Source organism: Sceloporus occidentalis, unplaced genomic scaffold (assembly GCF_023333645.1).
Source record: "Sceloporus occidentalis isolate IW3139 unplaced genomic scaffold, rSceOcc1.0.p SCAF_36, whole genome shotgun sequence".
NCBI lineage: Eukaryota > Metazoa > Chordata > Lepidosauria > Squamata > Phrynosomatidae > Sceloporus > Sceloporus occidentalis.
In genome coordinates this window covers 9,509,140-9,744,074 of record NW_028317016.1, presented here as the reverse complement: position 1 = coordinate 9,744,074, position 234,935 = coordinate 9,509,140, and the positions used below count along the sequence as shown (strand labels likewise).

At 40.4% G+C, this 234,935-nt stretch overlaps 2 protein-coding genes across 3 annotated transcripts; one reads left to right on the top strand and one right to left on the bottom strand.

Moving 5' to 3' along the window:
- Positions 1-6,637: 6,637 nt before the first annotated feature.
- LOC149297927 (SH3 and PX domain-containing protein 2B-like) lies at positions 6,638-75,735 on the top strand. Of its 2 annotated transcripts, XM_089488094.1 has the most exons (14): positions 6,638-6,709; positions 25,716-25,796; positions 43,430-43,505; positions 50,176-50,252; positions 55,528-55,619; positions 64,674-64,699; positions 70,422-70,556; positions 70,697-70,801; positions 71,231-71,314; positions 71,730-71,847; positions 72,218-72,444; positions 72,631-72,680; positions 72,845-72,970; positions 74,206-75,735. In XM_089488094.1, exons 1-14 carry the CDS (start codon positions 6,638-6,640, stop codon positions 75,733-75,735), a joined length of 2,799 nt encoding a protein of 932 aa, XP_089344220.1. The 2 variants fall into 2 exon arrangements, with proteins under 2 accessions (XP_089344220.1, XP_089344221.1); XM_089488095.1 differs by lacking the exon at positions 71,231-71,314.
- Positions 75,736-85,483: 9,748 nt separating this feature from the next.
- Positions 85,484-129,858, bottom strand: LOC149297926 (E3 ubiquitin-protein ligase NEURL1B-like). The gene is made up of 6 exons (XM_089488089.1): positions 129,676-129,858; positions 97,320-97,449; positions 93,898-94,458; positions 88,351-89,055; positions 86,376-86,495; positions 85,484-85,728 (listed from the first exon to the last, which is right to left on the bottom strand). Exons 1-6 carry the CDS (start codon positions 129,856-129,858, stop codon positions 85,484-85,486), a joined length of 1,944 nt encoding a protein of 647 aa, XP_089344215.1.
- Positions 129,859-234,935: the final 105,077 nt, after the last annotated feature.

The following is a 234,935-nucleotide window of genomic DNA, read 5'->3' as shown; positions in this document are numbered from 1 at the left end:
CCTATCTGAAAGGCTTACCAGGGACACCGCAGAAGGACTGCAAGGTCCCAAGGTAATCAGAGCAGGTAACTATCTGCAAAAGATGGTGCCTACAGATGATGTTGAGGCCTACCTTATGGCATTTGAGCGAACAGTGGAGAGAGAAGGTTGGCCTGTGACTGAATGGGCAAGCTTAATAGCACCGTTTCTAAGTGGAGAACCCCAAAAGGCATACTATGATCTGGAACCAGACCAAGCAAGGGATTACAACAAGCTAAAATTGGAGATCCTGGCACGTTTGGGAGTTACAGCCGCTATCCGCACACAGAGATTCCACGCCTGGATATACAGCCCAGGAAAAGCTGTTCGGTCACAGATGTTTGATTTGATACATCTCGCCAGGAAGTGGTTACAGCCGGGGGTTAACTCATCAAGCTACATAGTGGAGCAACTAGTGATGGACCGATTTTTGAGAGGTTTACCAGTTACTCTCCGCCGGTGGGTCGGTCAGAGCGACCCCCAGACAGCTGACCAGTTGGTTGCTTTAGTAGAGCGGTACATTGCAGCCGAAGAAGTCATTCAGCATTCTGCAACGGAGCGACCTCGAAACCTAAAAAGCCCCAGCAAATATGGTAAATATTTTCCCAGGTAATGCTCCTGGGGAAAGGGGGACTTTTGAAGAGCAAGTAGGCTGTTACAATTCCAGGGACATAACGCCAAGAGAGAGTTTTTTTCATGCAGGAAGAACCTACAAGGGACACTAGAATGATAAAATGTTTTAAATGTCGGATATATTTGGACATATAGCAAAAGACTGCCCTGATAATATCAAACCAATGGAATGTAACTTGGGTAATATTAGGGATGGATATTCATTATATTCACGATCCGTGTGTTCTGCAAACAAAAGTGGTTGTGTAAAAAATCATCCATGGTGTTCGATGACTGTGGAAGGGAAAACAGTGCAGGCCTTACTGGACTCTGGAAGTATGGTGACTCTGCTTGACAAGTCTTTGGTTCCCGACATTTGTATTGCTAACTGTAATAAGGTAGATATCGCATGCATACATGGGGACATACATAATTATCCTACTACTATGGTACAAGTTGAGACACACTGTGGCACAGTAAACTGTCAAGTTGGCCTGGTACCAAAATTAGCACACGACATGATAATCGGTAGAGATTTCCCACATTTTTTAGGGTTGTGGAATTCCTCTGAGAATAATGCATCTAGGTTGTCGGATGATTTTCCCTTTGCAGAGATGTTGGTAGACGAGCTGAATAACGACGAGATGCCTGAAAATAAGCTGTCATGTCCCATTAAAACACTAGTTGGCGACAATCCAGAACAGAATGACGCCTTGAATAGTCAGGAACAAGACATGAAGTTAATTGACTTAGAAGTTAGCCCAGGCAACTTCCATAGTGCACAGTGGTCAGATCCTACTTTATCAGTGGCCAGAAGCACTATTGCAGTAAGAAACGGCTCCCCCACTGACCCAGGAAAACCACTTACCTATCCGTATTTGGAGGTTGATAATGACTTATTATATCGAGTTGATAAAAAAGAGGCAACAAAACAGTTGTTGGTGCCACAAAGTTATAGGCGCACAGTGTTAAATCTCGCACATAGCCATGTCTTAGGGGGTCATCTAGGAGTGGACAAATCAAGAGAAAGGATACTCAGAAGATTTTATTGGCCAGGGGTGATTGCAGACATAACAAATTACTGTGCGTCCTGTCCTGATTGTCAGCACACTGCCCCATTTAAAGCATTCGGTAGTCCATTGGTGCCCTTGCCCATCGTTGAAACCCCATTTGAACGTATTGCAATGGATTTTGTTGGCCCGTTGGTGAAATCTGCAAGAGGACACCAATATATATTAGTAATATTGGATTACGCCACCCGATATCCCGAGGCGATACCTATGCGTACAACCTCTGCAAAGTCTATTGCCAAAGAATTGTGGATGATGTTTAGCAGGGTTGGGATCCCAAAAGAAATTTTGACAGACCAGGGAACACCATTCATGTCTAATGTCACTAAAGAGTTATGCAGGCTCCTTAACATAAAACATCTGAAAACATCTGTGTATCACCCACAAACAGATGGCCTTGTAGAGCGGTTTAACAAAACCTTAAAGGCAATGCTAAGGAGAGTAATTGATAAAGACAGGAAAAATTTGGATTTCTTGTTACCCTATTTAATGTTTGCCATTAGGGAAGTGCCTCAAGCCTCTACGGGTTTTTCACCATTTGAATTATTATATGGTAGGCATCCCCGCGGGCTACTTGATATAGCCAAGGAAACTTGGGAACAAGAAGGTACCGCATATCGTAGTGTTATTTCCCACATAAACCAGATGCAGGAACGTATGGAGGCCTGAACAAATATATCATGTGAATTTACTTTAGCCATGGAAGGACAGGGAAGTCTTAGTTGCAGTTGAAGCCACTACCTTTCCCCTAAAGGATAATGTTGAACCAGAGGTTAACATACCAGTAACCCTGTCCGTACACCAGACACGTGAGGTGAAGGAATTTATTAGATTAAATAAAGGTGTGTTTTCTCCAAACCCAGGCAGAACAAATGTTATAAAACATGACATTATAACAGAACCAGGTAAAAGGATCTACCTCAAACCTTTTAGAATACCTGAAGCTCGCAGGGAGGCAGTTAGGGCAGAAGTTAAAAAAATGCTACACCTTGGGGTAATTGAAGAGTCATGCAGTGATTGGAGTAGCCCTATTGTACTTGTACCAAAACCGGATGGTACAATAAGATTTTGTAATGACTACCGTAAATTGAATGCCATCTCAAAATTTTATTCATATCCCATGCCCAGAGTTGATGAGCTAGTAGAAAGACTGGGGAAAGCCCGTTACCTTACTATACTTGATTTAACCAAGGGATACTGGCAGGTTCCGCTAACCGAGCGAGCAAAAGAAAAAACTGCTTTTTCTACCCCTGACGGTGTTTTTCAATATAAGGTTTTACCTTTTGGTTTACATGTGGCCCCTGCCACCTTTCAAAGGATGATGGACAGGATATTGAAACCACACATGCGTTATGCGGCTGCATATTTGGATGACGTAGTCATATATAGTGAAGACTGGGAATCTCACCTTCCAAAAGTGCAAGCCGTGTTAAATTCAATTCGAGATGTTGGGTTAACGGCTAACCCTAGTAAATGTACAATTGGCCTAGAGGAAGCCAAATACTTAGGGTATTCAATTGGAAGGGGTTTAGTGAAACCTCAGCAAGCAAAAATAGAAGCCATACGCAATTGGCCGGAACCAGTCACTAAGAAACAGGTGAGAACATTCCTAGGTCTAATTGGATATTACAGAAGGTTTATCTCTCAATTTGCTACAATTGCAAGTCCTTTAATTGACCTTACAAAAGCAAAAGCCCCGGTGTTGGTAAAATGGTCCCCAGAAACTGAGAATGCATTCAAAAAGTTGAAAGAAATCATTTGTACCCAACCAGTGTTAGTAACCCCTGACTTCTCCAAAGAATTCATTTTTCAGACAGATGCATCTGATGTTGGACTGGGTGCAGTCCTTTCTCAGGAAAGCCGAGGGGAAGAGCACCCAATCTTGTACACAGGGCCGGCCCTACAATGGAGCCGACTGGGGCAATTGCCCCAGGCGGCACTTCAGAAGGGGCGGCACTTTGCTGCCCCAAGCGGTTTTTTTTTTTGTTTTTTTTGAAGCGGAGGAGAGAGAGAGGGGCACCGAGTGGTTTTCGCTTACCCGCTCGGCGCCCCTCTCTCTCTCCTCTGCGGCCAGTTTCCCTGTTCGGTCTCTGTGCCGGCTTGTAATGCAGAGCGCCGGAAGTGCCGTGAATTTCCGGCGCTCAGCATTAAAAGCCGGCACCGTGGCAGCACAGGGAGACTCGCCGCAGGACTGTTTAAGGGTAAGTACCGGTGGGGGGGGGTAGATAATGCCGCCCCCCCCCGGCGTCAACGGGGGGGGGCATTTTAAACTTCGCCCCAGGCGGCGTTAAGTCTTCGGCCGGCCCTGCTTGTACATAAGCAGGAAGCTTAACCCACACGAAAGGAATTACTCTATTGTAGAAAAAGAATGCCTTGCTATAAAGTGGGCGGTAGACCATCTTAAATATTACTTACTAGGGAGTAAGTTTAGACTTGTAAATGACCACGCACCACTTACATGGATGTGCCAGAACAAAGAGAAAAACAGTAGAGTAACACGCTGGTTTCTGAGTTTGCAACCCTATCACTTTTCCGTAGAACACAGGGCTGGATGCAAACAGGGGAATGCTGATGGGCTCTCAAGAATGCATTCACTGATGTCTATGGTCACTCACCCCATCAGGTCTAAGCTGGGGGGGAGGATGTGTGACAGAAAGCAGGGGATGATAATGGAGGGAGTTTATATATCCCCTTATATTTTGCAGGGTGGTTGCCCACAATAGTTTCTACTATAAATAATTATTGATATTTGTTATTTGTGTATTTTGGGTCCCTGGGGTGGAGCATTTGGAGAGTAGGGCGGGCCAGTGCTCCACTCCACAGTTTGTGAGCAGCAGAAGACCAGCAGGTGGAAATCCAGTCCGGAGATTCACAGTTACTCTCCTAAACACTCACCTGTATCTACTAATTAATGGGAGAGGCAGTTAAGTAGCCTCCGGATCTCAGAGCAAGAGAGAGAGAGATCATTTGGCTCCCTGAGAGAGGGAGAGAGGGAGAGAGGGAGAGAGGGAGAGAGGGAGAGAGGGAGAGAGGGAGAGAGCTGCTAAAATACTGAGTGCTGCCAATATTACATGCAATTTTGTTATTTTGTTTGTTGGAACGGATAAGCCGCTCAACTGTAGTTAGGTTGAGAATCCTGTATTAGTTAGTGCTCACGAGAGCAAGGCTTTTTGTTTTGATTTATTTATTTTCTGTAATGCCTGTGGTGACAAAATAAAACAGGCCCAGCCTTTTTATTTTACCCTCCTCGTGTCTGAGTCGTCTCTGCAGCCTGGTAGACTGTGTGTAAGTAAAGATTCCCGGACAGAGTACCAAAGTGAAGGGGTATTGTGTCACAATATATATATATATATATATATATATTATATATAGCAAATAAAGTTGATGCACTGAGCGGGTCTTCTTTTTATTAAATTTATTGACTTGGTGAAGGTCCAACGTTTCGGGTGTCAATGAGCCTTTCTCAAGAACTTTAAGACCAGCGGCCTTCTGATGACGTAAATGAGTCCATCGGCTGCATACGCAAGGTCGAACATTATCTCTTTAGGCTCACGTAGCTGGCGGCCACACATAATGGCTGGAGCGGCAGGCCAGGTGAATGTGGAGAGCTTGCATATCCCCAAATTTATGATATTATTAAGCAGACAAATAAATGAAACTTTTGCAGCAAGAATGGCCATTTTAAGGCTGTTTCTGAAGAACACACCTCACCCCTAGTGAAAATGTGCTAATTATATTTTATTTCCTGGTAAAATAGCCCATTGCAGGTGGAAAATAAAGCAACCACCCTATCTTAAAGATATAATTTAATCTTGCAATATTTCTATACAATGGAACACTTATCTCCCGGGAAGATTTGTGTCAGTTTGCAACTATCAGGCCATCCAAAACACACTGACACCATAGGAATAAAAAGTGGAGTGTAACGATATATTAGAACTGTCTTGGAGATCTTATGCCATGAACAGATTGTGATATCTTGACACGTATTCACATAAAATACATGAATGAATCTCTTCATTGGATAATTTCCGATTGTCATTAGATAATGTTGTAATGTTGGGTTTGGACAAATTAATACATTTCTAGATAAAAAACAAAAAGAAAAAATGAAATTATTCTGACAAACGTACAATATGTATATAATATGTATATATATGAATATATATATATATTGCACATTTGTACAATATATACACACTTATATGTACCCTGTCTATTTATCATAACGGTTGATAAAACATTACAAATTAAAAATAAGTGTTAAAATGTATATGGCTATGGATTTGATATATTGTAAACATATGCTTGACGCTTTATTGTGGATCTTATTTGCTATTCCACTTACAGCCACCAGGGGGACATGCAACAGGCTATAGGCTGAATATAATATATATATATATATATATATATATATATATATATATATATATACACACACACACACATATATATATATATACACACACATATATATAGAGATATAAATATACACACACACACATATATATATATAAATATATTGTTATATATATATATAGTTATAAAAAATAGGTAGATAGATAGATAGATAGATAGATAGAGATATACACATACATATATACATACACACACACGTATTCACTGTCAGACATTCACTCTCTCTCCCTTGCCTCCTTCTCTCCACCGATCCGCCCCTGTAGGGCTGGGATTAAGTAATGAGCCCTCCTCAAACTGAGAGAGAGCAGAGACCTTAAGCTATGAAAGTAGCCCCAGAGAACCTGGACCCTGTGCAGCTTCGGCTCTTCGGTGGCTCCTGCTTCTTATAGCCGTTTGCCAACACATAGGACTGGCTACCATATCTTATCACCCAGCTGGATGTTGGAAGGGTCTCGACCACCCAGAAAGAAAGCCTGAGCCTCCGATCTGCCTTTTGTGTGAAGCCGGAGAGAAGAGCCATGCCCAGGAGAAGCATTGTAGAAGTGTGTGTGCAGGACGTGCAGAAGAGACGCAGCCCCAACAAGCATTATGTGAGTTAGTGGGGCAGATGCTCCGTGGGTGGCCTCAATGTGCCTTCCAGGGTGGGGGGCAAGTTCATCCCCCTCCTTGTTGCATTTGCAGTGCCCATCCCTGCAGTAACAAGCCATGTGTCGGAATGAGGGTCGTGCAGGAGGCAGGGAGATCCGGTGTGAAGGAGCCGGGAATTCGGTGATCGGTGCCCTCCTAATATACCATCCGAGCAGTGAGGATGAGCCAGGGAGCCACAATCATTTCCTGGTGTGGCTTGGAAATCACTGCATTTATTTCACCCCTGCTGGTATTTCTTAATACTAGCTGTATCTCTGCATTGAACACTGTGATTCACACTAACACTGAAGTGAAATGAACCATTGTGTTCATAATACTGCATATACTGTACATAGTTTGCCAAAGATAAAAAAACTAAGTTTCCTTTAAGGACTGTTGCTACATATGATGGGTTTGGTTTGATACAGAGAGGGCTTGATATGGGGTTAATCCAAGCACTGCTTGCCAATACTTAAAAGAAGCAATCATCCTAATTGCAGACTGGGACTGGCTCTGACTTGGCAAATGGTTTTCCCAGCTGACAGTGTAGCTTTTGTCCAGATTGGGCAGAAATGTGCGGTGTTAAAATTACTGGTACTGTGCTGGTCTTCAATTGGAGAGGTCACTTAGGACAAAGAATGGTTTTATTATTATTATTTATATTCTTAAACAGTTTGCGATGCATTTTTCCCAATACACATATTCAGAATTCCTAAACCAAGATAAACCCTTACATTAGGTAAAGAGGGCCTTGCTCGCAAGCTGACAATCTATTGCAATACTATAAATGTAGTCTGCCACTGTTTCTAATGAGGGATCAATGTCTGTCCTACACCATTCTAGGTGGGGCTTAGGCTTAACACAGGGGCTTCATTGTTTTCAAAGTAGAGCTGTTGGACGACTTTCTCCTTGAGTATAAAACCAATATGAAATTGACTGGTTCCTTCTTCATAAATAATTCTCGGATTCAGTATCCAGTGGAAATGTATGTATGGCTTTTTAAGTAGTGATTTAGTGCGCATGTGGCAGCATTAGTCACCCACATCTGCAAATTCCCATATACAGTGAAATGATGTCATCATGTCCTGGTTGGTCAATTTATACATCATATGTACATAAAGGAAATTGTTTTAATTTTTAGATTAACTATTTACATGTACAGAAGGGCTTATATGTAATGAATTTGGGGTTTTAAAAGTTAGACATTCACACCCTTTTCTCCTTTGTCTCCTCTGCATAATTCTGAGGATAGTCAACCATCAGTGCCTTGGAGGGGTTAACTGAAGAGTGGTCCCAGTTACTTCTTACCTGTACCACCTGTCTCATGTAAAAATTGTGCTGGTCCTTGTTGAGGGCCCTCAGTTTGAGGACGTATCAGCAGAAATGGTTCTTTAGGGGTTTGAGGGCTATCAACCTTTTCAGTGAAGAGTATAATTACTTATAGTGTTATTGCTATCTTGCACTTATTTCATGGCAGGTCACTTCTTGACCCTCATTAAGCAACCATGTGCAAAACATGAGCTTGCTGCAGTACTAAATGCAAAATCCCTGCAAGGTCCATTTAATATTGTTTTACATGATGTACTTTAAATAAAATGGTTGTAGGACCAAGTTTAAAAAGTGGCCTTATTACCATAGCAACCAATAGAACAGTCATGTAATCAGGAACATTCCATAGGTTTCTATAGTGATAAGACAACTTTTCTAACTTCATACCCCTATGACTTATGCATAACCATCATTCAGCGTTATCATCTGATTTGCAGTAGGGTATTTAGAATCATTCACAACATTGTAACATCTACAAAAATATTTAATGTAACATATACAGAATTAGAAAATTGTGTTGACATTGTGTTGTTCTTTGTCTACTTCCTCCTTTTCTTTTATTTGGCATGGCTTGGCAACCACCTAGTTTTACTCAATGGACTGACTGGCCATAAGAGAAACATTTCCGACATTGCATTATACTTTCTTAGAAATGCATTAATGTCCTGTGAGAGAGAGCCTTAGTAATCAATACCCTCCACTTTGAACTGTATCAGTTACACAACCACGCATGGCATGTATATATATATTACACCTATAGTGAAGGCTTGTATTCTAGATCTGATATAAGGGTACCAGAGCAGGCCGCTTGTAAGGGACTCTATGGTAAAGGCCTCTGGCTCTTTATAGACAATAGACGCCAGGGGTGGAACCTGTATTTGAGGGGGTAGATAAAATATTAATAGAGTTACTGCTTCCTTTGGTAGGATGATAGTATGATCTTTGTTTCTTTTCTCACTTCCCATCTCCCTTTTCCTGTTTCCTAAATTTTCCACTCATCCCCTTCCATGATGCTCTTAGATCTGCCGGATTAACGCTGTCCAGTGTACGGAGTGTAATAATAAAGCCAACGTTGATGCCTAGCAGCAAATGCAGCTTTTAAACCAAATGTGGAATTGGTGAAGGTGGCCTCTGCCTTCGGTGATGGAGTAGGGAGTGGTTTATTGATGGGTTTTCTGGAGACTCGCTCACTTCTAACCATTAAATGAGGTTGAGTTTGCGTTGCTTTGTATAGTAATCATATGCAAGCAGATGGTGCATGCTTGGAATTCTGGGATCGAAAGGCAAACCCAGATTAGCCAAATTCATATGCTGATCATCATGTTATTATTGTAACTGTAGGGGAGGCAGTAATGGGATGTTTCAGATTACATATTCCTATCTGGGGTATTCTTAATGTCCTGTGCAAATAATATACCAATTTTAAACCCACATAGCTCAGGGCTGGGCAAATTAAATGTGTTTAAAAGTTACAAGCCAGGCAGACAAATCTGGGAGCCAACCTAGTCTTATTTAAGACAAAGAAAGGTAAAACCATGTATTTAGTCCTGGTGACCACCTTGTGTCGCGTTTTGCTTCTTCGTGTGTATGTGTGATTAGCAGTGTGTGTGTTTCTGTGTGTGATGAGAAGGCACAAGTACAGAGCTGTAATTATCATTTTAGTGCTAGACAGTAGCCGGAGGTCATTAGTATGATGTCATTTTTCCTTCCCCCCCCATGACAGAGCTGCATTAAGGAGTAACATGTGGTCTGGACAGGCTAAGTGCCTTGGATGGCCAGTCTAAAAAAAAAAAAACATTCCTTGAAGCAATATTTCGTTCTAACACAATGATTAACCCCTTGCATTCCACAGGTGGTCTACCACATTACACAATTGCCCCTTTAAAGTATTTATGACAGATTTACACTGAAGGTGCCGGTGTAGCATTTAACCCTTCAGTGCTGAATATTTGGAACCGCTTATCACACTGAGCTCTGACAAGGAAGGCAGTTGTGATTTTAGGCATCCTTGGAGGCATCAGACATGCTGTTGCCAGCAAAGACAAGTTTTACAAGTGTATGGCCACTTAAATGTCTGCTAGCCTTTTCATCCTTTCTCCCTCCCCCATTCTCCATTTTTATTCATTTCCTCCCCCCTCCCTTTCCTGATCCTAACTGTCTCTTTAGTAAAACATGTGGGACACCAATCTCTATCCATCCAGATCAAGGAGACTCACACATTAAAAGTGCATTTATATCAGTGAGAGAGGGAGGAGAAGGCTGTCTTTGTACCTTTTAGTTTCGAGGAACCATTGCAGGGAATAAGCAACAGCTTAATATTATACCTGTAGTTTATGAAATCCTGAGATCCTAAATTCCATCTGCTAACGTCTAGAACTTGCAGACCAGCCGGTCTAAAAGTAGACACCTTGTATACTCTGCAGCCCAGTCTTTAGTGCAGACCCCTGCATTTTTTTCATTAATAATTATAGATATTAAGCTCATAAGAGAGCAGACCTCTTCTCCTTATGAGCCCATGTGTCTTAACATTTATTAATGTTATTACGGTCTTAATGTTATTGTCTCCATCAGCTGCTACTCTATAAAAAAAAATATAATGCAATTCTTGTTGATTCAATTCTAGATGTACTCTTCTGTGTTTGATTAATAGAGTTTCTGAACTCTATTACAGTACTCTTCATAAACAATAGTAAGGAACATTCCTTTATGGGCACAGCTGAATTTGATCATAGGTCAGAAACTGCACTTATTCCAACTGGGATTTCATCAAATGGGGCTTTTGAATCAATGATTGTGAAATGTTCGCGTGTGGTGCTAAAGCAGAAGTTTAAGAAGAATTATAAAAATACATTATTGTATGGCCTATAAAAAGATGACTTTCTTTAAAGTGGCAGAGAATAATGGGAGCCGTAGCTAAAAAAAAGGGCAGATTTATGAAGTGCAGTACTGAGAAATACTGAGCGGCTCAAAACCACAATAGGGTTTTCTACACCATGATTTAAGGATCCATAAGAGAATTTGACTCTTGTGGTTTAGCAAAACCATGATCATTGAGTGAGAACATGAGCCAAGCCGAGTCCCTAACTGCTAAAAGGGACCCCCAATTGGAAGGACACTGTAGATAATTCTAGCCGGAGAAGAACATATCATTACTGCTAGTGGTTTGTCCACCCAGCACAAACTATGGATTTATAAATGCCTACCTTCTTATAATCTCAGTTTTTGTGTACCGCAAAATACGCAGCTGTTTTTACAAGATGGGCCTGTTCAGCAGGCATCTCTGCTGTTGATGATTTTCGATTTTAGTTTTATCTTGAGCTTCATACTAGAGCCATTTATGATTTCAAAAAACTAATTATTTAAACCCATTTCCCAGTGAGTCCCTTATACATTTACCAATGAGAGCTCAGTGAATGATGAGCAGACATTATGGCATAAAATTACTTCCAAAACAGAGAACACTGAATATTTATTAGTGCTGGAGTGTTGCCAAGTGCATTAAAAATGGGATATCTGTAAATGGCATAAAAGCCATCCACGTGAATCAATAAGACAGCAATACGGTATGTGTTGACTAGGTCTCCAATATTAGTGCATATAATCAAAACCAAGATATTATTGCTTAACATGATAAAAGACATACTTTAGCAAAAACAACAAAGTATTGCCCAATATCAGATTTTTTTGTTCCTTCCCTTTTTACTGATGAATGGAAATCAATACAGTGACGTCAGTTCAAATCTGGAATCTTTTAGTTTGTACAGAAGTCCTCACAGCAATAATTCCATATTTGATCGTTTTAAGTAATGACTCACTAAACAATGTGTTTTAGGTAACTTTTATTTATATGACACATTCTATCTAGGAACACTATACATTACAAATTACCATTTAAATCATCCAAAAAAAAAAGTTAGTCCAACGTAACATAAAGTTAATCGTTGAGATACTCTGAATTATGAGACTTTTTCTGCCATTTCTGTGTAATGTTCGCTGTATGTTAATCTGTTTGTAAAATAGCATATATGGTATTGTTGGAGTTTAGCAAAATTTTCTGCAAATCAGAGCTTAAATAAACTCCTAAAAATTAGTCTTGTTTCCCACCACAAACTAGGTTGACATTGGTCAATTTGTTTTTCTCTTCGGGAAAGCTTTGTTTGGAGGTCATGGTTAGAATAGGGGTTTGCGGCATGATACTATACATCCAGCCACCTTGCAATGTATTAAAGCTGAACCGTGTCAATCTTTCAGTCATCAGCAAAAGAGAGCTATGTGATAAAAGGGTTTCAAGTGCACCTGTGAGCAAACCCCATTTCCCCATAAATTGTTTATCAAGCACTAGTCATTAATATTTGAGTTAATATATAAGTGCATTTTTTATTCTAACTTTTTTTGCAGCTGTAGACATATTTACTGGAAATAGTAATTTGTTTCCGTTAAATTCAATTTTATTTCTGTAGCATCACATTGAAAACCACATATATTAAGCAAGGACAGAGAACTGAGTAAGTTATAGCTCAAAACACCTCAAAATGAGAAATAAACTTTAATAGGACAGCAATAAGAGCAAAACAGCTCATCTGAACCACAAATACAAGCCAATAGGCTGTTTCTGATAATACATGTCAAATCACCAAACTGAGAATTAGGAATAAGCCTAAATTTCTCAACGATGCTGTGTTAGTTTAGCTCAACCATTGAAAACATCTAAGCCTAAAAGTCAGAAAGTTAACTTTTGTTAAAATGTAACTTGTATCTATTTGTGTGTCTGTTATTCTTATTTCAGATATACCGGTATATCGCTCTTATGATATGTTGATTGTCGGTTATTATAATTGGAAGCTGCATGAATAATAGCCATAGACAGAGAAAGGACAAAGTACACTGTTCACTGGGCCTTGGACTAGACTGATGGTCCATCAAAACATCCTCATATAACCGATCCATCTGAGCCATGCGTTTGTAAGGCCCCTCAAAGTGCAGTGTACTCCAACCACAGACAGGGAGGGTGGTAAGTGGTACAATAGATGGCATTGGGCATATGTGCAGAGGACCAAGTTTTGAGTATAAAATGTAGTTGCCCACCCCTTGATCAGTGCCTGACCTCACAAATGCTCTACTGGGTGAATGGGCAAAAATTCCCACAAAAATGCTCCAAACTCCATGTGGAAAGCCTTCCCAGAAGAGTGTAAGCTCTGTTGGTGAAATGATCAGATGACCCAATACATTTGTCCATATAGTGTGGCATATTGATGGTAATCTATTTTGTATCAAATTTTTCCGACATAAAGCATTACAGATTCACATGGAAACTGTTGATGTTGTAAACAAAAAAAGTTTGAGAGCATCTCAACTGATAACAGAAAGCCCCTTTATAGCCTGTTCTGTGTGGCATTCCCACTTAGGACTGCCTCAAGGTTTAGCTCACTTGTGCTATCACAGAAAATCTGCATCAACATATCTTTCTGATCCACGCTCAGAATAAAAAGGCAAGGCCAGTTTACTTTGAACAAGGGAGCCAACGACTCCAGATATTTGTTTTTTTTCCCTTCATAGACCTCATCAGCATACCTGGGAACTTCTGGGCTTCCCTTGCGGGACGCGGCCTGGACTGCCCACTGCGGTCAGCGGGCGGTCCCGTGACATCGCTAGGAGCGACAAGGTGTAGACATTAATGGCTGTGTGTTGAGTTATTTTGAGGGGACAGCAAATTTACACAGATATACAGTCTGTACACTCACTACTTTACATTGTAGCAGGGTGTCATTTCTTCAGTGTTGTCACATGAAAACATATAATAACATATTTACAAAAATGTGAGGGGTGTATTCACTTTTGTGAGATACTGTGTGTGTATATGTATGTATGTACACATACAAACACATATACATACATCCCACCTCCCTCCCCCTTACCTCTTACCAGCCTCATTTTCACTGCGGGTCTCCTGACCCCCGATACGTTCCTGTCTCCCCGTGCTGGCTCAAAATAGTTTAGAAAGGGCCCTTCTGACCTGGACAGCACCAATCCAAGTCGGAAGGGCCCTTTCTAAACAATAAGTACCGTCCTCTGTTACCCTTGGTAATGTTAGCCTTTTTTTTTCTTATTTATTTGTGATGTTTTTGTAGAAAAAGTTAGTTTCCTATAGGTCTCATGCAGACTTCAGACAAAAGCTGTATGTACCAATTTACAAAATAGCTTGTGAAAGACACCAAGACCATCAGACTCATGACCGTAAGGGAGTGTCCGTTTGAAATATCTGTTTTGATAGAAGGGTCAGGAAGGCACTAGTGTCGCCTTATCCCACACATGAGCTCTTCTTGGCGTGTAGCCTATTAAGGCACGTCTTAACATGCTGAATGTTTTTATGCTGTCAACTCCTTTTTTTGCCTGAGGTATTACAGAGTTAATAAAGATGATTTGCGCTATTTTTGTTTTCCTTGGCCAGTTTTTCTTTTGTTGCTGTGGGGTTTCCCACCCATTAATGGGGTGGGGTTAATCAAGGTTTAAATGTGGCAGTAATAAACTCAAATCAAATTAATGGGCTAGCATTTTTGCCCCTTCCCTAATACTCTTTGGTGTCCGTGTCATTATGTGAAGAGGGTGTATTCCATACGATGAGTTGCTGATTTACATCTCCTATATGTCAAAGTCAAAGATGTGCTTTTTATTTTATTTTTTTTAAAACTAATAGCTAAATTATTGCTACCATAATGTTACTGGTATTTTTATCAGCCTAAAATACCTACTCGGACTTCATCTATTATAGCTGTAGATGTGCCCTTTAAAAAAAAAATAAAAAAATAGCTAAATTACTGCTTCTGTAATATTACAGGTATTTTTTTTATCAACCTAAGATACCTACTTATTTCCAAGAACTTTTGACATCATAGAAGTAGCACTCAGTTACCCTGCTTTTTGATGTAGAGCATTCTTGATGCTTTGCAATATGTATTGTGTGAGCAACAGTGTATAGTGTGAGCAATAGTGTAGAGGAAGTGTATGTATATAACAGATGTTTTGATCCTGCATATATTACTTACTATGTGATCTCATGTTGGTGAAGAAGGAGACTGACGACTTTTACCTTATGAGGCCTGTTACTCTTGTCCCAGTTGGATCAGGCTGATCTCTATTTGGGGAAGCAGAGTTTGTGTTTTCCTATGCAGCCTTGGACTCCTAATGTGGGATCTGGACGAGTGCTCGTGAGTTTGTGGACATGAGCCAGCAGTTATCCTGGCCAAGAGGCAAAATCTCTTTTGTTTCCTGGCATTTCCATCGCTGCTCCTTTTTTCCCCCTATGATTTTTCCATTTTGCATGTAACCCTTCTTTGCATCTACTCCTGCCTGCCAGCAACTACTAGAGAGCACCCTAATTATTAACTCTGTAAGGGATGTATTTATTTATTAGCTTTAGTTAAATGCTTTAATGAACATACCTTAATATGCATTTTTGCTAAACCCTGTCTGGGACAATGGAGTGTCCCTTTAACGTAGTTTAGTATGCATTTGGCTGTATAGCGTGCATGCACTGGATGTGTTCAGCTCATTCAAGCCTAGGAGGTGGAGGGCAGGAAAAGTGGCAAATGCATAGGGGGGGATTCCACAGGACTGGGCCAAGGGATTATTGTACATTAGGTGAACTATGTTTCCAGCACCCCCTTCTGATTGCTAATCATCATGGCTGCTCCTCCTATCGACTCAGCTGCCTAGTCTGCCTATGCCCACAATGCCAAGTAACATCCATATGTAGCAACATTAGTGGGCTTGCGCTTAGAACCTGTGGCATTGACATTATACCTAAAGCCCACAGGTAGAGAACCACTACATAACTGCATTTCAGGTTCCAAATCAGGACACTTCTGTTGAGAGATGTGGCTGGAGGTGCGGCAGGCTACCACCCATATTAACCAAGGAGCCACCTTACTGTGGTCAACTACAAAGTGTTATGAAAAATCCATATGGGGCTATAAAGCCATTTATTTTCCAGTTCCTGGGGGCAGTCAGGGGATGTCAGAAGATCCCCAATAGGCCCATGATCCCCACTGCCCTTAAAAACAGGACAGTGGGGCTACTCAGTGGGACAATACCATGAACATCAGGACTGTCATATGGAAAACAGGACCCATGGATGTTTATAAAACATCCTAATGTACATCAGCATGGCTGATGGACAAGTGGCTCTATGTGAATATACATTAAGTTCGGCTCTTAAAAAATATAGACATTTTATTGTCAAGGTCATCTGTAAGCATTGAAGAAGTTGAAAATCTGTGCAGGTTTTGGTAACAACCCCCCCCCCCCCCCAAAGCAAAATAGTATTAATTTAATTAAAAGGCTGCTGTAAAAGCTGAAACGTATCAGACCTTGAACACTTTAATACCTATGAAATGCAATACAGCATTTTAATACTATCTGTGTCAGCAAAAAAGAACTCCTACAGTTTTCTCTTTCGCAAAATCAGAACTCAACTTTTTATGTTCTCATAACTCCATCCTTACTAGCTTTTTAATGACCCACCCTGGGACATTGTATATCAAATGGGTTTTGGTACTTTAAGGCCAGCAGTCAATAAATCAATGTATGTGTGGTGGCTTTCTGGATATATGCAGCCACTGTGCACCCAGCAAGCGACCTCAAGCTAAAAGACAGGTCTGTAGCACAACTAGCAATAAAGATATGTGGACATTTAACCAGTTGGCCCAATGGTGTCACCAGACTGGGGTGCTAATTAGTAGACTTGTGCATTCGTATTCGGGCGAACTTAAAAACGAACACTAAGCGTACGTTTTCTGCCCAAATACCGAACCTACGAACATGGCGGCGGCAGCGTATACGAAGACACACAACACAAAGAATCTTCGTATTCGTCTGCTAATCTCCCTGGTCCCTTCTCTATCTATCCTACTGTCACGACTGCAATACAGCAGAGGATCCTCGTTGCAGAAATTGGGAAGGCGCCTCCTGGCGGAGATGGAGAGCCCAGCAACGGAACACCGAAGTGTAGAACGGACACAGGAGCGTAGCGTAGTACAAATAATCAGGAACAAAAATAATAAATAAAAATAATAAATTCAGGGGTCAGGCAGAAGAGTAGTCGGGGTCACAAGCAAAGGTCAGGGCAGGCAGCAAACAGCAAAGGTCAAAAACTAGCCAGAGTCAGAACCAATAAATAACAAATTCAGGAACGCTAGTGAAGGCTATTAGGCACTATCACAGGCAAAGGTGAAGTGCATACTGAGGGTTTAAATATCCCTCTCAATCTCAGGATCCTCCTACCCACCTAATTAGGGGGAGGAGGAAAAAAGATAAATGTCGCTTTAAGAAGCGACATGAATATTTATGAGTTAGCCGTTCGCGCATGCGCGAACGGCACTCCTGACGTCGAGGCGCGCGCCCCGTCAGGATCCAGTCATCTCTGCGGGGACGCGCGTCTATCCGCCGAACGGACCTGGCGGCGGCTCCCACCAACGGAACGAGCAGGGGGCTAGACGCGCGGGCTGCGTCTCAGCTCCCCTACCCGCGGGACAACGGAGGAGGTAACAGTACCCCCCCTACTATGAGAGACATCCTGGCGATCAGGGGCAGGTTTCTGTGGAAATTTTTTATGGAACGCACGAATCTTAGCAGGAGCATGGACATCGGAGGCAAGAATCCAGGAACTCTCCTCAGGACCATATCCCTTCCATCTGATAAAATATTGAAGCCTCCCTCGTTTCCTTCTAGAATCTAAAATAGCCTGCACTTCATATTCTTCCTCCCCTTGAATAATGACAGGATCAGGAGTGCGAACCGTGGAGGAGTATTGGTTAGAAATTACAGGTTTCAGTAAGGAAATATGAAATGCATTGTTGATGCGTAATGTTCTCGGTAAGACCAGAGAATACGTAACTTCATTAATTCTTGTCTTGATTTTATAGGGACCGATATATTTAGGACCTAAAGTTCTGGCAGCTTGTTGAAGTTTCAGATATTTCGTGGAAAGCCACACATAATCACCAGGGTTAAGCACGGGTCCTTGCGGGTTCTTTTGCAGCTTTTTAGTGCGCTTCAGGTGTTCAGCAAGAGCTGCCCAATGGTCCTGTAATTGTGCTTCAGCTGCCGGAACCCCTGTGGTACTAGTGTCCTGAGGCCAAAATGAAGGTTCATATCCATTAACTGCTTTAAACGGAGACATTTTTAAGGATTCGTGATATGAACTATTGTAGGACCATTCAGCAAGATGTAGCAGCAGTGACCAATCAGACTGATCCTCGGAAACATACATTCGAAGATACTGCTTGAGAACCTGGTTGGTTCTTTCAGCCTGCCCATTAGATTGAGGATGATGAGAAGAAGAAAAATGCAATTCTATCCCCATGAGTTTGCACATTGCTCTCCAGAATCTGGAGATAAATTGCGACCCTCTGTCGGAAACTATTATTTGAGGGACTCCGTGAAGACGTATAATTTCCTTCATGAATGTGTCAGCCAAGATACTAGCTGACGGGAGTTTGGAGAGAGCAATGAAATGAGCCTGTTTGCTGAAAAGATCAACAACCACTAAGATGGTAGTGTGACCCCTGGAGGAAGGAAGATCTGTGACAAAATCCATGGCTATATGTTGCCATGGACGCTCAGGAACCGGGAGCGGACATAATAATCCAGCAGGTCTGGTGCGTGGTGTTTTATTGTGACCACAAACGTTACAAGCTTGTACATAGTCTGATATGTCCCGAGACATAGTAGGCCACCAGAAATGTCTCTGGAGAAGAAATTTGACATTATGAGTTCCCCGATGACCAGCTACAGGTGAGGCATGACCCCAGGAGAGAACAGCATTACGAAACCGTGGTTGAACATAGAGTCTACCAGGAGGGGTTATATGTCCTGTAGGCCGAGGCGTTTGTGACTTAGAAATATGCCACAAAAGTGTACTATGGATGGTGGCAATTATCTTCGTAGACGGTATGATAGGTTCAACAGGAGTCTCTCGATCAGGTGCCGCATGCTTCCTTGACAGTGCGTCAGCTTTAGTGTTCTTGGAGCCCGGACGAAACGAAATAGAAAAATTAAAGCGAGTAAAGAACAAGGCCCACCGAGCTTGTCGAGGATTGAGTCTTTTAGCTTTCTCGATATATACAAGATTCTTATGATCAGTCAGAATCGTAACAGGAACCGCAGTCCCTTCAAGCAGATGTCGCCATTCCTCTAAGGCCAATTTAATAGCCAATAGTTCACGGTTTCCGATATCATAATTTTGTTCGGTGGTAGAGAAAGTCTTAGAAAAATACGAACACGGGTGAAGGCGATTGGAAATTTGATTTCGCTGGGACAGTATGGCTCCCGCTCCAGTTTCTGATGCCTCAACCTCCAAAATAAAGGGCAAATCAGGATCAGGCCGTTGTAAAATAGGTGCTGAAGTAAAAGCCAGCTTCAGTTTCTCAAAGGCTCCTTTAGCTTCCGGGGTCCAAACTTTCGGATTAGCCCCCTTCCGAGTGAGAGCAATTATAGGAGCGATGATCTGAGAAAAATTTCGAATGAAACGACGATAGTAATTGGCAAAACCTACGAATCGCTGTATACCCTTAATATCAGAGGGTTCCTTCCAGTCTTTGATGGCTGCCAATTTGTCAGGATCCATTTCCAGTTGCCCAGCAGATAAGATATAGCCCAAAAACTTCACCTTGTCACATTCAAATTCACATTTCTCGGCCTTAGCAAATAATGTGTTCTCGTAACCTTTGTAATACTTGGTTAACATGTTGCCGATGCTCCACCAGATTCTTAGAGTAAATCAAAATATCGTCGAGATACACCATAACGTGGGATAGCAACATGTCACGGAAAATGTCATTTACAAAGCTCTGGAATACCGCTGGGGCATTACATAGCCCAAAAGGCATCACAAGGTATTCGTAATGTCCGTATCTGGTATTGAAAGCCGTCATCCACTCATCACCTTCTTGAATCCGAACCAAGTTTGTATGCCCCACGAAGATCAAGTTTAGTAAAAATGGTGGCATCCCTCAGTTGATCATACAGTTCTGTAATGAGCGGCAGAGGATACTTGTTCTTAATGGTTATTTTATTTAACCCACGATAGTCGATGCAGGGGCGTAATGAACCGTCTTTTTTAGAAATAAAGAAGAAGCCTGCTCCCGCCGGGAATGCTGAAGGTCTGATGAACCCCTTTTTTAGACTTTCATCTATATATTGAGCCAAAGCCTGATTCTCCGGTTGAGATAAGGGATATGTGTGTCCCTTGGGTGGGTTGGTGCCAGGTAACAATTTTATTGTACAATCATATGCGCGGTGGGGAGGCAAAGTCTCTGCTTTTCGTTTAGAAAACACATCTAAATAATCCCAGTACTGAGAAGGTACCAATTGACGAGGATCTGTAGCAGGAACTTCTAGAATTAAATTCAACTTGGTGGGAGTCTTGCAGCAGTTCTCCAAACATTCTTTACTCCAAGCCAGAATCTGTCCTTCTCTCCAGTCAATGCTGGGATTATGTTGTTGAAGCCAAGACATTCCTAATATGATGGGTATATGTGGGCTGGACAAAACATCAAATTGTATTTCTTCAGGGTGGAGAATACCGACTACGGCACCAATAATTTCCGTTTGGAGTGACACGATCCCAGTACCTAATGGGGACCCGTCTAGAGCAGCGATAGAAGTCTTCAGAGATTTTGGCTGTAACGGAACATTATTTTCCAGAGGCCAGGTTCTGTCTATAAAGTTCTCAGCGGCCCCTGAATCGATGAAAGCTTGGGTGGCCACTTGGTGGCCTGGCCACTGTAGCATGATGGGAACAAAAAGTCTCTGAGTCTGAGGAGGTGTAGCAACAGTAGCACTTAGTGAAGCACCTCCTATCTTCACTAAGTTCTGGCGTTTCCCGACCTCCTGGGGCATGTAGAAATCAAATGTCCTTTTTTGCCACAATACAAACACAACCCCAAAGTTCTGCGGCGCTGTTTCTCCTCAGCTGTAAGATGAAGTACAGGGCCTATTTCCATAGGTTCATCAGCAGCAGCAGCGGCAGCAGCAGGTTCTGTAGGGGTCTGAAAAATGGGACGAACGGGAGGTCTGAACTGACGTGGCCTTCTGTCGCGTTCTCTGTCTCGCTCGAATTTTCTTTCTTGACCTCTGGCTTCTAGACGCAGACATAATGCAATCAGATGTTCCAAATCATGAGGTATGTCACGATAGGTGAGAGCATCTTTTAAAGACTCATTTAGACCCCTACGAAAGGCGGATTTCAGAGCACTGATATTCCAGTCAGTCTCATATGCTAACGTGCGAAATTCTACTGCATACTGGGCCACCGTTCTACTTCCCTGTTGAATCTCCAGCAAATTGGATTCCGCCGCCTCTCGTCTCCCGGGAGCATCAAACACTGCCCTGAACGAAGCAATAAAAGCGTCAGCATCTTCCAGAATGGGTGAATTCTGTTCCAACAGAGGTGATGCCCATGCTAATGCTTCTCCTTTTAAAAGGTTGATAATAAAAGTCACTCTGTTATTATGAGAAGCAAAGGTGTGAGGATGAGCTCGGAAGTGTAGAGTGCACTGATTCAAAAAACCCCTACATTCCTGGGGGTCTCCGGAAAATTTATCTGGCAAAGGCATCTTGGGTGCTTTGACCGGCGTACCGAATCCAGGTGCTGGTGAAGATGAATCAGATGATGCACCTTGGCCGACGGGAGGAGACAGGTTGGTAGCCATGGATCTGAGGAGGTCAGCAACATCATCCAGTTTACGTTCCAAAGACTGTAGTTGTGATGCATGAGCCGCCAGGACTTGATCCTGTCTGTCTTGGCGATTGGACATCCTTGCCAAATCTGCGGGATCCATGTCGGGCCTGTGATAACTGTCACGACTGCAATACAGCAGAGGATCCTCGCTGCAGAAATTGGGAAGGCGCCTCCTGGCGGAGATGGAGAGCCCAGCAACGGAACACCGAAGTGTAGAACGGACACAGGAGCGTAGCGTAGTACAAATAATCAGGAACAAAAATAATAAATAAAAATAATAAATTCAGGGGTCAGGCAGAAGAGTAGTCGGGGTCACAAGCAAAGGTCAGGGCAGGCAGCAAACAGCAAAGGTCAAAAACTAGCCAGAGTCAGAGCCAATAAATAACAAATTCAGGAACGCTAGTGAAGGCTATTAGGCACTATCACAGGCAAAGGTGAAGTGCATACTGAGGGTTTAAATATCCCTCTCAATCTCAGGATCCTCCTACCCACCTAATTAGGGGGAGGAGGAAAAAAGATAAATGTCGCTTTAAGAAGCGTCATGAATATTTATGAGTTAGCCGTTCGCGCACGCGCCCCGTCAGGATCCAGTCATCTCTGCGGGGACGCGCGTCTATCCGCCGAACGGACCTGGCGGCGGCTCCCGCCAACGGAACGAGCAGGGGGCTGGACGCGCGGGCTGCGTCTCAGCTCCCCTACCCGCGGGACAACGGAGGAGGTAACACCTACCTTATCTGCGCAGCATCGGAGGAGTTAACGGGAGCGAAAATCCGTAGGTTTGCCGTCGGGAGTTAAAGGGCCGTGCGAGCGTCTATTGGTCACCTGCGGGGACCTTCTCTGGCATCAACTAATTGGTTCATGCTAGAGGAGGCTCCTGCCGGCGACCAATAAAGTCGTTCTTAAAGTCTACTAATTAGTTAATGTTTACTTAGGTTTTCATTTTATAATTGTACCTATTACTTCTTTTTGAAAGGTTCTAAGCTTTCTTTGAAGAATCCTTAAACTAATGCTGTAGAAAAGGGAAATTAAGCCAAAGTGTTACTTTATAAATATAAAAAAAACACATCTTCATGTTGCTCAAGCTGCATGGATGTGTGGAGCTACTAGAGGCCACCCATCTTACTTTTCATGGAATACATATGACGCATGAGAAGGGGAAGGCGGTTAGACAGAGGTAAGCAAACATTAAGAAAACAAATGAAAAGCTAATTTTAGTTATGTTGCTTAAGTAGTGTAAGCCCCATACTTGACATATGCATCCTACTGCTCCTCTTTCCTAACAGATTGTCCTAGCTCAGAATGGTTGGTGCATATAAGCATTTAGTGCAGTACAGGTCAATAAATTACACATATAATCATTTGTGTAAATATTTTAATCATGTTGCTTAATTTGTAACATTTTTTGTGGCGATTTCCTCCCTCGCTCTGTATAATACTCTCCGAGCCTTCTGGGGACATGATTTTCTTTGCTTGATGGGCTGCTTCCTGCAACCTCTCTCAACACTCTCCATGAAAAGGATTAATCTGGTGCTAGGGGGGGGAACCTAATGGTATGTGTAAAGTTGGACTGCTCAGACCTTCCAGCTGTTTTGGGTTACAATTCCCATGATCCTCAGTTCGTTACTGGCAAAGGATCATGGGACTGATAATCTAAAAACAGTATGTCTTTGTCGGTGCTGTAACTGAATTTGTGAAACTTGGGTACAGCATAAAGGCGTCCGCCCACACACGTTCCTTTAAACGGACCTTAAAACGATCCCAGCCTGTTAACAGCTGTTCGTGTTTGTATTAGAGATGGTATCATTACATAAGTTATGGTGGGTAAAAGGTGATGGAAACCCTTCCACTTAAATTTTAAGAGGTAGTAGAAGTATTATTAAACACTCATCTACAGACACCAGACAAGCCAGAAGGCTTGTTTTTCCCTCAGAAATCTCATGGTATTAGAGATGGTAGAAGACAATGTGATAAAACTGTAAAACTCTTCAACAGAATTTATTAATGGAAAAGGTGGATAAAGTTATCTACTTGGAACAAGGCTCATGACATGGCTTGACAATCATGCAGTTATTTATGTTCATTTGTATTTAATCTAACACCCTTTATTGTGCAGAGCTACTTGGCTCCGATCATTCCAGTTTGCTAATACTTCAACCTATTAAGCAGACTAGAGTGCCGTTGGTATGTATGGGAGCCAGCAGAGTTCTGCTGGAACCTGCCTCTAGGCTCTTTTACATGAAGGTGGGGCCCCAATGTGCCAAACAATGCTTGCTTCACGTATCCCTATAAAGGAAAAAATAAGATTGGTGAATATCCTTCATTGTGCCAACACAGAAAAAGATAGTCATATAACATTTTGGGACCTTAAGAGGTAATAGTTTGTTTCCGGATGGAGAAGAGTTGCATACCTCTTGCCACTGCCTCAGGTAGCTCCCCCACTGCATTTTGTTGCTGCACAGACCTCCACTGTAGCTCCAATGAGGCCTCCTCAGAATGCTCTATAGCTGAGGGCTCCAAGGAGGTTCCTCAGGTAAGTTGGGCGAGTGGCTGTGCCTCTGGCTATACCTACTCCCAATGCTGGCGCCAACCAGTAGAAGTGACACATCCCCCACATCGTTCTTTGACCTCTGTCCCTTGTGCTTATTTTCGCTTGCTTGTACTCTGTTGAAAATAGAACAGAATGTCATTGAATTCTGTATTAATAAATACTTTTGAGTCCCTATAATCAAATATTTTTATATTTATTTAAAACTGATTATGGTCTGTATTGAAAAATGATCATATATAATACAAAGGAGTCTTACAGCAGATGAGTTTGAATTAAGCTTTTTTAAAATAAATAAATAAATTAATATCACATTTGTTATATATTAGGTTCCTTTCAAAGAAAATGTACTGAGCATTTTTATCTTCAACAGAGGGAATAAATATTTTTTCTCCATATGAAATGGCCCTTTTCACTTTATATGCACTTACATTCTCTGGCTATATCATATAATGATATTTCTGATAAAATTGACAACAAAAAAAATTGTAATAACCCACAGCAATGTGACATTTTAGGTACATCCCCCAAACCCTTCCCAGTTGTCGATAAAGTTCTAGTGTTTATTTAAAGTTATATGATTAATCCGTTCACAGACCCTACGTTGTGAAGTAGCTGCTATGGGTTGGAATTCTAGTTGCTGAAGCGGGTGACAGCATTCTAATTTAAGAAATCACTTCAAGGCTTTTTTTTTCGGGGAAAACCTTATATGACTAGAGCTATACTAAGGCTTAAATATCACCCTGAAATATGACGTAATGCTTTGGAAATTTAAACAAAACGGTATCCGCTATCAATCAAATGAGTGCTTGAGCTCGATTTCTTTAGGGTGATGGCCAGTAATGATGTAATGGTGCAAAATACTTTGGGGCTTAACTGCTTAATTGCGTGATGTCATCTGGCAACAGAGAAAGGACTTCCAGATTGTATTCAAATATATGGAGGGTCTGAACATTGTTGTGGGCCAGTCAGTAGCAGGACATTTTATTTCTCCCTGTGCCAAGGCTTTGACTGATATTGTAAATTCAGATCCTGTATGATGGGCCTTCCCTAATGACGTAATGTCCTAGAAGTTGGCATACAGTATGTCCTCACGTGGCCTGTATGCTATAGTTGAGCTTCCCTAATACTATTTCCAGGGAGTACATTAATATTTTGTATAATTCTATGACTTGAGGTAAGAGATACCTTCCAGTGGTTTCACGATGAAGAACATAATCTAAATTTTTTAACAAAGCTCTTATTTCTCCTTTTCTGCTACGAGCATCTCTGCAAATCTTCCAATTGGGCAATCGGTAAAATTTTATTTATTGGGAACTAGAAGTTAATCTTTATCCTTTGTTTTCTATCCACACAGGTGTACATTATTAAGGTCACATGGTCGAATGGAACCACAGAGGTCATCTACCGAAGATATAGCAAATTCTTTGACCTGCAGGTAAGAAGACAAGTGGAAAGTTAAATTATTGACGTGAAAGGTCTGGAATTAAAATTTAAGCTATAGAAAAAATAAAATCTTTTGCTTCCTGTTATGTCAATGCCCTGGTATGTCTATGCCCTGATATGTAAAACTTGATTGAGATTATGTCTTAAAGAATGTATAAAATACAGTGATGCATAACATGATGCATTTTTGGATTTTCATTTTTGTTAGTCATGTGATATTTTTGATGACTTTCCTTTCCTCAAACGCCATCTTGAGATGATTTTATTTCTGATCATGCTAATGAATTCCTCCTGTTATGATAGTGGTAAAAGAAAATGTCAGGGGTTCCACTTTAAAAGGACAACCTAGTGTCCCTGACACCTCACTTTAGAAGAATCTATATTCATACCTGAGAACTTTTGCGCTCCGGCTACCCGGAGGGTTCCCTTTGCGGGACGTGCCCAGGACTGCCCGCTGACATCAGTGGGCGGTCCCGCTGATGTTGGTGGGTGGTCACCTTGATGTCAGAGGCGTTCCTACTGAAGTCAGTGGGCGTTCCTGCTGACATTGCGGGAAACCCCCCCATTTAAAGTTGAAATGGGTGGGGAGCGGGGTCTTAAAACTGACGATTCAGGCGTTGACCCGGAGAAACAGAGAAGTGGCGCTTCACCCGGAGTTCTCCGTGTCAAACGGGGATAGTTCCTAGGTATGTGTATATTAAATTTCCTGTAAGTGCTTTATTATGCATTCTTCCAAAACAAAACAGTTACCCGTCCTAGAATTTGCAGTCCTGCTGCAGCAGCTGTCCTCCTCCTCCATGGTCTGACATTTCTCACCACTGATTGGCAGCTTGAATCAGTCAATCAGTGACGAGAAAGCGTCTGTTCACACATGTTCATGGGGCAGTAGAGACCCCTGTCCCCAGCTTTCCCTGAACCGGAGCTGACAGGAGGTGAGTAGATCATGTGCAGGAGATGTGTTCAACCAAACACATCTATAATAGTATTTAGCTGGCATGTGGAAAGGGACAAATCAATATGCGGTTGGAGTATCTCTTTAAGTGTGTGAAATCATTGTAGTAAATGTTCACTTAATGCAGTAATCTAAACATTGCACTGCAATTGTGAATCCTTTCCGTGTGACCATCGTTCTAAACATGATTGCAAAACCATTTGGAGTGTTGCACATATTATCTGTCTGTTAGGGACTAAAACACCCTTTGCTAAAGCACATTTCTATGATATGTTTCCCCCACCCATAGACTTTCCAGACTGTGACACAAAATGCCTACATCAATTGAGTCTTTTGGAGAAATAATTCCAGGCTTCCTGCTATAATGGGCTTTCTTTCTCTCTCATCATGCAACCACCACATCCGTTGCATAGGTACAAGATCTCATGTGGGCTGTGGAGGTTGATGATACTGTTCTGTTCTCTACAATTAAACGTTTTTTTTATGTGAAGTGACCTGGCTGTTGTTTTCCTTTTTTGCCTTTCTACTCCAAGGGCAGTTTCAGAAAATGGTTTTGTTCCTAAAAATCTATTGTGTATTCAGTAATGCAGGTAAATACATTATGACTATCTATATAACCCTTTCTCATTCCACTTAAAGATCCATTATATATATTTTAGGCATGTGTGAATTTTAAATGGTTCATATGGCTGCTCTGTTGCATACGTTAATGGGATGACCATTGGCATGATGAAACAAACAGGAACTACCAAACCCACACTGGCATTATCAAAAAACAGACATGGTATAATGGTGTAGAACAGGGGCGTCCAACATGCGGCCCGCGAGACCTCGAGGTGCGGCCCGCGTAAGATCGGTTGCCCTGGCTGCAATGTCAAGCCCTGCTACAACAAGCGCCCTGCTACTTACCAGTGGGAGGGTCTTTTGTACTGCAAAGAGGAAGCGGAACCCAGCAGAGTTCACGTGACATCACATGACTCTGCTCCAGTCCTGCTTCCTCTGTGCAGTACCAGAGAACGCAGAGGGAGGCCGCACCCTCTGCTGAAGTCTGTGAGCGGCATCGAGGAGCTGCAGTGCAGGTAAGGGGGTGGGGAGGGTGTTTGAATGAGTATGCGTGATTGAGGGAATGAATCTGTGAATGAATGAGTTTAGGAATGAATGAGTGTGTGTGTGATATCATGGATGTGTAAGTGCTGGAACACTATCATGCCAAGTCAGCCAGTACATGCTGCCCCCCTTGTGTATTGATGCTGCCAGCGGTATGGGGTCTGCACATCTCTTACAGCCACCCTGTTCCAGCATGTACTGGCTGACTTGGCATGATAGGAGTGTGATTGCTAACAGCAATCACAGTCCCATCATGCCTTGGTTCCAGCATTTACTGGATGGATGTGTAAGTGCTGGAACCTAGGCATGATGGCTGACTTGGCATGATAGGAGTATGATTGCTAACAGCAATCACACCAAGTACAGTCCCATCATGCCTAGGTACCAGCATTTACTGGTTGCCTGCCTGGGTATGATAGGAGTGTGATTGCTGTTAGCAATCACACTCCTATCATGCCAAGTCATATTGCTAATTTTTTTTGTCCAATTGTGGTGTGTTACCTACTTTTATTAAACATGTGAGTTTTTAGTATTATTTTTAAAGGTGGGGGGTCATTTTCGGTTTTGGCTAAGTGAATGTTTTGGTCCAGAAGTTTCATTTTGGTGCATCCCTAGAATAAATAGAACTATTTCATTTTTAATTATCCTGAATTTGTAGTCACAACACTTTCTAGGCCCAGAAATCAGTGAGAGGAAAAGTAAAGGTTTTGTGTCATTTACTTTATTTTAATCTGCATATTTTATTAAAGGCCCTATTTTCTCACAGTGAAAAATGAGTGCGGCCCTCGCACGTATACAATTCTGATGAAGTGGCCCACTGCAGAAAAAACTTGGACACCCATTGTAACACCTACCTGTCCGGCCGGGGTCCCACGGCGTTCCTCGCGCACGTCCCCCTCGTGTACTGACGTGCGCTCTACACGCACACGAGGGGGCGTGCGTATAGAGCAGGCACGCCTCCCGGTCAATGACGGTTCTGTTCGGGCTGCCGCAGCATATCAGCAGCGATCGGAGAAACGATCCGCCGCTACATGCTCGCGGCACCCGACCAGTACCTCTTCTGCCTGTGTGGCACTGCCGCGTCGCTCGCGGCGGCAACACAGGCAGAGAGGACCTCAAGAGGTTGATCGCCGCTGCATGTCCACGGAGGTTGTTTTACCTCCCCTGCCTGTGTGGCCCCTCCACGTCTTTCACGGAGGTAACACAGGCAGGAAGTTTTGTTTTGTTGTTGCCATCGCGACGACGCTATTGCGCCGGTCGCGATGACGTCATCTTACCTGCTCTCCCGCCATTGGCTCTATTTAAACCTTCCTGTTCCTTGTTTCATTGCCCGTTCAACGAGTCCATGTTAATGTTCTCTGGGTGCTCTTGCGAATTGATTGATCTCCACGTGTACCAGACCTCGGCTTTGTTATTTGACCTTGATCCTGCGCTGCCCGTCCCGACCTCGGCTTTGTTATTTGACCTTGATCCTGTGCTGCCTGCCCCGACCCCGGCTATTGCATTGACCACGCTCCTGTGCTGCCTGTCTCGATCCCGGCTTGTCTATCGGATATTCTCGCCATCTCTGCATCGTGGGTCCATCACCTGTGGTGCCTGATCCGGCGTAACACATTGAACGGGCCATACCATGGACCCCGCGGAAATGGCTAACGTCCTCTCCCGCCAGGACCTGCAGGACCAGCTTCTTACGTCCCATTCCTCGCAATTACAGACCTTATCCAGCAAACTGGACACCATGACTGAACTGTTACGGTCTCTGGCTGTCGCTCCCTCGGCCAGACCGTCTTTCTTACCAAGGGATCCCAGCCCAGAGGAAGGAGGTGCTACCGCTCGCTTGCCTCTTCCGGACAAGTATGCTGGGGATCCTAAGGAATGCAGGGGGTTCCTGAACCAATGTTTGCTGCATTTCCGTAACCATCCACGGGCGTTTTGTACATCCTCCAAACGGGTGTCCTTCATTATCTCACTGTTGAAGGGTGAGGCACTGCTGTGGGCCTCTCCCCTTATTGAACAGGACTCTGACCTGATGGATGACTGCCCAGCTTTCATGGCAGCCTTGCGTTCAGTCTTCGATATGCCAGGTCGCAAAGAAACAGCGGAGACCTCCCTGTTGGAGCTACAACAGGGACATAAGACTCTAGCCCAGTATACAGTGGAATTCCGTACCCTGGCCTGTGAACTCCAGTGGGATCAAGGCGCCCTCCGAGCCGCTTATCGGAAAGGTCTCAATGACAAGATCAAGGATGTGCTGTTGTTCCATGAACCCCCATCTGACCTGGAGGACTTTATCACCCTCTGTTTGCGTGTGGACAAACGCATTCAGGAAAGACACTCGGAAAAAGATAAAGGCAGGCGATATCGGCCGTTTACCTCCCACAGCAGTCCTCATTCTCCATCTACCACACCTAGCCATCCCTCCGAGGAACCCATGGAGATCGGCACTATACGTCATCTCACCGAAGCGGAAAAAACACGAAGGAGGAATCAAGGACTCTGTTTCTACTGCGGGCAAGCGGATCACCTCCTACGTACATGCCCGCAACGTCCGGGAAACGAAAGAGCTTAGGGGCCAAAGGAGGAGAACCCCTAAGCATTAAGAACATTTCTCCTCCTCAACGCATGTTAATACCAGTCTCGCTTAGGTGGCTAGACCACTCCGTGGTCACCCACGCTTTCATAGACTCCGGGGCGGCTGGTGTGTTTCTGGACGAACAATGGGCAGTACGACACGGGCTACCAATACGACCCAAGAAGACTCCTTCTGTGGTGACTGCTGTGGACGGTAGTCTCCTAGGTCGGGGAGTGGTCACCCAAGAGACCAGTCCGCTTACTATGTACATTGGAGCAACCCACAGAGAAACCATCACGTTTGAACTCATACAGTCACCTCATGCCCCCTTGATACTGGGGTTCACCTGGCTACGGCTGCACAACCCTCGCATTGACTGGGACACAGGCGAGATACTTGCATGGAGTCCTTCCTGTCACCGCCTTTGTTCTCTACCTTGCACACGGGTGAACCTCGTTCTGGAAATCAAGCCTACAGACCCCAAGCTTCTAGTGCCGAAGCATTATTGGGACTTTCTGGACGTTTTTTCCAAAAGACAGGCAGAACGCCTACCCCCTCACAGACCTTACGACTGTGCCATAGATTTGTTGCCGGGTACCATGCCACCACGAGGACGCACATATCCCCTGTCGGAGCCCGAAAACGAGGCCCTTGAATTGTACATCAAAGAGAGCCTGGAGAAGGGCTTCATCCGACCCTCTTCCTCACCAGCAGGGGCCGGATTCTTTTTTGTTTCCAAGAAGGAGGGCTCCCTTCGACCATGCATAGACTACAGGGGACTAAATCGCATAACCGTAAAAAACCGGTATCCTCTTCCGTTAATCACGGAGATCTATGACAGATTGAAGGGGGCTACGATTTTCACCAAACTCGACCTAAGAGGGGCATACAACCTAGTACGCGTAAAAGAAAACGACGAATGGAAGACCGCCTTTAATACAAGATATGGTCACTATGAGTACAGGGTCATGCCCTTCGGCCTATGTAACGCTCCTGCCGTGTTTCAAGCCTTCGTTAATGACGTGTTCCGAGACATGTTGCTCTCCCACGTAGTCGTCTATCTCGATGATATCCTTGTATACTCACCTGACGTCAAAACTCATCGTATACATCTACGTTCTGTCCTGCAAAGATTACGTGAGAACAGTCTCTATGCCAAAGCCGAGAAATGCGACTTCGAAAAGAACAGCCTTCCATTTCTCGGGTACATCATCTCCGCTAATGGCCTCGAAATGGACCCCAGCAAGTTGAAGGCTATCCTCGATTGGCCTATTCCCCATACCGTAAAAGCTGTTCAACGCTTCCTGGGATTCGCCAATTATTATCGGCGCTTCATACGCAATTATGCCTCCATCGCAGCGCCCATTATCGCCTTTACTAAAAAAGGGGCTAATCCCAAGTACTGGTCCGTGGAAGCCGTGAAAGCCGTGAAAGCCTTCGAGCGACTGAAACAAGCCTTCTGTTCAGCACCCGTTCTGCAACGACCAGATCCTGCCTTACAGTACCTCTTAGAAGTGGACGCTTCAGAGAACGGTGCTGGGGCTGTTCTATCTCAACGAAACCCGACAACGTCCAAATACCTCCCCTGTGCGTTCTTCTCAAAGGGCTTCTCATCCGCCGAACGCAACTATGATGTGGGAAACAGAGAACTACTTGCGGTTAAAATGGCCTTTGAGGAATGGCGTCACCTACTCGAAGGTACCAAACTGCCTGTTGTGGTCATGACAGACCACAAGAACCTACAATATATAGAATCCGCTCGACGCCTGAATCCTCGACAAGCCAGATGGGCCTTGTTCTTTACCCGTTTTAATTATGTCATGACATATCAGCCCGGCAGTAAAAACGTCAAAGCAGACGCTCTCTCCCGTCAATTCGATAGCCATCGTGACTTCACCCAAGAGGAACCCATCATTCCACAAGCATGCGTCATCTCGGCCTTATCATCTTCCATGATGCATCGGATCCGTATGCAACAGGCGCACATCACCGCTTCCCAACGTCCTCCATCAGGTCGCCTCTACGTTCCCCAGCGGTTTCGTGGTGATGTTCTCCACTGGGGTCATAACCCACCTCTGGCCGGCCATCCCGGAGCCCGCAAAACGGAGTACCACATCCGGAAAACCTTTTGGTGGCCGTCCTTAACACGTGACGTCAACGCCTTCATTGCCACCTGTCCCCAATGTGCTCGTCACAAGTCCGTGCACACCCGGCCTTCTGGTCTCTTATTACCTCTTCCCGTGCCAGAAACCCCATGGACTCATATAGCTATGGACTTCATTGTCGACCTTCCTGTCTCTAAAGGGTTCACTACTATCCTCGTTGTGGTTGACAGGTTCACCAAACAGGCCCACTTTATTGCCCTACACAAGCTACCCACGGCATCCCAATTGGCAGACGTGTTCATCAGAGACGTGGTGCGGTTACATGGCCTGCCGCTCCACGTAGTGTTGGATAGGGGCCCCCAGTTTGTATCCAGATACTGGAGGACCCTTTGCTGCAAGCTAGGCATCCGGACACATCTGTCCTCAGCTTATCACCCGCAATCGAACGGCCAGACGGAGCGCACCAATCAGACCTTAAAACAATACCTGCGCTTATACGTCAATGAACGCCAAGACAACTGGTCGTCCTTGTTACCCTTGGCCGAGTTGTCCTACAACAACGCTGTCCACGAATCATTACGTTGTTCGCCGTTTTATGCCGCTTTGGGATACCACCCAATAGTTCTACCACCGCCATCTGCCGCTCGCGGTGCTTGCATTCCTGCCGTCGAGGAGCGGGTTGCCAATATGCGTGCCCATTGGGAAACCCTCAGCGACCAGCTGGTCAAGGCCCAGACCCGCAGCAAGGCTGCTGCTGACAAGCATCGTGCTACGCCTCCTCGCTACGAGGTCGGCGACTATGTCTGGCTGTCCGCACGGAACATCGCACTACGTCAGCCCAGTAGGACACTAGGTCCCCGATTTCTCGGTCCCTTCCGCATCATCCGTCGCATCAACGAGGTTGCCGTGTCCCTTGCTCTTCCTCCGTCTATGCGTATCCCCAACACGTTCCACGTATCTCTCCTTAAGCCCTGCGTGGTTAATCGCTATTCTGTGTCCCTTCGTCCTCCTGCCCCTGTCCTTGTCCGCGGTCACGAGGAACACGTCGTCCGCCGCGTGCTCGACTCCCGTTGGCACCGCGGATCCCTCCAATATCTGCTCGACTGGCGTGGGTACGGTCCTGAGGAACGGTCCTGGGTTCCGGCCCGCGCTGTGCACGCGCCTCTCTGTGTTTCCCGGTTCCATGCCCGATTCCCTCACCGTCCTGGTCCTTCGCGCCCGGAGCGCGCTCCTGGGAGGGGGGTTGTGTTACACCTACCTGTCCGGCCGGGGTCCCACGGCGTTCCTCGCGCACGAGGGGGCGTGCGTATAGAGCAGGCACGCCTCCCGGTCAATGACGGTTCTGTTCGGGCTGCCGCAGCATATCAGCAGCGATCGGAGAAACGATCCGCCGCTACATGCTCGCGGCACCCGACCAGTACCTCTTCTGCCTGTGTGGCACTGCCGCGTCGCTCGCGGCGGCAACACAGGCAGAGAGGACCTCGTAGTTAACCGCCGCGGGCATGCCGGCGGCGATCAAGAGGTTGATCGCCGCTGCATGTCCACGGAGGTTGTTTTACCTCCCCTGCCTGTGTGGCCCCTCCACGTCTTTCACGGAGGTAACACAGGCAGGAAGTTTTGTTTTGTTGTTGCCATCGCGACGACGCTATTGCGCCGGTCGCGATGACGTCATCTTACCTGCTCTCCCGCCATTGGCTCTATTTAAACCTTCCTGTTCCTTGTTTCATTGCCCGTTCAACGAGTCCATGTTAATGTTCTCTGGGTGCTCTTGCGAATTGATTGATCTCCACGTGTACCAGACCTCGGCTTTGTTATTTGACCTTGATCCTGCGCTGCCCGTCCCGACCTCGGCTTTGTTATTTGACCTTGATCCTGTGCTGCCTGCCCCGACCCCGGCTATTGCATTGACCACGCTCCTGTGCTGCCTGTCTCGATCCCGGCTTGTCTATCGGATATTCTCGCCATCTCTGCATCGTGGGTCCATCACCTGTGGTGCCTGATCCGGCGTAACACCCATGGTGTAGAAAGTGCATATGAAGAAAAAATTTGGTATAGAACATCTGTGGAGATGCATGTTTTTTTAACTTTATAATGATTCTTTTCCCATGATTATATGAAATATTAATGAGTACGGATGTATATTTCCTACAGCATGAACATAGGAAGTCAGTAACCATAAAAAATAAAATTCTGTCAATGACTGTGTGCTGGAGGAAGTCCAATCTTTGTCCGAGGGAGGAAATTGACTTCTTTGCTATTAACCTGTTTAGGTAATAGGATATCTTTAACACTTATTTATTCAATCTAAATATGAGTACTACCAGGGCCGGATGTGTGTGTGAGCATGGATGTGTAAGTGTGGGGGGGGGGGGTGCAAGCATGGCACAGGGAGACTGTTTAAGGCTAGGATGCCATATGGAGACTGTCTGAGGCTAGGATGCCAAAAGCAGGCTTTTTTTGGGCAAAGTTGGAAAGTCCTGTGCTTCCAATCTGGGTGTTGGGCAGGTCCTGTGGATGCAATCTGGGTTGCCTGGGCTGACATGATACTAAAGGAGGGGCAATATGCAAGAGTGTGGGGGCATTAATTCACAACAGGGGTGCTTGCTGGGGGCATCACATCAATACTAAAGGGGGGCTGGGTGGGGGGAGAAATATACAATGTGGGGTTGGCTGGGGGCAATACACAAGGGTGTGGGCATTATGGTGACTACATCAGCCATGTCTTCCAGGACACATCATTTTTACATATTGCTGACTAGCCCAGATAAAATGCCCTGCAGTATCGGTGAGAGGAAAAGTAAAGGTTTTGTGTTATTTACTCTATTTACAATCTGCATATTTTATTGAAAAGGATTAGTGGCGCTAATTTGTGGCTACAGGCATCCCGTGTATGATGACTTTTTTAAGCGTACTGATGTACTCCCAATCCCATCACATAAGATTCTATACTATATTATATGGGCAGGTGTGTGTCTTCAGGTGTTTTTTGATGTGATTTTCATTCCCCCTAATGCAAGTAGTTCACTTTTAATGCCGGCAGTCAATTTTTGAGAAATATAAAATGTAAGTGCAAGGTTTACCCCCTTGGACAGGGGTGTCCACGTTTTTTCTGCAGCGGGCCACTTCATCAGAAATGCATATGCTCAGGGGCTGCACTCATTTTTCATGCCCAGGCAACCTGCAGGAACCTGGGCATAATAGGAGTGTGATTGCTGTTAGCAATCACACTCCTATCATGCCCAGGCAACCAGTAAATGCAGGAACCTGGGCATGATAGGACTGTGATATCCTGAAACCTGATTAGCTGCCCCCTTGTGTACTGATGCTGCCAGCAGTATGGGGTCACTTACAGCCTCCCTGTGCCCCCCCTACTTACACATCCGTGCTGTCACACGTACACTCATTCATATACTCATTCATTCACAGATTAATTCCCTCAGTTATACACACTACCCCACCCCCGCCCCCTTACCTGCACTGCAGATCTCATTCGCAGACTTGCGCAGGGGCTGCTGCTTCCCTCTGAGTTGCTCGCGAGCAGCTTCTCTTGTACCGCACATTTTTTATTACTATAAGAAAGGGTGACCGTACCCAAAAAAAAAGTAGGCACACACTTGTCAGGGTGCACCTGGTTTTTATTACCCTACTCCTGATCGCAACGTCTCTCCTCTGAGACCTCCTATGAATAGAGTCACCAGAGTTTACAGCCTATCCCGACCGCCTAAACAGAATACATTAGAATATAATTTTACCCACCCCTGATTACTACTAAGGTGCCAAGTCTCTTCTTATCTGTGTAAATACCCATATATAGTCTTATTAACCAAAAAAAATCGCTAAAATCTACTGTGTTTATGAAAACTACTAATGTGCTTAATACTGAACCACAAGAATATGTCGTTATCTTAAAATATGCTGTTATCTGCCTGAAGCAACCAATACCTCTTGCACTTCTAATTGCTAAAGCAGTTTCGCTACATATTACTATTAAGCCGTTATATACTTTTTAAAATTGAACATATACTTCATCTCTCACATCAACCAAGACAGCTGCTTAGTAGCCTCCACCACATTGCTAAAGGATGCATCTTATTCTGAGCTTGCCAATAAGGGCAGTCCAGAACCAAAATACAAAGCAAACTGCTTCTGCGTAAGGTAACCAAGAACCTCAGACATACATCTCAACCATCATGGGCCTTATCACTAGGATGCAGTTGGTATGCCTCTAGACAAAAAAGAGCAAAAGTCCATGTCGGGAATGACCTTTACACTTGGGGTGGATCCCAAGAAATCCTTAAAGGGTGAATATAAAGAGTTTTGAATTTGAACAACTCAACTTAGTACACCCAGGGTACCAACCTCAAGGGTAAATGTGAGTCCAGATGTGGCCTTCCTTGCTTATTTGTGCCTAGAAGGGTAATAAATGCAGCTTAAAATAAGGCCCTTGATGACTGGGTTGCACATCTGGGGTTGTTGGTTCCATTATGCAGTAGAAATGTGCCCAACTTTTGCCTCTCATTCTGACAGGTGGCCACATCCATTACTGCAATTTTTATGGGAGCACAGTGCTATGAATGCTTGGATCCACTTGCTGCTGTGCTATATGTTTTACCTTAAGTTGACAAAATGCATTGATGTTCCTTGGACACAAGCAGCAGGTCCAGACTGGCGATGAAATGCAGCCCTGCAATCTTTAGGGCAGTGCCCACTAATGTACATACACATTGCTGCTGGATATCCCCGCACCAGTGTGCGACTTTTTGTATTCAGCAAACAGTGACTCAATGCAGGGCCGAATTTGTTCCTGCGTCGGCAGTTAGGGTACAGAAAGTATGCTGCGCTATTAGATGGTCAGTTCAGGCTGTTTGTTCTGTGAAAATATCAGCATTTGTGAAATGATGTTGGCTACACAGATCTAGCGAGAGATGAAGCACTGCTTAAAGGCTGGCTTTTTCTTATTCTGCTCCTCTTGATCATATCTGGAACGTCAAAGGAAAATAAAAGCACACAAATTAACGTTTCTGTAACAATGTACAGTAGCCTTTGTGACCTTGCTTACATTCGTTGTCCAAAATTGCGGTTAATTGTGGAATATTTGTGGTGGGGCAGTTAGTCTGAAATGTTTATAAATCCCACTGTACTGCGCTGCTGAATATAATGGTGATATATAGAACAATGAGTCATAATAATAATAATACAGTGAGTCTGTCATCCAGTTACATGAGGTCTGCCTTATTTTTCCCCGTCTCCGCTATACATCAGTCTAGATTTTCCAGCTGCCTATTTGCACTGATAGCAAAACCAGTCTTTTGTTACCAAACGAAAGGGAGACCTACAGTAATTGCTTATTAATTACAGAAGATTCTCCACTGACTGATCAAAGGCAATGGTTGGCTTTGTTACAGGTCAGTAGGTCCAGAACCTAATTTCCTCTATTTATGCTGAGCTTCAGCTTATACTTCTCTTCGCAGATGACTGCTAGCTTTGGATCATTGCTCATACATGAGTTTTACATGACAACAAAACTATTTCCTGTGTATTGTATACATTTTAATTATAAAAAAGGTTTATCATTGAAAAAGTCTGTAGTCCCTTAATTATATTGGCAGGTATGTTGTGACATGATGGTCTTTCTTCTAACAAATCCGTGTCTTGTCTGTCCCTGGATGTTTTGCTGTAGAAAGCTTGTTGAGTGTGGCTTGACAGGGTCTTTAAAATGACAAAAATTAAACAGACCTCTGCTGACTTGGTAGAGAGAAACTTGTGTTCTTTTTTCTTGAATTATTGTATTTTCAGGTCATAACCAGATGTTAAGATCTGGCTACCATCCAGTATTTTGTACTTTTGTAAATTATACATTTTTGTTTTTGTCGCATGCTTTCTGAAATTGATTAAAGTGTTACTGTAATAAGATATTAGACATTGGTTTATGAAAGACAAAGTTCCAAAGTATCCCTTTCTGAGACCCAAACCCCTCTGTTCTTTTTTACTCTGACATGTTGTTTCGAGGTGTTCAGAAATCTGGGTTTAAATAAATGTAGAACAGTACTTCATAACATGGTCCTAAATATGCTTAAAAAATATTTTGTTTTTCCCCAAACACGCTAAAAAGTGTAATTTTTTTTTCGCCTTTTCAGATATTGGGTTGTATTTCGAGTAGGTTCTTACACAACTTCTGTTGCTTTGGGCAATTTGTCTTACCTTACCAACTTGTTCTTACATGCTAGCAAATGGAGAAATAGGTTTGAATCTGTTCATGATGTTACTTGGATTGTATGCTACAGGTTATGTTCACAGTTTGCAGTTCTTAACCGTTGGGTTTCAAGCTACACATGGAACACATGGAATCAGACCAAATATCACATTATAGACAAAAGACTCTCATTTACACTTTAAAGTGGAGGCAATGACCTGGAAAGGGAGAAGGCTGCCGATTGATCAGTGACTGTATGGCAGCTTCTAAATAGGGTGACCACACCGGCCGTGTTTTCCAGGACACCTATAACTTTTACATATTGCTGATGTGCTCATATAAGGTGCTGCCCTGCGGTATATGGGACTCATGGAAGGGAACCAATTAGTCAAATATACATCCCCAGCAGGACAGTATTTTATCTGGGCTGGTCAGCAATATGTAAAAAATATGTGTCCTGGAGAATATGGCTGATGTGGTCACCATACTTTCTAAATGCAGGAGAAAAATAATCAATTAGATCCATGTGACAGATATTGGTGCATAGAGCAGGCAGCCTAATGCTACAATGGTCATGGAAACTGTTTTTTTTTTTTTTTAAAGTGTAAAAGACCATTTCTATTTTAAGAAATACTTGCCACTACATATTTTTCTGTTGCGCTTTCTATTTTAAACTTTTTATGAAACATCGAAATTGACGGTAGATAAGAACCACTCAGCTGTCAAACTCTTTAGAAATAAATTAAAATTCATTATCATTATATATTTTTTAAGAGTGATTCCATTTTTATTACCAAAATGTGGTTTTACAGGCCAAACCTCATCTGCCTGCACCTCATTTATTATTGATGTACAATTATTTTGCGTTTTAGACTGTATATTACGGCAACTTGAAAGCATTATGTACAGCCTTTATAAGGAACTCTAAAAACCTATAAATTTGTCTTGTTGGTTATTGTAAAAATATTATAATTTGAATTCCTCTGAGAAAAGATAGAACATCAAACCCGCAATTATCTGTATGTACTTTGCCAGAACATTCCAAGTGTTGGTTCTTTTATAGCCAACTAGCATCTTGGTCATCCCAACAGATGAAACTGGGGGCTGGACAGTGGTGTAATAAGATTAGTCAGGAAATCAGTCTTCCACGATTTCTGATGTCTGGTCACTAATGCCACAAAAATATCTATTTACTGCAGAAGGAATTAAGTGAGTATGAAAAATTGGGTGATTTTTGGGGGGGTCAGAGAAGAGGTGCGCGTCAATTATTAGCTTTGAATGGACCATTATAAATCATTTTATAATTTTTTTTCTTCATTTAAAAATCATTTTAAACCCCACATGTTAAATAATGCTTTGTGGGACCTCACCTCCGAATATTTCAGTGCAGTGCATTTTATTAGATTTTTTATAACTTAAATAGCTCGATCATGAACCATGTGTTTTGTGATATTTCTTTTGAAATCCTGGTTCTTGCTGTTTATAGTTATAGCTTATTTTTTATGCTTTCTTTTCCAGGATCCCCATTAAGTCTTCTTCTGTAAACCATCTCTCTTGAACAAATTGAAATACTTATTAACAATTTTATTTGTCATGTCTTATGTACAATTTTATGAATGGATGCATTTATTGGCTATATTTTAAATAAATACTTTTTTTTTGTTTGTTTTTTTACTTTTACATGAGTGTTGATTATTTTGGTCCCTGAATAGTTATGGGGGAAAAAATAATTTATTATGATCTAAACCTTATTATCACTAACACATTTCTATTTAGAATAACTGTGATCAAAGGAAGAAAAGTTATTTGATGCGACTGCCTACAGTTGTAGAATACACTGGGGAATTTTTAATTTGGGTACTAAATTTAATAGATCCTTAAGTTATGTTTTTTCAGTTCTTTGTTCCACAGAAGGTATTTCATTTTTTACTTTGCATAGCTAGACTATTTTATGTCTTAAAAAAACTTGAAAGAACATCCATCTTTACACCAGATGTCACAACAGTCTTATAATTTGAGAGTTCAAGACCCTCTCTGCGGTTGCTAAGTCTGGCTCCTTTGCACCACTAAGGAGGATGAAATATGTTGGGATGTATTAGTACAGGAAAACTCAGCAGACTGAAAATCTAAATATTTTCGGGAAGCCAGAGGCTGCTGACTGTGCATTTTTTTAAAGCCATTTAAATTATACATGATTTCTAGGATAGGTGAATTGAGAATTCTCTTGACAGGTCAGTTTCTCTTCCCTCCGGAGTACTGTAAATAATTGTAAGCTGACATTGAACTTTTGTCATCAACTTTTCTTGCCTTTATGCCTCTTGGCTTAATTCACAGTGGTTATCCATTTGGACCGCCATCAGCACAACAGCTGTTATCCTCTCAAAGAAAGGATTTGTTTTTGCATCTTCCAAAATGTGGTTGGCCTTATTCTTGTATAAACCAATTGACGTGGCTAAATCCAGGGCTTTCAGTTGTTCATGTATGGAAAAACTGAGGCCAGCATTTTTTTTATGTCTTGTTACTAGGCAAATGCGAGAAACTATCTTTTAGCTAGTACCCCCCCACACCCATTGGTTTTTTAAGTGTTTAATATATTACACAAATTACTTTTTTTTCTTTTCAATGACTGACCACTCCTTAAAATCATTTGAAATATTGGGAAGTACATAAAATAAAATTTAATAAAATTACCAATATTTTACATGTACCTTTCTACTCCTGGATTTAGCTAAGTGTGTTTTGCATTTTCCCATGCAGTTTGGGGGAATCATTTCTTTATGCGTTCTACCTCTTGCTGTGTTTTAGAGGTGTGAAGCCTGATGAATATTTGGTTCCTTAAAACGTTCTGTTATTTCCATGGTTTATAGCAACAACATCAAAGGTGTTTAACCAGTTTCCATGATATCATAAGTAAGAGCATCATACTAAAATAGCAAAAGGAAGCACATCATCTCAGTTCTCACCCTTGGTCCCCTTTGGCCCCTGACATTGTCATGCCTGATTCTGCTCTTATAACATTGTATATCAGAGCTCCTTAAAACAAAAATAAAATGTGAAACATAAATAACACAAGACATTTTTATCTCATATTAACGAGTAGTTGACAAAGCTTCAACATGTCGATCAGTGGTACAAACATAAGAAAGTCTGTTCAATAAAGAGAGAGTTGACAATGAGAGCTTCCCGAAGAGTTGTGTTTCAACTCATTGACTATAATCTACATTATGAAGAGTCAATCCTATTGCGCTTCTGCTGCAGGAAGAGCTTGACTGAAAACTTATAATGTATAGTTAAATATGTGAGAGTTCTTCAAAGCCTACTTGCCCAATGGATTATGCATTATACAGAGGCAGATCAGCCCTTCTTGCTTGAAACTTTTGTAACGGATGGCCCTTCACAATAAATAGTGAACCGAGCTAGTTGAGTCTGCAACTCTACTGCAAACTTTGTCCACTCTCCGTTTAGTGGAAAAACCCCAATGGCCTTCAAGCCTTGAATGATTTATGTAATATGGAGGAACAAATATTAAGTGTCTGCAACAGATATCTCCAGTTATCCAGTCTGGTATCCATAGAGAATTCACCACCTTTTCTGCTTCTTTATCCTTATCTCTCCGTTTAGTGGAAAAACCCCAATGGCCTTCAAGCCTTGAATGATTTATGTAATATGGAGGAACAAATATTAAGTGTCTGCAACAGATATCTCCAGTTATCCAGTCTGGTATCCATAGAGAATTCACCACCTTTTCTGCTTCTTTCTCCTTATCTTTCCTCCTCTTTCTCTCCATATTTTCTTTTCTTAACATGGTGGTTCCATGGTAGGAGCTTGAGGTATGTTCGCTGTGCTTGTGGCTTCAGTGCTGGGTACCGGGATATTACATCATATCTCGGTGCTCTGCATCAATCGAGGAAGCATTGAAGCCGAGGTCTGTATAAACAACCTTTGGGCACTCCCTGATCAAGGCTCCACAGACAGCTGCCTTGGCTACCTGGTACTAAGAGCGGCACAGGGGCCAGCCCAACTCTTCAAGCACACTGGAATTCATAATGTATAGTAAAGTCAAGGAACTGAAACACAACTCTCTTGCAATCTTTCCTATCAATTTTCCCTTTAATTACCGTAATAAACCCCCAAGATATTTCACTTACGAAACAAAATATTTTAATTTGCATGCTTTAAATCCCTAATTGTTCACACTTCCCACTTAATTTATAGCCATTTTGTATTCTTTATTGTAAGAAATTGAGTGTAGATCTGCTTATTATGCGGGAACTGTTCTTTGATGTGAGAAAAAAGTTTGCGCCGTGGAACAATAACCAGCATGCTTTCTTTTATTACTGTATAGTTTTATACTAATCTGTCACACTCGGCCTCTAAAAAAGGAGAATTTAGCATATCACAGATGGTATATGGACAAAGTTGGGTAGAATTACTAGCAAATTAAGTGCCTGTTTTTTTTATGGGGAACCTTGGCCAGAAATATTAATTTCCCATAAAGTTTCTAATAGAATAAAAATCTCCTTTTTGTGTGTCGAATGACTAGAACAATGGTAACGGATCCATGAACAAATGGTAGATTTAATGGTGTAACAAAATTGTGTTTTGTACAGATGGATTGCCAATAATGAATACTGATCAGTGTGCACCCTACTTCTATTTGCCTGGGCATTTATATTCCATGTAATGTGTTTTACAGATGCAACTGTTGGACACATTTCCAGTGGAAGGTGGTCAGAAGGACCCAAAACAAAGAATTATCCCTTTCTTACCAGGTATGTATAGCATAGAGACCCATGGCAGAATACTGCTCCTTTGTTGTAAACTTTGGGGGGACCTGTGCTCCACAGCCATTCTGCTATGAATGGTGCCCCTTCTCATGTACCATTCTCATGGTGAGGGTGAAAGAATGGAGATCTCTGCTTGACCCTGCACACATCTCATTCAGGTCCTCCCTCACGGTGTAGCATCATATTCCACTGCTGTTTTTGCCCTAGTACACGAAGTGATTTGGAGGAGACATTATTGAAAGGGAGTGTTAGCCTGATTATCGGGATTGGTGAGGGATCATACCTCCCGCCAGATTCTTTGCAGTCACAAGTATATTAAGTATGCACCAATCAATATTTTATTTTTTAATGATGATATGTTTAGTCGCATTGTAACACTGCTTCAGTGTTGGTCCAGTTACTATTGGAGCCTGGGCAAATTCTTATATGTATATATCACATTTTTTTATATTACTATTATTTTTGTTAACATTTACCATGGTTTGGGATTTGAAATATGCCTGCTGCAGATTGGAGCTCATAGTCTTCAACAACTGCAGCTGTGACAACGATCATAATGCCCAACTATTGTTGACATTCAACTCAACAGTGTCCTATTCCAAGATATTCATCATACTGCTTTTACCTGTGATGTTGTTAAATTATGTTCTGGTTTTTTTTCTACTGTATATGTGATGGGTAACTGGTATGAATTTAATTTGCTTACACTCCCTGAAAGTATTCCTTCCAGTATTTGTCTAACTGCATGCTAGTTCTGGAAGTCATTAAGGGCTGTGGGTCTATGTCAGCAACTTTGAGTTCTGTACAATATGAATCAGCAGTCCGCAGCGCTCAGACTTTACAGCCAAAACATTAGTCTCTGCACTAATGCATCTGGGTTTGTTCTGTTCTTTTTTCTGTGAGCTAAGCCCTTTTGCACATAAACATAACATCCATTGCAGAAACCCGCTTTTCAGCTATTCCAAAGCCTCTGTTAAACTTGCTTTTCCAACTATACTACCTTTTCAAAGGAATATTTGTTTATTTTTGATGCTGTGTGTAGGTAATGACTTCAGTATGCTATAGTAGTATACTAGTAGTAGACAGTTCAGTTTGTGGATGGTCCCGTCCATCTTATTTATTGGGTGAAATGTAGAGTGTTGGTGAAGTGAGCCAAATTTAAAATAACTGTGTAATAATTTTTTTCAAGTAATAGAAATGACAGGCTACGTTGGGCTTTTTGGTTGCTCAGTCCTGCCAGTGTTATGCACAGAATGAATGTTGAGATAAGAGAGATACTAGAACAAAAATTCCTTTTTGTTCAAAAACAGAATGGAGCAACTAAGACATTTTGGACTGTTTTTTGACCAATCACATCAGCCTTGTGTCCTTTATCTTTGTGAGAGAAAAAAATCAATAGTTAGAATATAGATTATCCCTTGTTACATGGTGCCTAGAAAGAGATTTAGATGGTCTTAACCCCATCAGTACCAACCAGTTATGTGGTGCCTTTTTGGTAGAAAACATTTTTAACCCAGCAGTTTAAAAAGAAGTAAAAAGTAAGACCAACATTTGTGTATTTTGGGGAGGCTGTCTGGAGACTATTTACATGCAAGTCAATGCTCTTTTTGTGCCCCTGAAGACCTTTTCTATGAAGTGACAGGTGTAGCTAACCAAATCTGACATGATGAAGGTTTGACAGTGTGCACGTGAGGTCATTTTTTAGCTTGCCTTCTACACAAAGCTGTCAAATGTTTGTTGAACTTCTAAGACCAGTCATCCAACCAAGGCATGGATATTCGTGAGATGGTGTGTGCTGTGAGGTCCTGAAAGGTCTGTTTCCATATCTAAAAGCAATAGACTGATTTACTATTGCTTTAAATTGTTCTCCATTACCAGTAACCCTGCAGAAACTCTTGGTTTATTACATTTTTTAGACATCCAAAGCACTTGTCACATTTTGTTACTAGCAGTATGAGAAATCATTTCATTGCCCTTCACTGGCACTACCACTCTGCCAAGTTGGGAGGCGTTGGGTTTAAAAGATGACTGGTATGGCCTTCCTCTTATTTCTCATTCCCACGTCCTTAGAGCACCTTTGAGATCAGGGGCTAAACTAAAGGAAACCTTACTAGAGTTCTATGATTAGCAGAGATTATGACTACAAATTTCCATGTTCTGTAGAAATGATTTGCCGTATATCTCTGTTTGACCTTTCTTTTTTTGTCCGAGAAAGTTTCTGTATTATTGTTAAGAAAGCCTGGCATTCAGAAGGAAAGTCTTGCACGCAGCTTTGGGGCAGAGGACACTGACGAGAACAGCAATGCATATCTGTTGCCAAGGAAGTTGAATGGTCTGGAACACACAGCCTTTTGTACAGACACACAAACGCTGGTTTATCTCAAATCTGTGCTCTGCGTAATAGGATTGTGCACACACCATATAGATTTGACAGGCAAAAGCAAAAAAAGACGAGCTTTTGGTCTGCTGGGAAAGCTGGGGCTGTGTGCGACTCCATAACCCTCTAGTATTTAAACAACACATTAATCGCTCTTGGCATTTAAATAGGTAAATTGGAACAACAGTAAAATTAAATTAAAAATGTAATAAAACCCCCCCAAAACATTGAGACCTTTATTTTGTTACCTTTGCAAGCAATTATAACAGTTTGCAGTGACTTTTAAAAGTGCTGTTCCACCCACTCTGCTAAATGTAACACTTTTGGAAATAAATGTAGAATTAGAAATAATTAAATAATTATAACTCTTTCTGCGAGGCGTCTTAAATAATTATTTAATCATGTTTTTATTTTGTTTTATTTATAACTTTTTAAAGAAGTTTTGTCATGAGACCCAAAACAGGCACAAAAACTTCTTAAAAGTTGTTGGTTTATGTGATTAAGCCCTTAGAGGAAAGAATAAAATGTTTATTTACTTAACGTACTTGAGAGCGCTGTTGCTATTTGCAGGCTCGCGGTTCAGTTGAAGCCGACAGGACTTGGCAAGTCTGCTCGTTGAGCTCTACAAAGGGAATGAAAGCCTTGCTAAACCTGTTTCTTAAATTAAAACCTGATTACCCTTACGGACATGCTCAATGCTGCATAACCCCATGTCACACGGATGAGCCTAACATTGCTGGAAGTTCCCTGTATATATTACAAATATAATCGTATCTGGGGATGTCCCGTGGTTGGCCACTCCGAGTTCCCCCTCTCCAGCTCCTTACAGGAGTCAGAAAGGGGTGCAGCCGTGGGAAATGAGCAGGGATAACCATGTATAGAGCATAGATAGCCCCAAATGGAACGTAAAGGTCTGGGATTTGGGTGGGGAGTGGGCAGAACATTAGTGGGAGTGGGTTTGACCAACTTTTGTTCCCCTGTCCTAAGACTGAAGATGCCAACTCAAGGCCCTGGTGAAGCAGCATCTTATCTATAGCCTTAAGATGAAACCTAGTAAGTTCCCAGCTCCGCAAGTAACAAAGGAGTGAAGCATTTCAGGCATTATGTAATTATCAGACTTCTATCTATGGGTCTAGTCTCAATCTCTGACAGTGTCTCTGAATGACTTTATGTAGGCAAATGTGGCATCTGTTGACAGAAGGGTTTTAAAAGGTCGATCTGCTAAAGTTATATCCCCTGCCACCATTTGGCTGCGGTCTGCATAAAGTTGAAAAATATAGGGTTATAACCAAAAGACGTACGATCCTTCCATATGAACAATATACTGATACAATAATCCATTATTTGATGACATCATCTTTTTGCCTTTCCCAGAAAACATATCTATTCCAAATTTTCTTTTAAACAAGGGTGTTAACCAAACTAACAGAGCGATATGGAATAATTTGCCTTTGTTGCAGGAGGGAAGGTGAAATTAGGACACAGTTTCCATTTTTAGGGCTTGTCTCCTGATCTGTAGAAATGTATGGAAAACATCTGCGTGCTATAGAAATGCACCCACAGACTGACCTAAATGTTTCTGTCATGCAAGCTCCCCCGCCCCCCAGGAAACCAAATAAATCAAGAATCTTATTTCTACATCCCCCAATTTTTTTCTGTCTCTTTTTATACAAGTCAGCCGTTTTATGTATTTATTTGTTAAGCCCGGCAGTGGAAACTGAGGGCTGATAAAACGACTCTTTACTTTACAAAGGCACTTCAGGTTTTGTTGTATTACTGCTCTCATCACTCTCGGCCAGAGGCAACGTTAAGGGGTTGTTAATTGTGACCTAGTCATAGCCAGAGTGCCAAAGGGTGTTAGACCAAAGTCAACCAACTTTGCCAAGAAAATCTAAATTGTCCTGACATGCGATTGGAGTGGAGCTCTGATTCTTCCATAATGAAAAATCTGAGTTCTTGTGCTTATAACTCACAGCACAAAGTTTGATGTCTGCAGTTCACTGTTGCAACTAAGTATATCACTCATTTTTTAATGGGCACATATACCAGTATATTTTCTTTCATGCTTGACCAGCACATGTAAAGTGCTGTCCTGCACTATGTTGGATGTATAACTGAGTTATAAGGAAAGTTATCTCCTTGTCTCATGAGTTTATGCATCCAGCATACTCGTAAATGGGAACTCTTTCCTGGAGACTGGGCCACTGCGGGAAAACTCTGGGTTGCCGGAGTGGCTTTGTGCCACTCCTTGCCCACTTCCCCTCTAAAATGTTTGTGTCCCGCGATGTCAGCGTGACTGCCCACCAACGTTAGCAGGACCTCCTTCCCACAAGGGGTGTTCCGGGTAGCAGGAGAGAGAGTTCCCAGGTATGAACATGCTACAGGCCAGCACTTTACTTGTGCCGGTCAACATTATGTGAAAATCATTTGTATCCTAAAAAAATATGGCTGATATGGTCACCATTATCCGCACATCCTTTGATCATACTGATCTGACTTTTGATTGTAAATAAGTTTTTAGAAAAAAAAAGATTTTTAAAAATGTAGCGATGTTATTTGTGGTTCTAATGTTTACTATTGCGCCTTGTGACATGGTTACAGTAGAAATGTTGGTGGCTCCAGATGGCACATAAGCAGATTCCGTTATACATACCCATCGAGAAGGTTTCAAGGGATCAAGGCATTGATCTGACACTGTTTGGAATACAACCAGACCTCTGAAACTCTATAAAACCTAGAGAAATACCAAAATTGAAAAACTGAGGATTTATTGTTTGTTCCTCCACATACTGTTGTTGTTGTGACACATGCTTGGACTATTGTTGCGGACCGAAATGACAGATGTACTAGCTACTTAAGCCGGGTTTTTGCCAGCATGTTGCGATGACGTATGGAGGACTTAAGTTGGGTAATGGACAAAACCAAATTTGTTAAAAACAGTGTTGAATTATCAGTGGCTACATGCAGATACGTGGCTCTTTTTTTTCATTGCCTGTACCCTGATGAAGAAACCTCTGATGTCGTTAAAGGCTCTGACTCTTTTTCTATGTTGGCCAAATGAAAGACATCACCTTTGTCTAAAACCACATCTTTCATATGACCAGAGCTAAGAATGAGTGTATACAATGATGAAGTGAATATCCCAGAAATGGTTCCTAAAAGAATTCCTTTAATGTACAGTAAAAACAAACCCCAGACAGGAAGGAATTCTTATAGGATCTGACTCAGGTCTGACACTTTAAATGAGGAAGTCCATTAATGTGGCTTACATTATATATGGTTGGAATCTGTATACCAATACATCTTTTCTTTTTTTCCCTTTCCATTTTCTTTATTTCTAGGAATTGGTTTTAAATATTTATATTTTTTTACGTGTACTGAGGATGTTGAGAGGTGTTTTCTGTAACTTTTTATACTGAAGGTTGCTAAACAAAAAATGAATATGGAGCCCACATCTAATATACAGTATACCATATACTGAAGGGACATTGCTGTCAGGCTGTTCAATTTGACCCTGCTCAAGGAATTTTTCCACTTCTCGCTAGATCACAGAGGATGCATTGGAAATGTCCTTTTTTTATTGCATACTGAAGTTGGAATCCAAGATATGGATGAACCCCGTTTCAATTAGATTACTGCATTCCGTAACTGTTATGAATTCATTTCTATTCTAGGATATAGAAGACTACTTTTCTCTCAACTAAAAACCCCCACCACACATAAAAAAAAACATTAACAATCTACAGTCAAAACATAACGGCAATCATTTGGCCGGGTTGAGCCTCTCCGCTTCAAAATCTTGTGTGTTTGGTGTGGGAGCATGAAGACACACATATGTTAAACATTAAACCTGTTAACATACAGAGCAAAATGTCTTTCAATAACAGTTTTGTTTCTAAAACAAGAACAAATAATTACATTAAAATGAGGGATAGATACAAACTAAACATAACACAGAAGAAACACAAACAACACTGAGCAATGCTCTTAGGAGCTTTCACTATGAGGAAGCTAATGATGGTGGAAGCATACAGTTAGTACGACTGACCGCACAAGCATGACTTCATTAAACCAAAAGCATCCCCCTGAATAATGAACGATATATGTGCCAGAGGGCATAACATAACATTGCAAAGAGTTAAGAGGTACTGCAAAGAGAGGTACTGTATTGACCTTTCTTTTGGATAGACATCATTTGACCATATGGTTATGTTGTTAAAATGGAAGGTCACACAAAGTGCACAAGGAATATTAATGTTTTCCTCTTCTGTCTTTTAGGAAAAATCCTTTTTCGGCGGAGTCACATACGCGATGTAGCAGTGAGGCGCCTGATTCCTATTGATGAGTACTGTAAGGTGAGTAAGTCCTTAAGCCCCCTGGGTACCTTTTGTGTTCAATGTTTTATTACCGAAGAAAGTTTATCTGCTATTTTATATAAAAAGTATGGATCTTCTGGCATTTTGTCTCGTGCCTCTGTCGTTTTTTCATAAAATGACTTTCATTGTCATTTTAGTCTAGTTCTCCTGTAACTCTCATGACCTGAGCCCTTATGTCAGCGAACCCATGTGTTTCATTAGAATAGTAGATTAACTACATGAGTAAGGCTGATGGTAGGATACTTACAGTATTACTATCAGTAGTATTTACAATAACATTTAGAAAAATATGGGGGTGACCTTTGTGTTTTTAAAAAAATGATCTTTGTACGATTTGTATGTATTAAGACTATTTGGAATGGGCCTGTAAACCTTAATTGCGATGGCCTTTAATATTATGTGAAGTCGTATAGTGAATGGGTTTGAGGTGACCCTGCCAAAGAATACATAGTTTGCATTCTATGCAGTTTTCATTCTAGTCTAGCATTCCTTGTTTGTTTTCTTTTAGTATATCCAGTCTGTGTTGTAAATTGCCATGTACAGGATAGCAATAAATCTTTCCAGATTTCCTCTTAAGACCACTCTTCCAGGAATCTAAGTAGCAGGTATTTTATGATTGATTTATCAAATCATTCAATTTGAACATTGTGTGCTCAGACTATAAACCAACATCTCTAAGGGAAAGATCAGATTTGGTTAATTGGGCCTTATGCACTAGCTTATAGCATATGCTTTTGTGGTGTGTAATATCCTTTTAATAAAGTCCAATTTGGACCAAAGCCTGGGATCTTCTGCAAGCCCAGCGACACCCCAGCTGGGAAGGGCTAGCAGTGCTCACAATGCAATGCTGACTAAAAAATATTTCTCAACAAGCAATGCATTGAATTAGTATGGAAATGCTCCACCCAGGGTGTTAATGCTCTTTCTGTAAGCACCTTGTGTGGGGCCAAGGGAGACTCCCCCCCCCCCCCCCATTGCAGACACAATCAACTGCCATGTGAGAAAGGTTGAGAACATGAGAGCTCAGGGTTTGCTAGGTTCCAAAAAGATCTGGGGTAAAACACAACAGAAATCATGAGACGTGCCTGGTTTTATGTAGCACGTCAACATTTTTACCTACGTTTTCTGCAAATCCTTGCTGTATACGGTATATCTATGTAATAATAGCTAGCTAAAATAAAAGTACCCAGGGGTTCGTGTCTCTGCAACGTCTTGTGCTGCTGCAAGGTGGGAAGTAACACCAGACACTTTAACACCCACACATGCTAGTACCATACACTTTCACATATCACTTGCAGTCTCCCCTAGGCTCCACTAACAATAGACTCACCCCTGGTACTCTAACACCATACATTGACACACACACGCTCATGACAACACCCACAGACATACACGGTAACACAATACACACATTCTACCATATGCAAAGAATGGGCATAGTAGTAGTCCAAAATCTTCTAATCAGAGAGGTCCAGGGTGTGTATGTCCCCTACCCTCCACCCAGGCCAGTGAGGCAAAGTAAGGTAGCCACATATGTCAGGCTACAGTATTGAGCATCAGTGACATGATTAGGAAAATAACATTAAAATATATCTATCCCAGACCTTTGATCAGATTAATACTCAGATTCCTCCCCAGACTATACTGAAAGGGGAACAAAGTACCAGTCCCATCTAAAGCCTTACTTAGTTTGATGTATTACTATGCTATTCTCAGGTAGGAGGTGTGTACCTACATTTTTCACACATGTTCCTCAGACCTTTCTGGACATGTGATATTGTTGAGCAATCAGGAAATCTCATCTTAAACAATAGTGAAAGATAAAGTGAACATTGTAACCTCGTATAGTCTGTTTTAGAAGCATTGTCCCAAGGAAAAAGGCAGGCATTAACCAGGCAGACAAATTAGAACTCCCAGCCCTGTTTACATATAGTCTGTTCATAGATATGGGTTGAGGTTCTCTGACTTCTGATGAAAAACTATATATTCACATTCTGTTCTGTAAATATACTTTATTCAATGTTGCATGCAGTAAATCCCTCTTTTTACAAGAGAAACACAGATGTTATTCCATTTACCACCAACACTTTCTCTATCCTACTCATCTCATGTCTGTCATCTGAAGCCTATTTTGCTGTGAACACTTCCTACTCGACTTCCTCCAAACCCACCCCAGAGAATTGTAATAGTTACTTGAGAATAGAGGAAAGTATTTATATCTGTGACTGGCGAATTGTCCCTTCCAATGCCGAGGAAGCTGGTAATCCACTGCACCTCATAACCAAAAGTTAAGAGAAACGTGCCTCCTCCTGAAAGTGTCATTTCAAGGTGCTCACTGGAACTTCTGGATATTGATGTAATATCACGAGATGGCTAACCAGGGCCTTTCCTGGTCTTTGTCAGAAAATATTATGCATTTGTACAATACACACTTACCTTTGACTCAGTTTGAACCCATGGACACTTGGAACGTTCAAGACGCAGTGTAAGGTACACAAAGGCTGCAATTAACACCAAATGGGTAGCAGCATCTTGACCAAAGGGTGATGGTGGAATATTTGCTTACAGTGTTGGTAACCCTGTCTCGGCATAGTGTAGAACATGTCTAGAATGAGAGGACCCTGCGCATTGATAAAATCTTCACATTAAGTGCTCCCCTTACTAGTGAGTTGGTAAATGGAAATAAAAAATAAATCAGCTGTAAGCTTTAATGCTTGGTCAGTAGGTCTGTCGAGGAAAGATAAACCAGCTTGCTGCGGTGTGAAAAGTCTTTGGATCAAGGAGGGTATTGTTGTACAGGGCTGGTGTGACATTTCAGCAGCTGTGAGCAACTACCTTTTTAAAATGTTTCACATCATAACCCGCAGCAACAGAACGGGTCAAGATTATTCATTCCTGCTGCGGTTTTCACTGAAATTCAGTTCAGACCCATAGTATGCATTCTTTGATCTAGTAGCTTAGTAACACAGGAACCAAGAAGTTTGGTTTGTTTTAACAATACCGTCCCTAAATAGGTTGTCTCTGGCAACCATTAAAGTAGATGCTGTGTGAAGATTCCTTCCTAAATTGAGGAAACAGGACATTTCTTTATAGAGATCCTAGTCAGTGGTGGTGTTGGCAGGACAGAAAACTCTTCATTCAGTAAATATATATTACTTTTCTCAATCACATTTTGTTTAGTGAAAGCCTTTGTAGTTTCAATATTGACAGCAGTGAGAATAATATGAAACAAGGCCACAGGCACCAAATAAGAACCTTACCGGTGGCTTCGGGATTATATTTTAAGAGAGAGTGAAATAAAATGAAATAGGAAGTGTTATGCCATCTCGTTATTAGTTGTTACTAGTATCTGGGAAATATTTAACTATGATGTTTAGAGGTTGGTAGAATCCAGTGGATTAGTAAACAGAATGCAGATCTGCACTAACAGCAGTGGAAACCTAAACACTCTCAAAGACAGTCCAATAACGGGATTTTGTGGAATTTTGAAATGAAGGGAAAAGTAACTGTTAAGAATTTGCTATCCCTTCAACCTGCTATTGGGGAAAAACCATTCAAAAAATAAATGTGTGATGCTAAAACCATTCATTATGAAGGTCAGAGTAAACCCTTGGAGTTCTTTCATTTCGCATGATGGCCTTATGCAGGACCAATCTGACCCTTACCATGCATTCTTGCATGGGGGAAACTGTCCAGATTGGTCCTTCATGATAAATAATTTGAATGTGTCTAGTAGCAGATCTTCAGTAAATCGATATTTATGTAGCATGGATTCTTTGGAAAAAGAAAAATATTTTCTGACAATTGAGCCTATTGCAATTCTTGTTACTTTTAGCAGACTATATACTGTTCAAAATTGCATTTTATAAGCAAAGATTTTTTTCTATATTGAAATGTTTCCTGTTCATATTTCAGCCTTTTTGTCAATCACACAAATACATAGTATCAGTAAGAGGACATGTTTAAGGGCATCATCAAAGTATAAAATGTCTAATCTCACATGCCTGAGTAATATGCTGTACGATAAATCGTATTTTCAAACCTTGTTTTATTTCACGGGTTATTTGGCCATGAACTATGAGCCAATGGTGTCCTGATGACACGGGCTGTAAGATTAACTAATTAATTATGTTTATCGTGATTGGGTACAGATTACTGAAATTCCAATCATTGCTTCTCACGATCAATACCTGCTATTTGTACAAAGCGAAATGTAAAAGAACAGCGAGCAGCCGCTTACTGCTCAGGAGGCAAAAAAATAAAACCCTTGAAAATGTAGCCGTATTAAATTTAGGTTGATGGAGTAAAGTGTGTTCATTAAATATGTATTAAACCTTCTGAAATCAAAGGTAGTCAGAGGCTAGAAGGTACCGTGAGATGGTGGTTTACAGTAAAAAGTCTGTTTTTTATCCTGAGTCAACTCGGTCCTTAATGAATAAACCCACAGGGGTCCCTGCTTTTCTAAGACGTTGTAGCTGGTTTTAAATAAAATGCAGAAAACAAAAATCATAAGATTCTAATTTGGATTTGAGTATTCTGTCTGCAACACATTAAACGCTTCCTAATACTCCTGTTACACTTTTCGTAGGGACATACAAAGGACCTCTTTGTAAGCGGGGTTATTTTTATTTTTTTTTACAACTTCATGAGATAAAGTATCTCACATCCAGCAAATTAACACCGGCCAGTTAGAATTGTTAATTAGTCCAACTGGGAAAGCAGCAAGGTCGGATATATATATATATATATATACACCTATACATTTCCTTTCCAGCCAGTGTTTGCTAAAGGGATCGAATGGAAAGCCACATGTGCATTCCTGTAATAGAAAAAGTAAAAAAAACTCTGCTTTCATTTCATTTTTATTCCAGTTCCTTGGAAGTTGCTTATCGGTGCTGGGGGGTCTGCAAGTCCATGCAATTGTGTTGTATTACTGCGATTTAGAGCAATATCTGCTAAACTTTACTGAATGCCAATAGAACACACGGATTGCCTTATGAGTTTTCCAGGTTGTAGATGTATGAAGCCAAAATTGTAAGTCTCTTGGACACTCAACGAGCGTAAAAACTTTACCGGATTTAGACAATTAAAAAGACATCCCTGATTTCCGTTTTAAATATTTCACCTTGTTCACTCTGATCTTGCAGGGAATATCCCAGTGCTGCAGGGATCCTTATGCTGTTAGACGGTAGTTTATCTCTCAATACGTGGTCGTATTCTTATTAATCGTGTCTTTTCTCTTTTTTATGTCTAGGCTCTCATCCGCCTGCCTCCGTACATCTCACAGTGTGATGATGTTCTGCAGTTTTTTGAGGCCAGATTTGAAGACTTTAACCCGCCAAAGGAGTAAGTAGGCCTGCATAAAAGTAAAACACAAATGGGATAAGACTTGGGAAATCATCACTTGAAAAATATTTGGGGTTTACGCCAGACTCCAGTAAACGGATGCAATATCAGGTAGCAGCTGCCAAGGCAAACAAATAAGTAGCATCCATTAAAAAAAAAAAAAGCAGCGAATGCAATTACACATCTGCATTTAGAATATGCAATTCATTTTTGTGTACAAGTTCACGAGGGTGATATGATTGGATTAGAAAAACATTATTAAGAGTGAAAGGATTCCAGTAATGAAACTGGATTTATTTACTTTGGAATACATGTGATTGTATTACAATGTGTTCATATGAGACCCCTGCAGGGTGAAATATGCACCCGATGGCAGTTGACGGGAGGTTCCGCTTACTGCAGTTAGTGAAGCCATGGTTCCATTTTAAGCAAGGATGTTCTTCACAGTCAGAGCCGTGAAGTTCTGGAATTCACTACATGGTGATGATGACCATGAGCACTGCAGAGGCTTTTTGGCAAGGAGTGGTACACATAGTAATTTAAAATGCATTGATTCATTATTCTTCCTATTGAATCTTAAAGGATTTTTTCCTCCCTTATGAGCAAAATGTGCTTAAAAAGGTTTTTTTTGCCACCATATGGATCAGTGCAATACAACAGATTTGAACTTGATGGCCCGTTACACAAACCCCACTGATACCCCATTGCCGCAATGCAACAAAGTTCTTCAGTTCAACAGTTATTCCTCCTAGAGTGGGTCCGCACAGAAGGCGCAGTGACCTTGCCATGGAGCCATACCATAGAGATACTTACAAGCCCACTTTTATACAAAACTGTGGAAGATGCTCTTAATGTATTTTGCCAGGTCTTGAGGTAGGGACGGACTGTGTAAATACTGAGACGTATAAACAACTATGCATTTATAATTTGAACTCTAGTAAAACATTGATTCTGGTGGAGGCCTGTGGATTTCGGTCAGAAAAAGGCTTGTTTCACTTGAAGCTTAGATTTTTATCTTCTGCCTTAGGCACTCATTTATTGGCGCCAGCATCCTATCCCTGCCCCATACTTGTAATGTAACTAAATGCATAAATCCACAGTGCAGCTGTGAAAACATTATAGTGTAATATTTGTGTGTGTTATTTTGGTGCTAGAAAATGCAGAATTGCATGTTTCAGTGATGTGGTATTAAACACACCAGAAGAGAGGAAATTCATTTTAACTATTAGATTATTTATTTATTTTAACTAATTGATGTGGTTGCTGGTAATCAAGTGACAATTATAAAGCACACGAGATGATAAACGGCCTCGCTGCATGTTCTATCTAGTCCTGGTTTCTGTCCAAGTTACAAACTTGATCTAACTGGATTATCAGTGATGTATTTAAAGGGGAATTTGATATCTGCCTGACCACGGATATCTAGGTTTCCTCCCCAGAAAATATCTCCCCCCCCTTCTGTGGCCTTTTATGGTGGGACACAGTAGATGGGGCTACCTTCATTCCCTTATACAGGAGATGAGTGTGAATTACTGTTGATTTAATAGCTGACTATATATCATATTATTACTATATATTACCGTATTTGCTCGATTATAAGACGACCCTGATTATGAGACGACCCCCCAAAATCTGAATATTAATTTATGAAAAAAAGAAAAAGCCTGAATATAAGACGACCCTATAGGAAAAAAGTTTTACCAGTAAATGTTAATTCATGTAAACTATGTGAACAATTGTTTGTTAATAAAACCTACGATTGAGAAAAATATTTTGTTTTTATTTCCTTTTTTTTCAACCTGCCCCCCCAGTTATGCACATCTGCCCCCAGGCTTGCCACTCTGCCCCAGAAATGCCTTATACCCCATATATGCCACTGTGCCCCATGATATGCCTTTTAACCCTCTAAATGCCACTGTGCCCCATGATATGCCTTTTGACCCCCTATGTGCCACTCTGCCTCCAGAAATGCCTTATACCCCTATATGCCACTCTGCCCCATAATATGCCTTTTAACCCCCTAAATGCCAGAGTGGCATATAGGGGTATAAGGCATTTCTGGAGGCAGAGTGGCGTATAGAGGGTTAAAAGGCATTTCTGGCGGCAGAGTGGCATTAATGGGGGTTAAAAGGCATTTCAGAGAGCACTCTGCCTCCAGAAATGCCTTATGCCCCCCATTTAACACTCCCTCCCTCTCCCTCCTCCAAACTTACCGGAGCTTCTGAGTCCCCCGGTGCTTAGTCCGGGCAGCGTGTAGAACTCTATGCGAATCCAGAGCTCTACACACTGCCCGGACTAAGCACCGGGGACTCGGAAGCACCGGTAACTTGGGGGGGGGGCATACACAGCAGGATCCAGGTCCCCTGCATCGCTGCAGGGGATCTGGATCTTAGTCTCATAGTCAGACCTATTTGAGGTCTGATTATAAGACGACCCCGATTATAAAACGAGGGGTATTTTTCAGAGCATTTGCTCTGGAAAAAAACTCGTCTTATAATCGAGCAAATACGGTATGTATACATTGCTCAGCATTTTAATCCCCACCTCACAGGCCGTGGCAGACCTGGATTGTTTGGATTAGGTGTTGTTATGCCTTGACGTTTTCATATTACAAATACTTATTTACAGGAAAGAAGGTTGAATAGTTATATTTAGACACTGTGCGGAGGACGTTCCAATGTGGTGAAGACTCAAGTCTGCATCACTGGTACAATCCTGTGAGTCAAATGTCCCTAAAAATCTACTCCAAACTGCTTTTTAGTTTTAAAGATTCAACATACACCAAACGACAAATAGTTTCAAAAATAATCATTAGTATGTTTATCAGGAAATATTATTGTGTAGGGCTGTGCTATTTGAGGTTTTCCGGATTCATACCACTCTCCCATTTCTAGGTTTTAGATGTCCAAACACTACTCCAGAATAACTGTGTAAACATTTCAATATTCTTTGCCTACAGTAGGTATGGTCATCTCACCGATTAAACTATACGGTTAACTCATTATTTCAGAAGAAACTCGGTAGGGTTGGCTCTATATATATGACATTTGAAATCTGGGAGCTATTTCACAACCTGAATGACTTTATTAGATGGAAAAGAATGCATTTATACATAAAAGTTTTTAAAAACAACCCTTCATAATAAGTCTAACAAGCACACTGGGAAAAGTCAATTTTACAATGAAGTGTGTTTAAAGTTAAATAGTATCTTAAATTCCCAATAAATAAGGTTTATTTTTTTTAATAAACTGGTCCCTGGTGTCCTGCTGCTGGTAGACCAGTGGAGGGCACTGCAAAACCCAGGCTAGGCTATCAGATGTGTTCTTTTTTTGGGGGGGGACCTTCACAAGGGTGTGCAGCTAACCAGCGGTGTAGGCAAGAGTAGCTCTATGTGGGGTGGGACAAGCTGGCAGGGTTGAATACGAGAGAGTAGGCTTGGCTGAACAGCATTCCCCAGCCTGGAGAAAGAGGAAAGTGACCCAGAGACCCAAGGAAGCAGTGTCTTACCTCAAAGAATCTGTGTCAAACCATTAGAGTTTTAAGGCATGGTGACGACTTTCAAGGAATCTCCCTGCATTTCACAAACATTCTTTCTCTAAGTTTGGGTCTCAAAGCAGAACCTTGCAATCTGACCTTATCCTTCTTGACGCTCAGTGACCAGTGTTTGTTAAGACAAAGTCAGCTTGGCTTGGATGCTGGTTTTGTCATATGATTAAGGGTATAAGCAAGTAAGCAGCTGCTCCGATGGTAGCTTGTTTTGGCGAGCTCATCCCCACGTGGTAGAGAACAGATCTGTTTTCCTACAACCACTAAATTAAGGCTACAGTGTATCATTCAGTGTTTGTCCTTGTTTGCATAATAACACAGATGGTCACTATTTGACAAAATGACTTCCTGTGTAGTCACATAAACAACACCAGTCCTCAGATATACTGGCACAGACTACACAGTTCGGAAGGGTTATTTCCCAATCACTGGAGTCATACATCCTGGCTTCCACCCAAGTAGACAGCATTCACTGTTTTAGATCTATTTTGGACCACATTAAGTTGTTGTTTCCACTGATGTGTTTTGTACTCATATGGGGTTATCACAAGACTGGGTGTTATAAACAGTGAATTTTGCAACAGTTCAGAATTCACCACGATATGGGAAAGCATAATCTGTGATTATTCTTTTTAATAAGTGCATATTCTAAAAGTGCACTGCTGAACTTAAGAGGATCTGTCGTGTATCCCAAACCCTATATCATACCCCTCCACATTTCAAGTGTCCAAAACAGAGTCCATAAAAGCTACCCGGGACAGTGGGATCTTGCAGTTCTTTGTACTAAATAAACCTATGTAATTGCGTTTACAAATTTAAAAAAGTATCATATACACTGTATATTAGAGACTTACCTTATGTGTATCGTGGGAGCATCTGTCCTCAATTTGTCAGGATCTACATGATTATGCTTCCCCATTTGATCCTCTCCCCTACTGTTAATTTTGTGATTGTTGTTGATTGGTACAGACTGCCTTTGTAAGGGAGGATGAAAATCCTAGGACAGGAGTCCTAGGATAATTCTAGTTGTGTCACACACAGCCACAGAGCTCACCATCCATTGAGGGACTTTTGGACCTCTGCAGTTCTGTTGGCCACAATTTGAATTCCAATTACAATGTGCAAAATTATTTGCATCGCAATACACATCTTTTTTCTTTTCTACATGGCTCATTATTATGATCTATTGAATTATATAGTGACATCGTATTAACTATCTCCAGGACGTTACAAGTAGTGCATCACATAACAAATGCTGTGGAAGAACCTGCTCTTAAGAGCTCATAGAAGGATTGTACTATGTTTGTAAAGGTTTCAGGCATGCTAGCACACACTGGGCACCACAATCCGAGGCTGGTGACCTTGACGAATGTCTTACCTTTGGGTAGTACTGCTTAAATGCATTATCATGTCCTGCAAAGCAGTAAAAGCATGCCATGTCTATCATCCTGTCTTTGTTTCATTATCCTGAGTGCACTTAGGTAATGAACTCAGCTATTATAATGCTGCCTGGAATATTGATTCTATCAGTCAGAGTTTCTCTGTGTATCTCCGTTGAACAGGAGCTGACCTTCCACCTTTCATTGTTGCCTGAGAAATTGCTTACACAGCAATCGGTATTCATGAGAAGCGTAGGCATGTCTTATACCCTCCTCCCATACTGTGATGTTGCCCTGGCTGATCTCCCAGCTCATATCCATGATTTAGTTTGGTTTGTTTTTACTTCTCTGGTAGTCATAATATAAAGAATACTTGCCATAACCCTACCATAACATGAATTCTTGGCACATGTTGAATATTTCACATCGTGCAGCAAATGGAATCAGGAATGCTGACCAAACCCGAATGTGACATGTTATGTCTGATGATAAAGCAAGTCTTTTTTGGCATTTGCCAATGGGGCATGGGCCTTATTTAGTCCTTTAATATTTACGTCAAGGGACAAAGTCGCGTTATTGCTGCAGAAAAATGTTTTTGGTGTTTTCTTTTAACGTATGTTTGTAACTACGCCTGGTAACTTTATGGTTGCTAACGAGACACACCTCTAAATATTTTTAGTAACCCCTGAAAGTTTCCAAGTCACTTGGGCAATCTGGGCTGTTCCTTAATGACTACTAAAAGTCTGGGTTTGTGTATTTTGAAGTACATTTTTTTCACTCCTACGTATGCCACACTTCACTTGGAAAGCAGAACCAATCCACCCATCTAGTTTGCCCGTTTTGTACACTCTACTCCATTTTACTTTGACTACTTTTGTGGCAGCAGACTCCTTGCCTGCATTTCAACCCCTCTTTGCCTTTTATACTTATGGAAAGTGAAAACTGGAATCTGATTTATCTTTTATCAACATAAGTGGATCACTTACACCATGAGGGTTGGCCCATTTTATTACTGCAGTGGTCTTTTCTTTAAAAGCCAATTCACGTTTCACTGCGCATGACCCTGAGTGCTCTAAGGTCCCTGTCATCATTCATCGACAGCCTGAATGAGCATATATCTTCAGCAAGTGGAATATTTTCATTCATAAAACAACCTTGAGTTTCTCCTTTGGCAAAGTGCCGCTTAAAACTATTTGCATCTGTCTTCCTTCCAGGAGTATGAGGGACTCAGAAGGAGCCCTTAACATGTTGCGTGCCAAAGCAAATCGGATCCATTAACGTGGTGTACACGCCTTGGACGTTGTTCAGGAACTTGAGCAAAATATAGGCTTCAATGTCTAAATGTAATGTGGCTGTGTGTATTTTCATATTAAATACATAAAAAACAGTAAACTGCTAGAAACCCCTGTATCCCTTTGATGGTGTCGCACAGAAGGCTTGGATAATGCACTTGTGGCTAGCAGTAGACTTTTTTTGTTTTGTTACATTTTTTTTTTCCAGTAAATGTTATTAAATGGATACAGTTGAAAGAAATATGGACATGATATGTCAACAACTGAAATAATTAGTGTATGCATCATAACAAGGCTTATTTACCCCAAAAGTTTAGTGATGTGACAGTAATGAAGATCAAAAGAACAGCTAAGCCTGACCATATCTTAGCACTACATGTTATAAAAGACAAAGATGTTGCCCAGGCTTCCATCCATCCCTCCATCACAAAACTGCATCCAGCATCAAGAGTGTAGAAGCATTGGAGGAGACACAGGAATTATAGCTCTTCTTATATCTGTCCACATTTTTTACAATTGAAAATTGGTTTCCAAGTGCTTCCTAGATTGGTCCCTTGATAAAAGGTTAGACAACCCGTGGTTTAGATGAGAGTGTGACATCTGCTTCTACTTTTAGTGGTGTCCAAAAGTCTTTCTTATAACCCCTTGGAAAGACTTAAATGATATGGAATTTTTGTCAAAGAGCCCAACGTGGCATCTGGTTACAACATTCCCCCTGCGCTGTGTATCATCTTCCGCACAATAAATTATTCTTGAAAATTAAAATGGAGCTCCTGTCAGTGTAACTTCTTAAGCTAGGAACGCTTTGGTAATGACTATACTTTCCAAGACTTGCAGCTCATAGACATTTTAGGAGGTCAATATTTCCCAATTTGATGTTGGGCCACCTTGTCGGTGCTTTTCTGATTAGTATGCCAGAGGTTTTGATAAATGCTTTGGTTCAGGTGAGCCAGTTTTAGTATATTTATCTTAACTTTAAGTAGGTAATAGGTTCTAGTAACTAAAGCATGGATTCTTTGAGGTATATTATATAATTGCCAATAAAAGCTGTCTCTGCAAACTGCAAAAAACATTCTGAAAGAAAAAAGTTGGAAGATAGGGTGGTATTAAAGGTGCGGTTCCACTTAGTCAAAACATTATGTTGACTAATAATCCTTAGCAGATCAGTCATTGTATGCTTTCTCCTAAAGAACTAATCATATTAACCCCTTAATGACAAAGCCCGTACATGTACGGGCTCAACATGCATTAAAAACACACAATGAAGTGTTTATAGTTTTCATGGCAACAACTTATCACTGCATGCTTTGGTGTCACATGACAATTATGCATTGACAGGAAAACTTACAAATCAGTCCCCAAAAATAATAATTATTTTTGGGACTTTTGTAGTACTAGGAATGATGATATGCTTACTGTATTTAGTTAGAACAGGACATTTAACCACATGTGTCCCAAATAACTTTGCAGCGGTTTAGCATTAAACTCATAAGTTTTACCAAGTCTTGGTTAATTTAGTCGATTATGCAATAAGCCTTTTTTTTTTTTTTTTTTTTAATTTTTTTTTTTTACAGTTTCTGTGCCAGAGTAGAAAATAACACATGGTTAATGGGCTAAAATGAAGCATCAGTGTACGTTCACCATGTTTTGTTTATGATAAACTGCTTGCTCATGAACAAATTCCTTATTAGAAACATGTAGCCAAATACAAAAGCTGGATCAGTCTTGCACATGGTTGTGATTCAGATGTTGTAGAAAAGTAACAAAAATTCAATAAAAGTTGCAGAAGAGCACACAAGAAAAGAAGGATACCCTACAACCTATATGCCGTAACCTATATGAGGCTGTCTCTCCACAATCCAACCTGAACAACAACTCAAATGATAAAGAAAGGTCAGCACACCAAGGTTGCATTCAAAATCTATTATAAAGAATAAGTGTATCAGAGATACTACACAAGCACAGCAATTGGCACACATGTGCAAGGGTTAACAGGCCGCTTGCCTTTGCCATCCCATACTCGCGTAATCTCACGCTCCCACCTGTAGGTAGACCTGGCCACACGCTAGGCGAGCATCCAAAAGTAACGTGCGACATCCGTCGTTAGGAGGCCGCTGGCCTAAAGGTGCTAGGACTACCTTGTGATTGCCAGTGTGGCCCTTAAGTTTAATAAAGGCAGACCCTGTGTGACCTTTACCTGACGTTTCAGAGAAAAAAAACACCTTTGTCAAGTAAAAAAAAATTGTAACTAGTGGTGTTAATGTCCTAAGTATATAACATAGAATTCATTCTGCTCGGTGGCCTCCCTGAACTGCATTCTGCATGTCTGTGAGGGATTATGCATGTGCCTGAAATATAGTTAAAATAAACCGTTAAAAATTAACAAAAGCATATCAATACACAAAATTAATTGGAATAGTATACAAACATGATTAGCTATAAATAAAAATAACATAACATAGTGTAAATCACATCAATAATACACTCCGTACCACAACAGTCCCATGCTCATGGTTCCCAAGTCATCAAAAATGAAGAAGGAATCCCATACTGAGTTAATGTACAGAAAACCCAGTCCAGATTGACATCAACTGGCATAAGAACTCCAGTGAAGGCATCTATCTTGTCCATGTTATGAAGCAGAGTAAAACATACTGATTAAAATATCATAAACCGGCAGAGTGGACAAAACAACCAGAAACCAAAAATAATTTTACAAAATAAATACTGATGTTATAACTTGTTAGTTTACTGATTATGTGGCTGTGGCGTTAGGCATGTGTTGTAGTTTTTCTGCCATCTATGGTGCTAAATATTTGTTTTTCCTACTCTTTTAGGGAACCTATTGGAAAGAAAAGAATGGGTAAGTGTGCCTCCTTACTGGAGTATTTTATATGGTGATGTATGTAACTTGCAAAATGTCCAATTCGAAATGTGAATGTTGACCACTAATAATTTCTCTGCAATAAAAATTTAGCAAAAAATATTAGCAACTATTCATATCGATGCAATTAGGTAACATCCTAATTTTTTATCTATTGTTTCATATTTTCATATATCTGCTCCATATTTTTTCACTGCTCTGCCTAAGAGAGGGCATTTTAGTATTATTTTATTACTTTTTTGGTTTGTGTTCCAGGTTATTCTGTAGCACTATTATAATTAAGGCAACATGATTTGATCTTGTCATTAAGGCTTCCCAGCAGACTCTCAAATGTCTTGCATTTTAATTAGAGCCCAGGTGGATTTTTCTTAAGGACTGTTTGAAAGATTTAACTGCTTACACTGGTGGAAAGTGGTCCCATCTGCCACTTGCCCCACCTCAGTAACTCGCATACGCACTGGAATATATATGTGTGCACACACTCACACTTACACACTGATGCTAACACACACTCCCTCTCCCACACACTTACACATTCATGCTCACACGCACACATCCATGCTCACACACATACATATACTCTAATTCTAGCATACGTACTGTATATTCATACATACTCTCTTACTTCGCCTGCAGCTTCTTTTCTGGCACTTGCACACACTGTGTGAGCAGCCAGTCTTTTACCCCTCGGTCATGTGACATCACGTTACACGATCTCCCCTAACCAAAACTCTTCAAAAAGAGCTGTTGTGATGCGGACCGGGTCATTCCAGGTCAGGCAAGCCCTTTATGAATGGCCCCTGGGCCTGCCCACCCCTGACAGTATGTCTTTTTCAATAGAAACCTTAGTACTACTGCATTTACAGACAGCCAAAAACATGTTGCAGCAAATGGTACATTGTGTTAAATGTAATGAAGACTAATTTTGTTTGATTTATTTGTGGACTTCTAATTTCTTTTTAATGTTTTTTACTTGATTGATACGTTGTGGAATTAGGTTAAGAAATCAAATGTTGTATTGACTTTACTTAAATAATTTTCTTTGGCTAAATCATCCAAATGAAAATCAATGCAACTTTAAGTGGGTTGTGTTTAGACTGATATTTGTGGTGTGTTTCAGTTACCAAACACCTTTATGTTATTTATTTTTTAGCTTAAATTGGTTGAGATTCACACAGCATTCTTTTCCCTTTTTTGTTAGGCTTATTGACGAAAGCATCACCTTTCCTTAGAACAGGTAGTCTTTCTAATGACTTAGACCCCCCCCCCCAATTTCTGTCTAAACCACATCTCTTTACATTATGTTTGGTGTCTTTTTTTTTTTTTTTTTAATACCCCCCCCCCTGCTGGTGATAGAGCATGTGTGTGGTGATCAGACTAGCCTCACGTTACTTTTGTGTGTCACTGTCATGTGTGGTGGGTGCACCTCAGCTGTCTGGGGGTAGTAGGGATTTTGTTAGCAATGAACTACAACATCTACATCTACATGTTTCAGTGGCAAGTGTCAATAAAGAGGAAAACATGTACTTCTGAAAAAAAATGACTATGGTGCCCATGTCTACCTTTTTGATGATCTTGCCCTGTAACAATGTTCATATTCCTCCCCTCATTTTCTTTTATAAATGGAACAGTAATACAGTAGGGGGATTTAAACAAGTACATGGCTATACTGAAGACCAAGGACTTATCAAGGTCTCAGTTTGTACATGGGTAGACTAGATGGGCAGAACAGTTATTATGTTCCATCAAATTCCATGCTTCTGTGTTGAATTCCAGTGAGAATGCACATCACCATCAATCATAGGAGGGATGATTCCTAAAATATAGGCACCCAGTGTTCTCTTTTGGTTTGGTCCATTTCAGCTGAGGTGTGAATAGTACATAAATTCACTAATCTTTGAACAGTTTTAGAATGTTTTCATTGAGTTTATACTTGCCTGGATAATTGGGAAGGATGCAGAGGATCTTGAATGTATAAATTCTGTGGCTACCAGTGTTTAGGGGATTTTACTTGTTTTTATTCACATTTTTTGTGGGGGGGGGGCGTAGCCACAGTTCTAATTAAAATCTAAATCTTTTTTTAAAGATGTTTCTGTCACAGAGCTGGTTAGTCCGACTACCTCCGCTGACTTGTGCTCCCTTAGCCTGGGACAACACACTTTCCCCGGTTCTCTAGTCACTAGCCGAGACTCAGTGTAGGGTAAAACCAAATGAAGACTGATTTATTTCTCATACACAGGGCTGGATATATCCAGCAAAACACGCATTAACATAAAAGAAGATATTGGGACACAAACTGCCCCCTTAATCTGCCTCCCAGAGACAACAGGGGCAGTAATGGGATTAACAATTCAATAGGGGGGGGGGGCTGATTTATACAACATAATAATGCACCATGGGGTGGAGGGGTCTGATATTAAATTAAAACAATGGCGGTCACTCCCTGCTTGCAGATCCTGCCTGTCTGCCGGAGATAATCCCCTCAGACAGTGATGAGATGATACTGCTGGGGGTAGCCACAGAAGTCTTTACAAACCCAGGGCCCATAGTGTCACAGACTGGGTCCATACAGACGACTGTAAGGACCCAGCGCGCCCAAAGATTGTGTTCAGGAGTTAAGTGCAGGAGCGGAGTCTCAGGACAGGGCCTGGTGCAGGGCGACTGCACGCTCCCAGGTGGGCATCTAGGGATGAGCAGCCACATACCAGCACCCTGACATAGCAGCTGATGATGTCCAGAACAAGGCAGAACCAAACTTGACTGGATGTGGAAATCCAAACTAAACTTGGACATATCCTGCAGGCACCCTGGAGCAGGCATGAGACATAGCACTAGACTCATGACAGGGTGCTGCAGGCTGGGAGTACGGAAGCTAAGTAGAGTATGAACAGAAACATAGCAAGCAAGGACAGAGCAAGGAGCAAGGAGGACAGAGCAAGGAACGTAACCAGACAAGACATACATGATACAGGGCACAACAAAGGACGGGGAACAAGGCAAGGAACACAGGGGAAGGAGTGAGGAGCCAGAATCCTTGGACGCTTCTCCTTTAAGCAAGGATAGGACTACTTAACTGGTACAAGAGGAGAGGAGAGAGGAACCGAAATCCTCAGATGATACAGGGAAGAAGGGCAAAGGTACATAAGAGACAGACAAACATGGATACAGGAACTAGCCTAGGACTATGTGATAACAATTGGAGATTCCATCACATCTTATGGCCATAGTATGCTTAGCCCACCACTACGCCAAAGTACTCCAATGACGGTGGGTCCTAACGCTAAGCCCTGCATACGAAAGTACTGATAAACTAAACATTGAATCCAAACACAGAACCGAGAAGGACATGCCTTTAGACTGCAGACTGAGACAAACAGAACAAACGGGTGGGACACACCTTATAAAGGAAATAGAGCTGAAGCTAAGAGCAGACTGGAATCAAGGAATCAGAGGTTCAGGACAGCATACGGAAATCCAGGAGTGGACCACAGCAAAACATGGGAACTGAGGCAAGGCAGGGAAAAACAGAGATATGCAGCTCCGCAGCCTGGATGGACCCTGACACATAGTCAATAGGAGGAGGCTGGCAGTCAGGCCTCTCCAGTGATCTCAGTGATGGAGGGTCCCGTTAGTCTCATATGGACATTCCATACCGGTTACATGGAACACTTGTTTCATGTGATTTTTAAGAAAGATTAGAAAATTGCTTTAGATAGTTTATTGAGTATAGTCATATGGGGTTCTTGATGCATCTTAGAATTCTTCACAATAATCAATAGTGTATAATACTCAAACCATGACTGAAGGTGCTGAAAGATGTTCCCCCTTTGTAGATCTGTGGATATTGCAATCAGAAAATGCAAATCCTTGTATAGCCTTCAGTGATTTGAGGTTAAAGTTTTTATTTTATTTAGGAAGATTTAGGAAGCACCGTTTTATGATTACTCATTCATCTCACTCCATCGTGAGATTTAATGTTTTAAACGTTTAATTTAATTAAATCCACCTTGCTCACTAATAAGTAAAACACTAGCAGGTAAAATGTAGGTCACTATACTGTAGTATCCCAAATACACCATGACATATTAGGGGAAAACTCCACGGTTCCTAGGAGTAGTAATGCTGGTAGGTCCAAAACACATTAGAGCAAGATCAATAAAGGGCATAGCGTTCATCAAGGTGGATGCACAGTGTTTTTTCTCAGAATGGCGAGCGGTTGCTATGTATACTATCTATCATGATATCAACACAGTTGATATTAAGTTACGTTACTGTAAACTTCACTTTTACACCCTCGCAAACCTTGAAAGTGTGGTTTCCATAGGAATCACGATCTTACCAGTTGGGGAAAACGGATCAGTAAGTGAATGGGTATGAGCAGCACAAGTCCTTGGCTAGCACACCTACTCAGAGACTGCTCTGTGACATCCCTTGCCAATTCTGCAACAAAGCTCCCTGTTACCAGAACCCATTGTGCCCTAAACATGTGAAAAGCTGAGTAATCTGAGTACAGGAACAATATTTAGTGTGCAACAAAACCACAAATGCAATATTTTTCGGTTAAGAAATGTATTGGTTCCACAAAAGGCAAAAAACAATCACATCCAGTAATACAAAAAACCCAAAAGTCAAGGAATCTTTTACAATAGTGACCATAATAAATAACCACCAACACAAATAAAAGTCAAGAAAGGAAAGAAAGAAAAGCGGAGAAACAAACTTTTGTTACCAACCCTTCAGCACTGTATGGGAACCTTGTAAAAAATCTAAATCATTAAACCATCAAAACCCTGAAACAAACCATTCATGTATATTTATAAGGTCACGGGATAATTGTACAGTAATTAGGGGCTCAAGCATATGGGAACCCTAAACAAACAACTTGCTGAGGACCCATATTTACCAAAAGTAATAAAAAAGAATAACTATGTCTGAACGTGTTTTGCATAAATATACATTACACGGTTTATCTGAAGCCTGTGTAGGACGTGTAAAGGCCTCTCCTCACACTCTATGGTGCCCCTTAGATCAATGGGGACCCTGACAGTAATTATAAGTATTAGTTATAAGTTAGTATTTGGAGGTTTGCTAATATGCTGTGCAGGATTTTCATGTGAAAATGAATTTGTTTGGCACTTTATTAATACATTAAACAAAATATACATAAGTAAAAGAATAACATACTGAACACTTTGGGCACACATTGTTGAACTCCTCCAGTAGGGTACTGCGGTCCATGTCCGTCGTGTGTAATGCGATACTGCCCTCTAGCTGTGCTTCAACACAATCACAGAATGGCTTTGTTTAGCAAAATTTACTGACCCAATCAACAGCTGCTTGAGAAAATGATTCTGCCATCTACATTAAAGTCTAACTATAGCTGTGGTGACCAAGCCATGATTTCCAGCAATATGGAAGAATAGTTAATTTATCGCAAGTACTTTATCTCAAGGATAGTTTATCCTAGCCCTCCAGAGTGACCAAAGCCAAATTGAAATAAATCTTTATTTGGAAAACATTTTAATAAAGGTAGTTGTGAAGGTGAAATTAAGATAAAACATTTGCATCTAGATTTTTGTCCCAATTAATCTCCATGGTAGTAAAACTAATCTTCATCTTTCATAGCTTTGGCCTGGCAGCATATGTATTTATCTTACTATCCATACTATTCACAATTAAGTTTTGATGCACTTTTGGACAGGTGGAGACTCTGCATCATCAGATGCCTTAGTCCTCGATCAGTATGTGGTTGCGGCCGCCTATGAGAAGCAGGAGTGTTCGGAGATCAGTCTTCGAGTAGGCCAAGTCGTGGATATCATTGAGAAAAATGAGTCTGGTAAGAACAAGTTAAAAGTTCAACTATATCTAACAGTGACATGTCTGAATATATATGGAGAGTTAATACTTGGGCGATATTGAAGATTTCTTTCACACCCTTTGAAGTAAAAAAACAATTAAAAAAGTTCTTATTTCTAGGCTGGTGGTTTGTGAGTACTGCTGATGAGCAAGGTTGGGTACCTGCTACCTGTTTAGAAGCTCAAGATGGGGTACAAGATGACTTTACAATTCAGCCTGAAGAAGGTAAGATTCCATAAGCTTTTTATTACAGATTGAAGTGCCATACTTTCAAGATGCATGTTTCTGACAACAAATATATGTCAACTGTTTGTCACTGTTAATTACTTTAAATAAATTAAGGACTAAAAACAAACTTTCCACATTCATAGCTTTATGTGTTATGTCTATGTGTCTGAACGTATTGTACTACACTTCATGTAACATTCACTATAACTCTGCATCAATGTGTATTTCTCCACTCGTCAACAGTTAGATTGCTGCTAAAAGAAATTGTCGCTTTAGGCACCATTTGAAAAAAAACCTGGTGTCCTTAAAAAAACAAAAAAAAAACCTTTCATGAAAGGTTTTTTTTTTTTTGTTTTTTTTTTTGGAGAATCATACCGGCTCCTCACTTCTTGTTTTGTCACTTCCTACTTTCCAACATGCTCCCAGCCCCTTGGAGATACTGGTCCTTGCCTAGGCATGTCGGCCGCCGACGGACACTTGGGGACTTATACACCAGTGGATGGGGTCCAGGTGCAGAGAGGCCTGTTTAATAGTCCCTGTTTTACTATCTGCCTGGCATAGATTGCATGTCCTGCAACTATTTGTGTTCGCATGTTTTGCATGGGATTTTTCTTTCTAGAAATCAAACAAAACAACTGTTTCTGTGCTTGCCTAAGGCATGTGTTTCAATATGTATCAATGAGAAAAAAATTATATATAAAATGAATATATTAAATGTATAACCTACAGCTATTTTTCTATTCTTGGTTTACCAATTAGATTGTTATAGTTCTATATGAAGACGTACAGATCACATGTAGTTTACTGGAGCTATGATGTATTGGTTGAAACGGCCACGACTGCTTCCAACACATATACGTGACCCATTTAAATCTTTATCCTAAAGATGCAAATGTTTTTTCTTTTTTGTTTTCTCTGCTAACAGAGGAGAAGTATAGTGTAATCTACCCCTATACTGCAAGGGATCAAGATGAAATCACTCTGGACAGAGGAGCCGTGGTGGAGGTCATTCAGAAGAATTTAGAGGGCTGGTGGAAAATAAGGTATGAAGTACATCTGTTTCCAAGTGTGTTCAGAAGATAGACTGGTCAGTGGCACCCGTGGGAAGAGGACGGTAAATCTCATTAACAATGCCTTTAGCTTAGATGTGTGAAAGAAGAAAAAATGCTTCTTGTCTCTTTTCCAAGCGCATTCATTGTGTTCCACAAATTTTTAGTGTAACAAGAAACTTGCTTAAGTTATTATTATTTATTGTTTTATATAGCACCATCATATTCCGTAGCACTGTACAATGGGTAGACAGGACATAACAAGCAGTATATAACATAACAATTTGACGTACTGAACAAAAGGCGAGAAGGGCCTTGCTAAAACGAGCTTACAATCATTAGAGATGAATTTTTGCTTTCACAGATACAAAGGTGCCGAGGGCTGGGCTCCTGCATCCTATTTAAAAAAGATCAGTGGAGAACTGTTGGCTCAAAAGATTGCTGCAGGTTCAAGTGCCAACTCCAGTGCCCTGGACCTAGATGGCTTCTCCAGGCAGCAAGGCTATGCTGGGCGTGAAAGGGAGATCTCTGGTCCTACAAGAGATGGCAGATTTGATGCACGGCCTTCCCCTTTTGCTGACATTAAACAAAGTAAGGTTCCTGTATATTAATGAGTTTCATTTAATTTCATTTATTCACAGTAGTCCTTACCATTTGTTTTGAAAAACACATTTACTAGCATCATTTCCGGTACACAGCTTAGTCTGACACCGAAGGATTGTGTACTAATCTGTGTGGAGCTTTGTTGTACATTTATTGTTTGTTTATAATTCCCAGAATCTCCTACAATGAGACAGAGACCTCCACCTCGCCGAGATCTTACTATAGTACGTATTATGTGGTGAGCCTGATCCATTACTCCCTTGCTTTGTAGACGCTGACATGCTTCCTTCCTTTGTTATGGAGCATGGTGTGTTCTTCTTGTTTTATCTTCATTAACATTAACCTTTTTATTTTACTGATTTATGCCTTATTCTTTCTCACATTTCAGCCCCGAGGTGTGAATCTCCCAAAACCACCCACTCCCCCACATGTTGAAGAAGAATACTATACTATTGCAGATTTCCAGACAATCATCCCTGATGGTATCAGCTTCCAAGCTGGACTTAAAGTTGAGGTGAGAAGTCTTTCTGTGAGCCCTGTTGTCGATCTGTTGTAGAAATGAATGCCTTGCTTTGCAGGTGTCTGTGTTGAACTCAACACGGTGTATATAATGTATATAATAGAGCTGCAACGAACTATTATTTTCAATTAATCATATAAAAAAACAATGTAAAATTTTCATTTATTTAAAATTACTGGATGTTTAAAACAAACAGCAGAATAAAAAAACTTTGAGAAAAATGCATTTCTTGGTTTTATTTCCCAACCTGCCCCCCCCAGTTATACACAGCTGAGTCCAGGCTTGCCACACTGCCTCCCAGATATGCCTTATATCCTCTATATGCCTTATACCCCCTATATGCCATAGTGCTCTCTGATATGCCTTATACCCCAGATATTCCTATGCACCCCCAAATATGCCACTCTGCACCCCCAAATATGCTTTCTACCCCCTATATGCCACTGTGCCCCTGATATGCCACTCTGCCTCCCCCCCCCAGATTTACCCCCCATGCTCCATACTCCTTGGTGTCTAGTAGAGGCAGCCGGCGAAAGCCTGCGTGATGCGCATAGATAAACCTCTGCTGCTGGCCGGCACTTTTATAAATGAGCACCGGAAGGTCATGTGACGCAGGTGCTCCATCATAGAAGCCCCAGTGGAAGTGTCGGCAGTAGCGGAGGTTGTCTGCACGCATCGCACAGATGCCCACCGGCTGCCAGAGAGGAGGATCCGGGGCCCCTGCAGTGCTGCGGGGGTTCTGGATCTTAGTGTTATTATTCAACCTCTATTTAAGGTCGGATTATAAGATGAAGGGTATTTTTCAGAGCATTTGCTCTGGAAAAAACCCTCATCTTATATTCGATAAAACTGATTCAACTAATCGATAATGAAATTTGTTGGCAGTGATTTTCATTATCGATTATTATCTATTTTATCGATTAGTTGTTGCAGCCCTAGTATATAAACACATTCCTCTTCCCTGGTTACTATTTCTAATACTAAAATTTAACTACTGATAATAAAAACTGTCCCTGATGGGTATGCTTTTAAGCATATCAAAGGTAGAGTACTTATAAGTACAGTTAGTCCTGCATGTCTATTCTCAGCAAATATTGTCATTACCGTTTATTTTTAGAAGATATCAATGTATTGGATACATGTCCCATTTCAAACTAGGTGTTCTCTGTCCCCTCTATACCATAAACTACTTATGAAAAATGTATATTTACTTTGTTTTTCTATACTAGGTGATTGAGAAGAACCATAGCGGATGGTGGTATATTCAGATTGATGATAAAGAGGGCTGGGCCCCTGCCACCTTTATTGACAAATATAAAAAAACAAGCAATGCTTCAAGGCCAAACTTTTTGGCTCCTTTACCTAGTGAAATAGCCCAGTTATGCTTGGGAGATGCAGGTGACAACAGCTCTTTTGAAGAAGCCTCTGGTCCCTGTAGGCCTCTGCCAGAACCACCTCAAAATGGAATGGATTCTGGGGCCAAGTGGTCCAAGGACTGGAAGAGCAAAGATCAAGGGGGTAAAAGTACTATAACAGATGGACGAGAACAAAGTGTGAATAATGTGTATGATGAAGCAGCTTATGCTGATGAGGAGGAGAAGCCAAGTCTACCACCAAGAAGAGAATCCATGCTGAAAACAGAAGATACTTCTGAGAGGCCAAGTATTCCACAGCTAAGGGCTCCTCCCCCAAAACCACCTGGTGCCATGATGCCTCCTAGTCTTCAGAAACCAATTCCACCTAAGGAGTCTAAGAAACCTGAACTTAGAAATGATAAAAGCAAAATGTTCCAGCTGAAAAATGAAATGGGCCTTGAATGTGGTCATAAAGTGTCTCCTAAAGAGCTCAAGAAACCTATGCTCAAGCCTGTCGCCAACAAACCAAGAACTGAGCTTCCTGCAGAAAAGCCAGAACTGACAGCTCCAAACCCTTTCCTGAAGGCCAAGCCGCAAGTGAGGCCCAAACCAATGACTGCTGCAAAGACTGAACCACCAGCTGAAGATAAAGTTGACATTTCTAATCTAAGAAGCAGACTTAAGCCAGCTGCAAAGTCTGTAGATAAATCAACTGAGCAGGATTCAGTTGCAGGTAGTGGGATCAGCGACAGTGCACTGTACACTGCACCTAATACAGGGGCTGCTGGCAGACCCCAGGACAGACCAGACATCAAGCCTCCACTGAAACAAGAAAATGATTATTTTAGGGAGCCTCCTTCCAAAGCACTGCCAGTACCTGTAAGGACTGCAGGTACTGAATCAAAGCATGTTACAGCGCCTGCAAGAGAGCCCCTACAGAGGCCTGTTGTCCCTCCAAGAAGGCCCCCTCCTCCTAAAAAAGTCTCTGCATCAGGTGACCAGTGCGAGGGGAAACAACCTTCTGATTTTGAAGCTGCACCAATGGCCAACAGGCCAATACTGGTCCCACCAAAAGCTAAACCGTTCCTTCCTTCATCAAGCATTGAGGACACCAAAGTAAAAAATAGCTTTGTTCCAAAGACCCAAGCACCGAGACTGATTGGCAAAGCAGAACATAAAGAGAGATCTGCTCCTTACATGCCCCCATCTGATATTCTCAAAGAAACCCATTACATTGCCGTAGCTGATTATGATGGTGATGAGGATGCCAACAGCTTCAAGGAAGGGACAGTGTTTGAGGTGCAAGAAAAGAGTTCAAGTGGATGGTGGTTCTGTAAGGTCCTCAGCGGTGGTCCAATTTGGGAGGGCTGGATACCTTCCAATTATCTAGCAAAAAAGCCATAATGGCTCCTTTTTTAGTTTACAAAAATCAATAGTCTCCTATTTTCTTGTGTATTTAAATGGCAGTTTTATTTATAGTTTTACATAAAGTCTGCTTTTATACATTCCATTTTTTTACTTTTATTTTAGCAGTTTGTTTTTTTTTCTTTCATTTTTAGAATAACAAGAGAAGGATTTGTAAGTGGACAGGACCTGCACTACAACGCAATTAGGTTGCACTTCCTAATGCATAGAATTTGAGGTTATATCAAATAGTCTTACATTTCATAGAAATAGAGTTTTTTTCAGAAAATTGCAATTTTATTTCTTTAGAAATGTTTACGCGAAAATCCTTTTTTTTTAAATGCGAGCTGGTTCTCTAGAACTTCAAGAGAGTCTGTGGCCTGAGATCCATCTCAGTCCAAATGTGGAGACGCTGGTCATCATTCAGACTTTTGTTGTACCTTTGATAAATGTTGCTTTTGCAATATTTGAGTGATTGTGTACATATGTTTTTGTTCTCATGGGGTTTAAATATAATTTTGACTAAAAATGAAAGATGTATTCCAATGTTAAGGAACTGTCAGACAAAGTGAAAGTATAATGTTGCTGTTTTACAACAAAAATTACACTTGATTACATTTTCTAAGGAACTATGTAACTTTTTCCATTAGGCAACTGCGTTCTAGCCCTGATCGGGTACGACTTACCGAACCGATGACTGATGGCTCTGTAAGGTTATCGTCCCAGCAGTAATTCCCATGTAAATGCTGCTTCAGACTTGTCCATACACTGAAGCCGAAGTCGAGGGAAACAAATCTAAAGCATTTGCCTCTTTAGTACCACTTAGCCCATGAAATGTTATCTTAAATTCCTAAAGCAACCTTAGACTCGGATATTTATTGAGTTAACCGACAATAATGTAACTAGCACAATTTTTATTTGGGTGAGTAAAAAACTGCATTACCACAAACCATTACTATGGTTAGCAATGGGCAGGTCCTACTAAGATGTTTATATATTCTTTAATATTGAGAAACCAGGTAAAGTGCATAGAAAATGCATATAAATAAACCTCCTCTCCAGATAAAAAAGGTCAAGTTGCTGAGGCCAAGCCATATGAGGTGGGTTAAACAGCCAAATAACAATTGAACTAGATTTTAGGCATGCTCTCAGGAGGAGGTGAGATGACCTAGTATTAGTCAAACTCCATTAACTCTCAGATTGCAACAATTTAGTATACTTAAATAACTTAGCAGCTAACTATATGTTATTTTTTTTATTTTTTTTGTTACTTGAAGGCATTTTATTTTTGGAAACCTTACCAATAACTTGTTGCGTATTGCAAGATCTGTAGTCCAACCACAAACCAGGCTGTTGTATTGATGCTACATCTACATGTAAGTTCAAAAAAGCGAACAGACATGGTTGTGTTACCTGGTCAATATGCACTTGACAGTTGCTTCTGATGTGCTATATAATGTGATGTTTTTGGTTATAAATGCTATATAGTGGGAAGAATATATTAAAAAGAAAGTATTCCTCACCAAAGTATTTAATGCATGTATCAATGGAGCAGTGCTCTGCAAATGCAGGTATCTCTATTTTTTGTGCTGTAGGGGGCCAGTCATATCCACATTTCAATTCCTTCTCTTGTTGTTCGAGTAATTTGGACAGATGTTTAATTTAAACATCAACAAAGCAAAACACACGCACATTACACCTTTTCCAGTGTACTCTATGGTATTCTGCAGTATTATATAGTCTATTGTGTCGCTTATCACAAAGGCCATGTGCCCTGCTGTTGCATGCTACCAGTTGCTTTCTCCGTGTCCCAAATACTGTAAAAACATATAATAAAAAAGTAGACTTCTTTTAATGATAAAGATAGCCTGCGAATGGCAATACCACCTCCATATTCACCTATTCCACATGTCTGCTCTCGGTGAGGAATTATGAAAGCAGGCCAGGGCGATGTGGTTCTACCTGTAATTCCAGATAAATAATAGTGATGAAATTGGCCTACAAGCCATATTAGTCTTCCTGATAGTAATTATTGATGAAGGTGCCTTTTTTTGAAACCCTTTTCTTTTCCTGAACTCAATTTGTTTGGAATTGGCTGGTCTCTCTGTTTTTTCATATCCATCATTGTGCCTTCTCACACTATAACATCATCTCTTGGAGATGGTAATGAAGATAAGCCATCATGGTTTTCCATAGTGATTGACAATAACAATGTCAATAATGTTGCGTTTGCAAAAACTTAAAAATATCAAAGTTGTAAATGATTCAGTTTCAAGATGCTTCCATAGTGTTCTGTCTAATGTAACCTGACAAAACCCTTTTCCAAGTTTAATAAAATGTTTTTTTTTTTTCTAAGTTCAAGTCTCTGGTTTATTGACATGTTACAGCTAATTCATAGGACCGCTGGTGACAATTCACATATGCAGACCTACATGTCTGTCTATGTATGCGAAAGCTGCGGATTTATTCTGTTTGTTACCAGTAGGTGGCAGTCTAGTCTTGGACATGTACTGAGAAAATGAAGTATTTCTGGTATACAGAAAAAAATTCACATCGGCATCACTTTTGTTTATATTACTGGAATGAATTGTTTCAACTTCCTGAATTTGCTATGCATTATAAAGAGCTATCCTTGACATATTTATCTGTGAAAAGGGCTGAGCAGCCCTGCATATTTTATAGTTCAATCAGTGACATCTCGCTGATATCATCCACTTTCTCTTACGTTCTCTCTGAATCAATCCCTACCTTCTCTGCCAACAGCTTCTGCGTCCATCTCATTACCTTGTCTTGTATCTTCTCGTTCTTCTGTCTTCTTTCTTTGTCCGCTGCTCCAAAGAGTCCTCTTTCTTTGTCTACTTCTCCATGGACAACTAGACAGGGCCTTCTGATGAAGTAATGCACAAGACGGAGCCTCTGGCACACCATAAACACTGTTCCTTTGATTTGGGGAGAAGGTTTGCCCGGAAGCTCCATCCGCTTGCAGATTCAGGTTTTGCTGCTTTTTTTTTTGCTTATAGCCATAGCTAGAGAGAGTGTATAAAGCAATAGATTCCTTTATTTCATTGTGGCGTGTTACATGGCCTATTTGCATCTGGGGAGGGACAGACCTGCGTGCCACAACCAGGTTATCTGGAAGGCAGTTTGATTTTTCCTTAAATGGTTGGATGAGTTTGGTGTGGAAGAACTTCACTGGCCCGCATAGAGCCCTGACCCCATCGAACCCTTTTGGGATGAACTGGAACGGAGATTGCGAGCCAGGCCTTCTCATCCAACATCACTGTCAGACCTCACAAATGGTCTACTCGATGAATGGGCACAAATTCCCACAGGCATCAGTGCAAGTTCCTTCTTTCTCTCTTCACTCATTTATTTTTTCCTGTCATCTGTATGACAAAAACAAAACCTAACACAGAAAAGCTAGTGGAAAGCCATCCAGAAGAGTGGAAGCTGTTGTAGCAAAGGGGGTACCAACTGCATACTACTATCTATCATCTATCTAGCTACAGTATATCTAATGTATACTTTAAAAATCCTCAAATTGCTTGTAGTCTTTCTTATTCTTAAATTGAATAAGAACTTAAGTTGTTCAATTATCTATAAGCATATAAAAGGCTTGCGGCATTTGCTAATAATGCAGGCCTTAAAGGACCAGTCCAATCTAAGTCGAGGTGCTGAAGTTTGTCTGGATCTACTTGCCATGGTAATCTGCTGATTGGCGTAAGAGTAAAGGTGTAACGCAGGAGATGGTGTATTTTCACATCGGTTGAGAATAGTGTAATGGAATAGGGCAGGGGCGTCCAACATGCAGACCACGGGACCCCGAGGTGCGGCCCGCGTGAGATCGGCAGCCAGGGCAACTGGGATCACAAGGGCCCTGTTGCTTACCTGTGGGAGGGTCTATTGTACTGCACAGAGGAAGCGGAACCCAGAAGTCACGTGACATCACATGACTCTGCTCCTGTCCTGCTTCCTCTGTGCAGTACAAGAGACCGCAGAGGGAGGCCGCGGCCCACGCTGAAGTCTGTGAGTGGCATCGAGAGAGCTGCAGTGCAGGTAAGGGGGTGGGGGAGGCTCATTGAATGAGTATACGTGATTGAGGGAATTAATCTGTGAATGAATGTGTGTGTGTGATAGCATGGATGTGTAGGTGGGGGGCCTGGTACAGGGTGGCTGTAAGTGATGTGCAGACCCCATACTGCATCAAAACACAAGGGGGGCAGCTAGCCGGGTTTCAGCATTTACTGGCTGACTTGGCATGATAAGAGTGTGATTGCTAACAGCAATCACAGTCCCATCATGCCTAGGTTCCAGCACTTACTGGTTGCCTAGGTATGATAGGAGTGTGATTGCTGTTAGCAATCACACTCCTATCATACCAAGTCATATTGTTGAATTTTTTTATCCGATTGTGTGTTACTTACTTTTAATGAAAGTGTGGTTAACACACCAAAATTGGACAAAAAAATACAATAACAATATTAATTTATATATGATTGTTGACAGCAATCACACTCCTATAATGCCCAGCCAACCAGTACATGCTGGAATCTGGTTATGCCTGAGACTGCTGTTAACAATCGTAATATATATATAACATTATTAAATGTTTTGTACAATTTTGGTGTGTGACTTACTTTTATTAAAAGTGTGGGATTTTTTATTATTTTTAAAGGTGGGGGGCGCATTTTTGGTTTCCGCTAAGTGAACCCTGAATTTTCGGTTTTGGTCCCGAATTTTCATTTCGGTGTATCCCTAGATTAAATAGAACTATTTCATTTTTACTTATCCTGAATTTGTAGTCACAAAACTTTCTAGGCCCACAAATCACAGAGGAAAAGTAAAAGTTTTGTGTCATTTACATTATTTTAATCTGCATATCTTATTAAAGGACATATTTTCCTCACAGTGAAAAATGAGTGCAGCCCGCTCACGTATACAATTCTGATGAAGTGGCCCACTGCAGAAAAAACGTGGACACCCCTGGAATAGGGGTAGTTGGGTTTGGTAAGACGTGGGTATACCTCAGGCCAGTGCTGGTAACGTGATATGTATGGGGCAGTGGTAGGGGTGAGAGAAATGCAAAGTTTCCTAACAATTCTTCTTTATATAATGTTGCCTCTTTACAGTGTTTTGCTAGCGCAGGGTAGCCATTATGTTCCTTTATATCCTCACACCTTTCTCTGACAATTCTTGCTGCTTCCACTGGAAAAATAAGCCTTTCTCTGTGTGTTCTTGCATCCATCTTGACCTTATTTTTAACAATTATTCATCCCCATCAATTATTCATCTCCTGTGATCCAACCTAGGATGTCCTGGCTGCTTTAGAAGGTGAGGGAATATCATTACGGCTATAAAAGCAGGTTGAGATCTGCATAGGTAACATTTTTACAATCACCTAAATATGCGACCAGTTAATGTGTATGAAATGCAATATAATACAAAAAACAATGGCTTTTTGAATCGGGACGTTTTTATTTTCAAACAGAAATAATGCTATGGATGCATAACAGATAAAAATGTACAATGAAAAACACAAACTGGGAGGTGCAAAACAAACAATCAATATAATTCTTTTATACATACTATATATATATATATAAAGCTTACAGTTGTATTACAGGCATCACAGTCATAAACTATAATTCAACAGTATATATATATATATTTTCCAAAACAAATCAAGGGAAGATAATGGTTTGGAAAAAATACAGTGAAATACGCAATTCTCACTCAGATATAACAAAGAAAGCAATTACCTAACATGAATGTGAATATTTTTTTTTTGATAATTTTTTTTGCATTTGAATATAAAAAAGTGCACAACACCCTTATTAAGGCACAGACAATTTCTATGCAAAATATTTATATTTCCATTAAAAGTTTCAAAGTTACAAAAAAATACACAGTAATTGTACAATGATTGTCTTCTGGAGGGTGGGGTACAGTTCAAGAACAGATTGAGTACTGCAAAAAATTTGGACGGTATTGTTTTAATATAACCACAAAATCAGAGGCACGACCTTGAGGAACTGCATTTGGACAACCCTTGAAAGGAGTATAGAACATTGCGTAAAAATATAGTACCTGTTTTTTTTGGGGGGGATTGGATTGTTAACGTTATAAGGACTCATTTGCTGGATGTTATTATACTATAATGTCTCCAGGATCTCTAACCATGAGCACACGTGGGCCTTCTAGAATGCCTGGAGATATCCTATGCGCAAGAGCTCATATACCTTTTTTATCCAGATTTATGAATGTGTAGTAAGAATACCAGTGTAATATGCACAAATACGATGTAGCTTTGAAAAGGGGAGATATAATAAACAGATGAATCATGTCATACACGGTTTGAGTGCCAGTGCAGGAGTTTGTTCGCCTAGTGCAACAGTCGGGGCACTCCATGGGATGACATTTTGGTTTCTCAAATGTCAATGTTTTTGTGGTGAGTGGACTTGGAAAAGTCAAGAAATAAGTTTTAAGCATTTAATTTAATATTTTCTTTTTTCCTTTAAAGTTCGTGAAAAATAGAAATGTAACATATGTTCCGGCTGTAATGATTCTGACTATATGCATAGGATTTTAGGAACCTACTAGCCAAAATTCAGTTTCCAAAACAATTTGAAACGTTAATCTGTAATTTTCCCAGGAAGCTAACACACTTGGGGGGAAAAAAATAAATTAAGGGAATTATCTTCTGGTGATTGCTTTCCGTTAGGTCATTACTATCTGATGGGACGGAACTCCAACGATAATGGTGTGTCTCAGCAATGGACAATTAACTACGGATATGTGGCTTTATCTAAAATCAATGTTATGTTATCAGAACATTCAAGGAAGGCCTTTGCAAGTATTGGAAGACAAGTTGTACCCATTCCTTTAGATGGGTTGAAAGGTGCTTTAAAATATCCGAGATCGTCTCCCTATATTGTGTTTAAACATGTCATGATAAGATAGGATACTATAGTCTATATTGTCTAAATTTGGAGTTGTTACTCAACTGAGTTGTCTTAAAATTAGCAACCCATCAACTAAAGTAAACTCACTAGCCATATAGATTAGAGAACGCTGATTAGACTAGCATCTCAACTAAAGTTGAAGTGGACTAAAATGCATGGAAACGTGTTTACAAAAAGTAGAGTTGATTCAAGTTGGTAGTTGGGTTTTATAAAGCACCTGATGAAATGATCTTGACTCTTGGTTATGTTTTTATTTCTCAAAGGAATAATGAAGAATTAAATGTTCATGGAGATACAATTTGTCTATTAGTAATTGAAGACTATCATTGCAGCAACATTAGTAGATAACTGAGCCTCTGAAATTGATCTCTTTTAAGACATGGGCCTTTCCAAGTCACTTACATAATCTCTACCTACACTTACTGCACCATCTGTGAAACAAGCAGCTCTCTTATAGAAGAGTAGCATTACTCCAGATCTATGCGCCCGCTTGCTTCACCTAGGACTGGAATGAACATTCATTCTGAAAATGCAGTTTTTACAAACTAATCACAATGTGACCTTAAAACAGAAAAAGGAAACCACAATACAACACACCTAATACAGTCAAGAACAAACCACTGATTATCTACCACCGCGCAAGCTCATTCGATAAAATGAACACGTGTGTCTTAGACGCTACTTGTACCACATACTCCACTACTTTTACTGAAAAAAGGTTTTCTGATACTTTTTCTATTATATCACTAGGTAACTGGTTTTTATCAGTAAGCTGCTAAAACAAAATTTTACACTGGGAAAAGAGAGGGCCCCAAAACCAAAGGAAGTACATTTTGTGACAGCCTTCTTCGATGACCATGTCAAACAAGCAAGTTGTTTGCTCAGAAAAAATGGTAATATAAGGTGTGCTATATCTGTGGGTAATATAATATACATTATCCACAAAGCTATGTGCTTACATTTAGAGGCACTAGTTTCAGCCTTACCAAAGGGCAAAGGTGGATCTACTTATAGGTTTAGTCTCATGGATCCGTGAGAAGCATGCAGGCATCCGGTTCTGTTTCTTTTGTTTAACTTGTAACCTAGGTTTTCTGACTCCTGCATTTCATCTTGAGTTTTATTGTTGTAGAAACAGAGATGGTAATACAGCCTATGAAGTGCAGTCCATTCCATTCCTGAACTAGCATTCTCCTAAGATAAATCTACGATTCTATGACTCCCACGTCTGCAAGATAATAACCGGTCAGTGGCATGGCACAGGATCCATTAGGCTAGATAATAAGGTGTCATTTGTATAGTGTGCAGTGAGTATGTGTGAGAATGAGCCAGAAATATCACCACAATTCATACCCTTCCTAGTTATCATATAATGGTCTAACGGGACCCCAAGGCAGAAAGTAGGCACAAGATAATTAACTAAGTGAGCAACACTATTATAAATATCCACTGATTTCTAAATAACACTTAAAAAGCACAAAAAAATACTCAAGATACAGAGTTATAGTTGGTGTTGTTGATGGTTTAGGATGATAACCATTGTGCTCGGTGGGATGACAAGAAGCAGTGGACATATAAAAGTTCAATGTTCTCAGTACACTGTAAGTAGCACAACAAAGACAAAGTATAATGTACAAAATAACCTTATTCAGTATTGGCTAGTAACTATGGAGAACTGATTAGATACTCTCCATTATCTTGAACTGAATCAGCTCAATGAAGGTCGATGAGCAGCAAAACTGATGTCCAGCAGATACCCAGTCCATGCTCGCCCTTTATTCTTGTTTCCAGTTGACCAAAACAAGGCACCACAGGATATATGCAAGATCAGGTCGAGTAGAAGGGTAAGACCAAAATTAGAATGGCAATCCTTTCAACTTCCTTTACACACTTAGGACAAACATAATGATTTTGAAACAGTTACAGAAATGACCAAATGGATCCAAACATGAATATGCTTTTCCTAGAGTAGGAAGTTGCAAGTAGAACCATTCTTCTGTTCAACCAATTATTTTTGTTTTATCCAGAGCATTTGATGTTACTGCCATACCCATTTTAAGCATCGAGCACCTTTACAAAAATACTCTTTATTCACGTGGATCCAAAATACTAGAATGCTATAGGTAGAGAGAATTAAATACATGGCCATGACTTTCTATTATTTCACTTCATTTGCCTGCTATTTTAAAGTAAATCTTGTATTTGGGGTTCAGAATTTTGCGCTTTAATTTAATTTAATATATAATATAGATTACAAAGGCAGGCTTTCATGCGTAAATCTTAGAAAGTAACTAGTTGGAGTTAGGTTACTCTGATCTATAAATAATTGGTTACATGGGGTAAGGGCTGTTTTGAGTATGCATGATACTAAATACGGTGTGCCTGTTCTATAAAATGCAAAGGCACTACTATATTTTGATTTGGCTTGTACTGGCATCAAAATATTTTCTTAAATGGTTAATTATTTTGATCTAATTGTACCCCTGAGTAAAGGCACCTGCAAAACGGATTTGTTGGTCAGCTGTTGATTTCAGCAAATACACCTTGTGAGCCTGAACCACAGACATTTTTTAGTTCTTTTTCAACTGGCCATTGACTGACGAAGCAAACTGAGCTAGTGTGAAGACATAGGGATACGTATACGGCGCCGTGTCTGTCATATCCTTAGGCTTATTCCAAAGCTGAAATATAAAGCACGGTTGAAGGGAAAATCCCTGATTTAAAACGTTTTCTTTCTTTCTTTAAGTAGAAGTCAGCATAAAATTATCCGTGAACCCGAATTTCCATGTTTAAGGACGGTAGGTTTTAATGACATCTTTTATGACCCTCCGGCAAATAGGACAGCAGGCATTGACCTGCCTTTTTAGCTTCATCCCACAGCTGCTGCAGAGGCACATGTGTCCACAGGTATAAATGACTGTTTCCACTTCATTGTCGAAACACACGGCGCACTCTCCATCTTTGTTTCCCTGGGGTTCCGGTGGAACAAACAATGGAGACATGGGAGGACTCATAGGGGAGCTGGGAGCCGTCACTAAAAACAAAAAATACAAACCCGGAGTTATACAAAACACTTGACATTTCATATAAAGTAAAAGCTCAGTATGTTTTATAATTTGTGCTTATGAAGAGTTGAGGTGCTACTCAAGGGTGTTCTTCAAGATCACAACCTGGGATGTCTCTTCTTAATGTTTAAGCCACATGAAAACTAAAATGGATCTCACCTTAATTCCTCCAATTTTTGATAATACTTAAAACTGCCCTTTTGTTTAGGTAGATACATCTTGGCAACTTTAGTGAGTGAGAACTAAAGGTCTATGCATCATTTACCACACAATGCAAAGGTAAAATTACTCCCAACTAAAACTTTGAGTGGAATTGCAGCTTTAGACATCCACGGTGGATAAAGGAAGCAAGAATCGAGGACATATCACTTTTTATACAAAACCTTTTAGAGAGCACCTGTGCAGAGAAGTCCTTGGAAAAGACAGGGAAGTCTCATTTGAAATTGTGTAACAACTATATACCAATATAAAGCTTATAGATTAGAATGGACAAAAGACGACGGAAGGCAAGTAAATATTTAAGCCTCATTATGTCTTTCTCATTGAACTTATTATATCCACGGCATAAACAGTCATTTGTTGTCAGTATTTGTTAATTCCAGTGCCTTTAACTTACCAAGGGAAGACTCAGAGGCTGAAGATGATCGGTTTACACTGAAGGCCATATCTGAATCACTGTCATACTGGGAACCACTTGGTGAACCAGATGGGGAAAGAACACTAGATTGTACGATGCCTGGGGGAGAAAAAAAAGGGAAACATGTTATTAACCCAAGGGGTTAATAAGGAGCTGCCACATAATGTCCAAATATTATAATTCTTTTATTTCGAGGAATGTAGGGATATTGAGCGGGTTAACATTAGACCAATTATCTATTTACCCAATCAAAAAACACCTTTATATTTATGTAAAATTATAACTTAAAGTTAAAATTAAGAAAATATAAGTGCAGAACAGAAGAACAGGTTGCCCTTTATGCTTCTATGATTATACATGTGGCCCTGTTAACGCCTAGGTTTATATCAGTTCTGTTCTGGCAAATGAAGAATAATTTCTTGTTCTTGGAGGAGGGACATTATTTTATCAATTATAACAAATAACTACAACAACAACGCTCTGACAAATACATATAGTGTTTTAAGCCCTTTTTGTATACAAATTCACTTAAAGGGCTTTGGGGGAAAACAAATATGTAATGTGAACAGGATGTATAACATAGCATTTCTGTACATCATATTTATTTATCAAGTCTAACTTGGAAAAGCTCACAGGTAACTCCACTACTATAACTTCTACTTCCATAATACTTATCTAGCCCATGGCTGACTTTAACCACAAAAGGAGGTGGTAGTTGTCCCAGTAGCCAGAAAACGAACTGATTTACCTATCCAAAGCGGGGCTGGATAGGACAGAGTTGAGTAGAAGTTAGGAGCCAGGCAGACAAATCTGCAAGACAATCTGGTACTGTTAGGAGTCAGAAAGTACACCCATTGGGATCACAATTAAAATGTAGGTGCAAGATTTAACATTCTAAGAGCCATGGCTACTTGTCTCTTGAGATTTGTTGAGTATTTTGGGAAATATCTGTTGGAATGCAATTCCCATTAACAGGATGTGTGTGGTGGGAGATGACCCCACAGCAGCTATTCTTGATGGACATTCACAGACAAGCAGTGGCTACACTAGCATTTTCAAAACCCGCTATAGTGTTTGTTCCCACACACGCGGCCCAGTGGCTGCCAGGAGCAGATCACATCCCACACTGCGCGACATCCCCCACAGAGAGAGATTTCCCCAGACTCGAGACACTCGTACAGACGCAGGGCACATAATCTATGTGAAGGTCTTGGGAAACACATTTGGACTCCAGGCATTTTTCACAGGAACAGAAACTAAAAACCACAATTGCCGTTCCTATTCAATGACAACATGCTTCTCACAGGAAAGCACGGTAACATATGTGATCTGATTAAGGCTGATTTATACTTTTTACATTTAACATTAATGTATATGACGGGAAGAATTTCCTCATCAAAACAAAGTTGAACAGTTCACATCTATCACTAATTTTAGTTGTATGCCATTTTTCGATGTTATCTAACGCCACTTTATCATTTTCTATCAAATAATTATGTAAAGCAATTACCAAGGGGCTTGCAGGACTTTGACAATATATACTCCATTTACAGAGCGCATGAACTAATTCCTTCATTGGATAATTTAGTCCAAGTCCAAGTAATTAATAGGTACCCAATAGATCACAGCAAAGCGCACACCCCAAGGGATGGTACCTCTTGAGTTTTCTCCGGTAAGCATCAGAAACAATTTAAATTACCTAAACTTCCTAAATCATCAGCAGAAACATAGTGAATGTGAGTCTCCAACAAGCACTTGGTTTGTCCATCTAACAATTTGATAGCCATAGTTGGAGCCCACAACCATATATAACCCTATAACAGTACTGTATAGTTGAAGGCCACTGATATGTTCTTGGTCTCTATTGGTGGAGTCTGAATTTACAAATTAAAAAAATATATATATTTTACCTATTACAGCTTTAATTGTATGAATAAGATTAAATTCAACCTACCCATAAGTCTCAGTTGATTGACAATCCCGTGGATGGTGAAAAACACCCAAAGTGGCTGGGACGAGTCCACACACATTAGCATCCCCCTGCTGTTACCATTGATGCCGTGATGAATCTCACCATTAGGCAGAAATGAAAAGCTATGGATATCTCCATAACTAAGGGTAAGCAAACCCTGTTGAACCACCCAATACTCCTTTCTGTCCAAAAGGTAATCGGGGTTGGATGGGAGTTCATAGGTCCGTAATGTACCTGGATCACAAGAGGTTATGCCAAAAGACAGGGAGCCGTAGTAAGGGAGTGGCAATTGGCCTGTCTCCAAAAACAAAGTCTCGCCAATGTGCACTGGTCTTTCTGTGAACACTATAGTCCTGTTGCTCTCTTGCCAGTTGGTATATGCCACTGATCGGTCTGGGGACAGGGTGATATCTGAGCCTCTAGTGGTATGAAAATGCATTTCCATGTCTAGTAATGTGGGCATACCCTGTGCACGCTGCCGTCTGTTTGGGCAACAAGGGATGGTGTGGTTATCTGTCTGAGATGACCGGCGACCCAAGTTCAAGTTGGCGATTTTGGCTACCACCTGGTTATTCTCCAGTTCATTGTTGTTGAAGTTGGCAGAATCATGGCTGGTTTGGGGTAAGCATGTGCTTAGGCGAGGACTGGTGAGGCGGCCAGGCAGCATGGTCTCAGCAAACATGCTATCTGTAAGAAATTTTGAAAAGAAAAAAAAAACAAAAAACACATGATGATTTTGAACCTCAGTTTCTAGCAGTATATCAGAACAGGTGCAATCGGACACTATTAAACATGCGGATAACAAATGTGGCTGTGCACCCAAATATCAAGAATGTATTTTTTAAGCAATTAATTTATGAACACATAGTATGGTGTTTATCTACATATTTTGTGACATTTAGATATGTTGAACATCAAACATTTTGACCTCCCAGGAAAAAGGACATCAGGAAAGGAAAGAGGGATAGAGAGATTTCCACATCATAAGTTGACCGAAATACCTCTGGTTCCAAACCCTACACCAATTATGTAGAATATTAATATCCTTTTTTGTTGTCCGTGAAGAAAATAGAACAGCAAACAAAAGGACAAGATGCCTTGATTAGAAATCTTTTTCTTTGGGCTGGCAGATAAAATAGGGTTTTTTTGTAACAGAAAGACAATAATTGAGATAACTAAAAGGGATGCAAATAATAATAGTATGGGAACAAGGCGCCAGCAAAATGATGCGTCAAAGCAGTCAGTGACAGACATGTATGACATAACAAATAAGAGGGCGGTGTGGTGTCTTAGAGAAGTGATCTTCAGGACACAGTATCAGTAGTTCTTTGTAAGCTTTCAGGCAGGGCCCTCGTTACCTAATGTATGGGTTTGTCTTGGTCTGTCAATTCTAGTTTCGTCATACCCCTTGAATGTATGGACTGTAAGAAGCGTTGCGTAAATTGTTGGCGCTATATAAGTAAAACACATTATTAATAATAAATAATAGTACTAAAAATAAGTGGATTTTTCCTTTTTCCCCTATGACAAAGATGGTGGGGGGCACATTGGAATACTCAGTAATCACATAGCAAACCCAGGCCTATCTATGGAGATAGTGTAAGTATGCTCTTTCAGACCCACCTTTTTTTCAAACAGCCTTTTATGGCCAGGCGTTTGCGCTGATTTATAAAAGGACAGTGGACTTGTGTAAACAGTACTAGCAGAGAAAAACTGAACTTAAAATATCAAGCTACTTCATAAACAAACGCCAAAGCAATAATGTCACAATAACCGCAAAATAAATATACAGCCAACATGAAAACATACATTTAAAAGACGGATTCGTTATAAGATTGCATCAAGAAAGTATTATTTGAATTTGGGACGTCACAACTTCTGTCACGCATGGTTTGTGTTCTATGAACGATGGTTTGAATCCTGGGAAATTTCATACCATTAGCTCTGTTCTATTTCAAAGCCTTTGTACAAATATTCTGTGCTTTTTTGTCATTTAATAAGCATTTTTTACTCTCCCTTTTTAAAGAGACAGTTACAGCTTCTACGATACATGTTTCTGTGACCATTTATGCCACGGAGGGGTATAATTACAGCAAAGAACTTCATGTTTTGATGTTGCATGGCTAAGTGCAATTAGTAGCCGTGATGCAATAACACTGGCCTCCAGTGGCTAAAGCATCTAACTGCAAGAAGGCTGATTTACATGTCATTGGCATACACTGTGCAGACTGCATCTGACTGGCGGTGGTGCTCAGAGCCGCTGAAGGAGTAGTCCATCTTGGTCTCCTCTCGGCAGGAGTCCGAACCAATTGCTGTATTAGCGCCATTGCACAGACAGTGCCTGAGTGCCCAAACGTAAGCCCATGTATTCTCTTCCTGCTGTGTCCACTTGTCCCGGAATTAAAGCGGGTGTCCCTGTTCAAGATTTACCTTGTTATGTCCAGGAAAAGCATGTGAAGGAAGGAATATGATGGCGCTATATAAAACAATGAACAATAATAAGGACAAGAAGAGAGGGTGTGTGTGGGAGAGGTGATGTGCTGTGCAAGTGCGAGAGGAATGTTGAAGTGTACCTGTGACGAGGGATTTTTAGACTGAGGAGATGAACAATGGCTGAGTCAGTACAGATCCAAGGGTAACTGACACTGTCAACGCTAAAACAGGTTTTGCAGGTATATTTGTTATTTTTCTGATGTAGGTATATGCTAGTTAAGGATGCACCTTTCTCTTCTTTCCTCCCTTTTTGCTCTTATCTCCGCATTTCTGCTCTTGCCTCACCTCCTTTCTCTTATCTCTCTTCTTCTCTCTTTACTGTATTCTTTCATTTCCTTTCTCTCTCCTCTCTCTTTTCTTCCATGCCTTTTATCTTTCCTCATGTGCCTCTTCCTTCTCTCTCCTATCCTTTATCTCTTGTCTCATCTCCCTCTCCTTTCCCTTTTCCGCTCCTCCTACTAAACCGAAAATTTTATTACGTTCAATAAAACCACTCGATATTCAAAAGAGAGATGAACAATGATGAATAATACAAAATTAAAAAATAGTTGGGAAATAAACAAAAAAGTAAAAAATGTGAAAAAAGTAAAAAACAAAACACATTGTACCCAATTGAAACACATAGAAAAAAAAAAAACTTCACTTCCCAACAACCTAAATATAGAAAAAAAGTGTACAGTGCCACAACCTGCCCTACACAGTCCATCACTCTTATCCCTGGAGTAATGTGGCCCCTGCTGCTTTTTTGTGAATGAGTTGTGGAGAAACGCGATTTTAGTCTGATGAGTAATGCATGTATAAGAAATATGCCTATGTCTCGTTCATTTATAGAAGGCCTTCTAGGACAAAATCATTCTAACCTCTTTGAACGCTTCTGATATATGGCAGATATAGGGGCACGCAAATAGTTTTCCCCACCCTTTATACATAAATACACACGCAGACACTAGTTTCATGTTGGGACTTTTCCATAACAGGCAATGCGATAAGCTAATGTATTTGTCAAAAAAAAAAAAAAGTGGATGACAATGGTTGCAGAGAATTTTTCAAAGTACCTGTAATCTGAATGACGACATAGCCTTGAGACATGATAAACATAACACGTAATATTGGGTGCAGGATTAAGGGTTTTCATCCGACCTCTTAAGACTTTGTGATACTCAAGTGGGAAGACACATATAGAATCAGCAATTTTACTGTTCCTATTTAGGGCCAGTGACACTACTCCAACAGCGAGTCTCAGATGACATTAGTGGTTTCAAAAGGGACAAGATAATCCACCATAACAGAAAGCTACTGGTGTTTTACAGCCCTCCGCGCAGCGTGGTATGCAAACTCACATCCCCATACCAACCACTTGGACTGGAGTCGTAGTGAACTCCTCTGGCGTATTTCATGTCATCTATTCTAAGCAACACTAGCATATGTGGGGTATTTCATTCTATATGCAATCGCTGGGTAGACTAGGGATGCTATACTGTTAAAACCCCCAAGAATAATTACCATGAGCCTTTTGTACGCATTGTTTTGTACAAATTGTACGTAAAGGTTACCGTGCCGCTTGGAGCCTTTAAAGGGTTTCCAAGACATTTATTTCAAACTGTAGTCTTTCTATACATTGCCTAGAATAAAATGTTTAAAGAAAACAAGTTGTAAATGTCAAGATATGCCATACCAAAATCTACCATAAAGTTAATTGCTTTGCAGGTTTTTATTTTTTTTAAATGTTAAGGGAGATTTATAATGACAATTTTGTTATGACTCAATGGAAGAGTACATAAAGATATATCTAAAATGCCGATTCCAAACATCGGGTCAAAGCTACATTTTGTTTTATAGTTAGTGTATAACAGCTGAGATACAATTCAAGATGTAGCAATCTATAGAGCCTTTCGGTGCCATAAACACCAAGTACAGGGAAAATACCCTGAATGCCCCATGAAGCAGCTCAGGGCAGCAAAGTCAACTTCCTAAACTAAGACATTTACTAGGATGGGCGTTACCTGACACCTGACCCTGCCAGCAGCGTGCATAGATCAAAGCCCATATGATCCAGTCTCTTGTCTAAATGAGCTAATTTGTTGGTCTGTTTTTTCAAATGGCTGGAAGTTTCCAAGATCTTTAAAAGTGAATTAGAGCACTCCTGTATTTACAGATAAGAGGGGAAGCTGGAGTTTCTCTGGAGGGTCAAGTGCTGGACTTTCTAAAAACCCTGTCGGATAACAGAGGAATGCAATGCAAGAGGCCCTTAAGAGACTCTTGTAGGAGATACACAGTAGGCAGTACAAATGATGTCTGGAACGGTGGAGGGGGGGCTAGCTAAAGAACCGCAATAAAATGATGCATTTACTCGTTCCCTAGGGCAATTACACTAAATAAGTCAAAGAAGCCCCTTGCAACATGCATCAAATAGGACACTTGAGTCTGTAATTCAAATATGTTCCGCTTACAGTAAGTTTGCCATATAGGTACACAATTCATCATTAAACCATTAGCACATACACAATATCAGATACTTCAAATGACTAATTCAGTATCTGATCGTTCTCAAACTGCACTTGTAAGCATTAATTCACAGGTAGTCAGAAAATGGTGAAGCATAGGCAGCAAGCCAACGTCGGTCTGACCTTTATAGTTGTCATGAGTTTTCTCTAGACTGACGTTCAACATTGCAAAGTTTTGGGGTCAGCCTGTAAGCTAAATATTCACAGCATTTTAAACGATCATTTCAAGAAGGTTATGTCTAACGTTGCAGGGTCGTGTTCTTATTTTATTCTGTGCATTGACGTTACTAGCGTATATGCCTGACACATAAATGATGCACCCTTTTCTCTTTCTCTCTCCCTTTCTTTGTTCTTTCCCTTTACCTCTCTCCTCCCCGTTCTCCTCGCTTTCCTCCTTTCCTGCTCTCTCTGCCGCTCTTTTTTCTTGCTACAAGTAAACATTGCTTGAAATCAATGAGCACAAAGAACATAAAGAAAACACAAACATACACATACACTAAATAGATGGTACTGGCATAAATTAGAGCCTTACCTAGTATTTGTACTTCCTGGGTAATGCCATACACATCAATGAGGGCCCACAGGGGGCTAGAGACTTTAACACCGCAATGAAACAATATGGGTTCCTCATCGTTGATACTGTAAAAGACCCTTCCATGTCGATCTACCCAAAATGCTAAGATATTGTCCCTCTGCGCAAACCTCTCCGGCAAAGCTTTGGCCCAATACCCAGGTCGGGTAACTAAATCTGGGCATGCATATTTGGGTATGTCTTCTGCCTTCATCTGTGAAGGGTCATGTATGGTGAATCCAAAACGTAATGCCCCGCTCCAGCCATGGTGCACAGATACAAGCTTTAGCCGTACTTTTTCGTAGAGATGGATGGGTCGACTGGTAAAAGTGATTCCATTGCAAAAGCTGTTGCGCCGTATGGCTTTTCTCCCATGGGTGTCAAGTCGGATATTTTTACCCTTGGCTTGGCTATGAAATCGTGGAGACTCGGTACGGGAGAGGACAAGTCTTCGCTCCTGACCACAGTGAAGAAATGTGTAGCAAGGTCTACTGGCCACAGGACGACTGTGATGGTTTGTGTCTGCACAAAGAAAACAGAGGGGTTTATTGCATGCATACAATTACAATACAAGATACATGTAATAACAATAACAGAACCTGCAAAAGCACACAAGCTTGGAAATACAAAGTCATTTAACTCTTTAAAAAAGAGCTGGTGGCCTAGGACACAATGCATTGATCACTCCCTTTCCCAGGAATAATCCCACAGATAGTTTAATGGTTAAAGGTAGTGGGGGGTTTACTTTCCTATTTAGATCATCCGGAGGAAAATAAACTGTTATTTTCTGAGTAGAAGTATGTGTGGAGCGTTTCCTACAATACATTATGAATTTGTTTTCAATCACAGGACTGTATGTTTGGCTGAAATGTAAAAGACGACAGGTAGTGTAAATCAACCAAATTGGAAGTTACGTGCCGTTCATCAGCGCTTTAACTTCCTTCCTTTTCCGCAGTGCTGGAAAATGTTAACCCTTTAACCTCTTACATCACTATGAAATTAGCACATGAAAAGTTACCATGACAATAACCTCGGAAGCTCTACACAGAAAAGCATCGTTCATACAGTAGATAGTTGTGATGAGCACATCTGAATGGAAAAAAAGCATTTCCAAATCCAATGAAAAATGTCAACCATGAAAAAACTGTCTGGTTTTCTCTCCTTTTAAAAAAAAATAAATGTTGATTTAACAAAGGATAACATGAATATCTGTATAGGGCTATGAGCCCTTTGTTTCATTCAACATGGGGGAAAACACATGATAATGTCCACTGAAAGGTCATTTCAACACAAAATGACTCCAATGTCCAATTCTTAGAATGGTGGCCTATACCAACTTACCAGTGAGCATCTCTAGATCCCAGATTTACTTACAGTATGTAAGAGAAATCTTTGGAGGGAGGACTCACTTTTGTTTGTTTTTTTAAGATGGAAGTATCTTTGTGTATAGAGTTCCTAAAATAACACAGGAACTGAAGGTTCCGGTGGCTTTTCTCCAAATGGAAGGCTTTTCTTATCACATCTGGACCCAGGAGGATAGAAGATACAAGGTTATAAGCCAAGCTACGCTAGCTCGGTGGAGCTAAAGGGGTGTTAAGGGATGTTCAAGATGCCAAAAAATACGTCATTAAATCTAAAGAATCTAAGTCGTTTTTTTCTGTATCCCCCATAAGGGAAAAACAACCAATGCATATTTCCATTTGATTCAAAACTATCATCCAACCCAAGTTAAAAAAAAAATGTTTGTTTTTTTTTAAATTTCATATAGGATGTAATGCTGCAATTTAAATGTACACCTGACATGTTTCTGAGAGTCCACCAATCCTAACCCGTCACTGGACAACGACAGGCTACGGCTTATGAGAGTCATAGTCCATAAAGTTCTACAGAACATCCACTAGATTACAAGTATTCATACAATAGCATTTCTATACCCTCACCTTTAAGGACCGTCAAGATATGTATTCCTTCATTGACAGGGAAGACACTGACGGTTGACATGTTAAAGTATTCTCATGTATCTGGTGTCTGTTGCTAAATGGCACGACCAACAGGAAGAGTTATTGTCTGCTGTCACAAGCACTCTAATTTTGGGGCACCCGGATAGTGCACAGTTACTCAAAGTGCAGACAGACGCAGCTTCTTATGGACAGTTGGTGGACTTGGTATATTTAGCTCGACACACATCTAAAAGCGGCTGGAGACAGGCAGGGAGGGGGCTGGGGGACCACTGGACTATTTCGGAATGTACGCTGCAAAGCTCAGTACCATTCAGCTAGAGCTTAAGCAGAACTCTCATATAAGGTCAAGAAGAAAAGAAGAAAATCAGAGATTAAAACAAAACATAAAACACAGACATAATACACATTTCATCTATCCGGTCACATAAAGGATTTAATAAACGAACAGGCTGATATATGTAACAGTGAGTTATTCACGTTATCCCACAGCGCGCTATCGCCGATAAGAAAAAATAAATAAATGCTACAATATGAGGTTATGTGAGTAATGTACAAGTAACGCGCTGGCATTCAGGTCTGTACTGCTTATTGTTCACTGGCCTTTTAGAAAGATCAAAAAAATAAAGACATTTTCCACTACAACAAAGGTTTGGCTAGATATTGGCATGATCTGAAGGCTTTATTCATTAAAGTGGGAGTTCATGGGAAGGTTGAGGGGTTTCGACTCCTTTAATCTACTATGCGCTATAAAGTGCCGTCCCTGAGATGGCCCTGTATAATGTACAGTTGAAACAGTACATTATACGGCGACTTAAAAAATCTCATTGATTTGTACATGCTCTTTATGTGCGGTGTTATTACCATGATTGACTTTTAATTATATAGCGCCAACAATTTACGCAGCGCTTCTTATAATATAGCCATACAGCACTATGGAATATGATGGCGCTATATAACACAATAAATAATAATAATACATTCAAAGGGTATGACAAAACTAGAATTGACAGCAAGTTTACAATCTGGAGATTAGAGAAGTGTTTTAGTTTCCCCTTCTATTAATATTTTGCCCAAGCCTGTTTGGAATTTGGATAGAATGCCTAGGAAAAGGAAGGAATAATTATTCATGAATAGAAATTGTTCAATAAAGAACACAATTGCTTTTAATTCCATGTGTCTCAAAATAATTAATTACCGATTGATTTTTTACTGCCCTTTTTTTCCCCATGTGTCTGGTTAAGCGTGGGCTCTAGTCATGTAAGTAAAGTGGAAGAAAAACCTGGTTCCATAGCAGCACAAAAGTTTTTTATTAAATTATAATTAATGTATGGTTCTTGACTCAAAACCTTTAAAAAGTCAAAGGCTTTAAATTTGTGTAAAGTACGGTGAAACAGAGAGAAAGAGAAATGTCAACACGTTTACGGAGGTAAGTCTTTATCCACCGAAATGCCTGGCAGGTTGCGCTACAAGTGATAAGAGAAACAATGAAGAACTGGATTAGCTTATTTTCTTCATCTATAGACATGACTTTCTTCTGCATTCCGTGATAAGGCTGTGAAAGAACAGAAAATTGTTTTCACTGTCACTGGGTAAAGCCAGGGATTCAAAACGCCGTGTCCTTCAAATGTCTCTCCATAGGAGTCAAGTGAAAATAAAAAATAATATAATGAAACCAGTAAAGAGTAGTTAATATATAACACACTATAATAACTGTCTATATAGACAAGTTATCATACATTATTGAATCAACTGCAACGGTCATACTATAGTACAAAAACAGCTACTGGTTGACCTAATTTGACCTATGAGGAACCCTGTGCTCTGTAAAATCTGAACAACCATTCTTTAATTAACAGTATAAATAACAGGAAACGACATTAATTACACCAACCTGAATAAAAAATATCGCATGCTTTTGATTTCCCAGCAATCACTTAATGAGAATGAGTTCTGCTCTTGTTCCCATTCTCTGTCATGTGCTTAGGGAATTTATATTACCGAGCTGATAAGATAAGGGACGGCAGGTGTTTGTGGCACTCCCTACCCAAACGGACAAATACAGTAGGGACTGTATGAATGTACGGCAATGGTAATACATTATAGTGCTGTGAATGCAATAACGTGATCTAACAAATACATTGTCTTTTCTATATCTGAGTGCACATGGTCACAAACCGTCAATGCATAATTGTGGTACATGCCAATATTTCAAAGGGCCAAAGTCGGCCAAAGATGTTTCAGGGTGTGTGGCTATGGCAGTGAATTTGTGACCAATTAAGGTATTTAGAAGAAAAATAACATATTTTATTTACTCAGATTAATTTATGAACACATTGTCTGCTGTTTCTAGACACATTATTATAATTTTTGGGGCTGTGAAACACTCTGATACACTCATACCCAGAAAACTCCTAAAAAAAAAAAAGAGAAATATCGAGGAAGGAAAGATCTTAAACCAAAACTGAAGCCAGGCTGGTGATGACAGGGCTGCCCTGGTACATGAAAGCCAGCATCTATCTGAATAAGTGTTGCCAACAGCTAGAGTGTGTGGCACTGCCAGGTGAGCGTAGTTATGCATCAGATACATATATGGCTGTTACAATAGAAAGAAAGACCAAGTAAGGTTTAAGATATTACAGCAGGTAGCCCAAATAAACCCAAAGAGGAAGAACAGATCAAAGGAGAAATGTTCTTTAAGCTAAGTCATATCAGAGGCAGAGTAGACCATATCAACGGCATGACTAGAACCACCACCAAAATGTTATATTACAACCAAATGATTCATGAACATCACAGCAGCATGGAATTCCTTTCTAGATGAAGCCCTTTTTTAGATCCTTTGTTGTTTGGCGTGCCCACTACTCAAAAAAAAAGAGCCGCAAGGCGATAGAATAGCATTTCTCATAAAAGGGGACAGATCCGAGGATTTCTGTTTTCGAGATTATAAACTTCTAGGAAATGGATGGATGATTCTACGCTCCTTTATAAAGTTGTCGTTCCACCTAATCTAAATTTTCAGGGAATGCTCAGTTAGGTACTGATAGGTTGTTGACATATGAACAGAAAGGGCTCCATGTTGCCTCTAAGTGATTAAATCTTCAGAGGAAAGAATAAAATGGTTAATTTGCTTAATATGCTATTCAGCTAATGTTTAGCATCTTCAATGTCAACCATCCACTCCTGTATGATAGTTTATACTCGTAATATTTTAATCTATCCTTGAACAAACACGCAAGACACACCTTTTAGTAAAATGTATGATTCTTTGCGGAACGTTCATCTTTTTTTATAGTCTGTATATGGAGCATCTGGTGTTCTCCTCAGGTGTGTGACTGATAAGGAGTTCCATACAGCTATACCTTCACTTATCTCTAGTAACAGAGCTACAAAGAAACCTCTCCCATATCAAAGGCCATTTTGCCGCCAACATGCTTACTCCGCATGCAGGAAAAACCAAAATCTGGCTGTATTTTGTCATTCTGGGACACCATCCGCATTTTAACTCTATGGGAGATAGCAATGTGCTCAGCCCAACATTACGCAATGTGAAATGTACTCTTTCTTAAGGAAATACATCAAAATGAAGGTCATCTGTATCTAAAGATAAATAAATACAGTTTAATAAAAAGCAAGACCCCAATTTCTTCTTGTAACTATTGGGCATTAAAGGGAAAGTGGCAATATATACTGTCTTTATAAGGCATTTTTTGTTGGAAAAAATATAAATCCAACACAATTAATAAATAAATAAATACACTCACCAAGTTAAAATATGATCAAATTTTCACATATTTTGAAAAACAATAGCTGGTTTAATAGACTCCATGTTCTCGTTTGGAGCAATTAACAGACTGATTTTTTTTTAATGCAAATGTATTCAAGCAGGCACAAAAATATTTCCAGGCTTCAACTCTTAAGTATAAAAACATCTGCGGAATTGACTTCACAATGCCACAATACAAATATGCATAAATGCATGCGTTATTAACGTAGCATATGTTTGTATTTATTGGGTTAGTTAATACAATTGTAACGGTTTTCACACTTGAGTAAGCCATTGTGGCTGCAAATAAAATGTGCTTATGAGTTATCACCTTTTTCATATTAAACTGGAGACAATCAACATCTTTCTGGTAGAGGGTCCTCCCCTTGTTAAGAGGAAAGCTATGGGAACGAGGAAGGAATGAGTAAGTGAATATTTGTGGTCAATCCCAGCTAATCAGCCAAAAGCCCCTAAAGACACAGGGAGACAAAGTGGAGTATTGTTTGTAAGAAGATATAGGCTGGATGCAAACCAAAGTTATATATAAAACAATCCCACACTCTCTGTGTTATAGTGTCAACACAGGACTGCCGTGATACACTATTCATTTTGTAAGGCTAGTTTCATATGCAAAATCCAACAACAGTGCAGGAATTTCAGATTATGAGTATAGGTCAATTAGAAAGTGTAAGACACTGACAGGTACTCCAATGCGTGTCTAAAAAACTGGAGAAAACCTACAAGCGCCCATACTGAGCAGCAAGGATCTCACTTTTTGGACCCAAATTATGGAGAAACGTAGAAAGAGGAGGTGAGAAATGCTATTCTGTTGGCATGTAGGGGCCATTCAAATATTTTTAATGCTTAAAAGTTAGATTTTTAAGATTTGTTATTTGGTGGCTTCCATTAAGGACGAAACCGGTTATTAAAATTGTCAGGACTTAAATGAATTGAACTGTACAATTTATCAAATGAATGGCTCACCATTTACAGCGTATGGCCTTAAATGTTGTATGACATTGACTTCCAGCCTACTGCTAACTTATTATGTGGCTATAAGGTCACAAACTCAATGAAAAGGATATAGTAGGGGACATCTTAAGCGGCTTCCAAGAATCTTCCAATCCTGCCAGATGCTGGATGGAGACAAAGTTCAATTCATGTGGGATTCTTCAAAGTATAGCTCTGAGCCCATGCTCTCAGGATTATTACAGTCTATTTGACTACAGATTCCAAAGTGATAGAGTTCATGCAGATGGTAAGCTTCAGAAATCTGACAAAATGTCTGCCTCTGAGGGGTCATGTGGTAATTAATGAATATTTTCCAGTGTTTTCTGCTACATACTGGGAGCAAGCCATCTACTCATAAGTATAGAGTTTAATCGCAATAACAGACTGATGTGTATGGCTTCAAGATTATAAAAAAAAAATTCTTAAAATGTTTACATATATCTTCAGAAATCTCCTCGGAGTCTCATTTAATCCATTTCAAATTATTTCTCTGTTTTTCAATTAAAAAATGCAAAAATTCATTCACGGATTAATGGAGGGCTGTGGATATTACTAGGAACATGAGGACAGCTCAGGTGCAAAAGTGAAAAATACATAAAAAGTAAAAGAGAAAAATACTAATTTGTAGGTCTACTCAGAAAATGTTTGAGTTATGTAGAATCTTCTTAGGCTTGTGTAGAATCTCCTTTTCTAGCACTGCTCAGATGGTTGAAATAGAGCAATTCAGCTCCAAGTCAACTCTACTTTTCAAGTGCCAATTTGTAAAATCAACTATAGATCGAGAGGAGGAGGCGAGCTGACCCATAACCCCATTAAGAAAACAAGTCTGACAGACTAGACAACCGCATGAACCTACAGCTCAACTACTGACACAACTGAACAGTTGTCAAGCGCAACTCCACAACAACTTGATATGAGGCAATGTCCAACTCAATAAGCTCAACAGCAGCTTGAACTTTAGTGAATTAGCAAGCTGTGCGAGTTGGTTTAGTCGCATGATCTTGAATTATTGTCAGTTGAGTTATCTGCTAGGTTGGTACAAATACATAAAACCAAGTAGGATGAAATATTGTTTTTTCCTAATGTTACAGAATTATTATTATTTTTTTATTAAATAAACTCATTTCTGGTAATCACTCCGAAGGTGATCCTCACTAACCTGTGTCCTAGCTCTTATTCTCCGGAGTGTTTGGGGTATACCTTGCCCTAGGGTGCCCCACAATATTATTATTACATTATAACATTGCTACATTGTTACATTTGATATTTTTGTTCACACTATCTTTGTACATGTTCACTTTGCCAATAATACCTCATTATTGACGTTTCCAGATCACTCCTATTAATAAGCATATATACGTTATAGGCTCACCTCCTTTTGCCTTCAGAACCGATGAAGGTTCAAGACAGGTTTTTTAATATCATAAATAAGGAGTAAGACAATCGCAGACTTACAGAAAACCTAGCTTCAAACTAGCTTCGGAATTCTTGTAGGAGAGATGCACGTTCTCAATGTTCATCTGTCTCTGAAACAGTACCATCTGGTAGCTACGTTGTTAATTCTGTCAGCGAATCTGTGCAACATTCGCTAATGAGAACAATCCGTGTATACGCACTGAATGACATACAAGTTCTATTGGCCAAAAAGATTGCTCTGAATGAACATTCAACATGCTGCTATAAAATTAATCCTGTGCCAGTTAACAGGGGTGCCGCTCCATTGGGACAACTAGTATTTTTGCAATGACCCTAATTGTTAAGGACATGCAGCATCCCGCATTAATGAACCTGAGTAGAAAAAAAGGCAGATTCAATCCACATGCAAGAGACATATATATGTATATTCTTACATAATTATAAGAAAATATATATATATATATATTCTTATAATTATGTAGTAGAAGTATTATTAAACACTCATCTACAGACACCAGACAAACCAAAAGGCTCGTTTTTCACTCAGAAATCTCATGGTGCTGCCACAACCACAATGCATTCTGGGTAGGTGCATGCGAATAAGCCAACAATAATCACTTTTGCCTCTATATCCACTTTATACATGGAAGCTCCTTGGGCCAGCCCATTATATATGATTACACCCACAAAATTAAATGTTTCCATAAATTAAAATTACATATTTATACATCCCGAAAAAAACCCCTTTAACTCTTATCCTTGACAGCCAGGATGCAAGAACGTCTTTTGGACACAGCGAGCTCCTGTACTTTTGCCAATAGTTGCTTCTACCAAGAAGAGCAGGGAGAAGAATTAAAGGCAAAAATGGGGGCTTTTTTTCTCTTAAACCTTTAAGGGAAAGGTTGTGCAAACTTTACTTTTAATATAAGTAAAGTTTGCTGGTTTTCTTAAAAATAGAAATAAGGATATTAATAATAAATAAAATAAATCATAAAACTTCAGTGCAGCCCATCTCAAATTGTGATACTTGTACACCTTGGAGGCATGGGATTCAACAAGACTCGGCTGAGAGTTTAACGGCATTTGGCAGAAAGCTAAATTGGAAGTTCTTTTGGAAGATAAGTTTAACACCTAGGTGCCTAGCTGGAGGAAATCATTTGTAAGAGGCTAGGAAATACTGCTCCACTCCATACAATTTGAATACTTCATACGTTCTATTTTTAAATGCTTTTTCTTTAAACCATAAAGCATTTGTGACTGTCTCTACCCAACTGCCAGTCTGCGTCCTGGTAGTTCAAAGAAAGAATGCCATCTGCAAATGCTCCGGAGGGCATTCTATAAAAAAAAAAGTGCATTTTTCAAAGCGGCATTGTAAGCTGTAATCTGCCAGCCCAGTATGCTGTTTTTTGTTTTCGTGGTTCTCAATGGCCAATAAATGTCAGCTTGGTCACATGATCCTGTATTATTCGCCTACCCTCTCTAATCCTTCATTAACATAAAGTATACAAGTCTAGGCACAAACTCGATTAAAAAAAAAAAAAACTCCCTATGGAAGAATAGAAACAATGATCACAGCAAAACACGCTTGGACAGACAAAGAGGATCTGAAAAGAAAAAAACCCCAAAAAACTGATTTTTTTTTGATTTTTTTTTAATACTGATTAAAGTATATGCAAAGCCTTTAAGGTAATAAATAACTGATTAATAATGCATCTCGACTTACTGTCTGCCCAGCTTAGATTGCCTTCTACAGTTTACAAAAGGAATCTAATTTGAGAGAAGCAAATCACGTATATCCACAATGTCCGAGAGAATAAGTGTAAATCTGAACTGCACGGCTAAAATATCATATTAAAGATGCTGTTCCACCACTTTCATAAAACATTAACTTGGCGCTCTAGTATGCTAAACAAAACCTTAGCATGTCTGTTGTTTTATTCTTTTGTCCGAGGGTTCAGTCACATAAAACCAACATGGAAACATTTTTTTTTATTTTTTTTTAAGAAGCTTGTTTGTTTCTATGGCAACAGCTTATCAGTACCTGCCTATGTATTACGACAAGTGTTCCTAACAATAAAATTATGAATGAGGCAAAATTAAATACATGAAAAAATAATTATTTCTGGTAATTTCACATTACTAGGAATTATTCTTCTAATGTTGAATTTTTCTACAAAAGTGTTGAAATCAGCAGAATAACTGTACCAGTTAAATGACAAGCAGCCAGTTGGAAACAAAAGGTGAGTCGATTTAATGTCTATAAAGTGATTCTGGTGCAAAGCTTTATCACTACAGAACTCAACCTAATCCTCAGGTTTATTGTACCATTGCATCTGTTGCCATGGTGACAAGACCACTTTTCAAATTTTGCCCTACAATACATAAACCCCATCTCGTTGTAGGAATAAGAAACAGATAATGGTAGCCATTAACAGTTTTAATGACTCCAACAATAAAAGAATATATATAAAGGTAGGGAAGGTACGGAAACATTTAGAGAACGTGAGAGAGAGCGAATGAATGAGAATGAACGAGAGTGGATATGGGTACCGGGCAACAAATCTTGGTTAGCCGTGTTAGTCCAGTAGTATAAACTGGAAAATAATTTATCACTGCAATATAGGATAACACCTAACATTGCATTTTAAGGACAAGCTTTCAAGTGTATCAACCCACCTTTGTCAAGTTAACAGCAATACTCCTTTATATATATATATATATATAAAATAAGATATGGTGGCAGCCTTTTCTTCAAATGCCCAGGTACAACCCAAATGACCAGTTTCAGTCACATATTATAACAATAGACCCTTACCCCATTCCCATTAATTCTCCAATTACTGTGTATATATATATCTCAAGATTAGTAATTCAGTAGCTCAAGGGGAACCTGGAACCATTAATATTTACATATGTACAGGATTTTATCTATGCAACTTGCACATATTGCCATTACCATACTAATTGCAAGTATGGAACTGAATGCATGTAGACTCTTAGGTTTTTATTGTGTTTATACGTCTTATGCATTTTTTTTTTGCACGACTGGCTAAAGATAGATGGATATATTTAGAGAAGGATTTGTACTGTGTAATTTTTATTTTATTTCTGAATCTTGCCATGTTCCATTGTGTACGTTGAAGGAATACCGGGGGGGGGGGGGTGAATGGGTTCAGTGGAAGCTATTCAAGCCATTGAGATTTATATACAAAAGATCCTGCGATAGTAACCAGGATACAGAGTACAGTAGCATATACAGGTGCCAAGCAGCACTTGATTATGGATTCATATAATGAAGTATACCGCTGCCAAGTATTTCAATGAAGTTTGATTACACATACAAAGAAGCAGTAATAATCTACAACAGGCAAGTGTCCCACAGTAACCGATCCATTCTAGGTCTGACTTGAAGATGTCCCGGGCTATTAAGCTAACCGGGTGTAAGACATATTTGATAATTGTTCCATCAATCACGCTTTTTTCCCTGCCCCATCCCTAACATCTCTATATCTAGGCTAGGGCAGATAATGATTGGACCAGCCATGGTGGATCTGGTCAACATTCCTAGGTTAGGAAGTCCCAAAAACATGATTTGCTATTGGTACATTGTCCTACTTTTTATATTTGCCCCTTCTGTTTATAGACTTTTATACCTGATGCATTAAAAAAAGCTTAAAATATTACATATTGGTTTCAAATTAGTGCAAATCAGTTAAAGGAACTCCCAACATCTCAAAGATGAAGGAAGTGTTGTATTGTAGTTAACTTTCTTGCTACCTATTCATTCTAAAATGGACAGTAAGTGATATTGTAGTCATTGCCCATGCCCTGAGTGTGATGGTGTTAGGGGATATAGGTAACATTACAACATTATGATCCAATTAGTTAAGCATGCTCCAAGGTATACTTTTTATAACATATATTTGGTTGATGGGTTTCATTAAAAACGTCAGAATAGAAACATACTTACTTAAATACTCATATAAACTAGACAAACTCAGAATTTCTGAAACTCCATACTGCACCACAGAGCCGTTCATTTAAAGACATAATTGCCTATTTACTTCTAACATTCCAATAGTTAAATAGGTGAACCAACATTTACAGGAAAAAAAGTAAAAGCTCGAAAAAAAAGGAGATGGAAAAATATAGGAAACTAAATAAAGTCAAAGAAACTAATCAGTGTCAGACTTCATAAATGTACTAAGCTTGAGTAAAGCAAAACATAAAGGGGAAGTATAAAGTAAAAAAGATAAACATATAAGACAGACACTGAAACCAAAATTATGCTGCTAAGGCAAGCAATGTTCCCTGTCACCACAACACGGCTTTCTAATGTTATATTAACCCTCTCTTCACTACAGGGACTGATAATGTTTTTCTACTTGACACAGTCTCTGCCAAGAGGAATGAAAATTTTCTATTAATTGTGACCCCCTACAGTGATCAGTAATGTTCCATTAACCCTAAATAGATCAATAATGTTCTATTAATCCATTCATTGCTACAGAGACCTGTAATGTTCAACTAACCCTCTCACCCCCTACAGGGACCTGTTAATAAACCTTGTCACTGCCATAGTCACCTGTAACATTGCTACAGGGACCTTATATTAACCCTGTTACTGTTACAGGGACCGACCATGCCCTATTTTCCCGGTCACTACTAAACCCTCTATTGCAAGTATCAGTATAATTACATACAATTTTGCAATGCCATTCCATCAGGGGCCAGAAAAAGTCCCGAAAACTAGTAGCTATAAATAGGATCGTAAGAATGAAATGCTAACAAACTTCTCTTGTGGAGAGAAAGTCATATGGCAGGGATCCCAAAGACATTTACTGGCTAGCCTTGCCCAAACAACACTGAAAAAAAAGCATTCTGGCACAAGCTTCCCTGTGTATAACACTCTTCCAGGGTGGCCTTTCTATCATCTACCAGTGTCCTGCCCTTCTGCATCCGTCAAATTCTTCATTCTTTACTCCCCTGGCTTATTCATGCGGCAGGCAGACAGTAGCAAGGTCCAAGCAAACAATCAGACCGCGGCGGGAGTGAAGTGCTGAATGCAGGAGCAATGCCATGTCAAGGGTTTAAAAGAAAAATATGCTTTATTTATAGAGACCAGCAACGTGTTGTACAATATGCAAGGCATTAAAAATACGAGCATCCAAAAACTCCTTGGAAAGTCAACAGAAAGTCATCCAGCTAAGCCATCTGCAATACAATAATAAATTAGTCCCTGTCTACACTCAACATGGATAAGTGGGATCAATCAGTGGAAGCCTATTTGCATCATACAAAAGCATCTAGAACTATAAACAAAATGTTTCTTGGAGTTAATAACCATTCCACCATAAACACTTGGGAAGACAAATCTTATCTCGGGAACATAAGCAAAAAACTGGCCAGAAACAGAAATCAAATTGATGCTTGCTTTTACCAAAATCCAACAGACTTACGACATTAAGAAAGACCGGCACTGGTAACAGCTGACATATTTAAGGCATTACCACTATAAAAATGTGTCATGTGCTTGTAGAGGCCAACTGCTCTAGAATTCCACTACCAATATCTAGGTTTGCTTCCATGCCCCTAATATTATTTGTTCTCCCACCAACTGGGCCACGTTATAAACCCGATATCATATTTAAAGGGTTAATGCATTTTGTTCTCCAAACTTGTGCTCAGTACCGTGCAAGAATGACTCCTTTGGATTACATAATAATTTGATGTGTCAATCCACCTCTTCAGAGCGTTAGATCATCTACATATGATTTTGTCCACACTGTTATGTAGCCTGGATCATTAATCATGCTTAGGTGTGTCTTTCACATATTAAGATGTCTTGTTATATTTAGATAAATATGTTTTTTCTGCATTATTATTTGTCCACACGCAGGTATCTTTAATTGAATGTAAACACATTTCTGCATATTATATGAGCATAGAGGTCTAGAAACAACATGGAACTAAGCCTGCAACAACAATCTACACACCTATGAGGGAAAATAAGATGTTTCCATGTGATACTGTTCTCAAACTCTCAATTACTTTGTCCGCCTTACTCTGGGAATCTTATTGCAGTTCTAAACCTGTTCACAAGCTTGATTTTCTTGCCAAGGCAGATGACAAGATGACAAAAAGGCAGGCAGCCTTTACTAGATCACGACTTCAGTGCTCTGCCGAGAGATACAACCCTTGATGTGTGTTACTCGCATAAAAGGTGAATTATCCTAAAGCATTTTAACAGTTCACCAAAGCGGTTGGGCTGCTTGGGGGGCTGCAGTTCAACATCAACCAGAATTCCGACTACTCCGGTACTATATTAAAAGTTTATTTACACAATGCAGGCAAGCAAAGATGGATGAGATCATGGTACAGAACTTAACACACAAACAGGAGATTTTGAATGAAATGCTAGATTTTCATTTTCTAGCTATAACTGATACAACTCAATTGTCCTCTGGACCATAATCATTCCATTTTCCGCGTCCTTATTTTCTAGGAGCTCTGAATGTTGTGTATAGGAAGGTATTTTCATGCTTCTCGGGAATAACCTTAAATCGCTCTGCAGTAAACATGTGCCAAATTTTTTTGTTTAAATAAAAATTAAGAAAACTCAAAATAAATAGTTCACAGAGTTGCCTAAATGTAATTTTGCGTTGCCATTTAAGCTGCTTAAAAGTATGCATATTCGGTCATCTGAAACAATGGGACATGCTTTCTGGAGACAACATGCCATGTGAGTACATCTTCTGTAACTGCTCCTCACATCGGGCAATGCATATAACTAGCTCAATGTACACAAGGATGATAAAGGTGATGTGTGTGGATGCCAAAGATAAAAATGTGTCCGCCAGTAGCTAAAAGAAAACTGGTTCTCCACCTGACGTGACTGCTGGAAATCAGTACTGTCAGTTTCACTGGGCACAGAGTGTGTTTTATCAAAGATAGAAAAATGTGAATGTTAATTAAATACCAAATCTTACAATACATCCTATAAACCAGCACTAATATCACATAATGGCTAATGCCGTGTGACTCTGACTGCTACAGCCAGCAGAATTTGTTACGATGCATTTGTGAACTCACTTACAGTCTTTACTTGCTTACAACGACTTTGTCTATGACATCATATAAACACAAAGCAGCATCAAATATTTACTAACACCAAATTCCTGAATGGGGATGTAATATGCTTGTCAGTAAGGACTTAAATTTGGCTAATCCGTATGCATTCCTAGTGATAGAAACACTAAGCTAGTTAAAAAAAAAAATGGGTTGTGCAAAACAACAAATATTTGTAAAAACAGAATTTATTCTCAGAAGAGTAATTATCATTCAAAACACGTTTAAATCATATGAGGCCATTATAAGCAAAAGCAGCCTAATATTACATGGGGAACAAATTGGGAAAGCAAAAGGTAAAGTATGCCTTACAGGTTTATTTCTTATATATGAATTCAGGCTGGGCTCAGTAAGCTTTTATTAACTGTGTGAGTGGGAAGTGGGCAAGGAGTGGGCACGGTCAAACGCCTGTATCTTGCTCAGAGAAAGAATAAACTTAACCCGGAGACCAGGGGAAGCAGGGCTGCACTCGGTGAGTCTGGGTCAACCTCAGAGAGTTCCCATGTATAGTCACAGTGGTCTACAGTCCTAAAAGTCACAATAAAGAAACTGCAGAAAAAAAGTGAAAATAAAATGAATCATTCTTGTTCTAAATGTCTTAATTAGATACACATCTATCAATACTCACAAAGGTCTGCCTCTAGCCACATCCACTGAAACAACATCAGGCCTCTTTGACATCACAAATGAACTACATTAACATATTTATGTAAAACATTAAATCAACAAAGATAAAAAGCACCCAAATAAAAACACCCTATTAGATAATCAAATATAAAAAAAAATAGTAAAAAAAAAAAAACAGGGAAATCTGGTAAGCATTGGGCCAAACGGAACCTCTGGACGGCAAGGAGCTGGGGGAACAAGGAATCAAGGAATTTTGATGAACCCCTCCATCCGTTTTCATGGGGGAAAACATTCATTTAAAGGTGACTGGGGAGTCCCTGTCATTGTTTGTTTTCTAATCCGCAAGCCCCAATGCTGAACTGTAACACGTTGAAAATGGGAGAGCGTCAGAACCTCTCGATCCAAATCTCAAACCTATCCAGATAACAATGGGTCACAATGTGGAATTATGAAATAACTGTTCAGGATGTTGACAGCTTCCTCTTCCAAAAACATTGTTGAGATGGGGCAATGTATTTTACGCCAAGTCTGAAAACAGGAAGCGTCATCCCTTATGACACTGATTTGTAAGCAGAAGAACCTTGGCATTTGAGAGAGAGAATGATCAAAGCTGTTGCTGTGTCCATACAAAGCACGGGTGCACACGCCTTGCCCCTGCAGCGGCAAACAAAAGACTTATTATGTTATTTCCTATTTTTATTTTTAAAATTGCCATTGACTTGATCTTTATGCTAATGAGCTAAAGAAGAGGGCTTTTGACAACCAGGGAAATGGTGGCGGGATCTGTCAGTCTGTTCTCAAGCTCTATGTAAAGAGAAACTAAAATAAGAACTTTTTAAATCGCATATATATATGTTTTTGTATAAATATTAATATTTATTCCAATCCTTGCCGAATGTTCTGTTTTTAATCAGGATAAGTAAAGTGGAACCACTCTGGAGAGGGGCAGTAGTCCTGCTACTTCACCCATACACGCTACATTTGTATACACACCCAATGGTTCTTATTCCTGGAAATTCACTACTACTTGCTCAATCTTCTGTCATACACAGTTCTAACTCTCGTTGTAGCTGATAGAATGGGTGTTATACGTAGGAAGTGGTTCTGGTGAATAGTGGACCAATCACTATAGCAACCAATACGACTCACTTGCCGAATGCACTATTTTATTGGCTTCTGTGGTGATCAGATGACGTTGTACCAGAATCATTTTTACAGCTCCAATGATTGAATCATTGGCCAAATGAAACCTCGCAAAGCGGGTGTAATAGTATGCCACACTTTGTCACACTTAGCAAATGTCCTTATTGGAAAACACGAGCCACGGTCAATGCACATGACGCTGAGAATTCAAGCGATGCACTAGGAGGACACACGACGTTTTCCACTAGGTGCAGACTTCCATCGGAATTTTCAGCTGTCACCTAACATTTCTAAATTTATCCTGCCACGAAGACAATGTGACAAATGTAATATTGCGCATATTCAAAAAGATGCCATTACATGTACCAGGGGTCGTGCCTTTTTTACAGACATGTTTGCCTTGGGTTTTTATTTTCTGGATAAAGAAGGTATATAAAAAAAAAGAGTTAATCAATAATAATAAAGCTATTGTCCTCAGCCATCACATGCCCATTAATGCATATTGTAGCCGTGTTCTCTTTAAATTAACAAACCCCACTGCAAATGCACAGAGGGATTCAGCAAAATCGCTCCCTATACGTTTCCCTTCCTCCTCTGTCCGTTGGTTTACAGGAGATGCGTTATAGACACGCGCTATACTCGCCTCCAGTCGGCTCCAAAACTGGCCCGTGACAACGTTCCAGGACATCTTACTAGGCCTTTCAAAGGCATGTGAAGAAAATACTCCTCCAATAGATTTCAATAGAAGCACTTTCTTGCCAAAGATGATCTCTGAAGCTGCAGCATCTCCTCAAGGTATGCGTGCTTTTTTCAGCTCAATAATGCGTATTGAACTACTTTCAAAGTACTTTAATATGCATTTTTTGTTGGTGGGACTTGCTTATATTCTAAGTTGTGATATTTTTTATATTTTGAGTGCTAGTATGGTTTATACAGATTGCATAAAGCATTTTTTTTTCTTCCTTTGCTTTTTAACTGCCCTGTATTAATATAAAACACTTCTCATACAACAATCGCTAGTTCTTTAAAATTGTAATCCACAAGGGGCCTGTTAAACTTATCCCAACTGTTGGTTTGTCTATTCTATCAAGTGGGAACATGATCTTTCAATTACAATAGACCAAAAGCCACATGCCAACATGTGGAAAGGGGAAACGGACTAATGCTGGCAGTGGAAGCCTCGTATCTATGACACGTCGGGTTAATACCTCTTGCTTCAACTGAAATGCCATTCACGTTTTATCTTAATTAAAGATGCTGTTCCACTTAGATGAAACACAAATGAAGCGCAGTTTTTACATGGTTAAAGAACAATTTCTGAGACAGGTCTGGGCATTCAGCATTGCTAGAAATGTTGTTTTTAGATATAAAGGGGTGAAATTCAACAGAGCACTTAAAACAGCGGCTTTAAGGACAACGTATATGTGAATGCTTACAGATAGATATTCCAACTTATTTGTCTAGTTATAATAATTGTGAACAAATTGGTTGCCGAGCTGACTGAATCCTACGCTGACTTGGGGTGACAAAATCTGCTAGAATTGCACATAATACAGTAGACTAATCGTAAGCCTTCCAGTCACAGGTTGATGAATAAGTCCATGCCAGCTGTTACCTCTTCCACAGTCGCTATAATAGGGCACACACATTCCTGAAACCAACCAATTTTTTATGGAGTTTGGGAACAAAACCATTGGATATACTGTATCTTTAAACACAAAATAATAAATCATGTTATAACTGTCTAAATGCTTTCAAACGTTGTGCTATGTATTATTGCATCCTGAAGATATATGTATACCATGCACCAGGTGCTTGAGAAAACACGACCCCGTGTATTAATTTGGTAAAACAAAGCACAATGCTGGGTAATCGTGTTTTTACACATCTGAATGATCCTCAATGGTGCCAATCCTATAAGATGTGTCACCCTTTAATAACAAAGACGTACTTTCTTTTTTAATGCTTCCGCCAACAAAGGATTATTAACCCGCCTTTGGTTTGTTTCATGGTACAAAAAAAGTAAAGGGCATGTTTTATGCTTCTTCTCTAGTGGCTAGTTTACAAGGATGCGTCTCTTAGAAATGCTTTCACTAGAAAATCCCCCATTAACCCCTTCAGTACCGGGACGTACCTGGTACTTCCTGGTTAACAGTCACCGGTAGACCGGGACGTACCAGGTACGTCTCCTCCAAAAAACGCCCCCACATCACCACAATCGCGGTGATCGTGGGGGCGCTGCTGCTGCTGTCTGCCCAGGAGTCCTGCCCAGGAGTTAAAAAAAAATAATGTAAAAAATAATAATAATTAAAAAAAAATTTTCAAAAAATAAATAAATTAAAAAAAAATAAAATAATAATAATAATAATAAAAAAAAAATAACAGCACTGACCTGAAAGTCCAGGGTGCTTCCAGGTCAAATGCTGGGCTGATCAGATCACTCCTGGCCAATAGGAGTGATCGGATCATTATGGCAGCCCACGGATGACCCTGCTCTACAAAGAGTAGGGTAATTATGAAAAAACACAAATTATTAATAAATGAAAAAATCATAATTATTACCTGATCACTTGTCGGTGACATTTTAAGTCGCTGATTATTGATCGGTCTCCCTGATTGAAGTCAGCGGCCTAAACCTGTCACTTACAAGTAATCTGATGAAAAAAAATATTTAAAAAAATGTAAATGCACATGTTCCAGTTTTGCCCTCATAGCTTCCTCAAAAAATACATGAACCATGCATGTGAGGCCTTGTTGGAACCAGGGGGTGTTGGTGAACAAAATGTGGTGTTTTTTTTCCAGTGTTACACATATGCTGTGCAAGAAATAAATTGCAACATTGAAATGTATGCGTTAAAAACGCAATAAAATAATTTCCCTGTGAAGTTTGGCAGACATCAGTGAAGAAATGGCTGGCTGAAAACTGTCAAAACTACCCTAGTTGAACACCTTGACTCGTCTACTGTTCATAAATATATACTTTTATGGGGTAATTTACAGTGGGGGGGCTTCCAAAATGTCCCAAATGGGATATGGGCCCAGGAAACCAATTTCAGAAAACTTGCGCATGTTCCAGTTATGGCCTCATGGCTTCCTCAAAAAATGCATGAACCATGCATGTGAGGCCGTGTTGGAACCGGGGGGTGTTGGTGAACAAAATGTGGTGCTTTCTTCCACTGTTGCACATATGCTGTGCAAGAAATACATTTTAACATTGAAATGTATTTGTTAAAAACGCAATAAAATAAATTTTCCGTGAACTTTGGCAGACATCAGTGAAGAAAAGGCTAGCTGAAAACTGTCAAAACTACCCTAGTTGAACACCTTGACTTGTCTACTGTTCATAAATATATACTTTTATGGGGTAATTTACAGCAGGGGGCTTCCAAAATGTCCCAAATGGGATATGGGCCCAGGAAACCAATTTCTGAAAATTCCAAATGTGAAAACGAAAATGCGCATGTTCCAGTTTTGCCCTCATAGCTTCCTCAAAAAATGCATGAACCATGCATGTGAGGCCTTGTTGGAACCGGGGGATGTTGGTGAACACAATTTGGTGTTTTGTTCTGCAGTTGCACATATTCTATACAAAATATAATATAAAATCTAAAGCAACATTGCAACATATGCAAAAAAACCCCCAAAAATATAAAAATACCTCAAAATTTGGCAGCAATTGGCGATAAAATCCCTGTTTGAAAAGTGTCAAAATGACCCTAGTTGTACACCTTGACTTATCTACTTTTCATAAACATATAATTTTGGGGGGATAATCAGTATTTGTGACAACTATTGCAGTTATTAGACTACCATGCCAAATTTGAAAAAAATTACATTTCAAAAACGTGATGCATGCCTTGCAATATTTGCCCTATACTGGTCAAAATAGATAAAAATCCTGGCCATGTTGGGTGGTTTCCAAATCAGGACAAGTTAATGAATATATTTGGGATCATTTTTTCCCATTGGTTTAATGTGTGTACAATTTGTATGTATACAAAACTGTAAAAAAATGCGTTTTTTTTTTATTTTTTCCCCACTTTTTCCAGTTTTTTTCAAACAAAACAATGTACTACCCAGCTTACTATGGTTTCAAATGAAAGCCCTACTTGTGCTGAAAAAAACAATATATGATTTGTGTGGGTGCACCAATTGATAAGAGAGAAATTACAGTTGAAGAAAGACATGGCAAAAACACAAAAACGGCTCCGGTCCTTTAGCGACACCCTAGCTTAAAAATCCCGGTCCTGAAGGGGTTAAATATGGAAACGGTATGGCGCGCCATATGATTCAGTAGGGGAAGATACGATATGTACTTATAGCTCTGTTTAGAAAGGTAACGTTACACTACCTGTGGCCAATCAAGTTGCGATTACACAAAATGGCTTTTGGCCTAGTCTGAATGCACTAATTGGTCGTCTCTTGCCCAGTATGTAGCCACTAGGTTTGCTTACATCCCTGTGATTACATGTACTGCTTCCCTGAAATTGATTTGTTCTTTGGCAGCCAAATGATTCCTGTTATCTCTTCGTCTTGAGAAGAGATGAGGATTTCTGCTAATTACGTTTAGACTGTTTACAAAGAAATACTTCAACGCTGACATTTTATGATGGTTGTGCTGGCATCGTTTCATAATTAACCTCATTGTTTGTCTGCATTTACTTCAAGCTTCTGATTAAGAAGAAAGTACATCGCGTGTAACTATATTAAACGGCAGGCCAAAAAAGGAGAAAAAATATGTCTTTACTAACTAATGTTGTTTCTTATTACTGAGAAAGTAGAACAATCGAAAAAATGAGGCGTTCTCCGAATAACGTCAAGTAGAAGCAGTTACAACTTGATTGGATTTATGTTGCCTCTCGGATGAAAACTCTTCAAAATTCAGAGGATAACCTTAAAAAAATCTATAGGTTGTGTAGTCAATATTTGATAGTAACATTAATTAGCTAAAATGTAGATTCTCATTTATAATATTGTAATAGTATGGTAGTCCAAAAGGATATTTCTGTGATTTTTTTCCTCAGAGCCACAATCAGGATGTAACAGATAAGGCTAGGCATGCTCCGCATTTATTATGGAACTCCAATTATTTGTTACGCGGAGACACTCGAAGAGGTTTAGGGAGATAGGTGATACATGTTTTTACCAAGGTAATTCAAAATAGTAAATATTCATGCTGAATTCACCTCAATCCCTTGAAACCAAAGTGACTATGAACAACTACTTTGTTTTGCTGCTATATATTTTGTCAACTGATTGACACATTATAGCGTCAATAATTATAACAAATTAAATGGCAGTCCTACCCTTATCAAAGTTTTCCGACCATTGTCAAGCAAAGGCAAACAAATCTTCTTTTAATGAATTCAGGTGTATATTAAAAATCAGGAGTCAAGTCAAACTAGGAATGCTTTAAAACCTGCTTGGCCATGGTCCCTCGACGGGCCACCCTGTGAGTTATATAGACTGGTGATTTTGTGGCATTGTAATAGAGCAAAGTAGCCATGAGGTAAAGCATGGAATACCCATTCCACTAATTATTGCAAGCTTCTTCAACGTGTGGAATTTCTGATGAAACAAGGAGTCTAAAGAACTCTAAGATTTTCCTGGACCACAACACCCATTGCCTAATCATTTGTAAACAACACAAGTCAGACTGGATCTCCACCAGATCGTAGATGTGGAGTTGTGAGATTACATTATTCAGAGGCAGAAGTTATAGATCTTACTACCTTCAAAAGCCAGACACAGACGTGAAACATTGACATGCACCACACAAGTACCAGAGGAATTTCAATTTATTTTATAGTAGGTACTTGCATAAATATTTTTTGGAATTGTATTCCCTTTTAATTCTTTGGAGAGGGCGACAAAGAATCTGGGGAATTTCCAATAGGTACACTGTTCCTCTGTGTTATTAAAGTGTATTATAAAATGAAAGTACGCTAAACAGGGGGGTATTGAACTTTTGGACTTCATATTGACCATTGCTTGAGGCCTCCCTAGTAACCTATTTTCGGCATGAAAATCATGCACAAAATGGTTGGAGAATGATCTCCTGGAGCTGGAATGTCATTACTGCAGAGTTGGAGACAAATGCCGTTATGTAGCTACTGAAGATTAAATATTAAAAGCAATCTCCCAACCAAACAACGTTTAGAAGAGACACTAAGGGCTTGAATAAATCTAAGCAGGTTTTGCAAGCACTCTGAAAAAATGTATAGAAAACATGCTGGGGTTTAAAGGCATTACACTAAGCAAGCAAAATAATGATTCTGTTCGCAGTTTAATTCCATACCAGACCATTTGATAATGCCACAAAAAAGGTTTTATTTCTGAAACTTTTTTATTGCAGAAACACAAAAAATATATTGCTAAATATCTCTTCATACACACTATATATATTTTATATATATATATATATATATATATATATATATACACACACACACACACAGAGATAGCTGTGTTATCACGGAATGAATTTGGATATATTAATATCCCACCCAATTTGAATGTTTTTAAAAATGTTAACCAAAATATTGTATCCATTATTTTTCATAATAATAATAATAATAATAATAATGTGTGTATATATATATATATATATATATATATATATATATAATATAGTGCTATTCTTTTTTCCATTAGGTATGAATAAGAAAAAAAACATGTTGCTGATTTTCAATCTGCAAATACGTAATGGCCCATAAATGATGTTAGGTCATATAACTGTACTGGATGTTCCAAGACTAAATATTACCTTTCCGTTTATTGCTACAAATTGAACTTTGTTTAATAAACCAATGAAAACGCATGACATGCCAGACAGTTAAAAATACAAAAGAGATAATTCAACACTTTTAAAGGTGTAACATCTCTGTGCCCCACACTACCTCTCACCCTTTCTCTGGGCCTTATGTTTGTCACCCCATTCCTTCAAGATTGTAAGCTTGTGAGCCGAGCCTCTTCACCTAATGTATCGGTTTGTCTTAGTCTGTCAATTCTCGTCTTGTCGAATATATGTATTGTATTTAGTGCTGTGTAAACTGTTGGCACTAGATAAATAAAAGATCATAATACCAATAATATTTAAAGGCTTTAATTGTAATAAATACATTTAAATGGGGGGATAATAGGCAACAAGGTGTCTAGGAATAGATTTAATATCCAAATATTACCATGCTGCAGTCATCAAAAGTCCTACCACTGTAGACTTAGGCCTAATCAGCGAAGACCAAAAAACGCCACCGTCAACGAAACTTTCAGGAAACATTTACACACGTGCAAGCTCATACGGTCTACCTTGAGGCACTTTAACTTGTCATACGGCTCGCAGGAGACATTTAAAACAATGACGCAAAACATGAATACACCTTTCTTTTCAACTGCATTGGTATGCAGAATGACATACCTTCCTCTGAGGTCAACACAGATAGTGACGGAAGAAAAGAACCCAACGGGCTTACCTAGTTTAGACTTTTTAAATCACAAAAGCTTTTTTGAATCTCTCGGCTGTGTACTACTAAGACTGGATATCTATTCAAGGTAAAACGCATTTTGCACATCAGAAAGCAGAAGAGTTAAAGAGCATGCCTGAGGCTCAGCTGAAGGGCCAGCTGACAGCACACAGTCTCCATGAACACGGACCATCTGCCAGGGACATCTATCTAAGCTGTTCTCAGCTGCTGTCTGCCTCTTTATTTCATGTAAAAACACATATACTACACCATCAAAATGCATGATAGAAGTGCCGCCTATCCAGCTAATTTCACGATATTCAGAGAAAGCTCCAATCTTCCATGGAACCTTCTCTGAGGCTGGAAATGAGGTTCTATCTGTAAAAATCACATTATTAATCAACGTAACCTATCAGTTCTGCATGTATTATTTCAAAAGCCGATACGTTTATTTTTTCAGAAAATAGTTTTTTCAGCCTTATTTTATCACTTGTGCCATTAGTGCCCCTAATATCTTTATGATCTGGGGATCGTGTCTACCATGAAACGACTGAAATGATTTCTTCTAAGCATTTCAAGTATATATATATATATATATATATATATATACATATATACATATATATATATAAAAAAAAAATCTCTTTAAATGGACTATCTCTAAGGTAACCAAACGGAACAGATGAATGGGTAGGTGGTGACTGCTGTTAGGGAAATTATTCTAACAAAGTCTTATCATATGCTTGAACTGTAATTATATTGGTAACATGTACTGTGCTTGAAAACCTGGAGCAACGGCCCTGCTCCGGTTTAGACATCTCAGCTGTCTCCTTTGTACACTTATGTACCGAGCGTGGAACAAAGACACACAGTTTTAAAAGCATTTGTCCCCTCTCAAGTCCCACAGGGGCATGACCAATCTCAGCCAATGCTAGACATACGGCAGATGTGTGCGCTTATTTTGGAAAGGGCTGAATATAGCAAAGTGGGTTTTTTTTTATATATATTTAATTTCTTACACCCCAAAGACTTACCACCCATGAATTCTTTCCCTTTTAAAGGCACATCACGGACATCGCCGGTCATTATTATACTCAAACAAGCAGTGATCTCACAAAGACTTCTCAGAAAAAGACAAACTGCCCAGGGGTCTTAGGAAGACAATGAATGTTCAAAAACCAAGTGTTCATAGAATAAATGTATTTGATAATAGGAGGCATCCTACCGAGAGATTACATTTTTATTACTCAAACTGGATGGGCCAAACGCTTAATCATCTCTCCCAAAACCCAACTAGTTGTATTTAGACATTTAACGATAAAAAGGCATACAGCATTCTTCATCTGCCTCTACAATAGTTTGAGTCCATTATCAGAACTTTAGAGTCTTAATTTAATACTTTCTGCATCCCAGTTGACAGATTTTTCACAACAGGCTGGCACCAAAAGGGTTAAGAAAATGACTGGCAAAGACTTCCAAATATTCAAAAATAATCCTGTTATTTGAAACCGCTAATCTTTTCGTAATCTCCAGATACACGTAAACCCCAAATCGCATATTGCAGCAGGAGAGAGACCACAACTTTACAACCACACAATATAATAAAAATAAATAAAATTAAGACAAGTAGATCTTTCCCACAAACCAAAGTAAGGACATAATTCTAACATTACGAAATAAAGTAAAGTAAATAAATAAAAAAGACCAAAAATGTCAAGAGTCAAGTAATAGATTTTAAATACAAATCAGAAGAAATTATGTAAGATCATAGAGCCTTTTAGCTTAAGGGGTATCCAAGTGGAAGCTGTATATGATAATTTCATTTTATTGAGCACAATTAATGGTAACAATGCAAATTATACTTCGATCACATCAATTATGGGGGCAGCAGTACAAGGGCAGATATTCATAGAGATTAAGCATTTAAATACACATTACAAATAAAGGAACACAAAGACAGCACGCCGTAGTCTTAAGAGCTTGCAATTAACATAGTCGGACAGATCCATTGCCCCAGCACATACGCGTTGCAACCATGAACCAGTCTAGACCATCAAAAATCAACAATCTATATAGAACATATAAGCAAATTGCACATTAGATTCAGATGAGGTCATCATACTAAGTTACAGAGATAAGCTGCCAAATTTCAAATCAAATTTTTAATTTTCTGCCGATCCCATAGGTGTTCCCCAGTGCTGCGGCAATAAAAAAAAACCCACAAAAAGTGGGTTTGGCAACCTGTACTGTTGGAGTGCAACTCTCATCGCCCTCAACTAGTCCACATGGCTAAGGCTCAGAAACTGGCATTATCTGGAGTACAGCAAGTTTCCCAGCAACAATCTCAAGGCTGAACAGCGGCTCGGAAATACCAACTCAGGACTAATGAATTGAAAAGAAATAATCATAGCACCTTTACTTTACGCACCGAAAAGAACATACCGTACAATGGCCTAGGTGAGTTGCACATCATATTATCTAATTATTTCAAAGCATCATATATATACTACTCATCACGCAACCATAGCGCATGTGACTTCAAGGCAACCTAAGATTTAAAGGAAAACAGTGGCAATTGACAATTCTCAAGTTTTAGGATGAAGAACGATTCCCTGTCTAGATAGGTAAAACAGGTTGCATGGGGTTAATCGCATGTAGGTTATCAAAACAACGGTTGAACGTCTACTCGTCAGCGACCGTTTAAAAAAAAAAAAAAAAAACAACATTTAGCTGCATGCATTAAAATGTTAAATGAAATTCACGGACACAGCCCGATTTCTCCCTACCGATAATTAAGCTGCATGAAATCCCAACTGGTAGAATTTTAAAGAGCACGAGTTGCCAACCACCCCCCCCCCCCCCCCCCCGCATGCTTTGGATCATAGTCACATTGTAGCATTTGATTGTTTAGTTATTTATACTTGTGTGCATGGAAAGAAAGGCGACACATCTATGATACTGTCATTTTGTTTTGTTAAAAGCAACGAAGAGTATCGATCTCTGGTCAATATTTTGTTTTTTATCCCTGCGCTCAAAACAAAATCAATATCTATAATTAGTTTGCAACAAATATTGGGTGGACAGTGCGACATTGGGTCTTAGAGCTATATGCCCCTGGGGGGGGTAATACCCTCAATGCAGAGTATGAGCCCCTCATCATGCCCCCCTCCACCATGGCCACTTCCTATATAATTCGCATTGCCCCTCTGCCAATGTGAACTGGTGGGCACAGTGGCATACAGAAGCCATATCTGGCACACAGATGGTTAACCACTTAAGTGCCTCAATGCACTACAGCACAAAAGCCCCTGGCATTTGGGGAAAGGATAAACCGGTCAAGTAACCCAGTTCCTAAATCAAATGGCATGTACATTCCTAAGGTGATTTATTGCAAGCATGGGCACATCTGAATGTGCTCACTGTCGTGTATTCCTGCCTTGGCACGGGTATGGGCATCACCCTGCACTGAACGGTACCACATGCAGCCCAGATCCTGCCCATCAGCCATGCCATCGCTGAGAGTGATGTCCTGTTGCCTGGATATATCCTTCATGTGATTGGCTGTGCCAGTGCCCATCACACCCCAGAGCTGACACTGCCCGGAGATGCCCTTCAGACCTGAGCCTCACCTGGCAGGGTTTTGTGCGCCGTGTTCCCCATGACAGAGGTTGCAGAAGCAGGAAGGTGTGACACAGCCCTGCCCTGGGCACTGAAGGTCCATTTAACCCTTGTATTCCCACTGTGGGTTAAGCTGGGTGCTGCACGGTGCTCCGTTGGGTTGTGCTGCGGTGCGCGGGTCCCCCGGTTAGCCCGGTTTCACAGCTCCCTGCTTCAGTGCAGCACAAACGCCTGACCGAATGACTGTGAGTACGGCCACCGCCGCTCCAACACAGAGGGGCGGGGACATCTACCAGAGTCACGCCCATTCGTTGGCAAAACACGCCCTCAACTGGCTGTTCACGCCCCTCCTTAAGACAGAACACGCCCATTAGCTAGCCTGCGAGCCCTTGTCAGCCCAGCGTTAATGAGCTTTTCGGGGGTGGATTGTGTGTCAGCCAGAAATACTGGTGCTGGGAATGCATGCGTGCGGGACTCGCCGTGGGGTATATTGAGTGTACTGCCCCTGATTGCTGTGTCTCAGGACACAGAGTACATCAGATTTCACGCAGCATTGAATTATGCAATTTTCACAAGTCTCCACGGCTAAATCCAATTTATTTCCATGTACGAATCACACATAAGGTGCATGAAACTAGATCCACCAACTATAAAATATATATATGTATATAGATGACCCAAGTCTTAGGTTGAAAGTGTTATGGGTCGAGGTAAACACCAACATTCTTTATGAAGGACATTTAAATAAATGCCCCATCAGCAATATTTACCTCCATTATCCTTGTCATGGACAATGGAGTCCAGGTGCGGGCGCTTTGTTGCCCCTGGTTATGTGTTGCCCTGGATGGGCATGTAGCCGATGCCGCACTGGAAGGGCTTCCAATTGATCAAAATTGCAACCAGAATCAATCGGTTTGCATTTGGTAACAAACAGTAAATGGCATGGAAGGGCTGGGCACCATTTGATTCCCATCGACGTTTAGGAAAGTGGCGATGGGGTCCATTTCTTTTAAAGAAGCTAGGAAGAGCACCAATAACTGCATCCGGACCAAGTGACTCTGCTCACACACCGGACGGGTAGAGGGTGTACGTGCCATGTCATTATTCTGACACTCAGGGGAGGGCTGGCAGCCTAAGGCCTGGGGGCCAAGTCTAGTCAACTGGCCCATTGCGCCATCAAAGCGGCTGCGAGCGACATTGAAAGCGGCCGTCGTGCGGCAGTCACTCCACCAGCGCCTAATGAAATTAAAGTGGCCGGCGTGCACACACCGCGCCGCCCAATGGCCGTGCCTCAGCTCTTCATCCCACCCCTTTTAAGACGTGGAAAGAAGAGCTGAGGCATGGCGGTCGGGTCTGACTGCCGCATGATGCAGGGGCGTACCTAGAGTACTTGGCACCTGTGGCAGATCCTGTATGTTGCACCCCCCCCCCCACACACACTTTAAAACTGCATAGTTTCTATGGTTAGGCAAACTGACGGTGGACAGCATAATTGTTATCATTATATACTTAGGGATTATGTGGTACCACCGTCAATGTGTGCCTATACATTGAGCCAGACACTGACAATACTGCAGTACAACCCCTATCACTATATACTAAGCCAAACTTGAATGTGGTGTAGGCTTACCACTTTAGTGACTGGCATAGTATATAGTAGGGATGCACAGAAATGAAAATTCTGGACTGAAACTGAAAATTCAACAATCACAATCCTATCATGCCCAGGTTCTAGCATGTGCTGGCTGACTTAGCATGATAGGAGTGTGATTGCTGTTTGCAATTATATATATATTAATACTGTTATTGAATTATTATGTCCAATAAAAGTGTTAACACACCAAAGTTGGACCAAAAAAAATAATTGATAGCAGCAATCACACTCCTATCATGCCTAGGCAGCCACTACATGCTGGAATCTGGGCATGAAAGGAATGTGATTACAGCCTCCCTATGCCAAACTATCCCCCAACACTTACACATCCATGCTATTACACACACACTTATTCACAAACATTCAGCATAACACCCATCACTCTCACACACTCACTAATCCACTCTCCCTAAATCTTGTCCTACCTTTCTTCTGTCACTGTCACTTTTCCTCCTCCTCCTCCTCCTCCTCTTCTTCTTCTTCTGTGTCCTGAGAGTGCGGAAGACGGTGGGCGTGGCTTCAGTGTTGTGCGCCGGGATTTGACATCAAGTCCCGACGCACAGCCACAGTTGCCGCACGCATCGTTTCTGGAGGCGTGCTGGCATGGTGGCACCCCTCAGATGAGCGGCAGCCGGGGCGCACCGCCCCCGCCAGGTACGCTACTGGCATGACGGCCGCATTCAATCCTGCTCACAGCCGTTTAGTTTTGAACTTTGCGGCTGCGTTGAATGCTTGTCTGCCGTCCGTCCGTCTGGCCCACCGGCCCGGATTTAGGGCGGCCTGGGGGGCAATTGTCCCCCGGCCCAGCCCGCCCCTGCTGACACTCCATATCCAAACCAGGACTGCATTAGAAATACAAGCTAATGCTTTTAGTCCTAACCTGGCCCTGCAGCCATCTGGTGTACCTGGTAACTTTTCACCCACATCTGACTCCTGTAATGCTATTCAAGTTTAGGACTCATTTGAGGATCATCTGGAAGACAAAGTCCAGAAATCACCAAACAGGCCATGTCAACCCTGACTATTTTGCTTTGGAAACAGTGACCTGGCACCTGGTCACGCTTGTGGTGACATCTGCACCTGACGTCACACGTCAGATCATACTAATCGTTCCTAACGCGACAACACAAGTTTAGTAGGTGAATAGCATACCTGGTATGGGTTGACTACTCACCAAACCTGTGTGAGGGATCCGAGGTTTACAGATAATCCATGGGGAAACATTTACAGACATATAAAAAAGTTGTTCTTTTTGAGATCTCAGTGTTCTAGGCCACCATACTCCTGATGTTATCTTTAGTGCGTGCAAACAACTTGAGAGAATAGGAATAAACAAACGCAACTTCTCTTTTTCATTAAACTATAATTTGGAGATTGGTTGATAATGTAAGACAATTTTTTTTATGCTTCTCCGCTATTATAAAATATATACTGTTTTTTCCAACCACCGATTTAGACATTTTCATTAAGAAAGCTGTCAAAACATTTTATGACTACATCCATTTCCAGTTATTTCCCGTTACTTTTATATCCTTTTGTTATTGTCAATGTTTGTAAGGAAACGGCTGATTTTTAATGGAATATCTTCAGAAGCGCACAGTGACCCTTTATCACTCCCATCACTCCTGTGCTCCACTGGCAGGTTGTGCTCGCTAATCCAAATTTAAGTTTAAATGACTAATTGATCATTAGAAAGCCCTTTTGTGACTATGTTACAGCTAGAAATTTCCTTGTTTTCCATGAAAACAGCTAAGTGACCCCAAACTTTTGAATCGTGGCGTATATACGGCGAATGGCTTCACACTTCCTTACGTCAGCCATGTACCGTCGCTAAAAAAGCAAAATGTGCCTATGTCCGCAACAATACCATGGCTGTGTGCACGGCCCTTCCGACGTCAGCTCAGGCTAGTACCCCATAGTATCCCATCCTGCCCATGCAGCTATCGTGAACAGCAGACAAGCAACACCTACCTATGAAAAACTGTATATAAGTATTCCTGTTCTTAGCACACATTGCTAGGTACCCTACTCACAGTATAAACATGCCATATATTGAAAAAAAGGTGGGGGTCAAATTAATGTAATTTAAATACCGTGAGAAAAGTTATTCTAGCTGCTTCTAGAACTGCAGAATTTATTTCTCTGTTTCCTAAACCAGCTAGACAAGACTTTCCTGTTCTTTAATTGTAAAGACCAGATCGGTTACCCAGTCAGTATCTATTCAAATATGTTAGCATATGTAATGTCAATAGGCAGCACCTTAAAGAATAGTAGCCAACACTCCCAATTTGGATAAACAAGTCCTGAAGCCAGGTATAGAGTAACTGAAAAATCACATGTAAACTAAAGGAATAGATCAAATAAATAAAGCATGGAAACCCCTAAATTGCAGACATAGATCACAGGTCACACACCCTAAAAGCCAGCCCTGGCACACAGAGTGCGCACATAGAACTTGCCCTGAAACACAGATTGCACTAATAGGACTTGTCCCAGCACCCAGAATGCATCCACAGGATCCATATTGGATACATAGGACTTGCCACCTTATTCCCCATACAGCATGTCTATGCTATGTTTGTCCTCAAGCAGCTTGTCTATGCTATCATTGTACCCAAACAGCTTGTTTGTGCACCCAAACAGCCTCCATGTACCATCTCTTCCCCAAACAACCTGCTTGTTCCACCTTTGCCCCAAACAGCCTGCCTGTGCCATGTTTGTCCCAAAACAGCCATTCTGTGCCATGTTTGTCCCAAAACGGCCATTCTGTGCCATCTTTGCCCCAATCAGCCTGCCTGAGCCATCTTGGCCCCAACACATATACATCCATGCTAACACACAAACACTTACACATCCATGCTATCACACACATATAACCACATTTGTTAAAAGAAAGATGGGTATCATATAGGTCTTTACTTATGGTCATGATGACGGCAAGTTCAATCATTACCCGCAAATAAAACCACACAAATGTATTACAACAATACAATTCATGTGCAATTCATGCTGCATTATGAAATCATATGTATATTTGTTGTGGTATATGTGCTTATGGTGTGGGTGGTTAGTACCGGTTTGTGAAAGACACTTAATGTGTAGAGGTGCAGATGTATTTGCTTGTTGATGGTTAGCATCCAGATGTAAGTGCTTAGTAAGCAAGACCAGAGGCTGGTACCCAAGATAATCTCTTTGGTAAGACTGTCTCTTTGAAGCTGGGAACCTAGGCCACTTCCATATAGTCTAGTTCATGTTTATACAGCAACATCCTGACCCAGGGCAGCGCTGCCGGCTGTCCCCTCTGTCCTCGCAGTCCATACGGTTGAATACAAGGAAATAAAATGATATCCCAGTGCTCCCCCTGTTAATGATGCCTGGCACCTGAGACAGCAGGCTATCCAAATGGGCCAATCATCATGGTGTGTATAACCATACCGCATTTATATTGGGGTTAGCCAGTGTGTGGGGTTAGCCAGTGTGTGGGGTTAGCCAGTGTGTGGGGTTAGCCATGGTTCAGCTAGGTTTGGGAAAATTGTGAGACAGAGCCCCGCTGGGTAAAACTCCCCCTCTTAAACAAGTATGTATGTGATGCAGTGCTTAAGACATCCAGGGCCAGGTAGTCCACCTCTAATGGTGTGGACCAAATATTCTTTATTCCGCTGAATTCCTCCACGCATTTGCAAGAGGGAAAAAAGTTAAATGGCACACTGAGCTGTCATATTCATTAATGTAGTTATGATGGCTAGAGTGTCCCTTTTGAAACAAAAGGAAGCAGTTAAAGGACCATGTCATTATTTAACATTAATTGCATCTGCTAGAGGTCATGCGTACATCACTGTGAAATATGACAGCACGATATAAAACAATAAATTATAATAGTAACCAGGAGTATATGAAATGTTATCAGTTGACAGTCACTGGGAAGGGATAAAAAGCCACCAGTTCCTCTTCAAATAGTTCAGTTATTCTTTCTATAGTCTTTTTTTGTTACACCAAATCTACAATGCAGTACTTTAAGCCCACCATCATTAATAAAGGAACCAAGAATGATTGCAAATGCCACACTCTGTTTTAATCAATTATAAAGTACATACTAATAAGTAATATTAACCGTTAAAACACAATTTTTAGCATAATACAGTATAACCAATTTGGTATTACTCCCCGTGAGATAAATACTTAGTTTCCCCCTTGTCCCATAACATTATTGTGGGTGCAGAACATTATCCAGTCGGAAGCGGAGTCCACTGTCAAATAAAACTACAATTAACTTGCTTGAATAAGACAGTCCAATTGTTTCCCTTTAAACAGGTTTAGCACACGGCCATTAATAGCCTATAACAGGTAAGGCACACATGTTTATTGCCTGGCTTATATTTATTCTCTGTCATCTATTCTTTGTTGACATATTCTCCTAGAAATCATAAAGTTGGCAGCCCTTCACACACTATCTAGGACATGCTTTCCGCATGAAATAGAAGATGACAAGCACAGGAGATTTCACTTGTGGCTCTGTTGTCTGTCACCTGTGGGAGCTATCCACACCTCTTCCAATAAAATAGAAGTGACAAGGAAAATATATTATGCTAGTGGGAGAACCAGCCATGGCCTGTGCATTTTCTTCTCTCCTTTCTGATGACAGATGGAAAAAAGCCCAGACAGCTTTAAAAATATGACTTTACTATTATAAACATTTACTTACCTGGAATCCTTTCTACCAGTTTTTCTTCTAAGGCTTAAACTGATTTGCCATCTCCTAATTGAGATCAAACGTGAGGTCAAAATTGCAGAGTAATTTAGGTTGGAAAAAGTCTGTAAAGTTCAACCTGCTATTGCACAAAAAAACAAAACCCCTCATTGAAGCTATTGTAACTCAAAAAGGGGAAAGAATCCTTCTTGACCCCAAAATGTAATTTCATTTCTTCCTGGATAACCAAGCTATAACTGATCATGTTCTTATCAACCTTATTCTTCTTTGGAAAAAAATATCCAGTCTACATTTAAAGGCAATTATATTCGATAATATACCTCTGTAGGTAGTGCACTTTACATACAGTACTGTACAAAGGTTTTAGGCAGGTATGGTAAAAATAGACATGTTAATAGTTTACTGTTTCATTTAACAAAATGCTAAGTGAGTAAACAGAAGGGAAATCCAAATAAAATCAGATTTGGTGTGACCACCCTTTGCCTTCAAAACAGCATTAATTCATCTAGGTACACTTGCACAAAGTATTTTAAAGATCTTGGCAGGTACGTTGTTGCAAACATCTTAGAGAACAATGTTCTTCTTACCCCTTACTTTGCCCAGGGCCGGCCCAAGACAAAATGCCTGGGGCGAAGTTTAAAATGCCCCCCCCCCCATTATCTACCCTCCCACCCTTGTACTTACCTTTCAGCAGTCCTGCGGCGAGTCTTCCTGCTCGGTCTCAGTGCCGGCTTGTAATGCTGAGCGCTGGAAATGACATCACTTTTGAAGGGGCGGCACTTTTTTTTTTTTTAAAGCGGAAGAGAGAGAGGGGCGCCGAGCGGGTACTGGCAACTTGGTAAGTGAAAACCACTCGGCGCCCCTCTCTCTCCTGCTTTAAATTAAAAAAAGTGCCGCCTGGAGCAGTTGCCCCAATCGGCTCCATTGTCGGGCCGGCCCTGACTTTGGCAGTATGTTTGAGGTCGCTTTCATGCTGCAGAATAAATTTGCGGCCAGTCAGATGGTTCCATGATTGTGTTGCATGATTGATAAATATATTCCTGTACTTCTCAGCATTGAGGAGACCATTCTGGCCAAATCCTCAACTCTATTTGCAGAAATACATTCCAAAACTTGCAAGGAACCTCCACCATGCTTCATTGTTGCCTGCAAACACTCATTCTTGTACCACTCTTCAGCCCTTCAGCAATCAAACTGCCCCTTGTACAGCAAAATATTTCAAATTTTGACTTATCAGTCCAAAGCACCTGCTGCACCCCGGTTCCTGTGTTTTCTTGAATAATTGAGTCAACTGGTCTTGTTTCCATGACAGAGGTATTGTTTTTTTGCCACAAGTCTTCCATGTAGACCACTTCTGACCAGACAGTAGATGAGTACACCAGGGTCCCACTGTTTTCTGCCAGTGCTGAGCTGATGGCAATGCCGGCCATCTTCCGATTGAGAAGGTACTTAACATGATGTGTCCTTCATCTGTTGTACTAAGTTTTCCTAGGTGACCACTTCATCTATTGCCAGTTGTTTTGTGCTTCTTGAAAAGAGCTTGGACAGAACATCTGCAAAACTCTGACTGCCTTGGAATTTCCGCTGGGTAGAGACCTTGCTGATGCAGTATAACTACTTTGTGTCTTGTTGCTGTGCTCAGTCTTGCCATGGTGTATGAGTTTTGACATTAAACTATCTTCAGCAATCTCGCCTTTTTATTGAGTTTGGCTGTTCTTCACCCAGTTTTATTCTTCCTACATAGCTGTTTCAGTAAATGATTGTGTTTCAAGCTACATATTAAATTAATGAACGTTAGCACTTGTTAGGTATATTTTTTTAATCAAACACCTACATATATACCTACAAAATCCCTGCATGTGTACCTAGAAGAATTGAAGCTGTTTTGAAGGCAAAGGGTGGTCACACCAAATATTGCTTTAGATTTTTCTTCTGTTCACTCTGTTTTCTGTTTATAAAAATAAACTATTAACATGTCTATTTTTGAAAGCATTCTTACATTACAGAATTTTTTTTATACCTGCCTATGGAAACACCTTTTGCAGTTCTAAGCTAAAATTTTTAGCATCAATGAACAAGCTCTTATTCTTTCTACAGTCCTATTAATGGACAGGTCATAAGAGAGTGGTTAAATAGTATATCATATGTAAGACAACTTTTTTTCTAGCATATATTGTAGTTGTATAACACTACAAGTGTTATTGCATTTCTTCATATATTGTAAGCTCGTTTCAGCAGAGAACTCCTCACCTGTTGTTTCCGTAAGTCAAACTGTTACTCCACTTACCACTTTTGTCCAAATGGATAATTTGCCATTAACAGAGACTGTGTGGGCTATCTTTAAACCAATTTTCAATCCAGTTGCAAATAATATTGCCTATCACTATTTATGTGTACACTATTTTCTCTTTACATACTTCATAGAATGTAAATAACTTAGTTTGACAAGATCTGTCCAACATAAAACAGCGTTGAGTCATACTAATGTATAATATTGCTGGAGAACATATAATAATTGATATTATGCCTTAACAAACTTTCTCTTTTAATTTCTCCACCAGATATGTCAAGCTCAGTGGCGTCGCTACAGGGGGGCAAGGGGGGGCAATTGCCCCCCTAGGATATTCCTTGCCCCCCCTGTTGCCTCCCCGCCGAATTTGGAGCCACCCAGGACAGTCCCCTTGACTGCTAACGACGGCATGGTGCCGTCGCTAGCAGTCCCAGTCAGGTGCTAACGACGGCACCATGCCGTCGCTAGCACTATCTTACCTTTATGGAGGTCTGTGGACCCCCATCACCCCCTACCCCGGCGATCTGCCCCTCACACTGAAGGGCATCACCAGGGCCACCCGATCCGGCCGGTGACAGCACGCGCAATGACGCGATGACGTCACCGCGCAACTTTATTAATAACTGACATTATGTTAAAAAAAAAAGTAAAAAAAATTATTTAAACATAAAGTAGTTAAACTTTAAAAAAAAAAAAAAAAAGTTTAAGTATTCTAGCTAAATGATCACTGTGGTAGCCAATGTTACCACAGCGATCATATAGCTATAAAAAGTCACATTCCCTTTTTAAAAATGGCCGATACTAATTTTTAATCCCATGATCCCTTTGATCATGGGGTTAAATTAAGCCAACGGTAGAGGGAGGCAATTTTTGAAATTGCCCCCCCTAGGATATTCCTTGCCCCCCCTGTTGCCCCCCCGCCGAATTTGGAGCCACCCAGGACAGTCCCCTTGACTGCTAACGACGGCATGGTGCCGTCGCTAGCAGTCCCAGTCAGGTGCTAACGACGGCACCATGCCGTCGCTAGCACTATCTTACCTTTATGGAGGTCTGTGGACCCCCATCACCCCCTACCCCGGCGATCTGCCCCTCACACTGAAGGGCATCACCGGGGCCACCCGATCCGGCCGGTGACGGCACGCGCAATGACGCGATGACGTCACCGCGCAACTTTATTAATAACTGACAATTGTCAGTTAAAGCGATATGGGGGCATGCTGCTTAGATGCCGCAATCTCAGGCATCTAAGCAGCTACAGACCCCCAACATATACCGTTAAAAAGCTAATTATCTCACCTTTCCAACGTTGTATAGCTTGTAAAAAAATTATTTAAAAACATTATGTTAAAAAAAAAAGTAAAAAAATGATTTAAACATAAAGTAGTTAAACTTTAAAAATTTTAATACAAATTTTTAATCCCTTTGATCATGGGGTTAAATTAAGCCAACGGTAGAGGGAGGCAATTTTTGAAATCCTGATGAACTGCAAATATTATTAAAATCAGCCATTTAGCCTGTGCGGTACGTGAGTAACCATCTCATCCCTGCAGCGCCTTGCATTTTTACTGCAAACCTTTTTTTTCTTCTAAAAGTGATTTTTTTTTCTCCCTTTACCATCATTTCTTTGGGATTGTAAGGGGAAAGAATGGTGTGTGTGCTTCTGTGAGTGAATGTATGGAAAGTATGGTGTGTGCTTCTGCGAGTGAATGGAGATATGAAAGGCGTGTGAATGATCAGTAATTAGGGTTGAAGCCTTGACGTGGCATTACTGCTCATGTAGGAAGTTAAATTATGGCACAAAAAGTACACATTTGCAAGAACTACACCCCTTGGCGCATCTAATGAGGGGCTGTATGTGTTTCTAGTACAAACCTGGAGTGCGCTAGACACAAATGAACATGTCGCTATGGTTAGAAAAAACATATTTTCTAGCCAAAGCGACATATTCCATCATTATTTGTGCACTCAACTTTTGTCCTAGAAATACATGTAGCCCCTTATTTGAAGCTCCAAGGGGCGTAGTTTCTTTAAATGGATGAATTGTCTGAATGAGGGAGAGCATGAGTTAATGTGTGGATGATTTGTCTGAATGAGGGAGTGCATGAGTTAATGTGTTTGTGTGTATCATAGATGTATAATTGTGGAAGGGAAAAGATGGCACTAGCAGGATGTTTGAGCCTTGGGGACCGAGATGGCACAGCCCGGGTGTATATGGGACAAAGATGGCAAATCGTATGTGTGTTATCTGGGTGCTGGCCAGGTTCTATGTAGGCAATGTGGACGCCAGGGCTTGCTTTGGGGTTTTAAATATACCTTTAATGCTGTGTTTCTATGTGAATTCCAGTTGATCTGTACCTGCAAAGCTGGGTTTCTGTGTTATTCTGTAGATCCATATCTGCTATGCTATGTTTCCTTACGTTATTTATGTATACCTGCAAATACAGGGTTTGTATGTCTTGTTCAGTTGATTAATACCTGCAATGCTGTTTCCATGTATTTATTTGATCTATACCTGTGATGCTACGTTTCATATATTATTATTGTATACCTGCAAATACAGGATTTGTATGTCTGATTCTGTTTATTTGATATATACCTTCAGTGCTGAGATCACAAGTGAATTGCAATTGATCTATACATGCAAAGCTGGGTTTGTGTGTTAATGTGTTGATCTATACCTGCTATCGGCTGCAGGGTCTAATATTTATATATATATATATATATATATATATATATATTTATATATATTTATATATATATATATATCGGCAACTGGGGCTAATATTAATATATATGGGCAGCAGGGGCTAATATATATATATATCAGCAGCAGGATCTAATATTAGGCCCTGAAATCATTTAGTGCAAAAGTTAAGGTATTGTGTTGTTTATAGGATTTCAAGGATTAGTCGTACTAAATTGTGGCTTCAGGCTTCCCATGTTGAATGATCAAGTATTGTATTGTCCAATAACAAAAGTATCATTCCATAGCACATTACTTTTGGCAATATATATATATATATATATATATATGTTTTTTTCAGTGTTATGATTTAATGGTGGAAATTATTAATGCCCCCCAGTTTGACTGTGGTATCTTCTGTGCCCCCCCTATATACTGTTTCTAGAGTCGCCACTGGTCAAGCTTACGGGTCTATAATTACCTGTCTAAGATCTTGATTTTTTTTGAATATTGGTACCACTTCCCCAATATTTTGGCACCATGCCAGGTAAGAGAGAATGATTGAAGATCAAAAGCAACACTTTAGCTATTTCTTGGCTAAGTTTCCCAAGTACTTGAGGATGTTTACAATCAGGCCCTGGGGGTTTATCTATTTTAACTTTATTTAGCAGTTGCATCACTTTGTCTTGTGTCAGCCAGTCACATGTTTGCTGCAATAAATGTACCATTCATTTGTAAACCTTTTCTGGCTTGTCCATTCCAAGTGCCTCATTTATTATATATATATATATATATATATATATATATATAAAAATATATATAATATCTATATATATATATATAACATTTGTAATATTTAAACTGTTGCCTTTACCTGACCTTTTATGGAATATCAGTTATGTAATTTATATTAGCATATTTACTACTTAATAAATTATAATGTTGATTTGTGAGTTTGCTTCATGTAAATATGCATATAAGTATATTTTGTTTTTGTTGGTTTGAATATATTCCACTTATCTTCTGTATTTTTTCATGAGAACATTTATCCCTATCAGTGAGCTCCATGGATGCCGTAATCCTGGTGAAGTTGGCCTTCCTAAATTGAGTTTTCTACATTGATGGTTAATATCAGATCCAGACAGGTGTCTTTTATAGTTGGGGTCACTAACTGAGCCATGAACCTGAAATTTGAAAATAAAAACTTAGATCATCTCCTTAGATGAACTCCTTGCTTCAGTATTACGAGTAATTGCCTGGGTAATTGAAATCTCCCACTATTAAAATCTCTTTTTCTCGATTAATACTAATTTTTGGAGGAATGTGGGAGTTCTGGGAACTGATGTATACAAGCTTTACTGTCTTGTCGGTTGGCAGTAAAAGGTGTATTGAGGTGTAACGTGAGTGCTGCCCTAGGCCTTGAGGGCAACTTGAGCCGCTCCCCCCAGCTGGCAGCTGGTAACGCTTTTAATACATAGCAGACCAGGATATGACTTTATATCCCAGCCTGCCATGACTTTAAGGTTCATTGTGCAGCAGTACATCATGGGGCTTGATCGCCCAAGAGGTTGATCAACCCCCTGGTTTTGAAACAGGGGGGACTTATGCCTCCCTAGAATTGGCGCCCCAGGTCTAGTAAGCCTAGGCCTGGAAAGGTCACTGAACCCAAGATATCAGCTGCAATGTGTTGGGGGTGCACCTGAAACCTGGAAAAAGAGAAGGTAGAGCGATATTGAGAGAGTGCGACAAAGAGCATGAGAGCGCATAACAGAGGGTGACAGAGAGTGAGTGTGGAAAAAGGAATTCAAATAAAAGTTCAGAGCTTTCAGTTTCATTTCGTTATTAGAATAGAAATGCACAAGTTTAATCTATATAACCACAGGTACAAAAAATGACATAAATAAACTTCATCCCTGGTTAATTCTGAGAGTCAGCCTTAGGTCTCCATGGTAACCCTTCCTCAGATCATACTTCTTGCGGTCTGGTCTCCGTTTGCATTAATGATGAAAGCTCTGGCAATAAAAAAGGAGACAGTCTCTGATAGATTCATAGTTATATCTAAGGCTGTAGGCTTCCTGACTTCCTAGAATGCTACCATCTTAAAGTAAACATATCTCATATTGTGCTATAGGCAGTTTAGTAAAAAGTCTTCAGACAAGGACCAAAGCCAGGAAGAGAAAGGTTAACTACTATTTAGGATTTACTTTTATAAGACAAATGTCTTTATTGTATAATATTTGCAATATATCCATATTACATGTTACTCTGACAATCATTTGAATACATCCTCTGCTATCTACACAATGGACAGGAAGTTGAATGTTTCAATGCCTCTAGCAACTCTTTAGAAAGGGATATCCTTTAGCATTTGAAGCCTAATTCCTCTCTTTTTATGCTTGTCTGAAATGATAAATGTATTGCACACTTTTGCATTGTATTATTCGAATGGTTATTAATAAAGTTATTTTTTATATTTAAGTTATTGTTCTGCATGCTGTTGACAATAACTCATTAAAACTTATATGTATGCTGTTGCGAAGAAATGTGCCCAAGAATGCAGTTACATGTAATCCGTGCTAACAATCCTAAGAAACATTGAAAGGTGAAAAATGCAATGAACCGGAAATGCTAACTGGAGCCTACCCTTGTGGGGCACTGCCAGGACTGCCCACTGATGTCTGTGGGCAGTTCTGCTCACGTCGGAGAAATTCCTGCTAATGTCAGTGGGCGTTCCCACTGACATCATGGGAAACACCCCTATTTAAAGGGGAAATGGATGGGTAGTGGGGCGTGTCAAGACCCTGCTCCCGCGACCCGGAGGATTCAGGTGTTGGCAGTGCTTAGTTCCCAGGTATGATGATAAGTGTCCAAATGCTCCTAGTGATTGATATTCTGGGTTGTCTTCTCTCCAAAAATATATATTCTTTTGTGGAGTTTTTTTTTTTACTGGTGGGCTGCTAAACAATCCCAAATGAAACATTTTAAAAATGTCAAGATTGGTAAGGGAATGGGCATGGTCGATTGTTTTGGGCCTGTAACTTTCAAAAAAACATAACAACAACCATAATGTTGGGTCAATTTAAAAAGGAGAATACAAAAAATGTTGTATTTTTGTAAAGTTTTTGGATACAAAATACCCTCACTAAAAAAGTGGTTAAAGAAGAAATAATCCCAAACTTTACAGTTCAGAACAAAAAATAAACACATAGAAAAATGTTTATATAAACACACATTAGAAATGTGGTTAGATAACTCCCTGATTCTCCAAATGGGGGAGAGACGTCACCAAAAACCCCGTCATTTTGCCATAACTTGAACTCTGGGCAATATGGCAGCACCTATGGTGACGTCCTCTCCCCTGATTGTGGGAGCACCCAGCACTTCTGCAGTCTCTGCCACACCGGCTTGGATGCAACAGGTCCCACCCATTGTCCAAGTGCCAAAAGGGGGAAAAGGCTACAAAAAGGGGAGAGGCTGGGGATTATGCTGCCCTGGCTGACTAGGTATCCGGATCAGGAGGCGGCACTGCTATTATTGGATGGGTTTCGCGAGGGTTACTGTATTTCCTTCCGTGAAGGGGTAATCTGGTTTGTTCTCGTAATTTAAAATCAGTTTTAGCTAATCCGAGTGTTGTTTCTGAGAAGCTTGAAAAAGGAGGTACATTTGAGTGGTATGGTGGGTGCTTTCAGGTGTCACAGCTGCCAGGGTTGCGGATATCTCTGCTTGGGTAGTGCCAAATTCCATTTGATACATTATTTCAATTGTGAACAGGATTGTGAACAGTGCTTTTTACCTCTTTTGAAAGGGTGCCCCATTGGGTGAGATCTTTTGGGAAGGTTTAGTTAATGGCCAAAACCAATATTGAGTCTGCATTTTTGTTTGTTTTTTGAGGGTCCAGCCAAAGATAGGGGCTTACTGCTGGTGCATGCAGATGGGTCCCCCTTATCCAGGTACAAGTTTACAGCAATTTTCTGCTGCTACTTGATGGGTTTGGGGCTGCCCATATGGGAATATGGTACACATTCCTTCAGAATTGGGACAACAACGGAGGCCGCTAGGTGGGGGCTTTATTAAGATATTATTATGAAGATTGGGAGGTGGGTATCTACTAGGTTCTGGTTGTATATACAGTCTTACCTTCTTAGAATATTTTGTCTGGTTTAGTTTCCAATCCTTCTAAGGCGATGATAAGGTGGCTTGGTTTCCAAAGTGTGAGATGGGATAGGGTGTCCAGGGAGGGTCTTGTCATGTTAGGGTACTACTACATTATGTAGGGGGGGAACATTTGGGGCAGGTTCCCATCAGGATTCTGATTGCCAATATGAAGTCCAATTTTGGGCAGTGCAGACTTTTTTTTAAAGCTAAAGGCTTTAGTAAGCAATTTCACAAACAAATAGTAATCAAGGAAATAAGTCTCATTCTGAGGACTATTCCCAAAAAGTGAATATCAGGTCGCCCTACGTAAGAGACCATTTCCTTTTCTAACAAATAGCAGAAATAGTAGCATTGCAGGTTATAAATAGACTTCTTTCTTGTGGTAGCATTGATGGAAGCGAGCTCTTAGTTTGGAGTTATATCAGTAACACACTTATGTCTGTTCTTTAAAACACCTTTAGTGTTATTACAAAACCTGGCATTTCCCCTCATGGGTACCCGTATTTGTTTATTTTGTAGGGTGTTGGTCCCACCGTTTGGTTGCAGCTTGCTGTTGAGTTATTTGGAAAGAGGGCTAATTATACCTCTTCTGTTGTAATATGAAGGTTTTGGCAGCAGTAGCATTGATTGTATATACATATAGTATATGGGTTATGGTTAAGCACTTGTCTTATCTGCGGTTGGCGTATTGCTTCAGCCAACTTTAATAGAGTTAAATAGACTATGACCAAATATTATAAAAAACTTTCAGATTCCTTTTTATAATTATAGACTCGGTGCCAACTATGAGGAACAAAACAAGTCTTGTTTTGCTTTTCACTCCTACAAAAGCTAAGCGCCTTTTGAAAAGTGCTGTTTATATCAGAAGGTATGGACAGCCATCAAGAGTGATGGACAGAAAAGCTACACATTTACGTCATTCAAGTGTTATTATTCCATGTTCTGTATTCCAAGTTACCAATATCTCCATTACAGTTGAGAATTTCACAATCTACCCAACATTCCAAGTTTGCTGCCTTGGTGTTAGTCTTGAATTTGCTCTCTCCGTCACAATTGACATCCAGTCACTCAGAAAATATTGCTGCCTTCAACTGTGAAATATTATTTATTTCCTCACACAATTCACCATAAAATACTAATATATTCCCTTGTGATATCGTGACTGGTTTATTGCAATCTCCTACTATCTGTCCTCCAATTTGGAACACATCTGCCAGACTACAAAGAAACTTCTGATGCTTCCCTACTGAACCCCTAACACTGTATCCCCCACATCTCCGCTCTTACCCCTAAATATATGTCTAACCACCCTATTCACTCTAGAACTTAATTCTCGTCTCAACTATTTTCATGTTTTCCTTCTTACGTCTCCAGGACTTTAGCCATGCTCCTGCTATCATCTAGAATTCCCTACCTCGTTCTTCCAGACTCTCCCCTACTTATTCTAATTTTAGGTGTGTATTAAAAACCCAGCTAATCAGAATAGCATACAAAATGTCCTCATAATACCCACAACCTGCATTCATATGGAAACCATCTGTTCCCCACTGTTGAGATCCTCATGCTGCTGACTTCTCTGGTGACCTATTCTACAATCAAATTATGGTCACCCAAGCGGCCCATCACCTTCTGTCTCATTCCCTCCTCAATCTCCTCATGTACTGAAAGCATAGGAGCATGGCATTCTTCTCCTTCTGTACCAGCATCTGTGTGTATGTGTTATTGCTAATTTAGTCATTATTGTCAGTTTTAATGTTATTGTGATTTTGTATTCGCTTTCATTATACTAGCACTACAGAATCTGATGGCTGTCTATAAATAAAATGTAATTTAATTTAAACGTAATTAAATTAGGCTATTTTTAAGTACAATACTATATTACATTAATATTTTAAAATAGCAAAGGCAAGATATCAATAGAGAGGTGTGGTGAGAAATAACAGCAACCTGTGTGACATGTCACAATATTGTTATTTCTGTCTGAATTGTACATTTCTATTTACAGGATTAAAAGGAAAACCTAGCTGGTTACACACTGTAATAAAGTTTACAGGATTTTTTTGCAGTGACCACATGTATATGTTAGACCAGCAGAAGACATTATGCTCTTAGTATAATTGACAAGTAGTGTCTCAGAACCTTCCACCTTCAGTTCTAGTCATATTAGATGGATGAGGAGCCAAGACGGTTTACAACACACTTAATAACTTGTCATTTTCTATTAACCAGACTTTGCTTTATCAAATCCCACATGTTATTACCAATGTATAAGTGCTACACATCCCTTGTTTGAAGTGTCACACCTTCCCATTCAGATGCTATTGAACCATTTCCTATCATCTTTTCTATTTTTGGGAAGAGCACATGGTCAACTCAGAGAACATGTTCATGTTATTTCTCCAGCGTTAGTCCCTCAGCATATTACTGATATTATTACTATGAACATGCTTTGCACTTTGTCCACTTTGTGTCATCAGTGCCTTCTTCCTGTACACTTTTTCAGTCTCTTAATGGCAGCATATCTGGTACCCTTTGAAGCCACACTACTACAGTGGGCTACTGAGTTTATGACAGGGTATGGCCAGAATTCCATGGACCTCATGAATTCCATGGACCTCATGTCATAATCTATCTTTACATGGATGTTTCAGATATAACCCTTCTTGTTCCACGGAATAGGTTAACTCTGCATGACAGCGTGGTTTATAGTTTGGTAGTTTATGATATACGCATTGCACAGTACAGCATCGTCATCTGTAATCTTTTGATGTTATTTCTGTACATAGTAAGCAAATTGAACCTAGAAATCATTACTATGGAAACAAGTAGCTGTCAGGGTATTGTATGTTTTTACCGTGCATCGAGTGTTTGCAATCTAGCCTCAGGTAGCACAATCCATTTGGCGGACAGTCTGCCTGTGAATGGGCTATGCCGGCAGAGAATAGATTGGCAAACAGCCAATTTGTAATAACAATTACAACACGATATACAATTTTAAAATGCTTCCAAATACAGAAGGAATGTATTGTGAATTACTATTGTGTAGTTTCGACATCTGTTTTAAAAAGTTGAGTCCATTTCAGTTGCTTTATTTTACATACCCTCCATAAATTATTTGATCTCAGGCTACTACTGGAGAGGGTTGAGATGTTTGAACCAAGGATCTCCTGTGTAACACAGATACTTCTTGGCTAACCGGAGCCTTCCCAGGGGGCGTTCACGCTGGTTTTGGTGGGCGTCCCTGAGACATTACTGGAAACACCCCCCATTTAAAGGGGAAATGGGTAGGGAGTGGGACGTGTCAAGATCCCACTCCCCATGACCCATAGGATTCGGGTGTTGACCCGGAGAACCAGTGCTTCACCCGGAGATCCCAGGTATGATAGTTATATCTGTCATCGTCTTTCCCTTCCAATCTCATATAGAGTAGGATGCAGGGCCATCCTTAACATGAGGCCTCTTGGGCCCCCTCAACAGAAACCATAGTCTGCGTAGGTCTGTAAACAGACCTCTCCTAATGCTTCTTCCCTGATAAATTATTATTTTAAAAAAACCCACAAAATGTTGTGAACCTAATTGTCCAGTGTAATGTCTAGGATATATAGAAAACAAAAAAAAAATATTTGTTTCCCAAAGTCAGCTCTGATAAATTACAATTGCTCTCAGCAGACCAAACATTTTATTGTCAAGTGTTTATGATGCATATTTTTCTGCAATAATGTCAAGTGCAATATGGAAATTAAACACAGAATGATTATAAATGCATTGATTCAAGGTCAACACGCAAAAAGGGGTCTTCATCAGGGTAAGAGTTATAATCACCACAAGTGAGAAAACTTTAATTTATTCAATCTGATGCCTGTTCAAATTATTGATAATGCCATAAAGTATAGAAACACAGAATTTCAAAGCAGATAAGAACCATTTGCCTTCCTAGTTTGTCTGTCTGTGATACAAAGACTCAAACCTTAACCAGTCCTGTTTTCCGTGATATAAAGACTTAATCAGTAAGTGTGTTTAAACTCCCTTACTTTAATATTTGTTGCTATGATCTAGCTGTCTTTGGCTGTCTTTTGTTCCCATATGCTGTAATAGCTCAAGATCTATTCTTTGGACACTAATTGAAATCTTTGTGGGAAGCTGTTTTCTTTGGCTATCAGGTTCTATGTTTGTTTGGCAGGCAGCAGGTTAAATGTTCTTTGTACGTGACAATTTTCTTAGCAAACTTGCCACCCACAAGTTTTTCTTTATTATGAAATGCAGCAAGTGCAAATGCTCCACTCCTTTTGACAAGCACAGGATGCCTGGGTCTGAGGTCAGGAAAGAAACAAACGCTTTAGTGTAAGAGGAAGCAGGATCTTCAGATGCTGATGGAGTGTGCTCCTTTAGAGGAGGCTGCTGAACTGGCCTTGACTGGTAAGGAATCCAAGCTGTTTCCTGCTTCTTATTCATCCCACTTAGTGTCATTTGGCCCAGAGAACATGTTTGTGTATGGCTTAAAGGACAGTCAGTTGCCAACGACTTTAAGACATGGCATGTTCCATCCCTGATTGAACCATTTCCACTCATAGAGACAACAACAAAAAATTCTTGGACAAAGTACAATTCAGATAGCAGCACTAATGACTTTAATTCCAGGATATGGACACGTGTGTTGTCAATATAAAGAATGGTCTTCTTGGAACCAGATGTATACTGCCAGGAATAATTATGAAAAAAGCCTATTAATTCACCTAATTAAAGATAATCCTTTGTGCATAGTTGGTGAATCCAAAATGTTTTTTTCCCCGCCCCTCCCTGGATAAAATTTGTTGGTGCGTTAAATAGGGTTTTTGAGTAAATCTGGCTTAATGCAATTGAGGATATTTTAGAAATGTTGAACTGAATGGGCCTATGTCTTTTTCAGCCTTACTGTGTTACTATATAACATATTTGAATGACAATGCTGGACAACTTTGTATGCACGTTCAGAAAGACAAATCTGGGAGCCAGTTTGATAGTCAGAAAGAGGTAAATCCATAGAGATAAATATGAAATAACATAAAAAAGCTAGGAGTTGTTTGGGGCCCTGACAAGCTGTTTAGGGACAAAGATGGTACAGATAATCTGTTCGGGGTAAAGCTGGCACCGTGAGATATGTTGCTCGGTGAAGTGGGAGGGCCCGGGCAATTTTTTGTACCAGGGCCCTGTAGTTTCTATTTACACCCCCCATATCCAGCCTCGAGACGGTGACCTCAAGTCCCGACGCTGCACCACTACAGAGAAGGTAGGGAAACATTTAAAGCGCGTGAGAGAGAGAGTGAACAAGAGTGAGAGAGTGAGTGAGTGTGTAGGAAACAAAAGGTGCCTTTTAAATGTGACATTACATTTTATGCATTATGTTTTTGGGAAGATTTGGGTTTCTGTACAGTGAGATATCTAGTTTTACAATGTAAGGTCAGTTGCATAGTAATGCACTACAAAGGGTTTAAATCAAAGGCTCCAACAGAGGTGGGATAACACCCAGGGGTCAGACACCTGAAGCAGAAGATGTATTAGATGTGTGTATTTTCACATAGACTATCTATCTCCTTCATAATAGGGCCATACAGGAAATCTCTGGAAAGAGGAGTCGGGTGAACCACTTTCTGGAAGGTATAAGGAGTTCTGGAATGACGAGTTAGGGGCTGCAATAGTCAGAAGAGTCTAAGAAAGGAGAGCGCAGTGAACAGAAGTGCTGGGTCAGGGGACTCAGATCATAGTTTGCGCTAGATGGCATCTGGGAGAAGCCTGTGAGCTGAGAGAGGTTTCCCAAGAATGTGCTTAACCCCTTCAATCCCCTATAGACGTACCGGGACGTCCAAAAAACGCCCACAAAGAAACCCCTATGGACGTCCCGGTACATCCAGCCCTTCGTGCAGCGTCAGGGACACATCCCTGTCGCTGCACGGGAGACCAGGCTGTCGTTTGACAGCCTGGACTCCCCCCCTGGCAGCAGAAGCCGGCATCGCCGGCTTTCTGCTGCCCGATCTCCCGGAACAGCTTCCGGCATGAAAGCCAGTAAGCTGTTACGGTTGAAAGTGCCCGATCGCGCAATCGTGCAGTTGCAAACGCGCGATCGGGCATTCCCTTCCGGGTTACGTCACTGCTGACGTAACCCGGAAGGTCATCAGAAGCCAGGATATCCCCTGTGGGGATATCCTGCCCTCCGATGAGGCACAGAGACGCTGCGATCTCTATGCAGGTCTGTGAGGACCTGCATAGAGATCACAGTGTGATCGGTGCAGGGGGATCGCGGGGAGGGGAGTGAGAAACCATCTCTCTCACTCCCCCTCCCGTCCTGAAAGAGAAAAGCAGAAAAAAAAAAAAGTTAATTCATTTAAAAAATAATAAAAATTAAAATAATAATATATATAATACAAAAAAAAATTATAATGTGAGCTGTGATGTCATTGTGACATCACTGGCATGTTCAGGAGGTCCCTAGGAGGACCTCTAACCATTTCTGTGTAAAAATAATATATAAAAAATAAAAAAAAATTATAATGTGAGCTGTGATGTCATTGTGACATCACTGGCATGTTCAGGAGGTCCCTAGGAGGACCTCTAACCATTTCTGTGTAAAAATAATATATAAAAAATAAAAAAAATGTAAAAAAATTAAAATAAAAAAAAAGATATAAAAAAAAATAATAAAAAAATTATTAAAAAACCTTACTTCCCATTGCCCTAGCATAACATCTAGCCAGTATAACCCTTCTGCCCCCGTTCACAACCCCCAAACCCGTTAAGTCATAGGCATAAAAATTATACAAAATTGTACACCTTATAGTATGCTCCCTGGTGCTGGGAAAGTCTGGAAAATCTATATAAATTAGGTATTTCTGAAATCAGGACACCTGAATTGATAAACTTGGAGGGGATTTTCCATCACTTTACCTAATTTTTTGAGGATTCAGAGGGAAAATGTATACATATATACAAAGGAAAACAATATATAGTTTATATGGGTGCACTATTCACAGGAAAAGAGAATCATCGCTAAACTGACATACCCCAAAAATGGCAAAATTGCTCTGGGCTTTGAGGTACCAAAAACCCCTGGGATTGAAGGGGTTAAGTATCTCTTTTTGTTTTGTGTTTTTAGCAAATGTTTTGTGTGTGTTATGTTTTACAACCTGTAACAGTGACCTAATTCAATATTAATATACTTTACGCTTGTATTTGTGCTTTATTCGTCACACATTCCCTAAAAGAATAACCCTGTAAGAGGGTCATAATTTCTTACAAGTGTAAATGAAAGTGAATGTGGGCACTGGCAGATATTGACTTTCAGCTCACCAAAAGCTGCTGTACCCCTCATATTTAATGCAATATTAATCGATAGATGGTTTAAAGATATGCAGTCATCATTTCTTGATATAAACAGTCTCTTAGCAAACTACCACACAATTACGTATGATTTTACATACACGTCTTCCATTATCTTTTATTGTGATCTCTGAACATTTCCATTTAATCAGTAGTTTCACACACAGTTTCACATTGCAAGACTTGCTTTATGTACAGTGCTGTGAAAAAAATGTCCATTCAGTTCCCTTCTATTTTTGCATATTTGTTACACTTAAATGTTTTAAACCAATTTTAAAGACAAAGGAAACTCGGGTAAACACAAAATGCAGATTTTAAATTGATGATTGCTTGTATAGAATGAGAAAAGCTCTCCAACCCTTCCTGGCACTATGTAAAAAAGTAATTCCCCCTTAGTTACTAAATCAACCAATTAATCTAATATAATTGGGTTCAATTTCACTAGACACACCTAGGCAAGATTACAGCCCTGGTGAATCTAAACCTCAATTAAATAGAACCTGTCTTACAAAGTGAAGTAGGCTAAAAGATGTCAAAAAGCAGCACATGATGCCGGCATCTAAAGAAATTCAAGAACAGATGAGAAACAAAGCCATCAGCCTGGGAAGGCTCTGGGACTTTTCTAAGGCTGTGGGTCTCCAGCAAACTATGACAAGAGCCATTATACAAATGGAGAAAACTTGGAACACTGGTTAACCTTCCCAAGAGTGGCCAGTCTACCAGAATGCATAAACAACTCATCCAGGAGGTCACAAAAAAAACCAGACTAACATCTAAAGAACCGCAGGCCTCACTTATGGTCAGTTGTCACAATTCACAGTAAGAAAGATGGCATCCACTGCGAAAACCACCAAAAAAAAGCACAAAGGCTTCTCTCACATTTGCCAAAAACATTTAATTGACCCTCAAGACTTTTGGGATAATATTCTGTGGATTGATGAGTCAAAAGTGTAACTTTTTGGAAGACACGGGTCCCATTACATCTGGAGTAAAGCTAATCCTGCATTACACAAAAAAGAACATCATACCAAAAGTCAAACACGATGGTGGTTGTATGATAGCTTTTGGCTGCTTTCCTGTTTAAGGCCTGGGCAACTTCCCTTGTCCAACGTTGTGAAAAAGTATGTCCCCCCTTCTCAGCAATGTATATAACATGTCATTTTTGTTGTTATTGTACATAGATTTCTGCCCAGCTAAATCCTTCCATGCAAATAACTGGCACAGTTTTCCAAGGCTTCTATAAAATTAAGGCAGAATTCCAACAGCATTCTTTTTAGTTGGAAGTCTGCCTAATTTTTGGAAATGGTAAAAATTTAAATTTAAATAGATAATGACACATTTCACTAACTTATGTTGAGAATAGTATAACCACTGACTTCTCTAACATTCTACCATGATAAAGCCTCACATTTTATAGCAAAATATACAAATTACGAGGTTAAAATACTGATCTGGCGTTATTGTGGCTGTAGAAAAATTGCATTGTTATAATAATTTATAAGACCACTTACCCATCGTAAGGACCTGTGGAGTACAGCATGAGTCTTGATTAGAACCTAATGGAAAACAAAGGTGTCAGTCAGTGCCCTACATCATATAGTTACAATCTTAGAAAGCTGTGGTTGACGTCTGTCTGTGATTCCCAGGACAAGTCATTGTAGTTTAGCTGCAAGAGGGAAAGCTAAATACAGACGACAACAAGTACTGTATTTCCCCATGTATAAGACGCACCTTTTTAAAAAAAAAATTGGGGTCTAAAAACTAGGTGCGTCTTATACAGTGGTTGTAGATTGCAGTTATTACTTCCCAGTCCCTCCCTGCAGTCACACTGACAATCGGCCCCGCCCCTCTCTGATTAACAGTCCCTCCCTGCAGTTACACTGAAGGTTGGCCCCGCCCCTTTCCTTATGTTGTCCACATGGCTAAGCTACTCATCTAACTGTAAGTATTTACTCCACTGGCCTTATGCGCAGTAGCCTAAATGTAGCTCTTGGCTGTTGTGGGACTATAACTCCTATGATATTGCCATCAAAATCAGCCAAAGACTAACCGAGCATTATAGTTACCAGGGCTACCTATGGTCTAATTTTTTAAGATACATTCTTTGGTGTACTTGATGCTTAACTTAATTACCTTCTGGGCCCCTGTCTAGGGCAGTCACCTGCAAAGCTCACATTACTATCGACAAAGCCCACATTTAGTAAAAAGAGGAAATCGTTCTACTTATCGAGACATTATCCTTAAAATGGGCATCTACTGACAATGTTCCTAAACCACTGTGAACAAGTTTAAGAGAAAATTGCATCCCAGAAATTACTGCCCCTATTTTTACCATAAAACTAACAATCTCAATCTTTGGATGTATACAAACACACCACACCTTGCAATGAATCCAATGAATTTTTTTGAATCATAATGCCCATTTAAGTTCTTTATAACTAGGTGTATCAGTTGTATGAATGATGCACAGTTCAAAGTTCCCTTAGACTTAGAGTTGTCAGAATTGTTACCATACTTTATTGATACATTAAAACAGCTTTAACATTATCTACCACCATGCTGGATGAGCATGCTGGATTGCTATTTTAAATAGCTAAATGATACATGACTGTGAAGAGCTAGGAAAACGAGAGACACACTAAAATAACAATTGGGGGATTATCAGTAATGAAGGGGGACCTTAAACACAAATAAAAAAAATACATTCAAATTGTTTTCATTTTGGACAAAAAAACACATTTGAAAAAAAGGAAATAAAAATGAGAAAGAAAACAAAAATATGTTAATGCTGATTTCTATCTCTTAAGAAAACACTGGACCAAGAGTTCCCAAGGACTTGTAGATGAGAACAGGAAGAGTGAATTGACACAAGAATTCTGTCTTTATACATTTTGTCTTAGCCACTATCACTTTTAGACTAAATTAGTAAAATTTCTTTCCTCACATATTGTCCAGACTAGGTCGCAACGTCCTTATTTCATTGAATATATCACTAAAACAACAATTTAAAACCAAATGTGCTGTTTTTGATAGTCCACATTAGTAGGCAGTGCCAAAATCCCACGTCATTATCCAAGAGGTCAAGAAAGGTTTTTTTGTTTTATAAAAAAAATCCTATATAAGAGTGGATGTGTCACGATCCCAAATCATTCCATAGTGGAGTTTACATCTTAAAATATGCATTTATTAAACAGCCACCATAGGTTAAATCCCTAGTCTCATAATTTGCAGTCCTCTTCATTAAATTATTCCCACTTGACGACACTGGCAGCTTTTGTACTGTAGAGAGCAGAAAGGTGGGGAACTGATCATGCTAGTTCTTCCTTCTTTCCCTGACATAAAACAGTATCCTACCTTTAATTCAAACACTTAATACCCATGATTATTGAGGCCATAATGTACTGTATATATAACATATATATATATATATATATATATATATATATATACAGATATAGATATACACAAAATGCATGGTCTTGTGCACTCCACAGACTCTAAGAATTACTAAATTCATAAGGAAAAACATTGAAAACCTGTGTTTATATTAAGGAATTTCATGCAGTAATTAAGAAATTTATAGCTGAAAATTGTTTACTTGCTTTAATTGGCCATATATAACGGGTTATCCAAAACGTGGTGCATAAGCAAAGACATATGTTTACAGACAGGTGATTAAATGCTTTAATGAGGAATCTCTTGTCAAACCCCACAAACACATGGGACTATGCTGGATATTGAGGCCAGAATGTTTATATGAAGTGTATACAAAACATGATTTAATAGACACGTCACTTAATTAAACATACCTTGTTAAATACTAATTAAACATTGCATATTAAATGCCATAGTTATTCTGTGCTGACTTTAGTTCTGAGTTCCTAGATATATCTACCTAGATGTAATATTTTCACATACTTGCTCTCCAATGCATGTCAAGGTTGTAGAATCCAGCTTCCACGTGAGTACAGAGGATAGCTTAAAAATAAACCCATCTAATATACTGTCTATGAGTATCAATGCTGTTTTCAAAAAAGTTATATTATATCATTTCTATTATGAACTGTATAGAATGATACAATGGGGGAATCAGAAATGCCTGGAAATGCATTAAGTTGCACAGGGACAGAGATGGGCATGTACCAACTAGCTTCTTAACGTGATTACTTTTCCATAGTCAGTGGGAATGAGTGGCTGTGCATAATGTGGGTGATCTTTATGAGTCAGAAAAGACGTATTAAGGTCATGGGGACTGCTTTTATCACTTGATTTGTGTTCTCCTTGACAGATTTTTTTTAACTTGATTATATCAAAGAAGAAGATATATTAAACCAAATAAGACCGTTGTCCTTTCTATTGCAAAGCCACGCAGCAATTGCATTAACTCCTACACAAAATTGTGCGTGCTATGAAATGCCTATATACACAGATTTTTATCACCTTTAACAACTTAATGATTCTCTACTTTTTCTGTTTAATGGTATGACATTCTTGCTGACTGATATATCTACCAATGTATCTGAGGGTGAGAATGTACTCTGCTCTCATCCTTGCCTATTTCAACCCCCTTATCTCTTCCCTGTCTCATAACCCCAAACAAATCTTCAGTACCTTCACTTCCCTTCTTAGCTCTATCACAATTTCTTCCATTAAATTTACTTTACACTCTTCCTCCTCTTCTACATTAAACTGCTTATCTTTTTGTCACTGAAGATGAGGTTTGTGCTTCTCTTCTTGTCCAACCACATGTCCCTTTGATCAATCTCTTACTTTTTACTAAATCTGTCCCATCCTTCTTCAAGTACACTACCATAACTCCAATATGCAAAAAACCCTCCCTGGACCCGACTGATGCTGTTCCACTGCTTACAGCTCTTCACTCATCTCAAAATAACTCCTGCAAGTTTCTCCGCTCATCTGATGATCTCCATCTATCGTGTGCTTGGATTTTTAATTCTCACGCACTCTTGCAAGATTTCTTAAGGGCTGCCCCTATGCTCTGGATGCCCTTCTCCAGCTTATCCATCTTTCCCCCTCGATCCTTAAAAAAAATCCTCAATACTCACTTATTTAAGGACACCTACAAACTTGGATCAATAACCTTCTCCCCATATTCCTTGCTCACCTTTCCTTGTCCCTCTCCTGCCTTCTGACAATACTTATACTAGTGTGGCTGGTCCTTCTCACTTCCAATTTTTACGTAAGCAGGTTCTAGTCAAGATATTTTTTTATCTTACCTTTTTTAACACTTTAATCACTTCTAAAATTATTTTCTCCTTGTGCATCATTAACTACATAGGTCAAGTGAGCATGATTATACATTTACCTTCATTAAACACAGTTGATTACAGCCACACTCAACTCTATTAATAAAGAATCTGGTAGGCACCAGCCCACCAGACATTTGCAGGGATTGCTCAAAGGCCAGTCCAGGCCTAATAGGTTGCTACAGTGGATTTAGTAGCACTAAGCTATTCAAACGAAAAGATGGAAAGATATTTTAAAATTTTGACAGAGATGCATGGAATTTGACTGTTGTGGACATGGATTGCGTCGTCCATTATTAGTGATTCACGTCACAGACGCAACATCTGTATCTCCCTTTGGATAAACCACTCCCCTAACTGTGGCATATATTACAATATCAATTAGTTCTATTGTTTATACTTCTATTGTTTTAGAAGTGCATTACCTCTACCACCAGGTAGCACTAGAGAGTGAGTGATGTGTACATCTATTGTTTATCTAAGACCATAGATAATGGCTACCTACATGAAAAGCCATGTGGGCTATACCAGGAACAATGGGATATCAGGAACTCCAGGAAGATGGGGGAGGAGGAGAGGAGACTGGAAGGACAAGAAGGAAGCAGCATGGCAGAAGCTAAGGGAGCTGTGAAAGTTTGCGAGAGAAAAGTATGAAATAGCTGCTCTTCCATCTTGGGCTAGTTAAGTGCCAAGAAGCTAGGACTAGTTTAGTGCCTAGTATTGTAACTAAGAATTAGAAAACAACTACTGAAAGAATCCTTTAAAGTCTTCTATATGATCCTGGTATCTAGAGCCATTTTGGAAACTGAACACCAAAGGAGTCATTTGATATGCTGATACTCTCTGAAGTTAAGTACATATGTTATTACAATGTTATTAAAATATAATTGTTGACTGTCTGTAACTTTGTTATGGTAACCTTTTTCGATATGTTGTTTTTACCGCTAGAGGTATTAATAAAGTATATCATTATATATCATAACATCTGTTGGTATTCGTCTTTACATAATTTAACTGTATTCCTGAATCAAATTTATTGTTGTATTGTTAGATGTGTTTTGTCTAAATTGTGTATTTAAATATTAGCATAATTTTGCATAAAACAGGCCACAACCACAACATTGACATATCAAGTAAATTACAGAACTCAGTACTCCAATTCATAAATTACATATGTAACCCCTCAAGGGGTTTTAGTGATTGCTGCTGTGTCACTGACTCACCTGCAGTTCTTATGGAGTGACCAGCAGATGGCGAACTGCAAAGCACATGGGTGAGGTACAAAAGGGGCCATTGGAGTTTGGAGAGGGGAGTTGAGAGTTGGATGCCAGAGGTGAAGGACCCTTGCTGAGAGAGAGAAGGAGAGTGAGAGAGGCCTAGGACCAGAGGCCTGCTTGAAATCCATGCTCAGAGGAGAGTTGCAGCATCCTGGCAGAATCTTCCAGCAGACAGAGATACAGAGCTGTTTGCAGCAGAGTTGGCAGTGAAGAAGTTAAAGGCTGAACTGCTCTGATTGCAGGTGGTAGAGTGGTAAGCCTAAAACCTCTCCCCCTGTCTCCACAACAGGGCACCCTGAATTCAGCCACACACCAATAAAAGCTTTTGATCTCCAGTCCCACTGACATACTGCAGTTTCCAATACAATTCAACCTATACTGTGGAGTAAGTTACTCATGGGCCCCAACTGTGTTATGTGCACCAACTAAAGGTACCCAGCGGCCACTAGGGTGAAGATTAGGGTGGGCCGCAGTGATTGTTGTGGGTGGCTGAACCTTGTATTGTATATTTCATTTCTGTATATTTTATTCTACTATATTTTATGTTTTTTCTGTTGCATTTATGCATAGTGTTTTGCTGTGCAATACAAAGTTAATTTTAAGTTAGCCCTGTGTCAGTTTTATTAATCACTCGGCTATGTTCCCAGCGGGAGCTCATATCCATACCCTGGATGCTCCGTTGGGTGGAGGCACTGCCACAGTTATGTATCCCAACTCCCAGGTAGCGGAGGCTCAGGATTGGCCTGCAGAGCACAAAGAGGTAACTGGGATAAATGACCACAGAGATATTGGTGGGTCTACCCAAAAACCCGTTACAGATGGAGGCACTGCTGAGAGCGATTGGGGTACAATAATTGAAGATATGCTACGTCCCCGGCCCACACGTCCATTTGCAATGCAGTGGGCCCAACAACAGAAATTACCGTTACATCATGCTGTGATGATATGCCAAGTACCTTCTGGTAGTGAGATTAAGCACGTCACTAAGTGCCTAGAGATTGTTTTGGGAATAGAGATGGCGACTATCAGAGATGTCCTGCAGGATTCAGACAGTCAAACCTACATGTTAGCGTATTCCCATACAGATCTGAGAGGCCAACAGAGGCCTAAAGCCCTACACCTTCTGGGAGCAACACTTAAAGGATGCCCTTTAGTGTACACTCTTCCTGACAAGGAGGAAGTTATTACACCACAGAAACCCTCCAGTTTAGGCCTAAGAGACTTCGACACATCACGTTATTCACAGTTTTTGACTTCTGTGTCAGAGAACCCCACCTGGAGATTACCGTTAACACCATTAGAGACTGGGGCCATTCCCAAACAAACTAATCGTTCTTTCAGAGAGCAAGGGACAACTATGCTCAAGACCCCAGGTCCCGTAGTTCCCTCAACCTTACTGCAGCCAGGTGACCCTACATTGAGTACCACAAGTTCAAGTGGCCTACCTGAAATACTGGAAAAACTCTCAGAGGCCATAGTAACAGCAACCCACACCCACAGTTACCGTAAGCTAAAGGTGTTTTCTGGTAATCAGCCTGTTCCAGCGGGAGAGGAAACTTTTGAGGCCTGGAAAGATAATGCCGTACAGTTGTTAGAAGAATGGTCCTGTACGGATACCATAAAGAAACAACGGTTAGTAGAGAGTCTTCGTTTTCCAGCTACAGATATGATAAGACTGTTCAGGGGAGTTAATGGACAAGCTACAGCCCATGATTATCTGCAGGTCTTGGAGGACGCTTATGGAAGATCAGAGGACACTGATGATCTATTAGTTAAGTTCCTAGCCACCAAGCAGAAGGAGCATGAGAAAGCTTCTGACTATATCAATCGATTACAGTTATCACTAGGGAAACTATTTCATAAAGGAGCAGTCACGGCATCTGAGTTGGATACACGGCTATCCAAGCAAATTCAGAAGGGAGGCCTTCGCAATGATCCAGTCCTGATCATGTTAAGAGTCAAGTTGGATGATCAAGTCTTGTCTTATTCTACACTGATAAACAAAGCAAAAAGACTGGAGGACCAAATGTCCCCACCTCCCTCACGGGAAGAGAAAGAGGATAAGGAACTGTCAGCGCTTAAAAGGAAGGTAGCTGAATTGGAGTTATTGTCCAAATCCTCACTAAGGAGAACAGATCCTCCCACTAGAAGGGAAACCCCAGGGAGGTTGTCCCATGAGGATTCATTTGACAAAAGGATTTGCTTTAAGTGTGGAAAATCAGGGCATTTCAAGCGGGAGTGTCCCACTAATTCCACTGATGTTGATGTGCTAGCTATTGAGCTGGAGGAGGCCCAAATTACCAGTTCTTCCAAGAAAAGAAAGAAAAGACACACACAAAGTTTACCTGTGGGAGCTAAGATTGGGCCTAAATCCTTGATACACTTACAAGTGGAGGGAATTGATGCTTCAGCCTTGCTAGATACCGGTTCCCAAGTCACCATCATTTATAGAGACTTCTATGATCGTCACCTAAAACATATCCCTATGGAACCTGCAGGGGAGTTGCAGTTATGGGGAGTGGGAGCTCAGGCCCAGCCTGTGGAGGGATGCATACGAGTGACTATAACCATCCCCCAGCTAAACACAGGAATGATCTGCCCTATGGAATTGGAAGCTCTCATATGTCCTGCGGCTAAGAAAGTATGTGCCCCAATAATCTTGGGCACCAATGCAAGGATGGTACAGGATGTATTTAGAGCCTACCTTACCGAAGTGGGTGATGTATCTCTAGCCCGACTGATGGAGGTCAACCCTGTTCTAGGGAAGGAGTGCCATCGACTAGCCCTAGAATCTAAACCAGGGTCTTGCCACTATGCGGGGAGAGACACTGTATTCATTAAGCCTGGTGAGACCAGGACTCTACGAGCCATAGCCTCCATGCACCGTGAAATGTTGGGAGGAACCGGACAATACCTTGTTGAATCCTTACCTGAAGAGGATAAAAAGAAGGGGTGGACTCTAATACCTGAGGTGAAAGACTGGCGGACCCACTGGTGTAAAAATTTTCCTGTAATGATACAGAATCTAACACCTACAGAGGTCAGAATCGATCGTCACCAGGAAATCGGTGTGATTTATTTGTTAGATCAAGTCTTTTCCGTCATGTCTGTAAAGACAGAACAGGGGGGTGATCTTGAAGCTCCTATAGCTTTTGACTTGGAAGATTCTCCCCTACCACAGAAGTGGAAAGATAGCCTTCGAGCTAAACTAGCTACTCGAGAGAAAGTCTTCTCCAGGGAAGAAATGGACGTGGGATGTGCAAAGAGTGCCACACATGCTATCAGACTTTCTGACCCAGCCCCTTTCCGAGAGAGGTCAAGGAGGATTCCCCCTCGAGACGTGGAGGATGTCCGAAATATACTCCAACAGATGGAAGGAGCTGGCATTATTAAAGAGTCCAGAAGCCCATACGCTTCGCCTATAGTGGTAGTAAGGAAAAAGAATGGCACAGTCCGGCTATGCATAGACTACCGCACTCTGAACAAAAGGACTGTGCCAGATCAGTACACACTACCACGGATAGAGGATCTGCTAAATGCCCTTTCTGGAAGCCGATGGTTTAGCGTACTTGACCTGAGGTCTGGGTATTATCAGGTACCCATGAAGAAGGAAGATCAGGAGAAGACAGCCTTCATCTGTCCCTTGGGATTCTACCAGTTCACCAGGATGCCCCAAGGGGTAACAGGAGCTCCTGCCACTTTTCAGAGGTTGATGGAGAAGACTGTGGGGGATATGAATCCCAAAGAGTGCCTGGTGTACCTAGATGACCTCATTGTGTTCGGGAGGACACCCGAAGAACATGAACAGCGACTGCTGAAGGTATTGGACCGACTCCAAGCAGAGGGGCTGAAATTGTCGATAGACAAATGTCTGTTTGCCCGGAACTCTGTCACATATGTAGGGCATATTGTCTCTGCAGAGGGAATAGCCACTGACCCAGACAAAATTGAAGCGGTGTTGAACTGGCCTAGACCGAATAATATCAGTGAATTGCGGTCATTCCTTGGGTTCTGTGGCTACTATCGAAGGTTTGTGAAAGACTACTCGAAGATTGCTCGAGAGCTGCATAACCTGTTAAAGACAACTTCTGACATAGAGGGTGCTAAGGCACCACGTCTTAAAGATTTCTTTGGAGAGAAATGGACTTCAGGATGTGAAGAAGCCTTCTTAGCCTTGAAGAAAAGACTTACAGAGGCCCCAGTATTGGCGTATGCAGACCCTGAAAAACCATATGTTCTCCATGTAGATGCCAGTATGGAAGGCCTAGGGGGCGTACTACATCAAAGTTATCCAGAAGGATTAAGACCAGTGGCCTACATAAGTAGAAGTCTGACTGGTGCAGAGAAGAATTACCCGGTCCACAAACTAGAATTCCTGGCACTTAAGTGGGCCATCGTGGACAAGTTACATGACTATTTATACGGAGCAAAATTTGAAGTAAGAACGGATAACAATCCACTTACCTACATTCAAACCACGGCTAAGCTCGATGCCGCAGGGCATAGGTGGCTGGCTGCATTGTCAAACTACAGTTTCAGCCTGAAATATAAGCCAGGTCCAAAGAATGTCAGTGCGGATGCCCTGTCCCGCAGACCCGGACTCCCGCCTCACCAAGAAAAGGAGGAATGGGAAGAAATCCCTGGACCTGGGGTAGGAGCTCTCTGTCAGACATATGTAGTGGCCCAGAGGCAAGATGAGTTCTCTGACCTTAGAGGGATAGACTCCATCAGTCACTCTCCAGAAGCAGTGCCAGAGATCTTCTGCACTCCAGTCATCCTCCAACAGTGGTCTAGCATAACCACTGAAGACAAGAGGAAAGCCCAGTCACAGGACTGGTATATAGGGACTGTCCTCAAGGCAATGAGAGCAAAGAACCCTAAATTATTGACTTCCCTCCCCATCGGTCAAAGAGACTTATACCGGCGAGAGTGGAATAAGCTATGTCTGGAGGATGGAATCCTGTACAGAATTATAAAATACCATGACCACCCTGGTCGAAAGCAGCTGGTACTACCCCATAGATACAGAGGAATGGTTATGAGAGCCCTCCATGACCAACATGGACATCTTGGGATAGACAAGACCTACGGTCTAGTACAAGACCGGTTCTATTGGCCTCGCATGAGGGAGCATGTTGAACAACATGTAAAGACCTGCAGGAGGTGTATTCAGAGAAAGACTTTGCCTGTGAGAGCTGCCCCCATGGGTCACCTGAGAAGTACAGGACCCCTGGATCTTGTGTGCATGGACTATCTATGTATTGAAAATGATACCGCTGGGATCGGAAATGTTCTGGTTGTAACAGATCATTTTACCAGATATGCTCAGGCATTTCCTACTAAAGACCAGAAGGCTGTAACTGTCGCAAAGGTTCTCTGGCAGAAGTATTTCATGCACTACGGTCTACCCAATCGAATACACTCTGATCAAGGCAGAGACTTTGAGAGTAAGTTAATCAAAGAACTGATGGATATGCTGCAAATTCAAAAGACCCGAACGACACCCTACCACCCAGAGGGTGATGCTCAGCCCGAGCGTTTCAATAGGACCCTCTTAGATATGCTTGGGACTTTGAAGCAAATGGAGAAGCGGTCCTGGAGTAAACATGTGGAAGCCATGGTCCACGCATATAACTGCACAAGGCATGAGTCTACAGGATTCTCACCCTACTTTCTGATGTTTGGAAGAGAAGCCAGACTACCAATAGATGTTCGGTTGGGAGTGTCCCCAGATGGGACAAATTCAGGCTCTCACTTCCAGTATGTGAGGACCCTCAAACAAAATCTTCACAAGGCCTATGAGTTGGCCACCCAAGCTACAGCAAAACTAGAGGAACGGAACAAAAGAAGGTATGATACCAAAGTGAAATATCGGGAAATCCAAGCAGGAGATAAAGTTCTTCTCCGGAATCTAGGAGTACCTGGAAAACATAAACTGGCTGACAGATGGAAAGATACCCTATTCGAAGTCGTGTCTAAGCTAAAGGGGCTGCCAGTGTATAACATCAAAGGACCAGAGGGCCGAATAAAGGCTTGGCATAGGAACCATCTACTACCAGTAGCGTATACTGATGAAGAGGAAGGGAGTAGTGAGGAACTAGAGGAAAGCATTACAGAAAGCCCTCAAAGTGGGACAGAAGAGACCCCAGAAGCTCCAAGTGCTGAGGATCAGTGGTGGTCTTCTCCTGCGGAGGAAATGCAGCAATTGCCTCCTTCTATCCCTGTGGTTCCTCAAAGTGTTAGAACCCCTCCTGTGTCACACAGTTCTCCAAATTTGAATCCAGAAAGCCCGTGTTTCATGCCTGGGACTACCTTTAGGGACTCTAGTTCTATGGGAGAGCATGGGCCTCAAGCCACTGGTGACCTCCCCAACCGCCGGGCAGGAGCCGAAGATTCCCAGGCACGGTCAGAAGATCCCCTTCGTCAACGAGGACCCAGACACAGCACCAGGGTACGGCAGCCTCCTAGAGCCTTGGTTTACGATAGTGTAGGAGATCCCAGTTACGCGCCACTGACACAGGTAGCATCTAAAATTACCACTTTCCTACATGCTCTAGCGGATGTAGTAGATGTTAATCCTTCCTTGATTTAGAGCAGTTTTCTAGATAGAATGTAATTTGTATTAGCTAGCACTGTTATTGTAGGATGGTATATGTTATGCTGCAAAATCTCAATTTCCTTTTAGCAAAGACTTGCCGGTGGAAGGCAAGTATTTTTCAAGGGGGAGCATGTAACCCCTCAAGTGTTACTTGAGTTAGTGATTGCTGCTGTGTCACTGACTCACCTGCAGTTCTTATGGAGTGACCAGCAGATGGCGAACTGCAAAGCACATGGGTGAGGTACAAAAGGGGCCATTGGAGTTTGGAGAGGGGAGTTGAGAGTTGGATGCCAGAGGTGAAGGACCCTTGCTGAGAGAGAGAAGGAGAGTGAGAGAGGCCTAGGACCAGAGGCCTGCTTGAAATCCATGCTCAGAGGAGAGTTGCAGCATCCTGGCAGAATCTTCCAGCAGACAGAGATACAGAGCTGTTTGCAGCAGAGTTGGCAGTGAAGAAGTTAAAGGCTGAACTGCCCTGATTGCAGGTGGTAGAGTGGTAAGCCTAAAACCTCTCCCCCTGTCTCCACAACAGGGCACCCTGAATTCAGCCACACACCAATAAAAGCTTTTGATCTCCAGTCCCACTGACATACTGCAGTTTCCAATACAATTCAACCTATACTGTGGAGTAAGTTACTCATGGGCCCCAACTGTGTTATGTGCACCAACTAAAGGTACCCAGCGGCCACTAGGGTGAAGATTAGGGTGGGCCGCAGTGATTGTTGTGGGTGGCTGAACCTTGTATTGTATATTTCATTTCTGTATATTTTATTCTACTATATTTTATGTTTTTTCTGTTGCATTTATGCATAGTGTTTTGCTGTGCAATACAAAGTTAATTTTAAGTTAGCCCTGTGCCAGTTTTATTAATCACTCGGCTATGTTCCCAGCGGGAGCTCATATCCATACCCTGGATGCTCCGTTGGGTGGAGGCACTGCCACAGTTATGTATCCCAACTCCCAGGTAGCGGAGGCTCAGGATTGGCCTGCAGAGCACAAAGAGGTAACTGGGATAAATGACCACAGAGATATTGGTGGGTCTACCCAAAAACCCGTTACACATAAAAGTGAGCCTAATCCATTATAATTTTATTTATAAATTCAGAAGTCCTGCTATATTAATTTTTAGTCTATGACATGTTAAATGCATGTACCGTATAGATAACTGTGTCAGAAGCACAACCTTTAATAGAATTAGAAAAAATATTTTCCATACGTCAAATTTAAATACACAAATGCCAAAGAAATACCCATGCTTTCAGTATTTCAAACAAGATTGTAATTCCTAGCATGGATTAATAACTTTGACATTCACAGTGACATCCCTACCATTGAATTTTGATGCATTTCATTATGGAAATAACAATCAAGTATGATTACATAATATATTCAAATAATTTTTACTTAAATCCATATTTTAAAGTGCCATGGAAATTAGATTGTATAAAAAATATTTGACTAATATTGGTTTCTGTTAACAGCAGAGGGGTTTTTCATATGATGTGGAAATGAGGAACATTCCAGCCAACTTATAATGAGAGATTTTGTGGCTATGTTTAAGGACAGTTTTAGATACTTATGGCAGCCCCTCATCATGCAGGAATGGGAAGCACAGAAAAGGTTTTGTCTGCTAAACTATTGGATATTTGGAAAGATCAGATTGGTGTAACAAAGTTGGACACTGCCTTAAGAGTGGTGACCCAGACAGCGCCAGCGCATACATGAGGAGCTACCATTCTCTCTGATTCCTACCAGGAGACCACATCATTTGCCAGCTCCCTGCCTTAGATGGTACACTGTACACAGTGGCTGTGCCCCCATAATGTTAACGGGACAGTTAGCAGCGGTAAAATGGGAGGGCCTATCGTGCTCCCTTCGACCTGCTGCTATGTGCCAACTAGTTATAAACCAATGCTGTAGGTACATTTGAAATGCTATAATGACAGCTTCACAGATTAATGTTTTAATTGATTGCAAGTTTGTTTTCTATCTCAGTTACTACTAAGAAATATGCATTTCCAATCTGTATGAAGATGCACCTCCCCGGTGTCACAGTAAATGGTGTCATTATTTTTTTTAACTAGGGGAAAGAAGATACTTCTATCTAGAGTGGAATCTACCCCTATATTTGCTGTTTAAAAACGACTCCAATGTCCTACAAACCAGTGAATGTTGCTGATTGTAGTAATTAACCTGGTTATTCCAGGAAACACAAATCAACCACATTACAAGAGTGCGTATATAAAGCAGCAAAGTGTATGCTGTACTAATCACAGGTTTTTATATCAGGAAGGTGTAAGGAAACTTTAATTTATTTAATGATTTAATTAATTGAAATAATGACTTAATTTTATAATTTTATAATATGTTTTGATGATTTGGAACCAAAAATAACATTGATGTTTCTGTTTAGCAGTTATAACATTATATTCAGCAGAGTAGGTGGTACAGCACCTTTAAATTAGTGTTCTAAATCTAACAAAGCAGAGCCTGAATTGTTAATGCTAGGGAATATGAGCATGATGGTGGGTCAATATGCTGGGGGATCATGATGAATGTGACTGGTATGTGATGTGTCTGTTATAGGGGTGGTTACTTTTGGTATAATGGTGATGGTAGGGTTTATTTATGGTACCGTGAGGTGGTTAAGAAGAGCATTTTTTGGCATGGTATGAAGTCAATTTTTGATTTGATAATAGCGGTGGAGTATTTTAGAGTGATTTCATGTGCTTACTTCACAACAGCCTTTTTTGGTATTATAACAAATGAACTGATTATCAATTATGTTCAGTCTGTCTCTTCAAAAAGATGCAGAAAGGGAAGAGCTTTTGTGAACACCCATGGGTCAGTTATAATAATGTTACTGTACATTTTTAAATCAGGGGCTAGTCTATAGCTTACAGTTTCATCAGACCTGTTATACTTTCATTTCCACACTGCTACTTCCTATGACATTGTCACTGCTATATTACTGGAAGAGGTGTGGATGGCTTTTACAGGTGACACACAACAGACCCACATCTTGTTGCCCCCTATTTCATGCGGAAAGCATGTCCTAGATACCAGATAGTGTGTGAACGGCTGCCAATTTTATGATTTCCAAGAGACTATGAAGTCTTGTTACAGCGAAGACAGCAGTGGAGACATGCATTTAAGTGTATAAATGTTACAAGCAAATTTCAATCCATATAATCCCAAGTATAACATTCAGTATATTATAGTTTGCATATACTTTAGACTCAGAGCTGAAACTGTTTACATTATTGCACCATTTCTAACACAAGAATGATCATGTTTACATTTCATGCTTGAAAAATAATGTTGGCAATAATGAATAATGTTTTTCTTAATACCTTACTGAATTACAACAAAAGTCTTTATAACAAAAGTTATGGTGGGTAAAGGTGATGGAAAACTCTTCCACCTAAAATTAAGGGGTAGTAGAAGTATTATTAAACACTCATCTACAGACACCAGACAAGCCAAAAGGCTTGTTTTTTCCCCCAGAAATCCCATGGTGCTGCCACAACCACCAGGAATTCTGGGTAGGCGAATGCTTAATAAGATTCATCCCCAGTTTTCACTCTCCTGGTCCGGTCGGCCATTGCACATTTGTCATATACCTTTCCACCTATACTCCCTCAGGTGCTCGTCTTACAACAAAACCACTATTTGTACCCTTGGATCTGTTTAATGTTATTGCTTTATGTCATGGTTACTGTTGCGTCTTTGTATTTTGCATGATTGATTGTGTACTGTTTCTATTATTGATCACGCTAAAATGATGTATATGTTTGCATATACTTTATTAAGCTGCTGATGTAATCATCACTGTTTGCCTTGTATATAATGTACGTAATGTACGCAGGCAATTGTATAATGCCAACCATAGCTCTGGGGCCTGAATAACACTCTTTGATTTCTTTTGCACCTATTGAATTCTTGATTGAAAATATCCTATTTCAGGAGATTTATCACTGAGAAGGCTACAGTAGAGTTAGATCCCCAAATATTTTTCTGTGGGTGAAGTATGTTTACCCTTCTGCGTTTTCTTTTCCTTGAAGAATCCAGTGAGGGGAACCAAGAAGATTCTGCCCTCCTGCAGGCCCACTGGCCAGCAAGTGGTCACACATCCCTTAGAGTATTTGAGGGATCTAGTGATCCACTATGGCTCTTATGGGTAATTTGTTCATTTTCTTCACCTTGAAAACAAAGCACTTCCCCTTGCAGGCTTTTATTAACAAAAAAGTATGTATCAGGCAATGAAGTTTACAGTTATAGTGTTTGCATGTTCTCTGGAGAAACAAAGCCATACAATTATGAATGGACTATTTACACAGAGAAACTGTATTCTGTTTTATGTCATTGTAATCAGTAACGTTTTGGCCAGGTAAGAATCTAATGAATAACTAGACAGGCATTCCTTATTCTTCTGACTACGTGGGCTGAAAGAATATTATTCAGTGTAAAGGAAAGGGAAATTGAGATTTTCTATCCTAAAGTAATTTTTTTTCAAGGTAAGGATGTGATCATTTCAATTTTCTATTCACCTCTGTAGAATATTTTGTAAATGTAATGGTATTAGCATGATAAGTGTTATCTGAGCTTTCTTGCATTTGTTGACATAATATTGTATGAAAATGCATGCCAAATTATGTGTGCTTGGGCTCGACATATAATGTATTTATCCATCTTTTAGCGTTTATCTTTAAAACAAACTGCAATGTTAGAATCTGCCACCAGTTTATGTAATATTTTTGCAAAGTAATGTATAAGACAACTAAAGGTGGAGGAATTATAATTATTAGGTAAAAACGGCAGCTTTCATGGTTTACCTGCCAACAGTGCCGAATGTGCCGGGGGGTTTTTTGGGGGGCCCTGTCTGGTCAAAATACTGCCTATGCACAATACATTACACGTGCACAGACAGCATTGCGTTTAAGATGTATATATCTGACAGACACAGCCTAAACGCTGGTAAATGAGGTCCAGCCACAGCCGGACAGAAGGCGGTGGAGCCTAAAGTAAGTGGTGCCAAATAGCACCATATAACTACACCTGCTTTAGCCTCCGACGATTTATGTCCTGGGGCAACGGGAAAAAAGTTGGCAAGTATGCACATATAGTTCTTGAGATATATATCTGCAAACACCACTTTATATAAAGTGCTTAGAAAGAAGAACATAGAAAGTGCTTTACAGAAGATAATATGAAACAATTACATTCAAAACAACTAACACAGAAATATATAAAGGTCATAGAAAATAGAAATGAGAGAGTGATGTAGTTTCCATGGCAACATATAAAAACTGGAGCGTTTGGTTTTGTGGATCACAAGATTATCCTGATCATTGTAATTTATTGTTGTCATGGAACATAATAGTAGTACATTTAGCAGAAAGTACATTAGTCACTGAACAGATACTGCTCTGACATGATAATATCATTGAATGGAGGTTTTGGTGAAAAAGTACAGGCCTATAATTAGTCCTAATTTTATTCTGAGTGACATCATGTTTTGTAATCAATTAGTCAGCTTTTAGTAAGGATCTAAATGTAACTCTGGTTATGGAATATAAGTGAGTTATTCATTTTACAATGAGATTATATGTACTGATCCTTATTACATAATAAAACCCAATGAGTACTTGCACCATAATTTGAAACGATGTCTGAGGCATAACAATTACTTAGGTTTTGCTTAGAACAGCATTTTTCTAGTAGTGGAAATATTTGAGAGTTTTGCCTGATAATGTGCTTTTTATTGTAGTTGGTGTCATGAGGGCAAAGGATATTTGTATACATTTAAGGAATCCCTTTGTTATCTTTATTACACTATTCCGTTAAGGTAATATAATCTGCTGACATGGGATTTTCCCTGTCAGGCAATTGGCATACCTGGGGACTGGAAACTCCTTCTCCTACTTATAGGAGGCAGAAAAGGGCTATTACATGATAAGGAGGATGCGACTGATCATGCATAGGACTAGCCCTAGTTACATGTAGAAGGGCTAGGGAGAAGACTTGTGCAAATGGACCAAAAATGATTTGGTTGAATTATTTGTTTTCGGTTCATTCATTTTCAAAATTTTCAAAATTCATTGACAAAATTTGTTTCCTGCCCTTTTGGTTTGGAGGGCTTCTTTCATTGGGAAACACAATTTGTTGTCTCCTTCATGCAGATAGATTTGCAGAGAAAGAGAGGTGCAGAACCGCTTCTCTTTCTCTGCAAATCTGTCTACATTATTCTTCCCTCCAGGTGCAGTTCTGCAAAAGTGCAGAGCTCCAGGGAAAGCCTCTACTCGTTCCTTTAATCAAGAGAGATGGTGTCCAGAGGCTGCGCTCTTTTGCGGAAGTCCACCGGGAGGCCAGGTTCACAGAAAAGCAGACAAAGAAGACACGGGGAGAAGCGGAAGAAGAAAGAAAACAGAAGACCAAGAAGAGTCAAAAGAAGAAGTGGAACTGCAGGAAAGGATATAGAGACATGGAAGTGGTCAGCGGAGAAGATAGGGAGACATTGAGAGAGAGCGTGAGAGGGAGAGAGTTAGAGAGAGCGTGTGTAAGAGTGAGCGACAGTAAAAAGAAGAAGGAAATTCAAAATTCAAACAAAAGGGTTGGCGGTCCCTCCTCATTTTCGGACATTTGCACAAATTGACAAAATTGGAAATGTCATTTAAATTTAAATTTGTACAAATCCAAACGTACACATCTGCTAGGGAGTATGTTGAACCTGGTCAGGGAGCTGGTCATCACCAAATATCGCTTTCCTACTTGAAGGTTTAAGACATTGGTGTCTGTTCGCTCAACTGGGAGTGGTTATGAGTTGGAAAAAAATGTGAGTTTGCACATTTGCATTCACAACAGTATTAGTCTTAACTGGTATATAACGTATTGGCCCGAATATAGGCTGCACTCCCCCCCACACTTTAAGTCTTTAAAGTGGGGACGCGGCCTATATTCGGGGTTTAGCGTATCGCGCAGACGTTCACCAACTGCGGTGATGCGCGCAGACAACCTCCGCTGTGCCGTCAGCGGAGGTCAGGGGGTGCATTGGTAAGTTGGGGGGTGGCACTTGTAGGAGGCAGAGTGGGATATCAGGGGGGCAGAGTGGCCCTTCAAGGGGGCATAAAGCATATCTAGGGGGGCAGGTGGGCATTTCTAGTGGGCATAAAGCATATCTGGTGGGGCAGGTGGGCATTTCTAGGGGGTAGGTGGGCATGTCTAGGGGGCTTAAAGCATATCTGGGGGGTCCGAGTGGCATATCTGGGGGGGGCAGAGTGGCATATCAGGGGTTATAAAGCATTTATGGGGGCAGAGTGGCATATCAGGGGACGGAGGGCATATCTGTAAGTACGGTGCATTATGAATTAAGGAGGGGACCTTAAAATGGCTATTGGTTTTCTGTCTGTATATAACATATACTGACAAACTGATAGATACCAAAATGTTAAAATACATGAATGCTTGTTCATTAGACAAAATACTGTTATACCATTCCACTAATGTGTATTTTTTCTTTAAAAATAGTTTTTTCTTTAAAATAGCACCGAACTTTAAGGGTGCGGCCTATATTCGGGTGCTGCTTATATTGGAGCCAATACGGTACTTGTCTGCAAAATCGTTGAAAAAAGCAAACACTTGCATGTTAAATTAGTATGTGAGTATTTTTGTGAGTGTTAATGTCAGGCCCCATTCAGGCTGCAGAGCTGCTTCTCTCTAGTTTTCCCTGTCTCGCTACAGATCCCCTGTCTTGCTACAGTTAACTTTGCTGTAATCCATTCCTGGTTTTTCTTATGCTCTGTCCTGTACTTCTGATTCTTTGATTCCAGTCCTGCCCTTAGCTTCAGCTTCTGTTCCCTTTATAAGGTGTGCCCCACCCGTTATGTTTGTCTCAGTCTGCAGGTATGTCTTTCTCTGATATGTGTTTAGATTCAATGTTTAATTTGTTTATTAGTAATTCAGTAGGCAGGGTTTAGTGTTAAGACCCACCGATATATTTAAGTACTTTGGCGTAGTGGTGGGCTAATCATGGTTTGGCCATAATATGTGACGGAATCTCCAATCTTATTATCTTAGAAAGGGGTTCTATTTGTGTCCCTGTTTAGTCCTGTTATTTCTGTATAGTCTTGTCATCCGCTGTTATGTCATCCGCTGGTATGTGGCTCTCAACACACGGGGGAGTGCACTCACCCATCATCAGGCCCTGTCCAATTCCCCTACTTCGCAATAACTCCTAAACTCCATCTTTGGGCGCTCTGGGTCATTACAGTCGTCTGTATGGACCCAGTCCCTGACAGTTAACATGTGAGGGCATGCAAACTCAAGTCAAGTCCGGTCAGTCATGTTAACCCTATTATCCCCTTGCCCTCCAGTAACTAACATGCACACGCGCCTGCTCCCACCCTTGTAAGTGGGCCAGTCCAAGTTGGATTAACCCTGTTTGAAGAATTCTGCACCCTGGCCCAGTCCACCACTGTTCTGTCACCTTAGCCATGCCAAGTAACACCCCAGTTCCTCATGCAAATATGCACTTTAAACCATGTGGGTTATCAATTTAGGATGACCATGATGAGAATCCGTTTAAAATGGAATATTAGCAAAAAATATAAAATTGTGTATAAGGGCAGGTTTTCATACCTCGCTACGCCCCCATTAGGATGGACATTATATCCTTTGGACCAAATTTCCCATTTCTTTTTCCTCTCCTGATGATCCTCTTTTCCAGGAATTCAAAACGTTGTAGTATTGTGTACTACAGTGACAATAATATATATAGAAACAGCAGACATTGTGTGTATTTATTAAATATTGTAAAAAAATGTATGATGGTTCTTTCAAATGTCCTAATTTCATAGACAGCAATCAATGGGTCACAAAGCCAAATAAAAAGTCTAAGGAAAGCTTTGCTCTCTCTTTACTACACCTCCCTAAACAAAAATGTCCTGGAATGTTGGGACCTATGGAGTAATACTTCTGAGTATCTTCACATGGCCAAATGATAATGAACAGCTGTGGGATGAAATAACCCGACAACTGCTTTTACCACGTCCAGTCCGTATACATAATAACTGTGAGTCTTTCAACATATTCTTCATTTTCAACTAATACTAATGAAGAACAGATACAATATGCAACATTGAAACAGAACACACACTGAGTCTTGAAATTAAATGAAATCTGACATGTGTGAATTAGAATCCCTATTTTGAGAAGAATTTGAATTTATGATTTTATTTGATGGCTGCTATTGTTTGGCCAGGGCTCATTGCATAGAGCTGCATGTTCTGAAGCCTGCCACAAAAGAAGAGAAACAATTACAAATTCTGAACTAAAACTCCAGTAAATCCCATGCGGAGCACTTCTTTGGGTGAGATATCTAGATATACCTATTATTCTTGTATGTGGAGCTGAGCAAAGGATAGCAGCTTACTCTAACTTCTGTGGAGGATTATATATATATATATATATATATATATATATATATATATATACCGTATTTGCTCAATTATAAGACGACCCTGATTAAAAGACAACCCCCCAAAGCTGAATATTAATTTAGGAAAAAAAGAAAAAACCTGAATATAAGACGACCCTATAGGAAAAAAGTTTTACCAGTAAATGTTAATTCATCTAAACTATTTTTTTTTAATAAAAGCTATGATTGAGAAAAATATTTTGGTTTTATTTCCTTCTATTTTCCAACCTGCCCCCCCAGTTATGCACATCTGCCCCAGAAATGCCTTATACCCCCTATATACCACTGTGCCCCATGATATGCCTTTTAACCCTCTAAATGCCACTGTGCCCCATGATATGCCTTTTAACCCTATATGCCACTGTGCCCCATGATATGCCTTTTGACCCCCTATGTGCCACTCTGCCTCCAGAAATGCCTTATACCCCTATATGCCACTCTGGCATTTAGAGGGTTAAAAGGCATATTATGGGGAAGAGTGGCATATAGGGAGGTGTAAGGCATTCAGGAGGCAGAGTGGCGTATAGAGGGTTAAAAAGGCATTTCTGGAGGCAGAGTGGCATTAAGGGGGTTAAAAGGCATTTCACAGAGCACTCTGCCCCCAGAAATGCCTTATGCCCCCCATTTAACACTCCCCCGGCCTTCCCCCCCAAACTTACCGGTGCTTCTGACTTCCCTGTCATGTAGCCGGTGCAGCGTGTAGATCCCACGCACTTACGCTGCAGCCGGAAGGAGGCGTGGCAAGCAGCGGGGGTTGTCTGCGTCCATCGCGCAGACCTTCCCCGACTGTCAGAGATCACAGTTCCCCGCACCGGTGCGGCACCGGCATCGGTGCGGGGAACTGTGATCTCTGACAGCCGGGGAAGGTCTGCGCGATGAACGCAGACAACCCCCGCTGCTAGCCACACCTCCTTCCTGCTGCAGCGGAAGTTGTCTACGCGAATTGCGTAGACATCTACACGCTGCCCCAGCTACACACCGGGGACTCAGAAGTACCGGTAAGTGGGGCAGGGAGGGGGGAGACAGGAGGATCCAGGTCCCCTGCAGCTGCGGGGGATCTGGATCTTAGTCGTCTCATACTCAGACCTATTTGAGGTCTGATTATAAGACGACCCCGATTATAAGACGAGGGGTATTTTTCAGAGCATTTGCTCTGATAAAAACCTTGTCTTATAATCGAGCAAATACGGTATATATATATATATATATACGATGTATTGCAGAATATACCTTTTTTTATTGGACTAGCATAATATTTAAAAGACAAGCTTTCAATGGCATCAACTATTTTAAACATTTTATAATGTTAACCTCTGAGATGCTGCATAGATAATGGGAGGGGAAATCCGTAGGTTCGCCGTCAGGAGTTAAATTTGAAGCGGGGAGACAGGTCAAGTTCCCTGGCAGGAGTTAAAGGGAACGGCTTCAACGAAGATTTTTTCCCCCACGAAAACGAAGACGAACACGAAGTGTTGGCTGGCGCCCAAGTCTAATTACTACTATGTTCAAAAAATATCTAGTGAGGTTAGTGGAAGACATACACCTATTATGTTGAACCTGTCAGTGATCTGCTACATTAATGTGTAATTATGTATTAAGACAATTAAGTCAAGAATACCCACACTGTTTGGTATACCACATCTATCCCAATCCTTAAAATAAAGCAGGGATTGCTTTAGGATACAAAGTGACAATTTTCTTTTTACGAAATCTCAATAATTTGAGAATGAGAATATATTGTAGTGAAAACGTTATTTTTGGCTTCAGATTATGTCAACTGTCCCTCATTATGGATGGGCCAAGGTTCCAAGTACATGAAACTGCACTTTTATTGCAATATGGCATATATTGAAAATGAAAAAGATCACGAAGGTGTCAGATCAAACATACATTTTGAAATGTCTTTTTTAAGCCCATGAAATTGAATATTTAGACAACAAAGACAAATTAATCAGCAGACCCTAAGAATTAACTATTACAAGATTGTAACTAAAGCTGATCCAACACTAATTACAGTATTTCCAACCATCAGGAAATAAAACTGGGCCTGTTAGGGCCAGATGATGTGCATGCTTATAATTTATGACCTTTATTATGCAAACACTTTTTTTAAAAGCAAATTAATCATCCTTTTAGAAAAATGTGAATGAGACTTGAAATTATAGGCTCAGCAGATATAGTAACCTTGACAACTCGATGTGGGCCACTGAGATGTGGAGACTGAAACTACCTCTTTCCTGTCTCACTGAAGCATTGAAAGGCTCCATGTTTGGTATTTATTAATGTGACATTGATACGTTTTATACAAGCTATAATTTTCCTTCGACATGACACAAAGTTACAAATTGTGGCAGACTTGACCAACCACTGAATTTGAGAAAACCCTGTGAAATAAACACAGGGTTGCATGTAGTTTTTGGGGAAGGTAGTTAAGCTGTAAGGGTTAATGGCAAGGGGTCAAACAAAGGACACCTTAGGAATGTGCTGCTAGGCGCTTGCGCCGCTTAGTTTTACCGCCTTTTTGTTTTGGAATGCGCTCGCAAGCAGCTTGCGCCGCTTAGTTTGCTCGTGTCGCTTAGTTTGCTCACGCCGCTTAATTTGCATTTAGTTGCGCTCGCGGACAGCTCGCGCATTGTTTGGGCGGGATTTTAAACTATAAAAGAGGGTGCATCTGAGGCGTTCGTTCACTTACCCCTGGCTAGCGCTAACCGACTGCACTGACCTTAGAGTCTGGTGAGCGGCGGTTTTCAGCAGTGCCACGGGGAGCAGCATGGAAGAGCTGCTGAATTGTCGCCTGCCCGCCCTCCCATTTTATTTATGTTGTATAAAAAAAAAATATATATGAAAAAAAATAAAAAAAAATTTTATTAAAAAGAAAGTGAATATTGTTTTATTTTGTCGTGGCTTTTATTGGGGTTAAGTTGCTCTCTGCAAAGTGAGTGAACAATTTTGGGGCTTTTGGGGCAGTTGGCCTTGATTAAATTATTTGATAACTCTGTGGTTTGGGCCAAGAGTTTCTGTTTGGTTTGATACTTGTTGATACAAATTGTTTTGATTGGTTATTGTGTAATAAATTGGTATATAAGCTAAATAAAAGACCACGGCCTTTGTTCATCCAAAATTGTTTCCGTTGTCATTTATTTATTATTGGTACAGTTGGTTACAAACATTGCACCATACAACCACATGTTATTATGGAACCTTTTGTTTCAGTAATGGAGAAAAAAAGAAACACGTGGGATTTCACAGAGGTATGTTAAAAAGTAAACATATTGTTGTAATTAGAAATAAACTAAACACCTTGACAGAGATATTGTAACAAAAACATTATATAGAAAGAGGTGCTTTTTAGGTTAAGCTCTCCTTTCTGTATATTTTTTTTGCTGTGCACCCCAAACCTTAGGGTTGAGCACCCCACCTGCCACAGAGGTGCCTCATTAATGGTGTACAGAGTACTTTAGTGGCAATATGGATATCAGTGGGTCTTATGGGAATCTTTTTCCAGAAATACAGTATTTTCTATTTTTGCAGGAAGGACCACATAAAACATACAAATAATGGCTTTTCGGTTAATTTATGTTATTGTGTTTGCCATGTACAGCAATGGGCATTAACATTATGCAGTTTATCTAAGAAGTGCACATTCATAATTACACATGTGTATGGAGAGATGTGGCTAAGAAACATCTTTACATTTGTAGTCATGGAAACAAATAATGTTTCTACCTGCATTTGCCACAGAAAAAAAATTAAAGAAAAAAGGTGTGTGTTTTGAGATTTAATTTGTCTTTTGGTCAAATAGTTTATATTTTCCGCAACATGTACAGCTTTACTTGTTTATATCTTGTCTAAATAGGTCTCCTTTGTTGCCGTCATTAGGTAATATGGAAGAAGGCTTATGGGGGCATCAAATGTATCACCGTGCAGTCTGTAGGGAATCCCTGTTATAAATATCACCTTCCTTCCATTGTTTCCAATCGGAACGGCTGGTCTGTTAACCACATTAAATCAATTACAGGGCCAAAACAGCAGAAAAACAGTGAACAGTTTTCAATTAACCACCAGACGCAAATGCAAAGAGTTAACACACAAGATGATGGGGCTAATGGTCTACATGAGACACGTAAATGGATTTATTTAATATTATACAGTATATATATTTCATATTTTAGTTAAATGTAGTATTACATGAATACATTTACTTTTAGGCTGAAGACATTTCCTAAATAGGCAAATAGACACCAGGGATAGAAGTGTCTGTCACAGGACTGTCCCCTGGAATTTGAGAGCTAACAATGGCTGTAACAAAAGATCTGAGTGTTTTCTAAATAAAAAACAACAGATGGTAAAAGTAATGTAGGGTGAACGGTGTGGCTGGTGTGTGGCATGAGCCAGGCATGTAAGAACAACCACAAAAAACAAATTCTAGACCATGAGGAGAAGTTTGAGCCAAGCCAAGTATAGGTCTTGAGCCAACAACAGCTCGGCCAGTTCTATATACAGTATACTTCACTGTTAGAGTTTTGACTAGGCTTATGTGTATTAAATGTTTTCAGTTTATTATGCTCTGTGATAGTTCATTAATAGGGTTTGATCTCTTTTACTGCTCTAAATCCAGACTATGGATTAGAATGCAGTCTGAGTTTGACATGTAATCACAGTACATATGTGGCTAGATTTTATAGACAATAAACTTTAAATGATATAGACTCCAATATCTTTGGACACAGGGCTTTAGGCACCACCTGTGAAGATAACTGTATATGGACAGTACAAGGAACAAACATTAGTCATACAAATAAGAGTCATAAAATAAAGCTAATTTAAAAAAAATGATAAAAAAACTGTTACAGCACTTAGATTACCTACAAAATAGTTTCACTAAAAAAGGGGATTTTATGAAAATTAAAAATTAAATTCTAGATATGGACGCCTGAATGATTGTACATTGAGAAATACCAACTGCATATCTCCCACAAGGGCTAAAACCATATAACATGCATCTGGTATTGTTGGTACTGTCAAGCAGAGGAAATGTGCTATGGATTTTCCAAGAAACTTTGGACCAACATCAAAAGGTTTTCCATAAATGTTTAACCGGATAAAAACAGCCTGTCAACTACTTATGGGTTGATACATAAAATTGTATAATATTGTATAATGGTTAATGTTTCATGCAAAGTGTCCTTAGCATCCCCATGCTGCTTCTGGAAGTGTGGAAAGAGAGGGCATCTTTCATTGTTCCCCATACACAAATTTTTTGACAGGTATCGTAAACATTAATTCACACGTTATTCAACCGTATTCTACACAGAGCTCTGGGAACAGCTTTCATATGAGGCTGCTGTGCTTAATAGCTGAGTTTAAAATAAATGCTTCCCTACGCATCCAGATGGTGTATTGTGTCTCACCATCCCCAAGCAGACATTAACACATAGCATAATAATAGTGTAGAACCAATTATACTATAAACTATGAAACCTTTGCATGTGGTCATTTACTGTTCTGTCCCCTTTTCTACAAGATTACGATATTTTCCTATTGTATAATAACCCCCATATACCCTATGTAGTATATTTTACCTCATGTTTTAGTGCAGACTTTTAGATACATATTAGACTTTTAGATCATTATTTGTTCTTTTATATTTGGCACGTGAAATACTTAGCAAGTTTTAAAACGCTCATCTGGCTACTCGTAAACAGTTTCTAACACGATACCATAGATACTCCGAGGTTAGGGCTCTGTGTGGGCCAGCTGGGAGCATAGCTTTGTCCAAAATGTCATGATATGCTGAAGCGGACATACCAAAACATTTTGTACAATGCCGTTTCCAACTTTGTGGGAACAGTTTGAGGAAGGTCCTTTTCTATTCCCCCAGTGCACACAGCAAGGTCCATAAAGTCATGGTTGGATGAGTTTGGTGTGGAAGAACTTGTCTGGCCTTGACTGCAAGCCAGGCCTTCTCATCCAACATCAGTGTCTGACCTCACAGGATGAATGGGTACAGAAACACTCCTGTGGAAAGCCTTCCGAGAAGAATGGAAGCTGTTATCGCTGCAAAGTGGGGGCCAACTACATATTAATGTCTGTGTATTTAGAATGCAAATGTCATTAAAGTCTCTGTTGGTTGAATTGTCAGGTGTCCCAATAGTTTTGTCCATATAGTGTATGTGCAGTTTGCTAAAATGGGGGGCTGTAAGGCCATACTGGTTGCTGGAGTCAAAACCCTTTCCTGTTAACATACCTCAAACAATTTATAATCTCATGTTCATTTAAAGACCCAAAGGAGACTGGTCAAAGAGAGACAAACCTGATATCTTCTTCCTGATAATAGATTTTTATTTTTATGTAATCTACGTTTGACCTTGCAATGACTGTATAAAGCTACAGTACATAACATTGCCCAGACCCACTCTACTATGTGCCTGCAAACACAAATAGAAATAATTTGGAAATGTTTAAATACACCCTGTATACAATGTTTTTTTTATCTTAATGGTCCTCTGCTCTTTAACATTTACATTATATAGTTGTGTTATGTGTGTCCTTCTCACCCTTTATTGATTTATAAAGCACTTTACCAGTACCGGGGTCTATAAATAATTTCTGATCAATCATAACAAATGAAAGACTGTCTCCTTAGGTATAATGTAGAGAGAATTGAAAGTGCCCTTTGGTATAGACTATCTAAAAATAGATTTCAGACCATAAAGAGCGGCAGTATGTGAGATCATACATTACTCAGTAGTGAGCAAATCCGGTATACATAAATATACATAAGCAAGGCTACACCAAGGGTATGTATGGTACTAAAATCCACTATTTTGGCGAATTCATAATATTATGAAAATAAAGAGAGAAAGAAAATAACAATAGTGTAATAATATTGGCAGGTACAACTAAGACTAAAAGCACCAACCCGCTAATTTCAAAAAGAGCTTCATCACTTTGTTTACGCAAAAGTGCCAAGGACATTTTGTTTGCATGCAAATCATTACCTGCTCTGAGTAACAGCCATGCTTTGTATACAGTATGACTACACAGCATTGTTGGGCTTTGTAGAGGAGGCACTTGGAAAGTATATTTTCGTAGAGAACTGCAAATGTTGGAAGGCAGCAAAGAACAATTGGCAAGAAGATGTGTCTCTCTTAGGTCATAGCTCTGCTGTAGAGAAGAGTTTGGAGTCTGCTTGACATGTACATTTTCCAACAGATTTCTAAAAGCTGAAAGGAGTGTTTATTTTTATAGACATATCACTCTTTCCCTGTGGGAGTCTAAATAACAAATGGAACCTCGGAACAAATTGAGTACATTATATGCTTGTTTGTTCTTTGGGACAAATATAAAAAGTAAAGTTACATAAACTGTACGCATCTAGACAGTATTTGGACAGCCTGTTAATACGGTATTGGAATTCCAAGCTGTTGCAGGGGTTTTAAAATGTCATGCCATATACAACATATAAATATTCTGGGCTGATCAAAGTGAGAAGAGGGGGAAACCATTAAAAAAAATTCTGTATATATATATATATATATATATATTGTGCTTGAGCAAGCTTTGTGTATGTAGGAAATGGTTAAAAAATGATTCACATCGCTCACCAGTTGTTCTAGCCTCCTGCCTTTAAATCTACAGGTGCGGTTCTATGAAACCTGTTGATGTAGCATGTGCTTACTAGTTTGGTACTCTTCCATTATGTGATTTATTCATAAGGAGAGAGACAGAAGACTGTTCAGAAAGGGGAAGTCATTTATACTAACTGGTCTGGTAGGAGAAAAATGTACAAATTAACATACAATGTAAATAACCATTTCATAAACCAAAGCAATATTACTTTTACACAACTTTAAAACATTATGGATTGGATCAAGCAGCAAAGAGGATGCACTGAGACGGAAATTACTATCTCTGTTGTATTAATTGGTTCTGTATAGTTGAAATACATACTCAAAGTATTAGTGGTCAGGAAAAAGAAGGGGAGCCAAAAAGTGTGACAGATCACTTGGTACTGTCTTATGAAGGGGCAGTTTGGAAATACACAGCATCACTGCAATTAAATCTGCCTGTGAAAATGCTTAGTGGCATTTTTCAGGGGAGCCCTGGCAATGGGATGGGGCACAACAGTCCTTTGGGATGCTCTAATTAGAAATTTGAAGCATCCACATTGAATGTGCTGCCTGCTAAGCCAGGTTTACCCCTGAAACTGAATTTTGCTATCAGCTCCTATTATGTCACTATGACAAATCTCTTCAAAAATAATGTCATTTCTTTTTGACATGGTGCAGATGGAAAAGTGTTTTTTTCCCTTTTTTTGTTAGTTTTTTAATTTTTTTTTGCATAGGTGTTATTTTGCAGCGACAGGGTAAAATTCAGCTTACAGTGATCCATCTTTGTGCAGCTAACATGGCTTTCTTCCATTGCTCTGCCTCACTCGGCAATATCTACAGACCCATTGTGATGAACAATCAATGTTTTGATGAATTTACATTTAAACATAAAATGTCTCCTTATATTACCAGATTATGCCAATAACGGATCAACAGGAATGCTGCTAACATAAGCCAAATAATATATGGTATAAATTAAATTCTAGCTTTGGTAATTCCCTTGTTTTGCAAGGGAATTAGGGATTTTGTTTCTCTGCGGTGATGTAACTAATCAAAACTATATATACAGCATACTGATTTTTCCAGGGGCACGTGGTCGGTACTTCCATACATCAGTGTCTTTGTTAATTAGGGGCCCCACAAACCTGTGAGGCCCTGTCCAACCCCTTTCGTAGTGTTCCATCTTACCAAGAAAAGCAATTAAACATCATGGTGGGCCCCAAACATCCTGCATCTTACCCTCTAATTCACATGTACGAACTGAGACATTTCCAGCATACTGTAGTCATAGATCAAGCGTTTAAGGTATAGCAGAAACTGTTAAAAAAAGCTTTTTTGTCCTTGTTAATTAAGTTGCTATTTCTATTTTACATATTTTCCTTTAGCTCACTGCCTGTAATAGATGTGTGAGGTTCCCATAAAAGGAGGATAATGTCTACACAGGCTCTTTGCGGTAGACTTATGGAACAAGTTATTTGGAAAGTGATAGTGTATCAATTTGTAAAGAATCTCCCTCTTCACCGGGACAGAAATCATTGCATATGTAAGAGATGGCAATGCATTTCAGGGGGGATAGTTAGAATTGCTTGTTTAACTATATTGTGTGTGCTGTCCTTGCATGGCGATAATGGGTGTGGGAGTGGGGATAGTGATTACTCCAAGTAATATGACTAAAACACATTCTGCCATTCACATTTTATTCCATAAAAATAACAAAATGTTTATTCATGCTACAGAACAAGTATATTTCCAAGATATCAGCATATAAAGGTTTTTAGTTTGCCTGCACTGACAAGGAACAGTTGGTAGAATAATTACTCTGTCTATAGCCAGTGAAGATGAAGTCATCACCTAAGTGTAATTCAAAACATATCTAGTGATTAATTCTGGCACTTGGGTGGTAAGGACTTGTGCCAATAGGTTTATATATGTGTTTTAACTGATTAGTTTCCTGAAACAAATTGTGTTGCCATAAGCATTTCGATTTAGCAAGTATGACTGCTTAACACAGGGTCCAAAAAATATTGTGTTTGTGTGATTTCAGTTGTCATCTGAAAAAACAGCCTTGTCTAATAATTGAGGTCGTCTTTTATTTAGACCCCAGATCCGCAGCTTAGCCAACTAAACCAAGAGGCTTGTCACTCACTCACGCCCTCTCACATGCTCTCTCACAATCTCTCTCACACTCACGTTCTATCAGTGTCTTCCTGCCTTCTCCACCGATTGCTTCTGACCCTCCTTTCCTGCAGCTCTTGTCTTTTCTTGTTCTTCTTTCTTCATTCTCATCTCTCCACGTATGGGCCCCACAGAGCCCTGATCTCAGCATCATTTAGTCTGCTTGAGATTACATGAAGAAAAGAAAGCAACTGAGGCTGCCTAAATCCAGAACTGTGGTAAGTTTAACAAGATGTTTGGAACAACCCACCTGCCAAGCTCTTTACAAACACTGTGCATAGCAAGAAGGGTTGATGGTGGTTTGAAGGCAAGTAGTCACATCAAATATTAATTTGATTTAGATGTTTTTCTGTTCAATAACTTTGTATTTTGTTAAATGTCTACATGTCTATTTCTGAAATCATTCTTACTTTACAGCATTTTTTTCTCCTGAGTTAATGCACACCAAAGTTAATACACCTGTGGTCACTATTATGCCTCTGTAATGATTCCATAACCATATCCCTAATTTGATATACCTGTTATGTACAACATTCGTCAAAGAAACGCTGCTACCTTCCTGTGTCTAGTCTCACACAGGCAGAATATATACTCAGGTAATAATCATTTTTATTGGCTCCATTGAAAAATAGAAATGAAAGTGGAGGAAATTCTTCTCTCCTTTGGGAAGTCCTTGGCCCTTTTTATTTCCCGAAAATGATCTGCTAATGATCCCAAGTCGGAATGTGTCTTATGCAAGCAGTTTGCAAATTGCCTGCCAAGAATCTTTTATATTATAACTGACCAAGAAGTGGAAGACACTGGAAGCTGGCTGCCTCCTCTGCTTTTTTTGATATATAAACTGTGGTTCAGTTCACAACCATTGCTTGTTTGAATCAAGCATTGGCTAGTCACCTATTTGATACAATAGTGAAACTAAGTTGAAGCTGTGTAGTCTGTGACATTTTTCAGATGCTGGAGAATATTTTTTAAAACAGAAAAAAGAATAAAAATCCAAAATAGGTTGCACACCCTTCTATGCTAACATTCGCAAAAAAATGACTCATATATTTACTAACATATTACTTGCTCATAAAATGTACATGCAAGTGCAAACAAATTTCCATTTTGCATGTTTTACAATTTTACCGTTTTTAATTTTAAAAAATTACAGCTTGCGTGTCCTCTCCTACTAAACTGTTAAAAGCCCATATTAACCAAGGGCAGATGAAACACATTATTCAATGCTCAGTGGGATAGACAACAATGATATTAAAGAATATACCCAAAGGGAGAAACTAAGCCCATTCTATGCCTTCCCCATGCCCCCATCATATGCCCAAACATATGGGGTAGGATAATAGGTATATGCCCCTGGCTCCCATACTGTGCAGCTGCCCCTTTTGTCCCGCGTTGAAGATGGCCCTGTGTAAATGCACATTGTATTAGGTCATGGTAACCTGTTTTCTCTGGTGAGGTCAATGGAAGCAATAAAGCCCACTTGTCTCTTTACCTAGCAGAACAGGAATCTCATGCAGGACACAAATGTTACTTAATATGTATATTGGCAGGCATAATACCAGCTCTCTCCATTATCTTTCAAGTCCAAACTCTATAAATTTGTTCTTCTGAGGCTTTATGTACGCTTGAACTCATTTTTATTTAGATCCCCACTGTTTAATCACAATCACCTCATTGCTCAAACATCCAGATGCATTGTTACTAGCTTCTTGTTGTTAACTGCCGAAATGTAATTGTGACCCCTTATTCTCTTGACACTTTAACTAGGATCCCTTGACTACACTGCCTATGGGTATTTGAACAGAGATGATCCGCACCCTCTTGTAGCACACTAGTAGTTAACACAGATAATATCGAGCGGGCTTGCTCAGTAGGGTACTTCCCAATTGAGCCTTGGGCAGAAAAGAAGGGGTGGAATGGGTCTGTAGCTAAGTAATCATGACACCCTGCCAGCACTTACATGTGGCTCTTCAATAACGTAATGCATTTTTTTCTGTTTTATAGCTAGCTGCAAAATTGAAACATTGAAAATAATATATCCTGGAATGAGGCATAGGACATAAAAGCGAAGCAGTCTGTTAAGAGAACATGTAGAATTCTTATTTGGTTTTATCAGCTTGGGGGAAGTCCAATGAGAAAAAAAATATTCAGTATTCAAATTGAGCATAGCATACAGTTTATTGTGTATAATGAAAGTTGGATTTGTCAAAACATGTTTTTATCCTCTCTTGTTTCAATAACCTTAATTTATCTGTAGACCTGGAGACTGCCATTATTGTCAGTCATGTGATATTTTGGGTGACTTTCTCTGCACATTCACCACACTGAGAGACGTCTTTGTGGTAATGCTATAAAGTTCTTTCTTACTTAAATTGTGTCTTTTTTGCAATTTAGTGAATGATGGTGAACCTATAGAATGACAGTGAAGAACTGCTGTTACTCAGGGTTATGTCGCTATTTGGACTGGACGATATAGGCGGGGCTGGCCCAAGGCAAAATGCCGCCTGGGGCAAAGTTTAAAATGCCGCCCCCCCCTTATCTACCCTGCCGCCCCCCATTATCTACCCTTCCTCTCCCTCCCTATTATCTACCCTACCCCCCCCTTGTACTTACCTTTCAGCAGTCGGTGCCGGCTTGTAATGCTGAGCGCCGGAAATGACATCATCTTCCAGCGCTCAGCATTACAAGCCGGCACCGAGACTGAGCTAGAGGGCTCGCAGAGGAGAGAGAGAGAGGGGTGCCGAGCGGGTACTGACAACTTGGTAAGTGAAAACCACTCGGCGCCCCTCTCTCTTCCGCTTTAAAAAAAAAAAGGGCTTGGGGCGGCAAAGTGCCGCTCCTTCAAAAGTGCCGCCTGGAGCAGTTGCCCCACTTGGCTCCATTGTCGGGCCTGCCCTGGATATAGGGACCCTGAGCTATCCATACCCTGGGATCAGCCCGAAAATATAGACTTAAGTGTCAGGAGCTGGGTCCATACAGATGACTGTAATGACCCAGAGCGCCCAAAGATGCTGTTCAGGAGTTATTGTGCAGTAGCGGAGTAGGACAGGGCCTGGTGCAGAGCGTCTGCACTCACCCGCGTGTTGGGCACCTAGGGTTGTAAAGCCACATACCAGCACCCTGACATAGCAGCTGATGTTGTCCAGAAGAAAATAAAGTGATATCCTGCAGGCACCCTGGACCAGGCATGAGACATAGCACAACAGATGAATGTGCAGGATGCTGCAGGCTGGGAGTATGGAAGCTAAGCAGAGTACAGAGCTGAAGCTAAGAGCAAAACCGGAATCAAGGAATCAGAAGCACATAACAGAGCATATGGAAATCCAGGAATGGATTACAGCAAAAGGGGAACTCTAGCGAGACTGGCGGGAACTCTAGCGAGACGCAGCTCCGCAGCCTGAATGGAGCCTGCCATTAGGGTTATATGGACATTACTATGCTTGGTGACCAGATAGTGGTTCCGGTCTTGTTTCATCTCGCCAGCGCTAGATTCGTCCATCGCTGAATAGGATAACCGTGGCGTCTCGGATCGCAGGAAGCACGATTTGGCGGGTGTATCCAGTCGGGGTACAGGTCGTCCCGCCACAAGTAGATAGGCCAAAAAAAGGGTGTTTCACTTTTTAACAGTATTGAGGGTTCAAACTTGACATATAACAGACCAGTATTCCAGCCTTTGAGCTTATGACATAATTTTTGGGGGCATATTTTATATCCCTTTGTCTAATCTAAATCTACAAAATATATTTATTCCAAGATGAGTTATCTCCATTATACACATATAAAAAGTATTAAACTGAGATTGTAATCAATGCTGATTTATTCTGTGACGCAACTAAATGTACCATTAATTATGCAGAATCACTATTTTGTTATCACATAATTGCTGTTAATACAACATCCTTGATTGAGCTTGTATATTTAAAAATAAATTCACATCCGCTCCTAAAAGAACTGATTATATGAAGACACAGAACATCTATTTTTGCAGATAACATTTAAAAATGGTACACTCCTATGCACTTTTAAACACTGTTTTGTATAGTCTATTAATGTTTCATTGACGACTAGGTATTTGTAATCTTTTTGTATCCTGAAAATCAAGCTATTTCTGGCAATATTCTGTCCCAAGGTGGGGCAGAAGTGATGGGAGGGGTGAGAGAAAGTTTAAGGGAGTTAGGTGGAGAGTGAGAAAGTACGGGAGTTAGGTAAGGATTGAGTATTCATGTATGCTACAGTGAGTGTATATGTGTAAGTGTGTGTGTGTTTAACCTGATTGTATAGAGTATATGTGTAAGTGTGTGTTATGAGTGTGTGTAAGCATGAGTGTACGTATGTGTAAGTGTGTATGTGTTATCATCAGGCCCGGACTGGGACAAAAAATAGGCCCAGGCATTTAACCCCTTCAGTACCGGGACGTACCTGGTACTTCCTGGTTAACAGTCACTGGTAGACCGGGACGTACCAGGTACGTCTCCTCCAAAAAACGCCCCCACATCACCACAATCGCGGTGATCGTGGGGGCGCTGCTGCTGCTGTCTGCCCAGGACTCCTGGGCAGACAGCACAGCCTGTCTAAGACCGCCCCCAAGCCTACGATCACTCCCACGGAGTGATTTTGTAGGCAGAGACAGCGATTTCAGAAAAATCTGCAATCGCGGTTTCAGCTGCCACAGGCAGCTTCAGGGAAGGGGGGGGGTGTTGAATGGGTCACCACACAAGTGTGGGGGCCTGATCCAACACCCCCCTGCTGCCTGATCGCTCCATGAGAGCGTCAGTGCAGCGTTAACCCCTTCAATGCCGCGATCGCGGCATTGAAGGGGTTAATTCCCATTTTGTAGGGGGCTCTGCTGCTGGTGGTCTGCCTGGAAGCCCAGGCAGACCAGCAACAGCAAAAACGACCCCCCAGAAGTCCTCTGATCAGTCCTGTAGGACTGATCAGAGAGACTCCTCCCCTACAATCTCCAGTCTATTGGAGATTGTGTCCCAGCTGCCAGAGGCAGCTTCAGGGACAGGGAGACAGGGTTCTTTGGTCTCATGTGGAGACCAGACCCCCCCACCCTTCCTCAGTTAACCCCTACCCCACCTCTTCCTCAATTAACCCCTTCAATGCTGCGATTGTGTATGACCCCCATCGCAGCATTGCAGGGGTTAATATTAGTCCCCACAAGCTTGTGGGGACTAAATATCAGTCAATGCTGTGCTTCAATGGAGCATCAGCATTGAAAGAGTTAAAAAAAATGTAAAAAAATTTATAATAATAATTAAAAAAATAAATGAAAAAAATTAATAAAATAATAATAATAATAATAAAAAATAACAGCACTGACCTGAAAGTCCAGGGTGCTTCCAGGTCAAATGCTGGGCTGGGCTGATCAGATCGCTCCTGGCCAATAGGAGTGATCGGATCATTATGGCAACCCACGGATGACCCTGCTCTACAAAGAGAGAGGGATCATCTAGGGTAATAATGAAAAAACACAAATTATTAATAAATGAAATAATCATAATTATTACCTGATCACTTGTCGGTGACATTTTAAGTCGCTGATTATTGATCGGTCTCCCTGATTGATGTCAGCGGCCTAAACCTGTCACTTACAAGTAATCTGATGAAAAAAAATATTTAAAGAAATGTAAATGCACATGTTCCAGTTTTGCCCTGATAGCTTCCTCAAAAAGTGCATGAACTATGCATGTGAGGTCTTGTTGGAATCAGGGGATCTTGGTGAACAAAATGTGGTGTTTTCTTCCACTGTTGCACTTATGGTGTGCAAGAAATTCGGTGCAACATTGAAATGTATGCGTTAAAAAAGCAGTAAAATAATTTCCCTGTGAAGTTTGGCAGACATAAGTGAAGAAATGGCTAGCTGAAAACTGTCAAAACTACCCTAGTTGAACACCTTGACTTGTCTACTGTTCATAAATATATACTTTTATGGGGTAATTTACAGTGGGGGGCTTCCAAAATGTCCCAAATGGGATATGGGCCCAGGAAACCAATTTCTGAAAATTCCAAATGTGAAAACGAAAATGCGCATGTTCCAGTTTTGCCCTCATAGCTTCCTCATAATATGAAATCTAAAGCAACATTGCAACATATGCAAAAAAACCAAAAAAATATAAAAATACCTCAAAATTTGGCAGCAATTGGCGATAAAATCCCTGTTTGAAAAGTGTCAAAATGACCCTAGTTGTACACCTTGACTTATCTACTTTTCATAAACATATAACTTTGGGGGGATAATCAGTATCTGTGACAACTATTGCAGTTATTAGACTACCATGCCAAATTTGAAAAAAATTACATTTCAAAAACGTGATGCATGCCTTGCAATATTTGCCCTATACTGGTCAAAATAGATAAAAATCCTGGCCATGTTGGGTGGTTTCCAAATCAGGACAACTTAATGAATATATTTGGGATAATTTTTTCCCATTGGTTCAATGTGTGTACAATTTGTATGTATACAAAACTGTAAAAAAATGCGTTTATTTAAAATCCAGTTTATTTCAAACAAAACAATGTACTACCCAGCTTAATATGGTTTCAAATGAAAGCCCTACTTGTGCTGAAAAAAACAATATATGATTTGTGTGGGTGCACCAATTGATAAGAGAGAAATTACAGTTGAAGAAAGACATGGCAAAAACACAAAAACGGCTCCGGTCCTTTAGCGACACGTTAGTATCAAAATCCCGGTCCTGAAGGGGTTAAGCCAGAGCAGCCCATTTTTATTTATTTATTTATTTATTGTTAAAGCCCACCCTTCATGTACCATCTTTGCATTTACTCACTCATTCACACAAATCATTAACACATTAATTAATGCAGTCTCACAAATCATTCAAGCAATTCATCCACACATTTATTCATTCATTCATTCTCATACACATTCACACTACCCCTTCTCCCCATCTTATCTGCCCCTTCTATGTACCCCCTTCCCCACTTCTCAATATGTATCCCCTCTCCCCATTTCTCACTATCTAACCCTCCTCTGCCCCTTCTCACTGCACCCCCCTCCCTCACCCTACTTACCTTGTTGCTGGAGCAAGCAGCAACTGCGTTCGGGACCGCGGCAGGGCTGGATTGACTTAGGGGCTGATGGAGCTGCAGCTCCAGGCCCCTACCTTAAAATAGGCCCAGTCAGTCAGGACCTCTACGGCCGCATTAACGCAGGGCCCCTTAAGCCCGCCGCAACTGCGACCGGGTCTGCCACTCTAAGGGGCCGGGAAGCCCCCACCAGGGCCGGCCTTAGAGGTCTGCGGCCGCACAGGGCTTAAATTAAAACATCGGGGTTTTTTTTTTAACTTTATTTAACATCCTCCATGCCCCTTATGCCCTGCGTTAATGCGGCTGTAGAGGCCGCATAGGCCCAGTCAGTCCGGTCCTGACTGGGCCTATTTTAAGGTAGGAGCCTGGAGCTGCAGCTCCATTAGCCCCTAAGTCAATCTGGCCCTTCCGCGGCCCGGTGTGCCCGATGGCCAGTCCGGGCCTGGTTATCATGAATGCGTATGTGTAAGTGCGTGTTAGTATAAGTAAATGTGTGAAAGTTTGTGTAAATATGTGTGCCAGTGTGTATGTTAGTTATCGAGGGAAAGGGGCGATAGGGTCACTTGGCCTTACTTGTCCAGTACCAGATGGTGCCATCCTTTCCCTGAAGTGGGGTAATTTTGTTGCAGGCATTTCATCACTAATATTTTCCACATATTAGTGGCAACATCATGTTTTTTCCCCACATACAATGCAGGGTTTCTTTTTGTTTCTTGGTGAAAAAAATAAGCAACTGCAGAAAAAAACACTGTTTTATGATCACTCCAAGTTAGTCTATGTCAGGACTCGGGTGATCAGGTCGGGTAGGAGCCCATGCGCAGGGGATACTTGGGGTTCAGTCTGTAACCCACGGTGCATGATTATGCAAACAAAGACACCACAAGCAGAAATCCAGGTAATGCAGTGTATTTTATGTTTATAACAGGACCAGCAAATAAGGGTAATACAGTCCAAGCAAGAAACCGGACGTATGGCAAAATAAAATACCGGTAATAAGTCTTTTGGCAGGGAGCCCGCTTGGAGGGGCACGAAAGGCACACAGCCCGCTTGGAAGGGTACGAAAGGCACACAGCCCGCTTGGAAGGACACAAAGCAGGGAGTCCACTTGGAAGGACACAAAGCAGGGAACCAGGAACAGTACAGGTGCGGAGCCACAGCAGGAAGGTCCATAGACTTCAATACAAAGGCCCTGATGAAGGGCAGGGCAGGTTCATAAAGGCAGGGTACTCCAGGTAACAAGGCCCAGCTGGATGTATGGACTAGGGCTCAACCCAGGTAACAAGGCACACCTGATCCCAGCAATTGAGTTTTGAGTGCTCCAGAGGGCGGAGGGTGGCCACTAGTGGTAGCAGATTTCTATACCACAGGTATGAAAAAGCCATGGTTCAGGCAGTGAAAAAGTGGTTCCTGACAGTCTAATTGTCCACTCAGTACAAAGTATCTTCAAAAAACATTTTCTTTTGAAAAGTAGTAAACCCAGCATGGTATAGGGAGTCCTTTGTTTGCTGTTTGCCGCCCCATGACATCTCTGTCATTGGGGCTGTAGAATACATGCACACATTCTGAGTGATTGCAAGTGTTAGTCTGTGAGGTATTATGGCACAAGACCCTACTGGGGTCTCTACCATATGAAGGGATTCCCCAGTGACCTCAGCTATGACTTTTGTTTCAGCATTTAAATTCCTCTTAAATGGAACTGCCTCAGTTAGAGCACCATTACACCATTACATTCAATCTGACTGCTAGGGATCTCAATTTTTGGGCCCAGCTGTCGGAGGGAAGATCAGGCTTTAGCCTTCCCAATGCAAAAGGATCATGACGTAGGGGATATGTCCTTGATCCTTAAGGTTCTTTGTGGCGTATCTCCTATACCCAAGGTCATGAAGAGGTTAATGAACATGACAAAGATGGGAAATAGTACAACGCAGTAATTTAGATTTAGCTTTAAATACAAAATGGTTGTCCAGTCAGTTTTATCCTGTGATTATTGTATTTGTTTCAGGAAAATACAAATTTGTCTCACACCCCACCAGAAACAGAGGCGAGGGTGTGTGTAAGGCACATACTGTCCGGCGTACGGTACGCGCCGTCCGAGGTCTGGGACGTACCTCCCAGGGTAGACCCCGTCTGCTCGCGGCAGGTGCCCTGTCCCTGTCGCCGGCTCGGGCGGCGTCCACACGGGGAGCCGGGGAACACGTCGGCGACGCGGTCCAGGTCCCCATGAAGGGGGCGGCGCTTCGGCACGCCGCCCTAAGTTCTTATCCTCTTGCTAACTGTGTGCAGGAGGGAGGGGGAGGAGTGGGGGTAGAGGCTTCCCCTGGAGGGGCGGCACCTCTGGTGCCGTCTCACAGGAAAGAGGTGGTTGGGGGCGGAACGGAGGGTGGAGATCTAGACGTGACGTCAGACGCCCCGTCTGAGATCTTTATAAAACCTCCAAGCTCCCTTATGTCGGCGCTCAGATATTCTGAGACGCTCTGTGCCCTACACAGCGTTCCCCGTACTGTGCTCCTCAACCTATTTGTATCCTGATTGTCCCTATCTGTTGCCTGACCATTGCCTGTGACCTGATTACGCTATTTGATTGCTGCCTGAACCTGATCTCTGCCTGTGACCTGACTACGTTATTTGTATGCTGCCTCTACCTGATTTATTTAATTGTGTAAGACTTAATATTCCCATGTGCAGCAGATGTCATGGAAATTGTAGGGTTGTTATGGTTCTTATTGTTGGTTGAAATATGTTGCCTGGATTCCCATTATTTGAATGTATTTCATTTTTGTTTTTAAAGCCAAGAGTTTAACCATGAAACATTTTTTGTGCCTACATTTGTCTTTGTGTGTAAATAAGGTCTGGTGGAGTATAGTATTGTAGCTAAATCAACTTGCAAATCAACTTTTTCCTAAACCTTGCTAACTGAAGTCGGGTTGAATTCCTCACATGCCATCAACTGCAACTTGTAAAATTACCCCCTAGTATAAAAAGCCTTTAAAATAAAATAACTACAATTAAGAAAAGAAAAAACACAGGGGTCCCCAGGACCACAAATTAACCAAGAAATGGCCAATGTGTCCTCCTGTCTTCTGCCACCCCACCTGCAGGGGGTGGGAGCTAATGACCTCCTACAGGTTGTACCTTCTAGGTGTGAAATTCATTTTGACTGTTCACCTTCTTACCACTCAAAGACTGTATTAGATGCACCTTAACCTCTCACCCCCACCATGTTGCGTTCCTTTGAGTTGTTGAGGAGGAAAGGTATTTTGAGGAAGGCCCTCCTAGTATTTTATTTTTGCAGTTTGTTATTTAATGTAATGTACTACTTGTTATGCTCTCATTATACAACAATGTAGAATATGATGGTCCTATATAAATTAATAATAATCATATATGTTAACATGTATATCTTGCAAAGTGGAAATATCTATTTCCCTGTAAATAGGGTATGATTCTAAGCATCGGTGTTATTTATCTTTAGACAGCAATGATCAACACATTGCTCAAGCTATGTATTTAATATTTTTAAAATATTTCATTTTTTTGTTCTTTTTTAAGCATATTTGTGATTTTGAGACTTTCCTTGTAAGAAAGTCGGAACACTGCTTTGTACAGCAAATACAAAAAGCAACAATATTTATAGAGTATCTGACCAACTACAAATTCTAAGAATGTGTCCCTCAACATAATACATTTATATTAAACAAGCTTAAAAAAAAGGAAAAATTAAGGTAAATGCATTCATTGAATGCCAAATAGTTTTTTTTTTCCTTTATTATTTTTTTTATTATTATTTATTGTTTTATATAGCGCCACCAAAATCCGTAGCACTGGATTTTGGCATGTAAATTTAACATAAGTGATGTAAATAGTTAAAAAAGGTTTTAGAAATGGGGGGACTTATGCTGTTGTCTAATGTTGAGGCCCATTTCCATGGTGAAATCAAGAGAAATAAATGAGAGATACAGCAGAGCAATCCAGAATGGTGAGGTATAGCCCTCATCTCATGTGTTTGCAGCAAATTACTAAGGGAGTGAACCTTTTGCTCTTTCCCTTTTTTCACCCTCCCTTATTTTGCCTGAGGTGCCCCATTGTCAAAATCTGAAGTCTTGCCTTACTTGTTATTGTTATCCGTATTGGACTTAAACACATATGTATTTTATTAACTCACAGGGGCCGATAAAATGTCATCACTTATTTGACTGAGAAAAAGTAATTGGAGGTGCTGCTTGCAATCACGTTTTGTTTTTTTTATGTTTAAGGGGGGCAGGATAAAATGGCTTGTGCTGGCCGCTTCCAAGAATTATATGCTAGGTGAACATCATCATCAGCGTGGCTGCAAATCTACATTACAATGTTTGGAAAAGGGGTGGAAAGAAAAACTAATATATCTAGAGGCTACACATTATCGTAGATAGAAAATCGAGAAAATGACTTTTTAATTCAGTGCAGTCAACATATCCCTGTAAAAAGGAGGTATTGTGTCCATGATGTGTTCTGTGATTGGAGAATTGAGATTGGTTTTCTTTGTTGATGATCGTACAATGGTTTTTTTTTTTCTCCATCCACGTTACATTTTTTAAGCTTTATTTGGTGGCTTATATCAGCACAGCGCTTTGGGCATTTGGTTTCAATAGTTGTTTTGGGCATAATAGTCGAAGCAGTGACCCACATATAATAAAAAAATAAAAGTTCCAAACCAAATAAAAAAAAAAAAACACCATGAAATATTTGTTAAGGAAGGAATTACAGGGTTCTTTGTTGGATATGAGATCCCAATAAAAAGGACCACACTCATGAATCCTCTTTTTCCAGCAGAAGTGTTCTCTTGTGCGAAATGCATGAGGTGCATTTATATGTGAAATGCTATCTGCTGATTTATCTACCTTATTGTAAACCGAATAAGCTCTGGATTTTTATTGTAGGATTCAGATGTACTTCTCCTTATTTGGATTTTCAGTGCTACAGAGAGCTACAGGGCTCAAGAATCAATATGATCTTAATACGTTCACATTTTTCCTGATCTAAATACTCAAACTTTAATCAGTCCCTGGTCCCATCTTAGATTCAGGATAGTCTTATGCTTATCCCAAGTCCTACCCTTCATTAGCCTCATCCACTTCTACTGGGGGGTAAAACTTTCTTACATTACATCTAATGTTGTAATGTTGATAGAAATTCCCACCATCCCGGCAGTATGGTTGTACCTGCAGGCACCCTGACATCTCTAACAGAGTGCTGCCATAGTATGAGAGAAAGTCTGGAACACCCAATATTAACATAAAATCAAGGAATTCACTTGATCAGAGCCATGGGCTTTTCTTTACAATAGTGGAATTAAATACCCATATATTGAAAATGTTATTTTTTTCTGAATACAATATTGAAGAGGTTGTGAAGAGATAACATGGCCTTAGTGAAAAGAATACATTTATAGGTACCATACCCTTGTTGGTTATGTATCAAGAAGAGACACCGGTAGCTGCTAGTGCAACATTAGGATTTACTTGTGTGGATAAAGCTGTAAACATCAGTTACTTGAAACAACAGTCAGCACACCAAGAGAAAAGAAGAATGAAGAAGGAACATGACTGTAGGTGCTGTAACTGTACCAACAACTTGACAGGCATGTACAAACAGTAATCAGAACTGCACAGCGCCATCTACAGCTCAAGTGCTATACATAAATATTATACAGTACATGCTGTTGTATTTCCCAGCAACCCTGACTGTATGTAAAAATATCACAGTACATTCTGATGTGCAGGTTAAGCAATGGCTTAGGGCCCTATTGGTTGGAAGGTGCTGAAGGGGTGGGCTACAAATTTATGCCACTATAATCTACCTTTAATAATTAAACTTGATTACAGGTGATTTTGATGCTTAGTTTACAGATAATGCTTTTGTCATTTTTTATTGTAAATATGGCCCTTTCTTTTCATCTTATTCCTCCAAAAACATAGAGATGCCACAGAATATATCAATGTATTATTTCATTTTCTGACCCTTTAATAATATATGAAGTTTGATTGTTACTGAAGAGATTTAATAAGCGTTAGGTATTTTTAGTGCAGCTACATCAGTTGCATTTATTCTGTGCGATATAAGAAGCAGAATGAACTACTTATATAAAGGAAGAATATAATAACATCTCAACATGTAGCACCTGTTATGTCACAGAACAATGCATGATCCATGAGTATTACTGCAGCACATTGTTATCGTCAGTAATGCTCACTGACGCATTTCATGTACAGACCTGCTAATCCGCTATTGACAGTTGAGCTGTGATTCTCCTCCTTATTACTCTCTTAAGCGTTGTTTAGACCATGTGATACACCGTCCTCTTATGTCATTTATTTCCTATTAAACAGCTCGTTTTGACTTTACTTGACTGTTTTATCCAAGTCTTTAGTTCTATAAACTAAGATTTAGCTAGAGAAATTGGGTAAATACTGAGATACTGTTATATACCTAACACACATAATGTATTTCACATCGGTCTGTTATTAATGCTCTTGAGTTTCAAAACATACGATAACGTTCAAGATATGCAACTGGCTGTATATAAGGAGTAATTATATGGTTATTTTGAACCTAGCAGTGTCCAAACCATCCTTTTCTTTCTTTTTTTCATTATTCATATGAATACTATGACTTTCATTTGGGGAGGCATAATGCCGCTGCATAGTTCCCAGGTGCCCCTTTTTAGGAGGGACAGTCCCTCACTATAATATGAAACAGTGGCTTTCCTATTAGAGATGCAAATAATGAATGTAATAATTTTACCATGCCGATTCCCCAGATAGGTAAAGAAAATGAACTGAGTAAACAAAATACAGCCTTGTGGTTAACAAGTTCATTGCCAGGCACTCCGCAGAGTTAGAAGCTACACTGGTGCCAAGAGCAGACTACTGCTGTGTCTTGCTGCCATGTGAACATTCCTCCCTTTTGTGTAAAAGAAATGATTTGGCAAATTGAATTTTTATTTTAAAAAACCCAAATTAAATAAACACACATGAAATTTGCAACTTTTTCTTCCTATGTGCAGGGCCAAATGGTTTGTTTACAAATTAGTTGTTCTAAAGTAAGTGTGAACTCCCTCGCCTGCTGAGTGACATAGCAAGAATGGCTGTTGGAGAGTGTGACAGCTGTTTGGTTTACTTAGAGATCAGCCCGTTCCTGAGACTAGTTAAGGAATTATAACCGAGATTGTGATTCTACAATTGTCTAAGTTTTACTCACGCTGGTGTATTTACTATGGACGCTGTCCTAGGCTTGACCTAGGGAAGCACCACTAGCAGCTCCTCTACGCCTGCTGTTCTTACTGAGGCCTGCCGGGATATGATGTCATATCCCGGCACTCAGTGTATTAAAAGTATACAGAGCTTTTCTGGTATCCTATGGAGCGTTTGCTGGCTCAGCAAAGTCTTTACATTCTCTTAATGGGCCCAATACAGAGATTTCCCTTGTATTTGGTTTGTTGAGCAACGGTACACCGGAGCTCCTAATTTCCCAAGAGAGAGATCTGCCCCACCAGTTTTGTGGCAACAATTATTTTTTTATTAACATTATAATAAAAAAAGACATACGTTACTGAAGGAGATCAAACTATTTAAAAAGGTATATTTAAGCATTATTTTGCACAGTTTTTCTATACACAAATTAGGTTAAATAGAATACCGTGATCTTTCATGTAATACACTGTGAAATAAACTCAACAGCTGTGAAATTATTCCGAAAAATGTCATGATGCTCTTAGTTCCTCTTTTTCAACAAGGCCAAATTAGAAAATATTTATGAGCAGACATGTCATAGAAGTCCTGTATTAAAACTTTAGAGACCTCTTAGGCACTTAAATTATTATGTTTTGATGTATTTGCACAATATATATTTACCTTACGCCCAAACCAACATCTGAATCAAATATTTCACTTTATGCCCGATCAACATTAAAATTGGAAAGAACAAATAGATCAAATAGATCAAAGAACAAATAGTAACTCCATGGCTGACTTTTGTCCGAGAGTCCCAAACTATTAGCATTCCAAGACTTGGAAAAAAATACACAGTTTTGGTTATTATTATTATTATTATTATCTTTTATTTAGATAGTGCCAACAATTTACGCAGGTTACGCACGTGACCTTAGTTACAGTGTCAAAAAGGTTAAGTTGACATTTTAGGCTTCATTAATGTAATTAAAAGTAACTAAGAGATAATGTTTTTAATGAAATCACTTTTTAGTCAAAATAGCCAATGTCCAAATCCTATTTCCCAAAATTGTTTACTTGCATCAGATTCAGCCCCATTCATATTCATCTAATTATTGCCCAATAACGAATTCTAATCTGTGTAGGTGTTTGCGACGGCAGCTGGAACCAGCCCTACGAGGTAGAGTTTTAGTTACATTCGATGTGGCTAATTTTTGTATATCTATGTTGTAAAACATTTATGTGTATCTATCTCCTACAAAGACCTGTAAGAGTGTATATATTTTTACTTTTATCATAAGCGCTACTGTACCTAACCGGACACATCCAATAAATGAATGCACTGAAATCTGCACAAACAGCCACAATAAAAACATGCTATCCTAGATATACATTACTTTAAGAAGGTTATACTTGGCTTTACAACTTAAATAGACCTTAATGCTTACTTTTTCAAAATTCTGTAAAGACCATTTTATGTAATTATTGTTGCATTATACAAGGTTTTTTTTAACCAGACGCTTTGGATACTCGGGTTAAATCTCGTAAGTTCCCAAGTATTGTCTTCAACTGCTTCTTTATGCTCCCAGGTATCCTCAGGCCTAAAGTCAATAAGTCTTAAAGATGTACCTCATTTCAGAAATGTTTTTGTAAACGTTAGGGCCAATGGATAACAGAATATTTATATGTAAATTATATATATATATATATAAAAGGGTTATCTGTTATGTACTAATAAGCTTAAAGAGGGAATATGTAGGGGGCGTGGCTTGGATGGCGAAGGAATAGGACGCACGGCTGTGGAGCTCCCCCAACTTTCATACCTTTCTACGGCAAATACAACTATCCTGAATCGCTTTGAGCTCCCTTTTTAGACAATATCTCCTTTGAAGATGTCCACGCATAAATCTAAACCGACTACTCACAACTATTTTGACCCGAAGCCGAGGAGAAAGGCGGCTTCCCGCGCTTTACTAGCTGCTCGCGGTGTGGAGGAGGATGGCGACGCCATGCTGCCCTCGGCCGAGCCTGACATATCCCACTCTCCGACTCCATCCACGGATGACCCCGACGATCAAGCGGTCACGGTTTCCTCGATGAAACTGCTGCTTGATGAAATGCGCCACAAATTCCGCCAAGATATTGCGGAATCGCTTTCGAGTGTTCATAAAGATTTACAGGATCTTGGGGACCGCACACATCACTTGGAAACCAAGATGGATGACTTCTCCGAGGCACATAACTCTATTGCGGATGTTTGTAACTCTCTAACATCGGAGGTAGAGACCCTCCGCTTGAAACTTAGTGATTTGGAGGATCGCTCTCGCCGAAACAACGTTCGCATTCGAGGTATCCCGGAGGACGTCACTCCGGATCACCTGAGATCCTACGCGGTCTCTTTGATCCAAACTATATTGAATCTCCCGCAATCGGAGGAAATCTGCATTGATCGCATCCATCGCTTGCCTCGACCTAAAACCCTTCAAGGCTCGCCCCCTCGTGATGTTATTCTTCGCCTTCATTTTTATGAACTTAAAGAAAGGCTCATGTCAAAGGTGAGATTCGCTAAGAATATTTCCGACCAATATACTCACCTGCAATTCTTTAATGATCTATCCCAATACACATTACAACAGCGCAGATCTCTCTCACTTATAACTGCAACATTGCGCTCCCACAAAATTCTCTACAGGTGGGGCTTCCCCACTCGTTTGCTGATCACACGAGATGGTCTACCATACTCGGTCCGATCTCCCAAGGAAGGCCTAACTCTGCTGGCGACCTGGGGTCTGGAAACCGCTCAACCCCGCATTCCATCGACTCCCATGAAGACACCACCTACTACAACATCTCCTCAACGGTTCACCCGGGACTGGACTGTGATTCCTGTTCAACGCTCGGTACCACAAGATTAACTGCCTGGTGTGTGGACTCTGCTCATCTTCCTTCTGGACTCCTTACCTGCCTCCTGTTACTTCGCCATACCGGACTGCGTGCATATCTTGATGACAGCTCGGGAGGACGTCTGCGATCTTCTGCTCCGCTCTATTGATCCGACGCTGATCTGTTCTTCTCTCGGCTTTAGTCTTCATATGCTACGGTTTGGTTTCTGTGTCGAACTTCCATTGTTTTCTCGTATTGTTGGTTTTTCTGGTTTTATTTTGGGGGGTTTTATGGGTTTTTACTTTTGATTTTTGGTTTTATTATTATTATTTTTTGATTGATGGTCAGCTGACGCCGTTTTGCTCTCCTACACACCTCCCCCCCCCTTTTTTATTTTTTTTTTTTTTTTTTTTTTTTTTTTTTTTTTTTTTTTTTTTTTTTTTTGTTGTTTTGTTTTTTGTTTTGTTTTTGTTTTTACATAGCTGGTTGGCAACCCGAAACACTCATACTTTTCTTAACGAGTCCTTAACTGTCGGCCTCGCTACATGCTCTCTCCCGGGAGGTTGCTTTACACTGTTACTTGTACCTCAGGTCTTGTGCGGGCTCTACTTTGCTCATTACACGACACATACATTATGGTTCCATCTGCTCTTATTGTTTTTGCCGTTTTCTCTTTCTTTTTCTTTTTTGCTGTACATTGGGGGTCTCCCTCCCACCCTCTTAACTCTCTATTCTACCACTCGCCACGTTCTTCCCTTGGGTTTCTCCCTGTTGGAGAGCTCAGGGACGTATTTCTGCCTCCCCCTTAGGCGGTCCTTTTTGTCAGAGGCCGCGTGTTGGGAGTTTGCCTCTCTGTTTGGAGGTCCCTCCCGCGGGTTGTTACCGCTTGCACTCATTGTTGTTTTATATGTTTTATTTTTATGTACTCGGCCTTCCTGGTTTATGTATTTATCTGGGACTACTTTGCTCTCAGCGAAGCTTCGTTTGTTTACAATGCTCCAATACTATGTCTGATATTACCGCGCGATTGTGCTTATTTCTTCTGTGCTGGTGTTTCTATAGGGACCGGGCGCGGTTCTTACTATTATATATATTTGCGATCTTCCTCGGGGGCCTCGATCACTCTCATTCGGGAGTTTTCGTGCTCCCTGCCATTTTCAATTATTTTTGTTTGCTGCCTCAGATTATTTTCTTTTCTTTATTGACTCCCCCATGGCCTCTATCAATTTGATGTCCATTAATGTGAATGGATTAAATACGCCACATAAACGTAGACTGCTATATAAAGATGCGAAGAAAGCTCAGGCGCATATTGTTTGTGTTCAAGAAACTCATTTTAAACATTCGAAACAGCCTCGATGTTTCTTACGGGACTATCCTTGGCAATTTCATTCTATGGCCCCTACTTGCAAGGCTGGTGTTTCAATTTTTATTTCTAAACATTTATCCTTTCAATTGATTAAACAGGTGACCGATCCCCGGGGCAGATTTTTGGTTCTTCAATGTATTTTAAATTCCACAGAATACACGTTAGTTTCTTTTTATGCACCCAACACATCACAGCTTCACTTTGCTAAGACCCTATTATCCAAAATAGACTCTCTTAAGAAGGGTCACCTCATACTTGCTGGAGATCTTAATGCGCTGTTAGATCCTATCCTAGACACCTCAGCTTCTCTGCGGGGCAAATATGGTACACAAGTGAAGTCGTTGGCTAACTCTCTTGCTCATTCCTTTCATTCCTTCCAATTGTATGATGTGTGGCGCCTCCACCACCCCTTAGATAGAGACTATTCTTTTTTTTCTGCGCTCCACAAATCGTATACTAGAATTGATTTTCTTTTTGTTGATAAGCTCACTTTGCAGATGGTACGGGACTGCTCTATTGGTGTCGTTACCTGGTCTGACCATGCGCCACTCTTTATGTCCCTGAAAATTGCTCATTCTTTTATTGGTCGGGGCTCTTGGAGGCTCAATAATTCCCTGATTTCGGATTCTTCTGTTAAATCCCAGGTTCAGTCTCATTTAGAGTTGTACTTTAGCGAAAATGCACAACCAGACACTTCTATAGAAACATTATGGAATGCTCATAAGGCGGTGATCAGGGGCAAACTTATTAGTATTGCCTCTTACTTAAAGAAACAGAGAGCCCAGGACAATGACTTGGATTCCCTACTTTTACGTCTGTATGACTTGGAAATCCTCAATAAACAAGCTCCGTTGGACAAATTGATTGCAGATATTGCCCATATTAAACTTAAAATAGCTGAGATTCAAGCAGCTCATACTGCTCGGATGAGACTCCGGCTTCGCCAACGCTTTTACTCCAAAGGCAACAAGGCTGACTCTATGTTGGCTAATAAACTTCGCCACTCCATGGCCCTGTCGCGCCCTCAATTTGTTCTCTCCTCACAAGGGACCCCGCTAAGAAATCCCTCCCATATTGCTGATAGATTTGCATCTTATTACTCCTCCCTGTATAACCTTCAAGCCGATTCCTCGACTCCTCAGCCTACGTTAGACTCTATCAAAACCTACCTTGACTCTGTGGCTTTACCCTCTCTCACATCTGAGATGATCACGCAACTAGAAGCCCCTTTGGAATTAGACGAACTCCGTTCCACGATTACTCAACTGAAAAAAAATTCCACCCCCGGACCTGACGGTTTGACAAGCTTTTATTATAAGACTTTTTTTCCTGTGTTGGGCCCTCATCTCCTCTCTCTGTTTCGCTCATTTATGTTGACCGGTAGAATGCCATCTGAGAATTTATATGCCCATGTTGTCACGATCCCCAAACCTGGAAAATCTACGGATAGGTGTGAAAATTTTCGTCCCATTTCGCTTCTAAACAATGATGTCAAATTGTATGCCAAGGTTATAGCCAATAGGCTTTCTTTGATTCTCCCCTCTCTCCTTCATTCGGATCAGGTGGGCTTTGTGAGACATAGACAAGCGAATGACAATACGCGCAAATTTCTTAATGTTCTGTGGGAAGCATCTAAGAATAAGACTCAGTCTGTTTTAATGTCCTTTGATGCAGAAAAGGCGTTTGACCGCCTCCATTGGTCCTTCCTGCAATCTGTTCTCTCTAAATTTGCTTTTCCACCCTCCCTGATTAAATCAATGATGGCATTATACTCTTCTCCCTCTGCCTCTGTTTCTTTTTCTGGCTTTCTCTCATCTCCATTCTGCATATCTAACGGGACGCGACAGGGCTGTCCACTATCTCCTTTACTTTACATACTAGCTCTAGAGCCCCTAGCGCAGCGTATTCGCTCGGACCCGGCGATTACTGGTTTTCCGACTTTAAAAGGTACTGATGTCACTCTAGGTTTATTTGCGGATGACATTCTGGCTTCCATCACTAACCCCTTGACCTCTTTGCCAGCGCTGCTCTCCCAATTTCAACAGTATGCTCGGGTCTCTTATCATAAATTAAATGTACATAAAACACAAGCATTGGCCTTACATTTGCCTGGTCCGTTACTGCGCCAGCTCCACGATTCCTTTGCCTTTGATTGGAGGAGGGATTTTCTCCTTTACTTGGGAGTTAAACTCCCGCGTTTATTGTCTAAGCTGAATGAGTTCAATATTGACTCAATTTGGAGGCGAGCTCTGCAGGACCTTGACAGATGGCGCTCCTTTGATTTATCCTGGCTAGGGCGCATTGCTTCTGTCAAAATGATGCTTCTACCGCGGCTTTTGTACGTCTTTAGAGCAGTCCCGACCATTGTCCCTCGCAAACTTTTACGTCAAATACAGGTTGTTCTGAACTCTTTTATTAATTTTAAGGGTCACTCACGCATCTCTAGGCAGGCGTTCTATTCTCCCAGGTTCAAAGGGGGACTTGGGGCACCTGACATTTTATCGTACTATCAGGCGGCTATCCTGGCGCAGGCAACTCTATTTCACTACCGAGGTAACCTACCTCAGTGGGTGACCCTTGAGGACTCCTACGTCCGTCCGCAATCGGTTGCTCGGGTTTTATGGTTACCGCTTCGTTATCGTCCGAAACTGCCCCCACTCCCTCCCACTACTCTGTGCACACTTCAAACTTGGTCCCAATTAGCCAAACGATATCCGGCTCTCATAAGCATCACTAAAGCTACTCCACTTTCCTCCCTGGAACTCTTAATACCACATTTAAACCTTTCCCGCTGGTCTGCGGCCCACCTCTTCGTGGTGGGGGACCTTTTTGATAAGAGGTCCTTCCGAGCCTTTTCTGATATTAGCTCTGCTCACGCGTTGCCCCCCTCTGAATTTTACAAATTCCTGCAGATCAGACATCTGTTGCTATCTCCAGCTCCATCGATAAGGATTGATGTTTTCTCCTCTGATCCTATTGTGCAATTATGTTCCAAACCCGCTCCCCCTAGAGGTCTGATCTCTCTCTGTTATAACTCGCTGTTAACATATCTTTGGGAGGATAAACTGCCACATATGGTGACATGGGAACGAGAGCTGGGCACTGAGTTTCCTCTCGAACTGTGGCTTGACGCAGAGGAGGCGATGCGCGGAGTATCGCACTATACTAACCATATCGAGCTCCAAAAGAAAGTGTCTTGTAGATGGTACCTTACCCCGGCCAGACTATCCCATATGTTTCCATCTTGCTCGCCCTCTTGCTGGAGGGGTTGTCCAGATAGGGGCACTATGCTTCATGTCTGGTGGCTCTGCCCCCCGGTCTCCCAGCTGTGGAAACGACTGCTTTATCTCTTGGAAACCACATTGCTTATACACTTTCCTTTTACACCGCAATTAGTGCTCCTCCATATGTTTCCGGAGGATACTCCTGCTTCTATTCGGAAGCTGGTGATTCATTTTTTCTTAACTCTCAAATTGATGATCGCGCGTAATTGGAAATCGACCACTCTCCCGCAGCTCGTTGATGTTCTGCACCATTTGGACCACACTTACCTTCTGGAGAAATTATCATTTCAGCTTGATCAGCGGATGCCACTTTTTGAAAAAATCTGGGCTCCCTGGTCCCAACTCCGGATTTCTCCGTTGTGGCATAATTGAGTGTGGTGGTTTCCTTGTGAGATCGCGCCCGGTTTCTCTCTCTCTTCTCCCTCCTATTTCTATTTCTGTTACATTGTATAACCATGTAGCTCTCTCTGGGACATGAGTTGTTTTTGTTTTATTTTGGTTAAGGCCTTGTACCTTTGGTGGTACATCTCCCCTTGCCCTACGGCTCCTCCGTAAGGGCTCCTATTGTTGGGGTGGTTGTTCTTTTGTTCCTATTGTGTATTTATACATGAAAACCATTTCTGTGTCTTTATTACAATTAATGTTTCGGTAATGCTCTGTTTCAATTGCTGTAACCTTGATGCTTTTACCTGTTACTTCCGGTTTTGTGTATTTTGTTGTACACCGCTGCGACCTCATCCAAAAATAATAAAAAAACTTTGAATTTAAAAAAGAGGGAATATGTAGCTATCCTGGGCCCAAACTACTTTGGCTTTTCACACTTGGCACATGAGGCCACCATTTGACACTAAAAGCTCTCAGTTAAAATTGGTTTAGACTTTTACAAGAAGGTCCGTGTGTTTGGCTCCGCATTCATAAGTGAGGGAAGAATAAAATGTATTTTTCAAGGAAAGCAAGAACATGTGTGTGAAATCTGTATTGTGAGGCAGGAGAAAGTGATCTTTGCAAGTGGGGTGTCTTGAAGTGAATAGAAACTCCCACTGATAAGCTCAAAATTATTCAAGCAGAATGGAAAAAAATAATTTACAGGGTAATCTGGAGTGTTGCCAAATTTAGAGAACATGGCAGAGAGGGGAATGGTTTTGTAAACCTCTTATAAGAGATCGTGCAGGATCAATTCTAACATACCATTTATAAACATTCCCAGTTTGGCAGCTTTTTGCAAAATTGTCACCATCTGTTGCTATTTTGTTTTAGTGAAACAATGGGGACATAATATGGTTTTTTTTCTAAAGTGCTTTGCAAAAGTTCTGAACAGTCCTGCTGTCAGTGGGTAAACCCTGTAACGGTGTACCAGACCCGGCCATGCAGGGGCGCGTTGAGACAACCGAGGCACCCTGCGGAGTCATGTAACGTGCATTACATGATCCCGTAGTAGAGAGGCAGCGGCACCGCAGAAAGGAGAGGGGTAGTGTATGTGTGTACTGTACTGTTATAATCAGTGTGTATGTGAGTATATATACTAGACTTGTGGATTCGTATACGGACGAACATGAAAACGAACATGAAGAGTGTGCTTTTATGTTCGTCCCGAAGAAGCGAAGATAGCGGCGGTAAAACGTACACGAGGACGAAGATGCACAAAACAAAAAATTGGTTGATGCCAGAGGAGGACCCTGCAGGCGACCAATAGGCTCACTCGCACAGCCTTTTTAACTCATGATGGTGAACTTACGGATTTCCACTCCCGTTAACCCCTGCGATGCTGCGTAGATAACGGGAACGGAAATCCGTAGGTTCGCCGTCAGGGGTAAACTTGGTGCAACTTGGCAACCAGAGACCACTGGTCTCTCTGCTCCAACAGTTAAAAGTCTGTACGAGCGACCAATAAAGTCGCTTGTACGGACCTTTAACTGCTGGAGCAGGGAGACCATGCACCAGTAGCATGGCAGTGACAATCGCATGCTAATGGAGCTAGGTGTCTGACACATAAGCAGGTGAACAACCCTAGTAACTGGTAAACTAGGGGCAAGGGACAAAAGGGACCAGCCCTCCCTTGTCTCATTACCTATTTTGTTGTCATTCTACTTCTAGTATTATCATATTCTATTTGTCAAAGCATTTATTAGGTTCCCTTTATCTAATACTCTCCTGTCTCATATACTTACTAGTATTATTAGTGATATTCTACTAAATAATACATACACCCTTGTGATCACTCACAGACACATAACAGAGTTTAATCCTCCATCCTACACAGACCTTATCTCCCAATATTCTTTCCCACACAAATCATAAACTCCCCCCTGACAAAACAGCCCCGCAATTAATTTCCTTGTCTTAAATTTAACACTCACTCCAAACACCCTATCTCGTTTCCCCTGCTGTTTTACATAACTTATTACATAAATTGTGAAACGAGACATAAATGTATACAGATTTACATTTATTATGGGAATTCTACAGAAATAGAAACACTTTGCAGTTTCTGGATAGGGAGAAAGGGAATGCTGTGGCCAAGCTCTTGCATTGCTTTGCCTTGTCTTTTGGTGTTCTTTTAACCCATTAATTGCTGGAAGGTTAACACACTACTAAAATACTACTATATTGTCAGCGACATGGATTGTGGGGGGCCTCAGGGGAAGACTTGGTTCCATTTTGTCTTTATGCTTATTAACTTCTGTTGGAATGAATTATGTGGTAGTATGTAAACTGTTCTTGAGAATTCAGCCAGTGTATAAAACCTGGTACATTCCATAAATTTTATATACAATTAATTTTAAGATAATGCTTATTTACCAGAAACGAGATATTTCCAAACCCAAACTATCTGTTTCTTAACAGTTTCTGTATGATGTTATGAGACCTTTTTGGCTATTGGTTAGAATCACTTTAAGATTTTTATTGGGGATCTGGCAGAAGGTCTTTAAGGTTGATGTATTTATGCTGATGACACAAAGATTTGCAACAGGGTTGATGTTCCTGGACAGATAAGTCAAATGTCAAGTGATTTAGGTAAACTGGAGTAACGATCAGAGATGTGGCAACTGACATTTAATGTGGATAAATGCAAAATAATGCACCTAGGGCATAAAAACCTATGGGCAGAGTATAGAATATCTGATACTGTCCTAACCTCAATATCTGAGTAAATGGATTTAGGGGCAATTATTTCAGAGGATTTAAAGGTAGGTAGACAATGCAATAGAGCAGCAGGAAATGCTAGCAGACTGCTTGGCTGTATAGGGAGAGGAATTAGCAGTAGAAAGAGAGAAATGCTCATGCATAGTTATATACGTTAATCTATGCTTGATTTCAACTTCGGTGCACTCGCAATAAAACATACTCTACTGTATGATTTAAATTTTTAGCTTAAATTCTTAAAGCTTCAACAATTTGCTGGTTGAACCATGATTCTCCTTTTTCTGTTTTTTTTTTATTTACTAACACATATTAGATATTGTTTTTTCAGTAGTGTTTTGTTTTAAAACTGTGAAAACACATGTAATGTAATAATTATGAGTGCTAGTATGTAAAAAACTATACTAAAATCCAAACACCCTATCTCGTTTTTTTTTGTCAATTTTGGTTAGGACTTCTTCCACATAGTAGGTGCCACTGCTGGACAATGACCCAGTTTATGTTTTGCAACATTCCCTGATTAGAGTAATAGCCCATTTGTTCATGCTCTCCCCTGTACTGGTCACATTGTGATCAGCAGGCAACAGGGGAAGCAATCAAAGATCCCAGCAGTCTAAAGATACCCTCCATGGTCTCTTTTCTCCTCCCAAATGGTAGGTGAGGACCTATGAGTTCCCATTGAACCTGCATGTGCATGTTTTTTGTAAGTGCAAATGTAGTCTAGTCAGATGAGTTAACTCTGAACACTTCACTTCTTGGTGAACAGACCCAAAAGAGTGATCCTTCAGTAACTGAGAAATACCATATGTGGAAGAAACCTCACGATGCACTTTTTATAAACCTACTTAAATTGCCCTGGCTTTTGGCTGGTGGTGGAGGGTGAATTTTTTTAATTTACAAGCCAGTGGCTGGGGCCTGTGATCACTGGCACTTATCTGGCACCGACACACAGTTTTTTTCAGATTTCAGAGCTCGTATGAGCTAAGCACAACTGGGTCGCCTGAAGCTACAGTGAAGCTGAGCCCCCGAAGACTCAGTCCAGTTTTGGTGGGGAGAGTGATTTAGATACATAATGCATAATTTAAGTATGGTGAAACTCGGTCAGAGCCTCAGGTGCGTCTAATATGACAGAAAGACGAGTTGCAGCCGAGGAACTTGATAGCTGCCCAAAACCTCATACTTGTCCAGTGAAAAACTATATTAACCCACTAAGAACCAGGGCTTCTTTATACTACAGGACCAGAGCCTACATTTTTTGTGTTTTTTTTCAACGATAATTTCCTTCTTTCTTAATTAATGTACTCATGCAGATTATATATAGTTTTTTGGGGGGAGGTAATTGAATTTACAGCTATTTAAACTGATGACGTACCAGGTACGCTGCAGGTCCTGTAGGACCATTTTTTTTCCGACGTACTTGTAGGTCATTGGTCACGAAGGGGTTAAAAAGACCTCCGAAAACATAATATATTTAAATATATTATCGTGGTTTAAAAAAATAACTCAATTAGCGCTATAAGTATTGGAAACCAGTAGTTTTTTCCACTATTTATTATTTAAACATGTGTAATGAATTACTAAAAGGAATGCAAGTAAATGAATCTGCAGAGCCTCTAAAAATAAATTCAGCAAATGAAAATTAAGTTATGCAAAGTCTACTTTATCAACACACCTAGAAACTTTGTAGTGTAAGGTGAGTCCGGTAACTTAAACCAAGCCAACAATTCAAACTTCAATGTGGCCAATTACATTTTGATCTTAGAGTGTTTCTTGGAAACATTTTGAAATACAAAAATAAAATTACAGATGTTCCTAAGGGATAGTGGTTTGTTACAATATCACATTCTGTGACCTACACTGTGCATGTAAAGTTAATCATGCAGTGAATATAATTGTACCAAGCTATTTTTCATAAAAAAAAGCCATCAATGCTTACATAATCAGTATTTTACAGTGGTTTTGCTTAAACTTCTGAAATTATTTTCATGTTAACATTTGCTGGCACACAGTGGACCTGCAGGTTTAGAGGGTGTGACTTTGTACCATTGGGGTAACCATCAGGGGATGGGCAATAACGATCAGCAGTGTGAGTGCAGAGAAGACGTTGTGTGTGCCTTTTCACAGGCCCTAATTGACAGTTGCAGCCAACCAGGCAGTTTACCATGGTGCTGAGAAATCACTTCCTGCCATCTAGGATTTGGCAGAGGAGCCCCCATCTCCGCACAGCTCCCCACCTCCCTCCAGGCAGGGATACCACACTCCCTTACTACCAGCACACAGAGTCTGTGCGTGCATATTTGATGTCTGTTCCTGGTGTTCAGATGTAAGCAGCATGTAAGGACTGCAAGGGAGCAGGGAAGAGAAAAACTGTCCTGAGCAGTAAATTTGTATTTGTACACTCTGTGTCTTAGAATGTGAGTGTGTATGTTACTATGTGCGTGTAAATATGTTACTGAGGGTGCATAAGTATGTTAATATGTTACAGAGTGTGTAAGTATGTATATGAAAATATGTTATTGTGTGTGGTAGTAAGTGTATGTGAATATGTTATCAAGTGTGTGTGTGTGTGTAGGCACCTTACTGTGTGTGTATGTTAGTATGTCAATGTGTGTTAGTTTGTGTGTGTATGAATGTGCATGAAAGCATGTTACCGTGTGTATTAATATGTCAATATGTTAAGTGTGTGTTGCCATGTGTAAGTAAGTATGATACCGTATGTTAGTATGTGTGTTTTGTATTAGTATGTATCTGCAAGTATGTTAATGTGTGATAGTATTTATAGTGTATTACCGGTAATTAGTATTGTTGGAAAAAAAATATCTCCTAAATTTTCTGCCTGGCTCCTAAATCCAAACCAAATCTGTCAACCTTGCATTACGGCACAAGTGGCAGAAGGGTATGCAGGAGAAGGCCCAGGTCTACACTTCCAAAATGCTGAACCGCTGAGTAGGAGCATACTTCTGCAAGGTAAATGGGAGGAGAAACCTGGAAGTAAGCGACTTTACATATTTTTATGATAGCCCAATAAAAAGTTTCACCTTTAAGATAAGACTCCATCTTCCAGACAAATAAACCAGTAATCTAACAAAGGTCCCTTAACATATTTACTCTAGGAGAAATTAGGTGTTTCAGATGATGAATGGCATGCTGTCAATCTAGCCATGATTCAATTTTTAACAAGTTTGGCTCGTTAGTTATCCACCTGTTTCATGTGTTTGGAAAATGAGTTCTTCGGAGGGAGGGGTAAGTACCAAGTGGTTTTTTTGTAAAAAATAAAGTCAGTGAAAATCCAGGTACCGTAACTGTGAGAAACAAATGTTCAGTGTATGCAATTTATTGTAGCCTTAGATGGAAGGAAAAAGGAAGAAGATGAAATGGAGAGAATATATTGTTTGTGACAGCAAGAATCCCAGGACTATACAAAGACTTATGCATTTTACAGAAGACAAGACTTTCTCCTGAAATGTTAATCTAGATTTTTTTCCTCCCACATCTATGTGATAAAATACATAAGAAAAAGATGCCGGCTACACCCCATTCTTTGGCAGAACTTGACCCTATTCATAATTTTTCTCATACCGATAATGAATAACAGACCAAATGCTAAAAAGCATAACATAATCAAGAGATGATGAAAAGCAAAACATTACTGGCTCTGCATAATCTGTATTTCTGAATGGAACATTCCTTGTTCACTGTTACATTCAGGTGCCAGCATTACAGTAATAATGATCATCTGACAAATACCTTAGCAAGTAATTCAATTAGGACCCAAACAACTGTTATTTATGGCCAAGTAAGGAAATGTCATGTGAAAATATTATTCATTTAGCTGATTACAATGGTGTCTTACAATTTTAAATGCAGTAGTTTTGATATGATACTTTAAAGAAAAAGTTGAATTTAGTAAACCTATAATTAAAGGAACAGTCTTGTTCCTATGTTTTAATGCTCATTGGAGTCCATTTTGCATTGGCTCCAATGCATTTGTAAATTAGTGGAAGATTTATCTAGTTACTGTACTTAAGGAATTAGACTTGTCTATTTGTGCAAAGCAGGAAGTATACTTAAACACAGTACCTGCACATACCAAGTTACAAAAATTCAGTTAACATTCTATTAAAAATGCTTTCAATGGGATCTCAACTGGTATGTATGCAAGCCTAGCTGGTATTCTCTACTTAGGCGTTCTTCGTTCTCCACCAGACTTAAATGGGTCATGAGGAGATGAGTCAGAATTTTTTCTCATTTTCTGACTTTTCTAACAAAGATCACATTGACCTAATTGTGTATATAATTAACTTGAATTTATCTTTACAGTAGATCTGTGACGTTTCTCAAATCCTACATTCAGGATGTAGGATGGAGAACTTACATGGAGAAATTGCTCTACTGGTAAGGGGTCCTAAGTCCCTTTCCTACAGTAGACTTGCTTGATTACTAGAAGCCAGAGCTGGTCTTCTGCTGTCATAAACTGCACTGTGAGCTCTAGATTAGTGTAAGGGTAATAAGTTCAGTTAAATAATTATAGTATACATAAAATCAAATCACAATATCTTAAAATATTGTTATCCACGTCAGTTTATTCAGATACCCTAACACGTTTCGCCATAAGGCTTCATCAGGGGGTAGATGATGGATAATCTAGAATAACCTTATTTGCTTGAGGTGTTGTATTCCCTCATTCGAAGGAAGTAGTAATATCTGTATTTTGGGCATTTGGTCTTTTTGTATCTGTTGTATAGATGAATGATTTATTTTACTCCAGGTATTCCAGCGATAGATTGTGTGCTCCAAAATTATGTGTGCCAGGACTAGTTAGTCCAGTGCATAGCTAGCTCCTCTCTCCCAGTGTCCAGCTGCACTCAGGAAGGAAAAGTGGCTGGGCTTTAGGTCACAGAATGTGTTCTGATTGGCTGTCCAGCCTCTTTCTTGTCCCTTTGAATCACCGCCTTCCTTTCCCTCCATTTTAGATTAGACTTGTGCACCCAGTCAGAGGCTGTACAGAAGCTTATACCTTGCTGGTGAGAGGACTTTAGGCCCCAGACAACAAGGAAGTGACTTGAAGTGTAATGGCTCATAGCAACTCTAAGTTTAAAAGTTCCTAGTTTTTTCATCCCTTGTGGAATACACCATGAAATAATTTCCAATTAACTGTTTATGTTTTATTTTACATTAATCGTGTTTTATGTGTCTAGAAGTGGAAAAATAGCTGGGCCTTTTTGTATAAGTGCTCTGGGGCCCCAAGCTCATTATTCTTCACTTATATTCTACAATTCTGCACACTAAACTCATCTAATGTTTACATATTGTAACTGGAATCTATATAAGCAATATACACCATATACATTAAAGTCCTACCTCATATTCATATCATGCAGAAAGTTATCTTAACGTCTGTGTTAACTGAACATGATTGTTGGTTGAGGCAGCTTATGTAAGGGTGGGGTAAGGAGAGAGAACTCTAGGAGAGCGAATTGATTAGATAGCGCTGGCTGTTAACACTCTCTGCCTCTGTGAGTTTAACTTTTAAAGCAAAGTCGCATGAGTTGGACTAAAGTGAACTCACATTACTGCAAAAATAACCCTCAATTTGCAAATTCTCGCACAATAGTTGAGTGAATTTTTTTTTTAAAAAGCAGTCAACTTGAGGGTTCGTTAACCTGCAAGCTGTAACGCAAGTGGTTGCAAGATGACTTGCAAGACAACATGCCCAATAAACTTGTCATGAGTAAATAAAAGGACTACTTAGACCACCTTTCCTCCTTTCTCCCGCACCATTTGTACAGTGGGGCAAGGGGTAGTTAAATATACATAGGGGCCAAATATACATGCCAAGACCTGGCATGTTCAAAGAACAAGTTAAGAAATAAAAAAAAATATATAAGAAAAACTCTACCTACCCCATCCTCTACAGTAAGGGGGGTCTATCCAAGACACACCTTTGGGTGCCATGATTATTCATAGGTTATTGTGTCACATGAAAGACAACGATATAAATGTACCTCATGTAAAAGAGCCCTTGAATTGAAGACACAGGGACAATGCCTATATTCTTTGACTAAAAATGCGAAGGTCTTCATGTCTATGGATTAATATTTTTTTTCTGAAAGCAGAAGCTTCTTCTGACATCCTTAAACAAATTTCTTAAAATTATCAGATTATGGAAAAATGGCTTGACAGCCCAGTAAGCTTTTGTCAAACGTCAAACTAGATCCCGTGAGGGTAAAAAATACTTTTAACACACATGAGAGCCTATAAACCTCAGTCCCAAATCTAAGACAAGATACAGGTACATCAACATAACAAAATAATAGACATACACTGAGCATTGTCGATGACTATCTGGTTGCACTTTACTCTTTGTCACGATCCCGGCCGGCGTGCATCGCAAGGGTGCTCGCAGCGTCGCACTCCCATTCGGAGCGCGTCGGCCGAGTACCCGTTGCGACGGGATCTCATACGGAGCGTGTCGCCCGAGTACCCGCGGCGTCATGGTCCCGTCCGGGACACGTCGCCCGGGTGCTCGTGGCGTCCCGCTCCGGTGAGGAGTGCTTCTCCCGAGTACCCATGAGTAGCGGGTACTCGGTACTTACCCCTCCAGGACCGATGCCGCAACGGTGTGTCTTCATACGCGGCGGTTCACATGAAAGAACCGCCGCGCAGTGATAGACACCCACGGCATCCTACACCACGCCCCCCTTCGGATTCTAGTTTCCAATGGAGGAGACGAAACGTCCATTGGACGGCGTCACTGATGGGGGCGGGACTTAGAAGGGCGGCTGGTTTAAAAGCTGAGCACTGATACCTGTTCAGTGCTCAGTTGTTCTTACAACTAAGCTGTATGCTAACCTGTTGCCAAAACCCTCTCTGCTTGATACCCGGTGCCGACTTCTGCTTGCCTTGTGACCTTGCTGACCTCTCTGCTCCTGACCCGGATTGCCTGACCCTTCTCTGCCTGATACCTGGTGCCGACCTCTGCTTGCCTTGTGACCTTGTTGACCTTTCTGCTCCTGACCTGGATTGCCTGGCCCTTCTCTGCCTGATACCCGGTGCCGACCTCTGCTTGCCTTGTGACCTTGTTGACCTCTCTGCTCCTGACCCGGATTGCCTGACTCTTCTCTGCCTGATACCCGGTGCCGACCTCTGCTTGCCTTGTGACCTTGTTGACCTCTCTGCTTCTGGCCCGGATTGCCTGACCCTTCTCTGCCTGATAACCGGTACCGACCTGTGCTTGCCTAGTGACCGCGCTCTCCTGCATCCTGGTTTCCTCACCTGTACCAACGTAATACTCTTGAACTTCAATACGCAACTTACTCAAAACAATTGTTGACATAGCATACAAAGAATAGACCAGCCCCGGAGCAAGAAATAGGTGTAGTGGCATCATGACTGGGTAAGGAACAAGGAGCACACCATGACCTAACAAGGGGTTAAATATTTGTTGAATACTCAGCAACAGGAAGAAGGAGAGGGCACTGGATGTCATAAGATAAATAAATTTGGGAACCTATTCACAGATGAGCTTGTAGGTTTTTTAAGTAGGCGAAATTCCCACCCTCCTTTCCCTCTTTTTTATTTGTTGTCCATTGCTTTATGTGGCGGTTGGTGTTTATGTTATGGTCATTGTTCAAATGTGGTTGGCTGGTTCGGTGCTTGAGACAACTATCTAAGGTATGGTTGTACTCGTGGTGCACATGCCTAAGGGCGGAAGTGCAGAACCCTCCCTGGGCACGTTGCTCAGATGATATGTTGGTTGACATGTGGTTGCTGGGCTTTGGACGCCGGTAGCCTGTACAGGTGAAGTGATGTACTTACGCCTTTACCAGCCTTATAGATCTACAGTGTTATACGGTTGGCGTTTAGCCAAGTTTGTGGTTTTTGATTTATAATAAACACGTTTAAGAAATATGATATAATGAGTGTCACGGTTGGGGAGAATACTTGATTTTTGACCGTGGCCAAATTTATCCAAAATCAAATAAATAAAGCATTTTGATTACATACGGTGTCTAATTGTCTTATTGGGGAATGGGGCCGAAGTTGACGATACTAAGGTCAGGTGATGGAAGGTGTCTAGTAATCAAACTATTAACCTGAGGAATCTGTGAAATTATATTTTTCTAATTTATGTTTTATTCCACAGTTCCTCGGTTGGAGTTTATGGAAAGGTGGGCCTATGCTCAATTTCCATGTGGTTGACATGTAGCATGTGAGGATTCCAGCCTGGGACTTATATATATGCTATACTCACCTGTTGTTGGTAAATGGACAAGCCATCCAACTATAGCCAGGTATACAACCAATATGTAGCTAGTGCTCAACATAATTATATTGATTTGTTTTGTTTTATTGGTTGAGGCCATTCGAAAGAAATAACGCCCATCCATTTATCTCTGTAACCTAGAAGACTGTGTGAAAATACCAGACAAAGCAATAGTTTTATCACAATAGACAGATCACACAGTACAGTTAAAAAAACTTACAGATGTAGCTCTGTTTAATGTTGCTTACTTCTTTAACATATTACTGTGTTAGCAAACAAAAGTCAATGCAAGTTGAATAAGATTTCTTTCAAAGTGAAAAAACACAGAGCAAAAATAATTGAGGAGGACCAGATCACAAAGAACTGATGACAATAATACACTTTGATTATAATTATTGATTTATGACAATTCTGTGTCTATATTCTCTCTGGTTAAACAGCTCAGCCCCCTCCCCTTCTCTGTTACCGAAATAGAACATGACAGGTGTTGAGTCAATTTATAAAGCGGTCGTTGCCAGCACAGGAGTAAACATTTTACCTCACCTGACTCCAGTGGAATATGCTCACTATGGCATTAAATGATCTATTAAATCAGGCTGTTTTTGGTTTCTTTCTCTGTTGACCTCAAGAAGCAAGATCCAATAAAAACAGTTGCTGAATAGTGTCACGGAACCTAAAGCTGCATAGAATGCTGGATTAAAATGGAAATCTCTATAGCCTTGGAGAGGCTTAAACCTTTTGAAATATATATTGAAAAAAATATTTTCAAAAATAATTACCGGCAAATTTTTTTTGCTCTTTTCCTGCGAAATGCATTTTTCTGTAACTATAAATTAAAATGGGAATTTTGTGAATATTTCTTCCGGTCATTCTAAACTGTTCTGGTTATTGTCAATATTTTAAAAAAAACATGCTTGATCTGAAAGTGATAAAAAGATAATAGAGACGGAATATATTTATGGGATTAGCCAGAATCATAATTCAAAAGCTAAAATAAGAAGATTTTTCTTTTAATTTTCAAGATAAAATTATATAAAAGAAGTGTTATAATAAAATAGCATCTTTTTCAACATCAGTTTTTGTGAGGAATCTGGCACTGGCAGGGGGTTAAGATGTTTAGGGGACAACAATACCCACAACCTTGGGACACAAATGGTGGGGAAAAAAGAGAGGACAAAGGGCATTTTTAGTTTGCCTGTTTTTTTCATGTGTAGGGGTTCTACCGGTATTTTTATATAACTTTTTTTGCACTAGCTCACCCTAACAGGGGAGTGATTGACAGGTCTGAGCAGCCTCTAGTACTCACGTGCAGCCAACATATTAACTAGGGTAGAAACACTTTTTTTTCCAACTTCAAATGTGTTACTATCAATAGTCATAATACTCAGTAATAGTAATAATACTCAAAATGAGCATTTACTATAATATAATGCTGTGTACAGAAATGTAGGCTAGCACTGGTTTATCTCATTTTGTTCCAATAACCTTCATTTATCTGCAGACCTTTGGGTGACTTTCCCTACACAATCACCACATTGAGCTGATTCTTTGTGGCAATGAAGTCCATACCTGCATAGACTTTCATTAGTCAGAGTGTCTTTTTGCTTAATTAACAATTAAGCCATTGAGCCATTGTTTTACCAGGCAGTAGGATACGGAGTCGGAGCAAGAGCACATAGAAAAAGGCTAATATGCAGCTGGCATATTATATTATACAAAAACTATGACTGCTTTGAAACAAGAAAATAGCACAATGTGAAAAATAATTTTAATTCGACACTTCTAATAAAAAATAAGGAGGGAATTCCCCTTTAATGTTGTATACCCTTGCAAAGAACTTGCATGTTTCGGAATCTTCAATTTATTTTACAAGTGCAACAGTTTGCAACCTAGGTCTAATTAGTCGAGTAAAACCTTAATTTGACCAATGGATTTTTCAGTGAACAAATTCAAATTAGATGTTAGAAAATGACAATTAGGCTATGTAATACTTTTAAAGCCCCTGTGAAACAGCAGATGATGCAATTCTTCCCTCAAGTGACCCCTTTTAAGAAGCGTATCCATCTCCTGCAATAGAGATTGAGACATTAAACCTGAACCGTCTCAGATACTGGGAATTAAACAATTGCAAGCCTCTCTGATCTGGAAGATCGATGACTATTGAGTAAGACCTGGAATTAAAAGCTGTAGCTTCCCAGCTATTACGCTATAACAACTTGCATGTATTGTTGAAATAATCCTTTAAAGGTGCAGTTCCACTTAAACAAGATAATAATTGCACACTAGTGAGCCAGTGGACCTGAGCAGATCTGTAATTTTATTCCCCATGAAGGTTTTGTCGTATACGCATATTTCTATGACAACACCCTATCAATGCTTGATTTTATGTCACATGACAAGTGTTTTACATGATTACAGAATCAATCATTCAACAGTCTTTAAAATGATATTTGGAATGTGCATTTAATTACAAAGGTATAACATTCACATTACGGTACCAGGGCCGCCCTTTCAATCCCAGTTCGGCCCTGCTCATATGCACACGCCAAAAAAAAAATCAAGACTATGGGGGGGTCACAGCGCTGTCTATTCTACATCAGGTAAGTGTACGATTAACTGTAGATCAGACTAAAGAGTTGCTTATACTGGTTAATATTTCTTGCTGGAGTGCACACAAGGTTTAGAAAAGAGAATGTGTGAAGACTTGTTATAGAACCTGCCTGTGCCCCACGTTTATTGTTTTGCATGTGTATTCAGATATCAGTTTAGATGATGAGCACATGCTGATGAAAGGACAGGTTCTGAAGCATGAAAATTAACCTTTCATTTATAAACCTATTTTACATATATAACAAGTGAAATGCAAAAAATGTATCTTACCATTCACAAGTAATTGCTTTCATTTTATTATAAGGTTTGACAAAAGTCCAGAATATTGAAATGAAAAGTGTGTTCGATCATCTTTGATACAAAGAACTATATTTTAAGAAAGAGATGTATCAAAGAAGCAAAGTTGCTAGTACAGTGTGCTTTCCTGTTCTCTTTTAATCAACATGCACAACTATATTACCTCTTTGTACTTTGATTTAAACCTAATATTTTACATTGTGACTGTGGCACCTGCTTAAAACCGGAATTTAAATTTGAACCAGGATGTGTATTTCCACAGCGGTGTGCAGAATTATCATCTTTCCAGATATTTGGACAATGGAAACAATGCACCAGATAAAAAAAAATACATTAATTGAAAAAGTATTTGTTATTTATGCACACACACAAACTTGCCTTAACTTACTGACCTAGAAATTGACATATCACAAGGGTATCTGGGAACTTCCCAGTGCAGTCTACAAATAATTCTTCCTCTTGTTGGCCTTGAGCGGGGCAGGGGACACTGGGGACACATGTCTAGCTAGTGGGCTTTTCATGCATGGGGCAGGTCTAACCCAAGAGTGTCTTTGTGTGGGAGGGAATGTGGACAGGGACCAGGGAAGGTGACTTCCCTCTCCAAGAGAATGAAGACGTTGACCCAGAGACCCGAGGAAGCAGCACTTCCCAAAGAGTCCCCAGGTATGATTACAAGATCACAGCTATCATATGTTTAATAGAGCATCTAGAGCATATTTACCTTAAGAAAGTTCAAAAAGTAAAACTGTCTATTCTGCACTTTGATGTTGTTGAATAAATTTGCATGTGACAACCTCCAGTTCATACACCTTAGCTATTTTAAAATGTCAAATGCTAACTTAAAATGCACAATTTTATTACTCCTTTCATATATACTTGACTGTCATCTTAAACAATACAATATGCTTTTATCAGACTTATGGATCATTTTAAAGCGTTCATTGTAGCCGTTCAGGTTTACTTTCCACAGGAAATAACCTGTTAGTGTGCGTTCTTCATGTATATCCGGCTGTACCCACTAATTGCTTTCAATTTTTTTTTTTTCACATTCCTACTGTTCTAAGGCCTCACTTCCTGTGTGAGACAAATATTCATAGACTACCGTGACAATATTGGTTCACAGTTTCTAGGGTTATCGTCAATGATTTCCTAAACACTTAAGTACATTTTCCAACATCCTCGTACATACTGATGTCATGGAAAAGTGGGAATGGTCTATAGGACATGAAACTGCATTACTTAAGCTCAAGGTTGGAAAAAGATTTTTCCAGTAGAAGTAAATTCTTTTCATCCTCAGAATGGAACAAGTGATTTTATAGTCATCATATGATGCGTGAAGAGAAATAATTTTTGGATAATTATGTCATTTAAAAAAAAAAAAAACTAGTGTAAAAAAAAAGCTGGTAAAATGAATATATTATCAAATGTATTATTATCCAGCTAAACAAAGGGGTATATTAACTAAACTAAGTATTTTTAGGTGAGTTGAACATCCTGGCTTTACTATGCATGAGCAAGACGCAACCCAAGTGAATATCCACTAACTAGTGGGGCAGATCTGGCTCTGCATAATATACTTTAAGTAGTAAGATGGCTGTAAGATGACTTTAAAAAAATCTAATGTAATACATAAAAGTTCTGCCTTATTGATACAGCATTCCTGAGTACTCAGAAAGCAAGAGGGAAAAGACCGTGACATTCACCTGATAATAAGCTACGGCTGTTTTTTTACACATATTCACACATACACAAAAATACCAGTTAATACAATATTTTGCTTTTGGCAAAAACAGCTATGCAGAATACCACAGACACCAGTTGTTTCTTGTCAAGAAAAGGAACAAAGCTGTCACATTCAGAACCAAAAAAACAATATATATTATTCTTCCAGAAAACGGTTCAGAGCTATGCTGATGGAACACACAGCTTGGAGAGACGATGCCACTGCTGAAAGATCATTTATATGCATTTAGCAGAATAAGAGACCGGGGCTAAAATATGGAAGAAAAAGCTGTGTGCTCTTGGCTGAGTAGGAACTATTGCCAAGTCTAAATTAGCACCCATATTTGTAAAACAGTCAATGACAAACATTTCAACGGTTGGATGGAAAAACAGAGACCTACATTTTAGTATATCTTGATCATTGGCCTAAATGCCTGGTAACCAACTCTGATTTTAGAGCCTCTGAGTGTAATTTGGAAAGTTCCCAGGTATGCTCATACCAACATGCACATATTTTCATTATGAATAAGTCCCCATTGATGTTTGTAATACCCCTCTATGGTTCAGCCTTGCATTTACCACACTAAAATCATTCTACTTATTGAGGCCATAGAACCGGTTAGATGTAAAGTTTGAATAGGGTGTCTTTGTCCATTGTTGTGTTTCTTACCTGTAATCCTAATTATAATTACTGCATTTGTATGTTTTATTGGGTATATGTGTTATCTATTACATCCTGTAAAAAAAATATATTTCATAACTTCATGGCTGATAATGAAATGGGGATGTTTACAGGGTTGGATTAATGTACAATATGGGCCTTTTACAATATTCTACATTATATAATACTTATCTATACCTAACACTTGCCAAGCTGGTGTCTCCATAATCAGTAGGCTTTAATAAACAATGACAAAGAACCCGATTCGGTTACTTAACAGATTTCAGTTCCTTCTGAAAAATAATTCTCACCTGTTTCACACAATTTTCCTTTGATGTCTTGGAGACATTTAAGAAAAAGGAGAGCTTACTTATCACCTTCCCAAACTGCAGATGGATATTTCTGGCTATTTAAAAGAAAACTACTGCTATTATAAAAAAATGGGGTTTGTATTGATCTTTAAATATTGTTTAAACTAATATATTTATTTTTACCTTTTTTTCCAAAAAAAAAAAAAAGGCAGAGGCCTTTTTTCTCAAATTAAGTATAAGTTAAGCAAACAGCATGTAACGAGCAGTAGTTTTGGCAGCATGTACACAGAGCACAAACTGCAGTGAAGAGAGCTCCAATAGCTAGGTAAGAGAGAAGGAGAGCAAGTAAGCTGCACTGTGTATGATAAAGGGGAGAGGAGGAGGAGGGAAAAAAGGAGGAGAAAATGTCATAGGAAGAGGAGGAGAAGGTGTGAGAGGTAGAAAGAAGAGGGTGACTGAGAGAAAGAGGAGGAGAGGATTACTGAGAGCGGAGGAAGAGGAGAAGGTGAAAGAGAGAAAATTAAGAGGATGATATGGTGGAAGAGGAACAGGGGGAGAAAGTGAGTGTGTGTTTGTAAAAAAAGTATTGTGTTAGAGTGTGTGTCTAAGTATATGAGCATATGGTATTAGTGTGCATGAGCATATTGTGTTAGCATGAGTGTGAGTGTCAGTTTATGGTGTCAGATGAGCCTAGAATTGACCTTGGGAGAGAGAAATGGTGAGAGAGTGTATGTTATTTACAGGGGCACAGTATAGAAGAAATGGTGCACCAAGGTGTCACCAACCCTAGGCTCACCTTAGTGCCTAGGGCCAACAATGCCTTGAAGGTTTTAAAAGATGATCAGCCCCAGATGACAAATGCTAGGTATGCCACTGTACTTCTGTAACATTGTTGACAGGGTTAAACAGTTATAAATAATGCAGATGCCTTCACCTTAAATTCATATACAGTACATGCTTATTTTAATTATATACATATGTGAATTTAAGATATAAACAAAATCCTGGACATCATCTGCTCCATTCCATTTCCTACTGAAAACATGCAAACTTCACCTGCAAGATGGCTTAAAATCTAAGATACAAACAATTATCGCCATGTTGAGATCAGGGATTTAAAGGAGAGGTGCAAAGGGAAAAAAAATATCTTTGAGAATAAAATACAGTTCTGTATACAGTAGGGTAGGCTAGAATTGACAAAAACCTGGTTCTAGTAAACCAACCTTTTTAAAAATGTATATGCCCTTCATGACTGAGGCTGTTTTAACGCTGTGTTTGTTTGTAGCTGTAATTTTCACACACACAATTTATATTTATTTTTTTCAGGGCAAGAAGGGCTTTCTTTGGATACCATTTTTCCATCATATCATCTTAGTTACTATTAAAAAATTGGTAAAAAATTGAAAAACCCCACTTTTTCTAATTTTAATTAGAAAAATATTTTACTCATCTACAAAAGCTTTTTCTTGGATGTTTTAATCTTTCATATTCACTAATTTATGGTAAACAATTAAAAAAACACTTTTGCAATTTTTTCTTTGAAAATGTTTTACTTACAAAAGCTAATTGAAAAATTCTAAGTTATAGTAGCATATTGCCTTTTCAAAACCATTTTTCCAGATCTGGTCATCCGGCACCCATGTCTTATTTGGGACATCTTTGAAGCTGGCCAGTTCAGTTTACCCCATGAAACCATATATTTTTGAAAACTAGACATCAACAGGGTATTTCAAATGCTGGTATTTTAACACTTCCCATGCCAGGATTTTTTGGAAGATATGACTTGCTTATAAAAATAGACATTTAAAAAAAAAATTAAAACTATTTTTATATGTTATTTTAAATTGTATTTACTGATCACATAATAATTACTAAGTAGGGCTCTGTTGATCTGCATGGTTGGCTGCAGTGCTTGTAGATCTGGAGATCAGGACATTTTACTAGGCACCGCTATCTTTTGACAGGCAGCACGCTTTTCGCTATATGCTCTCAGAAGAGATCACACGGAGCCCCTGATTTTTTGTTCACACCTTGATCACTCTGTTGATCACTCTAAGCTCTTTTTAAGCAGCCAGCAGCAAGGAACAATGACATGAGGATCCTACATTTTTTGGTGTTACTGAATGCCTCAATAACGAGGCATTGCAGCAACACCGTTTGAGCCTGGCATGTCATTGATCCTGCTTAACTGTATGTTTTTCCGTGACGTGCCTGGCATGTCATTGGTCGTAGGGGTTAATTTTGTTACAATAAACTTCCTTTATCTGCAGACCTGGAGGCTTTTGTTAGTGTCAGTCATGTAGTATTTTGGGGTTACTTTTCTTGCTCAAACAACACATTAAGCTGATTCCTTATGACCATGCTAGTGAAGTCCATTTCCCTGTAGACTTTTATTAGTTCTTGTGTCCGGCTGGGTGATTCCCAATGAGCCTCTTTATTGTTTACCACAGGTACTATGATAAGTCATGGTGCTAGAGTAGAGCTAGTACTCAAAAAACTTGGCTTATATGCAGCTACCTAAGAACATAATATCATACAAAAACTAGAGCTGTTTTAAAAAAGAAAACAGTACAATATTCTTGATAATGTATTTTTAATCTGATGCTATTATTAAAAAAATATGATGGAAGCAATTACAAATCCCAGCCTAGGCTGACTACTGTTGCTCCATCTTACCCAGCCAGCGGCTGTTTTTTGTTATTTGGTGGGCACTGGCCTTAAAGCGCCAGGGCCGCTTAGTCATCCTGAGTCTGGACTTGAAATAGGTTGTTGAAACATTTGATTGTATTATTTTTTTTGTTATTTTAAATACAAAAATCTACTTCTGTTAAAAATATATAATATTTAGCCGGTAGCAGGCTGATTTCTATGGCCATGGAACAACTGGCTTTAACAGAAGTTATGACAGCCTGCAGGAATACTGGATGAATAATGCATACTGAATCTCCACGCAAGATTGTTTCATGAGGTGGAACATTTTATTTCAGGCTGTGCTAAGACAGGGGCTCACAAGGGGTTCACGTATTTCAGCCTGTGCTAGAGAAATCTGCTGTGGCCTCAGCACAGTCCTGGCCCAAACCACATACTGTGCTTCTATCGGGTGGAGGAGCAGAGCGGGAGATGGTGGTTACAGTGAAGTTAGCTCAGTGTCTCTGTGTGAGTTAGTTGCTTTACTTTTGCTGTCAAATCAAATATTTCCTTTAATGGGCTAACTGTACAGCCAGGAAATGGGTCTTTTCATCTGGACAGTGTCAGTTCCTTGGCGCTGTGAATCCAAATATTAACAAATACCATTGTTTTTTTTTTTTGTAACTTTTCCTCCCAGATAGTTAGAATTATTCCTTTTCTCTGTAGAGGAACACATTTTTCATTGAAGTGATCATAAATATTTGGGCCGAAGTAAGGGAAAAATGACAACTGTACCTTTAAGATTGCTCTAGCCAAACATGCTTCAAAGTTAACTTCTTCTTTGGCATAAGGATGTTTACCCTGCTCTGCAGTGGGTATATCATGTAGTTTACAAAAGAATCAAAAGTGGCTTCAAGTATGGATCCTAATGAAAAAAGTTTATGCATGCGTGATATAAAAAAAGCACTTTACAGTTACAAAGAATGCATACAGACTCTGTGGCCCCTGGGCGTACTCTATCTTCTTAGCCTCAAGACCAAGTGTGTTCTTTTTTTCTCATGCATACTACCCTTGATCTAAACCTTCAAACCAAACAAGTTTTACCTCATCCAGCACATGTCTATAGGAGCAAAAGAGGTCCTTGTGTAAACATATCTTTACCCTTGTGGCGAACCCATGATATTGTCCAGGGAATTAACGCAAACACAAAAGGATGAGGCTACCATAACAAGAACAGCCTTAAACAGCCTATCCTACAGTCCTATCCTGAGTCCTTGCTCAGATGAATCTGAGCTAAATTGTGCTATTACAGAGACACAAAACCGTATCAGCATGTTTGTCTAAACCTAACCCACATGGCCAGTCCTGAATCTCTTGGGGTTTCACAAACGTGAGAGCAGACTTGGATCTCCTTGTTCAATGTGCCTAGAGGAATACTATCTGCACCATGTCGATAAGACTGTGGAGAAACTGAAATGTTTGTCTACCTTTGTACAGAGAAAATGTGATTTATATTGTGTTTATAGACTGTCCTTGTGGGTAGGGCTAGTCTGATATGCTGGTTAATGTCTTCTGAGATCTCCTCTGTAGTGGTACAAGTAAGCTAAAACTTTACCTGCGGTAAAGACTAGGGCTGAAACAACGAATCGATAAAATCGATAATAATCGATAACGGAAATCGTTGTCGACGATTTCCGTTATCGATTAATCGAGTGATCGATTCGTTGTTGGCTCCTTTTACTTACCTCCGCGAGCGTTCCCTGCTTCCGCTACACGCTCTGCACTGCGTGACGGATGTGACGCGTTCCGGAGGTAAGTATTCTTCATGTCTGTGCGAATCGCTCTGTGCGAGTGGCTCCGTTCGCACAGAGCGGTTCGCTCTGTGCGAGTGGCTCCGTTCGCACAGAGCGGTTCGCTCTGTGCGAGTGGCTCCCTTCGCACAGAGCGATTCGCTCTGTGCGAGTGGCTCCGTTCGCACAGAGCGGTTCGCTCTGTGTGAGTGGCTCCGTTCGCACAGAGCGGTTCGCTCTGTGCGAGTGGCTCCATTCGCACAGAGCGATTCGCGGGGGTGGGGGTGGGGTTTCAGGGGATGCAGGGCAGAGTGGGGGTGGGGGGGCAGGCCAGGGTAGGAGACTGAGTGCAGGGCAGAGTGGGGGTGGGGGTGCAGGGCAGAGTGGGGGTGGGGGTGGGGATGCAGGGCAGGGTGTGAGTGTGGGGGCAGGGCAGGAGACTGGGTGCAGGGCAGAGTGGGGGTGGGGGTGCAGGGCAGAGTGGGAGACTGGGTGCAGGGCAGAGTGGGGGTGTGGATGCAGGGCAGGGTGTGAGTGTGGGTGCAGGGCAGAGTGGGGGCAGGGTGTGAGTGTGGGGGCAGGGCAGAATGTGGGGGCAGGGCTGGGTGCAGGGCAGAGTTGGAGACTGGGTGCAGGGGCAAAGTGCTGGGTGCAAAGTGCCAGGGCTGGGTGCAAAGTGCCAGGGCTGGGTGCAAAGTGCCAGGGCTGAGTGCAAAGTGCCAGCGCTGGGGCAAAGTGCTGAGTGCTGGGTGCAAAGTGCCAGGGCTGGGTGCAAAGTGCCGGGTGCAAAGTGCCAGGGGTGGGGCAAAGTGCTGGGTGCAAAGTGCCAGGGCTGGGTGCAAAGTGCTGGGTGCAAAGTGCAAAGTGCTGGGTGCAAAGTACCAGGGCTGGGGCAAAGTTTCTTGAACAGTAATAGTCCACCTCTTTTCAGAATGTTTGGGGTTATTTTGTTTCATAAATATTGTGTTTGGGTTTTTGTACTTTGAAAATATTGTTTTTTTATTACATCATAACAAAATAAGAATGTTAATGTAAATTTTAAGTTGTTTTTTAACATCCAGTTCATTAAATTATTTTAAATAAACAAAAAATTAGCATATTGTTTTTTTTTATCCGATTAATCGATTAATCGAAAAAATAATCGGCCAACTAATCGATTATTAAAATAATCGTTAGTTGCAGCCCTAGTAAAGACTATCTTTACCACAGGAGAGGCAATGCATGTGCTAGCTATTCCACTTGAGCTAGTCTCACCCTTTTGTTCAATACACAAAATAAAGCAATAATTCAGCGTATACTCAATGGTTACTATTCAAGAAATCTAAGGATTGACCCTTTCCTGTTTATACTTTTTCTCTTGTGCCTGTTCTTAAGTGTAAAGGTAAGTCCAGTGGACCTCCTTGTTTGCTACCCTAGAGGAAGTACTTTCCCAAGAGCTCTGGGTCTGTCCCATCCTAGAAAAAGGCCAGTAAAGCAATGGGCTTCTATGATGTTCCCAAGGAAGATCCTACTGGAGAGGCTCTGAAATGTTTTGTGCTTTCCAGGTACAGATAGCTACATAGACTAAATATCCTATCCTTCTTGGAGGATTTTTATTATTTTTATTCACTTATCCACATGGGATTGTTTTTTTCACATTCAGGATTTTTTGGGCAGAGTGGGGAAGAAGGCTAGGGCTCAGTCATTACCCTTGTCTTACCCTGGCTTGTCATTACCCTTGGCACATGTCTTTTTGTTACCTTTAGAAATTGGAGCACTGCACCTTCGGCTAAAATTATAAAATGTCAGCAAATGTAGTGACACTTTCCATGCCTGTAAATATTCTTGCTGCAAGTCTTCATTTACATTACTTCATCATTAATGTTCTATATATTGGCTGTTCTACAATTTGCTATATGCATACCTTTTGTCTATATGCATGGCTTAGACAAGCTTATATTGGCATGTGTATTCATTTTGCTTGATTAACTAATTTATCAGAAACAGACTTTTCTTTATAAGGAGAACCTTCATCTGATGCAAGTAGACGTGTCCTAACATAACCTTTCACAGTTATGTTTGCTGTGTGTTCATACAAAAACAATCACAAATCACTAGCACATACATATTTACAAACAATCAAGTGTAGATAATTTAAGGCCGAAAAAAAAACCTACTTCTGTGCATTTGGAGAGAGCTGTTTACAGGAGGCAGCAGCGCAGCATAAGTCTAGGAAGAGAGCTGTCATCTTGTATCAATTCAGCTTGCTTGTTACCAGCATCGCAGACAGAAACACAAAAACGTGTTCAGTGTTTAACCTTTTGAGGATAATGTGGATGCAACACGGCAAACAATGTGTTTGATTATTAGAACGGAAACATTGATCTATACATTATTAGCAGAAAACTGATTTTCCACACTTGTATGCCCGGGTCACACAATAGGTTCTTCTAACCACAATAAATGTATTTTTTTAAATCACATTTTAAAGACTTACTAAAAAAAAGTCAGAGTGTAAACTGCAAAGGACAGGGATAAGCACCCGCTTTGCCTCCAATATCAACTTTAAGAAATATTGTAACCTGCTAGCAGGATAAATCCAGCCCAGCCTATTAAGGCTTTTATTATAATCTAAGGGATTTATTCACAAATTAAGAGTTTGCAGGAGTGCTGCGATCTCATCTCACCGAGTTCACTATGTATCATGAAGAGAACCCCAGTGAGCTTCTCTTGCAAGATGATTGTAGGTGGTCTTGTACAATGTGCTGCAATAAGAGTGCTTTGTAAATTGTTAGTGCTATATAAATAAAAGATAATAATAATAATAATAATCTTTGCCACAACATATCTGCATCTCCTGCAATTTAATTAGCATTAGTATGCAAAAAAAACCAACATGTTTGGTTAAAGGTGATACTCAGCTACTTGTTTTAAAAGTACATATGATGGCTGGTGTATCCCTTCACATGGAATCATCCTTATGGTAAAATTAATCCAGATTTGAATATGAATACAGGCTGGATAAACAAATAACTGGAGCTTAAAAATAATTCACGAGACCCCACCAAGCTGGTGTGATGCTCACTACATAGAAGCACAATGATGGCAATTAGCCAGTTCTAAAGCAAGTACAAAGAAAGGCCATCCCTCTATGGCGTCTAGACATGGAAAACCCCAACATATTGTGTTAAGGGAGGGAACAGGCTGTGTTTCATAAAAGGTGATTTATTTTTAGCATGGCTAAAGTTTGCAATAGACAAATATATCTTCTAAGAAATAATGTTTCAGTTTTATGTATGTTATGTAACAATAATATCATATTCCACCTTCGCATTTTTGTGGAAATGAGTGGCAACCGTTAAAGGGATTTAAAATGTTTAATGATTAAAACACCAAAACATCTGGATATAAACATTTAATAGTGTTGACTTAGTAATGGAAACGGTCTATAGTTGGTGATACCTTTAATAGAGCAAACATAGAAAAACATGTAGTCACATAACACCATTGGAACCTTAGAGATGTATACTTCAAAAAGTTTAGCTAGGATACATGTTCTTTCTTTCTAGGTAATAACTCTTTACATGGGTAGTTAGCAGTCTTTACTGCAGAAGGAATCAGTCACTAAATATAACCTTCAGGGTCTATTCATAAAGGGTCAAGTTGCATCAAACTGTGAAATAGGGTTGCCTTTAATAGACTTGCGTTGGACTTGCAATAATAGGTTGCACTGGAAACCATAGGAACTTGGCTATTCTGGAAGATACAAACTGAGTCAAGTTCTCCGTTCAGTTGGTCAGCTGAGTTCAAAAGGAGTTCTAACGCAAAACTAAACCAGATGTAGAGAGTAAGTTGATCCAGAACTGGTCAAACTCAAGCAGACTAAGCAACTCAACTGCTGACAGCTGCTGAGCCCATCTTGACAGAGCTTGATGGCAACGTAACAACTGTTGAATGCAGCGTGATGGTAGTTTGAAAACTCAACTGCAATTTTTAGTAACAAGTTGCTGCCCATGTTTAATTTATCTTGTGTGGCTACCTTAGGACAGTAGACCAGAGTTAATTGTGTAACTTCACCGACAGCTCAGCCTTTAGAAAATAGACCAGACTGCTAAGTATAATGTGCCATTATTCCAACGGGTCACTTAACCACAAGTGAGGGTATACTGGGGTTTGATATACACTATTTGACCAAAATTATGTGGAGGTCTGATCATCACACCTATATGAGCTTGTTGGACATGCCATTCCAAAACCATGGGCATTAATATAGAATGTCCCCTCATAGCGGCTATAATAGCCTCAACTATTCTGTTATTTATGTGGAGATTTGTGCCCATTCATCCAAAAGAATGGTTGGATAAATAGGCCTGGCTCACAAGCATTACAATTGATCCCAAAGTGTTCAATGATCAGGGGTCTATACAGGCCACTCAAGTTCCTGTACATCAAACCATGGTCCATCTTTATGGACCTTGCATTGTGCACAGGGGCACAGTCATTCTAGAACAGAAAAGGGCCTTCCTCAAACTGGTGCCACAAAGTTGGAAGCACAGCTTAGTTGGAAGCCACTAGATGCTTCCACTTCACAATAATAGCACTAACAGTGGAGTGGGGCGATCTAGCCAAGCTGAAAATTCACAAACTAAGTTGTGGCAAATGTGGCTCCCATTAAGCATAATCTGGTAACAAAGGGGGCAAGACAGATAAATTCTATGTTTCAGTAAAAATAAAACGGAGAAAGGGCAATGACTTCTGTTCCCATTTAGAATTTACTCAGACACATGTAGTGACATTATTACCGTATTTGATCGATTTTCAGACGTTTTTTGAGAGCAAAAAGGTCCGACTACAAGACTAAGATCCAGATCCCTCGCAGCGCTGCAGAAGACCTGGATCCTCCTCTCTGGCAGCCGGTGGACATCTGCACAATGCGCGCATATAGGGTGTATAAAGCATATCTGGGGGGCAGAGTGGCATATCAGGGAGGCAGAATGGTATATAGGGGGGTGTAAGGCATATCTAGGAAGTAGAGTAGCAAGCCGTGGTGCAGATGGACTAATGGTGCATCACAGTGATGGCGCTATATAAAACAATAAATAATAATAATAATCAAGGGGGCTGATCGACCAGCAAAAGGACATTTCATGTATAGCCATTTAGGGATGCCTTTCTCTAAAGCAATTCATGCATGCCAAGGGGTTGTTCAGATACAAACAAGGAGAGGAGGAGACATGCCTTCACATGTTTAGGTAGTCCCAGTTTGCACATACTTTGTTGTGTGTTTGTGTGTAAGGACTCTTATCAAGAGAACATACCTGCCTTACCACTGGTCACCTAATATGATGTGTAAAATGTAATTGTATTTCTGTTCCGTGTTTCTAACACTAGACTAAAGTTGGAGTTTGTAGTGAATGTAAATGCGCATATTTACTAATGTAAGTTTGCATGAGAATGGGCAGTATATAATATATATATATATATATATTTTTTTTTTAAGCCCTAGATGCAGTGCTCCAACATCAAAAAAATTAACAAGGAACAAGTGCCCATAAAAGCTTCAATAGGTTACCGGATCCCTAAATCTTCATTTCCTTGGGGCTTCTTTCCCTCACTACATGTTTTCACAGCTCCTGAGTCCATTGACGATGCTTGGTGTTCTTCTGCTTGTATGCAGGTGCTCGGAAATTTTTCTTGAAGCTCCAAAACAAATAGTGCTTGTGCCGATATTGTTACCAGAGTCAGTTTGGAATAATTAGGAGAGGTGTCCACTTATTTCTGGTTACATAGTGTATATATATATATATTTATGTATATTATGCATATTATATTGGTAAGTATGTCAAATTATAAAATGTTGACAAATTTGATTATAAAGTCACACTTTACAATTATTCAATGAGACATCAATTATTTAACAGATGTTAAATAATTCATTAAAATGGATTTGAAGGTTTCTTTTGCTATATTATTAGCCACCTTTACTGTATTAAATGGTGTTAAAGCTTAAAGATACAAAGCGGGCCACAGACAGTAATACATATGCTGCTGAAGAATGTCTGTGTTTTATTTGAGAAGTAAAAAATAATAAAAAACAACCATGCATGCCCTTCATCTGATGGGCTACCATACTAATCGAACATCCCAATAAATTAGATAAGGGTTTTTGTCTAAAATCCAGTTCTTACAGATTAGTGCAGTCTTCATACACAAATTATAGTCACACCTTGATGAGCACAGGGTCAAAACACCAGCATTGTAAAATGTGAGCACACACTCCTGAGACAATATCACTCCTTAATGCACTATTTGCAAGACTATTCTGTATATACATGGTTCATAGAAACGCATCATGACTAGTATCATTTTAATTAAATTTCCAAAGAAACAGCACAATTACTTTCAGACTCCAGTCCCAAAGTTAGTTCTTTTATCACTGCACCCTTTTCTCACCATAAATATTCTGGTTTCAAGTTCTTCTCCATCCTTGTTGCATCATATTAATCATTCTCTCTTTTATCCTTACCTGGAGTTATACATGTGCTCCACTCTACTTCTCTTCTTAAAGACATGGATCCATTTCCACCTGGAGACAACACAATCGATTTCCTGCTGCCGTCCATTACCTCAGTTGTGAAATATATTAAATGTTGCTGTTGTGAGGTCACCAATTCATAACCATGCAAAATTATATACACAATGTACAGGACAATGTTTCCTATCTTCCACCCTAGGTGTCATATGGCCTCAATGCTGGGTAGACAGCCCTCCCCGAGGGAAATTAAATACAGGTAGAATTGGTTTCAATTACACTGGGAAAGTAATGAGGTTTATATACCATATGCGTCTCCTGAAGAAAACTGTCATTGGATAATCATTTGTATTTCTGGTCTCCTGGTAACAAAAAACTATTCAAATATATCCTTCATCCATGTACAGACCAAAAGCCTATGTGTAACTTACACTAAAACCTTAAAACTCATCACTTTGGTATATAGGTTAAAAGGGAGTCAGTTTGCTGTGGGCACAAAGTAACCTATGCCTAAACTTATTATTCCAAAATACATTATTATATGCACCAGATTAACAAAAAAGGATAATGAACCCTTTTTAAATATATAAGTGAAAGTAGAAAAAGTAAACAAGAAATGATAAGATTTAAGACAAACAAGTGGAGTTATATAAATGAAGATAAATAAATACCACTGGTATGTTTTTACTGAGAAAGGTGAAAGGACCTCAGTAAGAAAAGAGAAACAGGGAAACAAGTAAAGCGTGTGTGTTTACAGAGGAGAGGACAAAGTTCTTCAAAGTAAAAACAGACAGATCTATGGGACCCAATTGGATCCACCCTGACTCTAAGACAAGACCAAGGACTGTGCAGAGCTGTACAATTTAAATATGGGGTAGTTAACATAAACGTATACAGTACATACAGATACAACAGGAGTTGGAGACCCTGTACATGAGCTATCAATTCAGTCTTATGATGCTTTTATACAAAGTTCCCGGTATTATATTTTTTTATATGGAACTCCACACTCACTTCTGTATAGCCAGAATAAAATCTGACATCCCAGAGATAAATCTAATTTAAGTCTGATTGTAGTTAATCTATTTTTATGGTGTTTGGTGGTTTGCAAATGGTGCAGCATTGGTTGCGCTACTATATGTATAATATGTGTAATATGTAGTTACACAGAAGGCAGCTGGAGTGGTTTAAAGCACATAACCACTGGACTCTGGAGCAGTGGAAACGTTGTCTCTGGAGTAAAGAACTCACGCCTCATTATCTGGAATTATGAAAGAGGAACCTCGGTTTGGCAGATGCCTGTTGAAAACTACCTACTAAAATTCATAGTGCTTCTTTGGTGGAGGAGGGATAAATGTCTAGCTAGGGCTGTCATAAATACTGTTTCTTCTTAAGTGTACACTTGTACAGACCATCCTTACAGCTAATGTCTTGATATATCACCTGAGTAGTCAGTGGGCTGCACAGCTGTAAGGCAGCACATACTTTTCTTTGGCAAAGAGCTGGTGTTTCAGGCAGTGAAGGGTGATAATGACTTCAGACTGGCGGCCCCTTGAGGCGTTTCAGAGATACACTGGTGTTTGTCTACAGAATAGATTTGAAAAGTGTAAGACTGTGGATCTTCTGAAGGTTGTGTAACACCCTAAGGCACATTATAAATTTACCCTGATAAAACAAGACGCATCATGCAACAGACAGCAGGCAAAAAAACCATTAATACCAGTAATGAAGCTCTATTAAATCAATTAATTACAAAGTATCAGGCTCACCACAGTCTGGAAGACTCCGATAAGGTGCAGCTCTGTGCAATACCCAAGCAATTGTTAACTGATCATGACTGAGTATTAGAGCGACTTAGTAGCAAGTCAGCTCAAACACAATCACATACATAAAGGTTCCCTGATTTTATGGCAAAATCATTATTTGTAAGTAAACATTTTGTTACTATACTAGTGCCATAAGGTTTTTTTTTAGGAAAGATAGATAGATAGATAGACAGACGGACAGACTCTGGTGTAAAGCATGTTGCCGCGTTGATTATGCTAAAGCATAGACCTATTGAAGGTCAAAATACTGGTTCAGCCTTGGTGACTCACTAGGGTCTCTGACAGTACCGACATAGGTGTAGCCACTGACAAAACACCACTACACTGCAGACACACTGCTAGCAATTCACCAGGTACCCAACCCATAGTTAGGCCTGAACTTAGATATTTATAGTAGTGCCACCCAACCTGAGACAGCTAAATTTCACACAGATGCTGGACCTCAGGGACCCCACCTGATCTGATCTGAATGTACATGTGTGTTAGTGATTATGAGTAAGTGTGTGTAATTTGTGTGTTTATATATTTGTCCCAGAGTGAGGGCACATGTTGGAAGGGGCACAGACTAGCTATTTGGGGCAAAGATGGCACAGAACAGCTGGGGCACTGACAAGCTGGTGGCAGAGATGGCACAGGCTGTTTGGGGGTTTGTATGGAACTAATAAGCTGCTTGGGACTATGGGACATGTTGCTTGTTGAAGTTGGGAGGCATTTTTCGCACCAGGGCCCTGCAGTTTACAATTACATAGTAACATAGTTCATAAGGTTGAAAAAAGACCAAAGTCCATCAAGTTCAACCTATATACATATTGTGTCCCTACTGTGTTGATCCAGAGGAAGGCAAAAAACCCTTATGAAGCAGATGCCAATTGCCCCATACCAGGGGGAAAATTCCTTCCCGACTCCAAATATGGCAATCAGAATAAATCCCTGGATCAACGTTCTGTCCCTATTAATCTAATATCCATAACTTGTAATATTATTGCTTTCAAGAAACACGTCCAGGCTCCTTTTGAACTCTTTTATTGAGTTTACCATCACCACTTCCTCTGGCAGAGAGTTCCATAATCTCACCGCTCTTACTGTAAAGAACCCCCGTCTGTGCTGGTGTAGAAACCTTCTTTCCTCCAGCCGTAGAGGATGTCCCCTTGTTATAGATACAGTCCTGGGTATAAATAGGTCCTGGGAGTGATCTCTGTACTGTCCCCTTATATATTTATACATAGTTATTAAGTCCCCCCTAAGCCGTCTTTTTTCCAAACTAAATAACCCCAATTCTGATAATCTTTCTGGGTACTGTAGTCCTCCCATTCCCCTTATTACTCTGGTTGCCCGTCTTTGAACCCTCTCCAGCTCCACTATATCTTTCTTGTACACTGGTGCCCAGTACTGTACACAGTATTCCATGTGTGGTCTGACTAGTGACTTGTACAGGGGTAGAATTATTTCCTTGTCGTGGGCATCTATGCCCCTTTTGATGCACCCCATGATTTTATTTGCCTTAGCAGCAGCTGCCTGACACTGGTCGCTACAGGTAAATTTACTGTTAACTAAAACTCCTAAGTCCTTTTCCATGTCAGTCGTCCCCAGTGTTTTCCCATTTAATACATATTCCCAGCCTGGATTTTTCTTCCCCATGTGCATAACCTTACATTTATCTGTGTTGAACCTCATCTGCCACATCCCAGCCCAAGCCTCCAACCTATGCAGATCCATTTGTAATCGTGCGCTGTCCTCTATTGTGTTAACCACGTTACAGAGCTTAGTATCGTCTGCAAAGATTGATACTTTACTATGCAATCCCTCTACAAGGTCATTAATAAATATATTAAAAAGAATAGGACCCAAAACTGACCCCTGTGGTACCCCACTAGCAACAGTCACCCACTCAGAGTATGTACCATTAATAACCACCCTCTGTTTCCTATCACTGAGCCAGTTACTTACCCACATACACACATTCTCCCCCAGCCCAAGCATTCTCATTTTATGTACGAGCCTTTTATGTGGCACCGTATCAAATGCTTTGGAAAAATCAAGATATACGACATCCAGCGATTCACCCCGATCCAGTCTTGAGCTCACCTCCTCATAAAAGCTGATCAGGTTAGTTTGACAGGACCGATCCCTTGTAAACCCATGCTGATATGGAGTCATACACTTATTTTCATTGAGATACTCCAAAATAGCATCTCTTAGGAAACCCTCAAACAGTTTACACTGAGAGGGGAAACACATTCTTGTGGCAGATTCAGAGGCTTCATGATCTTGTGATCCCTTCTCCCAGGCCTCTCTCCTTTTTATGTCATATTTGTCCTGCCCTATCCACACTGGTCTGAACCCTGGGCACCATTTATGTTAATGGTCTTCCATAGTCAAGAAGTCCTTTCATTATTGCTAAATCATGGGTTGCTATCTAAATTCTCTAAAGCCATGGCTCTTGCATGTATGTATGAATTTTTATAAATTCCCATGTAGCTAGGGTTGCCATTAGTCCTGAAATTTGTGGGGCAAGCCCTAATTTAGGGAGTCTGTCCTGCATCCCATATTGTTGTGACAAGGACAGTTCAGATCTCCTTACACAGCGATGCAGGCCGTCAGACCATATAGGCAGTCTGAAAGAAGGGTTCCCCACTAACAAGGATCATGTGTCAGGCTGGCCAATCAGAAGAATGAGTGGGCACTACATTGCTTCTGGTGCCCGTAAGAAACATGAAAGAAGCAGAGAGGTGGATAAGTGTGTATTTCACAGAGATCACGCTTTACCACACACACCATATACTCACATGTCAGCAACTCAGCCATACAAAATAGAGTATGACCACAGATAAGAAACATTTAGCAAATAACTTACACCTACAATGAAGAAGTTATACAGATTACATTCAAATAATTGCTATATGTGTAGAATGCATGTGTTTTGTTACAGACATAATCATAATTTGTGTTTCTGTTTGTCCAGACAGTTATTATTATTTGACAGTCTGTACCCAATCTAAGTTTTCTTGATAAAGAGATCTAGGCTTTTGATGGATCATGCAATTCTCATGTGTAACAACATTATTTTTGAGATACACTTCTATACTGTAACAGAGTCCCAGATTGCCCATTGATCTTAGTTTGCCAGTTATTTGAGGGATATTATAAGTGACTGCTGTGTTGTCAGGATCACACTGATGGTTGCAAATACTGGGTAGTCCACCTGATAACAAATGCGCCCTCTGCTGGACATTTCAAGCACTTCATTTTTGAGTTGTTTGTTTTGATCTTCAATTATTTGACCGGCGCCCATATTTTATGATGCACTTCTTAGAGCATATACATTAAAGAATGTGACATAACTAGAATTGACAGACTAAGACAAACCAATACTTTAGGTAGTATCTGGAGACATATTGTAATGCTTTATATACCATATTTGCTCGATTATAAGACGAGGTTTTTTCCAGAAAAAAACTTCTGAAAAACCGACCTCGTCTTATAATCGAGGTCGTCTTGTAATCAGGCCTCAGATCATCCCCCACGATACCTCACAATTCCATCGGCAGCCGCCGCCGCCGTATCAGCTGCAGCCACCGCCGCCGCTTCTGTATTCGCGGCAGCTGCCGCCGCCGCCGCTTCTGTATTCACGGCAGCCGCCGCCGCTTCTGTATTCGCGGCAGCCGTCGCCGTTTCTGTATTCGCGGGAGCCGCCGACTCCGTATCCGCGGCAGCCGCCGCCTCCGCCTCCGTAATCCGCGGCAGCAGCCGCCGCCTCCGTAATCCGCGGCTTCAGCATCCTCCGATGCGGCCGAATCGGAAGCTGTGACCATAACAGATGCGCGGGTCACGTGGGTCGCGCTGTTCTCACCTGACCCAGCTTCGTTTTTTACGTTTTGTGCCTATGATTCTATGCAAATCAGTCCTACCTGACAGTCTGTGCTCCTGTTCACAATTTGTGAAGAGGAGCATAGACTGTCAGGTAGGAATGATTTGCATAGCTGGTTCAATTAGGGGCACAACCTAGTGAACTACATTTCCCATGATTCCCAGACCCCTTTAAGCGTGACTGAGGAGCATGGGACATGTTGATGGGACATGTTGATGGGACAAGTTGATGGGACATGTTGATGGGACATATAGATCTGCTATTCCCACTGACAGGTGAGAAAGAAAAAAGAAAAAAACACAAAAACAGTGGTTTTGATTTTTTTCCCATTAGGGTCGTCTTATATTCAGGCCTTTTCTTTTTTTCCCCAATAAGATCCAAAATTTGAGGGGTCGTCTTATAATCGGGGTCGTCTTATAATCGAGCAAATACGGTATTAAGGAAAATACCCAACCATTTGCAACAGAACTCATGAACATAAACCTACATTAATAATGAGAGTCGTGAAAATAACCATGTCTTTTACGTAGTCTGCATAAAGTTTATCAGCAATGCCAGAAGTAAGATTGAAGAAAGAGAGTTGCTGTTTTCCAGTAAGGTGGTGCCTGCTTTCCTTAATAGTGGTGTTATCAGGAGCAAAGTGATAGTATCATGCATTAAGCAATTAGCAATGTCCGGCCTGCGATAGCCAGCACATGCTTCCTTATATAACCCAGTGTGAACAATGGGTACACTACTGGAGCCATGCACTATGTATAGATATGGTGATTTCTGCTCTCCAAATTCGTGGAAATCCACTTGCATAGAAAGTCTTTAGTAGCAAGAAAGAGGGAAAAAAAACATTGAAAGATATAAATGCAGTTCACAAGTCTGAAAAAGAAAGTATAAGAAAATAACTATATACAAAATAAAATACAGTTCACACATTCAAGACAGGAAAAAATCATATATATATTTCTAGAGCGAAATAAATCCTGAGCAATTAATGTTAAAAGTACTGTTGTTGTTCCTTTTAAATAGTTTCAGGTTTCATAAAAATCGTACAGATAATAAGCATGTATATTTTAGACCCAAACGGTACATCATAGGAAGTGCTATCATATAAGTGGTTATAGCAGCCTCTTAGAGCCACCATTGGTCTATGAAGAGATCTATGGAACTGTAGCATAGACTGATGGGGGTTATGTATAGTAAAGCAATTCTAGTGCATAGTTTGGGAAGTGGTCTTATCACACTAGTTACCAACAGAATGGTCCTGCCAATTCGAACATGCACATTCCAAACCCAAACAAACATACACACACAAACTCAGGCACACATATACCCACATACACCCAGACACACACACATACCCTGGCTCACACATGCTAACATACCCAGACACAAACATATATACAGACAGACACACAAACCCAGACAGACACACATATTAGACACACATGCTATAATACCCAGACATGCACACAAATCCAGACAGACACATACACCTAACCAGACACACATTCTAATGTATCCAGACACACATACATGTATACACACAGAGATCCAGATAGACAGACACACACACATACACAGACAGACACATACACAGACAAACATGCTAACCCAGACACACACATACTCAGACACACACCTAAACCTAGACAGACACATTTCCTAACATACCCAGACACACGCACACACAAATCCAGGCAGACACACAAATCCAAATAGACACATACAACGCACTTACCCTGTTTTTAGCTTGCCTTCTGTGCAGCTTGCTGACATGCTACTCCCAAGGGATCACGCAACGCAACGTTATGTGACCTCGATCAACCCAGCCTCCGTCTTGAGACTAGGGGCAAAAAGAGGCAAGTCAAGGACTCGGAACTTACCTCTTTATCCATAGTTGTACAAATAGGACCCACCGGACCCATGGATCCACCGGGAATCGTGTAGGGGCCCCCTCTGCCCTATACTACTATATAATTGAATTGTATTTTTGTAAATAAGTACCTAATCATATGTATTGAGTGCCTTAGTTTGTGAATACATTGATTTAATTACTAGTGGTTAGCACTGCCCATTAAATCAACGGCGACAGAAGACATGGGCTTATTCATGTGAATTTTTACTGTAAATTCAGGAGCATTAAACACTTTATTTACAGCAACTGAAGGATAATGATGAATATGAAAAGGGAAGGGAAAAATCTGGGTA

What these genes read in the sequence shown, in the direction of transcription:
- LOC149297927 (XM_089488094.1), top strand. Translation starts at nt 6,638, where the DNA reads ATGCCCAGGAGAAGCATTGTAGAAGTGTGTGTGCAGGACGTGCAGAAG. An exon ending in GACTTTAACCCGCCAAAGGA is followed by an intron (nt 55,620 to 64,673) that starts GTAAGTAGGCCT and finishes CTACTCTTTTAG; the next exon opens with GGAACCTATTGGAAAGAAAA. An exon ending in GAGGGCTGGTGGAAAATAAG is followed by an intron (nt 71,848 to 72,217) that starts GTATGAAGTACA and finishes TTGCTTTCACAG; the next exon opens with ATACAAAGGTGCCGAGGGCT.
- LOC149297926 (XM_089488089.1), bottom strand. Translation starts at nt 129,858, where the DNA reads ATGGCCGGCATTGCCATCAGCTCAGCACTGGCAGAAAACAGTGGGACC. An exon ending in GTGGATAAAGACTTACCTCC is followed by an intron (nt 94,459 to 97,319) that starts GTAAACGTGTTG and finishes TTCTTTGTGCAG; the next exon opens with ACACAAACCATCACAGTCGT. An exon ending in CAATCAACTGAGACTTATGG is followed by an intron (nt 86,496 to 88,350) that starts GTAGGTTGAATT and finishes TTTCTCCCCCAG; the next exon opens with GCATCGTACAATCTAGTGTT.